Raw genomic sequence first — 279,931 nt, 5'->3', positions numbered from 1 at the left:
TCATCTTTCTTTCCTCTGTTCAGAGATATTCTTTTGCAAGCTTAAATTCTTAGCATATGGCTAATCGGGAATGTTGTAGCATCATTGAGGGACGCATGGACTTATTTTATGTTGGTCTCTAAATTGGTTGACCTGGCTATAATTTGGTTTTGCTTGATATCTAGCATGTTGTCCACGACATTTTGATCTTCATTGAAAAACTTTCGTGTCATATTGCATATACTTTGAAAAGCTGGCATGCAAAGTACATACAATTTCATATGTCAGTTAGATCATAGAAATAGAGAATTCTCTAATGGGTTTCAGATCTCCACTTAATTGACATGGACCTTTTGATAATGGCAGCATGGTGTGGATGGGAAAAATTGCATTGCTGATGAACACTACCTACCAACCTTTTTCCATGTAAGAATCTTTTTGAAAATTATGACCTCAACTTTTTGATATTTTTTATATTCTCCTAATGAGTTCTTCTGATTGGTGCTTTCAGATGATTGATCCTGGTGGTATTGCCAACCGGTCAGTTACACATGTTGATTGGTCTGAACGGAAGTGGCATCCAAAATCATACAAGCGTTCAGATGTCTCTTATGATCTTCTGAAGAATATTACGGTATATTTATGCTTGATACATCAATTGAGACTATATTTTGCTGCATAATGCTGGACAACTGCACATCAATCATTGCATTCTTGTTAAGTAGCTTTTTTTTTTTAGTATATTGGAATTCAATTATGCAATTTTGATGATGTTATATTTACTTGTGCAGTCGGTTTATCTAAGTGAGCATGTAACAAGTGATGAGCAGGTAAACACTTTCTCGAGATATTTCTAATCCTTGATGCTATATATATAGTTAGGTAACATCTGAAGATATTTTTGTTTCCTTTGGATAATTCAGAGGACAGTGCTGATGCGGCCCTGCCTATGGAATGGTATCAGACGGCCATGTTACTTATTCGCTAGGAAATTCCGCCCGGACACACTTGATAACTTGTTGAACCTTTTCTCCAATTATACAACACTTTGAGTGAAATATTTTTGACTTTTTATATTCTTTGGTCGGATCGACAGCTGCTTTCGACCGCCTTCTTCTCTCCATCTTGGTTTCCGCATATAGATTGCAAAGTTGTAAAAATTGCAGCCACATTATTGAGGCTAGAAACTGTTCCCTTAGCAAAATTTCATAGGTGCAAGAGGCAACAACATATGGAGAGGAATTAGATTGACTTGAGTCACGAGATTGGAGGCTAAGCAGTATAGTGTTTTGCTTCCCTCTGGGGCTGGGTAATTTGTTGTCCATTATTTTTCTACCTCCCTTTGGGCTATTAATGTTGTATCTGTGGGACAGAAAATTTTTGGAGGACTTGTTTTTAGTTTCTGTAATTTATGTTGAATTTTTGTAAAAACTTAAAAATATGAAATTTTCAAACAAGGTAAAAGTTTTACTCCCCTTGTCAGAAAGAATAACGCTTGAATCTTCTCTAACTGCTCGTGATAATATTTGGTGAATTGGTGGTACTTACATTTCTTTCCTTCTCTCCTAATAATAGTTGATCTGTTTGGATCTTTCCGTAAATGAAAAATTGAAAGAGATACAGAAAAATACAGAGAAATAAGTATAAAGAAAGATATAAAATAGCAAGCTTTTTTCTCTTTTGAAGTTATAAAGAAATGCGAAAAACGAATTTGAGGGCATGAGTTACCTATTTTAATTATAAAACGTTATAGAGGTATAATCACATCAAAATTCATCAAAAAGGGGTTATAATAAAAATAATAAAATAATAGAGGTCAAAGCATAAATATTTTCTCTTAAGAGGCTAAACTATAATTAATTATTCTTGGTATATATTGGACTTGGGCGGTCATGGGCCCTGGGGCCAGACACAGCTCCGCCTCGTGCCAATCTAAGCTTAACAAAAACTTCATAATTACTTTAATAAAAAAAAAGAGTTTTAAATTATTGTTTTTTTTTATTTAATATAACTTAAATTAAAATGAATTTTACATGTAACACGTGCAAAATAAATAATAATTAAAGGAAAATAAACATACAATATGAACTTTTAAAGTAATTTGTTGGGTTGGTTTGACTTAGAATTTCTAAATAATAAATTTAAAAGACAAGCTTATTAGGTGAAGTGCTATATTCTCCTTATAAACTAAGTATCAACAATTCTCCCTCGGACGAAACCACCGCCGGACCTCGATCTTTTTGTCTGACACACCTAAATTGTTTAACCACCATATTCTAACTAGTAGGGTCTAGCTCTAATATCAAATTGTTGGGGGGACTTGGCCTATAATTTTCAAGTATTCAACCTAAAAGACTAGTCAATTTGGTGGAATGACCTATTTTTCTTATAAACCCAAGTATCCCTGTATTACTAATCAACGTGGGACAAAACTCAACATAATTTTTAGAAATACATCTATTAACTGATTGGGCAACTACCTCAATCGGTAGACAATTAAAGGAAACCTTTGTTGGTTAATTTAAATCTTTGTTGTTCCTATAACTATCAGATTCTCTCCTGAGTTTGTCCCACGAGTACCAGATTTATTGATGAATTTCAATATTCCTACCAATTTCAGATGATGATAGATAGATAGATACATATACGTAAATAGAGTGCACCCGGAAGTACTTTTGCAAAAAGTACTTCGTCGGCTTCTAAAGAAAGCATGCCGTGCAATTTATTACTCGACCTCGCCATATCTCTTGGCCAACAAGGATTATTGCTTCACTTTCTTGGGCCTGCTTGTTTCTAGTTTTTTTCATACTCAAAAATACAATTCTGGATGCTACATATTTTTTACTTCCAGTGGTTGCAGAAGCGCTTTTTCTGAAGCAGCTGCTCCTGTAATTATGAGAGAAAATAAACAAATGGCTTATCGACTTGTAATAAAGGAGACATCGAATCCTGTTCAATCCAAGAATCCAAAAATTGCTTCCATGTTTTTGACTCAAGGTTCCCTGCCTTTCGAATTGCTATGGGATAAATTTTCAATGTACGTAATTTATATATATTTTTTATTTTCTTTTCCTGTTTATTTAATTTATGTTTCATTAATAAGTTTTACAAAAAGTTAATAAGAGGAGATGGGGAATTATTTTTTGCCTCTGGAAATTCAGTGGAGTAATTAATATAATCTTTTGTTCTTTTCTATTTTCATTAGGTGGCAACAAGTTGACATAGCATTTTGTTTTTCTCATAGCTCGATGATATCATTGCTATAAAGCCTGTTTTATTGTTGATTGACTCAGGTCATACCTGTAAATGGAACCTTTTGCCATTTGTGGCGGGGTCATGAAGGCAGATTTTCAGTGTATGTACATGCATTAAGGGATAAACCAGTGCATCTTAGCCGTTACTTCATTGATCGGGATATTTGCAGTGACCAGGTTTGTAAATTCAATTTCTAGATCTAGAAATCATCTCAAGTTGCATTTGTTTGTGCGAGTGTATGCCACCTATTTTTTTTTTCATCTTCTTGTTTAGTTTTGCCACGAACTACGATCTTCTGCAAGTCTGTAAGAAATTGCAATTTTCGAATATCCTATGCTGAACATATTCCACCTCTTGCTCGTGCTTTGTTGATGCCCTAATAGGACATTAGTTGCCCATTTTTTATTTGCAGCAATTCATTATTGGCTGGTGATATCGATGAACGTTAATTGGAGACTATAATTTAGTCTATACGACTTTCCATCAGCTAGGAGTAATTATTTGGGCAGATAAATCAGATTGCTCCGTCGATTAATTTGCAGGTTATTTGGGGAAGAATTTCAATGGTGAATGCAGAGAGACGGTTATTGGCAAATGCTTTAAAAGATCCTGATAACCAGCACTTTGTTTTACTTTCTGATAGGTAACCAGATTATCAAGTTACTTTGAGCTCTGTCTCTATTTCTTGAACTGGACCTTTACTAGTATCAATTTTCTGAATCACCCTTCCTGGCATTGCAGTTGTGTACCGTTGCATATTTTTGACTATGTCTACAATTATCTGATGTATTCAAATGTGAGCTTTGTTGATTGGTATTGTGTTCTAACATTCATGATCTGGTGAACCATCCAACCAAATGTTGGCCTTGTTTGGATCCCCCATTTTCCCCTCACGGATGCACACTTCTTTTTCTTTCCAGTTACAAGTATCCTGGTCTGCATGGAAACGGCAGGTACTCTGAAAGCATGTTGCCGGAAGCAGAGCTAAAGGACTTGAGAAAGGGTGTACAGGTATGTTCTCAACATAAATTGCTCAAATAGTAGTGACAGAAAGGTTCTTGATTTATTTATATTTATATCAACTAAGAGCATCATAAATACGAATCTTTCTGCTCTTATATTGTGGAAGTTTGATGTGTGGATTTATTTATTTATTTACTTATTTACTTATTTTTGCAGTGGTTCACTAGGAAGCGACACAGCACGCTTTGGTGACAGTCATTACTACTTAAAATTTTGACATTACTGCAAGGTAATTCAAATTTAAATGTGGAGTATCTCATAGCTTAAATTCTTAGCGTATGGATATATTGTCAAACTCTTGGGCGGTGCCAAACCATGGGGAGAATGTCAAAGTCTTGGGCGGTGCCAAATCATGAAAAATCCACCCAAATTAAAGTCCAAGTAGATGCCGCCCAAGGAAAGAAAAAAAAGGGAAACTTTGACAAAGAAAAAAGAGGAAGAAAAATAGGTGCCGCCCAAAGAAAACAAGAAAAAAATATTAAAATAATAGACAATTTTGGCTATATAAAGGAAGCCCACCATTTTGGTTTCTGCATTCAATTTGTGAGAGAGAAAAAAAAAACCAGAGAGTTTTGTAGAGCTTAAAAAAAAAAAAAACTCTTGTGTTTAGTGATTTGAGAGTTTGGGTGTATTGGGGTTTTGGGTAGTGAGCTAAAATACTACAGTACTTGTAACTCATTTTCACTAGTATAATATTTTTCTTCTATCTTCGCTCGTGGACGTAGGCTAAAAGCCGAACCACGTAATTTCTGGTGTCCATTTTTTGTGCTTGTTCTTTATTTTCTTACAATTTCATTTTAGCTGCGTGTCTATTTCACTCATCAATTTTCTAACAGCAGTATCAGAGCTATTGGTTGTATTTTTTAGAGTCGGGCACTGTTCACGTATACGGTTCTATTCACGTATACGGTACTATTCACGTATACGGTACTATTCACGTATACGGTACTGTTCATGAGAAACAGTGGGAGCGATCCAAGAATTTTATAGTGCAAAGCAAGGAATAGTGGTGTGAGTAAAACAACTGTGTGGTTTTGTACATGTTTAGGAAAGTTCTGTCACAAAGGCGATAAGAGCTTCAGGAGTCTGGGTTTTAAGTGGGACCATTGTGACCCCTCCAGTCTTTCCTATGAACTTTCCTGGTGTGCATTCTCACACATACTCACAACTATTCAAGGTGGTACACTAGCTTGTGTGCGGTATTTATCAATAAAATGGCGGCAAAGTATGAAATTGAGAAATTTAACAGAAATGTGGACTGGAAAGCCAGTTGATTACTCATACCTACATGCATTTGGATGTCTTGTGTACGTGATGTACAATGCCCAAGAAAGAACAAAGCTGGATCCAAAATCTAGAAGATGTATCTTTTTGGGATATGCTGATGAAATAAAGAGGTATCGTCTGTGGGACCCCACTGCCCACAAGATCGTCATCAGCAGAGATGTTATTTTTGTAGAAGATCAACTATAAAGGAAAGATGAAGATAATAGCACTGTAAAAGAAAAGTAAGAGATTGTGCCGGTATATGTGGAAAATAATTCAGAAGATTCAGATTCTTTTGAAGCAGCACCAGAACACGAAGAACAAGAACCAGTCGAGTCTGAGGCTCCAGAAGTTCGTCGGTCAACTCGTGAGAGACGACCGCCAACGTGGCACTCGGAGTATGTCACAGAGATTAACGTTGCATACTGTCTTCTAACAGAGGATGGAGAGCCTTTAACTTTCCATGAAGCTTTAAACAGCTCAGATGTTGCTTTGTGGATGACAACAATGCAGGAAGAAATTGAAGCTCTACACAAGAACAAGACATTGGAACTTATACCACTACCACACGAAAGAAAAGTCATTGGTAACAAATGGGTCTATAAGATCAAACGTGATGGCAATGACCAAATGGAGCGGTATCGTGCAAGACTGGTGGTGAAAGGATATGCTCAGAAAGAAGGTATTGACTTTAATGGATATTTTCTCTGGTGGTTCGACTCACAACAGTCAGAGTAGTGTTGCCGATGTGTGCTACATTTGACTTATATCTTGAGCAGTTAGATGTGAAAACTGCATTTCTTCATGGAGAACTTGAATAAGAAATATATATGCTCCAACCAGAAGGTTTTGCAGAAACATTAAAGGAAAACTTGGTTTGCAGGTTGAACAAATCTCTATACGGTCTCAAACAGACGCCGAGGTGTTGGTATAAGAGATTTGATTCCTTCATCATGAGCCTTGGATACAACAGACTCAGTTCAGACCATTGTGCATATTACAAAAGGTTTGAAGATAATGATTTCATTATTTTGCTGTTGTATGTGGATGACATGTTGGTAGCAGGTCCCAACAAAGATCGAATCTAAGAATTGAAGGCACAATTGGTTAGGGAGTTTGAAATGAAGGACTTGGGATCAGCAAACAAGATTCTAGGGATGCAAATTCACCGAGATAGAAATAACATAAAGATTTATCTTTCACAGAAGAATTACTTGAAGAAAATCTTGCGGTGCTTCAACATGCAAGATTGTAAGTCAATCTCTATCCCAATTCCTGTTAATTTCAAATTATCCTCAAGTATGTGTCCTAGCAATGAAACAGAAAGGAATGAGATGTCTCGAGTACCATATGCATCAGCAGTGGGAAGTTTGATGTTCGTTATGATATGTAATAGACCAGACATTAGACAAGCAGTGGGAGCAGTTAGTCGATACATAGTGAATCATGGTGGAGAGCATTGGATAGATGTGAAGAGGATTTTAAGATACATCAGAGGAACCTCAGATGTTGCATTATGTTATAGAGGATTAGAGTTTATTGTCAAGGGCTATGTAGATTCAGATTTTGCAGGAGATCTTGATAAAAGGAAATCCACTACTGTCTATGTGTTTACACTTGCGGGAGCAGCTGTAAGCTGTGTTTTGAAACTGCAGACCGTTGTGGCCTTATCTGCAACAGAAGTAGAGTACATGGCAGCTACACAAGCTTGCAAGGAAGCTATTTGGATACAAAGGTTATTGGAGGAGCTCGGGCACAAACAATAGAAAATTCCTGTGTTTTGTGACAGTCAGAGTGCCTTGCATATTGCAAGGAATCCAGCCTTTCATTCTAGGACAAAGCACATAGGAGTCCAGTATCACTTCGTTCGAGAAGTAGTGGAAGATGGAAATATGGATTTACAGAAAATCCATACGAAGGAGAACCTAGCAGATATTTTGACCAAGCCGATAAATGCTGACAAGTATCTGGAGTAGATCCTTTTGTGGCCTAGCAGAAACGTAGGCAACATGATTATAGCGAAGCAGAAAGAATAGTGTGGAGATTGATTGATTTTCAATCTAATTTCCAAGTGGGAGAATGTCAAAGTCTTGGGCGGTGCCAAACTATGGGGAGAATATCAAAGTCTTGGGCGGTGCCAAACCATGAAAAATCCACCCAAATTAAAGTCCAAGTAGATGCCGCCCAAGGAAAGAAAAAAAAAAAAAAGAGAAACTTTGACAAAGAAGAAAGAGGAAGAAAAATATGTGCCGCCCAAAGAAAACAAGAAAAAAATATTAAAATAATAGCCAATTTTGGTTTCTGCATTCAATTTGTTTAATCTTCTAATATGTTTTGCTCTTATTGGTGTCTTCAGATGGTTGACCTTGGTTGTATTGCGTACTGGTCAGTTATTCATGTTGATTGGTCTGAAGGGAAGTGGCATCCAAAATCATACAGTGGTTCAGATGTCTCTTACGATCTTCTAAAGAATATCATGGTGTGTTGTTCGCTTTGTGATGAGATGGACAACTGCACTCAATCTGATGATGTTATATTTACTTGCAGTCCCTTAGACACTTTCGTGAGACATTTCTCATCGTTGATAAATGTCATATAGTTAGACAAAATCTGAAGATATTTTCGTTTCCTTTGGATAATACAGAGGACAGTGCTGATGCGGCCCTGCCAGTGGAACGGTCTCAGACGGCCATGTTACTTATTCGCCGGGAAATTCTATCCTGACGCACGTGATAACTTGTTGAACATTTTCTCCAATTATACATGTTTGAATCTTGAGCAACAGTGTTTGTCAAGCAAGAAAGCACGGGAAAACTAAGAGAAAATATAGAATAGAAACTCGTAGAAAATTCTAATTAACTAATAGAATGAATTCTGGTTACATATTTATAGAAGCTAAATGCTTCACAATAATTTGTTATACATTAATGTAGGAGGCATGTAGGATAGAATAAACTAAGAATTATAGATTTAGAGTCAATTTAATATATAATATTTTATTAGGGTTTATCTTATTTTATGCCAAGTAATGTTTCTTTCCATTGTCTTAATTTAGGCTTGCATTGACTCTAAGGCTTTTATTGATTCATGTCATATTTCTAATGAATGGTTTTGTGTTTGTTAGAGTCGCTTTATCCCCCTTGTAATTTGATCTTCAAATTGAGCATAACTTTCTCTTGAAATCATTGTTGCTGTCTTTTTTCCCCCTTCTAAAGAGAGAAACATCAAATTAACGACAAAATAAATTCCAAAAGACAATAATCTATAATATTATTGATGAAAATTTTAAAGGTGTTGCAATAAATTAGGATAACAACCATGATTAACTTAGTCCTAATTCTTCTCAAATAAGAGGAATTATCTAAAATTTTAACTAGACTAAAATTACAAATGTGATTTAAATAAGTTTAATAAAACAAGATAAATCTTAATAAAATATTAAATACTAAATAGACCCAAAATCTAGAATTCTTAATTTATTTTACCCTATATGCTTCCTACATCAGACACACACAGGTGCCTTGAGCTTCATATAAGCTGCCTTGAGCTTCATATAAGCTAAACTAACTAAACTAACTGTGCCACATCAGCTCAGAGAGCTATTCAGTATTCAACTGCTACAAGTCATACAGCACCACTGTGCTCCGCATGTATCACTAGATTCACTTACAATACAAATACAATACTTAAGTGAAATATTTTTTGGTCTTTTCTTTTTATTCTTTGGTCGGATCGACCGCATATAACTTGCAAAGTTGTAAATTGCTCGTACATTATCGAAGCTACGAAAGTTCCCTAAGCAAAATTTCATAGGTGGAAGAGGCAACAATATGTATAAGGTTGAGTCACAAGACTGAAGGCTAAGCAATACACTGTTGCTTTTTGCTTTCCTTTGGGGCGGGGTAATTTGTTGTCCATTTATTTCTCTCTCTTCTCCAATTGGGCTATCAATGTTGTATTTTTAATTTATGATGAATTTTTGTAAAGCCTTAAACGAATGAAATTTCCGAACAAGGTTGTTTACTCTTCTTGTCACAAAATATCGGGGTAGAATCTTCCCTTTTCATTTCCTTTGTAATATTGATAACTGATATAAACCTCGCGATCATATTTGGTTAATTTTGTTGTACGTGCATTTCTTTCCTTTTTCAAACAGTTTTAATGTGTTTTGATATTTTTCCTAAATGAAAAACTGGGAGAGATTCAGAAAAAATAAAGTAGAGGATGAAGATAAAATAGGATTTTTTTTTTGAGGTTTATAAAATGAAAGAATAATAAGTGTAATAGGAAAATAAAACAAAGGGGAAGAGTTGTAATTATAGAACATCATACATTGGACACAGGTACACAATCAGAAAATCAACGAAAGTCGTCAATGAAATCCGACCATTGATGGATATATGATAAAGACTTTTTGAATAAATTTTAAAAGTTTATGGACTCAATGGGTAATTAATTCAAACTACAAAGACTCAAGGATTGTCTCTACACTGTAGTTCCAGCTGAGCTCTAGAGGGAAGAAAAATGGAAATAGAAAAATATTACATAATCATTTGTAGAACCTTAAGTTGGTAAATTTAAATAACTTATCTTTCATATCACTATTAGATTCTCTCATGAGTTGTTCATATCATATCAAGATTCTCTCATTAATTTCGATATTCTTACCAATTTTAAATGATGAATTCACATAAACCAGTCCAAACTTTTCCCATTATATATATAGTATGTATGCCTGTATATGGAGGTTTACCTGGAAGTGGTTTTGCATAAAGTGCTTCATCAGCATCTGAAAAAAGGAAAAATGGTCTTGCAAATTCATCCTCGGCCTCGCCATATCTCTAGGCCAACATGGATTGTTACTTTACTTTCTTTGGCCTGCTTGTTTCTAGTTTTTTCTAATATTCAAAAATACAATTCTGGCTGCAACGTATTTAATACTTCCAGTGGTTGCAGAAGCGCTTTTTCTGAACCAGCTGCTTCTGAAATTCTGAGAGAATATGAAGAAATTGCATCCCGAGTTGTGATGAAGGAGATTTTAGATCCTGTTCGATCCAAGAATCCGAAAGTTGCCTTCATGTTTATGACTCGAGGTTCCTTGCCTTTCGAATTGCTCTGGGATAAATTTTTCAACGTACGCAAATTTAGATTTTATTAATCTCTTTCTTGTTTTTATTTAATTTCTGTTTCATTAATAAATTATTTATCAAAGAATTTAAGATGTACACTTTACTCTTTAAGTTTAGATATCAATTTTATTAGGGAGTGGAGTTTAATTATAATAAACTATTCCGAAAGGCGGAGACCATAAACTAATAGTAGGATCCGTTGCTGGTTCTGATCCAACTGACTCTGAATGGGAATAAAATAGCAATTGCAGCGACTTCTGTGCGTACCTATCTTCTCCTATTGATTAACAACCTTCAAAGAGCATATTCTACTCCCTGTGTCTGCCTATTGGTGTGGGACTAGTGCAATCATTTCCTTCCTCACAGCTCCTTCTTCTTCTTCTTCATCACTAGGAGCTGATTCAGTCGCTAAGAAGACATCTCCTCCAAGAGTCTTCTATTTCATAATACAGTTTGTATCTCAAATGAAATGCACAGCTATCCTTGATTGATTAGGTGATGATTGACTTTCTTATTCATGGTACTTTTATATTTCATAATTTTTATTACTTGTCTCTCTATATTTTTCATAATATCTCTTTATTCCCTTGATGTCAAAACTTTTATTTAAAAAAAAAAAAACTATATCAATGATAAAACAACCATTGCAATTTATTTATTTTTTGACTGAAAAATTATGAATAATGACATATGCATCTTCTTACAACATTGTTGATATTGTTCATCTCCAATTGAATTACCTCCTTTTGTTTTCTCTCAAGAGTTTAACCGAATAGCTTTCAAGTCAAGAAAGGGACAACCTAACTCTGAATCTTGGCAAGTAGGGGGGCTAGAAAATAATTTGTGCTTTGACCACGCCTGCCTTTTTTAAAATAAACGCTTAATATTGTAACAAAAATATTACGAAGTTGATGAGGGATAACTGTAAACCCAAAAAACTGGGGAAGTGTCAATCCCCCCACATTTTCATGATGCTTGTAACAAAATCTTTTATTTTGATTTTTTTTTTCCTTGCAAGCAGGGACACGAGGGAAAGTTCTCTGTGTACGTCCATGTATCTAAGGGAAAACTTATATGCATAAGCCCTCATTTTGTTAATCGCGATATACGCAGTGCCGAGGTTCAGTGATTAACTTTTTCTTGTATCTGTGAATTCAATATCATATGATAGTTCCAATGAGATCATCTAATAAAAATCATGCGATGCATTTCAAAATTTCTCTATTTGCAGGTGAGGTGGGGGAAAATTTCAATGGTTGATGCCGAAAGACGATTACTAGCAAATGCTCTTAAAGATCCTGAAAACCAACGTTTTGTGTTACTTTCAGAAAGGCAATTAAAATTAAAAACTTAACATATTACTTCAATGATCTGTTTCTCTATTTAAATAATGCCATTATGTATCAATTTCTAAATCATTTTCGGGTATTGCAGTTGTGTACCATTGTATAACTTTGACTATATCTACAACTACTTGATATATTCACATCTAAGTTTCATGGACTGGTAAGTCTAACGTCAAATTAGTATATAAAGTACTATAAGATTGGTGGTTCCTGAATTTGAAATTATAAACTTATACCAATTACTGATTACTTTTAATTGTTTCTGCTAATCACTTGTTTTCCTTTCTTTTTCTAAAGCTTTTACGATCCAGGTTTCGCCGGAAACGGTAGGTATTCAACAGGCATGTTACCCGAAATTGAAAAGAAAAATTTTAGAAAGGGATCACAGGTAATGCATATGTAGAGTTAAGAATACCATTTGATCTAAGTTTATTTAATTATGTATATATTATTATTTATTTGTAGACGGGATATATTTGACCTTTTTTTTTTAGTTATTACATCTTTAAATACATGACCATTAGAAAGCAGCTTGAATTTGTAGTGCATTAAGTCTGAATATATACATTTGTAGAGTTAAGAATCTCTTTTGATCTAAATGCATCACAGGTAATGGCCATTACATATCGATTTCTAAATGAAATATCTATCGAGTAATAGCTCAAAAATATACTTCCATAATTACTGGAGAAATATTTACCCCTATGCAAAAAAAGACTACCCTTTGAGAGCTTGAAATCTTGCACTCAATGTTGAGGGTATGAGTTATTACCGTTGGGCTCTCCCGATGAAGGATCTATTTAGCTTAGATTAGTCTTACTCTGTTTATGTATTTATCAATATATTGAGCATGTTTTTAACGGGTTTCGTTTCCCCATTTCCTTAATTTGGTGGCAGTGGTTCGCAATGAAGCGACAACATGCAGTGATAACATTGGCCGACAATCTTTACTACCCAAAATTCCGAGATGTTTGCTTGGTATATTTCTGCTTTTTAAATCAATTTCTGATAATTAATTTTCAAAACCTTCTCAAGTTTGATAGCAACAATTACATTTAATTTGATGTGTATGTTTTTTGTTTCTTTTTCTTCTTTCTCTTATAAAGATAATGCAGCTAAACCCTGAGCGCAATCGCAGTTATTGCGTTGCAGATGAACATTACTTGCCAACACTTTTCAATGTGAGAATATATATTTATCAAATTTGACCTTCTTATTTTATCATCTTCTAGTTACTTCTACATATATATATATATATATATATATATATATATATATATATATATATATATATATATATATATATATATATATATATATATATTTTTTTTTTTTTTTTTTCACTCCCAGATTATTGATCCTGGCGGAATTTCTAATTGGTCCCTAACTCATGTCGATTGGTCTGAGAAAAAGTTTCATCCAAAAATGTACAAGGCTTCTGATGTTACCTCTGAACTTATAAAGAATATTACGGTATGTAATATTTTTTCGGGTAAATTTTAGATTATTCCTCTCATGAATTGACTATTTGAATCACTCTCTTACTTTTAAAAGTTGTAAGTTAACCTTATTTTTGTTCAAAAATTAAGAAAAAAAATGGGGTCATTTTTTTTTTCTTACCTTCTTAACAAAAATAAGGATAAATTAAGGTTTTAAAAAAATAAGGAGGTGTCAATCAATTCACGGTATAATCCAAAATTAGCCCATATTTTTTTTTAAAAGTGGTTAGACATTAATTTTTAGTAGATTGATTCTCATACGATTAAAAAAAATTACTTAAAAACATTCATGTTGCTTAATGTACCTCTTATGTTTATATTTTGATTAATTTCATAAGTGATGTAACGATATTTACCGCTTGTTAATCAGAAGTAATTAACATAAGTAACAATAAAGATGTTTTGGATCAATTTTTGATATACAAAGACTAATTAATTAAGAATTAATGTATAACTCTAAGGACTATAGAGAAATCTACTTACCCTTGTTTATCTTCACCATTAATCTAATCATTCTATGTTTATCTTTGTGTAGTCTGTTGATATAAGTGAGCACGTAACAAGTGATAATCAGGTAAAGAGTAATTAGTAAGAATTTGCTGTTCATGTTTAAAAAGTGTGATCATCCTCATAGTTTTTCTGAACTTTTCCTTGGGTTTTATTATCTGTTACAGAAGAAAAGGCTAATTCAACCTTGCCTGCGGAATGGAATCAGACGACCGTGTTATTTATTTGCGAGAAAATTTCACCCGGACACTCTTGAAAACTTGTTAAACATTTTCTCCAATTTCTCAACAATTTGAGTCATGAGTTTTTTTTTGAATTTAAATTATTGGATTGGTTTCATTTCAATTCCTTCACCCGCCATTCGTGTGTAATGATTTAATGGGCGATTCGTGGCGCCATTGGTGAATTTAGCCCATAAGGGGTCCCTTTTAAACGTTGAAAAAGATGTAAATGCCCCTTCAAATCATGTAGAATTCCAAATATATCAAGTTCAATTCATAGCTATGATTTATCTCCTCTACAAAGGTAGTGCAACATTCTTTTTGATCATATCTCGATAAATGGTGGGTGTTCTTTTCAGCTTGCAAATTTTATCGAAACTTTCATGTTTAATTCACAGAAAGTTCTTCAATTATTTCTCCACTAAAAAAACAATATTGTTAGATTAACTTTATCGAGTAACAGTTGAATGATTTAATGCTTACTTGAAAAAGCAGTAATGAATCGATCATTCAAATGTTTTCAAAATATAATAATCTATTTAAGACTTTTCTTTCTTGAAAGTTTTGAATAAAACGAAAAACTTATCCATAAAAAAAAAAAAACCCTTATTTCTTATTATTAAATTAGAAGACCGCGACAGAAAGAACTTTAAGTTTAAAGACAATTAATATAAATGTGTTTACTAATAAAAAGTAATGTAAAGTTTAAGATATTTATACAATTATACCAATATTTTTGTTAAAAATTTTTAAATCTGAATTGATCATCCACGATTAAATTCTTAGCTACTGTCTGGTTAATCCACAATATCAATAATATGATCATAGGAAATTGTAAAATTATATTATAGTTGCTTACCATTTAGTTGGATGAAATTGCTGACCTGCGGAACAATTATACATACACAGACAGTCCTGAAAACTGTAATGCTTTATGTCATTTACCATCTGTTATATTTTAAATGAATGCAAATCCAACATATCCCAATGTTGATGTGAGTGAGTTTCCATCTCAAAACCCTTTTTTTAATTTTTATGGTTACAATCCATTCTACCACAATTTTTCTCAAACTAAACAATTTTCTTTGATATTGAATGGGCTGCGTACCCTCCTCCTCTCCCCCCCCCCCCCCAAAAAAAAAAAAGAATGGGCTACGCATTTTTCTACAATTATAGAAAAACTTACCAATTTAACCTACTCTTATATTTTATTGATTGAAACAAATAAGGGGAGATGATCAGCTTCATTCTTATTGAAATTAATGTATACCACTTATTTCTTTATTGTTTTATAATAACCAATAAGCCCCTCTAGCAAAATAATTTTATAGTATTACCTTCATTTCAAATGTACTTTTATCCATATTTATTATCAATTAAATAAATGAAAATTAGGATAAAAATTTTAAGTACTAAAAATGAGAAATATATGTTTTAGTGTGAATAAACAATTAATGATAAGAATTTTTCTCATACTTTTTTTATTATTTTTCAAACATTTTTCTTATAATAAAAATATATTTTTTATTTCCAAAATAAAATATTAAGAAGTGATCCATTCATCCCTCATTTTTTCTATAAAAAAAAAATTGAATATTATGAAAATAATCAGAGAAAAGTGATCTATATTTCAATAGTAAATCTCTCAACCAACTAATTGAGCTCGTGGACTCAAGGAAAAATTGATTTTTTTTTAGAAAAGATTTGACAAGTTGAAAGCAGCCATGTGCACTAACTTTGAAGTCTTATCTTTCTTAGGGTAAAAGAATTGGGCAGCCCACAACTTCATAGGCAAAATTTATGAATGTAATTTAGTGGTTATAAGTCAAACAAGCATCAAATATTTATTAGATTGGTTTTGATAATTTAGGATATACCGGACCACTTCTTACCCAACTGAGACGAAATTTTGTCCAACATAACATTAATGAAATTGTTAAAACGGTCTATGAGCTACCATATATTGTATTTTCGGCTTTTATTTAGGTTTTTATGGGCAAAGGATTTTGGCACATTGATTACACGACACGCAAACAAATTTATAGTTAAATTTATTTTCCATGTGAAAGGCCTGGATAAATAAGGTAATGAAGCCTAATAATGGCTAAAGTGCTCTAAATTTTTAGGTTCACAAATTTTTTTGGGTTGAGGAATTGGTTTAGTCTTTTATATCCACTTATAGCAAGTTTTGGACATTTTTTTTTTCCTAGAAAGAGTAATAATTATGCTTATAAACTATGGGCAAAACTACTTTGCAACAGGGGTTTGGTACTCCTTTTTGTCTTTTTCTTAAGGTCAATTATAATAGAGTTATGTAATTTATTCTAAAAACAAAAAACAAAAAACTTTTAAATTTTCACATATTAGTCCGCACCTACAAATTTTCAGTTGCATTAATGCTTCTGGAAGCCACGATTTTCAGGACAAAAACTCAATTAAATTTATTTAAGTGTACAATTAAATTTACTCCTTTTATTTTAGAACAAAAATTCAACCAAAAATACAAAACTCATTGCTCAAACAAACAAAAATGATTTTACAAATTCATAAACTAACACTTTATTATTATTAGTAAATTAAAATATTTTTACTACATAATTAAATAATTTAGTATGTTAATTAAATATTATGTTATAAAAAAATAACAAAACATTACCTATATAGAATATGAAATTAAATTTATTTTCATATTTTGTGTATTCCATCTACTTTACATATAAAATCTCTTGTTTGAGAAAAAAAAAAAAAAAGATATGGGGTTTGAACCTTGCTCACATGGGTGAAAGGAAATTGGTTGCCGTGTTAAATTAAAAAAAATCATATTTATATTTATCAGCAATTATGGTTAGTAAATAATTTACATAGTTTAACTATGTAATAAATTAGTTAATATATTAATTAATAAGTAAATTTATTAATTTAAATAGATATTAATAAATGTAAGAATAAGTCATTTAATTGAAAACCTAGTTCAATAGAGTAAAAAAAATTAAAATATTGTGGACTTATATGTCATAATTATAAAACTTTTGATTTTTCTTATTTTGCATGAACAACAAGGGTTTTTAATGTTAATGACCCAATAATAACATCTAACCATTATACAACTCTCAAGTTAAATCCAACCGTGGATTTGAAAAAGACAAAAGAATGGGGGTACCAAACCTCAGGGGTATAGTAGCTGGACCCATAAACTATTCGTATAATTTCTTTATACATACAAAACATAGCTAAATTTATATTTTAAAACGTGTATATTGGTATTCGTATGGTATGGAAATGGCAAAACCCATAAAAGAATCTTTAGCCTCCAATCTACAATAGTACAATATACAAATAATTCTATTTAGTGTCTAACTTTTAATTCAGTCAAGATCTAAATCTAAATCTTTTATGAGTACATATTCATGCTGGTAATTGATGGCTAATAAATAAATAAAAAAGTAGTTTAGTTTTATCTACATACTTGACAACATGACATTATATGTTTAAAGGTTTAAGAGGATCATAATTCTTAACAAACTAAAATTTTCTGATGATCTAAACTTCTGCGGAATAAATATTAATATAATGATTGGTAGTTAATAAATAAAAAATAAATAATCTAATTCCTATCTAAATATTATTATTAAAAAAATATAGAATACAATGTCTTTTAAAATTTAAGAGAGAGAATTCTAATCTAAAATGAGAGAGTGGTGATATTAGAGACGTTGGCGGCTACATTTTATTAAAAATCTTGTTAGTTGAATAGTCTGAGATGTCCTTGTACAGTGATTTATCTACTTTATACAATATTATTTAATGGAGTATTAACATATGGATCCCTACCGTTTTTCCAATTACAATGATTTAGTTTAAAAGTTTTTACGACGGTTCTTATTGTCATATTCCATTGAAACTCCAAGTATTAGATATATGATTTGATCATTCTAACTCTGCAATCAGTTTAATCAAGAACTTATTTATTTCAAAGTTTTCTGAGGTATAACAGTTAAATGACTCCATATTAATAAATTATTACTTAAATAATGTTGGAAATATTCTAAAATGATATCATCTCGACCCAAATCATTTTAGAGAACTAAATTAAACCGAACCTAATCGGTTAGAATTCCTTTTTTCTTTAAATGTCATTTCTCTTTAGTTACTTTCTTAAACACTTACACGGAATCAATCCAAACCGAATTGGCAATTGAAAATTGACTCCCCAAGACGAAGCAGTTTGGAAATTATCTTCTTATTTGTTATTGTATTAAAAATCAGAGACCCAAATGTTATTATCTCTACATAGTTTACTTAATTGCTAATCCTTTAATCAAGCAGGATAGTTTACTTTGATTGATTCCAATTAAATGTTATTATCTCTTTATAATTTCCTTGCTAGTTTTTTAATCAAGCAGCTTTTGAATTTTGATTGATTCTAATTAAAAGTGCCCAACCGCCAGGACGTAAGGAAGGGAATTAAGTAGTCTAATTCATTAAAACAACTGATTGTTCCCTTCCCTAGTTGAAATTTGTTGACTTGTTCAGACAAAATGGAGACTGCAGAAAAACTCTCAGGGCCGAACGAGTTTTCAGGGCCTATATTTTCTACCCTTACAGTTTATTTTTGTCATTAAACTTTTTATTATATTCAAATTCTATACCAATTTCACTTTTCTCTGCAACTTGCTTATTATCCTTTATATTAATAATTATTATCCCAAATCATCCTAAAAGTCAATTCGAAACGCTTCAATTTCCATTTTTCTTTTTCAATTCTTTTTCCTCAAATCATTTTCCAAGCCGTTGCTTTCTCATCTGCCCTTAAAAAATTATCAGGGTCTACAAAGTATTATTGTAGACCCTGATAATTTCTGTAATTTCTTCAAGCATCTGACGGAAAAATACTTCAATTTAATTAGAATATTCACTTTGTTGTATATATTATACACGTATGTATGATACCGAAGAGGCCAAAGAGAAATTGAAGTGGTAACGAGTGGTGGAAATTCAAGAGAAAAATAGGTAGGCCATAAAAAAGAAAAAAAAAAGAATGTCAAAATCAATAGCTGCAAATCCTAGTGGAGAAGATAGCAAGGCTCCGTTGATAAATCAGAGGACTGTAATTATTACTTTATTTGTTGTAGCTGCAGTTTCATGTCTTTTTCTTTATCACTCAGCTAATCCCTTTGAGTTTTTGCCTCGTTCCTCAGCTTATGATGTTATTGCGCCATCCATGAAAGCTCAGGTCAGTTTTTTCTTTTTTTTTGGGGCATTTGTTTATTTATGACTCACTTTCCCTGATATATTTTTATGCTCTGTTTAATTAATTTTTGGTTTTGGGATCATATTTTGCATGGCAGTAGCAGAATCTTTTGTTTACGGGAGCCATTAATTTTTTTTTTTAACATAAAAAGATCACCAAAGTTAAATTCTAACAAATGGATTAATTTTTTTAAAATTTTTTTAAAAAGAAAAAGGCTTTTATTACTTTAATTTCACTAGTCTGAGTTTTTTTTTCCCCCACCGATGTGAGTTCGATCGTGAATTACGCGAAAAATATTTTAATAGCATAACGAACTAATGCGGGCAGGAACTCACAAGTGATTTGTTTCTGTCTTTTTTTTTTCTTTTTTTTTTGTCCCTTCTTATTGCAGAAAAGTAGCAATGATCCAAGCCTAGAGAAAATTCTCAAAAGAGCAGCAATGGGAGACAATACAGTGATAATAACAACATTAAATCAAGCATGGGCAGAGCCGAACTCAATATTTGATATATTTTTGGAGAGTTTCAGAACAGGAAATGGAACTGGTAAACTTTTAGATCATCTGGTGGTGGTAGCATTGGACTCAAAAGCACTTGATCATTGCTTATCAACGCATCCTCATTGTTATGCTCTCAATACTTCTGGCCTCGATTTTTCGGGCAAGGAAGCTTATTTTATGACCTCTAGTTACTTGGAAATGATGTGGATTCGAATTCGTCTTCTATCAGATGTTCTTGCAATGGGTTACAACTTTGTCTTCACGGTACGTTCTTTTTCAATTTTACAGATGTTGCATTATGATGTAGTCTTGTAACGTGTCTCTCTGCAGGTCCAATGATTATGTTAAAAGTCGACAGGTCACTGTATACTAAAAGTCGACAGGTCACTGTATACTACCAGGAGTCACAAATTTTTTAGGACATCCACACGTTTAATGTTTCAGAAGAAATTAATTGTATTATGGCAAACAAATGCCCTCCCGCCAACGTAAGAGCAGAGTTTAAACCAGTTAAGCTTATTAACACCACCACACATGATGATTGTTAATAATTAATACCACCAGCACTCTAGTTAATTTAACCTTTACCTGGTCGTATGGATTCTATGGTGATGGTTTTCTTTTTTCTTTTTAGTTGTTGAATAAAATAGATACAAAAGTATATATTAACTTCATATTACCTTTCTCATGAATTATATTTTTGAAAATCTCAATTTATTCTATTTTTGTTAAGAAAACAATTCGTTTTTTTCCTTATCTTTTGAAGAAAATAGGATAACTTTTTAAAAAATGAGGAGGAAGATTTAAAAATAGTTAATTTTTTGTTTGAAAAAAAAATAGAATAAAAAATAGTTAATTTTTTGTTTGAAAAAAATAGTGATAACTTTTTTAAAAGTAAGGACTAAGGAGAATCCTTAAAAAAAGAAGGAAAACGTTGACTTTATAAACCGAGAAGAGTGATGCAAACGTTGACTTTAAAAAAACGTGAAGAGTGATGCCGCCAAGACTGAGAAAGAGGCATACAGCGACTTATTTGTAAAAAACGTGAAAGATTTTCTCTTATTTATTTTTTTTCAGAGGACTTTTTCTCTTGTTTAAATTCTTCCTTTTTTTTTTTTTGTTTTTTGAAAGTTATTTAAATTCTCCCTTAACAATCTTGTTTTTAATTTTTTTCAAAATAGCAGGATGCGGATATTGTGTGGCTGCAGAACCCATTTCAACGTTTTGACCCAGATGCAGATTTCCAAATTGCATGCGACAGATTCTCAGGCAACTCATTTAATCTAAGAAACGAACCAAATGGAGGATTTAACTACGTAAAATCCAACAATCGAACAATCGAATTCTACAAGTTTTGGTACAACTCCAGAAAGATGTTTCCAGGTCTACATGATCAAGATGTTCTGAACGAAATCAAATTCGATCCGTATATCCAAAAAATCCAAGTAAAAATAAGATTTCTAGACACCAAATACATTGCTGGATTTTGTCAAGTTAGCCAAGATTTTAATGCAGTTTGTACCATGCATGCCAATTGCTGCTTTGGCCTCGAAGCAAAAATTACTGATCTTAGACTTGCACTTGAGGACTGGAGAAATTTTATGGAGTTGCCTCCGGATCAGAAATCACTCCCACGATCATGGACTGTGCCTAAAAAATGCAGGTATATATATATATATATATATGTGGACTAAGATCCTCTCTTGATATGAACTTCTTACAGATAAACTAAATCACATATCAATCTAGTCAGTTTTCAACACGAAGATGTACACTAAATTAAATACAGATTTGTACTATAAACATATACATACAGCATTGTATATCCTTTATGTAGTACTGCAAATGTGTTATCATAGTCCTAACATTTTGGATAAATTTTTTCAGTCTCCTTCGGTAGGGCTGTCAATAGTTTACAAACATTGATTATGTTTTATGTGAGTTGGCTTTAGGTCCCGAATTAAAATTGGGAAGAAGTTTAGGATGTTGTAAATTATTTTTTTTTTCAATATTTTACAATGTTGTAAAAGTCCATTTATAATGTCGTAAATTTGTCCCTAACTTTAATTTAAATTCTGAATTAAAAAATTTTGCTGTTTTTTATTTGACGTATTTCAATCTTTTGAGTTTAAAATCTGTTGCTAATTATTTTTTTGGTCGAAAATAGAGAGACACCCTTTCATCCTCCTGACGAGTCGCCTAACAGTCTTCCGCCTGCTGCGCCGAAGATTAGTGCTCAAGAGGGCAATAATCAATGACACGTGTTTTAGGGTCTCTTTGGACTTTTGGATTGATTGATTAATAAACAAAGGTAAATTGTAAATCGTGTTTTAGTCTTCCTTTTTTACTCAACTGTTGTAAAGCAACGCATAGTTTTGTTTCTATGACGTTGAACGTCATTGTTTTGTTCAATGTTTGCTTAAATGCCCTATCAAAGGCCATAATCTTATTTGAATCGTTTGGCTATTGTGCAATAACTTGAATGCTTTTATTACAATTATAATCTTAACGAAATTAATATATATATATATATATATATATATAATACGTAATATCGACGTGGTATCCTTTGAAAACATTCAATTTGAGGTCATTTTCTATTTTTAAAGATTCTAGATAAAATTATGGTGATTTGGAGACCACGAGTCTGATCCTGATCCTCCACACAATCAATTATAGTTGTGGAAAATAATACAATTGCTGGAGGTCATTTTCTTGACATATATGGAATCTATAATCCAAAATCCAACATGAATAATTTTGTGGCTGTCTTTAATGCTGCGAGATGTATTTGTTTGCCGTCTTGATACATGTATTAAATAAAATATGATACGTGTTTCAATCTTCTTTGCATGTAAGATACATCCCTCTCACATGAATAATGTATAAATCCCACACATGCACTATTCATGTGAGGAGAATGTATCTTACATGCATGTAAGATAGGGATTGCCATTTCATATATCCACATTAGCACCATGATTATTGATTTTCATTTAGGTCGTGACCGCAGAAGAACCAGCAACAAATATAAACATGGTGATATGTACTCCTACGAAAGAGAAAAGACAGTAATGCTCTAAGCAAGCTAATTACTCCATTGTAAATTGCTCTATATACTATATTTGAAAAGGAAAAAAAAGGCAAAGAATCATACCTAGCAGAGATTGAACCATTAAGCTAAGAGCCAACAAGGCAAAGCCGTGACATGTGGCAGCAAGCATGTGGGCAAGGACACCCTCGAAGAAAATGCAGGGTTGCTATTGGAAGTTCAAAGAAGATAAGTCCCAGTTCAAAGAAACTTAAGATTTACGATAGCAGGGAATGGGTTGAATAAATGATTGCAAATACTGTATCAAAGTAATAATCATCGCCATCCGGCACCACTCTACTAATTCCCTGTGACGTAGAATGGGAAGACAATTATTATATAAAGTTCGCCAGGGAAAACAACTTTTTGTTGCTGCTATATGCGTTATGGTCCTCTTATTAATATTGATCATAATATCTCTTCCCAAAGGTTATCATATCACAGGAAACAGTTACAACGATGGAAACTCACAGGACAACCCAATCCCAGCTAAGAATTTTCTATTGCCATGGGCTATATGATACCAATGTTTTTGCAAAAGAGAATCCATTTCCACTGCTTCTGCAACAAATACATTGCTTTGACAGCCTGCAAGAAGTGTAGCATTAAAAGGGTTAAAAAATTCGGTTATGGTGGTTGCTGGAGGATTGTTTTGCCCTATAGAGAGGCTGAATATATCTACTCCATCCTGAACAGCCTGATAAAATTGGTTTCCTAGAATTAAAATTAAAATTAATGCTCAAAGATATAGCCACCAATTAAAATGAGAATAAGAGACTTATTGGCAAAGATGTATGAGTTCATATCATATTCATAGCAGGAAATGAAGACTTCATTACCAATCAACCTAGAGCCTTGTCTTTTCTTCCCTATTTTTTCTTTTTTTTTTAATCAATATTAAAGCAAGACAGAAGAAAGACATGAGCTAAAAGAAATTTCCCCATGGGAGTCAAACAATAAAAATACAGGATGATTTGCCTAGGTAATGTAGAAAACCTAGATTACAGAGAAATTATCTAAGCTAGAAACTATCAATTGTTAACATGTTGCCCATCAAAAGATCCAAATGTATTTTGAAGCTGTTAATGGTATGAAGGAAAGGAATATGGTTGAGCTATACACCCACCCCACAAACAATGGTTTATATCACAGCAAAAACTGAAATAACAATGGTAGCATTTACCAATTCTTTATTTGCTGCCTGCTATGAAAAGTAACACACCTGATCAATTGCAGCTACCGCATCTGCTACAGAGCCTCCAAAAGCCTGTAAGGTGTCTCATAAACAGCAAAGCCATCACTTAAAATAGAAAAGATAATACAATTGCATTATCGCCATTATAAGACTAATGCTCCCTTCTGGCATGGGAAGCCAATCTACTTGCTTTCCAAGGTTCATGGCCATGCATTCTCACAGGAATACCATTATTTCCAGCAGCAAAAGCTGCTGTATGACTGTCACCAAAAGGCACAAACAGAAGTGTAAAAGAGACAAGAAATTTGACATAGATCAATATAAAGAGAATAAAGCCTCAAGTCTCATACTTCATTTAGAAGTCCCGTTAAGAGACTCTTTATACTTATAGCAGCCAGGAACAGGAAGAGCCTCATACTACAGCAAATGATCCCAGGTAAGACTGTTAATAGAGTATGAGGCATATGAAAATTGAAGGATCAGGAAAAAAGTTTTAAAAGATACAAATAATATTTACCATCAGGATATAAGCAATTAGATTCTTTTCCACTACGCAAGGAATAGGAAGCCCGTGTAGCAGCAGCAGCCAATAAATTTGTATCTAGGAATCTTCTTTGAAACTAGAAAGCATTTCCTTCATTAACTTATTTGCCTTCTGCAGCTCTCCCTTTGAACAGAATGACGCAACTTTGGAGTAACAAAAGTTAAAGTCATGAAATTTAGATATTTTTTCCACATTATGGTAGTTGGACCTCCCCAACACATCTGAATCAGTTTGTTGATTGGAAAGTGAAGCTACTGAGGCAACTGCATTGAGAGATTCACATTCATCAAGCTTGTTTTGAGTTTCTATTGCACGATCGGTGCCAAATCTCTGAGTAGGGAAAAGCATGTATCCAATTTCATCAAGGATAGCAATAGCTTCTAGTATACTTCCTTGCTCACATAAAGAGATAAGAAAGTTTAAAACTGACTCTGATTCAACTTCGATATCAACTCTGTTTATCAGTTCAAGAACAGATTTTGACTGCAGCATTTCTCTTAAGATGCTTCTAGCCTCTTCAATCCTTCCCTTCGTACAAAGACCTTTAACCAAATACAGAAAACCCAAGAAATCAGGTGATACACCTTTCATATTGAAATCCAAAAAGAATCCAAGAGCCCCTTCCATGTCGCCCTTCTGGCAAAAACCATTTATGACTGAACTAACTGTGAATTTGTCAGGCTCAAGGCAGTTTATCTTCAAATCATGCAGAAATTTGAAGGCTTCTTCCAATTGACCAAACTTGCAATAACCATCTATAAATGAGTTATAAATACGTGTACTAGGTTTAAAGCCTTTGAGGACCATCCTATCAAACAATTTCTTGGCATCTAGCAATTGTCCTTCTTTACATAAATTGTAAATCAATATGGCATATGAGACTTCGGAAGGAACCATATCGATTCTTTCTAACGAATCAAATAGCCGAAATGCTTCCACAAAACATCCCTGGCGGCATAAGCTGTGTATAACTGTATTATAAGTGACAATGTTAAGAGTGATCCCCTTATTTCTAGCAAAAGCACAGAGATCTAACGCCTTATTGACATATCCTTCCCTGCAGAGTGCAGCAACTATGGTTGAATAATCAACAACATCCATACAAGGTAAACTATCTTCAGCTCCCATGACAAGTTTATACACATCCAACACTCTACCAGCCTTAATAAGTTTCTTGAGAACATTGACAGGAATAGTGACAGTTGAAGAAATCTCTTTCATATTCTTGATAAACAGCAGGGCATTAGTCACATCATTCAGACACAAGTATTGTACTAAATACTTGCTGATCATTGGTTCGACTAGGCCATTTTCTTTCACAAACATACTTAATAAAGGCCCAATCAGCCACTTTTTGCCTCCATTATCAAGTCCCTTCAATATAGAATAATAAGACTGATCTGTCACAAACGACCCTCTCTTCCTCATAAACATGTATAATTCACTAGCAACTTCAGAGGAACCTCTCTTGCACAGGAAACTAATCACGTCATTACATATAATATCGTATATTTCCGATCTTAAGTTCTCAATTCTGTAAACAAAATTCAAGACTCCTCCCACTCCTCCTTTTGCGAAGGTTGCCTGTAGTATTATCTTATGCATACCTACATACAAAGACAATCCTTTCTCATTGAGCTCAATAAATACCTCAGTTGCCATATCCACCATTCCACTCTTGCATAGACCATTAATAATGCAGTTGTAGCATGCAACAGAAGAAATTGACATCCTCCTCAATTCATCAAATATCTCAAGTGCCTCCTCAATTCTACCTAATTTACAGTAGCCATCAATCATTGTACTAAAGGTAACAGAATTTGCAACCAAATTCATTTCTGGCATTGCCTGGTAAAGAGCACGAGCATCCTCCAGTGCACCCACCATGAACAGTGCTTTGATAAGTATGTTACACATGACAATATCCATTTGAATCCCCGCTTCTTCCAATCTCTGTTTTGTTTCCAAAATCCCATTCACATTGTCTTCTTCAATATACCCATGTAACAATGTACTGTATGTGACAACATCTCCAAGAATCCCTTTTGAGACTTCCTCCGCGTCTGATGTCCTACCAACCTTGCACAATCCATTAATAATAGTATTATAAGTAACAATGCTTGGCTTAATTCCCTTCTTCTCCATGTCTTCCAGAAGACGAAATGCACAATCTAAATCTCCTCTCCTACAAACGCCATCAATCAAAGTAGCATAAACAAACTCATCTGCTACAAGTCCTAAATCTTCAACTTTCTTGAACACAGTGAATGCCTCCTCCAATTTCCCTTTCTTGCAAAAACCAAATATGATTGCAGTATAAGTAATCAAATTTGGTCTCAACCTGTCTTCTATCATCTTATTCAGAATTCCGACTGCCTTTTCAATAGTTCCTTCCTTTGAAAACCCATCTAGAAGTATGGTATAGCTAACAGTATCAGGTTTTATTCCTTTATCCACCATTTGTCTATGCTTACAAAATGCCTCCAACAACATCCCTTCCCTAAAGTACCCACAAATCCAACAACTATAGAAAACGACATCAAATTTCAATCCTTCACTCTCCATCCTCACAAACAACTCATTAACCTCATTAACTCTACCCAACATGCAGAGAGCGATGACAAGTGAAGTGTAACTGACAACATTAGGCTTTAAAGCTCCCAAACTTATAGCATTCTCAAAAAACCCAATAGCAAGCTCAGGTTTACCAATCTTACAAAAACCAGAAACCACTGAGCTACAAACAAAATTATCAAAAGGGTACTTAACATTCTCATCACTCATCAATTCCAAAACCTCGACTGCCCTACTCATATTACCTTGAGAGCAAAAGCTATATACCAATGAACAAAACGTAAAAGAAGAGGGCAATGTGCCGTGATTCCTCAAGCAGTCTTTCAAGACGAGCAATGCCTTTTCTGGGTCATTTCTTTTGATAAAAAAACCTTGAATTAGAGAATCAAAAAAGCGACTTTGGTGGGGAAACGAAGTCTTTGTCACCTGGGTATACAAAAAATGATATGCTTCTTCAAATTTATGCAATTTGAGGAGAGCCCAAGCGAAGGTTGAGTGAGTTTGAGAGTTGGGCTTGATATGGTTGGAGTTTAGTTGGGAGAAGAAGTGAATTACAAAATTGAATCTTTTGTTTTGAGAGAGCCAGAGAAGGAACTTGTTGATGGAATTGAGAGTGGGAGTGAAGCCTCTTTTGATTAATGTTTGAAACGATGATGTTTTGGGATGATTACAAGGAGAAGACGATGAGAAAGAACGAGTCATAAACATGGCAGTGGCCGAGTCTCATTGAGAACAGAACAGTTGAGCAGGTGCTGTAGCTCGAGCTCCCATCTGCGGATCTGCCTATTTATTTATTTATTATTATTATTATTATTATTATTTTGGCTTTTGTTTTTTGTTCTTTTTGTTTTTCGTTGCGTTTACCTAAAAGCACCTCACTATATGCTGATTACGCCCCTTTAATGAACAAGCAATTATATTTTTGCTTGACTGTGGGATTTTAAGAATTAAATGGGGTGTATTTAAACTCACATAGTTCGGTCCATCAGTGATCTCTAATGGGCCTATCACTTGACAACTTTTACAATCTCGAAAATATTCATTCCACAATTTCTACAACATAACCCAAAAACTTTTTTTTTTCAAATGCTGATTACGCCCCTTTAATGATCGAGCAATTATATTATTGCTTCTATGTGGGTTTTTAAGAATTAATGGGGTGTATTTAGATAAACATAGTTCGGTCCATCAATGACCTCTAATGGGCCTAGAACTTGACAACTTTTGCAATCTTGAAAATATTCATGCCACAATTTCCAGTTTTCCACAACATAACCCAAAAACTTCTTTGAGGAGTGCTACCGGAATATCTTCATCCTCTCCCTCCCTCCAACTGTTTTTCTTCTTTTTCTCCTCTATACCTACTGCAACTTCTTCTTCAATTTTTCATCAAATTCTTTTCTAACCTACGGAAATGAGGATAGTGATGGATGATTTAGTAGAGGATTTTGCATTAGGCTCACCGGAAATTCAATCTTCAGTTGGGTGAAAAATGATTGTCAATTTGGAAGATTTCAAATTGAAGATTTCAAACGAAATTTGGAAGATTTAAAAAAAAAAAATCGTTTTTTTTTTCCAGAATATGAAGTCCCCATATTTTAAATTTGGAAGATTTCAAACGGAAAAAAAAAAACGATTTTTGCATTAGTCAGCAATAGCCGTAGAGGATGTTGAAAAATGCAAACTCTTATTATATTATTATTATTATCAATTTTTTTTTCTTTTTACACTTTACACATGCATGATTTCTTATTATAAAATCAAATTTTATTAATCTAAACTTACATGTGGCCCTCTGGTTAATTTGGTCAATAAATAGCTGAAACATTAGTGTACCCAAGGGATACTATATAAAATTCATAAAAATAAAATTTTGCAGCACACCAGTAATAAACTTTAAATTCGGAATACTCTCTCTCTCTCTCTTTTTTTGGGCAATACACCTCTTGAACAACCCCCAGCCCCCAACCCCACCAAAAAGAGAAGAAATAGATTTTATATATATATATATTATAATAATTGAAAGTTCAGTTGGGAAGTGTAAATAAACAAATAGACGATACAAATGAAAATGAAATTACCGTAATTTGTGAGACTTTCAAATTTCAATTTCGGGATACCCAATGACAAAGAGAAGTGCTCTCTCTCTATCTTATAGGATCCATCAGCCAATCAAAACAAAGCCAAGCCTTCGGACACGTCATGATCATATTGACTTATTTAGCTCTTTGGCCATCCATATCTCTTGAGCTGTTTGTTTAGTGGCCAACCAATGCAAACGGTGTGCACTTGACGTTCCTGTTTGCTTCGCAAGCTAAAGCTAAGTTGATGGTGCCATGGTGGAGAGCCACCAACTTCCATTTCTATATCAATTTTCTATTTTCTATTATTTTACATGAATTGTTTATCATTTACCAAAGGTGGGTGAAGAAAGAAAATTTGATTAAAAAACAAAAAAAACTCAACTTGCTGAATCAGTCACATGCAGCTGACCGACGACAGGAAAACAAGCAAACAAAATACAAATCTCAAAATACGACAACTAAAATATCAAGCACATCTTGCAAAGCAACTTGTAACCATTAAAAAGAAAAAAAAAAAACGCAATTGTAAAAACTTAAGATTGAAAGGATTGATTGGAGAAATTAACATCGTCAAATTCATGTGAATCCAATTATACGTTGAAATTAAAAGCTCTTCTTTTCGCACTATTTCAGATATGACATTAACATAAAAAATTGGATTCAATTGCAAAAGGTGCAATACTGAAATCTACATAATTATATTTACAGGTTCATTAATTACATTGCTATGAAAATCAGATTCAAAAGAAAAAAACAAAAGCAATCAAAATTGAGGTTCATGATCTCATATATGAATTTCTCATAGTTCTGCAGATTCACTCCTTCTGAAGGAAATCTCTCTAATGGTGTCCAAAATCGGCTTCCAAGATCGTTTTCCAGGCAGTCTTTCGACGGCCTCGAAAGTACTTCTCGCCCGTGACCTGACTTCAGGATTTTTGGATTTTGCTTTTGCCGTCAGCTTTTTAACTATAATAGCCAAGTCAAGAGGAGAAACATCAGCCATCTGGAATGCTGAGGAGGGCAGTAAAAAATAAAGACGGCCTGGTTCCAGGAGGGTTTCAGGTTTCAGTGGCTTTAAGACAGCGGTCAGAAGCTGAGCTGCCGTGAATACAAATTGCTTCGGCTGCTTCCCCGTAACTTGGCTGACCGATACAGGATGATCAAACTCCTCTACATGGCCATTTAGATCAACAACTCGTACACTATTGATTGTTGTTGATGAAGATAATGATGATGAACTGCGAAATAAGATCATCCAACAAGCCATCTCTCCCTTGAATGTACGTGTTGACTTAGGTATTGAGTTGGGCTATACTCTGCTTGCCAATTTATATTACTTATGAATTTATATAGAAATTTGTAAATTTATATATATATGTAACGTGATGATGAAATTAAATATGAGAAATAAAATAATCAGTCATTGAGAAACAACAATTCCAATAAATAATAAACTTCACTTGCTATGGGTTATTTAAAAAGGTGCTTTTTAATCAAAAGCAACCCATAAAACATTTTTCCTAGCTAGAGCTTAATTATTTATTCACCATGCGCTCAATCATGGAAAACCACTAATCTAATTTTGAATATTAAAGTCAAAATTGTTATTTCTACTATGAGATCGAACTCTTCGTAGAAATTATCCTAGCAAGGTTAGATTATTATACTATATTCCCCCCCCCCCCCCCCCCCTTTTTTTATTTCAATAAATAAATAATAAGCCTGTACCCCATCCGCTCCTCTAAATTCATATCATATCCCACTAGCCACTTGATGTAAGGGACATACAATCCGAAGCCCTCTTGTATAATATCGCCTTAACAAATTATCACTTAGCAACAACACTTGTTGGTGTCTGTTTTGAGACATATGGAAATTTAACAAGCTTATGCACCTAATTATTTCGCTACTTAAAAAGCAGAACTATGTAAATTCATAAAACCATCTATATAAGCAGTGTAAATCTATTAAAATTGGAGTTATTGAAACACAAGTGTCATATATTATACTTATTTCCTTAATGTGCACTTATTGTTACCTAATCCTGAAACAACAATTGCACCCTCAATTGGTTTGCAATTAAATATTTAATTTTCCCGAGCACCGGCATTTCTTTTTGAATCGTTGACAAACTCTCCCACTTGATTCAATTACGAGCTACAAATTGACAATTTTTCACATAGTTTAAGAATATTCTAATTAAGTACAAAAGCAAGTTGTATGATCAAAAACTTTTGGTAAGACATTATTTGCTCTTCAATGCCTAGTGGAATTATCTTAAATTTTATTCATCCAAAGTCTTCTCTAATTAAGTACAAAAGCAAGTTATAACCACAAAAAATTTATCTAAGTTCATCATATACTTAACCCTAAGTTTATTTAATAATTTTATAGTCCATATCATGATTTTTATTCTTCATTTTCCTCGTGTCAGATTTGAGTCCAATTACCAATATTATTGAGCAAGCTTAGGTAGCTCAGACTCAAATGCTCCTGTTTGATTACTTACAGATTCTAATTTCATTCAAAATGATAGAAAATGATAGAACCAATTTAGATTACATTCCGACGCCTACGTGGGTAATCGAGACCATCTACAGTAATAATTGGGTAATTTAAATAAAGAAAAGGAGAAATAAGAGAATAAAAGAATATTTAATTAAAATATGGGAAATAATTATAACTATATTTAAGTTACGGAACCACACTTTCTTATTTTGTACAAAAAATTAAAGTTTCTAATATATCTTGTTTACATTAGGACATATTATTGCATGAGGGTCTTTGGACTTAAAACCCATCACATTTTTGTTTGGATCGAATTAAGAAAAAAATTTGGATGCAACAAAATCATTGAAAATAATTTACTTTTTCTTTAAAGATTGTTCTAATCTTAAACTAAAATATTGCCAGACGATTCACGGCATATATATGTCCGATAATTCAAGGCTTTCTATATGAAACATGTGTGACAATTCAAGGCTTATAAACTGACGTGTGGCCCTTTGCTTTATATTGGATCATATCCTCCATTTCTCATGAACACAGGCTGGCAGGTCACTTATTAGAGACGATTATTACTAGCACATTAATAATTTTGAGCACACTTATCAAAGTGGCATGAACCTTCACAAAGCACATGCAATATTTGAAAGTTGTCAAAGAGCTGAAGCCATAGGCCACAATGAGGGTGGGCCGTGGGATTTGGTACAATTTACACTGTTAAGATAGTCAGTGAGCTGGTTGAGCTTGTTGCACGTGTGAGTTACTTAAGTTTGTTAGAGGTGCTGACGTGGAAGCTGAGTTTGCAAGTTAGTTAAGTTTGTTAAGAATCTCTTTGTAAAAGGTTTAGATTCAGCTAATGTGTATAGCATATGTGTACAACATTCTAGAATTCTTTAGATTTGAGTATATATACATGTAATCAACGAACATAAACAATAATATAGTTACAATTCACTCTTCAACTTCTCTCAATTATCATTTCACATTTTCTCTCTATTTCTCATACTTTCTAGGCATCCAAATGCTATAACCTCAATTTGTCACTTAGTATAAGAGTTTATCTAAGTTGCCACAGCTTCTTAAAACAAAAATTTAAGCACAATTAGTTTGATTCATCTTTTACCTTTACAAATCTAATTAAACTGGATAAATCTAATTATACGATCTGACAATCTCAAAAGCTTTCTTCAATTCGTGCTAACGGACTTCAAGTTCTTCTTGATGAAACCAAAATTTATCCAGATCAGTTTCTTGTTTAAGAAGTTAAAAAATTTAATGATGAGTCGCGAGAGAATCTAGCCTTTGTTGCTTGGACAAGGCATGATTAGTTGCTGTTGAGCTACCTTATATCCTTGATCAGTATTAGGGTCTTTTAGCCTTGTGGTAAATTCTAACTCCTCTTATGAACTTTGTACTAATATTCAAAAACAATTTGGATAAGAAATTATGGCTAAGAAAGTACACTTGAAAAATGATGTTAAGTAATCTTAAATAGGGATCAATGACAATAATTGAGTATTTTTACAAGCTTAAAGTTGTAAGAGATGAACTTGCTTGAGTTGGAAGCCCTATTTCTAATCTATACATTATTACTCATTTGATTTCGGGATGAGGCCAGCCATACTATCCTGTTGTTGTGTATATTGAAGCTAATGTGATAAAAATGTCTGCTAATTAAGCATATTCTATGCTTTTAACTCATGAAGCAAGAATTAAAGCTAATCAATTGAGTGCTAACGAAAAAGCAAAGTTGAATTACGCAGCTAACATAGCTCAGACTGAGCCAAATAATGAGAAATTTGGTGGTTAAACTAATTACTATCAGGGAAATCAAGGTAACTAGAATAAAAAAGCTAACTGGTATGGTAATAACGGAGGAAAATGTGGCTTTGATAAGAGTTTTTTCGACAAAGAAGGGGTAATTAGAATAATGGTGGTCACCAGAACAATGGATCTTAGAATGGTGGTGTGTATGGGCCTTTTGAAGGTAGAGAAAGCTATAATGGCTTTGGTAATGGTTGTGGTATTTTTGGTAGAAATAGTGGCTTTAACAATGGGAAAGATGTGTTGGATTCTTCTATTGTTGTTATACTTTGTCAAATCTGCTTTGAGCTAAAGCATACAGCTGCTGAATGCAGAAACAATACAACAAATTCTTTGTTCATTTTTTCCACCATCGAATTACGACTCTTATCAAATCTTCACTCCAAATGTGCCTATCTTAAAGCATCTAAAGGTGAATTGGCTGATTATGGATGGTACTTAGATAGTGGTGCTATTCATCACCTCATCAACAATTTATAAAACTTGAATTTTGGAAGGAAATACTTAGGTAATCAACTTTTGCATGTTGGTAATGGTTAAGGACAAAATATATTTCATATTGGATATACATGCTTTCATACATCATGTAATTTAAAGCTGTAGCTCATTGACATATTGTGTGTGCATGCCATAACAAAAAGTTCTATAGTTATTTCAAAGCTTTTAGAAGAAATGACATAGCCATTGAATTTGTTGCCAATCTTCATTTTATTAAGGACAAGAAGAAGACAATGCATCTCACTTAAAGGATTATTAGAGGTGGACTATATCAGTTGACATTAAAGAATGACTTTCTTTCTAATTCGTGTTGTCTAGTCTATATGACTAGTTCAATGCTTTCTGTTTTCAATAATTCAGCTTGAACTTCTATTATAATTGAGAACAAAACTTGTACTATGTCTGTTGATGCTCAATGTCATGTAAACACTACCCAGGCAATTGTTTCTAGAAATTTGTTACATAAAATACTTGGTCATCGAAGTAGACATCCTATGAAATGTCTTTTACCTCATCTATCTTTTAATTCTTCCATAGCTTTGCCTGATTTTTGTGATGGTTGTCAATATGAGAAAATGTATCAACTTTCCTTCTGTTCAACAAGAATAAAAAGGTCAACTCATGTAGAACTTATTGATACCGACCTCTGGAGATAAGCTCCTATGTTTTCTTCTTTGTATGACTATAAGTATTATGTTAGTTTTTTGGATGACTACACTAGGTATTGTTGGATATTTCCTTTAATTCTCAAATCTGATGCCTTAGACACTTTTCAATATTTTAAGATCTTAGTTAAAAAAAAAGTTTAGTCTTGCTTTAAAAACACTTTGATCATATTGAAAGGGTGAACATAGGAGCTTTGAAACCTATCTTTAATAAAAATAGATATTCTTTAGACATAATTGTCCTCGCACTTACCATTAAAATTGTTTAATAGAAAGAAAACACAAATATATTATTGAAACAGTGTTGAGTGTTAGAAAATGCATATTTATAAAGGAGAAAACCGTCATTTTACATTTCAAGTTTTACTAACAACCCTTACTTTTATGTATTTAACCTACTTGTGATTTAATTACATATGTTTTATTTTAATTAAGTATTTTATGTATTTTAGGGGCATTATAGTCATTTCACAATAAACGAGAAATCAGATGGCAAAACAGACATCACTTTTGAACTCAGGACGGTCGAAAACCTTAGGAGGAGCATAAAAGGAAAAATGGCACTGTTCACATGTACGGTACTATTCACGTGTGGCATTGACTGATGAGGTGTCACGATCCTGTTGGACTAAAATTCTTATATACTGTTGATGGTGACGTGGCAGCATATCAGTGGACGAAAAATCTCGTATACGGTGCATGCATCACACAGGATTATTTTCAACCAAACCGCGTTACTGTTCATCCGGGTCAAACTGCGTTACTGTTCAAAGTCGGGTCAAACAGTGTTACTGTTCATCCGCGTGGTCAAACCGTGGACTGTTGACTGATGACGTGGCGCAATCCTGAGCGTCCAAACTGTTTTTAATCCGATGGCCATGATTTACTCCATGTATCTATAAAAATGGGGCCTCTCCCCCCTAATTTGATATCTCTGAATTCATTTTTGGGCTGCATTTTCTGTAATTCCCTCTCCATCTTGTATTTTCTTCGTATTTTAATAAATTTCCATTTTGCCCCTAGTTCAATTATGAGTGGCTAATTTTCTTTTAAGCTTGGGTTGAAGGTGAAGTCTCAACATGTGTCATGGGCTTTATTTGGTAAATTTATTTTCTCTTCCCCTCTAATTTTTGTGGATGATTTGACTTTTCGTCAACAAATAATAATAGTCTTGTCTAGATACCGCCTTGGTTACACCGGCTCTTTAGTATAATGTTATTATTATTTGGCACGATAAGCCCTTAGCACCATATTAATTAGAGTGTGGTTCATGAGGTGTGGATTCCCCTCTCATGATTTAATTGGCATTAATACGGATTATTTAGCCCATGATGCATGTTGATACGGATCCAGATACCTAAGTATGTCATTTCAATAGATTTCGCTTCAATTTATTCTCGCCATTGCAATTCCAATTTTAGAATTTATTATCGCCATCTCAATTCCAATTTTAGGATAATTTAAATCACTTCCACCACAATTTCAACCACCCATTTACAAAATTAATTCTACATATAATTAAAATCCACCTCCTCGTGGGATCAACACTCGTCACCATTGATCTATACTACAATAGATTCGTGCGCTTGCGAGTACATTAAAATTTGCACAACAAACAGGACTGAGCCTAATTGCACAATCACAAATGCCTTTTTCCTTTCTAGTAAGAATCCTTTCATACATCATCCTTCCTTATCAATAGGTTGCCAAACTATTTTGAACAATATTTCGTCTTTTAAAAAGATTCATGGTAGAAAACAAGATTATCAGTTTTTTAAAACTTTTGGCTGTTCTTATTTTCCTTTACTAAGACCTTACAATAAACACAAACTAGAGTTTCATACACAAAACTGTCTAATGATAGGTTATAGTCTCATTCACAAAGGTTATAAATGTTTGGATCTAACTTGAATGACCTACAATGCAAAGTGTGTATAGTTTAATGAAACTGAATTTCTATTCATTCAATTTTTTCCTTCCTATAAATCTGTTCTTTCTATATCTTATATTCAATAATCTTCTAGTCACTTCACAGTTGTTTCTAACATATCAATCATTCAAAACAACAGTTTTGCATATCCCTTTGTAAATATTCTTGTTTCAGTTGCAAGTTCTGATTCAAATGTCCAACACTCCCCTTTTGCTCTTGATCTCCAATATACATCCTTTGTCCAACACTCGCCAAATACCTCCTCCACAGCATCACATCATTCTATACTAGACCAATTACTTCAAATAGGTTTAGAATGTTCATTCAATAGTTAGAAGGTCTAAAGTTGGTGTCTTCAAACAGAAGTTCTATCTAGCTATGTCACAAGATCTTGAACCAGCTTCTGTCAAGATGGTTTTGACTGATCCTAAATGGAGATAAGTAATACAGGCTAAATTTGATGCTTTCTAAGAAAATGACACCTAGTTATTAGTTCCTAAAAAAGCTACACAAAAGATTGTTGGCAATAAATGAGTGTTTAAAATCAAGTGTGACCTTGATGGCAACATATCTAAGTATAAAAACTAGATTTGTTGCAAAAGGTTTTCATCGGACTCCAGGTATGGATTTCTTTGAAACCTTTAGTCCAATTGTTAAGCAAGCACCATCAGAGTAATTTTGAGGCTTACAGCCATACATCACTAGTCTATCAGGCATCTTGATGTTAATAATGCTTTCTAAATGACATTCTCACTAAAGATGTGTTCATGCCTGGAACTGAACGATTTCTCCATCCTCAGTAAGCTTCTTATGTGTGCAAACTCGTAAAGGCTCTTTATCAACTTAAACAAGCACTAAGGGCATAATCTAATAGGTTAAAAAGTTCTATGTTATAGTGGAGTTTTCACACTTCCAGATTAGATACTTCACTGTTTATTAGCATGTGGTAGGGGAATTAGTTATGGTTGTGATATATGTTGATGACATATTAGTAACTAGTTCAAGCATCAAGCTTGTTGAAAAAGTTGTTTAACAACCGGGGTAAGAATATGTTTTGAAAGATCTTGGTGAATTTAATTACTTCATAAGTCTTGAAGTCACACCCTCACATGAAGGATTTCATCTTTCTCAAACAAAGTATATTGGAAATCTACTTAAAAAAGCTTAGATGCTGAAAATTAAAGGTTATCAAACTCCCATGAGTTCAAGTGAAAAATTAGTCAAAGATAAAGGTGTTGTTTTTTTTTTTTAATCCTTCTCTATACAGAAGTATAGTTGGATCCTTACAATATGTGACCTTAACAAGACCTGAAATTGCTTTCTCAGTCAATAAGCTTAGTAATTTCTTGCTACAACTTCTATGCTTCATTAGCAAGCCTACAAATGAGTTTTGAGATATCTCCAATACACAGCCAATTGTGGATTACAATTTTACAACACATGAACTCTCTCATTCACAACATTTTCGGATGTAGATTGGGGATCATGTTTGGATGACAAAAAGTCAGTGGGAGGCTATTCTATTTACTTAAGAAACAATCTTATATCATGGTCATCCAAAAAACAACACAGTTTCCAAGAGTACAACACAGGCTAAACATAAAGCCTTGACTTTGGCTATCTTTGAAGTGCTTTGGATAACATACTTGCTTAAAGAATTACAAATACAATTGCTGCAAACACTAGTGCTTAATTGTGATAACAAGAGTGTAGAAACATTGCCAACAATCTAAAATATCACTCCAAAACCAAATATATTGAAATTGATTTGCATTTTTTTAGAGAATACATAGCATAGAAAGCGCTCCAAATTCATCATGGCTAATGAGATCTACCTATACTTTTATAAATAACTCCAAGGAAAAAAAAAAAGAAAAGAAAAAGTCCCTGCAAATTTCAAAATCGAACTCATAACTCTAGTTACCACTCAGCCAATGGTTGGCGGCTAAAAAAATGTTGAGGATAAATGAAGTTACATTTATGGATAGGCAGGTGAAGAAAGCAAATGAATTCATTAAGTTATTTCAATTTATTCTTTAATCCCGATCAATTGTCTTAATCGTAAAAACATAAAATAAAAAACGGAGCTTGCTATGTTACAGATTCTGTATGTAACATAGCCAATGAGCAGCTTACACGCTGCTGCTGGGAAGAGGAAAAGCCGCTGGGACTTGGCTGATGCAAGGCCATAAAGGACTTAGCTGTTAATTGCAGATGCTGCGACTTAGCTGTTAGTTGCAGATGCTGCGACTTAGCTGAGTCCGATAAAAAAACTTGAAATGAATGCAAAGTCAACTTTTGAAGGCTGAACGCTTGTAGGCCCACAACCATTTATTAATTGTATTATTTTTCCAAAAATAGTGTTATCAGCCACGTGAAAGAACTTTGATTATTAAGAAGAAAAGAGAAAAAATGCGTTTAATCCAACCCTGGCCTACACATAATAAATATCGATGTTCAAAATTTCTTAGAAACGATCGAGGAAGAGTTTGAGTACATTTATTATTCCATCTAATTTATTTGACGTGTGTAAACTCAAATCCTAACCTCTCTTGGTCGATTGAAATTATCGCCTTGTTGATTTAACATTATCACAATTCACAAATATTTTTTTTCCCTTTGTTGAAGTCTACAGTTTTTTTGCAAGAGAAACAAAATGAAAAATAGAAAGGAAGAAGGACAATTGGGTCCCAAATTTTTTTTCCATTGCCCATTATATCTTTAACATTAAAATTATAATGTCTGAGATGTAATGAGTACTTATGAATTGATTTAGAACCTAAATGAAAAATACAAAATATTAGAGACTTAAGATATCATTCTTCAAAAAAGAGTAAAATAAAAAAAAATACTAATCCACAATATGGTTTTGTACAAGAAAATAGCATGGGAGCTAGAGATATCTCAAGATCAAAACTATCAACGATCACTTCTTGTCATTTGTAAGATTTAAGCAATACACGTATAAAAATTAGTAAATCGATAAAAAAACAATACTACTAAAGCACTAATATAACATTAAATTTCAGTTATTAATTATAAGACTTCAAACATTATCTATAAATTCGGGGCATATTTTGCCGCGCTATACTTTGCATAACATATTATTGCATTCAAAACGATACTGAAATTCGCAATAATTTACAAATGACAAACATACCGATCAATGATCAAGATATGACATCGAATTCCGGTTACTCACAATTACAAGACTTCAAGCTTCAACTATAAAAGTCAAAACGGTACAAAAATCCGCATAATTTACGAAATACAAGCACATACTACAGGACATTCCGTGGGACAAAAACCAAAACTTTCTTTATTCTGGTAAATCTGAATGACTCCTTTTAGATGACACCTCTGTAATAGTGTCCAAAATTGGCCTCCAATTTCGTTTCTCCAACAACTTCTCAAGGCCACCGTTTTTCATCCGATTAGGGCTCACTTTATCTGGCGAGTTATTCCATTCCGGGCTTGAAGAGCCAGGGCCGTACTGTTGACACCGTGATAACGGACTTTTTTTCCCCTCAGATTTGCTAACGGACTTGGCTTTGGCCGTCAGCTTTTTTACTATACTAGCCAAGTCAAGAGGAGAAACTTCGTGCCCAAATGCCGAGGATGGAAGTAGAAAATAAATACACCCAGGTTCCAGGATAGTTTCGGGTTTCAGTGGCTTCAAGCTCGCTACCGACAAAAGCTGAGCTGACGTGAACACAAAATGCTTTTGCGGCCGCTTGGAGACTTGGCTCACCGTTACAGGATAATCAAACTCCTCTACATACCCATTGAGATCAACAACTCTTACGTTATTGATTATTGTTGATGATGCTGAGGATGAGGAAGAAGAATTGCGAAATAAGATGCAACAAGCCATTTAATTTTTGTGAAATTTATTTCTGAAAATGAATTTACGGAAAGTGCAGGCTTAGTAGTAACTAGTTATATGTAGACGTGTGCCGTTGGAAATTGTCTTCTTATCCAGCCAGTAGGTGTTTGTTTGTTTTTTTTAATTAAGCTGTTAATCATAAAATTAGCTTTCAATTAGTTAATTTTAAATTAATTTGATTGCTTATTTTTATTTACTGATGTAGTATTGGGACAAAGAGATTTGATTGTCCTCCACTCCACGTTTCATTTGATCTCTATCAAATTCACGTCATTTTTTGGTGTCTGATTTCACATCAATCCTTAAGATGGCGTGTTTAATTTATATAATATTTTAAAGATTTTGCGACACGTAATCATTTATAATTTAATAAATTCGTTTATTGCCATTTTATAAGTGATCGAGATCTATTTTTGGGCTTATATCTCTTATATTAGTTACTATTATTTACTTACTAAAAGCTCGAATTAACAGGAGATTCTAATCCCATTGTTAATTTGTTTTCCAGTAAGTTTCGGAAAAATTCATATGAAAGATGATTTGCAATTTTATCTTTAAATCTTTGTTAAATTTTCCATTGAGATATTATCATCTTACCATAAAATATTTTTTGACATACCATTTTACTACCAATTTTTTTTAATAAATTTTTTCCCACCTAATATTTCAGCTTTTATCATTTTAATCACCAAATAGTTAACTCCATTAATAAGTTTCTAATATCATAGTGGCATTTAAGAAATTCCAGTATTTTAGAAATTTTACAAGGTATAATATTTACAATTTTATTGATTAATTATATAATATTTACAATTTTATTGATTAATTATGTTAGATATATAAAATAATCAATTGATAAAAATTATTTTTTATCTGCATATAATTAATTTTGTATTTTTCTAATTAGAGGGTTAAATTACACTTACACAGCGTTGGAGGTAAAATAGATTTCTACTATAATTTTTGTTAGAAATTCTGTTAACTTTAACAATTTAATGATAAAATGATAAAAAACTGAAACATTAAGTAGGAAAAATAATTGTCATAAAATTTTAGTAATAAAATTATATGTCATAAAACATTAGATTGTAAAATGATAATATTATTTTCCATTATTAGCTTCGCTGACACTTGCAATTTATTTTTGCCCGCATATTACTTAAGACGAAAGCTAGTCAGACGGCTGCAAAAATTAACTTTTTTTACTCAAAGAAAAATTAAAATAAAGAAATAAAAGTTGATTATATGAGAATAATCCATTTGATTCGTACACGTGTCACACTTTGCATGGAGCCAAACCGTTGGACGAACCAAAAACTAAGTGGGAAGTAGATTGGGTTTGCCATCTTGAGGAATCTTTGTGATCTTCGTTTCATTAATTTTTTTTCATGGGATGAAGACTAATCACAGTTGATGGTGGGCATGGCGATAATTACTAATCAATCGGATACTTGATAATTAAAATATATTAATATCAATGGAATGAAATCAAACGGAATGAACCGTAGAGGAAATTTTTTATATTTAAGGCCCCATTATTGAAGCATTATAAGTAATTTATTTTTTAAGTATTGACAAAAATAATGTTTGGTAAATTTTTTCAAAACAACTTATTTCATAATTTTTTTCATTTTGATAACAACTTTTAAAAATAATTAAGAGGTTGATTTTTATAATTATTAATAAGTTATCCCACCTTTTTAAAGTTCTTATTATAATTTTAGTATTTTAATAAGAGGACAATTACATCTTACTTCTCTATAAAACCTATTATACAAATAAAAATAATTTAAATTTATGTTTATTTTTATCATCATATAATAAAATAATACTTTATAATAAAATTTACCAAATACAAATACTTTATTTTTTAAATCACAGCAATCACAATCACGAATTTTACCAAGTACTGAACTACTTTTTCTATCAATAATTTATTTCATCTGCTACTATAATCTTAAATGGACCCTTAAGTCTTACATAAGAATATTTACATAATAATAATGTCGACCACACATATTACCAAATAGGCCCTAACTATCACTAGTTCACTTTTTTGATAAAGGAAAATGTTAAGTTTATTATGTCTTTAATAAAGAGAGCTCAAGAGTTTATAAATTATGCAAAAGAAATTTATAGCTTAATTGATGTCTGCTAAGAATTTAAAATTTTCTATCAACAAAACTATAAAATAAAATTGATTAGAAAGCTTGCATAACTGAAGATACAATCTTATCAATATTAAATTTCATAAAAACACATATTCATCAGTAATAACGTATAGTTGATTAATTGTTGTTATCTATGTGCGGTCGACATCTGTTTCTTTTTGACATTTCTTTAACTTATTTATTAATTATAATTCTATATTTGCTCGGTTAAAAGCTCAAATTGACGCAGTCGAGTCGACGTATCTTGAAGAGTATGCCTAACACGAGTTTCAAGTGATTTGGGAAACTCCAGGAACATTCAGTTCTGTCTCTGGCTAGCAACCTGTCACCATGTGAATTCTTTTTCAATAATGTCGTCTCTGTGGGGCTACTCTGGGGTAGACTGTTAGGCAGATCATGCATGTTGACAAACATTTCAGACATGTTTGTCAACATGCATGATCTGCCAGTACAGAGAAAAATATCACCACAACCGAGAAAGAGAGATTGTTTACCAAAAGCCTGTGCTCTCATTAGATGGAGCAACAGACCCTTTTCACCATCATTCGTCATCCCACCACCACTTAATTAATAGTTACATTCCAATAGATACAATATAAGAGGACCTTGTAACATACAACCACCCAAAAATTAGTTTCTTTACACTTTTAAGTGTTGTTACTTAAACAATTCAGGTAGGGGTGGGCGTTCGGTTCGGATTAACTTAGCAGAAAATTAGTTGTGGAAAATTAATTTTGGCCTTTTGAGTGAATCTGTAAGTTACATAATCTGTAACTTAGCAGCTTCCCAATATACGATTTTAATAGAACTTCTTTTTTTTTGTGGGTGGGTGGGTGGGTGGGCGGTGGGAAACAAAAATAAATAAATAAATAAATTCTTATTATCTATTATCATTAATAAATACATAACACAAAAGAATTTAAATCATGGGAATATCCTAATTCTTATGTGGGCATCTCAATCGCTCGTCGCTACTGAAAAAAATTAGGTGAAGAAAGTAGATTAATTAGATCAATTATTTTATCCTTATCCCTTATCTTCATCGTGAGAACATAATATTAAAAAGCAATCGCTGTAAAGACAAGTTTTGTTTGTTGTAGACTTGTGACCCTACACCCATTAATATATAAAAAGGTACCCAACTCCTCCCGCCAACTGAAAAACATCCCTAAAATTTTCATTATGGATCAGTCACGTAAGAAAAAGTCATGGGTATCGCATACATAAATAAACTAATCATGATAATATTTACACATACGTGATAAGCATTGACGAACAATATGGTGAGAAATAACCAAAGATTCTAAAAAATCAAAATGATTCCCATACGAAATAACTTTAGTTATTGAAAAAGAAAAGAAAATAAAAAGTAATTATGTTTAAATAGAGCTGATGAAATTATAATTAAACAAAGTTTTTAGCAGAAAAATAGCTATGGGAACATGAGACATCTTGAGACTGAAATGATTAACGATCAAGAGAGAACACCGAGCTCATCTAAAGCTAATTATTCATTGACTTCTGTAGAATTCGAATTAATCCAGTGATTACAAATTACAATACTCCAAACCTAAATAACAAAGTAAGAGCATGCATGTTTGTTACAAACAGAAGTACATGGGACGTTACATGGTCTTCGAATCTTGCAATACGAGGACTTCTTGTAAATCTGAATGACTCCTCCTGAAAGACATCTCTCTAATCGTGTCCAAAATAGGCCTCCAAGATCGTTTCCGGGAGACCTTCTCAACGCCGTCGGCCATCCGATTTGGGCTTCTGGTCGGCAAGTTCCAAGTCGGGCTTGATGAGCTACGGCTGTACGGATTTGGTGACAGAGTTTTTCTTCTGGGTGAATTATTAGCCTCAGATTTGCCAGCGGATTTGGCTTGCGCTGTGAGCTTTTTCACAATACCTGCCAAGTCAATAGGAGAAAATTCATTTCCGAATGTTGAGGCTGGCAGTACAAAATAAATACGCCCTGGTTCCAGGAGAGTTTCAGCTGTCAATGGCTTTAAGCTAGCTGCAGACAGAAGCTGAGCTGCCGTGAATACAAAATGCTTTGGCGGCCGGCCCGTGACTTGGCTCACTGGTACAGGATAATCAAACTCCTCCACGTAGCCATTCAGATCAACAACTCGTACTTTATTTATTACAGTTGATGAAGCTGATGATGAACTTCTGAATAGGCAACAAACCATTTTTTCCCCTCTGAGTTGTTTGGTTGTTTATCCAAGATCTTTTGTGTAAATATTTTTAACGATACAAAGGTTTTTGTAACCATTTCACCAAAGAATGCGGTGTTCAGTGTCCCTATCATTTTCTTTTCTTTTTATTTATATTAATATCACATCAATCATTTTATTAAAGTTAAATTGAATTATTATTTTTTTCTAAAGATAAGAAATTAGATTTTTGGATCTTTTATAGATCTAAAGACACGTATTTATTAGTTATATAAGGTATAGTAAATTATTGTTATCTATGATTGAAATTGATTTATATTTTATCTACCTAATTATTTCTTTAAGAGTGTTGTGTATGCGCACACACACATAGACAAATATATATATATATATGTGTGTGTGTGTGTGTATTCTTACCTAGCTATATATTTTCATCACTGATTATAATCCATTAACGCACGGAAATTTTTGGAAATTCAATATAAAAGATAATTTATAACAGTTTAACATGCATCGAGACATCGACAGTAGTCCAATTGATTCACATCCTTCACAAAAAAAAGTTCCCTTTCATTAAACCAGACGATCTATTTTATATTTTTGTCTGTCTCTGCATCAATACAAAGAAAAATATCATCAAAATCCAGAAGAGACTGGGTCTTGTTTCCCGTGCCCTCATTATTGTCCCTATGAAATTTTTAATTGCAATTATAGTACTATTCATAAAATAATTGACACTCGAAACCGTTGCTATATTGTAACGCATCTCAAATCGCTATCTTTAATTTTATGCTGAATTATGTATGTTATAAGTGGGTTATACGTTCAATTTGTAAATCTAATTGTTTAACTTAAAAGATTAAATCGAATAATTCTCAATCAACTTGTAATTTGAACGCTAAGATTTGAAACAAAAAACATTTAGACTTACAAATTGACTTTGCCATATAAACGGGTATGTGTTCTTTCAATTCCTTTCATTTGAATCAAATATGCAATTTGTTCTTATATTTGTAAAAATTACCTAAAAAATTCTGATTATATTAAAATCTATGTAAGTATCATCTATTATTCACAGCTTCTAGAGTTTCTAAGATAGTTGCCTCGAAGTCTCAGAGTCCATGGTTCTCAAGACGGAACTGTGACGTTTTAGCAGTGCCAAGATTTATTCTGGCGAGGGCATGCTCTGACAGTCACGTACAGGAAACAGCACAAGAAGGAAATTGCAGCTGATGCTGAAAAGAAGAAGCGCAGTGCCTTGAAGTCATACAGAAGAGGACGACTGAAAAGCCGGAAATTCGAAATGCTGCTCGTGAGGCCGCACTTCGTGAAATTTAGAAGAGGATCAAGAAGATCAAAGATGAACAGAAGGCCAAGAAAGCTGAATTGGTGGCCAAGTCAGAGACTCAAAGCAAGGGTAGCATGCCCAAGGCCAAGGGCAATGGTGCCGCTCAAAGGCCAGATCATTGCGTGGATGCTAATTAACTTTATTTTTACTTAAATCTAAGTTTTCCAAAGAAAAGAAAAATATATTTATTTTTCACTTGTTGCATATTATATTTACTTAGATTTTATATTATCTTTACAACTTAGATCAAACAACTACAAAAGAAACAATGTAGATGTTTTGGCTGATTTTGAAAATATAAGGACGAGGGGAATATAATTAGAATTTTAGGGAATAAGGAGCAATTACCTCACTAAAATTGTTAAACTTAAATCATATTTTATTATATATATACAATGGGTTACACTGCCGGTTGAGATGAGTTGCGCTGTATTAAGTTTATCTCAATTCATGAAAACTAAATGAATTTAGTGCCAACCCAACAAATGTCCTGACAAGAGCTCAAATCAATTAAATGAATCTTAATTTTTGAGTCCCATAATGTGGCATTGACGGTTACATAATTTTAAAAGTTATGAAATTTATTAACTAATAGATAAGTGACATATTACATTGGATACTCAAATTAATATTAGAAACCTTTATATTTAGATACTAATATTTTTATCTTATCATTTGTGTTGGAGGGGAGGGGAAAAGAAGATGGATATTTAATTTTATCACTTTGAACAAGTTTATTGGGGTTTATTTAATAGGTACCACAAAAAATTAAAAAAAAATTGAAACCAAAACTATTAAAATAAAAAAAAAGAAAGGGATTGTGAATTCAGGAATAAATACATTTAAATTTTTAATTCACAATGGTTGGAGTCATTTTTTAGCCATGCAACTAGATGAATATAAAACAAAGTGTTAATTTGGGTGTTGCGATCTCGTTCATCAATTATTCGACTGTTCTGGTCTTTGTTGATAGTGAAAGCCGAAAGGCTCACGTCGTCACTTTTGCTTTAGGTGAGGGAACGATTGGTTAATTTGGTTTCATTGAATTTTTTTTTAAATCTTTTTTTTTTTTAGTTAGAAGTTTGTAGAAATAAGCTGTAAACCCAGAAAAAATTAAAACAAAATTATGAAAACTCTGACGCTGGAGGTGCCGACAGCCACGGTTATACGATGTGGCAAGCATTGAAGCAATATTATTTAAAAAAAAAAATAGTGGCGTGATGTAAAAATTTATTTTAATAATAATGACCTAAAAAAGTAATTTTTGAGGAAATGAGGTTGCCCTACGGATTAATGCTCGAGCTGCTAAAAACATAACATTGATATTTGAACTAACGCCTAACAAAAAGATAATAAAAACACGGATCCACACTTAAAACAACGTCGTTTTGAGTGAATTTTTTTTTTTGGAAAAAACAAATTCAAAATGACATTGTTTTAAATATGTTTTCACCAACTTTTTGTCAGACTTTAATTCCTTTTATCATTTAAAAAAAAAAGAGTGAGATAGGTAGAATGAGCCCACTATGTTATTTATATATATTCACTTATTTAAAACGGTTGGTTATGATGAAAGAAATAATTTTAAAACGAAAATGATACTTGCCCCAACTTAAGCCCCGAATAAAATCCCGGAACAAAATGCACCGTTTAAGTAATCCCAAAACGCACCGTTTGGCATCAAATCCCTTTTCCCTTTCACAGCCATCGATCGCACCGTTTGGCTTTGGCATCAAATCCCTTGACCTTCTTTCCTTCCTTCTTTTCCTTCTTCTTTCCTTATTCCCTTTCACAGCCACCATCGAAAGCACCGTTTGCCCAGCCACGGCCACAGCTTTCTTGAACTTCTTTCCTTCTTCTTCTTCTCTAAATATAGGCGACTATTTGATGTGGCTAGCTGCAGCTATCAGAAGTTCAAGAAATATGTGGGAAGGAATGGCAAATAACGGCTTAATTTCTCCTTTCATCTATTAGACTATTACAAGCAAGGTGAATTATTGCTTAATTTCTTCTTCTATTATTAATACGAGCAAGGTGAATATATTTTATTCTCTCTTCTCTATGAATTTCGCAAGAATTTCAATCCATGTTATTTAATTGAATTGGAAGCCGAAGATGACAGCACCTTACCTTACTCAAATCCTCTGTCAAGAAATCTTCGTAGCCACTATAAACCCGAAGTTCAAATGTTGAAACTCATCTTTATTTAAGCTTTTGCTTTATCTAAGCCAAATCCTATCGTTTGGAAGGAAGATAACAGTTTAGGGATCCTGCAGTTGGGTTCTATCGTTGGGGTTCTGTGGTGAAACAGAAATTTAAAGAGAAAGCCAGTCGAAGAAAATTCGAAGTGTTGTAATACAAATCACAAAACGGGGTCGTTTTACATGATGGGGAGGAAAAAAAAAAGGTTCACAAAACGACGTCGTTTCTATTAATTTTCGGGGCTTGACCCAGGGTTTGACCCGGGGTAAATAGCAGCACTCTTTAATAAAAGTATAAAGGAAAATGATGCTTGCCCCAGGTCAAACCCCGAAAATGATATAAACGGGCGTCGTTTTGATTATTATTTTTTTTCTTTTGGAAAACTCTAAAACAACGACGTTTTGTGATGATATTTTGAGAAGAATAAAATCTATCTTCCTCTTCGTTTTTGTTTCTTCGTTTCACCTGTGAAAGCAATAGAGCAACAGATATCCCAACTTGGTCTTGTTCCGTTATCTCTTCATCTCTTCATTTCTTCGTTTCTTCATTTCTTCGTTTCTTTACTTTCCTTCCTCTCCCGAGGTCCAGGCATTCGGGATCCACGACGACCGACTGACAGCCACGATCATCATCAACGCTGGTAACGCTGGTACTCGAAGCTTGTTCGGGAAATTGAACTCACGAAGTGGCAAAGTTCACAGCCCGAGGTAATGCTTCGTTTTTTCCTCTTTAGGTTATGGCAAAATAGGGACGATTTGGTTTATCTAGGTTAGGCTGCCCTGTTGAATTTAATTTCATTGCTCAACAAGTGCTAAATTTTGTTCCTCTTTGATTTAATTTCATTGCCCTGTTGAATTATTGAATTTTGTTCCACTTGAAAGCTCTATTTGCTAAATTTTGTTCCTCTTTAATTTAATTTAATTTTTGAAGACCACACTTTTAATTTTTGAGTTCTAATTAGTTAGGCATCCGACCCACAATCATGGCATCAGGGTCTCTGACTTAATTTTTGTAACAACAATTACAAAACTATGAGTTAATCTCTTTGAATTATTATTGTTGCTAAAGTGTACACTCAATGGAATAAGTTGGTCTTGGTGGGAATTTTTCTAATTACAGTGGTTAATTGTTAAGCACAAGAAGGGTTTGTAATGGAACAAATCGATAGAAGCGGGAATTGTAAAGTGAAACAGCAAAACTTAGCCATGACAGAGAGTATTAAGTAGGGCAAATCCAAATCAGATATTCCTTATTTGAATCAATTGCAGCTGTTCTCTTTCTGTATTTTATGTTATTTTTTGAATTAATGTAACCGAGTGATGAGGATTAATATTATTGATGGAGGGTTGTGTGTGTATAGATTGTGTGCATTTTGGCTTGGGTTCTTTGATAGCCTTTCTGGCATGTTGCTTCTAGTTTTCATAGCTACTAGGTGGTTGCTGGGTGGTATTTTGGTATTAGCTGGGTGGTATTTTCTGGCATGTTGCTTCTAGTTTGGATATTAGTTGTTGGCTTTCTGGCATTTTGGTATTAGTTGCTGGCATGTGGCTTGGGTTGTTGGTGGTATTTTTTGGCATGTTGCTGCTAGTTTGTTTTTGGCATTTTGGTATTAGCTGCTGGCATGTGGCTTGGGTTCTGGGTGGTATTTTCTGGCATGTTGCTGGGTGGTTCAGGCAGTAATCATGTTGTTCATATGTTCCAGTTTTCTTTTCTTTTAAGTCTAACTAACTGTAATTGCAATTAAAATTTGATTTGGGTAATTTCTTTGGCATTATTAACTGTAATTGTTTCCGTTTTTGGGCAGTTTATTCCCAAGGGACTATTAACCACAAATAATGTCATCCGAGCTAAGTGAGAATCGGAGCTCATTGCAAATGTGTAATAGATGCGGTAATCATATGGAGTTGTTAACGTCACGCACAACAAAAAATCCAAATCGAAAATTTTGGATTTGTAGAGGATGTAAGAACTTTCAATGGGCAGAAGATCGTAAACCTACCGAAGAGAAAATAGACTTGTTAGCGGATGAAATTACGAAGTTAGGCTTAGAGATCGAGTGTTTGTCCGTTAAATTTCAATTATTGCATAAAGAACTTGAGCATATGCGAGAACGTGAAGTGCAGAGGCGATTATTGGACGACGAACTTCGAAAAAGAGAGGCACCACGATATGATTTTATTAAAATACTGATGATTGTTGTATTATGTTTTCTCTTAAAGTATTATTTTTAAGTTGTTTCAAGTTAAAGACTTGTAGACATATGTAATAGCATTTTCATATTAAATATAAGTTTCCGAGTAGTTTGACTCTCTGGATTTAATTCACAGTATTATGAAATTATAATTTGGCCCTAAAAATTATTCTCAAAATTATACTATGACCCAAATCATTCTAATATTTTCGAAATTAATCCAATTCTAAACTTTTGAAAATAAAGTTATTAATTCATAGTATTATGAAATTATAATTTGGCCCCAAAAATTATTCTCAAAATTATATTATGGCCCAAATCATTCTAATATTTTCCAAATTAATCCATTTATAGAATTTTGAAAATAGACTTAAGAACTCCATAATTTAAAAAATGTCGAAATACACATACACCAAATTACATTAGTTCATTAGTTGAATAGTACATAAAACATAAGCATAACCTAACTTTGATTACATGCTTGGTTCATTAGTTGAAAACTCCCCTTGATTGGCCTCCTCGAAATTTTGTTGCGGTGCATGTTGCAAGTGCACATGATGAGCTGGACCGTAATTCATCCAATACTGATAGTAAGGGGGGGAAAATGCATGTTGTGGGGGGTGCTTGTTGTGGTTGCTATTGTACTAAAAAAAAAAAGTTAAACACAAATTATCAAACATATGACAATGAAAGGAAATAGCAAATAAAAAAATATTATCATAGCCATATTGCTCTCTTGTATTGGGATTGTAGTGGCCACCTGAGAAGATAAATCATGTATCTCCGCGTCCTAGGAGTGCAGTCAACACACATTTAAAGTATATATTAAATTAATTTAAAATGAATGTATTAAAGTATTAAATTAATCTAAAGTATATACAATTACCTCTATAGTTGTGTTTATCGAAACGTTTTTCGATTTCTGTTTTGGCCGCTTAAATTGCTTTTGCTTTCTTTGACTAGGTGGACGACCTTTACGTCGACTTACCACTGGATCTTGTATGTTACTACTGGATCCACCATCAATGGTTGTATCGTCGCCGTCACATCGAACATTTAGAGAAACATCCTTCATAGCTTTCTCAATCCAACCCATAATGTTTTTATGACTTTCTTCATTTTTGGAAGCTACCTCAGCAACATCATAAAAAGCAGTGCACTCCTCTCTATATCGCTGATGTTCAATGCTCGAACTCCGTGCATCATAACTGACTTTGACTTTACTAGAGAACCTCCGCACATCTTTCCTCCATCTTCGTAGGATATACTTTTCAGGCAGTAATTGCACACGATTACGTGACAACACTGCGATAGTGTGTTTGCAAAGAGTGCCCTTGTATTCAAACATTGAGCACACACAACGAATTTCACCTTCATCTTTTTCAAAAATGACTCTAAAAGTCTTTTCTCTACTCTTTTCATCGTTTTCAATAACTTCATATTCTGACCCCCCACAACTGAAAACCTCACAATATATCTTATTTACCAGCTCTTGATGAAATTCCTGAAACTTGGAAATAGTGTACACTTCTTCAACTTGCTTTTCCATGGCAAAACAGGTACGGCATGGCAACCGTTGGCTAAAACTTCGTGCATCTGCTTGCTATTCTTTCTCAATTTTACTTTCCATTGCTTTCTCATATTTCTCCACAAATTGCTTCAAAGTTGTCTTCGAGTTAACATACCCATCAAAGAAAGCATTCATACTCTCACTACGCTGAGTGGTTGACATTCCAACCCAAAAAGTAGTTTTCAAGAATGCTGGAACCCAACGATTTCTTTCTACATACAAATCATTCAACCACTGATTATTTCTAAGATCATATCTATCTAACATGTCATGCCAAGCTTCCTCGAATTCAACAGGAGTATGTAAGTCATAAACAACAGAAAGTAATGAAACTCTAATGGCATGATATTCTGTATACCTTCCCAACTTCTCAGGCACCTTTTTCAATAAATGCCACAAACACCATCGATGCCTAGTGTCTGGAAAAACAATCTGAATTGCCATTTTCATCGCTTTATCTTGATCTGTAATGATTCCAAGGGGAGGACACCCAGACATACATGATAGCCATGTGTCAAATAACCACGTAAATGTTTCTATGTCCTCATGCGAAATCAATCCACATCCTAACAAAATTGATTGACCATGATGATTAACTCCTACAAAATGAGCAAATGACATGTCATACTTGTTTGTTAGGTATGTGGTATCAAATGTGACAATATCCCCAAAGTCCTTATAGGTTGCCCTGCTCCTTAGATCCGCCCAAAATACATTTTTTAACCGACCCTCCTCATCTAGGTCAATACTGAAGTAAAACCCATCATTTTCTGTTTGCATTTTCTGAAAATACCTCTGAATTGCAATAGCATCCCCTTCTCCGAGTCTTAATCGCCTCACCTTGTCAACATGATTTCTAGCATCTCTTTCTAAAAATGACACATTTTCAAACCCACCAGCGTCAACAACAATCGACTTAAAACTTTGAGTCATTTTAATTCCACCTTCTTCATTTATTTCAAGCTGCTTTTTAACAAAAGGACTAATGGAACGGTTGCATCGATAATACCTACTCTTGCTCAAACTCACGGCATGATTGTGTTCAAGGATCAAATTTCCAATTACTCATTTTCCACTAACAATATCCAAACGTCCTCCAATTTTAGCATTGCATCCAATCTTTTGGTTTGGTTGAAGCCGCAAAACATTAGTGGCTTTGGCTTTTGACTTGCCGTTTCTCCCACAAGTAAACGTCACATATCTCAAACTCCCATCATCCCCTTTTCTACAAGATCTCCGCATCACTGGAAACCCCTCTTGTAGGCCATAAGTTTTATAATATTCAAACATTTCATCAGGACTATCAAAAGATATCCCAACCGTAGGCTCAACAACATTTTCCACCACCAATTCCTCATTGTTTTCTTCCAATCAGACCCCTGTAAATCCTGCAATTCCCCAACTTCATCAACCTCCTCCACTTGTTCGAAATTATCCATTAACTACTACAAATTAAAATAATTCAATATCTTATTAGTTATTTATCGCAAATTCATTAAATTTAAAAACAAAATTTCAAAAGCAAAATGAAACAACTCAGATGGTAATTACATCTTCTCACATTGCTTTTTCTGTAGCCCCTGTATTAATTGCAGATGAAGAAACACAATAATATGATCAACTAGTCTTGAAATAAATTGAGCCATGTATGTAGAAACTCAAATCGATTGATATTGATCATAATTCCTTTCTTCAGAATAATAATATTAATTCTCTTGCCTTTAAAAAAACAATTCCATTATACCCAATTTAATTACATACATAATTATAAAAAAACAGAGCCCAGGTCATTACTCTACCTCCCTTCGCAAACAATTTTTTAAATTGATTTTGAATCCTACGAAGCTACAACCCAATTTCACAAACAACATCATTTCTACATTAAAAATATATTAACATCACCATCAATTTAGCTTCAAACAACTCTGTTTTTTTTTTTTCGTAGTGATGCTAACAGCTAATGTATGGAAACTATTACAATGTTACTGAAGAAATAAATTCAAGAACATGAGAACTAAAGAAATAAATTCACAGGGAAAAATTTAAAATTAAATTAAAAAACAAAATGCTACAAAGAAGACAGTACCGAAAAAAAAATTCAAGCTTCCAAAATTCAATCTTTCAGGCACAATGTTATCTTCCTCTGCCGAAACCAATCTTGCCGAAACCAATCTTGCTCGCAGCCGAAACCCAACCAAAACTCAGCTGCTGTTGGTCTTGTTCTTCACTAAATGCAAGGGCTGTAGATCTCGTTCAGCTTAAGATGAAGAGGATGGAGCAAGGGCTGTGCAAGGGCTTTGGTCTTGTTCTTCACTAAATGCAAGGGCTGTGGATCTCGTTCAGCTGCTGTTACAAGGGCTGTGGATCTCGTTCAGCTGCTGTTGCAAGGGCTGTGGATCTCGTTCAGCTTAAGACGAAGAAACGAAAAAGAAATGAAGAAAGGATGGAAGAAACGAAAGAAATGAAGAAAGCCTGGAAGAAACGAAAAAGAAAAAAATAAAGAAAACGATGCAAATAAGAAGCCGCGAAGTAAAAAAAAAATTAAAAACAAAACGACGTCGTTTTGTATTTTTCAGGGTTTGACCCGGGGTTTGACCTAACGCCTAACAAAAAGATAATAAAAACACGGATCCACACTTAAAAAAGCGTCGTTTTGAGTGAATTTTTTTTTTGGAAAAAACAAATTCAAAATGACATTGTTTTAAATATGTTTTCACCAACTTTTTGTCAGACTTTAATTCCTTTTATCATTTAAAAAAAAAAAGAGCGAGATAGGTAGAATGAGCCCACTATGTTATTTATATATTCACTTATTTAAAACGGTTGGTTATGATGAAAGAACTAATTTTAAAATTGAGGATCCTAATTTATAACATTAATAAAAAGATGTGATTAGATGCTCTCGCTACACCACAATCATTACTTTAAACTGAAGTTAATTATACAATAATGGCTACTTCTGTGATACTAATAGTAACATGTAAATTGATGATCCCATCATACCAGGATAATAATAAAGTAGAAACGTCCTACCTAAGCCTTTCTCAAACTACCTATATCAGAATCCACAAAGCAATAAATCATCCTCAACATCAAGGAGTTTTAGAATTTTCTTTAATAGGTATGTAACGTATAGAAGAAGAATTGGCCTTATATAACTTAATTCTACTTCTTCCTGGGCATTTGATTCTGTCTGACCAGGGCAGCGGCAGACATCCAGGGCGAAGAAAAAGATCTTACTGAAATTAGTCCTTTAAGTTTTGACCTTCTTAGTTTGCAGATATTTTACTCTCACCTCCTCAAGTTTGTAGTATCCTCGTTCTGACCCATTACACTAGAATTGTGGCTCTGCCACCAATTCTAAGTTTCCAATAATTTAGCAACAGTCACCAAAACAAATTTAATAAAGAGTACTGAAAAAGTCTCAAGTATGTGGACAAGCACAGCTTACTACTATTATATGTATGTCCATCTGTGTGCCATTTGTCCACACCTTACTACTATTACTAACTACTGCCGCCGCCCCAACAACGCGCGCGCGTTTTTTGTGGAAAAATGGTATAGGGGTAGGCAATCTATATGCCCGTGTAATAAAATATAATTACCAAAATAAATATTTACTTTGAAAATTTAAAGGATAAGGCATGATTTTATTATGGCAATCCATATTTGATATGCACTTAAAATATATTCTCCTCACATAAATATTGTATATACAGGATTCATGTATTGTTCATATGAGATAGAAGGATCCATATTTTATCTGCCGAAAGACTTTCTGATACTGGTGAGTTAATTTTTCAGTAAAGTCCTCTATATTCACGATCACGAGCCTGCTGCCTTTTGCACATGGACAGCAGCTTCCACTAAAGCACTTTATTTGCAAAACAAAATTGCTCTGTCACTTCATATCCCATAAAATAATTAGAAATCCTCAAGCCTGAAGACAGTCAAATGTTTCTCTTTACTCGAAAACCTCAGTAATTCACCATTAATTTATTTTTCTTTATATTAAACTATCTTATATTTGAAAATTACATTAAGTCCCGATTAATTTAAATTCAAACCGGATAAAATCAGTCAATCGGTAAAATTTTCTCAACAAAGATTTAACGCAACTTCATTCATAAGTTTTGAACTACTCACCTTAATTAAGTTAAAATAATTTAATATTAATTGATTTACACGCTTGATTAATTTATTTTTATCGTAAGATATAGAATAAACAAGCATGACTACTTATTACACCGTGAAATAATTAATCATCTTTTGCAAAAGCTCAAGAAGATATGACATTTAGGCTCCGTTTGGTACAGCTTATTAAATAGAGCTTATAACAGTAGAGCTTATAGCAGTAGAGCTTATACCAATAGAGCTTTTGGACAAAAAGTCATTGGGTGTTTGGTTGTCAATAAAAAAAGTACTTTTGAACCATTAAACTGTATGATATTTTTTATATTATATATTTTTAGAAAAGCTCTATAGCCTCTACTCCCAAAAGCTCAAATTTTGGGCTTTTACTAGTAGAGATAAATTAGCTTATTTAAGCTAAAAAAACTCTATTAAAAAAAACCAAACACCATAAAAAATTTTAAAAAGTGCTTATACGATTAAATAAGCACTTATGACTCTTAAATAAGCCATACCAAACAGGCACTTAGTATTGAACTTACAATAACAATTATGAATTTGGATCAAGTGTTAATCTAAGCCATATGATTGAAATTTAATTATATATTTTCTTATTCGCTAACTATCCATTGTAATCTTATAAAAAGATCACACAAAGATTAGGTGAACACTGAATCCAAATTCTTACAATTAATTACACAAGTAATTCTTGTAAATCAGATTCGCACCTCTTGCTCGACAGCTCTCTAATCGTGCCCAAAGCTGGCCTCCAAGATCTTTTACCGGACACAGTTTCGGCATCGTTTGCAGCCCGGAGAGGGCTCCTCGCCGGCGATGGTCTAGCTTCAGGATTCTTGGATTTTGCTTTTGCCGTCAGCTTTTTCACTATATTTGCCAAGTAAAGAGGAGAAAAATCAGACAGCTGGAATGCTGAGGAAGGCAGTAAAAAGTAAACACGGCCTGGTTCCAGGAGAGTTTCGGGTCTCAATGGCTTTAAGCCGCCGGTGAGAATGTCAGCTGCCGTGTATACAAAATGCCTTGGCTGGTACCCGACGACTTGGCTTACTGATACAGAACAGTCAAATTCCTGTACTCTTCCATTCAGATCAACAACTCGTACGTTGTTGATGATTCTTGATGATGAGGATGATGATGAACTGCCAAAGATGCAGCAAGCCATCTCTCTCGATCTGTTCTTACAATTTTTTGCCAATCAAGAGAACAAATACTGAATCATGTGTGATCAAGGAGAATCCCGCAGCCTTAAGGTGTTTGATTAGGTCAATTTTTCAATATTTAATTATTTAATTGCAGATCATTTTCTTTGAATGTTTTACTTCAATAATATGACCTTAGAGATAAGGTCCCTGGCTATTGGTTAAGTGCTTACAACTTTCATATCCTATGCTGACTCAGTTACTTCTAAATAAAACTATTTAGCTTCCCGGGTCAATCAGTTGCTAATTAACACGGTATTCAAGTCAAGGTCTACGGTTGGGTTTAAACCAAATAATTTTTGGATCGATATCGATTTTTTTAAAAATTAATATCTCTAATTTAACCATTACCATGTCAATCTGATTTGATTTAATGTGTAGACGAGGTAGCAGCCTTTTGTGACTTTCGATAATTGTTGCCGTGTGCATGCGAGGCAATGCCACATGGCATATAATGCGTCCAACAAATGTCACGGCTATTTATTGTAAATTAAGCTCCCGCATGTTGACGGCAAGTTTAGTGTAGATTTTTCCTTCATTTATGGAGGATTTTCTATTATTTCTGTCTTTGTCTTTGCACTAGTACAAATCTTTCAGTCAAGATAGTAGCAGCTTTGTTTACTGGAAAGCTGGTTCGCCTGCTACGTCTAAGTGAATCATCCTTTATTCATAATAAATTAATGTTTTAGCAAAATACAAATTAGTGATTAATTTTTAATAAATTAAATAGAATATAATAAAAGTAATGGGTTGTGACCCTTCGGGAAAGTAATTTAAAATTTCATGTGTCAAACATGGCAGATTAGGAAGTGTCGGGGTATTATTGGGCCAAAAAGCACGGGTAACAGGCATAAAATTGTAATGAAGCGATGCTAATCTTATTAGTTAACAAATTATAAGCAACAATGAAATTAGTTTATGGAGCACAAGTTATTTGGTACTTTAATAGGGTCTACTCTAAAAATAAGATGGCTAAGAAATAAATAAGGAGGACAATTTTAAAATCATCAAGAGCGGTATACAGATAATTTTATTCAAAGGTGTGAATAGCACACTTAAATGAAATTTTATATTTTAGGATTCAATTAAAAATATGAAAAAAGCATATTTTGAATCGTACAAAGAACTTTCTGACCCACATTTTTACGTACGCCTATTATTATGATTATTGAAACTTAAATTTAACAAATTTTTGTAATGGAAACACCATTTCATAGCATTAAAATTAAAGTACTTTGAAAATAGAAATCAATAGTAATCTTATGGCTAGTTTTGTCACACTAGAGTTTTTAAAATAATTGTTGTTACCTATATTGTAAAAATAATTAGTTATGAAGAGAATTAGTCAAACGTTTGATAAATTTTATTTTTAAAATGCTATGAGTTTTAAAAGTAGTAGAATGTATTTTGTAAATCTTACTGATAAACTGTTGTAAGAGTATAAATGATTGAAATATAAATAATGTTGAATAACATTTATTTACACATTTATAAACATATATGTATAATTTTTTTATTTTGTATATAATAATTAATTACTAAAATAAACATTTTTTATTTTATTATTTTTAATTTTTATCTCAATAATAATAATAATCATTATTATTATTATTATTATCTCTTTAAATTTAATGATCTTATTTCCTAATTGAATAAGGATAATTTTAGATTTTTATAACAGATGGGAGGATACATATAAAATTGAATTAATTATAAAACTGATTTTTACAATTAAATTTTGAAAAACTATTCCTTCTATACTTTTTAAAATTTGTTGTAAGATGGGGTGATTTTGTCAAAAATATTTTTTAAACTAATTTTTAGTTTTCCAAAATTATTATTAAAATCTCAAACAGGTGTTAGGATATGATTTTGCCAATTAAATTGTCACATTTACAAATAATGCCCGCACTATCCTTTTAACATGTGCATGTGTCTCAAGATATCTTGATGCAAAGCTTCTCTAATATTTATGCTCGGGCCTGGGCTTTTATTAATCTCGGGCCAGACCCATTTGCCGGGCTCAAACATCATGAGCCATAAACTTGCAGCCGATCCACCAAAATGCTGATAGCCATAAGCCCATTCCCTAAATTCTTGTTTGATTGAAATGACCACCATGTAGTATACACACTCAACATTACCAAAAAATTGGACCCCATCTTTGATTTCATACTTTTTGATCCTGCGTGGATCACAATCTAAAAATGTGATAGATGTTGTTAAATGAGAAATTGTTTTAAATGTACATTTATAATTAATTATAAATGTAAAAAATAGTTGACGAATGATTATAATTAATTATTTTAATTAAAGTATATTTTTGTACGGTGAACTCTCAAGTTTTATCACTCATGTACGTAATTTTTACTTCACTTATATTTGTGATTTAGTGTGAAGTTCTTTTTAAAAAGTGTCGTAGCTATTGGTAGATCATGCATAAAGAAGCCAAATTAATGTATGTGCCGAGATTGATTCTAGATTGGCTTCGTCTCAGGGTTTTGTGTGTAAGTTTCGTAGAGTTGTATGGAATGTCTGTAATTAAATACGGGTGTATTAGTAAGGCTTAGAAACCATTTGGGTCTGTACTAAATTAGTGAAAGATTTGAACCACAGGCGGGAAAGCTTGTTACGCGTGTCAGCGTCTGCTTATGTGGCGTTACCAACTCACTCTGACCCAAGCAGCATACGTTCTATAAGCTCGTTGGAAGGCTTACGGCGAGATCTTAAAAGCTATTAAGATTGAGTTCAATAAGAAAGAAATGCACGCTTGTTCAGATTTGTTGAATTTGCTTGCTTAGTGCAGCTTCTGCTAAATTATTTCACACATAAACTCATTAAGAGAGGGAGGCAAGATCAATACCTTGATTTGCCATATCCGATCCTTTCTTCCTTCCTTGCTGTTCAGCTTCCTCTTGATCCAAATATCAGCACACTACACACCTGCAAACGAACAAGAGAGAGATACCAGTGACTATACTATTGGCCATAGTATAAATGACGGCACAGTAACTCTTAATGGGGTAGAGTTACTCGAATCCTTTAGTTGAGTGCAAAAATCCCTCAAGTGCTATTTATAAAATTGTTCATCCCAATATAAGTTGAAATAATACAATCTAAGATTATATTTGTCCATAATATTAGGGGCAAATGAAAATAACAATCCCCAAATGAACCGAGTCGATTGACAATTTCGTTCAATGTTTAAATTGTGAAAAAATCGACTTGTTTAAAATAATAAAATAAAAAAATATAAAAATATTTAAAGTAAAAAAATCAAATAAAACTCTATTTGGTTTGGTTTATATTTTTTGAGAAGTTAATTCAATTAAGCTTGATTCAATAAAAAACTAAAATGAATCGAATTGTACCCAACCCTATGTAATATACTACTAGATATACAGAGTGTCATAAAATTAGACTCGTCAACATAGTATTTGATCACATGATTAAAAGAGTCTATAAAAAATTACTACTTAATATTTAACATTAGTTATGTATTAATTAAGTAAAATATAAATATAATAGTTTATGATTTTAATTATTGTTGTTTGTATTAACATTTTTTATCTTTATTCTTAAATCTGTTCCATTGATTGTGATAGAGCTTGAAAGATTCATAGATCTAGGTTGTTACTTAAAGATCTTGGAGCTAAATAGATTGTAATCAGGGAATTGCCCTTACAATATGGTAGTCCGGTAACCCCCCCCCCCCCCCCCCCCCCAATTCATTGAGATTTTATTTCTGCTCATCCGTCTCGGAAAATTTTGATACGACAGTCGAAAACTTGAAATATGTAAAAGAAATAGAAACTAATAAACGGAGAAAAGCAAGCAAGAGAAGATGCATAAAATTTTGATATGTATTCAGCACATTAATTATTCATAACATTATTACATTCTACCACAGAGGCGATGATCAGGCCTTGGTGGGTTTCTGACAAATCGATTAGCTTCGAATCCAGGACCAGTATATTGAGGATAAAAAGCTCCTAATAGTATGCTTTTATCACCTTCCAGTAGACGTTCCAACACCAAAGCATGGGAAAGCATCTGTACGACGACTTGATTGATATCACGGGGAACAACAGTTCCTGTAGCTAGCGTTAGGTTCAGGCAATATGATCCAAAAATCAGGATCGTTTACTATATATATACCTTGAAATAATATCGTTATCAAGATTTGTCACAAGCTTCTCAAAATTCTTGAACTATATCAGAGTAATTGCCTCCTTCATCAACTAATGCATCCACCAAGACGCTTCACTAACGCTTTCTTTGAACCGTTCTCAATCTCAGGCTCAGGGTTTATATACACAAAGGCGTACTTATCATCGCCGTCATTTGGTTCGTTCCAATACTGATCAATTCCTACTTTGTCGGTCCATAGGCCAAATAAATATTCTATAGAATGAACTTACGAGTTAACAAGTATTGTGTTAACAAGCATTAGGCGGAATGAGCTTACGGGTCAAGCAAATGTTTCTACAGAGTAAGCTTTTAAGCTATCAAATATTTTATGGAATGTGCATACAAGAAAATAAACGTTCTATGAAATGCGCCAACAACATAGCAAACATTCTACCGAATGAGTCTACAAGTTAACAAACACTCAAAGAAATGTGCGTACAACAAAAATTTGTAAAATTTGCTTATGAGTGAAATTTTGCAAAGTTATTCCTCTTTGTGAGGAACCAACCTAAGTGTGTAATTCATGCTTAAGATCCATTACAAAATCAAGACAAGTGTTCAAATAAGATTTGTCATGAATAAGTCTTGACACATATTAATAAGTGTCCTTATGCATGAATTTTGTGGATAAATGTCATAATGACAATATTACATGTTATGATTACTCATCTACCTCATGCTTCACTTTGCCTATATAAAGGTCAATTATCCCATATTTGAAGGGAAGAGAAAAAAAAAAGCATAAAATAAGTACAAAAAACTTTGTACATCTCACTCCAGATTTTTTCTCTCTAAAAATTAAGTGAAAAGAATTGACTAGAGTGTTGGAGAGTTATTGCTAGTATGCGGACCCTTATTAACAATTGTTTCTTTTTGTAGAACAATCTATCACAAAAAAACACGTGATTTGAAACACTTGTCTTAGGGAGAAAATAAACCACAATAAAAATTTGAAATACAAATCAATCAATTTCCAATAAACAACAATTTATATGAACAACACTAAACGTCAAGAAAGTGATTTTTTTTTTCCCCGAATGAACAATAATCTGAAAGTTTACAAAAGAGTAAACAAATAAAGACCCCTAGCACATCTCTAAAAATTGACGACTTTAATGGTCTTGCAAACACACATCTGATATATCAGAAACACTGCTCCTATTGAACGATATCTCTCTGATGGTGTGCAAAATCGGCCTCCAGGATCGTTTTTGGGGCAAACTTTCTACGTCGTTCACCGTCCGGCTAGGGCTTCTCGCCGGAGAATTCCGCGGTGGTGACGGCATAGCTACAGAGTTTCCGGACTTTGCTTTTTCAGTGAGCTTTTTTACCGTAGCTGCCAAGGTCAATGGAGAAACATCGGCGTAATCAAATGATGAGGATGGTAATAAAAAATAAACATTCCCTCTTTCCAGGAGAGTATCAGGTTTCAATGGCTGTAGGCCTGCGGACAGAAGCTGAGATGCCGTGAATACGAAATGTTTCGGCGGCCGGCCGGTGACCTGGCTCACTGATACAGGATAATCAAACTCCTCTACACAACCATTCAAGTGAACAACTCGTACATTCTTGATTTTTGTAGCTGCTGCTGCTGATGATGATGATGATGATGATGAACGGAGAGAAACGCAACAACCCATCTCAATATTTTTTTTTTTTTTGAGTTTATTTATTTGGTAAATATTTTGCACGCTAATTAAGCCAATTACTTCGTTATTTATAGTACTATCTCCTTACATTTCTTGTGTCTAAACGTATTAAAAAAGGTTGGAAAAAAAAAAAAGTAACGTATTGAACGGGAGTTGAACTAATCAATCTAACTAAAATGCTAACACAAAGTGACAACTTTTTTGGAAAGGAGATAAGACTCTAAACTGGTCTAAAGTGACTTTAAGAACTCTAGTGATCAGTACGGTCTCTGTCTGACGCAACAATCAGTGTTGATTTTTTTTTTTTTTTGAAAAATGTCGTGTTCGTGGGGTTACTAGGTGTCGGCAATAATAGCATTGTCTCATTGAGTGAATTTTGCCCATCACTCACGGCAAATTTTTATAAAATTTAGATATATACTAGGGAATTTTAGTAAATTTCAAAAATTCAGAAGTTTATTAGATAATTAACTTAAACTGCACAAACCAAGTAAATATAAACATTTAGAGTGATGATATCTTCACCCCACATTTTTTTGTAAATCCACTCCATTTTTTAAAAAATAATTATAAAAGTTGCACATTGTTTTAAAAATTTTTAAATTAAGAAGAACTTTGGAGAATTTAAATTAAGAAGAACTTTGGAGAATTAATTAAATAAATCTATCTTAATTATTTTTTTGTGACACAGATATTTTTTTAGTATATTTGATTACAAAAATTGCTTTGACATAAGTTTAAATTGATTATTTTACTCCTATAAAGTAAAATTATCAAGAATTTACTTTTTAACTGTAATTTTTTCTAATTTGTACCAAACTCATTGTTTCTAATACTACTTTATTAGTATGATTATTATTTTTTAATTAAATTAACATAGTGTCTTTATGGCACAATTCTCATATAAATTATTAGACTCAAATTTATGTCATTTACACGTAAAGGTAGTGAAATAATAATTAGATTTCATTTAAAAAAATTTTAGGATAATTTTATCTTTTTATATCATAATCATAAAATAGTAAAATAAAATTTATATGAAAATTTATGATCAAATATGGTTAAAGAACTTAAGAAAAATTAATGAAATAATTTAATTGATTAACTGTATAAAATTTTTATTAATTTATATATTTTTTAAATATTGTGAGTTCATTGTAATTATTTTTTAAAATGAGATGAATTTATAAAAATATTAGGGTAGAAATATCCCCATCCAAACATTTATCATATGTCCAAATATCCTACAATATGTTTAGACTTTCACTCAAAATAAACTGTGAGAAAATTTATCCAAGTAGCCATCCTCGTTAAATGTGAAACTAAAGCTAGAAAAGCAAAAAAGAAAGAAGATTTGCATTTTCTCCACGATCTTCACTCCACATACATCCAAAAAAGATCAGCCTAGGAATCAAGAAAGAAGCATTCTAGCTTGAAAGCCACATAATTCACCTGTCACGTCAAAACTAATTATATTCGTGAATCATGCGCCCCCATATTTCGAGTGTGAATTCGAAAGGATTTCGAAATTAAGGACGGTGGATCAAGCCTGCCAGCTTGTTGAAGTAATTAACGTCCTTTGAAATGAATAAGGTTTTGAGTTTATATGTATTTTTCAATAATAAAATGTGGAAAATACGTTCAGTTCATCGGGACACCTAATATGCATGTGAGGACGCATGATTAATTGATGCGTTAAATCAGTGTTTCTTTGAGGAGAGAGTTTTAAGTTGAATTTAATAGTTAAGAATTAAATTTCTTTATTATGAATTGAAATACTTAATAATCATAAGGTAAAAAGAGAGAATGATCTCACTTAAGTACCTAAAATTTATTATTTTTAAGACTTAAACTGCTAAGTATTTTTTAATTACCCGTTATATTCCTAAGGTTAAAATGGTAATAGGAAAACATATGTTTTGGGTTTGTGCTATTATATTCTAGTAGTGAGTAGTGGTGAAGTTAGGATTTTAGTTTCAAGGGATCGAAATACAAAAACCATAAAATTGAATTAAGTTATAGCATGAAATTAATAAAATTAAGACTGAAGGGTCAAAAATGAGATTAAAATCTATCTTACTATTCTCTATTTTCAACTTCTGCTAGTTTGAATTTGAAGAATCTTAAGTTATATTAGACCAATTTTATTCTTAAAACGATAATTCAATAGTTACAGAAATAATGACATGAATTATTTAAGTATTTTTTTTTCAAATATAGAGAATAAACTATATTCAACTATTTGTAAAGATTTGTCTTTCTACAATTTATTGAAATTTCGGAATTGTCGTAAGGGTGTTGAAATGATGAAGACAGCTTCAAGTGACCTTTTTCTCTTTATGAAAATTGAAAAATGCCGTTTTAGTAGGGCTAGGCTATTGGTAGTCTAGCTCATAGGATGGGATTTAACAATTTGCCACCCCTTTCCGGCAAAAAAAATCCATCAATTAATTAAAGAAGATTTCTGACATTTTTGTATATCTATCCACATAAATGCAAAGATAAAAATCGGGTTTAATTCATGTAAATGAGAAAAAGGTACTGAATTAGTTACTATCATGTCGAATTTAATCATACGTCCTATTTCGCGTCTTGATGAATTGAGTGTTATTAATGGGTGAAAGTCTTAAGATCTGTTTGGGGCAGCTGTCCCCAGACTAATTCTAAGGGAATATTCTCTTAAAATTAGCCTGGAAAGCAGCTGCGCGGTGGTAACGCAGCTGCTCCAAACAAGTCCTTAGTTAGTGCCAAACATCACCTATTAATTGAAATGTGGACTCTAAGACATATTAATTGCAATGAAAATTACTTCAGCAAGTTGAGAAAATAAAATCAAAATTTTTGTAGAAAAAAATGACTTTTTTGATTTGGCGAGAATTTAAAAAGTAAAGAACCATATTTTTGTAAGTAATTGAATAGTCTGTTGTAATCACTGATCATTGTACTGACAGTCAAGATCAGGGTCAAGTGAATCGGGATTTTGTTTCAAATACAACAGTTAAAAGTAAAATAAACTGATTTACTATTGACTAGTCCATGAACTTATTATAGTTGGGCAAAGGAGTAGTTGGACAAACCAACAAATTAGTGTAAGTAGGAAGGTGAGGAAGAGTTAGGACTCTTGTGACCACCCTTTTGGATTGTTTCAGGAGTGGGTAATGGGCTGATAGTGAAAGAATCACATACTAACCTTCTTCCTTAAAGATAGAGTTCAATGACTTTGATTCATGAGTGGGTGTCACGCTTGAGGGTAAAGAATTACATAGTCACTTTCTTCCTTGAAGCTAGAGATCAATGACTTTTTCTCAATATTAAAAAGTTATAGGGAAAAAAAAGCTGTGAGATTTATCTATTTTTGGGTAGATATTTGGGCTAATTTTTGAACCATGGTGTATAACTATAAAAATTCAAGGTTTTTTTTTAATTATACGAAAAATAAGAATGAATTTAGATATGGAAATCATGATTTGTGGATAGGATAAAAATTGGTATTTCAAAATACTAATCATTCACATCAGAAGTAAGGGAGTAGTTTTTAATGTGTGTGAGTTAAATTAGTCATTAGTTGTATCATTTACAAATTAGAACTGAAAAAACCAATATGTATGTGATTTGAATTGTCAAATTGAATTTAATTGTGATTCAGTTATCCAAACTGTGAAATATGTGGATAATTAATTCAAATTAAATAAGAAAAATAGATGATCACAAGTTTAAATTGAATTAAGTTAGTATGGATAATTAATTTACGAGAAATTATCAGTCACATTCCCTTAAATGACACCCATATCAAATATGCTACAATATTTTTCACGTATATCACTCGTATACCCTAAGTTGACAAAACACTTATGCCGTCCACCAATCCGTTAACTGCCATTTGAAATCACTAACATCATAAGGGTAATCTAGTCTTTTAAGATGAAAGAAACTTTGATTAAAAAAACGACATGTCATCTCATTTACCTATTAAAAAATGACATGTCATATGATACATATTGATCAAAATGACACGTCATCTCATCTATCGGATAATTGTTAATAATTGCTAAAAAAACGCTACTTTACAACCGAATCTACTCCTCCAAAATTTAACCTAAATTTTTGAAGATCTACTCCTATAAGCTCCAACTGAAACTTTTATGGTATAATATGTATAATTGTAAATAATATGTTGTTAATATTTTTTATGGTATAGTATGGATATTTTTTACAAATAATTGTTAATAATATGTACCATTAATAATTCATATTTTTTTAATAAAAAAATGTGTATTGAAAATTTAGGTTAATTTTTGGAGTAAATTTATCTTTTTACCTCATTTTAAGTTTCAAGGGCGAAATAGTCAATTTGCCATAATTCTGTTAACTTTCTAACGGCAGTTAACAGATTGGTGGACGGCAGAAGTGTTTTGTCAACTTAGGGTATATGAGTGATATACGTGAAAAATGTTGTAGTACGTTTAAATGGGTTTAAGGGTATATGCCTGATAATTTTCCTTAATTCAAATTACATAAAAAAAGTGAATGACTAATTCAAATTGAATTTAGGAAAACGGCTACAACTACTTGTATTTTATATATAGAGGAGTCATGCAAAGCTTTCAAAATATTATTCTCCTCTCTAGTTTTTTATTTGAATAGATATTTCATTAACCATAATCACCACTTGATAAGTTGATACAATGCATTACCCAAATGTAAAATAATACAATTTTCTCCATAAGAAAAATAAAAAGGAAAAAGGTGTGAGTGTTTACTTCTTGTGATGGGAGTCTAACGAGCCATTTATTTTTTAACTTAATGATATAATTCACTTAATTTTAATCAGTTAAGTTAGTAAATCTATTTATTTTTTTCAACTTAATAAAAAATTATAGTCATTAAGTTATTAAATCAACTTTTTTTAAACCTTTTGCTTAATCTAATAAGTTGATTATATTTAAGTAACTTTTTTTAAACCTTTTGCTTAATCTAATAAGTTGATTATATTTAAGTAACTTTTTTTAAACCTTTTGCTTAATCTAAAAAGTCCAAATCACATCATTAAAAAATATTCTCCGAAATATTTCTATCAAATTAACTTATTTTTATCCTTACCTTAATAAAATCTACTACTTAGCACCATTGTTATCTCTATACTTATGATATGTAGTAGATCATTATAATTTTTATAATTTTTATAATTTTATTTTCTTCGAATTAGCATTATTTGTCTCTACAATTTTTATTGGCATTTTTCATGTAAACATCATAAATTATAATTAAATTGTTTGACGTGTTCTAATTTAAAACAGTAAAGGGCTGTATTTGCTTGAACATGATTTATGTTATGATAAAATAATATCTTATTTATATTTTTTGAAATATTCGTTATTTATTTAACATTTAATATTGTAAGGGCACATATATAATATTACTGATTTTTAAATTTTTCTTAGGTGGGAAATAACCAATAATTGAATACTTATTTTCAAAGTTTGAGATTATTCATATTCAGATATTATAAAAATAATTTAAGTCTATTTAAATTAAGAAAAAAAGGACCACCAAAATGTGCTTGGAGAACAATTTAATACTTATTTAAAGGTCGCGATACCCTTTTCCCTTACATTCTAAGAGGTGTCAAACAGGTTGGGTGGAACAGTCCCATGATGGCCCAGCCCGAAATTCTTTGTCCTGCTTTTCAAGAAATTAAGCGAGGCTGCTCTGGCTATGGCAAAGCATAATATTACTGTACTATAAATTAAGTACGCAAATTGTTATTTAACATACTAATAATGTGAAATGATATGACAATAATTTGGTAATCATAGATCACTCTGAAAACTAATTCTACAGAATCCTTGTATTGCTTACTGCAATATATGGTCTAGCCAGATAATTAAATAATACACTGCAAGTTGAAAAAATTAAAGGGGAACAACAATTGGAGCTGGTGGCACAACTTTCTTAATAGATGAGCAGTCCCAACCTCTTTCCTTGTTACAGGTAACAGTGAAATGCTTTGGAACCCAAGTTTCTCCGGCTGATTCTCTCTCTCTCAGTAGTTTCCTCTGCTTTTCCTCAACAGCTTTCTTTGCTTCGCTAGCTTTCTCCCAATCTTGCCTCATTATATATTGGCTCACCTCGCTCCACACCGCCGCTGATTCACTTGGCCACATCTCCTGAAAAAAATCAAATTATATTAAGGTGTGTGAGCAGTAATTTGATATGTGATTTATGTTATCAAATTCCTTTTGGATTATATTATTGTGTGCCTTATAAAATGCAGATGCCCGCATGAGCATTTCACCAAATTTAAGTTTGTTTTTTGTAAAATACAAAGATTAATTAGCATTTGATGAATGTTCATACGTACCTCCAAATCCTTTACAATGGGTGCTTTCAACCCAGTAAGAACTTCTTTAGCATTGTAGATAATTGTACTTTTCCCATTGTTGACGTCCTTCAGTGAGACAGTTCTAAAGTTTTTGAAATAGAAGGGACAAATCAGTACAATAAGCAATTAACTGAGATTATGTAACACCAGAAAATCGGAAAAACAGAAATCAGTAATTTCGAAGAGTACTTGGATAATGTACTACCTATCCCAATGGCCGTCAATCTCATAAAGAATCTTGGATGACGAGGAGTTGTAGATTTTTCCTTTAACAGCCCTATGGTTTCTTCTAAGCGCTATAAAAGGATTGGCTTTGTAAAATAATTCAGCTTCTAGGCCAGTCTCATAGCATTTGATTTTCACATTGCCAACCCAATCAGCTCCAGGAACTGGAAGAAATCTGATGCATAGCTTTGGTGAGTTCATTTCATAAGTTTCATTGTGATTAAGGAGCTTCAATTGCCTTCTTCCATGCACCTCAGCTTCCACCGAAGCACCTAGTAACAATCTCTATGTAATGCTAAATGATGTATGATAGTTGAAAACATAATGTTGAATGCTTGTCTAAAAAAATCCTCCGGAGTTGACAACCTAACCAGCACGTAATTTGTGGCTAGCAATTAGATCTAAACAACAAGATCTACATTGGATGGAGTTTATGAATTTTTATGGTTATTATTTGGTCACTAGCTAACAATTTAGCATGCAGTTGGATATTTGCACATGAAAAGTACTCATGTTTGTCTTAAGTTTATATATCTAATTCGGGATTTTAAAGTACAAGAAAAATCCTAAGAACGCTTTAAGACCGTGGAGTTTAAGAGGCTTAAAACTTAAAGCGCATTAAACCGTATAATTTATGCATTTTTCTAGACTTTTACATTTTAAAATTTCGGATTGAAACATATATATTTAGTCTCAAAATTAAGTATCAACACCTATATAAATTGGGATAAATGGGTACCGTAGAATTTGGGAGCAGGATGCTGGCACCAAATAATTTCAATATTTTCCTTCTCGTCAGTTCCATGAAGAGCTGTAACTGGGGGGTGATGTGAAACCTGCAAGGCAGTACCAGTAACCACAAATAGAATAGCAATTACCACTCATTCGCTCTATGTATATTTCACAAGTAAAATTCCTGTCTCACAAATGTTTGGCATTTTCTATAGATAATACCTGCTCGAGTAGAATATTGAGGTTTCCTCTAGAAACATGATGAGTTTCTCCAAGAACAGGGTTGTAAGGAGCAGAGCCGAAAACAGGAGGTCGATTCATCGATATGCTCCAAGCTACGACGGCTGTAAATCTTTCCAGGGGGCTCTCCAAGCTGTTGCATTTGCTCAGCATGTCATTGCCAATGCAATATACTAGTTCTCCGAAACATTGGAGGTGTGATTTGGGCAAGTTGAAGATAGCTGGCAGCTGAAGTTGTCGAGAAATTATTAACCATCAAGTAGTCGGAATTCCCGACGGAAAGGAAGTTTAGTTATAATTTCAAATTACGAAAGTAATTTTAACTTCTGATGATTCTACAAGAAAATATCGTTTACTAGATTTTATTTCCTCATTCTTGTTGTTAAATTTTGTAATTTTTAATGAATATTAAAATTAAGGATAGGATTTCACTTCATATTTTTTATTTATTAACTACCAATAAGAAATTGAGTTATTTGTTCAATATATTATCAGATAATGAGCGAATTTTGATCCTCTTATATTTTGTCATAAGAGTCTATTTAGCCGCTATATTTTAAAAACATACTTTAAGACATCCCTACTGTTAAATATGTTATATTCCTACTCTCACTTTTTCTTTCTTTTTATATAATAACCTTGGAAAAATTTATTCTTTGGGATATTAATGAAAAGAAAAAAAATTTAGTTTATCAAGTTAGCCTTAAAAGTAAAATAAAAAATTTTATAAAATTTTATTATTATTTTATTTTTAGGATTAATTTGGTAAATTATGTTTTTATAAATAATTATTAATAAGATTATTGTGAAGATGTTACACACTAGTTTAAGTTGATTGATATCAATTTATTTAAAAAAAAAAAAATTGCAAGGTACAAAAAATATTGTTATTTATTGGTTAATTTGTTAATTAATTTCCTTACAGTTAAATTGATTAATGTCAAGAATATTATTGTAAAGATAATTTTTTTAAAATATAAAGATTAAATAGACACTTAAATTAAATTATAAAGACTAAACTAATATTACTCTAAAATTAATTAAATTTGAAAAACTTAAAAAGTACACTTGCCTTGAACCGGGTGACATCTGTTCCTGGTCGTACACTTTTAAATAAACTTAAAACGCGTTGAAGAATATTCGGAGCTCTGAAATCATCATTTGATTCTCCATCCAACGATAGTGGCTTTGTGAGCACAACATTTATCTCTTCCTTAACCTGCACCACACCGTACCATATAATTTTATCAAATTATTCTGTCTTGAAACAAAATGAGAAGATTCTCTGACGGGAATAATCTAATCAATTGCTAGTAAAGATCAAAGTGTGAAGACGAAATAACCTAACGTATTCTTCTTTATTTTTATACGACTGCGATCTAGAAAACTTTTTAATTGCTAATCTAATCAATTTAGCTCTCTCAATTGCTAATGTTGTATATATTAGATAAGTAATTAACAGTCGTTTTCACAACTAAAAGTTACCAAATCAACTATATATATATATATATATATATATAGATATATTTGTTTTAAAGCGAGATCAACTAATATTTATTAGATCATGAATGACTAATTTTTTGACAGTACTCTTTTAAAGTAACATATTAGATCATGAATGATTAATTAGCCAACTAACACAAGATTAATATATTTAATCGATAAGCTCGATAGTGCAGAAGGCAGGCCGCTTTGTAAGAAGATACTAAACGAATCTAGACAAAACCAATAAAAAAAGAAAGAAAAGAAAAGAAAACTAAAAAAGCATATAGAGCCAGCCAGCCTTGGTTTTGCTAATTGATCAGTGAACTTTGTTTTTATTTATCCGTGTGTGTGTGTGTGTGATCAAACTTTATTGTTTTCAAAACCCTACGTGGGACTGCGGGGAGGGAGATTGATAGGAACCCCCAAATAAAATTCCCACTTAAATTCTAAATTTTACTACGCACTCGTATTGCACGAAAAACAATTATCTTTTTTATTTCAATAAAGATAATGCCCTGCCACCAAACCAAACCCAACAAAACTGTGGCAAAATTTTAAACTGTAAAGATTTTCTTGCTGTATCAGAATTCCCTATTGTTAATAATATTCTTAATTAGATTGGACAAAACCAAATCCGATCACAAGGCATAGGCTAAAAAATGCGCTACATGTAATTGATTCGATCTTAAAGTTGAAGCAATTAACGCCAACCAAAAATCTTTCTAAGCTTCTTTTGAAAAGCAATTTTGCGCACCCACGAACATGCATATAATAATAATGCCTGTTGACGTTCGAAAGCTACTTTTCCATTTGCCGGAAAACAGCCTATTTAAGAACATAAAACACAGTTTTATTTTCATGCTTCTTTTCTTTTTTATTTTCAGAGCAAAATTAACAGGAAAGCGGAGTTAACGATAGAAAGAAGGAGATATGTATGCATACCATTGTATTTGAGGAGTTACGGAAAGACTTTTTCGTTCAACCAAACAGGGCCTTGCTTCTTCTGCAATCTCCTGCCGAGAAAATTTTCTAAATTAATGGTGAAAGGACGGTTTTGATTGGAGTTGTTTCCTTCTTGTTAGTACACAAAACCTATGTGCTTGTTTATCGTATGCTTCTTTGTATTTTATAAGTGGAGACAGGAATTTTACAAATGACAAAAGATGGCTCGTCTTTCTTTATTTTGTCAATATTTTGCATTATTGTTTTTGTAAATTCGGGTTGATTCTATTATTTTGATTTTGTTCGTGAATTTCGAGCAATAACATACGAGTCCCTGTATATTTATAAAATCACACTAAGAAAGAAAATTTATGCTTCGTGGTTCATACGAGTCCATCTCTTTGAGGAAAAAAAAAAAGTAATTCGAATGTTATATCCTTGAAATCGGTTTATGAAGGACCTCATTTGCTTCAAATTTTCAAAAAGATAACAGTCAAGTAACTGCTTTGATTAAAAGTCCTTAACGGATTCACCGAATCAGGATTGAGGTATTTGAGGAACCCACCAAGGATTGGAACCCGCATAAAAAGAAAATACCAATTAGGTGCTTATGTGTAATTTTACTAACATGTAAGGGCTTAAACTTAATTGAGCAATCAAAACTTGTTCGTGTGAATATCTATTATTGGGATTATTATTGGTTGTTTCCATATTTACTTAGTTTCTTGTTGGAATTGGCTTTTTACTTTTTCTAGAGGGATTTTCATCTTTTTATTTATGTAGTGTAAATATTTTTTAAATTATTATTTATAAGACATTTGTTGACCTTATTCCATTTGTTAACCAAATTGAGGAGGACAACTTCTACAAGAAATATAAAATTGGGGTTAAAACAAGAAAATGATCATTTAAACTTTTTTTTTTCCCTAAGCAAACGCGTTTTTGCATTTTGAAGCTCAATTTTTTTTCCTTCCTTTTATTTATTTATTTTTTATGAACCCCAATTTTTGAAAGTAGTGGAGCAATTTAAAAGTCACTTCATCTGGCCTTTGTTTTTTACTTTTGACTTTCTCTATTTTGTTCATTTTCGCTTCTCCATTCTTTTAGCTTTGAACCCGTTCCATTTGGATGGGAATGTACATAAAATCATAAAATGTCAAAATTTAAACATCATTAATACTTAGTATCATTTATTCTTTTACATCGATTATAAAAAAAAGATGAAAATTGGGGTTTTTTAAATTAAAAAAAAGGATTTTTTTAAAGATATTAATAGACAAAATTGCCAGGCCGGTCACTAACTAGACAAATTATATGCCGTTAAGGGCTTGAAAATAAACAATTAAGTTGTGGTCTGATTATTTAGATAGCATTTTTTTTTTCTTTCAAAATCTAAATCGGTTTAAATGTAGTTGAAATCTAAATGTATTTGAATATAAATGTATAAATAATATTTTTTTAATATCTAAACATAAGTAGCATTTTGTTGTTTTCATAAGTAAAAAAAAATATTTTAAACATGATTGTTTGATATTTCTATCCTTATAAATCAAAATGAAAAAGGGATTAAGTTTTATAGTTTAGGAAATAAATATATTTAATAGAGATATTTTTAAGATATAATATTTACTTCTCATTCAGATCTTTTCTATTCAAATAAAAGTCACAACAACTCTTTTTTTTTAATTCAAATGTAAATATTTAAAAATCAATTATAAGGTACCAAAAATAAATGAATAAATTATTTTAAAAAATCTGAAATTTATAAAATTTCAGAGTTCATTTATCTAAACAAATAAGTTCTTAGTGTATTCTTTAAATGAAGTCGCATTGATTTTATCAAAATCAGTTTGTAGAAGTAGCATTTCGGTCCATATTTATCACTTTGTGCCAAATTAGTTCCGACCAGCATCCGTCTAGTTAATCAATATTTGATAAAATAAAGGATAATATTGTTTTTTTCAAAAAATTATATGGTAAAGAGTGATTATCCAATTGCACATGTGGTTGCTAAAATAACACGTTCTAAACACCGACACTTACATTAGGGGGCCTAGTAAGCTTTATGGGTGTTTAATAGTTCAAATACACTAAATTTATTAAATTTAAGTCCAAGCCATCATATATAGATTTTTATATTCTGAATGTAATATGATCCAATCACCAATTGAAATCTAATATAATCCGAACTAATAAAAAAATCAATTGTAACTTAATCAAATTAATCTGATAAAATAAAAATTTACAAACATAGAATTCTAGTTATTAACGATTGAAAAAAAAAAAAAAAGATTCACTCCTTTAGTATTTCATTATTCATGTATTTTATTACCATATGGTTGAAAAAAAAAGTTACTATTGAAATTTGAATATTAGAAGCAAATATTAATTGCGGCTTTCAGTTTGTACTCGGTACTATTTTTATATATTTATAATTATGAAAATTTTGCGCGTTGCTAAGGAAATCAGTAGGACCAGCGTCGTCCTATAAGCTCATTCCATTTGTGACGCACCTGAGGTCTATCCCCACTAATGTCTGAAAGGACGCATCCGCTGCCTTGCTAAAATAACGTTTGAGTATGCAAACAAGTTTGTAACTTTACGTCAAATTAGTCTCGTTTGGACAATATCAGAAATACCCTATTTACTGCTACTAAATTTTAGCTTGCAAGAAATATGTAATTGATTATATCTTGAAGCTAAAGCAATACCAAAATAAAAACTCTAAGTAAACCTAATCACCAAACACACAATTCTTGGGATCTTTTGTAAAATCACTTTCACAATAACCAGAAATATACTTTTTTGACGATCAAGCAATGTTTTTTTTCCCTTTCATTAAAACATACCTGTTTAATAACATAAAAACAAGTTGTTATTTTCATTTTTGTTTTTTTTTTCTGTTTATAAACTAAAAAATACAAGCCAAAATGAAAAAAAAAACAGAGATAAAGAGAGAGATACATATACAATTATATATACATACATACCATTTGAAGAGCTTTTGAGAGCTTTGATATTGCAGGTGAAAAAAGGCGAAAAGAAAATGAACCAAACTGGGCCTTGATTCTACAATCTGCCTGGAGAAAATTTTCTACAAGTGAAAGTGGGGTGTTGACTTAAAAAGCCAATGTTAAAATCACAGACAATGCATTAAGGGTGCATTAGTAGAAGATTAAGTCCGTCGTTAACAACTTGTTTACAATCTTGGTGGATTCGCCACACCGAGAAAGCAACGTTTGTACGGTACAAGCCTATCGCTTTACTGTTTACTCTCGTCATTTTAATGAATTAGGGTAATTTCTAGTCACTTCCCCTCAGATTCAGCGTATTAATATTTAGATAAAATATATTTATATAATTATAAATACTTCCCCTACCCATTAGTATAAAAATATATAGGGTATTAGTATATAAAGGTAAATATATAAAAATATATTTATAAGAAAAATTATCATTTACATACCATATATTTACTCTGTTATAAAAAAATAATATAATATTTTAAAATATATTAATCGTTTATTTTAAATTAATAAAAATTATCTGTCAACCACTAAATTATTAATTATTGATTGAAAGTTAATAGAATTATATCAAATTAACATTTTTAACCTTGAAACTTAAATTAAAGTAAAAGAAGATTTTCCCGTAGCAAGCAGAAACAAGTCTTTTTCCTTCAATGAATGCAGTGCAAGAGCAGAACCGCCGTGTAATGCCGGGCGTCAGTATCGTGTTGAATGCAAGGCCCACCCAAGTGTTGTTGTGAGACAATTGTTATTTTCTCATTAAAGGCTATCCAGCTTCTGCTGTACTGGGCTTGTACCGTGCAAGACTTTTTCATTGTGTCTGTGTGGTATCTGTGTGGTATATGGCTATGACACGAAGAAGCTTTTATGCCCATAATTTGCGTTTGGGTACAAAATTTTGGCCCATCGCGATACCAGGTTCAATTGACGAGTGAATTATTAAAAATCAATTAATATTATAAAGCTTGTGTTCTAATCTAGCGAAATAACTTTAATTGAGAGTTTATTGTCATACCTTTCTGTCTTCCGTCCAATGATATGGAATCACGATTTTGGTTTGATGGGAATTATTACATTGTGAAATTATGAGTATGTTTAAATGAGGAGATAAACGGTGCTATGGTGGGGTGGCCGTGTTAATGAAAAAGCTATAAAGATTTGTAGGCCGTAACAAAACAAGATTATATTCAGATGCTCGCAATCGCGCACCATATAGTTTCTTTGTTGAAAAAAATGAGTGGGCCGAACTTAAAATATTCATAGAAAAGAATAACAATTTCAATTTAATCGTTTATTTTTCCAGGAGCTATTTCAGCTTTGAGGACCAAGGCCCCTGGCATGTGCATGGTTCTGCTTCTGCCCCAGCAGCCATCCTCACTGAAGGCCATCATGCAGTAGAAGTCTATAGTTTATACCCTCAATGGACGACGTCAATTAAGGTACAAAAATGGGGCACAAAGCCCCGGTTTTCGTAAAATATGGGAACACCATGAACTGTGACAATTGTCAACAACACTAAAAGGGGTACAACGGACAAATGCACGTGTATCGGTTAAAATTTGATAACGGTGACTTATTATGATTAATGTATATCCCTAATTGACTTCCAGGTAAAAGAAAAAGAGTTACACAACAAGTACTTACCCTGAATACTAATAATAGAAATCCTATTATTGCCTCAGAGATCATCCTCGTTCTTCAGAGCAGTGCATCAAAGCTTTAGACAGATCCCCAATTGGCATTGATCTCGAAGCAATTAGAGATCATCTTTGCCGCTTGCTGCAATACCTAAAAGCTGAGCTAGTTTCCCACTTTCATAAGCTTCAACAGTATCTGAGACAATCATATCATGCAGCAATCAGGTGAGTTTTGTGTAAGAACTTTTACTTTGGAAAGATAAAAGGCAAGTAAAATATGTTACAATATAAATTAAGTTACTTACCATCTGAGCCTCCAATGTGCTTTCCATTTATGAACACCTGTGGTACAGTGCGCCGCCCAACCATCTCACCCAAGGCATCCTGAATGTTCCAGCCATCATCTGCAATTGGTAAGGCAATTATTCTCAGTCACTCCTGGTCCATTAGGAACACTATGCTAGGTGCATGAACTCCAGACTATTAAGGCTTTCAGTCAAAATATGAGATATCATGAAAGCTTAAAGCAAAAGCAAGATGCCATAGCCCTAAGCAGTTAAGTCATCAAATCCAAATATATGTTAAAAGGCTATTGTCTGTGGGAATCAGTGTTCAACCAATCAATCATAAATGCTACAAACAAGGAAACGGAACAGTAAGATTGTTGAATGCTTATTTACAGATCCAGGTGCCTTGTGTTTCACTTCTCTTCCAGCAGTTTCTATGTATCAGCTCTTATACCAGAAACAGCATCCTAAATTAGTGCACAATAGGGTCTATCATTTTCTTGTACTGTATGAAAATATCAACAGAGTATTTTTAAACAAACCTCTCTCATCAAGCTCGACTACATGAGGAGCCATGTTCAACTCTTTGAATACAGATTTAGCCCTCCTACAATATCTGCAAATAATAACCCACACAGAGAGAGAAATAAGTAAACAAAAAAATGAAAGAAGAAACACTTCATGCGATGCGCGCACACACATTTATGCACAACTCCATGAAAAAAATCAAGTGTTTTCAGCATCTAAAAAGTTAAAATGAGATTCTAATCCATAACGTCATGGAAAGTGTATATTACCACCAGAAAACTAATCCGAATTATGTAATGTAATCATGCCCTAAAAGCAATTACTTCAGACAAGTTTCAACTTGCAATAAAATCAAATACACCTGAGTAAAATCCAACTCCATAATTGTGTGAAGGAGCTGAAAAATAAATATGAGATCTTGACCAAATGAGTGATTAAAAAATTAGTAGAATTCACTAGTGACAACAATGTCAGTTAGCTTTGTGGAGATCATGAATTCTACACATGATCAACCCTATCTATAATCATCAGCAGCAAATAAACAAGTGAAGGGTCAATAAAACCCCGTACATTTTTGTTCGTTGCCATTGCCATTTTTTATTTTTGACTCAAATCATTAATAATTAAAGTAATGCACTGCACCATACATTCACAAATTGCAAATAAGAACAGTCTGATGAGCTACCAAATGATAAAAAAGGCAAATTTTGAAAAAGTAAACCAAACCCAGATCCCCAAATTTCAATGGAGACCGAAAAAATAAAAGGTAAAATAGTAAATAAAGAATAATAGTATAGAAAAAGAAGGATCGTACGGGCAATAAGACTTGGAGAAGATGACGATCTTGTGGGAAGAGACAGTCTTTTCGACAAAAGCAGCTTCTGAAGATTTGGCAGAAGCTCCGGAAAATGATGCCCAGAAGAGAAGCGTCGCAATCGTTAACGTTAGTACTGAGATCATTGGTGTTAGTCTTCTCGCCGTCATGATGAGTCTGATGCTGCACCGGAGACCGCGCAGAAGAGGTGCAGGCAGCGGAGTTGGTTTTTTAGATATTTTTTGTAAATGCCTATTAGCGCATAAATTCACATTATAGAATGCTTTTATATTCTTGTGTATATTTATTTTCTGGCTAAACTTCAATTTATTCTTTATTTATAAAATGACAGTCTTCAATTTATTTCAAAAATACACGAAAATTTTAACTTATTCTCATAATATAAAAATGTTAACTTACTCTCTTTTTCATTTAAAAAATGACAGGATGATTGATTAAGTTATTTGTAAAAATATCTTGAATTTTATTAAAAATTACTATTAAATTAAGTCCTAATTTGTCATCTCTTTGCCTCTTATAATTGAGAATGAAAATTTAAATCTACTTCGAAAGATGTAGCTGGTACTCATCTTTTAAATACCTTATACCACATATATATTTCTACACTTTATGATAGATATTTTACTACATATACATTCTTATCAAATAATTATCAATCACAACTGTAAAAGAAAAAAATAACACTATATCCAAATTCATTTCGGGGATGGACTACAACTTGACCGGACAAGTCCTAGCAGAATTATAATGCAACTATCAATAGACCTGTAATGTATATTAACAAATAGAAAGTGTTAATGAAATTTCATATAAATATATGTAAAATTTAAAATAAAAAAAAAAAACCACTTTTGGGCATCAACCGTGCGGACGTAGGCCATATTATAGATTTATTGCAACGGCACTGTGATAATCAACCTAAACAAAGTGTTGTCTCAATCCATATAATTTGAAGCCGACTGGACTCTCTAATATATATACCAAACTTTACTTGGGATCTGATGACCTTATTCCCTGCCGTTTGAAATATTCTCGAAATCCATATGCACTGAGGTCGTAGTTGAACTGGATGCGTGGGAATTCAGAAACAAGGGGAAAAAACAAAATTACATTGGGGTAAACAAAAATAAAACAGATTTAAACAACAGATATTTAAAGAAAAATTGTTGCCACAGAACTTTGAGGTTTCCTATTTAGAAAAGTAAAGGTAAAACCAACTCGAGTACAGAGTAGAATAAACAAATTAAGAGATTATAGAACCTATTATATACTAACACAATGAAGGAAAAGAAAAATAAGTTCTAGTAACTTACGGGTAGAACTTTAACAGCGTACTTTGTTATATTTGGATCAGCACCCCTTTCTCGGGTACTTGCCTGCATCATAAAAGGAGACAGATCACTGAATGGGAATCTCAACTCACATTAAGCAGTAAATAACATGGCATAGCATTTCAACAAGACAAGCTGGCAGCCAAATGCTTGGAAGACATGTTGAACAGATTGGGAACAATTACAGTCACAAAGGGTGCTAGAGAATAAATGCGTACGCCTTGCATGAAAAATTAAAATCCAAAAGCATAAGCGAATAAGCACCATTCAACCTCTGTTTCACAAGTTGTATAGACATATCCATATCATTGATGCACTACTGCAACTAAATATAAAGCAAAGTATTAGGAGATTATTCAACTCACGCATGACATTTTTCAAACACTTAAGCAAGTTATATGGGCTCATTTCATAAGAAACATAAAACAAAAGATTTTGTTTTGAAAAACTTTCTTCATCATAAAGAGAAGTCAACTTCATTGAAATCGGTATTAAATTTCATCAAGTGCTTAGTTTATGAATTTTCGAGAACAATTATTCCTCCATTCTCAATATGCCACTTCGATCATTTTCAACCAGCCGATTGTTGATGGAGGCAAAGATGTGAGGTAGAGACAAGCAATATATATGAAAATCAAATGCAGGTAGGAGTCACAATACTTGTTCTGGACTGTGAAATATCTCGATGAATGGATATTCCTTCCTCTGCCTTGTTAAACAAAATCCAGGATATTTTGGACACTCAACCTGGAAAAACAAGCACCAAAACAAAAGATCATGAGAAAAAAACTTAAGAATGCTAAAGTAGTGCTTCAGAAGATAAGAATTGTCATGTGTTTAATGATGATCACATATTACTTGAAATGCAGAAGAGGGATTGACGGGGAGCTATAGCATGCAAAAAGAGACAATCATATGCCTTAACTAAAGATAGTCTTTAATGTGTGCACTACCCAAGGTGGCAGAATCTGATACCAGGTTCAGATCTATCATTGAAACCGCATATAAAATTGTGCATGGGTTTCATGATCTATATCATGCTTGTCTGAACAGTCTCTTTCAGCAGATGACAAAAGCACAAACCACTTACTCGCATAAATTTTACATGTGGATAAAACTCAGCAGCAGCTTCTTCCAGTACTCGGTCAAGGTGTTTGGTGAGGTTACCCCTGATCATTAGAAATGAATGGTTAGATCGACAGAGTTTGAAATATTAAAGAACAAAAAATAGAGAAGGGAAGATTGCTCAATTCCAAATCACCTAATAGTAAATGCAACTACAACAGGATAGCCTTGATGAAGGATATGGACAAATTCACGCTCTGAAGTGAAATGAATAACACGAGATGGCCCAAGATCCTTCGGATAGCCAGTGTAATACCTGGAATTTTTGTAAAATGACATGTGAATTCATGAACAATATAGGAGATGAACACTAACATAGCACTGAGTTGCAAACAACATTATAAACAAATTTGAAGACATCTCTTCCAAAAGTAGACTTACATTATAAAGACGATAGATTTCATATTGGATATAGAGCTTGTACTCATTCTTTCCAGATATGTATTCTAAATTTCAAATATATTACTTATTTTGGAGGTGGAATTTCAGAGACAGTTTATAGTCAATTTTTAAAAGTGTATAAAAAGAGGTCAATAATTACAGTAAAAGACCTGAAGCATTAACGACCAGTATCTCCATGAGAATAAAAATCAAAATATTTATAAACTCTTGGAGAAAGAAGGAAACAAAATGTTCATACTTGCACGTTGAACGAAGATGACTGATCAGTCTGTGAAAAATTGAATGCTCCTCCATCAAATTCAGCACTAAACGATATCAAATTTTCGATTATCCTGCAAGTTGGTAATAAAAGAGTAACAAATACATGCGTTAAAAGCTCAAATCCATGCCTCTTGTTAATTAATTCCCATTAACTAACTGGACCATTTCATCAAGCAATTGGCACGCAACACACGAGTGTCAGTCATAGAGAAAATTATTTGAAACATTTGATCGAACATGAACCATGTGTTACATATCAAATGGATAAGGGTCACTTCTTTACAAGTTTCAACAGAAACCCATTTCTCTATATAATAGAACGCAGCTACCCCGGATCATATTAGCATTTAATGAAATGTTAATACTAAAAACAAAGCTTACACTGCATTTGGTTGCTGAGAAAATTAAGTAAAAGGCAGCGGCATTTTAATACAAGAAGTATTTATAGCCATGCAATAAAAACAAGCAAACACAAGGACCAAAAACTCGATATATGATTAAGAAGAACCTGTCACAGAAGCTGCGTTTGGATCGTTTGATATTGAAAAGAGAAAAGCTGACGAGAATGGCCAGTCCACTTATTTTGTTCATGAGGTGTCTCCGATATTTATGGAAAACTTTGGGGGTTTGGATGTAATTTACCGTTTTAATTTAATTTAATTTAAGACAGACGAGTTGTCGTTTAAGCTTTACGGGTTTCGACGTACATATTTGGTTTGATAGAAAAACAGACGTGTATAATTCTATATATGCCGAATGCACAGCTTCCCTTCTACAAGCAGATTAACGTTTGTGATTGCTTCATTGGTTCTTCGCCATATCATCGGGATTAATGTTAAGAATTTGAAAATGATCAAGAGTACAAGCTTTGGCGATCACTATGTAAGAAACCTTTTCTCATAAATCATAAAAGGGGAATTAAGAAGCAATTTATCTCGAATTACTAGACTAATAAGCAAAACTTATGAATGGAAGAAACTAGGCGTCTCCCCCTTGTACTTGTTATCTTTACAACTACTCCACATATATATTTGAGACCATATATATTTGGCCTTATAGCTATCTTATTACCACAGATTACAAAAGAATATTACAACGATACAACTTAACTAACATTGACCCCAACGCATCTCATCAGTCAATTCATCGCCAATTTCCCTGAGCTATCACCGGGATATTTACCTTGTGCCCTCGACTTCCTTTCATGCAAATTTCCCCAAAACTGTACGTGCCGGTCACCGATCTCACAGTGAGGGTCACAGTGAACTTCCGTGAAGCACCAGGTTTCAGAGTCATGGCTGGAGGGTTGACTTCAATGGCAATGGCTGGTTGCATCCTGGCGGACATCGAGTAGGTTTCTTCTTCGGCAACATTTGTGACTGTTCGTGTAACTACTTGAGTCTTCACAAGATGGGCGACTGTGATTGACGGAGTATTGAAATTATACGGGTGGCCCATTGAGTAGTTGCAGGGTTGGTTTGTGTAGTTTCTTATCTCGTGAATGTCTATGCCGGGAGTCGTGCACAAGAATCCCAAGTAATCCACGTAACCTGTCAGAAAATAAATTTGGAGAAGTTAGGAAGTAAATAGGAGCAAGACAAGACAAGTCAAACAAATTTATTAAAAGACGAATTAAACCTGCATCAAATATGAGTCCAGGATCCAAGGCAGCTCTTGGATTGACATGGCCACTCCCATAGTCAAATGGTGTAGCTGTAACCAGCTTCATGGCTTCTGTTTCAGAATATTGTTGTGCTTGAAGAGGCCTACTTGCTCTGTCCAACTTCGTTGTTGTGGTCATCAATGCTGATTTTATAGCAGCTGGGCTCCAATAAGGGTGCTTCTGCTTCACAAGAGCAGCTATCCCGGCTATATGTGGTGCAGCCATACTGGTTCCAGATATCAAGGCAAATCCTTCTCCTGCTCAAAGCAAACAAACTGCTTAGCTTAGAATGCAAGAGTTTTTCATATATTGTATAAGTGTGAGAAATTATTTTCATATTCCTCTCTCATCGACACACTGTTTAAGTTCTTGCATTTGATAGCCATGAAGACAACTTAAAATGTTACAAGACTTACCCACAAAATTAGCTTCATCTGTTCCATTTGGAGACCAAGCGGCCCAAATGAGAGAGCCAGGAGCCAGAATGTCTGGCTTGAGAAGATCTGCATCTTGGAAGCTGAAATCTTTTATATTGGGCCCTCGAGCAGAAAATAATGCCACCTGCGGTGCTGATTTATGGAGAATAGGCATCAAACCATCTCCTATGGTACCTGTACCTTTAAAACTTTTCACTCGTCCAGTCCAGTCTCTTGTTGTAGAGGTGTTGTAGTAGTCTACAAGATCCTAGAATAAAGATTTGCCCAAACACCGGACACAAAAGAATCAGGAACAAGCCAGAGCAAACAAATGGACAAGAGGTCAGGTGAGGGGATAGGGGATGGTGTGGTTAGCCAAGAAAAAAAGAGGTTCCTGGGGTACAAGAGAGCAGAAACTTAGCTATGGAATAGTTATTATCAAGATTGCAAATGAGGCATACCAAAAGTTAATTGAATAAAGCAGGATCAGTAATATAATTTTTGCTCCATTTTAAGTCCTTATATATATTTTCTTATTCCAATTCATACTTCAAAAACTACAAGTCGACCTTATGCCTATCAACACTCAGTAGTTACTACATGCCACAATCTTCAGCACTATACAAATATATGCTACATGGAAGATGGTAAACAACTTAGCAATGGTACTGCTGCTGATCAAGTTTTACCAACATTAGAGAATAGTGCGAACTTTGCCTCTATCTTGTTATTGATAGTTATCAACATCAAAATATGAATCAAAATGAGAAGAGTTCAGCTATTTACCATTGACTTCGTGACATCTGTGATAAGTATCCCAGGAATACCAACTGGAACAGGATCAAATTTTGTTCCTGGGGAAACATTTTCTACAGCAAGAACAAATCCAGCTGCGCCAAGGCTCTTTGCTGTCTCCGAAACTTTCTTGATGGATGCAGTACCAGTAACAAAATTGAAGGAATAGCCGCAAAGAAGAATGTTACCCTCAACCAAGTTCTTGTTTAACACTTCTGGTCTCTGGCAGTCTGAGGCGCTGTACTTCATTACTGAAGAATCCAGAAGAACATCATTTGCAGCAACCAAGGTAAACGTTCGATTTCCATGAGTCGCAGCTGAAAGTATTCAACAATCAATTAGACAGGGCAATCTCTATGTTGAACTGAAAAAAAGGGCCCCTAGCAGACAACTAACCGCAAGTATTCAACAACCAACTATTAAATAATTAAAAGTGCATATTTGTGTGTTTGTGGTGTGGATAAATCAACAAACCAAAGGAGATTGAAACAATCTGTAACAGAAAACCTATGAAAATCACCAGAAGAATGGATGAGGTATCACCTAGCTCAACTCAACATGAAAAAGACTTGGAAACTGTCCAGAGTCGATATCAAGTTTAGTGATCTTTGATCTTCAATGATTCAATCAGAGAAAAAGGGCAAAAAGCTGAAAAGAACAATGTTCAAGGAATTTCTAGAACTAAGTTCTTAGCCAGATTCAGCTCAGTACATGGTAAAAAATCCATAGATCCTTCTTGGTATTGAGACTCCTGAACTCACCAGGGTGTTCCAAAACAACAGGAAACTCGGCAAGGGTGTGTCTGCTGATGAACAGTATGAAATAGTGAAACCTTAAGTCGACAGAACATAACTACCGGTCAAACTTGAATTCACTAGAAAAATGTTGAGTTATGACTACACGGAGCTAATAAAACTGGGGAAAAATGAAGCAGCTGCATTGATTAACAATGTCAAATGTATAAAGAATTAAAGAGAAACAGAATGACATGAAACAAGCAAATGATGCTTTTCGTTATTATCAATTCCTCTATTTCTCAATGTCAATTAACAAGTGGACAAGAACTACATGTTCATTAACAATTTCGAGATCAGCCACCTGTTTCATGTTATTACATAACAGTCTTCTGGAGGTTTAGCAATGCCTCTTCCATAGGTTATCATATCATAAGAAAACAACTAGTGAAAATGATAAACTTACGTGACAACCCAATTCCAGCTAAGATTTTTCCATTGCCCAGGTTCAGATGGTTTTTGTATCTGCGGTCATCAATTGCAGCTGCTACAGTTGTTATCCATGGACTGTAAGATACCAAAGTTTTGGGGAAAGGACCTCCATTTCCAGCTGCCTGTGCAACGAATACACCTGCTTTCACAGCTGCAAGAAGCGTAACATCGAAAGGATTTAAAAATGTGGTCTTGGTGGTAGCTGGAGGACTGTTTGGCCCCACGGAGAGGCTAAGTATATCCACACCATCATGAACAGCCTGTTAACAGAAGTTTTCTCAAATTAAAATTAATGCTCGAAGATGTAACCACCAATGTAAACAACCAAAAAGAATGCAAGCCACGTTGTCCAATATGTACAAGTGCATATTATATGCATAGCAGGGAAAGCAGCACCTGGTTACCACGCCAACTATAACAATTTGTCCTTTTCCCCCTTTCTTTATAAATATTAAAGAGAGAAAGATCTCTCATTTTGAAAAAGAAGAGAGAAATTATATGGAATACTTTCTCTTAGGGAGTCAAACAAAAAAGAGAAGCAGGATGATTTGTCTACGTAATGTAGATTACATCAGATTGTGGAGAAAATATCTAAGCGAGAAACTGTTACCCAAATTTCAATGAGCAGCCTATATTTTACAGGAATGACTTATCTATCAAAAATCCAGAATGTGTAGACAATGCAAAGGAAGGGAAAATGGATGACCTACAGACCAGCCACCACTCATGGTCTATATCACAGCAAAAACAAAAATAACACCAGTAGGATCTTATAATTTTTTATGTCCTGCTTGCTATGAATGATAACCACACACCTGATCAATTGCAGCAACCACATCTGCTACAAAGCCTCCAAAAAGCCTGTAGAGTGCCTTATATACAGCAATCCTGAGGAAAAATAATTTCACTTTTCAGAAATCTCTGAAAAAATAAGAGATTGTACCAGAACATCTGATTGCATTGTAGCCATTATATTAATCCCCACCTGGCACGGGGAGCCATCCCACTTGCTCTCCCAAATTCATGGCCATGCATTCTTACTGGAATACCATTATTTCCAGCTGCAATAGCTGCTGTATGACTGTCATCAAAAAAGCATAAAAGGCAGTGTAAAAGGGACATTCAATATGACACGTCTAGCCCAAATATAAAGAGAATACGGATACTGCATCTAAAGGTCCTGTCAAGATGTTCTTTATAGCAGTTAGAGGAACAAAAATGACATCATACTACAGTCACTGATCAGATTACCTTCTACTTCCAACTTAAAGAATTAAAGAAGTCTCAAAAAAGAAGAAGAAAATGAAAAATTTTATCCACGCCTTCATGGGGTTACATTTCAGGAAGAAATGCAAATGGTATCATGGGAATTTTATCCACGCCTTCATGGGGTTACATTTCAGGAAGAAATGCAAATGGTATCATGGGATTTAATTTGACGTTGATATTCAAGGATGACGTGGTATCTAACCTTCCATGTCCATCACCATCTAAAGGAGAAGCAAAATCAACAGCAGGATTGAATGCCCGAGCTGCTATTGCAGCCTCTGCAAAATGTTGGGCGCCAATAATCTTCCCATTGCAGAAGCTTCTTTTAGTATCAGGATCAACTTCACATTTTCCCCTGTACTTGGGGACAGGCCCATATGGGTCAGTGTGGTGGCTTCCAAAGCTTGGATGGTGGGGATAAATTCCAGAATCTACAAATCCTATGACAATATCTTCACCAGCCCTGTCAAAGCCACCTCCTGTCGGCCATACTCCAGTAGGTAGCCCCAAAAATTCAGGGGTGTGTGTCGTAAGTCTCCTCACCTTCCAATCTCTTTCCACAGATTTCACGCCGGGGGCACGTTGTAGGATTTCTGCCTACTAATATAGTGGGACAGTGTCACAATTAGAATGCAAAATGAATGAATATCAATAAATGATAAACTGTTTTATTAGTAAAAATGATTCAAATAGGAAGCATAAGAATTAGAATCTTTCACCACTTTCACCTGGTCAGGGGTAATGTGAACTGCAAAACCATTTATAAGGTGTTTATAGCTGTAGAGCTTTTTGTAAGTATCACGCTCAAATAGAAGCCCAAGAAGCATGTCATGTTTCTTTTCAAGATGACGGGCATAGGATGTGACCAATTCACTGAAAGAATCACCAATGCCAAGAGAGTAAGTAATAAAACAAAATTTTCAATAATACATTGCACTTGTTTATTTTTGAGGGGGCATACAGATCACAAGTGTTAAGGGGTATGTGATAATGAAAAAAGAAGCTTAATTATTCAACCAGGAAATATAAATAGTGATTGTGGAATGAGAACACCCATATTTTTAAATACGGTGAAGGTGCCACATAAACATTTAGGATGCATGTTCAATGTATAAATTTTCACATCCATGCACGAGTAAAAATGTTTTTCAATAAGAATAGCATTACTCCTTTATTGATAGCAGAACATTATAAAATTTTCCTAACAAACATCACAAGATAAGTAAATATTTCAACAGAAGGATATGTTGTTCACAATCTGAATATATTTCTATTACTGCTCCCAAAGCATGTGGTAACTTACAGAATGTGCACATCAGAGTTGTTTATGCTAGTCCGCAAAACATACTTTTACTTCTTAGTCATTACCATAAATTTTACATTAAAAAACGGCAATAATTCTTTAAAACTTGAGCTTAATTGTGCGAAAGTAGAGTGTCACAGCTAATCGAAAGGTTGTGCCCATAGATTGGAAAGGCTGATAAAAACTCAGTGAATACAATCTAATTAACAATTAACATGTAAACTCGATGAATATCATCTAATTACTACATAGCAATGAACATCAAAGGACCAGGTAAAATTAATAAACACGCTGGTGAACAAGGCTTGAATTTCTGGGTTTGGTTTTAATCTAGACTTTGACAGTTCCACATTCAATTCCACAACAGCCAGCTTTGACTTGTTTTCCATGAGCTTGCCAGTAAACAAATGTAGCATAACCGAAGGCCACATAAAGTCAATTCAAAAATCCAACACTAGACATTGTTATTTATTGACCAAGAAAAATATCATTTTCAGGAAAGATATGTCGTTAGCCAAGGCCCCACTCAAAAAAAGTTCAATTCAATATACCATTGGTTGGATTATTAAAAAGTGTTCAGACATATCAAGCTGGCTACAAAAAGCCGAAAGTGATGACAAAGAATTCAGTGGATGATGTCGCCAATACCTGGTGGTGTCAATCTTCTCATCGGATTCCACGGCAGTAGCTTCAAAACCATTATCACCACCCCTGTAACTTATAATAGGCTCTCCTTCCACTGTGACAATGTAAACCTCAGCTCTCCCAAGAATGAAAATGGTGAATAACACAATAAATATACACAAAAATTCAGCTGCAATCATTTTTGCTGATCAAGCGCCAATCTAAGCAGCCCAAAAGATCTGTTCCATTGCAATAACAAACAGTTAATTGGAACCCAGTATACAATGAAAATGACCATATCAATAATACAGCTGATTACTTAAGCTTAAAGTTTGACTAAAGTTAATATTTTAAACTAAAAATTGAATCTCAAACCCACTGCATCCCAGGAGAGATTTCTGAGTTTAAAAATTAATAAAAATTATACAAGGGAAAAAAAATTATCATTTCACACCTGAACTCGTCAAAATCCATACCAACTAAATAACAGACTAATCCATCCATTCTTTTACAGGTAAAATAAAATAAACAATAATAATAATAATTAAAAAAAACTTGGAAGACGATCAGATTGCTGGATACATACTTGAACGAACAGCACAGCAGATACACGCTGATTTTAGAAGAACAAACTGATTGTTCAAGTATGAATCCGAGAGATGAAAGCACTTTTGATCACCAACGAGAAGCACTTTTTATTAGCAACAACAACAATGAGCAAGTGACACATGTATAAATAAATAAATGCTATATGATTCATTCATAAAAAACTCCTTCAAGTTCAAATCTTCAATCGGCAAAATCATATGGCAGCATATAAAATAAACCAAAAATTTGAAAAAAAAAAAAAAGCTGCTTTAATCAACGATCCAAGTAAAGAATAACAACGGTCCCATTCACATTTCAGCCAGTAAAGAAGATCATCACTTCAAACAAACAAAAAAGGGAAAAAAAAAAAAAAAAAAAAAAAAGCCAAAGCAACATAGTTTAACTCACACGCTAAAACGAATCAAGGAAAAGCTTCAGTAACACGATCAGTATTCAGTCAAAGCAGACAACCCGATCATACAGTACAACACACAAAACGGCATTCACATTTGCCGTTTCAGTGGATCTCTCTTTGTTAAAGGAAAATGCGAGCCTAAGCTTATTACAGAAAATGAGAAACAGAGATCTAACGAATCACATTTGGATGCTTTATTAAGAGAGAGAAAGTAAAAAAAAAAATATTGTTGAGTGTTTACTGTGTATTAAGAGTGAGAGTGAGTGAGTTTAGTGCGAGGTAGGTAGTTAGGGTTTCCTTTTATATATAAAACTGATTTATTTTAAAATAATAATAATAATTTTGTGAATTCCTTTATTGGGATTTTCAGACAAGGAGCCGAAGATGATGGAGAAGTGATAGACAAATCATTATAACATATAATAAAATTATAAGAAGTATACGTGATTTAATTATTACGTATTTATTTTTCTTTATCATTTTGGTATCCGTCAATTAATGCCTGATTAATTACAGATTTTTATTTTTTTTTTAATCTTCTTTTCAGGTTAACAGAGTCAGAGAGATGGAAGACGGGAAAAATTCGCGCGCAAGCTGTGGGGCGTTTCAGCCGAAATGACAATATTAGCCTCGATTTGATTTCTGGTTCCAATTACGGACAGCACATGAGGACCGGGCCCGACCCGGCCCACCCCAAGTTTACACTTTTTTTTAAGTTTTTCATCACACCACAAAAGTTTTGTTTAATGGTACATAATTGTTTGTATTGTATATAAAACATCACACGTTCAAGATAAAATAAAATAAAATAATTATTAGAAAAGCGAAAAAAAAAAAAGACTTGTAATCGATTACAAAAAATTGAGATTTTTATGTAAGAGCGTGAGGGTGTTATATCATACGATGAGTATAATAAAGGTTGATTATTCTAGAAGGCAAAATCTAAAAGATAGATGCTAGCTAGATTGAGTGATTAGGCCTAATTTTTCTTAGGTTACTTTTTGAAGATTTAAAGCTAACGATCGAATGAGTGCATACAAGTTTATTGACATTTCGAATAGTCAAAAGTAAGAAAACGCGTACACTCCAACCCACACTTGTTTTCTTCTGATAATCACTGATTTCTTCTATTAATATCATCATAACAACAACTTCATTCCAAATTCCAATGGTTGGGTTGTGCGATCTAAATGGATACTTGAAATAAATTAGAAGGAAAATGGCAGTCAGACATTAAAGTCTCTTTTGATATGATTTTTCAATTATTTAAGGATATTAAATATATCATCAGATTCTATTTTTTTAAGATTTATACAATGGTGTATAATCGAGTTCATAGAATAAATAATGTAGAAGCCACAAATAAAATATACAGCTAATGTAGGTCAATTTTTTTGAATAATTCTTTATTTTGTGTTATTTTCTTGAGATAAATTCAAAGCAAACTAAAAGAGTATTTGAGTGTCAATTTAATTATGATTAACAATCACTTAATTTCTCTTCCAAAATCATATCTTATTACCGGCCATAGTAATAATCTTTAAGTTTATGTATAAAATAAATAAGACTTTTGATTTTTTTTAAAAAAAAAAAGAAATATTTTAGCAACAACTAATTTATAGAGATGACAAGCCTATGCATAAACTATGTCCATGGGAAGACCACGGGCAGACAAAAATGGGATAAATCTGAAGGCTGAACAACAAAAGCTAAAATTTAAATACCGTACAAGTAGAAACAAAAACGAACAACCCTCAAGGACATTCATTATACGCTCCTCTACTTTCTTTTATAAATATTAAATAACAATTTTTCTAAGCACACTAAATAATAAGTTGTATAATCCGTTATTAAGATTGATAATTTATCATATTTTGCATTTTTCATACATAGAGTTGTTTAGTCAAAATTATACAATTATGAAAGTGAAAATGTTGGAAGAGAATTTCTGAATGGAGACTTGGTGAGTCACGTTATCACGTAATGTTGTTTCATTAATTTACTACATACTTTATCATATATTATACGTGTAATTTGATAAAAAAAGTTCTTTTTTCGACTGATAATAGTTATTGGATTAACAACATAAGATTGAAGTAATCATTTTTTGAGTATTAGACAGGTTCTTAAATTTTTAAGTGCTATTAAAAAGCTTGTGCATAAACTCTATCCACGGGACGACCACCGCCAGATAAAATAGAATAAATCCGAAGGCTAAACAACAGAAGCTAGAATTTAAATACCGCACAAGTAGAAACAAAAGCAAACAACCCACAAGGACATTTATTTTACGCTCCTCTACATTTTTTTTTCAATATTAGATAACAATTTTTCTAAGGATACTAAATAATAAGTTGTATAACCCATTATTAAGATTGATAATTTATCACATTTTGTATTTTTTAGACATAGAGTTGTTAGTCGAAATTATACAACTATGAAAATGAAAATATCATAAGAGAATTTGCGAATGGTGACTTGGTGAGTCACGTTATCACGTGTTGTTGTTTCATTAATTTACTCCCTATTTTATCATATATTATACGTGTAATTTGATAGAAAAAGTTCTTATTTCAACTGATAATAGTTATTGGATTAACAATATAAGATTGAAGCAATCATTTTTTGAATATGAGACAGGTTCTTAAATTTTTAAGTGGTTTTAAAATCAAACTTATATACGAGCCGTAAAATAATTGAAAATAACTACTTAGATAATAAAATAAATTTAAGACCGTCGATAACTTCTCATCGTAAGTTAATCCCATGAACTTTTATAGAATTGCTTACCATAAAAGCAAATGAAAATCGCTTTGTCATTCGTTTTATTTGGGTATATCAAATTTGCAAACCAAAGAAAAGGACAGCAATCTAAAGTCATTTTCAATGAGCAAATTAATGTCAATCAAAACTCGCAACTTGTTTTGATTGAATGGCAGGTTAAATTGGATCACATAATAGAAGAAAATAAATATTGCATAAAAATGGGAAAAGAAGAAAGAAGAAATTATCGGTGCCGAATGTGCATGCATGATTTTCAAAAGGACGCAGTATTTTTGGATGGAGTGATCATTGGCGTTGTCAAACAACCCAACGGTGGCTATCGAAGAAGATGCATGTGAGGGTCGCCCCCACCACAATTGTCGCTACGTTTATACACCACATGTGAGTTAAGAGTGCGACCATTTCACTGGCCGATAAATGATTTTCGAGATTCCACATGCATCGCATTCACACGTCACCGAAAAGCTTCCCTAGCTTATAAAATTGATGCTGAGTTCTTTGTATTATTGTCTGTGTCTTGGGCTTGGCTATAGCATATAGCATGTGGGTAGCGAGTAGCGACGCAGCCACCAATTTAGTCTGAAATTGATAAATAAGGTTAAAACATTAGTGAAACGGTGAGTTTTGTAAACCATAGATAGTAGTCTAAATATGACAATTAAGTTTTTAATGTTGTATAATGCAACTAAAAATTTCGATCAAATATAGGTTAGTGTAAGAAGCATATTTTAATCCAATGTAATGCACTAAAATGCAAACTGTCAATTACACCTCAAGATAAATATTATACGAGAACTTTTTTTTTTCCCGAAACTTAAAATCAAGTACTGTGTGGCTTCGTTTGTATTAATCTGTCATAGTCATAAAGTACCATTTTCATTATGGGTGTTTAAAATCCAATCTGATCCGCTTAATCCGTAGATAAGTTAAAATATAATTATATTAACACTATACTATATTTTATCTGATAATAATATAAAATAAAAATATAACTTCCTAAGTAATTAATTTTCATGAATTAATCTAAACAAATGAGATTTTTTTCTTTTTGTTGTGTTATATTTTGAAACTTTAAATGTATTATAGCTTTATTTAAACAATTTATTTATTTAAATCTTATTTGATTTGGAATTTGATCAGTAGTAAAATTATTTTTATATTAAATTTTATTTATTTAGCTAGTTCGTGGATAAGACATGATTAAAAATTTTAAGCCTCAAACCAATCAGCAAAATAGTAGATTAGATATAGATTGGGTCAAAACCGCATTGTATGCGCAGACGTATGTATTGGATTTTGATTGAATTTCATCAATCCGTGGATTGGATTAGATTAAAAATTTATAATATGCAAAATCATGGATCGGATATGAATTGATGTCTAATCTGCAAAATTCAATCCGCGAACACTCCTAATTTCAATACATCAAATAAGCCAAAAAAAAACCCCTTAAGTCCATTTGTTGCCTTAAATGATAATATTTAACAATAGAGAAATTCTAGAATACATTTGTTGTATTATGTTAGTCATACAACAGCAAATAATGTCATGATATATTTGCATTTATTTTGTAAACTATCATGCAAGTGGTGGTTGTATTGAGCTCAATTACACATGTCATGCATGCATTAATTGGTTGTAATACAACAAATATATTCTAGAATTTCTCCTAACAATAATACTAATCTAAATACTAATGTTATAAAATTTCATATATTTTACTATTTATCCGATCGGTTACCCGGTCGATCAGAGAGTGAAACATTATTGAAGGCGAGTAGTATAATGAATGCTTAGAATTTAAAGTGACATGTAATTATGAAGTGGGACGCAACTATGAAAGATAGAAAAAGTAGTAAGAAAAAGAGACGCAAGTTTCTAACTAACGAAAAAATTCAATGGATGGTCACTATTAACCTTGCTTGATGCAATTAAGATTAAGATATATATATATATATAAAAAAAAAGGATTTTACAAATGGCTACTTTCTTGATTGAGTTTTCTGTTAAATAGGAAAATCACAGATCCCGTGCTAGCTTGGTGGGTGAATTTTTTTGGTGAAAATGATTTGCACTGATCATTGTGTTGAAAAAAGGAACATAAGCGGTGGATCATCCTATTTTTCATCTTTTGGGTTAAAAAGGGGAGGAAAGGTAATAGTCAATCCGAAGAAAATTAGAAAAAAAAAAGACTTTGGACTTTTTTGTTGATTGATAGAAACCAAATCATCCTCTATTATCCCATCTTTTTGTTTGCTTTTAAAGCTTTTAGGATTTGATGAATCACGATCATCATCACTTCATTGAAACAGCTGCGTGGTTGTTAGGGCTTTCCACCGCAATTTATGGATTTTTTTGGCTCTTTGTTATTGTCTTTTTAAGTTGACAATTAAAATGGAGGCTTAAATGGCATCCTAAAATCAAATTCACAGGAACTGTATTTCACTTCACTTCACTTTGTATTATTTCCGTTAGTCCAGGCCTAGTTAACCGAAATGAAGTTTTGGGCTGAAAATTTGGAGACACTGAGCAAGCTGGGGCAAGGCCCACATTCCGAGCCCAGTTAATCACGTACTCTCTCAATCGGTCCGCAGCTGTATGCAATCCATCTTACAAAATTTAAACAGAGCTATTATATATATATATATATATATATATATATATTCAATCTTAAGTGCGGGTTTCTTCATTTTTTCTTTTGTTGCGGATGTATTATTATACCGTACAGTTTAATAATATTAAAATTTTATTTTATTAAATTTCACGGTTCAAAAATATGTTAGAGAAAAATAAGAGCTCTCATTAAAAAAAAAATTATATATAACATTTTATGTGCCACAATTAAAAGCTTTTTAACACACATAGTTACAGGTAACATTTTCCAAAGTTATGACTTATGAACAGTTATTTTATGCAATATTATCATTGTTACTTGCTAGGAGTGTGAAGTATGCATTATACTATTTGCTGGGATGATAATTCTTTTTAAATGATGGCAAAATCTATTAGCTCACTCTTGCATCATTGCTCCAAGACTAAGGCATTGCAGCAAGGTATTTCACTCCATGCTGCTGTTTTGAAGATGGGTATTCAACCTGATGTCATTGTGTCTAACCATGTCCTCAACTTGTATGCAAAATGTGGCGAGATGATCTTAGCTCGTAAAGTGTTTGACGAAATGTCCGAAAGAAACCTTGTATCTTGGTCCGCCATGATTTCTGGTCATCACCAGGCCGGGGAACACTTATTGGCACTTGAACTTTTTTCTCAAATGCACCTCTTGCCCAATGAGTACATATTTGCCAGTGCCATAAGTGCCTGTGCTGGCATTCAGTCACTAGTGAAAGGACAACAGATTCATGCTTACTCTTTGAAATTTGGATATGCATCAATCTCGTTTGTTGGCAACTCGCTCATTTCTATGTATATGAAAGTTGGATATTCTAGTGATGCCTTGCTTGTCTATGGTGAAGCATTTGAACCTAACTTGGTCTCTTTTAATGCATTAATTGCTGGGTTCGTGGAAAACCAACAGCCTGAAAAGGGATTCGAAGTGTTCAAACTTATGCTCCGACAAGGTCTTCTGCCCGATCGGTTTAGTTTTGCTGGAGGGTTGGAGATTTGTTCTGTTTCAAATGATTTGCGCAAGGGAATGATATTGCATTGCCTCGCCGTAAAGGGTAAACTTGAGTCAAACCCTTTTGTTGGTAATACGATAATGGCTTTGTATTCAAAATTCAATTTGATAGGAGAAACAGAGAAGGCCTTCAGATTGATTGAAGGGAAAGACTTGATATCATGGAACACATTTATCGCTGCTTGCTCTCATTGTGTGGATTATGAAAAGGGTTTGAGCGTTTTCAAAGAGATGTCAAACAATCATGGTGAGAGACCCGATGACTTTACTTTTGCTAGTATTCTTGCTGCCTGTGCCGGACTTGCTTCAGTTCAACATGGCAAGCAAATTCATGCTCACCTAATCAGAATGAGGCTCAATCAAGATGTGGGAGTTGGTAATGCCCTTGTGAACATGTACGCTAAATGTGGTTTGATTAGCTGTTCATACAAATTATTTAACGAAATGCTCTATCGCAATGTTGTCTCGTGGAACACCATCATTGCTGCACACGCAAATCATGGTCTGGGAGGGTCGGCACTAAAACTTTTTGAGCAGATGAAAGCAACGGGGATAAAGCCAGACTCAGTTACATTTATCGGACTTTTAACCGCTTGCAATCATGCAGGGCTAGTGAAGGAGGGCGAAGCTTACTTCAATTCTATGGAAAAAACCTATGGTATCTCCCCTGACATAGAACATTTTACATGTCTTATAGATTTATTGGGACGGGCAGGCAAATTACTCAAGGCAGAAGAGTACACGAAAAAGTTCCCACTTGGGCAAGATCCAATTGTTTTAGGGACCTTGCTTTCAGCATGCCGGCTACGTAGAGATGTTGTCATTGGCGAACGATTGGCTAAACAGCTATTCCATCTGCAACCTACGACTACATCACCTTATGTTCTGTTGTCAAACTTATATGCTTCAGATGGCATGTGGGGAGATGTTGCAGGGGCAAGAAAGATGTTGAAAGATAGCGGCTTGAAAAAGGAGCCTAGCTATAGTATGATTGAAGTGCAAGGAACTTTTGAAAAATTTACGGTAGCTGAATTTTCTCATTCTAAGATTGAAGAGATAAATTACATGCTCAAAACTTTAAGCTTGGCCGCAGGTGAAGTCTGTTTAAGCCATTTAAGTTAGACAAAAAACATCACCATATGTAAAGAGGAGCAATTTTTTTTTTAAATCGCTAGAGTCACAAATTAATCGTATAAACTCATTCGTATAAATCACATTCATTCTAGCTGTAATGCCAAAAAGCAAAAGTAAAATGGACAACCCAATATCAATAATTAATTTCTATGTATCCAGGTGGAACATTTAAGCGAAGAAAAGTAAATTTGATATGTGTGAGCGTGTATCCTGCGGTGGCTGTTGATGAAGTTTTAAGATATGTTAATTTAATTTAAAGTAATTATGATTTCTAATGATGAAAAAAAAGAGCACGAACCGAACAAACCATGCAAATTACAGACGAACGACAACAAGATCAATATAAGAGATTAGGAATTAATGAAACCCAGCGAGCCCACCTCCTTCAGCATTATATTGGGAAAGAAACTAGACGCTTTAGGTGAAAATAAATTGCAAAATTAGTAAAGGAAACCGCATTCTTGTTCTGATATCAGTAAAAGTTTGATTATAGTATTAAAGACAAATTGTAACATTAGCTTTAATTGATTTTGTAAAATTTTTTGAGATATAATCTGATTTCAAGTACTCAACTTCCTTAGATAAGCCAACTTACTCACGTGTCAATCCGTCGCATGCAGCAAAGGGAGCGATTTTTAAGTATGAGTAGATTTTGCCATTTATCCTCTTAATTGTATAGATTTAGATTTTTAATGAACCCTTGAATCGTGAAAAATGTTTTGGGCCACCTACGATACTTGAACCTTGGTTACATCCGAATATTTCAAAATTTGAGAAAAAAAAAATTAGAAGAAAAATAAAAAGATGATTGCAAAGAAATTGTGGGCTGTGAAGCAAATAATCTCGATAAGCGAATGCCTTGTTGGTTGATCGGAGTTGGGGGTCCCTACAATTGCCTACCAAATTGTAGTCACAAACTCCACATGGGTGTTGATTGTGTTGGACCTTTCGAATCGCAGCCACATTTGATTGGTCTTAAATCAATCGTCGGTGTCATGCTTGTTGTTTTCACTTTAAATAAACACACTCTCCGAGAACTAATTACAGGTTTAAAAATACTTTTAATTTTGGTTCCCATAGCTGTCCCTGCCTGTTTTCTTTTCTTGTGCTGAATCTTATTGGATTAAATATATATAAGCATTTCGCATTTTCTTGTATAATCCTCTCTTTTTCAGTCATTCCATGGACCCCAAATCTTTTAGTGCGGGGAGTTTTTTTTTTTTTTTCCTGTTTAGGTCAAAGAAAAGCAATTAGATAAAAAAAAATTAAATTGGTTACTATTTATTTTTATTCCTTTTCCACTCATTTTGAGGTGGGATTATTGGCTATATATGTATATATATTTCGAAGACAAAAAGTGAGCAGCATATAATATGTATGGGACAAATTTTCCATTTAAAAGGTAAATGGTAATTTTCTATTTGAGTCTAGACGTAATTAATTATATGGTCAAAAGGAAATTAACGTAAGAATAATCATGTTTATCTAAGAGTCTAAATATAAATTTTATTTCGCTTTCACTGGAATCATTTTACAAGTTTCCCTCACTTCATATTTTATGTATTTGGTTTTGGTGTCCCCACCGTAAATTAAATAAAACTTAGTTAATTAACTTATTTGTTGCCATCTTCTTTACTCCATTCTCTTCATGACCACTCGCTTGTTGTTTTGATATTTTTAAAACGAAGAAAAGAAATCTATTATGCACTTTTGCTATATTCCTTGTAATTCTTGGACGTTGAACATTATTTTTTTTGGGGGTTTATTTTAGTCAAATGTAGGCCTTCAAAACAACCAAAATTAAAATTACAAGTAGAAAGATTATTATAACAAACAAAACCAGCCAGCCTGCCCGGCCTTCTTCGCAAGTAATCGAGTGGATGCTATGACCCACGCGTAATGGAAAAATTGTAATATGTGAAGATTGATAATTAAAAAAAAAAATGTTAATAAAGTCTTCCAGTGTAGAAGAGTATTGAATATGGCCATGGATGTTTCGTATTAACTTTGATAACTTTCTCTGTCATGTATTCTTTGAGTTTTAGGGGAGAGGACAAAAAAATCGTGCGGATTCAACAAAACAAGTCTTTTTCATTCAAGACAAAGAAAAATGAAATACGGAACGGCCATGTTTATTGGGGGTGGTGGTGCCAAATTGCATGCCAAAGCACTTTGGAAACTTTGACTCGTCATTAATTTTTTTTTTTGATGTATTAAATTATTTGGTGATTACATTAGGTCTTGATTAATCTAGATTCGAGCTGAGTATGACCATTAGGGCGGCAAAACTCTCTCAACAAGTATTTAACGCAGCTGTATTCTCAAGTCTCAAATCGAAAATTTTAGTTAATTAAGCCTCGAACCGAAGACCTCATCGTTAATTAAAGCTATAAATATCGCACCATTAGGGCTGATATCGATCGAACTCCACAACCTGAACCTAATTATCATTAAATGATCATATTTTATTCGTTTTAATTGACTTTTTTTTATTACGGGAAAAAAATTATATTAAGATTTCGTCAAATTCACAATTAACATGTTATAAGTCTCCATATGTCACGTATCTAAATTATAATATGGGAATATCATTTGGTTGCACTTGATGCCTAATATGTGATTCGATTGAGACTCGTTGCTGTCCATGCATTAAATAAAACAATGATATTATATATATATATATATGATTAAATAAAACAATGATGATATCAGGCGCTTGGTAATCCAAGAGGATTGAATTTAATATAGGTAAGAGCACTCTTGTCTCATTCGATCATAATGGAGCTTTATCTAGTCACTTGTAACATAACCTTAATGATAATTTGAGAGAGTTACGTATTCTTAACTAATTGTTCTGAGGTTTTTCAAAAAAAATATTAATTGTTCTGAGGACGGAGGCACCGCCCTACCCGCCCGCCAAATCAAATAACGAAACCAAACAATGATAAGAATTTGGAAATCCCGCCACGTATACAAGCGGATTGACTAATCTGGTGGAATCAATGAATTGTAGAAACAATTTGAAGCAAGTGATTCGAGCTTTTGGTTCGATCTGCTTATATCTAGAAGCATGAAATTATTTCATAAAAAATTCTAGTGCCAGCATAATGGGCTCCTTTTGAATTTGGCAGCAAATTAGCTAATGAAAGAAACAAAGATCTCGTAAGAGATTGAAAATACAATGATTAGGATTTGGGAGAATATGTATATACATATAAAAAAGTTATTGGGAAAGGAACCATGCAAATAGATCTCAAAATATTAAAAGGTCAAAAATGTTTATGACGGAGAGATAATGAAGAAGGATATGGTTGTCTTGTGTGCCACATCAAATCATTCCCCAGATAAATCCAAATTAAAGACCACTAATTCATAACATGCAAACAAAAATAGTGATGCATGTAACATGCTATGCCTTTATGGGTCACTCCTTTTGCAAATTATAAGGAACAACGGAACATAACTCCACAATAATATATTAAAAAAAATTCATTTATATAGGTATATATGTGTGTGTGTGTGTTTATGTATATGTATATGCATATGTATGTACGTATTGTGTCCTCTTTTTTTTTAATACAGACACACTTTTAAACCATGAGGTTTGAGAGAGTTGGTTTTTAACTCTCATAAACCGCATGACTTTACAGTTTATTAAAAAATAAACCAAATGGTTTAAGAGTGTGTCTGTAATAAAAAAATGAGGGTGTCGCACTTGAGAATGATTATATATAATATGAGAGCATCCTCACTTTAGTAAAGTGAAGATACTAGTAAAAAATAAAAACATAAAATTCATGCTAACACATGTATTAAAATATGTGTATTTTTATATTTTAGTAACGTTTTTATCTTAATGTAATGAAAATGTTTTCTCCACTGTGGACGTGCTCATTTTTCTTATGCGGACACATTTATAATTCATGAGGTTTAATAGAGTCAGTCTGTAATGTTATTACACTGTATAATTTTATAATATATTAAAAATTAACTATATTATATCACATGGCTTAACAGTGTGTCCGCATTAAAAAAATAAAGACACTCGCACTCCATTCATTCTTATACACAATGATTTTTTTTTTTTTTGCCATACTAAAATACGATTCCACGATAAATAAATTATTAGTAGCTTAATTGGAGTTTTTTTTAAAAAAAAGATAAATATATATTTTAAAATATAAAAAAGAAAATGACATGAAACATAATATGATGGAATTTGGTCAAAAAGTGATGGACTTTATAGGATTGATTGCTTGGTTGCCATGTGTTAACAACATATTGATTATTTTTGGGGAAAAACAAAAGGAATTACTCAAATTATAATGCCTTCTTTTGTATCCAACACAAAAGAATTTTAATGATAGTCTCCATGTTTGATTTGAAATGCGTAACATTCACATATCAATAAAACTCTAATTGGACAGCAACGCTTTCTTAAAAAATAATGGACAACAACAAATGGTGGTGGGTGCACTAGGTTGAGTGAGTCATACAACTCATAACCTAAAAGTAAATGTGTTGTAATTAGTGGAAATACAAATATTAATGGGAAATTGCCTTGTGCCCTAATTTGTCTAAATTAACAAGTGATTTATTTTAAGGAGATTTGATTTAGTGCATCTAATCAAACACATTATGATGTATGATTGTGCATATGGTGAGAATTCATTAAGAGAGTAATGGGTCTTATGGTAGAATTTCTCATTTAAAACTTGTGCACCATCAAGCGTACGTGCGGCAACATACACTGTATATCAAATTACTTATTTTGGGTCCCATTTTTTTTTTTTTTTAAAGTGCTTTATTGCTTCTGTAAGACAATGATATTAAGCATCGATTATCATGGGCATTGAGATTCGACGTTCGACGAAAGCTTGACTTTCCAACCAATTAAATTGAAAAATAGAACCATTTATCTATAATTTTATACAAATGCGCGAGTTCTTCTTGACGGCTACTACTGTCAATATCTTATCATTTAATTAAGATTTTAAATTGTATTATAAAAAATATTAATATTTAAAATTAAAAAAATGCTAACATAATTTATAATCTGAAATTAATGCAAAATTATGGTCTTATTATATGTCTGAGAACGTCCAATAATTCGCAACGATCAAATTCATTATTATTTTCTTGTCAATATTTATCACCTCATAAAAATATTAGTTTTGCTATTGAAAGAATCATCTGTTTTAACATAAGTCTTCACCACATGCTCGTTAAACCAACTATAATTGGAGATAATGAGAAGTATATCAAAAGGGGCAGGGGCAATGTCGAAACTACCATTCGGAAAAAAATAATTTTCATCTAATATTTGTCATAAGATTTAATCAAACGAATACAATTATTTCTTATCCGTTTATAAAATAAATTTAATCAAACAAATAGAATAATTTCATTCCCGTTTGTATAAAATAAATTTATACAAAATTTGTGACATTACTATTATTATTTTAAAAAGCAACTCAATTCTGCTCCGTTAATGGCCAAATTCCTACCCACTAGGGTCTAACTCGGTGGTTAGAGTCATTCTCTTACAAGTGTGGGAGAAATGATTCAAGCCCCTATAAATACATTGCAGGGGATTTAATTTAAATTTCTTTTCTTAAAATTTGAGTAAAGACAGTATTTCTCTTAGGAGGAGAGTTGACGTCTCTCAAATATTGAGAGGATTAAATATTTGAACGGTATCGTATTAGAATTAATATAAATTAATCTCAGTAATTATATAATTATAAATAGCATGATCAATAATCTTTTTTTTTTTAAAAAAAGCCAAATTCCTCGTGATTTGCAAACCTCGTGTCTCATGAATTTCGCCTGTACCTAATAAAAACAGGAACTTAAAATTTGTTACATGAATTCATCTAAGGTGACAAATGGACACGGTCTTACACGCGACATATTTTATCACGTTTCCATGGTTTCATAATCAAAACGAGCCGTACGGTCATAAAATGATTAGATAGATTTAGATGTTGCTTGTAGAGATAAAGACACGTCTGTGCCACGTCATGTCAGGATATGCTTAGAATATTATGTGCCAAATTTCTTTTGGAGCCCCTCCACTTTAGCGTATCCGCATTTTATTGGGTAAAAGTTATTTTATTTTATTTTTATAAGTAATAATGTGTAGCATTCGACAAGCCTCATCGACGCGACTTTTCTCGTGCTTAGTCTTTATCGTTTTTGCTTAATGCCCAATTGCATTCGGTCAAATTCTTTCAATTTTGTCTTGATTCATCAAAAAGAAAATTTAAAAAAAAAATGAATATTTATCATTTCGATTAATCGTTTATTTATTTATTTATTTTTTCAATCCATGCCCATACTTAATAGCACGCCTAGAAGAGTTGGAGCCTCTAATTTAAGTGTATATTCTTAAGCTACTTTATCATTGTATTGATCTAAACTCTTTTGACCATTTACCTTAATGCAATATATATTTACTAAATATAAAGAGATAGAAAGTCATTTTTTAATATAAATAACATTTTAATTTTCTTAAATAAATTCCATTTGAATTTGTTTTTTTTAAAATTTATTTATATGAAAAAAATAGTTAATTTAATAACCTTGCCTCGTTCTTCCGACAATCTTTGGCCTATTTCTTCTTTACGGTACTCCCACTACTTGCACCGCATGCAGTAGGAAGTATAAATTCATTTTTGTCTCAGCTAATTATTTTACCTATTTTAAATTTCGTTATTTCAACAGGTTGATGCAAACTATAAGTTTAGAATAAAAGCATAAATCTTAATTCAATTATAGGACTATTGAGAGTCGAAATATGAATTCATCTAATTACATCACAACTTAGGATATATGGAGTATAACTCACAAGTTTGTGCCAATAAACAAGAGATTTATCCTTTTTTTTTTTTAACAGAGAAAGACATTGCTTCAACCCCTTGAATAATCCTCGCATGTGGTAAGGTACTTCAAAATTTAATCTTTTTCAACTTAAGTGTTGAAAAAAATAACATATCATGCTATTTTTAGGGCACATTTTGAGTAGGTCCCATTTAACGAAAGTAAAAAATCTTGTAAGATTCGTATTCTACTCCATTGATATCGTGCACATTTTGAGTGGGTCTCACTATTTATTTTTCTAACATTAAATATTAAAATTTTAATGCTATAGGTAGGAGTTATGCGTAACCCCCCACCTCTTGGTGGATTTTTTTTTTAAGAAAAAAAAAACTCTAAAACTTTAATGAAAATAACATTTCTCTAAATGCAACAGTACAAAATTAGGTCTACGTCAACTTTTCAACCAATTATACCATACTTTATAAAGTTTTTATATTGGGCAAATATAGTGAAAAGGAACAACATTGCAAAGTTAATAAGATCTTGTTAGTCCAATTTGGAGTACCAGCTAAGAAATGAAGGATGCTTGTCCCTCGATACTTAATTACCAAGCTTCATCATTACCTTAGTTGGAGCATTTACTGTTATTTTTTTCACAAAAACGTTTATTAGGAAACACTTTATTCAATATTATTATTCATGACACGCAAACTGTTTGTGCCATGAAAACAGCAAAATAATAATAATAACAAAACAAATCAAAAGGGATAATACAAGAATGATATATGGTCTCACATCAAATTTTATATGAGAGACCATTCTTAATTGAATGTTAAATTTATCTCAATTTTTTGGCCTGGGTGAAAGTAAAATTTTCAAGTTATAATCGATAGAATTCCAATAAGTAGATTATTATATAATAATTAAGAAAAGAAATTTTACATGTACATTATTGCTCCTAATTTATATAAAGAGAGTTATTTTTTAATAAATTTTTTTAGCATTTATATACAAGGTACAATATTAAATACGACTTATTAACAAATTTTAGAACGTAGTTACAACAACTCATAAAGACATAACATACCTCATAAATCATTCACATTAAAGTGAAAATAAAAAGAAAAAAGAAAAACAAACCACCAAAATATTAATTATTTTGGAAAGTTGGAAAAAAAAAGAAAAAAAAATTCATTTTCTTAATCACTCCTTTCAGTCGTAGTCATGCAAACGAATACATGTAAATTAGAAAAAAAAAAAAAAAAAAGAGCCATTAAAATGGATTAAATTGGAGCGTTTTTCTTTGTTCTCAATTTGTCTCAAAGAAGAAGAAGACAGCTCAACTCATCATCTCTTTTTGAACAGCAAAATGAAACAAACAAATTTCCTATTTTCTTCTCTTTCTCTAAATAAAGCTCGAGTCTTTATTACTTCTAACTAATTGAATTTCAATTTTTATAATTTTTTTTTCTTTTGGAAGTTTCGATTTCGTTAGTTGCTTTGGCATTTTGGTGACAATTCAGCATCTGGGTTGTTGCTTAATTCTGTTGTTGTAAATTTGAGAAAATAAATTTACGACATGTCGGTGGTTTCGGCGGCGGGTTCATTTGAGGAATCGCCGACGAGGTCTGTCGGCTCGGTGTCGGAGAGATCTGGGCCGCTTGCAAATCTTAGAGGAGTCCAGTGGCGTATTAATCTTGGGATTTTGCCTTCTTCTTATTCTTCTATTGAGGATCTTCGTAGAGTCACAGCTGATTCTAGAAGAAGGTAACCTTTGCTTATATTTGTTGATTTTTTTTTTTTTTGGATGCTTGCATTTTGTTTGAAACGAACTCCGAAAAATACCCAAAAAGTTTCAATTTTTCATTTTCCATGACGATTTTCTAATGGCGGCTATAAACTCCTTGATTCCTTCAGCTTGGAACTTCTATATATATATATATAATCTAGCTTGGCTACATAAAGTAGGTTGATGTTGATCCTTTGAGAACTGTGTTTGCCTTGTTTGATTGAGATCATGCTTAAGTTTCTTGATGTTTTGTTGTTTCCGTGCTGTGGTAGGGGAGTCCTCTCCTGGGGCTAATAGAGGCCAATTGGTACTGTGAATATTATGCTAAGTTGGTTATATCAAGTTTGATTAACTTGTTTTATGAAAAATTTTGAAGCTTAGTTTTGCTATGAACTATTTGAAGATTTTTATTTATTTATTTATTTTTTGGTGCTTGTTATTTTGTATTCTATGTCATGTTTTGTGGTACTTGATCAAGATGCTATGTTAGTGTAACTTCTCTATGTTATGGTCTAAGATTCTTTTTGAGGCTGTTAGATATAAGTTGAAGTTTTTTGTTATGTTAGATATGCCGAAATAAGAAGACACCTACTTGTTGATCCACATTGGCACAAGGATGGAAGTAATTCTCCTGACCTCGTTATGGACAATCCACTTTCACAAAACCCAGGTAATAATGATTTTTCTGCTCAGACGGTAGTCACATTTTGTATGTATTCGGCATTTGGTGCACCTAGTTATTAGACACCTGCATTGTTAATTTGCACGTGTCTGTGCATTGATTGTGTCATGAATCCATGCAGATAGCACATGGGGACGTTTCTTTCGTAGTGCCGAGTTGGAAAAGATGGTTGATCAAGACCTTTCACGATTATATCCAGAACATGGGAGCTACTTCCAGACACCAGGATGCCAAGGCATGTTAAGGCGAATCTTGTTATTATGGTGCCTTAGGCATCCAGAATTTGGTTACAGACAAGGTAACATGTTAAATATAAGAGCAATTGGGCTAGCGTTTATTTTCCCAAAATACTTAAGAATTTATTAACTCATATAATCTATAGGTAACCCTATTAACTCTCTTCTTCCACTTCATTCTGTCAAGTTTCTATTTGAGACAAATGCAGCAATAATAGTAGCTGCCCCATTCTCCCTCTATTATTTTAACTTCAAATTAAAGGTAACATTACTGAATACCCACCATTAAATCTCATCTGGGAGCAATTGAAAGGGTGAAGAATCTTATGGCACTTGATCTTGAAATATAAATTACCACATGCAGTAAGGTTATAGGTGTTTCCCATGGCTGTATTTTTAGCTCAAAATCTCAAATGAAGCTTCAGTCCGGTCAATTTGACTGCTAAAGTTCTGATGTAATTTTACTTCTCAATTGCTTAGCCCCTCTGCCCTTTCCTCCTAAACATGCATTTTTTCTCCCCTATCCAATGAGAGCCCTTTTTCAGAAAGTTTAACATTCCTGTTTTCTTTTTAATTTTTTAAACAGGAATGCATGAACTCTTGGCTCCGTTGTTATACGTTCTTCATGTTGATGTTGAGCGTCTTTCTCAAGTTCGAAACGAACATGAAGATCACTTCACGGACAAATTTGATGGCTTATCATTTCATGAAAATGACCTAACATATAATTTTGATTTTAAAAAGTTTTTAGATTCCATGGAAGATGAGATTGGCTCCCATGGAAATTCAGTTAAGGTTAGGAGTGTTGATGAGCTTGATCCTGAGATACAGACAATTGTACAGCTAAGTGACGCTTACGGAGCTGAAGGTGAACTGGGTATTGTCTTGTCTGAGAAATTTATGGAACATGATGCTTACTGTATGTTTGATGCTTTGATGGTTGGAAGCCAGGGTTCGGTTTCCATGGCAGATTTTTTTGCTCACTCCCATGCAGATGGGTCTCTTACTTGCTTACTTCCTGTCATTGAAGCTTCTTCTGCTATGTACCATTTGTTGTCTGTGGCTGATTCATCTTTGCACAGCCATCTAGTTGAGCTTGGAGTTGAACCGCAGTATTTTGGACTCCGTTGGTTACGTGTCTTATTTGGACGAGAGTTTTCTCTTGGAGATCTTTTGATAATATGGGACGAGATATTTGCATCAGACAGTAGCAAAGTAAACAAAGATACTGAAGATGATGCAGGCTCTGGATTTGGAATCCTAAGTTCACCCCGAGGAGCATTAATTGCTGCTATGGCAGTTTCCATGATGCTTTATATACGATCTTCCCTGCTTGCCACTGAGAATGCAACTACTTGTCTTCAGAGACTGTTGAATTTTCCAGTGAACATAAATCTGAAAAAAATTATAGGAAAGGCAAAGTCTTTACAGGCTCTTGCATTAGATGCTAATCTCTCATCATCATCTCCCCCATTTAGTGGGGTTTATAACCAGAATAACCCAATGGTGGTGAGAGGTTCCAGCCTTCCATCTGAGTCTATTTCTCCAAGAACTCCGTTGAATGTGGTACCTGATAGTTATTGGGAAGGGAAGTGGAGAGATCTGCACAAGGCAGAGGAACAAAGACATGATAGCTCAGGGAAACAAAACCAAACTCAGAACAAAAGATGGTTGGAAAAAGTAAAACTAAGGTTATCTAGAACAGAATCTGACCCAACCCCGAGAACAGTTGATAATGGCACAAAACATCGGTCATCTATTAGGCGAAGTTTGCTTGAGGATTTGTCCAAGGAACTTGGCTTTGAGGAAGATAGTGAGAAAGATGGTATCTTGGAAGTTTCTACCGAGAAGGATCAACCCTCAGTAGAAGCTGAGGTCCAGAGACAAGACAGTGTCAACAGGGAATTTGCTTGTACATCTGATGAGAGATATCTGACCGGCAATGCTGGCAGTGAGGAAAACTCCTCTATATTCTCAGACCCAGCAAGTCCTGTTAGTGGTGCCAATGACAATGAAAATGACTCAGAAAAAAGCAGCGTTGCTTCAAATTCATCTGTTGATGAAAATGACCGCCAATCCCATACTATGCCTGAAAGTCCTCCTCTTCCCGTCTCACAGACCCCTGATGACATCGTTAAAGATTCTCAAAGCAATAATGATTCTTTGGAAAAATCACAAACGGTACGGAAGGTTCTTTCTGGTAAGTTTCAGTGGTTTTGGAAGTTTGGACGAAACAGTGCTGGTGAAGAGACATCTGAGAAAGGAGGAGTTGCCACTGAGACCAAAATTTCCGCCAATAATGAAAGTAATCAGAGTAATAGCAAAGGTGCCTCTAGTAATGATGGTTCTTGTAAGTCGTCTTCTAGCAGCAAAGGAGAAACTGTTGACCAGAATGTGATGGGGACATTAAAGAATCTTGGGCAGTCTATGCTTGAACATATTCAGGTTACATTCTCTTTTTGCACTCTCATTTGCATGTTCGAAAATACTTCATTATTGAAAAATATATAATATTAGCAGAGCAAATTGGTAGTGTCTATTAGCTCCTCCAACTTGCGATTGATTGACCGGGAGCTATTATATTTCTATTTGCTTTTGATATAATGTGTTACACCTTGGGATAGAAAGTTTTGATTGCTGGTACTTGTCCTGATCCTTGTATTAATCGTGTGTTCCAGGTAATTGAGTCTGTCTTACAGCAAGAACATGGTCAGTTAGGGTCACGGGAGAACTTCTCAAAAAATGTTCTGGTTGGCAAAGGACAAGCTACAGCCGTGACTGCTCTCAAGGAGCTTCGGAAAATCAGCAATCTTTTATCAGAAATGTGAGGTTTGCTTTATTGATGGGTACCACTGTATATACATACATTTTGTAATTATTATTCTTTAGTGAGAAATAAAATGCGGTTCTGTGCTTCTCTTCTAATCCACATTTTCTGTCAGTAATCCAAAATTTTGGCAAGTTACGGAGACCAACATGTATGTCAATACGAGTTTCTGTTGTAGTGTAATAATTGAAAGCCTTAAAGATCTCTTATTTCATTCCATCTCTTTTATGATTCTATCTGAATTCAGTAGCTTTGCACCAAATTCTACAACAATAATGGCCAATGTACTGATCATGTTTACTTGAAAAAAAAAATATTTAATTTTATGTATAATATATATAGGCATACCGCATACAGCGGTGTCAGCATGCATGGGTTTAACATTTTTTAATCTGGTGATAAACGACACATCATTTATGTACATTTCTATTAGACGACAGCTCGTCTGAGGGAAAAACACATAGAAGCCTAGCGGCATAAGTGAATATTGCTTAGGACAAATCGTATATTTATAAAATTGATAGACGACAATTGTTTAGTTTGTTATGAGGAAATACGTCTTGTCGTCTTTGTTGTAAATGTCTAACAGTGCCTTTCGGGGATTGTCTTCCGCAAAATGCTGGGGCAGCCCAACCTGAGAGGTCACCGTCAAAAGTATATTTCATACATAAACTGTAACTGTAAGAACATACTATAATAGCATTAAAACTCTTGATTATGACTTTACTAAAATGATACTGAAACTCTTATAACTGTAAGAACATACTATAATAGCATTAAAACTCTTCTTCATTATCAAGATATAATCATGGACTCACTGCACAACTAAGAATATCGTGACCGTTTCATCAGACTCCTACCAAGTTACTTGCAAAATTTTTAAGTCACATAACAAGAACAATGGATAAAAATTGATAAAAATAAATAAAACCAAGTACCACAGGCTCATAATGGATATAAATTAAATATACGTGCATTTCAAAATCAAATAACGTACGTATTTGAGCTTCAGACGGAAGCTTCTTCGGGGATCTTGGTTAATGGATCCATTAGTTTTAGATTTCAAGTTCGTATCCAGCAGCTACCGTGACAAAGGCTTTCTTCATGTTTGGCTTGGGCTAGATTTTCAATGATTGGAGAGCAGCCGAGTTTTGCTTATTGAGTTTTGCAGAGCAGCTGAAGCTTTTTCTCAGAGTTGACTGACATACGCCGGTCATTTGTTTCTTAAACTTTTTGTCGTTCTGGCGTCCCTAAGATTATGAAACATGTTGATGCGAGATTCCGGTTCTCCTCGTTCTACGACCAGGATCTCTGTTCGATCAACTTCCCCACGACCAGGAGGTCTCCTAGTAATGCTTCTTCTCCAGATATCCCTGCACACACAGACAAGTCAGAGTACGCCGGTTGTTCTCCCGGCGTAAACCCTCCGACGCTCAAGTCAGATATCAAGGTTCGGGGAACGCTTGCCACAAGTCTTATGGTTTTTTCGTGGTTTTTTTCTTTTATCTCAAAAATGCTAACCCTTTTACCTTCGTTGGCTACCTTTTTATAGGCTTCCTCTGAATCCCAGTTTTCCGCTTTTTTCGAGACGGTCTGGGGCTCTGACTGCTGCATTATGGGCAAACGGGGGATCTTGCGTGTTACGCCATGATTCAGGGGAAAGCGTGGCTGTCGTGGTTCTGTGAGATCTTGCGTGTTACGCCACGGTTCAGGGGAAAACGTGGCTGTCGTGGTTCTGTGAGACCTTGCGTGTTACGCCACGGTTCAGGGGAAAGCGTGGCTGTCGTGGTTCTGTGAGATCTTGCGTGTTACGCCACGGCCCAGGAGAAAGCGTGGATGTCGTGCCTAGATTCTCGGGCTGGAGAGCATGTCTTGCCAACTGCCGTCGACCGGGTCTCCTCGCCTATCGACCTCTAGCCGGAATGGCCGTATACCTTTTATAGGGAATTGGCCTCGCGGATGACAACATTGTGGACGAGCAGGATATTTCTGCTCCTGTTCCTCCGCGCACCAGGCTTTTACGGAACACACCGGTTCGCAGAACTCTGCCATCAGATATCTGCTCGTCATTCCTGGTCTCGTCGACATATTTATCCCAAACAGTATCTCTCCCAAACAAAACACATATCAACATAGTTTGGATTCATATTTAAGCATGTTTTTCAAATTAAAGTTTTTTTTCCTTAGTTTTATCCCAACATACAAATAACTTATTTTTCGATGCTGGAAAAAACAATCATGTAAAAATATATGAATAATTGAAATGTTTTTTTTTTTACCCTAATTAGTTGTTTAAAAAAAATGATTCCTAACTCTCGTTAAATTCACATGGAATTCAGCAGTATAGATGGTTTCAAAGTGAAACTTAAAGATGATTTGTCGTCTACCTGTTTCTGAAATAAATGGCGTGCCATTTTTTCTCAAACTCTACATGATGAGTCATAAATAGTACGTGCATATTATTTGCACTTGTCATTGGTAAGAATAAAGGGCATGGTATGTTGGCTTCACGAGAATCACAGGAACAACATGTCATTCCCTAACAAACTAATAAACGACGTGTCATCTGTGTGTCCTACGTGCAAATTAGAATCTAAAGTGAAATTTTACAATGGCTATTTTTTTAAAAAAAAAGTTAACGGCATTTTTTTAAATTTTTTGCCAAGTATGGTTTAAAAAAAAAAAGAAAAGAAAGAACATTTACAAATAGATGGGCTACCTTTGATATTATTTTGGGTTAGCTCGGGGTCTTTCAATTTTCTAAATTTACTTTTGTAAATAGTCTCTCCATCAACATATATCAACGAAGTATGAATTCATCTTTAAGCGTGATTTTTAAATTAAAGTTTTTTTCTTAGTTTTACCCAAATACACGAAAAAATTTATTTTTAGTGCTTTATAAAACAAACATGTAAAAACATAGGAATAATTGAAATAGTTTTTTTAATCTTATTTAATTGTTAAAAAACAAGCGATCTCTCAGTATCATTAAATTCAAGTGGAATTTAGCACTGTAGATGACATGTCGTCTTCAAGTGAAATAATCCATTATCTCATCATCCAGAGCTAATGAAGCAAATGACATGTCGTTTTAGATTAATATTTAAACAACGGGTTGTAAATACTATGCGCTGGCGCATACTGGTCACACTAGTTGTTTATAGGAATATCGTGAACGACATGTCAACTTTACTATAACCATAAGAACGACATGTCATTTCTTTATTAACCAAAAGAGGATGCGTCATGTTTGTCATGCGTGCAAATTAAAATCTAAAATATTGAGTGTACCTATCATAGAAAAAAAGGCAGCTTGTAAAGTCTAAAGTGAAAATTTACAATAGTCTTTTTTGTAAAATTGAAAAATAGAAAGAAAAGTTAATGGTATTTTTAAAAAAAAACTTTTAGTTAAGTGCAATTTAAAAAAAAAAAGAAATAAAGAAAGAAAGAGTATTTAGAGATAGATGAGCTACTTTTGATATTATCTTGGCTTAGCTGGTTGTCTTTCGATCTTATAACTTTAGTTTTATAAATGGTCTCTTTATCCACATACATCAACGAAGCATGAATTCATCCTTGAGCATGATTTTCAAATTAATTTTTTTTCCTTAGGTTTACCTAAATATACAAATAACTTATTTTTTGATGTCGTAGAAAACAAACATGTAAAAATGTAGGGAAAATTGAGATATTTTTTATCCTATCAAAAAACAAACAATCTCTTATTCTCATTAAATTTATGTAGAAAATAGCAATGTAGATGAGTTGTTGTCGTCAAGTGAAAGGAGAAGACGTCTTGTCGGTTGTATGCTTCTTATTGAAATGACATGTTTTTTCTAAAAACACAAACGATGAGTCATTAATAGTATGTGCCGGTGCATACTATTTACACTTGTCATTTATAGGAATAACGTGGACGTCATGTTGACTTCACTATAATAACACGCGGAACATGTCATGTTATAATTTACCAACAAACAATGTGGCATTTGTGTCCTGCGTGCAAAAATCTAAAAATCTAAAATATAGGGTGTGCTATCATAAAAAAAAAGACGGCTTGTCACGTTTAAAGTGAAACTTTACAATGGTCTTTTTTTAAAAAAAAAAAGAAAAAAGAAAAAAGATAAACAGAAACAAAAAGTTAATGGTATATTTTTTTTGGCCAACTACAAGATTTTTTTAAACAAAAAAAGAAAGAAAGAGAGAGCATTTTAGGATAGATGGCCTATCTTTGATATTATTTGGCTTAACTTGTGGTCTTTCAATTTTTAGCTTTATTTTTATAAATGGTCTCTTTATCGACATAAATTAATTTTATGAAAAAATTAAATACTTCAAATAAAATGTATGACATATAACCGGTAAAATTTTTATATTAGTGGACCAAAATTTGAATGAGCCTAGTAATAGGCTGAGAGATCATTTCCCTACATCAAACTCAAAGTACACAAGCACAAATATATATATATATATATGCTTAACCATACTTTTCAAATTAAAACTTTTTTCCTCCTAGTTCTACCCAAATATATAAATAATTTATTTTTCAGTGCAAGAGAAAACAAACATGTAAAAATATAGGAATCATTGACATAGATTTTTATCCTATTTAATTTTTAAAAAACAAACAATCTCTTATGTGGCCTTTTTTTTTTAATCTAAAATCTAAATAGATCTAAATTTAGTCTGAATTCTAAAAAAACTAAGTATTTGAATCTAAATAATATGTTTGTTTTTCTTGAATTGCTAAAAATAAATATTGAGTTGTTTTTTTTTTAACTTAAAAAATCTAAAAACTAGTATTTTTACATTTACCCCCTTACAAGCTATAAATGTTGAACAAATAATAAATATATTGAAGAACTTAAATAATATAATATATTATCATATTATAAATCATGTTCAATTGAATATAGCTCTTTATATTTTAAATTAATGTATGTTAATCAATTTTATTATAATCCATGACGTTTTGTAAGAAAAATATTCATAAAAAATTACGAAGATAAAAAATACTAATTTGAAGAAAAGAGAAGGATAAATAATAATAGTCTACCACTATATTATCACAAATTTTAGAGATTGGTAATACTACTAATTATTAAATTTTATTTAGGTAAGGATCAAAATCAATTAATTAGATTGAAGAATATATTTTAATGATATCATTCAAACTTTTTAGCCTAAGCAAAAAGCCAAACGAACTGGTTTTATAACTTAATGACTAAAGATTTTTATTAAGGTGAATAAACAAACAAACTTAATGACTTAAATAATTAAAATTAAGTCAATTAAGTAATTAAGTGAAAAAAAAAAAAACAAACAGCCCCTTACTCTCGTTAAATTCATGTGGAATTCAGCACTACAAATGATCTGTCATCAAGTGAAATAAGTAGATGCACCATCCTTTGGGTCCTTATAAAACAAAATGACCCGTTGTTTCTCCTCAAAATCCAAATAAAGTCGTTAGTAGTATGCACCGACTGCAAACTGTCTATGCTTTTTGTTTATAGAAATAGCGGGAATTACATGTCGGCTGAACTATAATCAAGGTAATGATATGTCATTTTACTATTAACTGACAAACGATGCATCATCTGTGTCTTCTGTATTTAAAATCTAAAATATTGGGTGTAATATCGTGAAAAAAAAAATGGTTTGTCATGTTTAGAGTGATAATTTTACAATGGTCATTTTTTTGAAAAAGCAAAATAGAAAAGAAAAGTTAATCGTTTTTTTTTTAAATTTTTGCCAAGTACAAGTTTTTTTTTTTAAAAAAAAAAAAAAGAGAAAGAAAGAGTATTTCAAGACAGATGAACTACCTTTAATATTATTTTGGCTTAACTCGCAGTCTTTCAATTTTCTAGCTTTAGTTTTATAATTGGTCTCTTTATCTACATAAATCAGTATTATAAAAAAAGTGAATATTTCAAATAAAATGTATTGCATATAACGTACAAAAATTTTAAATTATTAGACCAAATTTTGAATAAGCCTAATGGTAGGCCGAGAGATCATGTTCCTATATAAAACTCAAGATACACACGCACGCGCACTCACACACATATATATAGTATGAATTCATACTTAAGCGTGATTTTCAACTTTCTTTTTTTTTTCTTAATTTTATCCCAATATGCAAATAACTTATTTTCCGGTAAAGAGAAAACAAACACGTAAAAATGTATGAATAATTGAAATAATTTTTTATCCTGTTAAAAAAACAAAGGATCTCTTACTCTCAATAAATTTATGTGGAATTCAACAATACAGATGACGTATGCAATATTAAATAGTTTAATTGAAAATGAAACACAAAAGAAGGAAGAAAAAGGAGCAATAGATAAATAAATCCTTCAATTAAGCTTCTAAAGCAAAAACGTACACGATATTTATCCAAATATCACGACCAACCCACTCTATCCAAAATGGTGCAATATTTGACACCATGCATACAATATGATTAAGTTAAACCTATAAAATCTAATGCTTGGGTACCTTTTTACATTTATTTCGAAAGGAAAATATAAAAGACAGATCAATTATCCGAACTTCTGGATTGATACAGCATGCGCACTAATCTATGTTGTGAAAACCTGGAAGCAGAGAAGTTATGAAGCCAAAGACGATCATCTGGATCTCCTTCACGATTCCCCACCATTGATTACCGCCGTTGGCTCCAGGGTCCACCACATTCTCATTTCCAGCTGCTTGATTACCATCATTTGGCAGCTGATTCTCATTCTCAGCTCCAGCTTGGCCCTCTGCAGTGAGTTATTATAGCAGCAAAAGCAATTAATGAATGAAATTTGGTTGAGCATCCAAATTGAGTTGACATTTTTGCACATTAATCATTTCTCACTAACAAAAAGATGAGTGGAGGTATGACTTGTAAGTGATGCTGTTCAGGGTAAAGAATAACATATGCTATTGTATTACCTATGCTGCATGATCCGTTCAATTAATAGAAGTTGAAGTCTAAGATTTAACAATAAAAATATGAATTAAACCGGTAGCTTCCAATCATAACCAAGTTGAGAATCAATCTAGGATTGGACAGGTTTATTCGAACTCTGAATTATCTAATGATTGTCTTTAGAACAATCCAATATCAATCTGGAGACCACAAATATGTTAAATGGATACACAGGAAATAGGAGTTACCCGCTACATCATTCCCCTGCCTTGCGGCAGCAGGAACATTTTCAGCTCTGACAGCAGGCCTGGGTGGTTGTGCTGCCCTCTGCATGCTTTGTGAAAGCCACCTAAGTAACGGTGTGAGAGCTCCGGTCTGATATCTACAACAGCCATGGTAAAAAAGTTCAGTTTCAACTCAGATCTTTACGAGCACTCATATTAACATAGATAAAATGTGTAAAGAATTGAAACAAAAATTTCAAAAAGAAAACCGAAAAATCATATGACTTAAAAATGCATCAAATCAACCAAGAGAAAAATAATCTCAGAGAAGTATTACAAATAGTAAACAATAGTTTCTCCAGTAAAAAGAAAAGATGAAAGCATTGTTGTGATCCATATTTGAAAATTGCAGAAGCGTAAATTTCTTCTTCTCTATTACCCTTTCAAGGCTAGCTTCTTATTAACTAGCATCGAGGGTAAACAGGTCATATGATATTAGAAAACCTTAGCTATCAGCCGGGTAGAAACTATCTCAGTTACGAAATATGGAAGAGACTAAGTCAGAGCTTTGCTTCTTATATTAATACAGTATCCAGATAACCAAAACGATCTAAATAAAAATAAAAATACAAAGACAGGGAAGAAGACATTAATTTTACTTTTGATGTATTTTTGAAAAAAAAAAGTGCTAAAAATTATGCAGAGAAAAGAATCCCCAAATAATAGTAATGATGAAACAAGGATTTGAAGCCTAGACATTTACAAGTATATAAGTGAAGCAAGCAACACGAGGGCAGAAAGCCTTAGTCTTGATCCGTCTTGGTTGAACACAAATATTACAGCTGCCAGCTTTAGTATGAGCATCAAATCGAGGTGAAATGCAATCTGAAATCTTCTTACAACAACTTGTCTTTGACGTGCAGCCTGTTGCTGTTCCTGACCAGCTTGTCCATGCTCTGAACCTGCAGGCCCAGCCTGAGTGGTTGGTCTAGTACTGTCAATGACCACAAGTAGTGTTAGAAAAAATAACAAGCGGCAATCTGTTGTGTATTCAGTGTATGAGTGAAATCTGTGTCAATAGAATTGTCATCATCACGTTGTTGTTGATGTCATCAGTCATCATAAGTAGTGCTTACAAACAGATTTAAGCATAAATTATGTGCCAACTCAGTGCCATAACACTCAAGTCTATTCATTTTCACATGAAAAGTATGTAATTTCCAAGCTTGAAAAATGACTTCTACGAAGAAGTGGTATATGGAACTACAGTTATCATTTCCTAACATATTCAGTTCAGAGTCCTGTGCGTTAAGAAATAAGCAATAGGTAATGTGTTACGTATGTTTTAAAGATTCAATATGTATGTGCTTGAAAGCAAAAAGCTGTATCTAATTATATTCAATTCAACATCATTGCCTTCACAATTATTGTCTTGGGATACCTTTGGCTTGAATGAAATTAACACTCTTGAATTCATACACTCACAGCCAGATTGCAATTATTCTTTTCCAAGGTTCAAATAGTCAGAAGTCTATGAAAAATGGTTGATAATCTAGAAATTGTTAACAATTTTCAAATCCTCTTATCTTGTCGTATTGGATTTCTTTAGTTTCTTTCGGCACATAATGCACATAACGTTACTGTTCATGACAAATTTAATTTAGATAGAAATAAAAATTATGCACGATTAGTTTAAACAAGCCAAACAGGAAAGCAAACACCCTTCCTCGTATAAACAATGCAATGCATGGATCTGTGAATAGGAGATTACGAGCTCTTGATGAACTTCAAACACTCAAAACTACTAGTAACACACCAAAGCTACCTAGATTGAGATTCCACTGGAGAGAAAAAGATTTGCTTACGTCGGTACATTGTAGGTAAGAGGGATAAGAGTGTTTGATGGAATTCCTGAATACGGGTGAACTGGCACAGCATAAATGCCAGCCCCTCGATTATTCGACTGTTGTTGATTCTCCAAGTGATATAACCCAGGTAATGCCACGGGGTACATCACAGGCAACATCCCACCTTCACCATTCCCGAAAGCCGGGAAACCTGAGGATGCTGGAACCTGACATTACACAAAACTCATCTCTTAAACTACCTCTAAGTAGTACTAATACCATTAAGCAATTGATTAATTTCTAAATCAAAATTTCACATATATTCAACCATGATTACATTAAATAGAAGATAAAACAGACAACGCGATCTCCAGTTGGCTTATAATAACGTAATCAAAATAGAAAAAAAGGTAATACAATTATGAAAATTAACAGAAAATTCGTAAAACCTGGGGTTGCTTGAGACTGGGCTCAGGCGGAGATGTAGTAGAGGATGGCTGATGTGAGGTTGTTGACGACGTAGTGGAGGATTGTTGATGTGAGGTTGTTGACGACGACGAAGACGACGCCGGCCCCGCGGACGACGGCGTTTCAGTTTCTACGGCCATTGGGATTTGTTTGTTTCAGGACAGATCAACTCTTCAAATCTATTTATTTATTGCTCTTTATTTTCCATCTGAATAATTTCGATTTTGCGAGCAATTGTTTTTCTTTTTAGTTTTTAGACAGATATAATTTATCTGTAATTTTGGAGCAACAATTTTTTTTTTTAAATAATACGTACCACTTTTGTCACTGTCCCAATAGCTTAATGCCACGTATGCATGACGTGGAACATCTTCATTGTTGTCGGCGGTCTAGCCCAGCTGAATAAAAAAGCTCGGCCCGCAGCCCATTAAGTGGTTGATCCACTTGTTCATTCCTTTTTCTGTTTCTTTTTATTTTTAATTTTTCATGTATTTCTGATAGCTATTCATCATTTCTCTGGTGATTAATTGGTACACTGGTGTGTTTATTTCTTAAATTGAGGAATCAGAATCAATTTACTTCACAAAATAAAAGTGGAAATCGAAATCGACTTTGGAAATGGAGAATGGGAGATTGATTTCAATCTCCCATTGTAGAGAATTCCAAATATACCACGATTAACATTATAATATTCTCAAAATTCACTTTAAACAAAAAAAAAAAAAATATATATATATATAAAGGACCAATCTTTAAGCCTAAATTCTTTGCATTGAAGCTTCATCCAACCGAATGCCATCACAGCCAAACCTCATCGTGGCTGTCAAATCAACCATCGTTTTTGTCATTCTTGGTCCATCAGCTGTGAAGCACAGTTGGTTGCCAGTTTCGTCTCGGTCTGGGTTGTCTTGATTTCATCTTACCTTGGTTTTGTCTCCGTTTAATCCATCTCGGATTCACATTCATTTCGTCTCCGATGGTCACGGTTCTGATTTAATGATGATGATGAAGTCGAAGACGACGATTTGTTGTTGCTGTTGTTATGTTAATGATGATGATTCCAATTTTGACAATTTTTTTTAATGAATTATTATTATTACTATTGCTATTATGATAAAAGTATTGTAATTAATTAATTAATTACAATTAATAATAATAATAATAATAATAATAATTTTTGAATAATAATAATAATAATCACAATAATTAAAATTCAAAATAATAATTATGATAACTGTTAATTAAGAATTTTTTTAATAATTTGTAATAATCTAATCATTTCGATTTTGATTGTAAAATAAAGTAAACACATTAATGAGAATAAAGTCCATTCTAATTTCGATTCTTACGACTCAAATAAATAAATCTTTATTCTGATTGCAAATAATTTTGATTTCCGTTTAGTAAATATAAAAAAATTCAAGGTAAATTAAATTACACGATTCCACCATCAAATTTTAAAAAAATAAATAAACACGTCAATAGAAATAAAGTCCATTTTAAATTCAATTCCTAGTAAATAAATAACTTATTCTGATTTCAAACGATTCTGATTTTAAATCCTTATTCTGATTTCAAACAATTCTGATTTCCGTTTAGAAAAAAATCCAAGATAAATTAAGTTACAAGATTCCACCATCAAATCCCAAAAAATAAGTCAGTTAGAGCGACGACAAACCAGTGCTGCCTAGGGATGGCAATGGGGTGGGATGGGGGTGGGGAGGCCTACCCCATTCCCCACCCTATTAGAAATTTTTGCCTTCATTCCCCACCCCATTCCCCAATAAATTTAGTGGGGTGGGGATGGGGAATCCCCATGTGGGGAATGCTTTCCCCATCCCCACCCCATTCTCCATTTATCTATTTTATATTATGTATAAATACATGATTTCAGTAAATTAAAAATTAGAGACTTAAAATAAAATCATCACCATATTATAAAGTATTTAAATTATTTTTAAAAAATATCTAAAAGTTTGAAACAATATTTTAAAATGATATTAAAAATAAAAAATATTTAAAGAGCGTAGCACTTTAAAAGAGAAAAGAAAATATAACAATGTTTCATAGTTGAAAAATATTATAGGGTTTTCTTTCATTTATATCATGTTTATATTGCATAAAAATTAAAAAAATATTAATTGACATTGACATTATAATTCATAAAATAAAATTTATTAAATAAGAATTAAAAATATATTTATATATAATGGGGATTGGGGTGGGGGTGAGGTGGGGAGTGCAAAACCAAACCCCACCCCATTAAGAATTTAAGGATTATTTTTCTCTCACTCCCCACCCCATTCACCAAAAATTATTTAAAATTTTCTCCATTTTGGATGGGGCTCCATGGGACCCCAAACCCGTGAAGAATTTTGCCATCCCTAGTGCTGCCCACACTAAGCTGAATATGCGTTGGAGGAGTCCCGAAAAATAAATCAGTCAGAGTGATGACAGACTAGTGCTGCTCACGCTTTAGCTGAATATTCTTCTAATTTTCAGATGCCTTCAGTTTTGTTGAAAGTGTTGGAGGAGTTCCCTTCAGAATCAATTGTATCTTGTCAGCTGTTCTAATGAAATTCCTTGGCTTAAAAAATAAAATAAAATTGTGACAGTTTGCGAAACTCTTTGTCAAGCACGGAGAGTACCCCTTACACAGAGAGGTTGGGATACAACTGCCAACGTGCACCTCTCCGAAGGAAGAGCTGGAGAATGAATGAAGCTTGCCAACGCATGCAATCTAAGGAAACATAAACAATCGCCTGACAAGGTCAAGGCGAATATGACACGCAAGCCACCGTGTAACCTAATTTAAGGGCCATCGACATTCAACGGAGTAACTGAGAATCAATAAAAAATCCCTTTACAACAACCTTCATGACAACTTTGCATCAATCTACAAAAGTTTACTTGAACAAAATTACAGAAGATCAGGAAAAGAATCGGCCACCTCCAGGAGATCATACCTTCACTTTGATCGTTTTGAGATAATTAGTCTATAAGCAAAACACAGACGTTCTGTTTATCATTGCTCGTTATGATAGCATCTGTGCATCTACTTGTACATAAAGAATGTGAAAGACCTAATTCTGTAAGGAATCTAGATCCACCAAAACTAAATATAAAAAAAATTGGGATTAATAAATTTTTTAAACAATTAGTTCCTCCCTAACATTCTAACACCGAAATCCAGCTTTAACTACAGTCTCAACCTGCACTACTGCTATCACACGGGAACGAGTTGTAGATGTAAAATGTACAAACAAGATAATTCCAGCAAGCTTTCTAGCAGTCATACAATAAGATATAGATAGAATGTACAAATGCCGCATAAATGTTCAAAAGCTTCTGAATTATTTGAGCATCTATTCCCTAATCATTCGAAATCAAATCATAGATCAGTAATTACAACTATTATATCAGCAACCAAAAATGAACAACAAAACAATAGGTATTAAAACTAATTATGTGGAAGGGATAAAAATAAGCAGAGCATAACATATTTGCCACCCCAAGCATCCATAATTGCAAATGTACAAAATTGCATTGAGTTTCTTGCATTCCTTTTGCTAAATCTTTTCTTGTCCTTAAATCTCCGGACATCTAGAAAGGTGCACAAGCCTGCATATAAAACAAAAAACTTAATGAAATTCACAAATCATTCTACTAAGCAACAAGCAAGTCACAGGAGAAATCATATATGAAATGCAACAAATTTCAGAATACATTCACCCATAAACTATACTTGACATTATAACAATCAGATCCATGATTTTGAAAATGCATCTATAACAAGATAGTAATGATAATTAACACTTGAAATCACAAAGGAACACACAAGTCTAGAAAATTAGACCAAGAAACAATTATGCATCTTTCTTGATGAAACAAAGCTCAGCCACTACCTAGGGAAAAATTAACAGCATAAACTTAAGCAAAAAAATTGGGCCCCAACTACTAGAGCTTTCGAACAAAATTCAAGATCAAGTGCATGATGCAAAACTGGACAATAACAGTTAAAATAAAAGAACAATACGTACGACAGAAGATGACTCTGTCATGAGATATGCAACTCATCCTTCATCATCCTCATGTCGACTTGTTGTCAGTCAATGGAACCAACAACACTTTCACCTGCACATCGTCCCCCTCCTCTTCTGCTACCTCTGCCTCGTCCTCTTTAGCATCTGCAGGTGAAAAACAAAGGATCAAAAATAGTCTTCATATGTATAAACCGAAAAAATTATTAAACACACGCTGTTATAACAAGCCAAGCGATTGCAGAGTAAGCTCTTCTGTAACATTCATATGTCAAGATGTACTTGTCTTTGAACCTGAGTTTGTTTTATGACATCAGCTAATACATAACATACGCATTCATTCAGGATTTTCTAATAATTCCACGTGATGCTAGCAAATCCCAGCACCATGAACAAATTACTTAATACCATCAAACAAACTCAAGACCCTCGTCAACCCCAATAACTAGAATACTTCATAGACGGGCCATCTACTAGACCAAAATGCCACTGTTTGATGGCAAAAGACGGTTGGTTATCGCCACAACTGATACATGATACCTAGTGATTTTATTCTTAAGTAACAGTCAATTAAACCCACTTCACCTTAATAACAAACATACCCTAATTTTTTTATTTTTTATTTTTAACAAATTTGGTCGCATTTTAAATAAAATTGTTTAATATCCAAATAAAAATGATTCAAAATGTGAGGGATACATTTACCTTGGATCAAAAACGAGGAGCAAGGCCAGCCCCGAGGCGTTACAAACGAGAGCGACTCCTCTTCGGTCAAGTGGTTAGCCAGCTTGGTAACCAAATTGGCAACGGTGTGCGACTGCTGTGCCGCCTGACTTGTCGGTGGAACCCAGAAGGAGGAGCCAGGGATGAAGGGGAGCCAATCAGGGGAGGAATTCTGGACGATGAGACGGTGGATCGTGTCCTCCAGCTTCTTTTCGATCGCCTCCGTTCCACTGTCCGACGTGGCGGAGGAGGAGTCGAGGTTGATTTCAACTAGTTCGGGTTTGAATGAACGGTAGCGATTGATCGAGAGGGGAATTAACGGTTGGGATGATTTGAGGGAGTGGCTTAGCAGGGATTGAGTCTTTGTGAGGATTCGGGCCATTTTCTTTTCTTCTGTGTGCAGTTTTCAGTTTTTACGAAGTGGACGAGTTCAGTGATGTGTCACTGTGTTATATAAATATAGAGACAGGTATAAGAGACACACCTCTAAATACAAGTCTAAAGTTTAAACACAATTTTCTTTTATTATTTTCAGGACTTGTTCAATGTTTAAAACTTTAAACAACTGAATCGAACTAAAAAAAATCTCAACTGTGAAGCGGAGGCGATGAACAGAAAATTGGCGACGAACGACGAAGCGAATCGATGCACGTCACTAGTCCGAGAGGTCTCCGCGAAGTGTAGCTAAGTTGGCGATGATGTCTTGAATCTTGATGATGATTGATGATGAAATACGATAGTTGATGATGATTGATGATGAAATACGATAGTTGATGATGATGAATTGAAATAGAATTGGTAATATTTGGATGAAGAGGAGATAAAATGGTGGCGGCCGCGTTGAGCTCTTGAGCTAAAATGGTGAATTGATGAATTTGGGGATGACGAGGTGGTGAATGGCGGCAGCTGCGTTGTCACTTATGGTTTGTTTCTTTGGATTTTTCTTCTTTATATTTATAATTAATTAATAAAAATAATTATTAAAAATAAAAGATTTTCGGGTTTGGGTTATAGACACAGGGAGTGGTCAATTTCAAATATAATTTAATATATTCTATTTATTCTCATTGTTTTTATAATAGTCAATAACTCCCACAACATAATTTTATAATATTATTTTTATTTTTAAATATAATTTTATTAATATTTATTATAGATTCAATAAATCACATGAATGAAAATAAAGAAAATTAAGTATTAAAAATAAAAAATACATGTTTTGATGTGAAAAAATTAATGATAAACTTATATTGTTAAGGGATTATTGGCTATTATAAAAGTAGTAGGGAGTAAATGATATATATTAATTATTGTAGGGAGAAAATGACAATCTCCATGCAAGTCTAGGTGAACCGAATCTAAATATGTCCGGGTATATCAAACGAGCGCTGAATTCCATACTTAATTTGCATCCTGGTTTGACCCTACCTAGATCATCCGGGTTCATCCAAAACCAAATTATCTCGCCGTCTCTAAATTTAGGTTTGCGGGTAGAACTATTATCCTTTTTTTTAAATTTGTGGAAGTTGAATTATGTGGTGAGCTGTAACAATATTGATTTAAGCCACTTCAAGTTGAATTCTAATTATAAATACATCATATGAATTGTACCACACAAAAAAAAAAAAAAACCCACTAATCACATAAAGTTATAGGCAAATTTGCTAACTATTATAATAAAGATTTTGACACACAGTCACTTCAATAGATAAAAGAGTGATAGACAAATTTATAAATAAGGAAGATGTATAACTTTAAGATAGTGTTTACTTTTAGAATTAGAGTGAGAATTTTGAGAAGTGAAAATTCTAGAATTAGGGGTGTGGAGTGAGAATTAAAGTATGTTGCTTACTTATATTAAAATAAAGGTGTGAAATAGGAATAAAAATATGATTTATATGTTTATTTTGTTTTGGATTGAAATGAATTGTTTTAAATTATAGTTTTGCCCTCATTTAAAGAATTGTACTTTTTTAATTACAAGGTGAATAAAAAAAATATATTGGTAAAATAAACTATTTATTTTATTATTAATAATAATTACGTAATCATATTTTTTTATTAATTTTACTTTTATTTTTGTAAATTAAAAATTATTGATAAGAGTAATATAAACAAAACATTTTTATTAGTAATAATATTGTAATATTATTAAAATTAAATAAATATAGTAATATTATATTTTCAAATGAAGATAGTATATAGTAATATTATTAATTCTCTATGAAAACAATTATATTATTTATAAATAATTTTGACTTAGATTACATAAATGATTATTTTTAACTAAATATAATAATATTATATTTAAATAAGTTTAAGTATTATTATTTTTAACAAAAATAATATTATTGGATAATCATGATATTATTTAAATAAATATAATATTATTATTTTTGAATAAATGTAACATTATTTTCTTGTAATAAATATAATTGCACTATATTTAATAAGAGAAGTGTAAAAAAGAAAAATCTACTCTCACCTCCCTCTATGGGAGTGTAAATCCTAATTCTTACTCAAAAAATGAGTAGTACCCATATTATGGGACTTCCGTTTCCCTTCTTAAATAAGCAAGTAATGTTTAAATAAAAGGAATTCACACTCCACATTACTCCTCCAGCAAGTGAATACAATATAAGAGTAATGATATTTGACACAAAAATACACAAAACTAGGCATAGACACTATTTGATTTAGTTCAGTTATGAAACAAAACCGAACTAATCTGTAACAAATTGGTTCATGATTTTGTTGAACCAAATATGAATCAAACACTAGAATCAAACCGAGCTTAACCAAATTAATTCAGTTCAGTTTTGTTTTATTTTATTTGGTTTAAGTAAATTTACCTGTATATTTAATAAAAAATTAACACAATAGTGATGTACTAATACTGCAACAATCTTGAGTTTATAAATCCATAAATTAACAACATAAAAATTTTGAATAAATCAACATAATAAAGTCCAACGTGAATAAACTTACATAGTTTAGAAATCCATTACAAATTATAAATCCACAACAATAAATAAACTAAGAAAGCAACAACATGAAACAAAGATAAAATAAACTTCAAAGTTGTCTTGTCAATTAGCCATGAAGATTCAACACTTCTTGATTCTTTAGCATGTCTTTAACAATGTTAGAATATCAATACACATTTATATCCACTGTACATACATTATCTCTCAAAGTGAGGCAAACACAAACAAATAAACAAGTTAAAATAAAGTATATAGTATCACATTAATAACAACTTGTATTAACTAAAATAAAATCCATTTTAATTTTTCTCTTCGAACCACTTGATTTTACAGTTTGGTTCGGTTTAAAACCAAATTAAAGAAAACTAATTGATTCATAAATTTCTGAACCATTCAGTTTTTATTGTCTAAAACCAAACTTAACCAAACTATTATAATATAGTTCAATTCGGTTTATTCCGGACAAAATTGAACCATGTGCCCATTGTTACACAAAACTACTAAAAAAATAAAACAACATTTCATTAAAAGACAAACTTATTTAGGGTTAGCAAATTAAAGGCTTGGGGCCTAGGCTTAAAAGAAGTGCAAGAGTTGGGCCTGGGTCGAGCCCACTACAGGCCTAAGTTGGGCTTAGGTCGGGCTTGAATTTTTACTTTTTTTAATTTTTTTTAAAATTGTTGTAAACTTGAAATAAGTTAATAATAATCAAGTTATTATAATCAACAATAAATTAAAGAAAATACATATTTTAAAATAAAATAATAAATAAATAAAATAAATAAAAGTTTAGATATTTAATTTTTTAATACTGGATTCTCTAATTCAACCACTCTCTCAACTAATTAACACTTAAAAAAATTTAATATTAAAATTTTAAGTTTTTTATTCGTTATTTTATTTTTCAAATTTGAATTCATTATTTCAATTTATAATTTTATTTTTTAAAAAAATTAGAAGGTTTGGGCCTGGCTCGTGCTTCCCGAACTTTATATCTATCCCTAAACTTATTCACTTTATTAGTTTCTGTCCTTTTGTACAAGTATCATACTATCATTGTTCTATTTGTTTCGTGAAATTTTGTGTGCTACCAACATTGTAACTTTAACAACTTATTTATTTATAGAAACTTTCCAATAGAAAATTTCTCCTAAAAATTATCATTATATCTACTCTTGAACATTTATTTAAATGGCATTTACATAAAGAAGCTGTATCACATTTGTGCTTAGATTTTCTAATAATGAAGAAATCTATGCACAAAACATATACGATTTAACTATTTTTATTATTACATGTGTCAAACTTGTTTTTTCTTTTATTAACCCACATGTTTAAATTGTTTGAAATAACATAATTTATATATTTCTTTTAATGGCATACGATAAAATTCTACTGAAAAACAATGCAACGCATTATTAAGAACACTACCATGATTACTCGTGCACACATACACTCTTTAAATTTATATTTTAACTACCTTTTTTTTTTAGAGAGTTCTTTAATAAGTTTTACAAATTTTTCAAAAAACTTCCAAACTCTTTTAAACTTTAGAATTTTAAAAAGATTTTTAATTTTTTATACAACTAATTACATTTATCTTATATTTCAATTAAATTATGAAAATATTTTTAAAAAAAATTAAAAATCTCAAAATAGTTAATACAGTTGCTCATGAAAATATTCCCAAGCCGTAGCTTTATTTTTTCTTCGTGGACCCGGCCGGCGGCCACCCAATTATCTCATGCAGACAATTATTTTTCTCTTATTTATTTATTTCTTATTTCTTCTTTTATTAATTTATTATCCGAATTAAAAATTTAACAGGTGGAGTCAAGCAGAGAAGGCCAGCCCATCCACTTTCTCCATACCATTGGGTCCATGGCCATGGGATCCACAGCAGCCAAAAAACATCAAAAAATTAATTAAATGACGAAATCACCCATGCCCTTCCAGCATCAAACGAGGCCATGAGATGGGCATCTCAGTAACTTCACAAACAAACAATAAATACCCGCGCTTTTCTGTTCTCAAATCAAACGAATAATTTTATCGTTTGATACTTTGATTTAGTTAGTTTTAGTTACCCTCCAACAAAGCTGCGAACTACCCAAAACACCCCCTGAACATTTCGTTCGTTGCGCACATTTTGGAGAAATAGAAAGAGAAAATAGATAGAGAGACACAGAGAATTGATTTGGTTCTCTTTCATTTTTGTTGTTATTGTTGTTGAAAACAAACAGAGAGAAGAAGAAGAAGAAGAAAACAAAATCATTCATCGTCCAATCTCCTTTCCTGTTTCTGTTCTCTGCTGAAATAAAAAAAAACGTTTTCGTTTTGTTAATTTACGTGAATTTGAAAACGAAAGCAAGAAAGAAAAAAAAAAGGAAGAACAAAAAATGGGAACGTTTCAGAGTTTTCGAAAAGCGTACGGCGCGCTAAAAGATTCTACGAAGGTCGGGCTCGCAAAAGTCAACAGCGAATTCAAGGTAAAACAATTTCCATTTTTCTTAAATTTTCATGTTTAAGAATTTCAGCTGAAATGTTTAAATTTTTTTTTGAAGGATTTGGATATTGCAATCGTAAAGGCAACAAATCACGTTGAATGTCCTCCGAAAGAACGCCACGTGAGGAGTAAGTCTCTTGGATTTTCATTGATTGAAGGTTTTGATTTTGATCTGTTTTTACTTTTTTCTGTTTCCATTTGTAATGTAGATTTTGTTTTATAGAATTATTTTCTGCAACATCAGTAATACGTCCGCGGGCGGATGTGGCTTACTGCATTCATGCACTTGCAAAGAGATTGTCCAAGACGCGTAATTGGATCGTAAAGTCTTTCATTTTTGCTTTTGATTTCTTACTTGTTTCTAAAATTTCACCATACATGTTATTTTTTGTTTTGCGAACAAATTAGAGCACTTATTTCAACTAATGTGATTATATATGTATGGTTGTGTGATATTGGTTATAGACTTATAGTGTTGATTGCTATGCAAGAAACCCTTAATTTCTTTTTCATTTTAAATGAATGTGTGTGTGTGTGTGTGTGTGTTTTTTTTTTTTTTTTTTTAAAAATTTTTTATAATCTCATTTAGTATATTTTGTCCAGGTTGCTATAAAGACATTGATAGTAATTCACAGGACATTGAGAGAAGGTGATCCTACATTTAGAGAGGAGCTTTTGAACTATTCACACAGAGGCCACATTCTCCAAATAAGCAATTTTAAGGATGACTCAAGCCCTCTTGGTACGTTAGTTTCTATATCACTATCTTGTAATTGGAAAAATGTTTGTGACCACCTCTGGGTACGGTTTCAATTTTTGAATATAGTACCATTTTCTTAGATACGTGTTCCCATGTGCAGCCTGGGATTGCTCTGCGTGGGTTCGGACTTATGCACTCTTTCTTGAGGAGAGGCTCGAGTGTTTTAGAATATTGAGATATGACATTGAGTCAGAGCGTTTAACAAAATCATCACCTGGGGCAACCAAGGTTACAGCATTATAATATTTTGGAATTTTATTATGAGTCCTGATTCGGAATTTCTTGATGAAAGAGATAGAGCATTATGTATCTCCCTTGATTGTATCAGGTACACAGTCGAACAAGGCTTTTGAATTGTGATGAGTTGTTGGAGCAGCTGCCTGCACTGCAACAACTTCTTTTCCGTCTCATCGGTTGTTCGGTAATTGTTTGATGCCACCTACTCAATTTATTTGGCCTTCGAATGCTAAATCCATATAATTTTGGACTGTATATATCTTTATCCAACAGAATTAGGTACTGTATCTTTTCCTTAGAAGAGACATAATGATTTAACCCTGAATTTTGCAGCCGGAAGGAGCAGCTTACCACAATTATCTCGTACAGTATGCCTTGGCCTTGGTATGCTTGATCTGTTTTTATTCTTTAAAACTCGTGCTTTCTACAGGATCTCCAGTAATCGTAATGGCATTAACATGAAAATCCATTGCAAATATTGTATTGTATTCTGCAAGAAAATTTATTTTTTGATTTGCCCTTTTCTTGTTCTTTTTTACTTGGATTTTCCTTTTGAGAAATTTAATAAGCACAAACTTATTGTTAAAGATGAAATTGTGCCTCGAGTTTCTGAATTTTAGAAGGGAAATTGAAACCTTAAATTGAATAATCGTATGCTTTTGTCTCATTTTTGCTTATGAAAAATGAGAGGCCATGCATATATAACTGCTTTTGAAATAAACACACAGAGAAGGAAAAAAAAAAAAACTTTCCTCTTTTTTTTTTTTATTCATGCAATCCGGCGCATTATCTGAAAGTAAATCTCTATTTTTCTTCACGTTGCTTGTCAGTAGCTGTTTTGACTTCCAACAATTCTTCTTATGTAGGTTTTGAAAGAGAGTTTTAAAATATACTGTGCCATCAATGATGGAATCATCAACCTTGTGGACATGGTACGGCTTTACTGAAGCCTTTGTTTACTTTGGTCTGCACAGCAAACGTTTCCATTTTTCAATTTAATGTTGAATTTTACACCTTTTTTCGCAGTTTTTTGATATGTCAAGGCATGATGCAGTTAAAGCTCTTAATATTTACAAAAGAGCTGGCCAGCAGGTTTACTATCCTTTTACTTTAGGATGAGCTGGTTTTGTGCAGACATTCTTGTTGAGCTTATTCTTCTCTCTCTCTCTCTATCATTATTCACACTTTTTAAATTACTTTTTGCGGGTTACACAGGCTGAGAGCCTTGCTGATTTCTATGAATATTGCAAAGGTTTGGAGCTAGCAAGGAACTTTCAATTTCCCACATTGAGACAGGTTCCTCTCTGGCACTGACCTAAAGTATTTTAGTCAATGCCATTTGATGAATCTTATAAACTTCATTTTATGAATAAGCAGCCGCCTCCATCTTTTCTTGCAACTATGGAAGAATACATTAGAGAAGCACCCCAGTCTGGTACCGTTCAGAAGAGACTGGTGAGAAAACTTATCAATGTGGTCTTGGGCTTTGTCTTTCCTTTGGATGTATGCATATCTTTCATAGATGTCCATCCAAGGCTTTTGGAATATTATTAATTTTCAAAAACAGTTTATGTGCTCTCTTTTCTTAATACTATAAATCAGGAACTAGATTGTAGTATAGCATTATCCAAAGGTTGCTTAGATTTAAATAATCTCAATGTCCAATTCTTAATCAAGATTATACCAAATGCTTTTACTTTTTGTTTTGGTGTGTGCCTGCCAGCATGCATTTTTGTGTCTTGCGCTGGTAAATAATTTGGTTCACATCCTCTTCATCCTGCTGAGAAATACACACTTCAACTTCATCACTTTGGTAGATCATTATTTTGTCCCATCACATTGATGTTTCAACCAAATTGCTCATTCGTTGTTGGCCATTGCAAGGACTGAAGTCATTTTATTTCTTGCAAACATTAGGCACCCCTTGTGATTATGCTAAACTGTATTTTGATAATATAGAGTTCTCTCTATGTATTAGGTCAGAAATAGTTACCTTTAAGAAGATGTTTAACATGTAGCTTTCTTTGGCATGGATCCTTGAAAATGGAGATGTTCTTTGGCCCGTAAAAATGTTGATCACCTGTTTTTGCAATTATTTTTCTTTATATGCTTATTTAGAGTCCAGGCAAACGAATTCTGGACCTTCACAAATTGAAAGCTGGTGATTGATTCTTAGAAACATTTAGAGACTCAGGCTACATGGTCTAAGAATATGGACAATAATGTTCAATGTTTTTCAGCTAAAATCATACTCAAATTGGCGTGATTTTTCGAAATCCAACCGAATTGCCTTTCTCATTTATAACACTGTGCTGTGTTTTCATTTCAATTTTTCAGTTGTAATAAAATTATTCTAACAACAGGAATATCATGAGACGGTAGAAGAAGATGACAAACCAGAAGAGCCTGTAGAAAGTGAAAAGCCAGAAGAAAATCCCGAGGAGAGTCAGCCCCTAGTAGAAGCAGAGGAAGGACCCCAGCCTCAAGAAGAGGAGGTCGAACCTGCTCCATTGATACCAGCAGAAGCTACTGGAGATCTTCTGGTACATTTGGAATTTATGCTGTTTCTCCTTTGAATTCTTTTGGCAAGTTCTGTCTTGATATTGATCCTAACCAATTTCTTTTGAACAGGGTCTGAATGAAGAAGTAAATCCAAAAGCTGCAGAACTAGAGGAAAGTAACGCATTGGCTCTCGCTATCGTTCAACCTGGTAGGTGAAATACTGCTTGTCAAACTATTAGAAAGAAAATAATCATTCGAGCATGTGCGGTCTGTAAAGTCTAGTCCTTGGAATCGTAATATTGAGTTGCACTAATATTGAGTTCTTCAATCACATTGTAGAAGCTTTGAGGTCTACTTAGAACTCTTAACTTCATGATGATACTTTATGGCTTGAGACCATATTCATGGTTTAATTATTCAAATTAACATCCTTTACTAAAAAAATTATTTTTGAACTTTGCAATTTGCATATTGAACATTCATTTAATTACGTATGTTGTTTACTAAGATCCAATTTCTTTTGATTTGATAAATTATTGTAGGCAATGATCCACTATCTTCAAATCGTGCTTTGAAAGAAATTTCTGGTAGTGGATGGGAGCTAGCACTTGTTACCACCCCAAGCAACAACAATTGCCAAGTTGTAGACAGCAAATTGGTGAGTTTCTTTGCTCTACACGAAGTTTATTTTCTAAATATATTCTTTGCTTTTTAGAAAGAAGACTAATGCAGAGAGTTTGTCAAATATGTTACTGGTGAATTCAACTTGGGCATCAAAGTGCATCTATTTATATTCTATTTATTTTCATTTTCCTCTGAATCTATATCATCCAAAGACTATAAACAGAACGAAAAGACACAACTATCAAGCAGGGGGCATTTTCATTCATATGACTTGAAATGTGAATCCGTGTTCTGAAGCTTTACGCAAGAAATAATTACTTTTAAATGAAATCATGATCATGATTTGCTTTTCGGTTCAGGCTGGTGGCTTCGACAAGCTATTACTTGATAGCTTGTACGAAGATGATAGTGCGAGGAGGCATATACAACTGCAGAATGCAGGATATGGGCATGCAGGAATGGCAGTGCCAAATCCCTTTGAGCATCAGCAACATGACCCATTCGCAGTGTCTAACAGCATAGCACCTCCAACAAATGTGCAGATGGCCTTACTGGCACAGCAGCAGCAGCAACACCAACACCTACAGCAAATGATGCTGCAGCAGCAACAACAGCAACACCAACAAATGAATATGATGGTATCTTACCAAAATCAAACTCAGTATCCTCAACAATCTCAATTACCTCAACACCAACAACAAATGCAACAGATGAATTATTCAAATCCTTTTGGAGATCCATTTCTTGCCCTCCCAAATGGTTCGACACCACAACAAGGAAACCATATGTTACTTTAGAGGCCTTTTCTTCCCCTTAACTTCAGTACATTCTTTAATTCTTTGAAGTAGGAGAATCATTTTCATTTGTTGTTCAGTTCTTTTCAGCTTATTCTTTGTTTACTCATTAAATCATGAAATGTATTCTTTCTTTCGGGAATTATCTATCATATTTCCAGAAGCAATGATCATTAATGATGTATTATATTCACAATTGAATGAAAGTTTGGACATTCACTTCTGCTTTCAGAAGATTAAGAGCATCTCCAAAAGGGTCTTTAAATTTCAATTTGCTTACTGATGTGGCAAATAAGTGTATAGAAAAATATAATCCTCTCCAAAAGACTCACCAAATAATAATAAATTAATATTATTTTAATCAAATCTTTCCCACTATCAAATTGAATTGTTATTATATTTTTTAAAAGAAACATAAATAATAATTATTGCAGTCTTATCTTTTCAATAAATAATAATAAAATATTAATAGAAGAGGGAGAAACTCACTCGGTAATATTGAAGGGTAAGAAACAAATCTTATTTGAAAAATCTAAATTAACGTGTCTTTTAAAGTGTTTAATATTGATATAGCTCTTCAAATAAAAAATAGAATCTTATTTGAAGAGTTTTTTGGAGATACTCTAAGTTGTATCGTGTTGACATAAATTTTCATTATGCTCTACGTTAACATGACACAGATGCAACAAGGGAACATTAAAATAGCGTTTGAAAATTGTACTTGGATACAACCTAATTACAAATTGTACACGGATACAATATCAAATTAAAAATTAGATGGTAGCAACTAATTTTAAATCCACATATACACAAGCCATAGCTTTAAAGGTCACGAATTGCTAATGAGTAGATAAGGAGACATATCAATATATTTCAAATGAGAAAAAGACACTCATAATCTAAAGATTACTTCAATGAACAACTAGGTTCTTTTTAGTTAATAAATTTTGTCTATCTAAATGGAGATTATAACGTAAATTTAGATTATATGTCATAATGTCCACCAATATTAATGTATTATAATGTTCTTATCTCCATCAAAATAGATAAAATTAATTTATGTAGTAGTCTGTATGTCCATTTATGGAATGATGGGGTTTACTTGTGAATTCCTCTAAAACAATGATGTTTAGCTATAAGGATGACAATTGGTGGGATGGGTGTAGGGAGGCCTACCCCATTAAAAATTTTACCTCCATTCTCCACCCCATCTCTCAATAAATTTAGTGGGGCGGGGATAAGGAATCTCGGTGTGGAGACTGGAGAGCGCTTTCCCCATGCGCAACCTATAATAGGTATAAATAAATAATTTTAGTAAATTAAAAAGTAGAGACTTAAATAAAATCATTACCACATTAAAAAGTATTTAAATTATCTACAAAAATCTCTAGAAAGTTGAAATGATATTTTAGAATGATTATCAAAATTAAAAAATGTTAAGAGAGCTGCACCTTAAGAAAGAAAACATAAAGATATTCTAAAGTTGAATAAGTATTATAACGCATGCTTTTTTTAATAGTTATAACTTATTTATATTAAGTAAAAATGAAATAAAAATTTATTAATCAATATTATAATTGATAAAATAAAAATTAAAAAATACTCATATATAATGGGGATTTGAGTAGAGGTGAGGTGGGAAAATACAAAATCAAACCCCACCTTATTAAAAATTTAGAAATACTTTTCCCTCATTTCTTACCTCTTTTCTCAAAAAATATTTAAAATTTAGTGTTTAAAACTCGCGAAGAATTTAGCCATTCCTGGTTAGCTGTCAACTTCGGCAAATCAAGGGTCTGGCTGTTATTTTAAAAAGTTCAGGAGTTTAAGTAACATTTACAAAATATCTGGGTGACTACATGCAATTTACCATTTTACAAAACCTTCATCGACTCTTAGCATCGTGCTCATCAGAAAAAACAAAAATTAGGGTTTGCTCTCAACCGAAAGCCAGAATCAGACTGCCAAAATGTCGCTAAGGAGAATCTACAACGAGGTAAAGGGAATGAAAGTGAAGGAATTGCCAAATTACCTGAAGCCCATGCTTTCAATGAATTACGTGAAGCAGACGGTGCAGCGTGGTTTGGACAATTATCACGCCAAGTACATTCAAACAAGCTCGTTCGATCCAGTTTACCATGTCTGCATCGGCGGCATGATCTTCTCTTATCTCGTCGCTCTTCCTGAGGAACGACGCCATCTTGAGCACCAGCAACACGCTAAGGAGCACGGCCACTGATCTGGGCTGGTATATTTCTTGATTATGTCTTCTGGGCTGTTAATTTTAACTGGGTTTTGCTTGTTAGCGTTTTGATTTAACTGGGTTATTGTTGTTTCTGAGTTCGCTTATGGGGTTTCTGTTAATGTTCCTCGATTAGCTGTAAATTGAATGTTGTGTTTGATTTGGTTTGCAGATTTTTATTAATTATTGTCGATCTGTTATAACAACTGAGCTAGGATGAAACTGCTAGGAATATAACCTTTTGATTATTTTTTTGTTTGATATGCAAAATGTTTTGCTTCTGAACACAAGGAATACATAAAAGATAAAACCTTTAAAATGCCCCCGAATGGGAGGTCTCTGACGCAGTTTCTGGACACATTTTAAATTAAATTCAAAATATATAATACATCAGAAAAGCCCAAAGCAAATTATAATAATTGAAAATGTTTTCAGATTGGATTCAAATGTCTGTATTTTAGAAAATTATTGGTTTCCTCTTTATTACCTATGTAGAGAAAATCCGATTTGAGGTTTGTTTGGATATGATACTTCTTTTTCATTGTTGTTATTGTTTTGATTTTTGACATATCTCTCATTTGGCGGTATTTAGAGCTTTCCCTCTTTAACTTTTTTGTGCCTTTCTTAATTTCAATTCTGGGAGAGAGATAGGAAAATGGGATAGCAAAAACAAGTTGAGCAGAGGATGAAACATTTACCTATCTAGCTGCCAATGCTAGAAAATGAATAGGAAGCTAAACATTGAAAGTTACTTGAGTATTTTGGGTAAATCTTTCTAAATGAAATTCCCTTTTTATTTTGTACTTATGCATCCTGGAGGTAAATGAGGATTTAACAATTCATTGTGTTGTTGCATTTTCTCCTATTTTCTTTTAGAGTCAAACAATGCAATCCAGGGGTATTCGAAAGCGATTTTGTTTATTGAATTTTTGTGTTTATATCTTCTGAACAAAGTAATTTGAGTTTTCTCTTACCCTTTAGACCCGACATAACAATTGTCATGCAACACCTTATTGGTTGTTTGATCTTTTATCACATAATCTAATAGTCCATGCACAGCATAATTGACTATAATAGTATGTTGATGCTCTTCCATATTCTGTGTTTCATGGTTATCTATGCTTTTGTTTTATTAGAAAATTGTTTAATCAATGTTTGAATCAGAAAAATAGAGAGAGTTATCACGGTAAGGAAATTTATCCTTCAATTTTGTGGCCTTGGGTACCAAACATCAACCTTCTTAGCCTTAATCAACCTACAAACATACTGAACAGGTAGAGAATGATGCATACATGTTTTTTAGAAAATGATAACACTAATAGCTTTCCAATAATATTCTTCATGGATTTGAGGGAAGGTTTAGCCATATATAAACCCACCTATTTACAATATTAGCTAAAATATAATCACTTGAATTACAATTGTAATAAAGATGTTAGGAATATCTCTTGACATGCTATCACATGCTCTATGGTATATTCTCTTTTACATCATTATATATCCTCCATCACAATTAGTTTTACATTGATCATCATGTCCGAAGTCCTTAGGCGTCACCATAGTTAGTGTTACTTGATTACTAGAATAAATGAGTGAAAGGTTTGCAAATTGAGTTCTTGAACACATGAGTATCTCCATTGTGCATCCTACTTTCTCCTTAGGATTATCATAATACACAAATTTTTACTAAGCCAAAAATTATTTTGAAATATGTATTTTTGAAAAGTATTCTCAGTTTGTTTTAAAGCATTTTACCAGCAAGCACAGCCCATTTATCCTTGGATTGATATCCAACAGCCCCCTTTTTTTAAAAAAAATTCACTGCTATTTGATTTTTTTTTTTTTTTAAAAGAGGTCCATCTCTGGATCCCGCAATGGAAGGGATCCTGTATATATGTTATTAAAATATTTGCTCTTTAGCCTTTTATTTAGTTCACTTATATATCTATTCTTTTAGCTTTTTATTTATTTCACTTATATTTATTAGCCTTTTTCCCCCTTTTTTTAATTTCTGCACATGGTGGGCCCACTGTCCAAAAGAAAGTGGGCCGTTGGAATTGAATTCCAATGGCCACATCGGGATCCTGCATTTGACTCCTACTATATATATATATATAGAGAGAGAGAGAGAGAGAGAGAGAGAGAGAGAGAGAGAGAGCTTCTGTTATGGGATCTTGCATGTAACCGTTGGATTCAATCCGACAGACAGTAGTCAGAACCACCAACAAACCCCCCCCCCCCCCCCACCCCCCCGGCGGGGGCTGCGTGGCCAAAACAAAATTTCTGACATTGAGCCCCCACCATGTTCAGAAATTTAAAGAAAAAAAACAAACCAATGGCCCTCATGCAGGATCTAAAACTTTGTGTGCAGCCCTCCTTTTCGAGGCTAAATTGTTGGCGGAAGCTTCCAAAATATTCTGGAGACTATGAGGAACATGGAGAAGCCTGTGTACTTAGCCTACAAGAATTAAGGCTTTGCTAATGATGATGGAGGACTCTAGATACCCACACAAATGTGTGCCTTATTAAGTATTTGATTGCATCTCTAGGATATTTTGTTTTCAGCACTTTTATTATACACCATTAAATCTTCAGATCATTGTAATTTTAATTGTGGATTGTACATGGCTAATGGTTGAAAATGGTGAGGCCTTTAGATGGTTGGCTGATCCTCTCAAATTTCACGTATTTTATTTAATGGCAGCATTTGCACATTTTGCATGCATATGTTCTGTCTCTTGTGTGATTGTTGAGAAAGTCTTGGGTGGTGCCACGACAAAGCACCATCTCCCAGTGACATTTCACCACACATACACAATGCTTGGGAGGTGGTGTGCTGACATGGTGGCGATGGCACCATCCAGGACTTTCTTATGATTGTTGGCTGACTTAGGACCGACAAGGGCGACTGGTGGGGAAGGGTTAATTCCTAGGCTATGACTATTGGTGTAGGTTGCAGGGTTTAGAAAGGTAAATTCCTAGGTTGTGACAAGTGTGGTCAAGGCAGACCTAGTTCTCTTTGCTATGCAGGTCTCTAAGAACCTGAGTAAGGGTTACCACGTCTACTAGGTCTGTAAAAGTGAAAGGGACCAGCACACCACATCAGCCTGCTGATGTGTTGGCACCCTACAACCAGAAGCTGATAAGTGGGAGGAGAGATGATTTTTATTTTCAATCTCCTTAGCCATAACATTGAGTGGATGGTCTCACTTGCAATTGACATGTCGTCTCACTTGTCAACTCCTGGTTGGATGGTTTTTACCCCTCAGCAAACTGATGAGGTGAGATGATCACATAGAATTCATTCTCCCCAATAGATTATTTGATGGTCAGATCACTTCTTTCTGCTGTTGCAATTTCTTTTTTTCAAATTCTTTTATATGAATGTCTAAACAATAAAAATCGATTGCTTGATGTCTTATTTTACGTAATTGGTTGTTAGTACTGTCTTCTATCTGCTTGGTCCTTACTCCAACTTTTTCTTTCATTGTCTGACATTCAAAACCATATAGTATAACAAATCCTATATTGTAAAGGTTTTACATCACAGCAAATTTATTTGCCTCATGAGTCTCTGTGTCTAAATGATACCTGGTTCTTTTGCTTGCTTTCTTCCAATTAATAATGCGTCTTTGGCTATCATGAATAAAAGAACCAGCTGTGGTATTGGTTTTTATTTTTACCCCAATGCGTTTGGCAACCGAGTATTCTTCTTCCTCTTGTTTTCAATTGCTCATGTCCAGTAAATTAGTATAATTTGACAGTCACATGCTCTCCTGTTTTTGCAGGTTGCAACATGCCTCGTGGGGGTTGATTTGGTCATCGATGGTTGTTTTGATTTTTTCAGATACTGTTTTCTTCGGTGCTTCTTGTATTAAGTGATGAAATAAATATACACTTGATCATGAATGTTGAAGTCAATTCCTTACGCAGAAAAGCAAATTTCTTACTGCCGATATCTATAATGGATATGATATTCTCATGCTCTCTGTATGAACGTTTCAGTGTCAAAACTCAAAAGTCAATGACATTTGAATGATTTTGGAAATAAAGAGAGTTTAGATGAGGAACTGAAGACGGGAAGTGCTTTGAATTTTCAGCCAGATGCCAACATATAATGATACAGTTTGCATCTAAACTCCCTTATCTAAAGTGCTGTTGATATGAGTAGATGACTCAAGCAATTAAAATGGAAAAATTATATTTAGGACATAAAAGCTACCATCCATTGGATGGCAGTGAAATGCTGATAAGTGATAACATCACTTTTCACTTTCAGCAATGTGCAATTTTGAAAAGGGTAGGCTTGTAGGCATTCGCACGGGAAGCACAAATAATGGATTTTGGATGCTTTCCTTTTTTGGAAAAATAAATTTAACCAAAGTAAAAGTGAGTGCCAAAGAGAATTAGAGGAGAGTAAAAGAAGTTCACTTTCTCTTCACTTCAGTAGAAGGAAAAAAAAAAAAAAACAAACAAACAAACAATGGTTTCGTCGAACTTGAATAATTGTTTACGTTCTTCTTCACAAAAATTCGCTACATTAGTAAGTGGTTAGTGCTGGTCCTTTCCCTTCAAAGATAAGAGTAAATTTCATTTTATGTATTACCCAACAATGAACAATTCTTTTCGTTCTAATACGCATAGATAATAAGCTAAATAATACTTTTGGATTTTTTCTTCATGAAAATGTTTTCTTTCAAATAAGGGTTTTTATTGCTTAGGTACCTTTTTTAATAAGAATTGAATTTAACAAAGTGTATAATTTTTTTTACTTATATTACATAGGCGCATTTGGTCTAATGTGCGACGATATGTTTCATTAAAGGAGCTAACTGTGGGGTCTAGCGTCCTCCAATAAGAGTGCACAATGTGTACCGTCACTTACCATAACATGCGTGATAGCTCTCATTAGATTGATTCTCATTACATAAGTAGGGGTAAATAATTTTAACTATTAATATGATGTACAAATCACCATAACTATATGTAAAATTAAGTTACATTAGCAAACGCGTAATAATAATCTAGTATGATGTAGATCATTGATAAAAATCTCTATCCTATTCATTCTTTAAAATATAGGGTAATTTTGGACACTAGAATTTCAGAAGAAATTTTTTTATAAATATATATGCTACATTATCCTACCTTTGTATAAATATAATTACTGCGATTTTGCACTGTACTTGAAAGTGCTTCTTATGATATTAAAAGTGCTTCTACATCAATTTTGGGAATCGACGACACTCACCTACATGTAAGGTTAAAAATAACAATACAAAACTTGAAAATTCCAACGCTAAAACTGAAACTGAAAATGAATGAATTGGCTAAGTGCTTTTTATGGTATTATCAACAAGTGTTTTCCAAAGTTCTTTTAAACTCGGAAGCACATTTGTTATGAGTAGGAACTCCCAAATACACCCTTGTAAGAGACTGTTGATCAATCAAATCAAACGAGAGAATTTACAAATTTACAAGAGAGAAGAAGAAGAAGAGGCTTCCATAAAGAAAAAAAGAGCTGACCGTTGTGTGGCGCTTCGAAAATAACCCAATTCCCCATTAATATTTTTGCATTATTTTCATCACTCTCTGATTTAACTTTTAATACCCAAATTTCAAACTCCTTTTTGGGACTTAACCAAAAAATGTTTCAATTCTCACATGTGCTCTCTTTATAAATACATATCATTGTTGCTGCTCAACACCTTGTTTGATTCCAAGATCTTCTTCTTCTTCTTCAAGAATCTTTCTGGCAAAATTTGATTTGCCAAGTGAGTTGTTAAACATTACACTTTACCTTTTGCTTCTTCTCTTTATTTAGTATTTGTTCATTTTTTGATGGCTTTAACGTGTAAATTTTCAGTCAGTCTTTGTTTGCTTTTATTGGCTTATTGGGCATGATTCTCATCTGGGTATCTTTCTAAATTTGCTCTTTCTGATGATCATACACTTTGTGAATTGATTCTAATGAATATCAAAACATTGTGAATTGTGATCTCGATTTATGGAATCACAATATTTATGTTACTTTCCCAATTGGTGTGTGAGTGATGAGTTAGTTTAAGATTTTATGTTGAATGATTCATGGGAACAAAATGTGAAGAGAATTTTCACGTTTCTGAAGTACCTGGGGGAAAACAAAGAATGCCTTAATGTTCATATAAAACCTGTATGTTTTGACAAGCTTTTCATTCTGCTTCGCTGACTTTCTGTCTTCCTTTTTGTTTTTGCATCTATGAGAAAATTTTCCTTTAGGAAAATAAGCAACATTGAATTGAAGCACATAGCGATATGAATTAAGAGTTTTTGTTTAGTTACAGTTATTATTTTCTAGGAGTTTACTTCTCATAATGGTTTCAGCTTCGTTTGTTAAAGTGCTTCTGCGGTTCATGGTTGTTAATGTTAGTGCAAAGGCCAGGATGATAGATGAGTTTATTTATTTATTTTATTTTTTTTTGAGTTCATGTATGATACCTTTATTTTTATACATGATGCAGGAACATCTCTTCTAGTAGTTTTTTTATTTTTTATTTTATTTTTTAGAGCATCACAAAATTTCAAATGCAAAGACCAGGATAGTCGATGAGTTTTTGATTCGTGATACTTGTTACCATAGTCTTTGTAGTTGTTTTGTTTCTGTCTTTACAAACAATTACTGTGATTTTGTAACATATGTTAGAAGACATTTATGCTAAAATTATATTTATACACTTCGGAACAGTATGCCTGGAGATGGGAAGAAGGTAGTAAAACATTCAGAATCTGGAAAATCTTGTTTTCCTAAGAAAGATTCAGGGTCTGAACTAATTGCGTCGTTGAAGTTCAAAAAAGGCAGCAAAATATCAAAGAGTAAAAAACTCAGATCTAAATCCAAATGTCAGTCAAAGACAGTCAATTCAACCCTGTTAAAAAGGACAGTTGCTGAGTCTCATAGCAAGGGAGCTGGGGATGACTTTGCAAAAAGCAAATCGATTAGTCAAAAAAATCTGCATATAAAAATTGATAGAAAGGGCTCCAAGAATTGGGCATCATCGAAGCATAAAGGAAAAAATTCTGCACTAGTGATTTCCAAGGGGAACGGAGAAGTGGCTGATGGAGATGGTGAAACAAAGAAACTAAGGAAGGGTAGGAGCAAGAAGCGGCAAAAGGAGAAGGTGGAGCTAGATGAAGCTTCACGATTGCAGAGGAGAACGAGGTACCTGTTGATTAAAATGAAGTTGGAGCAGAACCTTATTGATGCTTATTCTGGTGAAGGTTGGAAAGGTCATAGGTATGTGCCGTTTTTCTGATCTGTAAATCAGAACATTATTGATTCTTGATTTTCTCATTGATCTTAGTGCGGGGGATTTGAACCTGTTGTTAGTTTTATGACGTAGTTAAGCTTTAAATGACGAAGAGCTTATTTGTGTTCTTAACATCTGAATTTCAATTGCAGCCGAGAAAAGATAAGGCCAGAGAAGGAATTGCAGCGGGCAAAGAAGCAGATACTAAAGTGTAAAATTGGAATACGTGATGCAATCCGGCAGCTTGATTCCCTTAGCTCGGTTGGATGTATTGAAGGCTCTGTTATTGCTACAGATGGGTCTGTGCACCATGAACATGTAAGACCATGTAACCTGTAACAGTTAAGCTAAATTGTAGTGACTTAGCTAGAATTAAACTAGATATAGGCCGGTTTTATAAATTTCTGGTTGCTGTTGAATGGGTTGGTTATTCTCTAATTTTCCCATGGAATAAACATTGGTCCATATGGTTGATTCATAGACTAAGGGGAAGAAGGCTTTTCTGTTGTCAGTTGGTCAAATTCTGGGTTTATTGAGTGTCCACAGATATCAGGTTATCGATATAAGTTGATAACTTATAACACTGCTAGGAAGACACTTAACTGTTTGATCATATCTTCCACTTGGATTACATAATTATACTTGTATTGTTTGCTTTTTCTGCATCTAGATAATCTGTGCAAAGTGCAAGTTGCGTGAAGCCTTCCCAGATAATGACATTGTACTCTGTGATGGCACATGTAATTGTGCTTTCCACCAAAAATGTCTTGACCCTCCATTGGACACTGAAAGCAGTAAGCTCACTTCTATTTTTTGTGTTTGTTTCATGGAGATATGAGTTAATCAGTTTCTTCATGGGACTTTTAATTTAATTGATAATTTACAGTACCTCCAGGAGATCAGGGCTGGTTCTGCAAATTTTGTGAATGTAAAATGGAAATTATAGAATCAATGAATGCTCACATTGGGACCTCCTTTTCTGTCAACAGCAACTGGCAGGTTTGTTTGGAATTTTCTAGGGATTTATAAATTGAATTTGCCACTGTATAATAAAGTCACTCCATCATACAGGACATTTTCAAAGAAGAAGCTGCCTTCCCTGACGGTTGCTCTGCATTATTAAACCAAGAAGAAGAGTGGCCTTCTGATGATTCTGAAGATGATGATTATAATCCTGAAAGGAGGGAGAACAGCTGCAGCATCAGCAGGGCAGGAACTGATGATGATCCAAGCAGTTCTACCAGCTTGAGCTGGTTTTCAGATAGTGAAACTTTTTCAGAATCTATGAGGTGGGAGATGGAGAGCAATGGCTACAAGAACTATTCAGTTGATAGCAGTATAGGTTCTGATGAAACCAGTGATGGGGAAATTATCTGTGGTCGTCGGCAGCGAAGGACAGTGGATTATAAGAAGTTATATGATGTGAGTAAATCAAAGTTCCTTAAAATAAAAATAGAAATTAATTGTTTCACTGGTTTACTGGACAGTTATCTCTTTTCTTTTGTGTTACATTTGCATTAATCCAAAATTTACACGAAGGGCATTTGCTTATTAGTGCGGGTCAATCCATTTATTTGCTAGGAAGTTCCAAAAATGTTATTCTCTCTACCTCTGAGTGAAATATTAATAATAATTGTAGGATAAAGGGGAAAATGAAAGAAGAAATGATGTTTGGGGGTTGGATGAGGAAATGAAAGTAATATAACTGAAAAGAAAATGAAGACAAGAAAAAATTATTAAATGAATAAACAGCTACGGCACATATAAGATGCCAGTTAAAATTCTAGCAATTAGTTTATCATGCATATTATTGCACAATCTGCCAACGGATATATTAACTCTTTAACACAATTATGTAATGGAAATTGTAGCAAATTACAAATACATTTCAATAGATGCTTGTTTTTCTAAATTGTGACATATGGGTTCTATCTTTTCTTTCTGATAGGAAATGTTTGGAAAGGATGCTTCTGCATTTGAGCAACTTAGTGAAGATGAAGACTGGGGTCCTGCAAAGAGAAGACGGAAAGAAAAGGAGTCAGATGCAGTGAACTCCCTTATGACTCTGTACGGAAGTGAGGAAAAATGTTCCAAAGTTAAAACTGCAGAAGTAAAAAAGAAGCTTCCTTCAAATGCAAAAATTAGAAGGTCATTTCACAGAATGCCACCTAATGCAGTAGAGGTAGTATGAAATTTGATTCTTCAGACAGTGAGCAGTTTATAATCTTAATTATCTGGAAGTTTATTACCATGCTTTTTTGTCTTTCCCCTTTTCGCTGCACCAGAAGCTTCGTCAAGTGTTTGCTGAGAATGAACTTCCCTCTAGAATTGTCAAGGAAAATCTGTCGAAAGAGTTGAGTCTTGAACCTGAGAAGGTAATTACTTGAGCTATCATTATAGAAGTACAAAAAGGATTTCTGGAAACCGATGCAGCTTTTTTCATGTTTTGCATCAGTGCCATAAGTTCAATAGCAGTGCTTAATCATTTGTACAGAAAATTATTTTCTTCCTACATCCTGGGAGTATATGGAACTTTGTTGTGGGTTCTAGTTGACTTCCCTCCCAAGAACATATGATATTTAGTCTGGACTTGCTTGAATGGCTGAGTACTAGCTGACTATAGTTATCAAGTTGCATATGATAGGAAGAGCTAGAAATGGCAAAGGAGCATTAATCTACGTGATGTTATTTTATTGAGGAATAATTTTGCATCCCTTAATTGTTAAGAAAAGTCTTTTATCTTTTTTGCTATCCACTTTTTCATACTTGAATTGCAATTTGCAGGTTAACAAATGGTTTAAAAATGCGAGGTACTTAGCACTGAAAGCCAGAAAGGTGAGCTGCTGTCCCATGTCCTTTATTGCTTATGTTTTGTTTGTGTCTTATATTCTTCTTGTTTTTTTTAGTATCTGTATCTTTGTCTTGCACTTAAAGTTTTAAATTTTTCATATTCATTTTGTCCACTTAAGATAGAAGGAAAGTCAATTTAACTTTGTTTCATAAAGTTATTCCAAACAATGAAAACCAATATAATATCTTCCAGTTATTTATTGTCTGTTAATGATGTCTGTCTTCTGTTTTTATTGCATATGGGAACTGGGAAGGACATTTTTTCTATTTGGTTTCATTCTAACCCTGGGGATATGAAACTTAAATCTTTAGGATGTTGCAAGGTTATTCTGTCATATAATTGGTAGCTTTAACAAATTCTCTTGCATAATAGGTGGAGAGTGCACAACAGGTTCCTGGTTCTCCTAGGATCTCCAAGGAATCTAGTCTGGAAACTGAGAAGCAAAATGCAGATGTTTTGACATTCAAGAATTCCTTGGAAGAAACTCTGGTATGCAGCCCAAAGAGTTTGAAAAAGATTCACCCCAAAAAGGATTCAAAATCAGTCAGCAGTGGCAGCGGCTTCGAGAAAAATCAGCAGAAAAGAGCTTCTCTAGAATCACCTGTAAATAGCAATCAGGTATATTGTTCATATATAAGCCCTGGCCATTGTATAATTTCTTATTCTTTCATTCTTTCATTTTACCTGTGTCGTTCGCAATGATTTAAAAATTGAAATCTATTTTAGGGAATTGAGCTCATAGTGATTTTTTGCTGCAAGTCATAAAGAATATTTAAGTGTAGTTGTAATTTGCAAACCTCAGTCTCTACATGTATAAACTGACCATGGATAAAACTTTGTGCTTTGCTTTTTGTATTTGGGATATCTCAGGCCAGTATTGAGTTGAGTGATGATGTGAGCTTAAAGAAGCTTCTTAAAGCAAAATCAAAAAAGACGAAAAAGGTCAAATTTGTTGCCACAGGTGAATCACAAGCTGCTGAAGCAGAGATGGAGAGACTATGTCGTGCCAAGGGTAGACTGGAATGTTTGAAGCAAACATTATCCAGATTTCAAATTGAAAATAGTAAAAAGTCAAATAAAAGTCATTTATATGATATGGTCTATGTTCCCATAGCAGAACTAAGGGAAAAACTTTGACATTTGTACACTCTCTATTATTTGCAAAGCATTTTGCCTACAGTTTTGCCAGTGGTGATTCTATATATAGAATATAAATGCTTAATGCCAATTTCCTTTTAACTGTTGCTACTTCTTATTTTTCCTCTATATTCACTTTTATAATTTATTTGCTTCGAGGCGATTAAATTTTATTTTCTAAAGTAAGAAATCAATGGATAGAACTATCCTGTTTTGTGATACTGTGAAAAGTGAATGATTCAATGCAGTTATGCATTATTCACTACAAGTCTGAAGACAAACATTGATACAGAATCAAAACTGCAACATGAGATGAAACCCTGATTTAAACTCTGTGACACAAAAGTTGAAATATCTAACAAAATTTGAAATTTGATATGTATGATAGTGAATCCTAGCAAAATTGTATGGCCTAATCTTTTGAAGATACGTGCACAACAAAAAGAATCAATCTAGCTGATTACCCGATCGTGTAAAAAGAGTAATTACACTTGTACAAACTTTTTTCACTTAAACTGTCTAATTTACACGGCACCACCACCGTTTTGATGATGGGAGGATAAGGTCAATGATTTGGAAAAACCATATGGGTTGAATACCAATGCCGCTTGGGTGACAATCAGCTCCAAATTCCTATTGACATAAGTTATCTATTGAATTTGTCAGTAACCAATTAATTCTGCCAAAATATATAAACCCTGACTGGTAACCTCTTTTGCTGATTTGTGAACTCAATAGAGAATATAAATAATCCAGTAGGAAAAGGAGAAGAAAAGACCAGAGAAAAGAGACCACAAAAATGCCACCTGGCTTACATATATGTCAGAATCCACAATACTCCCATCTACAAAAATTACAATACAAAGAGCTCAGCCTCTTTTTGTGTGATTTTGAATGTACAAAATACAATGCGAAGGTAAAGCAGTATGGATACCTTCACAAAATGGTCAAGTAGTTTGAGTTTCTGACTTCATCAAAACCTTTGCTGAGAGTTGTGGAGGACGGCTCTTGGTCCGATCAAATTTTCGCCGTTTAGCATCCAGTCGCAACCTCAGCTGCACAGATTATGAAATGTTAACAACCAGAGATAAACTAAGAAAAAAAAATTCAAAATAAGGAAGAAGGCAGAAATTTTCCCAACAAGGTCAGTAAAAGGGTGACCATAAAAACATAAAGTGAGAACAGCAAAACATACCATCTCAAGATACTTAAGTTGCTTTGAAACTTCGTCCGTTTCTAGTTCCTGAGGAAAATATAAGAACCAAGATATGGGACAAATGTGGAGAAGTAATTTATAAAAAAATAAACATGCTTAAACAAACACACCAAGTGATAATAACTAACAAGTAAACATCAAGCAGATGAATTAAAATTTAGTTTAATTTGCAAAGCTTCTTAGAGATAATTTTATAGTAATTTTCCAGTGTCCCTCATCCTTCCGATCATCAATTTGCCATTGCCCCTTTCCCTTCCCATCATCAATTGGTTATACTCGATGCAAAGAATCAAACAAATTCAACTGTTGTCCCCAAACTATACCCCAATCAAACTGTCTAACATCACGGAAAAAAGGGGAAAAAAAACATATTTTTGCTTCTATTATTGAAAAATATACAGTAAAGATAATCAATTTTATAAAATTATTGAAGAGGATGTGAATGATATACATACCTGAGGTACAGCACAGTCAGCATGAGTTGGATCCCATTGGACAGCACAGAAGCACTCCCAGTCATCAGTTTGAACTTCAAAAAGTGGAGCCCTGTGTGATTAAAAAAGTACTAGATATTAGACCAACTTAAGCATTACTAACAAGAGATTTTATCAGCATATCTAAACAATCAATTTTAGAAAATAAATTAACAAATATAAAGAAAAACACCAAGGAAATACAGAGCATAATACTCATGAAAGCTTCAACGAAATACTGTCTACTCAATAACAAAGGACAAACAAATAGAAGAATAAGAACATGAAATCTTTCCAATCAAATATCTCCATTTAATTATACTGCACAAAAGGTCTTTGGTTCAAATCCTGCTCACATTAGGCTAAATAATAACACACACATTCCCATTGAAGAATAAGAACCAAAAAGCAATAAAACCAATATCATTTTGGGTTTACCTGCGCCACTTCCCACAGCTAGTTCCGTCAACACCATCACCTGTACCTTCTAAGACTTGTTTACATTGAAGCCAGTTTCCTATAGAGCTGAGATTAGAAAGGTTGTAGGAATTCAAATCCTGGCAAAAGAGAAAAGACAACCCAATATTACTGCAACTGTACAGCCAAATGGCAAATGGAAATACCACGTATGATATAAGATGCAAAGCCTTACGTGCAAACTAGGACATTCTGATGTATCCAATTCCAATGGTTCACCCAAAGCATATCCATCACTGCTCCAAAATGAAAACAGGAATATGTCACAAACAACAAAGTAAGCAATGAGTCAGTTATAAAAAACCCATAAATCAATCATCACAATCCAGTTAATGCACCAATTCGCAAGGAAAACATATACGCAGTGATGAGGAATACTTTTCCGAGAACAAGATGCAAAAACCATATATAACAAGGAAACAAGACAGAGTGCCCATTTATCCAGCACTCTTTCACATCAGTTATATTTTGCTTATACCTTTTTATCTACAAATACCCTCTACTTCACTATAGTTTGTATTACATATCAATATCCTTTTTGAAAAAGTTCCTATAAGTAAAAATCAAATTTTACTTGCCTTGTTTAAGACATTATGTTTGTCTATCACAAACAATTTCCTTCTAGTCACCTGGTACAATAACAAAATGACGAGCAATAACTGTAAAAGGGCAAAGGACAATCAGACCAAAAGAAATTGTATTCACACCAATTTCGTTAAACCTTTTTGCATGACACATGCAGCAAATATATATTTTGGAAAAATGTTTAAAAGAGTTAATGGAGTGATAAATCCAATGAATCAATCCGCTTCCAAAAGTCCAGAAAGTGAGGTTTCAAATGAAACATACTTGTTAGTTGGAGCTAACCAATCTGGAATGTCTGCTTGAAAACCTTTGCCAACTCGAACGCTAGTTGTATATGGTACTGTGGACGTCAGCATCAATTCTATAGGACTTGGCTCACCTTTTGCTGAAGCATTTCTACCTCTTCCCTTTTCACTGATAATATTTGGTGATTTTCTAGCTGTCGCCTTCAAAGTTTTATGCTTCTTTTTCAAGCACAAATGACAAAACCATTCATCACTTGGAACTATTTTGATACGGGGAGTATAGCAAGTTACATGAAATGCTTCTTCACAATCATCGCATAGTAATAATTTTAATGCAGTTTCTGAACGACCACAGATTTTGCATGATCGGGAACAAATACCACTGCAACCAGTGCCACTATCCACATCGTTTGCAGAAGAACGAATCTGGGTAGGCCAAAATCTTTCAAGCATCCCCTCGTTTCTCAGTATCGAAATGCAAAGATCCTTCGCTGACAAATCTTTGCCCGTGGTCTCTAACATCACTGCACTAGAGGAGGAGCACTCCCCAGTTTCATCCACTTCAGTCTTCTTGGAAGCTGAAAGAAGTTCCATATTCGACTTTGATGATGAGCAACTGTCATTTATACTGTCAATCTCTACCATTTTGTGCCTGATATTTTTGGATAGTTTGTCAGAAACAACTTGTTCCTGAACTGAATCTGACCTTAAAAGACGGGGCTCACTTTGACTTATAATGGGAGGCAAAATAGGAGTTCCAACAGCTTCAGTTCCAACCTCAGCTAGAGAAACTGCATGCTGCTCTTCCATTGGCACTGAAACAGCATCAAAGCTAACAACTGAAAGACAATCATCACTTCTCTTTGTGTTCACAGGGTCCTGTGTAGAAAAAATGGGAACAGAGTTCCCTCGTAACTTCCGTCGCTGGTATACGAGGGTAGGTGCAGTACTTCCAGACATTGTGCTGACAGTTGAATGCTGGGAATTTCTATCAAAATTTAAGGGGCATAAAGTATCAGCATTCTGCTCAGAGGATCCAGTTTTCCCATCGTATTTGGGACACATCTGCCATGTTTCAGAAGCAGGCAACCAATCACATAAAGAATTTTGTTGTCCATGGTCAGATACATGAAATATAGCAGCTTCAATTGAACTAGGCAAAAAAATCTGTATCCGCATTTTCACCTGAGACAACTCTACGAACAACTTCGAGTATGAAGCTTCGAACTCCAAAATGAGGCCACAAATATCTCTTTGTGTTTCAAATATAAATTCAAATCCACAATAAAGAACTTCCCAAGGGCATACTTCCTTTTCTCTTCATAATTGTCGAAGGAGGAAAAAAGAAAAAGGAAAAAGAACAAAACAGAGAAGTCAGTAGGTTATGACAAATCTGCATGTTGAATAGTACACATCAAAATAAGTTCAGTAGTTCTTGAAAATGAGAAGGCAACGCGGTTTGTACTTACGGCATAATATTCATCATTCTCACACCAAAAAGGGTCATCAATGTGAGAAATATACAAGAAATTTTATTCAAGAGAAAGAGAGATACAAAACATGGGTCATTTCTAAATAGTTAACCTATTTACCCTATTGCCAGAGTTCTTGATCTGATCAAGAAAATTGACATTTCAGATGAGTTCCATAGTTTTGGACAGGACAGATGGACCAGTAGTCCATGAAAAGAGAATGAAGACAGCATTAAATACCCAAAAGATTGGAATATTTGAACTCAGCAGAGACCAACACCCCAAGGGAAGCAAGAAAATGAGCAAAAATTCATCATCCTTCTCCCTATCTTCATAGCAAATACTCATTTCTAAAAAATGCCAAAACATCACAGTCCCCTTTTTACCACCCTCAAGTGCACAAAAATTCTCTAAGCTTTATGGGACACAAGATTGCAGAATTACCCAATATAACTTTGCTGCTTAAAAAAGGTTCTTTAACAATTTTAAAGCTATATGATGAGGAAGAAACAAATTAGCAATATTCTCTATTACCCATTTGCACATGAGCAAACTATAGTGTTTCTCACGATTCGCATGATGAAAACAAACTAATATCAGCAGATTTTACCACAACCCGAGCTTACATTATTGAACTCTTTTTCGACTATAATAATGAAATTCCATATCGTCCCAGTGCTTAATACTGATTTTCTGAAATTAACTACTAGATTAAAATCAGGGAAACCTAGATATCTAGCACTGACAACAGAATCAATGTTACCACAATGCTGACAAAAAGGATAACAAATATATATGCATAATAACTAAAGAACGAAAACAAAGAGACATTAATGAAAATTGGAAAAAGGTGAAAAACTAATCATCACTGGCAAAAAGAAGAAGGACCACCTACCCTATCTTCTATTTCTCTGCATTATACAAAATCTGAGAGCACCAAGAACCAGAAATTACGATCAAATCTTCATCCTTGTTCTAAATTTAGTAGTTAATTTCTATGATATGGCAAAATAACAGGCTGAACTTTAAAATAACCAACAATTTCTAACGTCTAAAGATTGTACAATTAATCTGTAAACAAAAGTAAGGTAATAACTATTGTGATTCTTGATGTTTGTGTATGAAATTAAAGAAGTAAATAAATAAAATAACATGAAACTTAAAAAATGGGAAACCCAGAAAACTTACCCAATCCCCTCAAGAGTAAATTAGAAACCCTCTTTGGCCTTCCCTTTTCGCCAAGCAGGAGAGTGCAATTAACCAACGTAAATAAGATGCCAAACCAATGAGAAACCCTTCTTTTATTTGGTTCATTTATTATTTAAAGAAGTTAGTTTTTTTTTTTTATAAATATATTGTTAAATAAATAAAGCTAAACTCTTCCCACAAAAATTGAAGAGGACAGTCGGGCACTCTATTTTACGATTATCGGATGATAACTATTGATCAATGATTAAAAAAAATTACTACTAGCCAGTCACTATAACATGCAACAATCGTAAAATTGATCTAAAATAGAGAGTTTGTTTTCTGTTATAATCAATAACTTAGGCAGTGTGTAAGATCTTTTTTATTGGGTATTACTAGAGTTGAATTTTTAATGAATTTTCGCTCGTTTAATATATTTTTTAGTTTTCTTTTTACTAAGTATGCATTCTATTTTATTAAACCTCAAATTAAACGTATCTCTTTAAATTTCAACGAGATCAGGCGAGATCAGGAGACAATTAATTGAAGTCTAATTAAAAATAAATTAACTGGAAACTGTTAACTATATAATTTATTGTGGGTACTTTCAGTATTAATGTTCAAACTTTAGTTAAAACATCTAGGCTAAAGTGATTTAACTAATAAAACTATTTAAACTCTAGTGCACTTATTCCATGTCAATCAATTTCAAACTTTAGTCATTTATATGTCTGTTAATGTTTTTATTATATATATTGCTCTAATTGAATCTACATAATCTTTTCCTAGATATTGTCCTCACTGAATCTACATGACCTTCCAATCATTTAAACTAACAAATATTTACTTTAATTTCAACATTTTTATAATTTTATACTGAATTCATTATTTTTAATATTATATTGAATTTTAGTTAAACTAATATAGTGCCTTTATAATTCAATACTCGTGTAAATTATTAAGCTGTCAAATTTATGAAATTTATACATAAGGATAATGCAAATAGTAATTAAATTTTATTTAAAAATATTAGATTATAAGTCACATAATTAAACACCTAAACTATTAAATATAATAACTCATGTTTATTAGATAATTTGGTTATTTTATAATAATAAATTAATAAATAAAACTTCTATTAAAATTTTTGATAAAATATAATTAAAGAAGCTTTTAAATATTAATAAAAAGATTTAATTAATTAATTAATTGTATAAAAATTTTATTAATTTATATTTTTTAGAAATATTGTGAATTCATTAATCATTACAATTACTTTCTTAAACCCTAATTAAAAAATTGGAATCCAAATCCAACGTCCCAATCGGACCCGCCTTTTAAATCACAAAAAAAAAAGTGAAAAATTTCCTAAACCCCTTTACCGTTAATGGCAACCGCGAAGCTCTTACTCTTGCAACTCCGCCGCTGTAGCTACTACTCTCATCCTCTGTCACGCGCGCCGCTCTGTCACCTGTTCAACGCGCCAATACCAACACTAACACAAACACAAACACCTCAACGTGCTTTCTATTTCCGACCGCACGTTCATCTCTATCACTCAGGTTCAGCTGACGACTCAAGCGTCGGCGGAGACGGCGTCGGCGACCGCTACTCAGAAGTACCGATACCTGTCGAGACTGTCAATTTGAGTGAGAGAGTGATTGAAAGTATCGCCGGTGAAGAGTCGAGTCTTCCTGTTCGTGCGCTTATTTCGTTCCTTGATACTTACCATGATTTCACTGGCTTCCCTTGGTAATGCTCTTTCTCTCTTCTCCTCTTTAAGCCACGTGGCAGAATTTTGAACATTCATGTGGATAGTTAAAAGGTGATTTGATGGCGCCAATCCAAAGAGACTCTTAATTAATAATTGATTTGTAATGATCTTTCAGGTGGACAATTATAGTTTCGTCAACCGTAGCGCTCAGAATTGCGCTGCTTCCTCTGATTGTTTTGCAACTTAAGAAGATACAAAGGATTGCAGAGTTATTGCCTAGATGTGAGTCTTTCTTTTCCTTAGGTTTTCTACTTTTTTGTTAACACTTGAAAATAGCTCCTATTTGTTTCTTTTATTACTTAGCCTCATGTATAGAGTTAGAAAATCTTGTTTCGCTTAAGTTCCCCCTGGTGCCTCTTGTTATTGTTATTTATTATCCTTCATGGCCACTTTTGTCTTAATATGCTGTTTAGTGAAAGTTGTATGTGATTGGAGCAACAGTTACCGTCACTTGTGATGGAATCTGCATTTTGTCCTTTTCATTGTCTCTCTCAATTGTCAGAACCTTGTTATATGACATGTTAAGCTAGCTTGAATGTCAAGTTTTGAATAAGAACAAACAAGGCTTAAAGCATCTTGATAAGAAAAAAATAATAATAACAATGGTACAAATGGGTGAACCAGCTATCCACAGTAAGGCTATCACATTTCATTATGAACATAAGGGACTTTCATGATCCTTTTGTCCAATAATAAGATACTTAATCATTCTCATAAAATTCCTGCAGGGAACTTTTTTCTTTCCTTTCTTGTTTAGTGCAGTTGAGATATTGAATTTGGAATTAATTTTTTTTATCTGAATTTCGTTTCTCTTAGTGCCGCCTCCATTTCCTCCACCTCTGTCAGAAAAGAGGTTTGTTGACCAAATATCACTTTTTCGGAGGGAAAAAAGAGCAGCTGGTTGCCCCTCATTGCTATGGTTCATTGCATCCTTTGCCATCCAGGTGATACTTCTATATACTTTTTGTTTCTTAACTTTTCCTTCAACACAGAGATGTAGGAAGAAGTCTATATTTTCTAAGCTGAAAAGCTCCCAATGTCTTAATAGTCCAACCCCAATTGATTAAAGCCCCAGTGTACTAATTTTAATCAAATATGCATATGTATTAGATCTGGTATTAACGGAGTGGTCTGTCCTGCTTATGACTATTCTGCTGGATTGAAGTTTGTCACATGCAGAAGTTTTTGGTTTGCCAGAACTCTTCTTTAGCTAAATAATTATTAGACTATATTGAATATAGGATGGATGGTTCATCCTCCATTACCAGAGCTATAATCATTCCGATGTTCATTCATTATTACTAGCCTCAGTTAAGATTTAAACTGCTCTTGGAACCTTGTTGGTTTCCTAGATTAAAGAGAATTAATGTATACTACGGGATAAATGCAATACTTGTCATGTTAGATTCATAAATTGTGGGTATAATTTGGAAGAGAAGAAAATTCAACAAAACTTGTCTTTACGATTTTGATGTTAGTATTTTTGTTTATTTACTTTCTGATCTTTGTTATGAGGGAGAATGTGTTTCTGTGTTTTTCATATCTAGGACTCTTATTATATACTGTGTGGCCACATTTTTTTTTTTAAATTCTTTTGAGTTGTCTTGATCTATATAATTGCATTGCCCTATTTTTGCTTTTGTGGACAGCTTGTTCGCCTTTCTGTAAGTTATTTTCATTTAGTGTATTTATACTCCCTCTTTTATAAGCAAAATTAAAAAGAGGATTAAAAAACGACCTTTCTTATAAGAAAAATTAAAAAGAGAATTAAAAAAAGATAGTAGAGTAGTTTATAGTTGATTGGAATGCTTTTTAACACGCAATTATCTTGCCAGAGTTTTCTCATAGATTAATATTTACCTACAGGTCCCATGCTTTCTCGTAGGAGTGACCAGCATTCGGAGAATGTCATTGGATGGTCATCCAGGGTTTGATTGTGTAAGGAACTGACACACTTAAATATTTATTTTTAGATAATAAGATATCAGTATTAATGATAACATTTATCATCATCAGTATCTTCTCATAGATTAACATAGTTGAAGTGTCGTAATGCTGATGTTGCTTGAGTTTTAAATCAAAATGAATTTTTATGTGTTGGGTCATAGTTTAGTTTTGATAGTGCATCTGACAGCTTATCGCGTATTGATGGTAAATATTGATGATGAAGACATATGACTATACATATTGTTTGTTTAAGTATTGTTGAATCTCATCTTATCAGTTTATGTTGAATGGAAACAATTTACAAATTGTAATTTGGTGACAAGAATCTCCCTCTGTAAACTATTTTCAATGTTCTTGACAATGGAGGAACTCATTATGTTTTGTTTATCTTTACCCCTGTAGGCGTTGAATATATTTGTTGAATATGATGTTTATCTTACTAAAGTAGTATAGTGCATGTTGATTTTTTCTCTGGAATTTTTAACAGGGTGGGATTTGGTGGTTCCAAAATTTGACCGAATATCCTCATGGTGTTTTAGGCTCCATCTTTCCAGTGTTGATGGCCGGTCTGCACTACACTAATGTTCAGGTATTTGTATCCATATCCCATGATTAAAAACTTTTAAATGAGGCAATCTATTATTATGTTTCTCCTTTCTAAGTATTTTCAAGATTCATCATTCTTTTTCATCCAGCTTGATTGAAATATGGTCCTGGGTTAATTGTGATTGTTTGAGTTTTTCATTTCTTTGTTCCTCATGTTTTTGGGTATACTTTATATAAATACATTTGTACAGATTTTTGGTTTCTGTACAGTAGGGAAGGTTTTAGGTTTGCAGATCTAGGGTTCACTTTTGTAATTCTTTTCTCTTCATTTCTTCAATCAAATTTTGTATGTTGGTAGAGATAAATAATGATTTCTTGTATATTGGTCGATGAACAGTTTCAAACAAATTAGCATTCTAGTGCACAACATGGTTTATTGTTGTGGATGCTTTCGTGTAAAATAAAATTTGGTTATGTGGTGCCTGATGTATTAATTACTTGCTCATGCTTCTTTAGCTTTTGACATGTAAAGGTGATTTTTATTTATTCAAAAATGAATGAATTGCTTGGCATCATCAAGAGAAATAGGTCATTGGTGAAATCTCCTATGGTAGCTACCATATTCTTGCAATCTTTGTAATGGTAGCTACCAAATTGTTGCAATCTTTGTCCCATTACGTCAGAGTGAATATGAACAGTTAAGGTGCTGCCACACTGTTGCCAAGTAATAGTAATTTTGTTTTGGCATGTGATTAGAATTTGTGCATACGCCTGCATGCTTAACTAAAAGCATATATTCCATGTTATTAGCTATAAATATTTTGTCTCTCATAATCAGATATTTCAATGCAACCATTGGGCAACTTTTCTAAGGTATTAATTTTTTTAATTGTTTGATAACCTGATTCTTACATATTTACTTCCAGTGTCCTTCTTAACACGTTTTGGAGCTGGATTAAGAGAGCATCTCAGTTCAGCTTAATCTAAGCAACCCCGAACAAGCAAAGTTTTCTTTTAAAAATTCCTTTTTTTGTTTCTTGAAACATTGGAAAATATCTCTCACCTTTCATGTTCTACCAATTTATGAGTTATCTTATGTTGTTATTATCTTTAAAATAATAGCGACAATACTATTGTTGCATGCTTCATTATCTGGCTGCTATGTCAGTGGAATGAATAAAACAAATTGCTGCCTGAAGTTATTTGTATGCTTAGACTGCTTGTGGCTAAGAATAGGTTTACTTGTTCACTGTGTTGGTCACTTTGGATATAAATATATTAGCATTATCTTTGACAAGTCATAGCATTACATATGTGATACTGCAATATTTGTGTGTGTTTTCCGTACTGCATTTCTTTCACCAAAGAAGGTTGTTTCTGTTGCATGAGAAATAGGTATGCCTGGCATCTATATCTTCTTCTCCATGACTTGAAATAGTTCTTTGGACATCATGAACTATATTGCTTATTTTAACAAAGTATTGCTGAGCTTATTATGAGGGAGTATGCTGATTCTTTATTACTATGTTATCAGCTTTCTTTTGGGGCATCTTCTCTTGGAAAAGAAAATGGTCTGCTTGGCTTATTGGCTAAAGTAAGTTGAGGGTATTTATGTTTAAAGTTTTCCATTATGCTTTATAATTAGTACAATTCATTTTTTTGGCCGTCCTTGTTTTAAGTTCAATAATCTCCGGCAGAACTTTTGGATAGCATTTTGCTTAATGCGAGTTACGGAATTGTTTTATTGCAGTATTACAAGTCGTATTTAAATCTAATGACGCTGCCTCTATTTTTTTTGGGCTATTATATTCCTCAGGTAACTTCTTGTTTCACTCATGTTTCTTTTTAAATTGTGCCACTTGATACTACATTTCCTTGAGCTTTCACTTTTAGAACTCTTTGTATAGTGAATTAAATGATTTGAAAATTTTCTTTGTATGCGTAAGTCGTATGTTGAGTCTCTTCTGAAATCTTCATCTATGAAGTAAAAGAAATTATGGAAATGATGCAGCTGCTTACTGCTCATCTGTATAATAAGTCCCATCGACTATTGTACCTTTCAGATGTGTGCAGGACAAGCTCATACAGCTTCTTTTTTTGTGAGATTTACTACCAAGACTCCCATGCTTCCATAAAATTTCTATAACTCCAGGAAATGTAACTACCTTGTCCTGAACTACAATTTTCACTTTGTTACTATCAAATGTAATAGTTCGTGATCTTCTAAAATCGTGATATGGGGTAACTAGGCCCATGTAAATGCACTCTTTTCTTGGATGGCAGTCATGCAATTCCATTAGATTGTGAGTAGCTAAATTACAACAAGAAGTTTCATGTTTCTTTTGATTTTCATTATTATAAGAAATTGAACTCAGAGACCTATGAAGTGTGGAAGGCACAGCTTCAAAAACTTAGTTGCCCGGTAAACTAATGGAGCAATTTAAGTGCATACTTAAAATTAGAGACAAACCTAATTGGTTTTTTCACACTTAAAATTTTGCAGAAGTTATTCAATATAAATGGTTTAGATAAGCAAGTGGGCAAATATTGATACATCATATATCAACATAGGTTTAATTACATTGTAACAGTACTACAATTAAGTTCATTTTGAATACTTTTCCTATTGCTTCTTTTTATTTTCTTCAGCTGAGAGTAATTATTTGACACCTAAGTTTGCCTGACCCAGTGCCTGGGCAATAATCACCAATTTTCTGTCTTGATTGCAGGGAAGTCTGGTTTATTGGGTTACCAATAGCTCATTCAGCATCGTCCAGGTAATTACTGCAATTCATGTTTCTGGAAAGAATTTGTTGTTGTGTAAGATTTATGAAGGTATTATCGGGTCAAATTTGTTTCCTTTAGATGATATGTAGGACCTGCTACTTTCCCAACTGTGAAAGACAGGAAAAGTTCACTCGAAAATGTCTAGTCTTCATTTGCTCGAATTTTATGATAAATGCCAAAATGACCCTTATAAGTTTCAGAGTGATTGATTTATTTTTTAGGTTTTGCCATAATTTGACCATTAACTTAAGAGAGCCATTTGATTCAATTGTTGAATCAGTTACTAGGCAAGCATGTACAATAATCTCGCTTTTATATTGGAAGTCCATCCAGTCATTCTTTTTGCCAGAAACCCATGGTTAACTTTTCTTCTCTTTTACTATTTACAATGAAACCCACCCCAAAATAAGCGAATCCCCTAGAACTAGGAATTAAACTCTTGGCCTCTTGCTGCTTGTCCTCTTGCTTCCATGGCAATAGGTTAAACCAACTGACTATCCTTTGGGCATGTGATTAGTTGTTTGAAACCATATGGCTTGCGGTCTTGGATCTGGTATTATAGTCTGCCATTATCAATCTCGCTGGGTTTGCAATATTCTATTATTTTAGCTATTAAAAACCAAACTTTTGTATTTCAGTTCATTTTGATTGTTTTGTAACACAAATTACAATCAATTTTGCAGCAATTAGCCCTCAAACATCCTGCTAGCCGCACAATGTTAGGGTTACCAGACAAGGTTGTTCCAGCTGCAGCCAGAAAACCTGAAGAAATTGATACTCTGGAAACAACTTTGGAATCACCAGCAAAGCAACTGAAAATTTCTGTTGAAAACCTAACACCTAAAGAGCTTATTGCTGTAAGTAGCTAAAACTAGGAACCCTATCAATTATTTGAATGGTAGGGATGTGTTAAACGTTGTCTTACGTCTTTTTTGTTGGAATCTGGACAGCTTTCAGTCAAATTCTTGTCAAAGGGGGATAAAGAAAGACCAATTCCCTTGTTACAGTAATTTGCATTTCTTGCTATCTTTTTTCCTTCATCATTCTATGGTTTTATTTATATGTTAAAGTGTAAGGCAATCTCCATATCTTGAGGTACAATTGCTTTACTAAATAATTAACATTTGGTTACAGACTCGCTCTCAACAAAGAACCTGATAACATAAATGCATTAATTCTTATGGGGCAGACTCAATTGCAGAAAGGGCTTCTAGAAGAAGCCGTTGAATATTTAGAATGTGCTATCTCCAAGGTTTGAGTTGAAGTTTGATTTAGTTACTTCTCAAGATGTTGACATGCTTTAGAGTTTATATAGGTTTGAAGCACTGAAAAACTTGTTCATCCATGATCTACCGTCCTGTCCTTACTGAAATTTGAACAGCAATGTTTAAATTAAACTTGTATTGGTGCTTGTTTTGGAATCATCTTTTCAAAAAATTACTAAGATGCCTTTATTACTGGACTTTGATTTATGCTAATCTTTGCGAGTAATTTTTATGATCAAATCAGTGTTCCTGGGTTCTTGCTGTGTCGTTAACTATAATCTGTTCTTTGACATTTCATCAGCTTTTTCTTGCTGGCCATCCAACAGAACCTGAGGCTATTGATCTTCTAATTGTTGCTTCTCAGTGGTCAGGTGTTGCCTGTATACGGCAGGTATAAAGTCATTAATGCTTTTAGATTCTAATCAATACTTCGAAATCAGAGAGAGAGGATAACATATTAAATCCTGAAGTATTTTCTGATCAAGTTCAATTTTGGGACCCTGCAAAAGGCTGCCCATAATTTTTTTGAGTTGGTTCAGCAGGGTCAACTCAAATTGCTTTCTTTTGTATGTCACAGGAGAAATGGGAGGAAGGGATTGCACATCTGGAAAGAATTGGAAACTTGAAAGAGCCCGAGGAACCAAAGTCCAAAGCTCATTATTATGATGGATTAGTAGTGCTTGCAAGGTACGTTGCTAACATTACTTTTTTAATATTTGCAACTTCGCCCTCGATAATTAATCTTCTCACAGTCTCCAATATCATTGATATAATTTATGTTAATTGCTATGAACTGAAAAAAAAAAGATTTGCATCTTGCTTTTTTGGGTTTTCAGTGCTTTATGTAATGTTGGTCGCAATGCTGAAGCTGAGAAGTATTTGCGTTTAGCTGCAGCTCATAATCCCCAGTATAATGAACTATTGGAACAATTAGAAAACAATGACGAAGAGTTTGTTAGTGATCTCAGTAGCAGCAGGAGACGAGATTACTAACCTCTTTTCATTAACCATGTCATTCAATTGTATCATAGATTCACAGATTCAGATGAGTGCTGTGAGAAGTTTGCATGTAGTAGAGCAATTTTGGATAGATAAAAATGAGGGTTTTTTTTTTCTTTTTTATTTTTAAAGGTAGAAAACAGATTAACATAGAGGAGACTATAACAGTTTTGCTTGATAGAGGACAGTTTTACATATGGGGATGTTGTGCAAGAAACAATTTCAAAAAAATAATTATAGTTAACAATTTGTAGTCTTCTTCACTTTTATCAACAAATTTATTTTAAATTTTTAATGTCATGTTTGTTAAATACATAAGTAGGTGTGCATTGAATTATGCTTTACTTGCCAATTTTGGAAGTTAATTTCTTTTTTACGAACTTGAAACAACTGCTTTTCAGAGAAAGAAATTGATAGCAACCTTAGTGCAAACTAATTTATTGGTATATAATGTAAAGATAATGTAACTCAAACACAATGGAGAAACTTGATACGAACTGGAAGATCGATTTACATTTACTTTGTGTCATGCTGATAGCCATCTCATCAACCATATGTCTCTTCTCTTCCTGAAAGCCAGCTCGAATGATGCATTCACAGCACATGCCTGAGATTTCACATGATGATAAATAAAATTGACCAAAACATTAAAAAATAAATAAAGGAAAAAAAGAGAGAGAGAACAAAGCTAAAGTAGTAAAAATTATTAAGCTGCGGCAGCAATATAACAGACCTTTGTGTGCGTCTCTCTCTCTCTCTCTCTATATATATATATATATTTCAATTCATTGCCTGGTGAACAAGAGGCCTATGCGGTTTTGGAGCTGAATTCAAGCAGAGATTAGAATAAAGAAACATTTTAAAAATAAAAATAAATCAGAAAAAGAAATGCAGAAAATGATCTATTCCTTTTAAGCTAAACAGCTCCATAAGGTGACTATTTTCTTTCATGCTCTTTAGAACAAAAGAAAACATTAAAATAGCAGTACACCTCTCTTCATGCTACCATATGAAGCCTAAGTTTAAGATAAGACATCTATATACCATTGGGGTTCCCTTGTTCATAGAAACTTCGAAACAGAGAGACTGCTTCCGATGCCATTACTCCTCCTGTACATTTGAAACCTTTCCTTCCAAGAACATCACCACTAAAAAAAAGTTCAGAATATTAAAAATTGTAAAAGACAGGAACAGTTAACTCTATTAAATTGCATGATGAATTGCAGATGTTTAACCACGACAAGATCAGCACAAACGAAAATGTAGTTTTTGATCCTAGGTTAAAAAGTAAACCTATTCAGCATCTTAGAGTCACTCAAATGCAGAGACAGTATCGATCCACATCCTCCAAATTTCTCATTTGCACATCCATAGTATACTTCCTTTATACCTAAAAAAGAGGTGATCTAAATGTTAATAAGACCAACAAAAAGGGATTAGCTTTTTGATATTATGATTCAAAGAGGATCGTATACCAAGAATCGATAATGCAGCAGCACACATAATACATGGTTCACATGTTACATAAAGACAGCATTTCGAGAATTTTTCAGCAATCTCTGACTGTGAGAGTCCATTTTTCTGCCACTGGTCAAGAAGAACATCAATAGCTTCCATTTCTGCATGCCTTGTAGCCTGCAGCAAAAAAATTAGAGTGAAACCTATACAATGTGAAAAAAGATACTAATTAAAACTAGATATAAATAAATAGGAAAGTTAAAAGAGAGGAAAAAAAAATTCATGTTCTTACGTTTCTTGTCTCAGTAGTTCGATTTCGACCAGCAGCAATGACCTTTCCATCTTCCAGAATCACACATCTAATCAATAAAAATAGTTCAAATGATGATCAATGAAGCCAAAAATTCATGCTCTTGACATATGCAAGAGCAATAAACAGAAGCAAAGTATGAGGCATGTCTCCACAAAACGGCACAGATTTGGAAACTTGTTCTTTAGAATCAAATAAGATAATATTCTAGAAGTGGCATGCTTGAAACAATGACAAGAGTTATAAGCATCTTACCCAACTGGCACTTCAAGGGAGTCCAAAGCAAGTTTTGCCTGACACGGAAAAAAGAATCATGTTAAAAATGCAAAGTAACGGGACCAAAATGATATTTTGCACGAAAGTAAAAAAGGTCTAATTTCTATACAGAGTTATACGCATTACCTGTTGTATTGCAAGATCCATGAATGCAAGAGTATCAGGAGACCACTCTTCCCCAGAAGAAGCCATCTATAAATCAACTCTCACAAGCATTTCATCAAACACTTTGCATGCATCACAACACAGTCTATACAATCTAACAGTTACTGGCTACTCATAAACGAATTAAGCAAAAATTTAAAATAAAATAAAATGAAAGAGATTTATATATAAATGTCAGAGATTTGCATACTACGCTGGGAATTTTCTTTGGGAGGATTTTATTTAACTTCTAAGTTAAAAATAGATGACTTCAAAATTCTCTTATTTGTATCGCAAAAGATCCGTGAAAGTACAAGATTACCCCTAGAAAATACAAGTCGAAGCAAGGGTGGGCATCGAATTTGGATTTGGCTTCGGATCTGATTGGAAATCATTTGTCCAATACGATGGGATTTATTTCGGATCGGATCGGATCAGATCGAATTCAGGTCAATCCGAATAATCCGATCGGATTGCAGTGCCACTTAAAAAAATATACATATATAAGCCGAAATTAAATGAAAACAGCCCAGCCGCGCGACTACAAAACAAACCAATCGACGACCACAAACCGCACCCACGGGCCACCACCTAAAGCACACGGCGAACCACGCCGCCGACGACACAAACCGAACCCGTCTTGATCGACGTCCAGCCTCCACGACGTCCTCCAGACCCACGACGAGCAGCCGACAGCTACAGCAACCTCGCGAGTCGCGACTTGTTGACGGTAATCCACTAATCCCGACGCATAACGACTCCCGACGATTTGTTTGTATTGATCCGATCCCGCACGCATTTTATTGTTTTTCATTTTACCTATACGTCGCATTGTGGACTCAGTTGTTACAGTTTGGTTAGCAGTCAGAGATGGTTAATGAAATTCTTTATCCAGTGCTGTTCTCGTGTTTTCAGTGTATTAATTATTCGTGAGAACATTAGGGATTTTTTTTAAAAAAAATTCTTAGAATCTATTCTGTAGTGAAGTAATGCATCCTATCTATGAAGTGTTTGATTGTTGTGCTGGCATTAGATGGGAGTTATCCAGAAAGTTGAAATCTTTCCACTTTCTTTCTCTATGTTAATTGTTAACTTTTTTTTTTCAGTTTTTAAACTGCGACGTAATGCAGGATTTTTGGAACCGTCAAGTTCTTAAACAAAAAGGGGACTAGCATTTCTGCGCTATGCTGTTCTTATTATTATTTTATTTTTTTATTTTTTTAACTCAATACGGACCGATCCGAATCCGAATTTATCCGGAATATTCATCCGATCCGGATTTGATCCCGTTTATGGATTTTTCCAATCCAAATTATCCGAAATCTGATCGGATTTGGGATCCGAAATTTTCCAAAAGCTTCCCTAAAGAGTAATTTCAGCATCAATCCAAATTTCACTACTTGATTCAGTTTCCAAAATTCGAATCTTTTGCTTTGTCATTTCTCTTCCGCTCTTCGACTGGTACGTTTCTTATTATTATTATTTTTTTATAATTTTGAATTATTTCATTTTTATTTTCATTTATACTTTAATTGATTTAATGCGGTGGTAGTATGTCTATCCTTACCGGTACTTCAGAATTTAAATCAATTTTTGTGATTATTTTTGCGCGCGAGTTTTCAGTTTCGATATTTGTAATCACCCCCTTAGGGTTTCTGATTCGTGCATTGATGTTTCAATTGATTCAATCAAGTAGATTTCTGTTATAGTGTTTTTTTCCTTTATGAAATCAGAGAATCAAATGTAGGTTTCATTTTGTAATGTAGGTATATTTGGGAAATGTTTTTAAATGAATTTTTTTTTCTTTTTTTAAAATTTTGTAGATATGGATCCTGAGGCTGCAAGAACTGCCCGTGAATCCTTGGACCTTGCATTTCACATGTCAAACATTCTCGATACAGGCCTTGATCGTCACACTCTCTCAATCCTCATTGCCCTCTGTGACTTGGGTGTTAACCCTGAGGCTCTTGCAGCTGTGGTCAAGGAACTCCAACAAGAACCCTCTCCCTCGCCCCCAATGTCTACCGCGCCATCATCCATACCTTGAATAGGTTTGTCTTATTACTTAATCATGATTGTCAAATTGTGAGAATAGGTAGATTTCATGCTATGTATTAATAGCCTCTTTGATAGTATCAGAGATTCAATTTGTGTTTATTCATGGATCTGTGTCTTTTATTCTCCTATTGCTATATTCTTGATTTGTTACTCTGGGATTTATTTTCTTTTGGCGTCTGTTATTGAAGCCTGGTTTACACTGTGGAACTGCCTAGATATAAAATTGAATGTGTAAAGTCACAGTCAACCAATAAAAACATGCACACATTCGCAAACATTTTACCTTGGTCTAAAAGAATTGAAAGAGCTTGGAAGTCCAAACCTTTGCCCTTAGCCCAACTTTCTATTCAAATGGGTTTGAAAATATGGCCCCAAAACCTAACCTTCAGAAAGAATTCAAATTCATGATGTGTTTGGAGCATGGAGTAAATCTGAAAGAGTATGTCATATGAGATTACCCATAACTTGGACCATAAAAGGATAAGACACATATGGTCCCCAACTGTTACCTTGGAGTACATAGTTGAATGAAGAGCAACAAATGGTGCCCCAGTTGGTAGTCCAGAGGGCACCCTAGCTTATGTATGTGAAGAGAATGGGTATCCATTTTCTTTTCAAGGATAGGCTAAGTCGGCAGCCAAGATTAGTCTTAGGAGATTATATCTCTTATCTATGTTATGAAAGAATGGGCCGTTTGTTTTGGAACTTTTCATGTCTAAAAATATTTCAAAGCATGGATGTCTCTGTTTTGATTACTATAGATCCATTTGCTTCTTCCACTGGTGCTTCGTATGGTTGTAGTTGTTTTGCATTAATTAAAATATTGCCAAGCAAATAAGCAAGTTTTTCTTTTAATTGTCAATTTTTGCTTCTTTTTACATTAGCTATACCAAATTTCCTATACGCATGCTGCTGCTTACAGCTGCCGAATAAAGAGAAAAATCTTTCATCTCAAGGCATGTTTGATGCCATAAGCAGTAAGAAACAAAATTATAGTCTCTTGTTTTTAAATTTCCAACTGTAATATCAAACCGACATTTATATATATACACATATATCTCCCAAAAAGTTCTCTAACATACTATACATACAACCTTTACTATTATGTGCCAAAAGCAACACAAGATTTCGTAAATGCTCTAAAATAGACTGTCTAAAACAAGTTAAGAGCTCTCAATTTGTTGAAGATAATATACTAGATTGGTGTATATTTTTGTCATTTATCTACCTAGTTTGGCATAGTTTTAACTTTCACTTATGGCAATATTTGTGCAGTATCTTTGGATGAATTTTTTTTTGTTTCGGAGACCCTTTATTGGTTGTGGTTTTAATATTGAAAATCGTGATATGTTATTATAGGATTTTGACATGTCGTTGTAATAACATGATCTAGCACTGTGCTAGAGTTACGTGAGTATATGGATATTAATGAAATGACAGTTAAAAGTCTTAGCTGATTTGTTTTTTCTGGGTGGTAAGAGATGATAATTCTCGAACTGGGCAATTGGATAGACAGAGAAGAATTACACATTATATCTATAATGAAATTTCTAGTTGTAATGTTATCCAATTTTGATGGCTGTGATATTTTCGGGTCACACATTTAAAGATAAGGTATTGTCAGAGTTGTGAACGTGATTTCAGGATATGTACTCATACTCCTGTGGCCACAATAGAAAGGATCTGCCTGTGACCAAATTCATCCTTAAATTTCAAAGTCTGTACTCTGTACACGTAGGCTTTGACTTTACCTCATCATTTCGCAATATTAATAAATATTATGACTTTGAAATTAATTTTAATTTATTGATAATGTTAAGAACTGTTAATTTATTTCAACATACAGAACTTGAATTCTCTAAATTATGCTAGAGGAAAAATCTTATGACTACTAGTCCTCAGAGTGTTAATTTGGTCATATTATCTTAATTGAAATTTCATATTGTTTAATAGCTGGTTAAAATAGTTCATAGCCTTTCTGTATATTTCTGCAATTGAAACACTTGAAACTCAGAAGCAAGTAAAAAGGGGGGGAAAAACCATTTTAGGAAATTAATAATTTGTCAAATCTATGAAACAACAAAGACCAAAAATCCATGTTACAAGTGTCTAGGATATCTTCAGAAATATCTAAAACATCCAGGAAATGATAAATAAAACTTAAACTGGAAAATATAGAACGTGCATTGACACTTGCACTTTTTTATTTTCTTTCATTAATTTTTTTCCCATATCGAACAGTCAATTCAGACAATATAAAATATATATATGGAGAGAGAGAAAAAAAAAAGTCTTTTCCTAGTGTGCACATTTTTATTATAGTGAAGTATGAGAGTAAAATACAAAAAATATAAATTTTAATATGTTCGAGACTTTATTTTTTTATCTGTCAGTAACATTTTTTTTTTAATAAAGTGAAGATGTTCTTATTAAAAAATTATTATTATTATTATTTATATATATATATATATATATATATATATATGTATGTATGTATGTATGTATGTATGTATGTATGTATGTAATTGGAAGTGGTTATCTACTCTTTTTCCATGTTTGAGAGAGAGGATTTTTATTTACATAAGTGGTAAAACGCGGGTAAACTGCTTCTTTATTTTGAGCAGTTAGGATTATATGTATACCACACATAATTGAACTAAATCAAGCTAGATTGGGACTTTGGGCGAGAGATTTTTGTTATTATTATTATTTTTGAAGAAAAGAAAACAGAAGATGATGGATTGATGATGCAAATTAAAGATAAAGCTAGCAATTGTAATCACAAAGCCAATGAACATAATAACCCCAACGTATGAGGGCCATCTGCCACACATAAACAAGCGAAAGACTCCAAAAAGGTTCAAATCATTTCTCCACCCTACTAACATCCAAAACCGCGGCCCCCCCTTGCGACGTAGATACACGTGATAACCCTCCAACCAATGAAGCGCATGCCACATCAGCCCTAAAAAATCTATCTTCACCAATGCCATTTTGCCACGTCAGCAGATAAGAAACCTTTCCAATAAAAATAAAATCTCTTAAGGAATTTGCAGGTGGTATGGGTGGCAAATTTGGCATAATCTAACCAGAGACATCCATGCCCGCCCATGAACATGATGAGGATCAGGAGCTTTTGGTCGAAATTGTCCTTTTTGAAAACCCTTGGGATAGCAAAAATGCCATTGACATATGTATATTCTTTTATGTTCTATTAATGGTTTATCATTGATGACCATAGTATGATTTTAAGTAAAAATTGTTAAAAATAAGGAGTTATGATTCAAATTTCACGATTCTTTCTTTTTCTTTTCTTTTAAGCTCATTTTTGGATGCTTATATGCTGAGCATTTTTTGAAATATTCTCAAAATAATTTTGGAAAATCAATTCTTAAACTTTTAAATTATACGAAAATAAAAAAGGTCAATTTTGATAAGTAGAAAGCCTTAGGAGAAGGCCGATACAGTAAAATGGAACTAAGGAATATAAAATAATTGAACCCAGAACTAACACAGAAGTAAAAGAGATAGCAAATCAGAGTAACGAATTGTACTAGTGACGAGTGAGTGGTCCTACAGGCTACACCAACGACCAGAGACTACTGAAACACTAGCATTGTCCCTTCTTCTGTTCTCATCTCTTTCACTCTTTACACATACATAACCCCAATCTTTCAGAATTCCCCCTCAACGGATCTTTTCCCATTCATTCTCGTGACCTGCCTTCTCCCTCGTCTAATCTCTCTCTCTCTCTCTCTCTTAGCTTTTTATATAAATATATATATGCACAGATGGTTTTTCTTCTCCTTACTTGGTTTACTTACCTTTCTTAGATTGTTTTGTTTCTCCTTCCCTTTTACTCCAAAATTCTCTCATCATAGCAAAATATAACTCCTTTGCTCATCTGGGCATTTCTTGGATTTTGCAATTTCCTTCATTTCTTCAGGGTATTTGTGGGTTTGAATTTGTTTCTGTAATAGGGTTCTAGGTCGTTCTTATTTCTAATTTATTACTTTTGTTTTTGGCCCTTTCTTCTTCTACTTTATATTCTACAACTTTTTTTGTTGTGGCACACTTTTTACTTTTTAGGGTTCAGGGTTTTAATACTCATTTCATACAGAGGACTCAAAAGGCTCTTTCTTTCCTTGCGAATTCAAGGCAACAAAAGGAAAAAAACAAAAGGTTCAGTTTTAAACTTTTATTTCAATTGGGTATGTTTTTTCTTTTCCTACCAATTATCTGAATTCTGCTTCTGCTTGATTATTTCTGATTTGGGTTTTTATCAAGTTTCCAAATTTCTTTTTCCGCGCTTTAACTGTCATCGGAGCTTGAATTCTCACTAAAGCTCATCCCTTTCTTGCCAATTTTGAAGAAAAAAGTGAACTTTTACCTTTTCTCGAGTGAATTCTACCCAGAATTCAACCTTCAAATGTTGTCCCAACTTTCACTTTCGTAAGACAAAATAGTTAAATTAGCATCAAATTTTAGTCCTGTACTTCAAACTGTACTAAAAATGTCTTCCTATTTGAGTGGAGGCGGAAGAACCTATGCGCTAGACTTAGAAATCATAAAATCCCCATCCCATTCAACAGGAACCTCACACACATCATCATCCCCTTCATCAACTCTTTCAGAAGCAAGCAATTCCCCTCTAGCAATCTCCACACGAAAAGCTCGTACCCCACGGAAACGCCCCAACCAAACCTACAATGAAGCCGCTGCCCTGCTGTCCACAGCCTGCCCCAACATCTTCTCCACAAAGCACTTGACCAATTTAAACAAATTCACCACCAAGCCTCCTGACCACCGCCACCGCCACCAACAGCAAGAACCAAATCAACAATTCTTTGATGAATCCTCCGAACTGTTGCTCCCTTTCCGCGTTATTGATGACTCCGGTTTCTTGCTTCACCAACCAATCCTGGACAAACCCAGATTCCCATTGGAGCCAAAAGTAACAAAATTTTGTGAAAATAAGTTGTCATGTCAAAATAGTGGTGAAGTTGATTTCCAAGGGGCTAATCACAATCCAATGGAAGTTCAGATTTCTAGTGAGTTTGATGAAGATTTTGATGCTGAGTCTATTATTCTCGATGAGGAATTTGAAGAGGGTATTGATAGTATAATGGGTAACTTGAGTGTCAAGAAAGATGCAATTGAGTCCGATGCTGGTCCTGGCCAAGTTCATAATAGTAATTGTTGGTATGGAAATCCAATGGGAATTGGATTTGGCGGGAAACTCGAACTCGGATTCGGAATGAGAAGTGGAATGAAAGCATTGAGACAAGTTGATGAAGGCAATTGGTGGAATTTCCCGATTGATGTTCTTCAAATCTCTCCCAAATTCAACAACAGTAGCGGTACCGGTAATAGTAACAGGAAGGGTTCCTCGGAGAAGAGGAAAAAGAAAGTCGGAAAAGAAAAACCAGTAGCTGAATCCAAGGTTTCGGAATTGCCTGCCAAAGAAGAAAGTCCAATTCCCAAGGCTAATTCCGGTGAGCTGTTATTAAAGCTGCAATACGACGACGTTTTGAACGCTTGGTCCGGCAAAGGATCGCCGTTTTTAGATGAAAGTTTGGCCCCCGATGGGCAAGGAAACGATGTCTCTGTACGTTTTCTCATCTCCCGCCGGCGAATTATAATTCATGTTTTATTTATTAATATTTTGAATAAAGTACGTAGATATAAAATTAAGATTACTCAAGTTTGATTATTATTTTCTACCCATTTTCGTATATTATTATTTATTAGATTTTGTTGTTTTTTAAAGCTCCAGGTGTGCGGACGTTTTCAGCTTGTCTGTGGTAGTGGGACCTTTTAAGTTATTATTTCCTTTCTGAAACTAATCAGACGGCGGACTTGGGATTAAAATATTTTTTTAATGACCCAAAATTTGTTTTTCTGTTTTTGGTTCTTGCCTTTTAAAGAGAGGGCAAGTGAATGAATCTCTCTCTGAGACAAACTTTGCGTTCTTAAGGATTTTGAACGGAATGTGTACGAAAATGACAGGATTTTATTGAAATTATGATGTGATTGATGATTATGATGGTAGTACGTACATTAGATGCTGCGGTGGTGCGGAGCACTGAATCATTTCTTTTTTTATTTTCCTTCTTTTCCCTAATTTTGGGGCAGGCCAGGCTGGCGCAGATTGATTTGTTCTCCGACGGTGGATTGAGAGAGGCTAGTGTGTTGCGCTACAAAGAAAAGCGGCGTACGCGCCTGTTCTCTAAGAAGATCAGGTACCAAGTCAGAAAAGTCAACGCCGATCGTCGGCCCAGAATGAAGGTATAAAATTGCACCCATGTTATCCCATTGCTTTGTTTACTTAACAGTTGGGTTGTACTGTAATACCAGATGGGGTAATTAAAAATGACACGTGGCTTGTTTTGAAGACTCGTTTAAATTTACCATTTTCTCTTCCCCCGCCGCACATTTTTTGGCCTTTTGTGATTTCTTTGGTCATTTGATTTGATGGCCTAAAATTTCACATGAAATATCTCAGGATTAGATCATTATCTGATCTCACACGTATTGAGTTACCACGTCAGGAAAACAGAACTCTGATGCAATTATATCTTCAAATTTGTCCAAGGTTTTGAATCTTTTTTTTCCATTATTGAAAAAAAAAAAAGAAAAAGCTTTTTTTTTTTTTATGCAAGCTTTTTCTTGAATTAAAATGGTTAATAAAAATTAATTTTGTTATTTAACTATAAACCATTGTTTAAAACATGTGACATGTTTTGGTTTCTACTACAAATTGACTACCGAGCAATGATCTCACTTCATTGCCGAAATTGAATTGGGTCAAGCATAGTTAACAGCATTATCAATTGAATCACTATTACCACTGTTTTCTTTTTCTTTTTTTTTTAGTGAATAGTTATAATAATAATCACATAAATTATACTAATTTGGTACAAATTAGATCGGTTGACTCCCTACGCGCGAAAGTAGAGTCATACATCTAAAACTACAAATTTTGTTTAAATTTTAAACTAAAGCATGTCATATTATATATGCAAACAATGCTTTTACTAATTTAAAAAAATTATATTTTTATGCAATGTGCGACAGGGGCGTTTTGTGAGACGGCCAAATTCAAATGCTCAAGATGAAAGGGGGAAGAAGAAAGTCGTCATGCTTTCTGATTTATGAACATGGCCAACTCTTTTCTTCTTCTTTTTGTTGTTTTGATTACTTTTTTTTTTCTTTCTTTTGTTTTTTTTTTTTTCCCTTTCCCTTTACACTAAAAAAGCTAAGGAGATGAGGACTACTTTATAGAAGAGTGATGAATTAGAGATATAGGCCAAATGATTTTGCCTTGTTCTAATTAATTTCTAAATATATATAGTTCTCTTTGTTATCTAGCCTTTGTCATATGCTTTTTGTTTTCTACTTTGTCCCAAAATTACATGTATGCTGGCTTCAATAGTAGCAATGAAGTGAAGGGCATATGTTAATTGGATTCAATTGAGAATTGACTTGCGTAAGAACTAAGAAGCGAAACAATGAAATGGCAAATGTGGGCTGATGTTGATCAAGAATAATACCCACAAGCTTACAAGCCCATCAAGAATTTTTTTTTTTTATGGCCCGAAATCTCCAAGTTTTACATGCATGCGCGTATTGTTTGCCTTAATTAATTTTTGTGCATTGTAATAATTATTTCATTTTCATCTTAATAACCTTATATTTTTATTATCAGAAAAACAGAGAAAAATAGTGTAAGAGACGAGTAAAATATAAGAGGAAAAAAAATGCAAAACATGATAAAATCAAAAAATTGTAAAAGAAATAACAAAAACTCCCAAATAAGACACAATTCTTTATGGGAAATTTACTCATTTGAGCACTTTCCAACTTTTAATATCAAAAAAAATCTCACTTCATTTTTTCTTATAATAGCAACCACTTACAAAGCTTTCTGATCAAACTACCCTTAAATTCTCAAAATAAAACAAACAATCATTTCACCCAATATTATCTAACTCCCAAGCAACAGCCGAACATCTGCACACACCACCAAAACACTCCTCATTTCACCTCTCTTACATTATCCAACTATCACTCAACCTCCCTTTTATTTATCTCACATTCATCAAACTAATATATTTATCCAAGTATTGAAGACAAAATCAAGCAACAAACTAAAGAATAATAAGAAGTTAAGGTTAATATTTGTTCAATCTTTATCTTTTATTTTTTATTGGGTTTCATACAAAAAATCATTTGCTCATTTTATTATAATGTGGGTACATAAAATGGTTAATATAAGGTCGTAGATTTATAAATTAGTAAAATTTTGGCAAAATTTGACGAAAATGGATTTTGAACGATGTTGAAGACGAAACCCATAATCCAGGCGACAAGTACCTATCGCTCTGGTGACAAAACTGTCGCTCAAGCTTAGAATGACTTGTCGCCCAAGCAATAGGTATGCGTCGCTTGGATTTTGGTATTCATCACACGGGCGAAAAAATACGTTGCCTAATATACAATATTGTCTCCTGGGTGATAGTGCTGTCACCCAAATCACCCGAATTTGTTGATAATTAGTTATTTATTTAATATAGTAATGTTATTGTTTGCAATGTTTTTAATGAAGTAGTATTATTATTTTGCGTCAGGTTAATAGAGTCGATAGTTCTTAAGATATATTTTAATGGAGCGTGGAAGATTTTGGAGGATGGTCGTATGGAGTATGAGAATGAAAAAGTTATTGCATTTTGTTTCAAAAAAAATGCAACATTTTGTTTCAAAAAAGATGCAACATTTGAACAATTAGGAAATTATAGTACACGTCCGAACATTGCAAGTGAATCTACCATATGTACCATCATTTTCCAGTCGACAGAAAACACGAAGAATACTGTTTATATGTGTGGATATCCGAGACCTTGATCTACTATAACTTGTGGTTGGTGCGGGGAGCGTGGCCATAACCGAAAGATGTGTGAGAATCCCCTTCCAGCAAATCTGCATTAATGGTGTTTTAGTGTGTTCGAAGATATATTAAATTTACAAATTGTATTATGTAATTTGGAATAACTTTATCATGTAAAACTTATGAGAAGATCTTATTTTGATAAATCTTGTATTATTTAAATGTGGAATGACTTTATTATGTTGATTAATTATGGTGTCATGTTATTGATTACAATCAAGCAATTGACAACACTCGAAAAAAATAAAGCGACAGGCTGTGTCGCTTGGGTGACAACCCATGTCACACGCATCAAATAGCTAATAGACATTGTGGCGACAGGCTCGTCGCCTGATTTTTCAGAGAGTTATTCTTTTCTTGATTTTGTCAAGCATTATGCAACTATCTGAAAAATCGGATGACAAGCAGTGTCGCCCGCATAAAGTTGTCAACAGACAATGTGGTGACATGCGCGTCGCCCGGGCGACATAGTTTGGGCGACATAGTTTGTTGCCCGATTTTCCAGAGAGCTATCATTTGCTTGGTTTAGTCAAGCATTATGCAGGTCTCGGGAAAATCGGGCGACAACATGCTAAATTTTAGGCAACACGGGCAACCTTCCACGTTCTTGATTGGTTGGCACACCAACCTTCTCTTTAACCTCAAAATAATTCTAAGTTTAGATCAATAATTTCTTAGAGGCATTTAAACATACACTTGGTGTGCCATTTATTAGATATCTTAATCTTTAAAAAAACTTCATATTTTCATACCTAGTACACATCCTAATGATTAACTATGATCAATGATGAACCAACAAGGCAATTTAAACAAAAATTTATTCTAAATTAATGAAAAAAACAAAGAAAGTGCCTAAGCCACCGAAACCGTAAGTGAATGAATTTACTAGAACCAAAATAACTCACACACGTTGTTAGAAGTGAAGGAAATCGCCGCTGTAAGTGAAGAAACTCGAGGGAACTCAAGAAATGCCGGAAGTGAAGGAACTTTGTATGGGTGTGGTTCGGACGATAGGAGATGTTTTTAGGTGAATATTGGGCGAAATGTTTGTTTTGTTTTGTTTTGAAAATTTAGGGGTAGTGTGGTCTTAGAACTTTGTAAGTGGTTGCTATTATTAGAAAAATTGAAGTGAGATCTTTTTTTATATTAAAAATTGGAAAGTGGTCAAATGGGTGAAATTTCCATTTTTTTTATTATTAATTTACTCACATTTAAATCTAAGACCTGAGCCTTTAAAAAATAATTAATACTATATATATATATATATATATATATATATATATTTATAGCTACACTGCACATCACCCATCTCCACCCCAAATTAAAATGTTTGAAGTTATACTTCAATTCTTAACATCTTTGCTTTTGTGCAAAAAGACAAACTAACTTTGTTATTCTTTAAAGATAAATAAAATAAAATTGTAATACAGTACAAATCACTAAGCACTTGATCCACCAAATTCAATCACACAAGTAAAACCTACATTTAAACTCTTTGGAAAATTGAATAGAAATGGAGAAAAGTAAGATTGCAAGAAAGTGTAGGTTGGGTTATTTTTATAACTCAACCATAATTTGGGCCACTTACGTAAATTTTCCAAAATCAAAGAAAAAAAAAACAATTTCCTCAGTGTGAGGAGTTATTGACGTGGCAACCCAACCTTCTTCGCGTTAACTACTACTAATAATAATAATATTCACAGAAGTTGGGTTTCCCAATCCTGCGAAAAAATCCGACGACTGCAGTGTCATTTTTTCCCCTAAACCCTTTTGCCCTAAAAAAAACTCAACAAACACAACACACGCTTCTCGTAATGGCCACCGCTGAAACCACCGATAACGGCTCCATTAACCTACCCGAACCCGACCCGCAACCCGAAACAGCTACGACCGAAAGCCCGACAACAGAGTCCGAAGCGCCGCCGACGATTGGAAGCGAAAACACGGAGCATACTACTGAATCTGACTCGGCTCTGCCTCAGTCGACCGGACCCGACGCGGCCGCCGTCCCGGAGGAGAAGAAGTGGCCTGGATGGCCTGGACACTGCGTTTTTCGGATGATTGTACCGGTTTTGAAAGTCGGTAGCATTATTGGACGCAAGGGTGAGCTCATTAAGAAGACGTGCGAGGATACTCGTGCTCGTATTAAAGTTCTCGACGGCCCGGTTTCTTCTCCCGATCGCATTGTGAGATTCTATTTGATTTGTTTGAAGTCATTTTGTGTTCGTAATTTACTCGCATTTAGTGTTTTTAATTTTGAAAGCATGGCTGGTAAAGTGTTGAATTTGATTTTAGGTGCTGATATCGGGGAAGGAAGAGCCAGAGGCGCCTGTATCACCTGCAATGGATGCTGCAGTAAGAGTATTTAAACGGGTCTCTGGGTTACCAGAGAATGATGTCGATGCTAAAGCATCGGGAGCTGCCTTTTGTTCTGTTAGGCTGTTGGTTCCATCCACACAAGCAATTAATTTGATTGGAAAGCAAGGTTCGTTGATCAAGTCGATACAGGAAAACAGTGGTGCTTCTGTGCGGGTGCTTTCATCAGGTATGCTTTAGATTTGATAATCCTTCATGGTTTGTGTATTAATGTTATCAATTGAGTAGCAGCTTTGCATTCACTTTTAAGTCCATCATCAAGTGTTTACAGTGGCAGATAATCCTAATTCTTGATGAACTGAAAAATATTAAACAATGAAGGAATTTGGGTGGTTTCACTTTTTTCTCTGTGTGCGAGACATAGTTTTAACGGGAAATTCTTGTTTTATTATCTATTGTTCTCACCTCCTCATGGCCGAGTTGAGTTAACGAGACATTAACTTACTGGAAGACCTGGTTTCTACTTCAACAACGTTCCATTAATGTCACGATAACGTCCTAGATGCATCTAACCTTTAACATGTTGGTGTTATATAATATCTTACGTGGGTCATAAGTCTGATGCAGCCAAATTTTGACTACCGCAGTGGATGAAAAAGGCCAGGGGCATTGTTGTGAACTCAGATGATGTTTAATCCTTTAATAGGGGGAAAAATGCAAAGCTTTTTCTGTTGAGTGATCTAGCTTAAACTTTGCCGTACTTTTGTTTCTTAGCTTCACTAAGGGAAATCATTTCAGGCATTTGCTAAAGTCTTCATCTGTGTGCTGGGGATGCCATCAGAAAAGCTAATTGGTGACTGAAGTTACTTTAAGTGTGCAGAGGAGCTATGATTCCCTGAATTTAAGATAAGACGGAGGTAGAGAATTAGAGAAATGAATGTTTTGTTTGAATCATATTTCTTTTTCTAGGAGGGATTTATGGGTTTAGGTTCCCAAGAAATGTGGGTTTCTGTCTTCCCTGCCTCTTAATTGTTTTTCTGGGGCACGTGAAATTCAGGTCTGTCATTCTAGTGAAGAGATCTTGGGCCAATTGAAGAGTTCTTGTTGGTCACCTCTTCATTTGAAGGTTCTGAAATTGTGAATAGACCATAAATTTAGGGAGAATTTCTTGGAGTTTCGGTCTTCATACACTTTTCTTAAATATTAGTGAATATTGGTCTTCATCGTTTATTTATTTTGTATTCCTGAGCGGGAGACTTTGGTTTTGGTTGCTTTATTTAAAATACATCACAATATTTTTCTATCCTGACAGCTCTTATCTCATTTTTTACTACTTGTAATGCTATAATTTACCATTTCGTCGGCAAAGAGACCGCATGATACCGAATTTCTTTGCTTCCAGATGAAGCACCGTTTTATGTCACCGAAGATGAGAGGATCGTAGAGATGCAGGGAGAAGCTGCAAAGGTCCTCAAAGCTCTAGAAGCAGTAGTGGGGCATCTGAGGAAGTTCTTGGTTGATCAAGGTGTTCTTCCTCTTTTTGAAAAGACTGTAAGCTTCCTTCTATTGACCATTCATATATATTTTTCTTCTAATTAACTATACTGATAATAATTATTGTCATCTACACTTGTAGTACAATGCGTCAATTTCTCAAGAACGTCAAGTGGAGACTTGGGCGGACAAGTCATCGCTGCATGCTGCTACTCAAAGTGCAATTAGCACCGAGTATACTCCATCAACAAGGAGGGAATCGTTGTTTTTGGAACGTGAACCTCAATTGGAGTCCCGTTATAGGTTATCCGGGATTTCAATCTATGGACAAGATCCAGCACTTTCGACTATACGATCATCGGCACTTGGCCGTGCTAGCGGTCCAATTGTTACGCAGGTTAGTGGTTTTTACAGGTCATTGTATGTTTATCCGAGCATATTTCCTTGTTCCTGTTTTTCTGTCTTCAGAAAGAGTTCATTACTTATTGTGTGGTTGTTCAACTATTTTGTTATAATCAATGCTTCTATATGGATTTGCTACTGCTATGACCATTAGAATTTTGAAACTATATTGGCTGGTGCCTATTCTATGTTGCAGTTGATGCCTGTGGAAGTTTTAGTATTAGACTAGGTCATATCAGAAAACCATACTTCAAGACAATGTAGTCACATTAGAAGACCTTGTTGAATGGACCATTTTCTTGGTAAACCTCGGGGGTTTGGGTGAGAGGTTAAAGACCCTCAAATTCAACCAAGGTCCAAGAGGTTAGGGCTTCGATACCCCTTGGGACCACTGACCTGAGTCATTTATATCTCATGACTTTCATGCTACTTAGCTTGTAGTCCAGCAGTAATCCCCTGGTTAGAACTCAATCAACAAAGAGAGGTTGAGTGTTTCTACGGAGCAAAAAGATTAAAAAAGAAAAAGAAAAAAAGCTGAGTGTTTCTAGGGAGCTAAAAGATTTTTTTTAAAAAGGACTATTTTCTTTGTTACTTTAGAAATGCTTGCCCTCTATCTCTGCTTAATTGAAAGTTCCTCGATTTTGTACCTGATTATAACATCTGGAGATTTGAGACTCAAGAAAGTGGAATGTAATTAAAAGGAAACTTCTGGGTACTGAAATTTAATAAGACTTAGTTCCTGTTATTTGTACTTAATCTTTTTTCTGTTTAAATGTTGTTTCCATGTCTTTGTATTTAGCATTGTTTCTACATCTTCATTGTCTCTGTGGATTTTTGTAATCAGATTACACAAACAATGCAAATACCAATTTCTTATGCTGAGGACATCATCGGGGTTGGAGGCACTAGTATTGAAAACATCCGTCGTACTAGTGGGGCCATCATAACCGTGCAAGAAAGCAGGGGATTACCTGATGAAATCACTGTGGAAATTAAAGGCACCTCGTCACAGGTTCAGTTAGCCCAACAACTGATTCAGGTATGAGTCTTCCTCATTTATTTTTTATTTTTTACTTTTTGACCTTCTGTGTGGCCCTATGAAATCGAAGTTATTAAATGTATGTAAGCTCATGGTAGTGTGCCTATGCATAAACCGATGATTGATGCAATTCCGAAAATCGTTGACCGTAGTCTGTTTGTTCCTTGATTAAATTATTGTATGGCCCTGTGAATACTGAGTTATCATTGGTATTTCCCCTTTGGCCATTCAAGCTTTCCTGAAAAGAAATAGATTCAAGGAGAGAAAACTTTGACATTGGAACCTGATCCATTTTCCACTGTATTTATAAATGCAGGAATACATGAACAATCACAAAGAGTCGATCACAAGCAGCTACGGACAGATAGACACAGGCTACAGGCCTTCGTATCCCCAGTTGGGGAACTCATCATACCCATCCTCTTCACTGTCGACACAACCTTATGGTGGCTACGGCTCTTCAGGTGTAGGTGGCTACACTAGTTACAGGCTTTGAACTAGTAGCCTAAAAGTCATCATCCTTCTTTTTTGAAATGATGAATGTATAAAAATATTCACAAATGTACCGTAATTTTTCAGAAACTGAGGAATACAAAAGATGTAGTGAAATAGTTATGTGGTTTTCTACTTTTCTTCTCTGTTTGTTGTTTGTTGGATGCCATTGCAATATTTCTTTAGAAGTTGCGTCGTTAGTCTAGTGCAAAATTCTATTGGCAATCCAGTCCTTTTTCGGTTTTGACTCCTTTATTTCAGTCATAGTGACGCGAAAGGCTGTTTAGATTTTCCATGAAATGTATTATTTATCGGCTTGAATTTTCAGTTTAACATGGTATTGTTGCCGCTGTTGTTTTTAGAGAATATGTTACAAGGAAATACGTTGTGATCGAGATTTTAGTTATGCTTTTAAATCAAGTCCCTCGTTCAAAAATAAATTTTTCAAAAAACAGGCAGAATCTTTTGTTTAAAAAATTAAAATAAAAAGATTGATTAACGCTGATAAACCATAAGCTTATCTGGAATTATTATTATTATTATTTTATTTGACTTTTTGTCACTGAAAAATAATAATAATCAGAGGAGCAAGAGTTTCTGGAGCTTCTGATACTTATAATATAAATAGTTATCGGGGTTGTAGGAGCCGTTACCGTCGAGTTGTGAGACCACTCATTTCATTCCATTCATTAAAAAGAGAAAAAGAAATAAAAATGCCGACGTTGAATTTGTACACGAATGTGCCGGTGGATGCAGTTATAGCCTCCGACATTCTCAGAGACGCCACCAAAGCCGTTGCTAAGATTCTCGGCAAATCCGAATCTGTACTGTACCACATGTCCTCATACTTTTTTTAACTTCTTTGCTGCCTCCTTTATAACTAAACCCTTTTTCATTTTTCATGCCTGTTGTGTTGTAGCAGCAGCTTATTGCTTACCTCACTTGGGTGTCTTCGTTTTTTAGTGACTGCGATTGTTCGACGAAATTACTCTTTTTTGGTTTGCTTTTGTTTTTAGCACTGGGTGATTGTTATGTAGATATAAGTTTTAATTATGGTGAAAGTGCTTAGCTTAAAAGCGTGTTTTGGAGATAGGTAAAACTAAGTACTAATAGTAATTGCTTTCCAGAAAAGCAATTTATCCTTAAAACTGTTTATAAAGCATTCAGCCTGTGCTTTTTTAAAAGCACTTCCAGAGTTCTAGTTCTCTTTCTTTTGTTTAAAGATACAAAAAGCCTTTTTTTTCCCCTCTTTTGAGCTTTCGGAGCATGCAAATACGTGCAAAACCGTATTTCCTCACACGCATTTCTCATATACGCTGAATTTCTGAGGGGATGGCTTGATGTTTTTGTTTGCAGCTGTTGTACTTATTCAGTAATCAGTATAGAGAGATGTCTTGCAATTTTTTCATCTAATGTCATCTCTGTTGTTCAGTATGTGATGATTTTGATCAATGGTGGAGTTCCAATTGCATTTGCCGGGACTGAAGCACCGGCAGCATACGGAGAACTGATATCTATTGGGTCCCTTGGACCCAGTGTTAATGGAAAATTGAGCTCAACAATTGCAGAAATTCTCCAAACTAAGCTTTTAATAGATAGCTCCCGCTTTTACATCAAACTTTATGATGTTGAGGTAATCTACTGACTTGTTATATTCTGATTTTTGTTTAAACTTTTGAAAAAATCCGGTCATGGTGTGAATTTAAAGCATTTCATAAGCTGTCAAGACTGGCAGCTGTCGTCCTTGCGCCTCAATCCATGTTAATCACAAGAAAATCAAATTCGCATTCAATTTTTCTTTTAAGTTGAATTTGATAGCAGAGTTGGAATATTAATGACAAAGAAACTAGAATTTGATATTTAAGCATTTCATAAGCTTATTTGGATTGATCCTCACATTTGCTCACTAGTGGTGAGTCTTGTTTCTTATGCTTTATACTAGGCACAATATTTAGAATTACTAGTCATACATAAGTAGCTTGCATATATGGCTTGTACCAATCTTTTTTCCCTTTCTTTCTTTCTTTTCCTTTTTTTTTTGGAATTTTTCTTTATTTCATAAACATTGTGCATGATATTTTCATAATGGTAAAACTTACTTTTTTTTAAAAAAAAAAAACCTCATTTTCTACAACTTGTTTTATAGCTCTCTCAGTTTTACAGATAGAGAGTGGCTTTCCATTTTCTATTAGTTGCTGAATGAAAATATATTGAGAAATTCCCTAATGGATTTCTGGAGATTCAATTGATTTTCTACAGTCCACTTTTGGTTCTAGTTTGTTGCAATATGTGCACTTTTACCATCTAACATGTTTACCATTTTTGGTCCAGCGCTCATTCTTCGGGTTTAATGGTTCAACTTTCTGACCAGCTTCGTGCATGGATACTACAATGGTTGAAAGTGTTTCACGTCAGAAATCGTTCTCCTAAAACTGTCCATGCTGTTTCCGCATACAGCTGTAGCTGTTACCTCAAAAAAACAAAAAAAACCTGTATATTTGTTGTTCTCATTTATGTACTAGCGACTTCAATGTTCCCATGTTGTCTTGTGTAGGCACTAACTTCTTTGCAGCCTACACTCTGGCTCTAGATATGACAAAACTACGGATACAAAATTAAGCTCTGCTTCTGTGCATGTGCCTACCTTTGTGTATGTTTTACCAGTGGAATGATATTACGAATCTTCAGAAGAATTTGCACTATATAAAGATTAAGATTTCTGTTTTGATAAATGATTTAGGGTGCCTTGAACTGCATAATCCATCGGCAAATTACATTGTCTATGCATTTCAAGCAGCTCTGACTTCTCAGCTGAGAAGAAGCATAATTAAACAAACCTGTTAAAATGAAACTTCACATGCACTTGCATATTTCTAAAAGCATATAAAAAGCAGCTATTCACAAATATAGCAAGAATGAACCATGGTGGAGAATTTCATCACAGATCAAAGAAACATAGTTAATGCAGTTACAGTGAATGTAAAATCAAGTTTCCTACTAACATATCCATTATCAAGTCTGCAATAATTCAGAAACAATAGAAAGACAGGAAGCAGAACCATGAACTAAGGAGTGCCCACCAAAAAACACAAAAGAAACCCTCATGCCATAATCTTGGCAGACCTCACAAAAAGGCTGTCCACAACCTTGCCCATGTTGGAAATGGTTTCTAAAGTGGCAGGATAGATGGCATCTGCCTTAGGATCTTCAAATATGATGAGGCATCCAACGCCCTGATCTAATGTCCCAGCAAATTTCTTGTCCAAAATCATTTGGGATAACTTTTTCTCTACATGATCTATCGGCAGCTCAATGAGCTCTGCAATGTGTGCTATCTCTACCCTTGAGTAAGGCTCAATCAACCTGCACAGGTTTTGTTCCAGAAGTGTGTCATAAAGAGATGAGAGGTGCCTATGCACAATTGGGTCTTCCTCAAGCTGAGCCTTGAAATCACGTAGAGCAGTCTCAAACAACTTCAAGGACCTCTTGGAATGAGCATCAGCAACAGCTTTCATAGCATCTAATTCTGGCCCAACATACTGCAGGCCAGCCTTAGAAGAAATTATCCCAGCAACATCATCAGCTTGGCTCACCATGATCTTGCAAAGCAACATGTATTTTAGACTAAAAACAGCCCTGGGATCTTCAAGAGCATTGAAAGCCTCAAATGCTTCAAAGAAATAGCTATAAGCAGTTTTGTAATCCTTCTCTTCAGCATGTAAAATTCCGCTCTGCAAATCTATAGTGCCTTGTTGAGCCGGTGGCACATATATAGCATTTGCAGCTGTCCTCGCTGCTGTGAGGGCAGCCTTTGCCTTTGGGAGGTTTCTTAATGAAAAATGTAGCTTACTTTCCAACAAGTCTATGTCTACAAGAAGGAGTTTGTCATCTAATCTCCTCACCTCTTTGACCAAGCTAGTAAGCAGGGTCAATGCCTCTGTGTACTCCCTACTCTCCATCAAAAGAGCTGCAAGCCTAGCCTCAACTCGTTGCCTAAGAAATGTACGCTTTTCCGCACGGGTCCATTGTACCATTTCTTTGCATAGAGCAATTTGGAGTTCAGATGTCCCAGGTATCTTGGCAACAGCATCAATAATTCCTCTTACAATTTTGGCAGTTTTAGCCTTAGGGATCAATGAAAAGAAGGGTCTCAACTGAGTAAGAAGGTTGCAAAGATCCTGAGCCCGGTTCTCCTGTCTAAGAAGGTCAGATAGTTCTGTGATAGCCAATTCTTTTACACGGAGAGCTTCTGAAGAGGAAGAAGGATCGTCAAGTACACGGTAAAGCATAGATATAGCATCGGATGGATTACTGGCTTCTTTAGCCTGCGCAATAGAGTCTGTTGTTGCAGGAAGATATGATGAAGACATGATTTCAATCAGGAATAATCAACTCCTGAAAATGAAAAGTCATCTAATGTTAAACAAGAAGAAAAATACAAGCCAAAAACTTGCTGAGGTTCACATTGATTGGACGATAAATTTTTGGCTGTATTACAGATATGGTCAGGTCTTACACACATGAAGCTTATAAATTTGCTCAAGGTAACCCTTCATCTCACTAATTGGATGGGAAAAAATTTAGTCAACTTGTACAAATTTGAATAGGTAAATTCACAAATGACACACAATAAATTCATTGAGACACCAAAACAAAACCTTATCTCCTCTTTCTCCTTTGGTTTATTCTGTTTCAAAATCACACGGCAAACCCCAAAATACAGACTACATTTCCCAACTTAGGCTAGTAAATATTCTAAACACTTGATGGCCATGTCAGACACAATACATCCTCGGGTTACAAATTATACTTTATTGACTCAAATTGAAAAAGCAAGAGAAAGAGCAGTTTCCTTGTTCAGGAATTTTCAAGTAAATTCATTGACATAAGCGATCAATCCAACAGATTGCTTCGAATGCTACAAGTACTATACTTGCTTTACACATAAATAAATAAATATCTATGCAGATCCTGTGCTAAAAATTGAAACTTTAAACAAACACTTGTCCTTTAAAAGAATCCAACATCACAAAATCCAATTTCTCGAGTCAACTGCAGCATTAATACAAAGATAAAGAAACCCAAATTTTTTATGTGCATATAAGAACGAAGTACTAATATTGAATCTTGAATCGCTAAAAGCACTCCTGATTGAATTGAATAATTGGAAATTTTATATATATAATTATAAAAATTGAAACTTACCGGTCGAAGAGAGAAAGAGAAGATGAGTGCGGAGATTAGGGTTTCTGAACCGAAACTCAACAAGCAGTGAGGAGACTGAGACGAGAGAAAGAGACACGACTATCACAAGCAACCTCGGTTATACGATCTCTTTGCTTTGGGCATCTTTTATAATTTTTAAAGTTTTTATGGTTATTATCGTGCAAGTACCTAATGTTTGTAATAATGTCAAACTTCAGCGGCTTATTTTTTAATTTGGGTTAATTACAGTCGGGTGACACATATTTTAATATATTTTAAAAAATGACACATTTTAAAAATATTCGATTAGATAATAATTCGTTAAGTTTGATTGTTAACTTTAATGGCACAAGGTTCAAATTAAAAATATAAGTTTTTTATTTATTTTATCCACATTAAAAAAAGAAAAAGAAATATTATTGTTCACTTTTTTTTTCTTTTTAATTTTTTCTTCATTATCTTCTTTCTTTATTTCGTTTTCTTATCTAATGGCGTGAGGTTACTGAATCTTCTCTACTTGCTTTTAGATTTGAGAAGTAGTAAGTTATTGGCAATTTGGCACCCTCTAAACTTCTTTGTGAGTCATCTTCTCCGGTCTTAAACTTCTCAGCGCGTCATCTTCTCAAGCTTTCATGGCGCCGTTGTAGCTGTTTCAGCAACTTGCGGCTGCAATCCATGGTGCAGCTGCACCATTGTTCTAAATCACTACAGTCATTTGTGCACAAGAATATGTAGTCGAATTAAGGTCATAAAATACTTTCGTGTCAACCCAAACATCGTCCCTGCTGGTTCCCCCACCATCACTTAAGAAGTCTCTATCGTAACTTAATCATTTTAGGGTTAGTGAATTTTGGATATGAATTAAACTATTGGATTAACTTTGTTTGGTTTGATTAATTTGTTTTTCATTATTAAATGATATTTTATTTAAGTATTTTGTTGTATGCAGTTGAAACATCCAAATGCTCCATCTAATTTCATGAATTCTTCATAATAGTGGATTAAGGATTGTTCAAAATCCAGCCACTATATAGGTTTTTTTTCATTTTTATTTTAAGTAATATTAAAAAATAAAAAATAATTGACCAAATCTATTAATTTTGAGTAAATTAACTAATGTGGGTAAAATCATCAATTTATATTTTCAGTGGCTATATCTATTAATTTTAATAGAAAACTTAACAAATAATCATCTGATCTAGTATTTTTGAAATATACATTCACTTTTCTGAAATATGTTAAAACAAGAGGAAAACCAACTGTAATTAACCCCTTATATATTTTTTTAAGAATTAAGAATTTATTTAAAAAAACATTAACATTTATTTATTTATTTAACTCTCCTAATCTAAAGCGTATCAAACAAGCCATCAACAGAACAGAAAACCACCGAGTCCGAGTGGCAGCAAACGAACAGCGAACTGGCGAAGAAATGACGAAGACAGAAGAGACCGAGGTGATCGTTTTAGTGAGTCTTTTCAACTGGATACAAAAAACCAAACCAGCGGCCAAGAAACGGTCCAAGTTCCGCAAATTTCTCGATACTTACTGTGACTCGGTGGACTACTTTAGTGCATTGCGGCTGATTCTGCCGTCGTTGGACCGGGAAAGAGGCAGCTATGGCCTCAAAGAGTCGGTGCTCGCCAACTGCCTCATCGATGCCCTGGGCATGTCTAAAGACTCCGCTGACGCCGTTCGGCTTATTAATTGGCGCAAGGGAGGCACCGCTCCTAATGCCGGAAATTTCCCAATGGTCGCTGCTGAGGTCTGTTTCGTCTTTCGACACGCGAGCAAACACAAAAAAAAAAAAAAATATCTCTAGAAACTTGTTTTATAAGGCGCTTTTACTTGAAATGAAAGCGCTTTCTGTGAAAGCATTATTTGCATAGGGCAATCATGGTCATAGATATTCTTTGATAATATCATCATGGTAGAAAGTAGTTATGTTTGATTCAACTATCAGTTGTGATCTTTATCTGTAGAAGATTTGAGAACTGGATTTTTGTATTTTTGTTTTTGCCATGTTAGCTGTCACATTAGCTTAAAGTGTGTAATGTGTGAGTAAAAATGCCCCAAAAAAGAGTGATAAATGGGAGTGTTTCTTGCCTAGCGATCTGTAGATTAGCTACAGTTTTCTTTTTTCTTCAGGTAGTGGTCATGTCTCAATGAATTTGATCAAGTTTCTCTGTTTGGCATCTTACAAATTCATTGTCTATTGCTCTGTATCTTTTAATATGAAAATTGTGAGTTGATTCAAAACACTTCAGATATTAAGGTAAATCTTAAATTATGTTCTGGGCTTGAGTATGTAGCTTTTCTGCCATAGGTTCTGCAACGTAGGCAAGGAATGATTTCTGGTGGACTTACAATTAAGGAATTAAATGACTTGCTTGATCGCTTGGCTTCAAGTGAAAACAGGTATTCTACTTCTGCTTGACTGGGATGTACATTCTAGTAAGAGACTTAAATCATTTGATATCATGCAAATGATATATTCCGGTATATACTGGAATAGGTAGGGTAACCCTTGTAACATAAAGTTCATTGTGATATTCTTATCTAATCTAGCATCGTTTCATTATGGTGACAAGTAATGGCACTTAATACTTTGTTGGGATGTAACCATCAAATCTTTCTCAATGGTCAACTACAGGTAGAATTTTGTGTGATAAATTGATTAACTTTGGTCATCACCTATGTAATTTTTAATTAAATGTGTTTGCTGCGACCCATGCCCCTGAAAGATAAGTGCATCAGAAGAATGTAGGAGAGGGAGGGAATATAACCTAAGCATGTGAGAGGGAGGGAGAGAGAGCATAGGCATTCTAGGCTCTATGAAATCAAAGCCACTTATATTGATTCTTGGGCTCAAAAAATGCCTAGGAACTTTAGGATTACAATTCATCGCTGGTCAAAAAAAATAAAAATAAAAATAAAAATTCCCCATATTACTAAACCTAGAATGACATGTGAATAACTAACATAAATTTTTCTCATATCTGTAGATTATTTTTCTAGAACTGTGGGATATGCTTCAATAGGTTTGGTATATTTGGTGAAAACTGACCTTGCTTGGTACATTCTTAGCCTACACTATCCAATAGCTAACTCGTTTTGAGCACTGCTATTTGAACAGCAGCAAGACACCAGGAAGACAAAAATATGAGTACTGTTCATGCTGCAGCAATATTGTAGCATACGAAATGACAGCACTGTTGCAAGCTGCTGTCGTTTCTGTCGTGCTGCTGTTCAAAATAGCATTTTCCATTCATTTTTTATATCCAGCTTGCTTTGACTGAAAGTTTTAGGCAAAGTGTCAATGCAAGCTGCTGAAGTTTTAGTGGAGATTTTTATTCCCTTTCTCCTATTTCATGTCCAATCATTTTATTTTATTTTTTAATTTTTTTTCTCATGTTCAACTTTGATAACTATGGCAAAAGGGCTGAGAAGACTTCAGTTCTGTCTACTCTAATTAAGAAGACAAATGCACAGGAAATGAAGTGGATTATCATGATAATTCTGAAAGGTGCTATCTATTTCTACCATTATTCATACCTTTTTCTAATTTTTTATTTTTCATCTTGATTATGTTATGTGAGCTTCAATGTTGTTTGTAAATTTATTTGTAGATCTAAAGTTGGGAATTAGTGAAAAGAGCATATTCCATGAGTTTCATCCGGATGCTGAGGACCTGTTTAATGTGACATGTGACTTAAAACTGGTTTGTGAGAAGTTAAAGGATCGAAACCAGAGACATAAACGGCAGGTTCGTTTCAGGCACTGAAACAATCTCTAAATCACTTTTGAAACTTTTAGTGATGGTACAAATGAGAATATACCATGTTTCCAGGGTACTGCTTAATAGATGTGAGGTCAACAATTAGTTTGGTGGGATGGAAATAGTAGGGTGAAACTAGGTGGAAATATGTAGAGATGGTTTAGGCATGCCAAGCGGAGTATAATTTAATAATGCAGTCCACTTTTTAGAAATAAAATTATGATTTGGTCACAAGTCAAAGAGATATGTGCTTTTGGTATCTTGAAATATTATGCGCGACATGCTGAGCAACCTGTGGTTGCTTATTGTTTTTATGAAGAGTGTGCCCAATTTTCTGTTAAGAAATCAGTTTTACTTGATATAATGTTCCTATTTCTGTGAATGCACAACTCATATCTTCCAAGAAATAACTCATGATAAAACTGTTATAGGACATCGAAGTTGGGAAAGCTGTGCGCCCACAACTAGCTATGAGAATAGGTGATGCACATGCTGCCTGGAGAAAGGTCTGAATAGCAAAGACTCTTTTCAAGTTTTGTTTATATTTTCATTTTTGTTATTCAATTATGCATGTCATTTTTGTTATTTTGTATAGCTTCATGGGAAAGAAGTGGTCATTGAGTGCAAATTTGATGGTGATCGCATTCAAATTCATAAAAATGGTTCAGAAATACACTACTTCTCAAGGTGGGTGCCGATTTGCTAGTAATTACTCGTTATACTTATCTTCTTTTGTATCTGAAGTTTTCAATTCTAAATTGCTGTATTTAATTAGTGACATATTCACTTTTTATTTTAATTTGTTACTCTGAACATAAATCCTTACTACATGATTTAGATGCCTACGGGAACTTTTTTTTGAGATTTCCTTCTTATCTGTTTTATTTTTAACCAGGCCCATGCCTTAAATTTGATGCATTGCTCAAGAGAACAGTGCTTTTTTTTTAATGTAAAATTATGAAGCTTGGACTCTGTCGCCTTAGCAGTTGATTAGATGCGAACAACAGGAAAACTCTGTATATTTTGATCTGTGGAATTCATAGAATAAGTTACATGCAGGAGCTTTCTTGATCACTCTGAATATGGACATGCGATGTCAAAGATTATTGAGCAAAACGTTTTGGTTGACAGGTAAATATTTATCCCAAGTTTCATGGTGCGACCTCTTCTTTTAGAATGCCCTCCGTCATTTGCAATTAATTGCAAAGTCTAGAGCAGATAGATTTAATTACTTTTTTGGTAATTCAGCTGTACAGTTAAATATTTGTGTATACAACTGATGGAGCCTGGAATAGTAATTGCTGGAGTCATTGGAGGAAACACTAGGACTATTTTGAAATTTCTCAAAGTATTTTATTCCTATTAATTTTTCTTCTTGCCTAGGTGCATACTCGATGGTGAAATGTTGGTCTGGGACACTTCTTTGAATCGATTTGCAGAATTTGGTTCAAATCAGGAAATAGGTTTTAACTCACATATTGATTCTTTAGCTTTTTGTCTTCTTTCCTTTGGGGCGATGGGTGGGGTTCGGGTTTTTGGTTTAATTTTTGGTGGCATTTTATCATTAATTTTTTCTGTTTACAGCCAAGGCAGCGAGGGATGGACTTTCAAGTGATCGACAGGTTTTATGCTGCGACATATTTCTTTTATCTTGTTGCTAAATAAGGAAGCACAAACTTTAACTTTCATGTATGTTCTCTTGTGGTGCAGTTGTGCTGTATCCTTTACATTTCTGACTGAATGTCGGCATTTCTTGATATGTTTCCGATGGCAAACATAACTTTGAGTTTCCTATTATCCTCAAAATTAAATGTACAATACATGAAAAGTTTTGAATTTTCTTTGGTTTTCTTTCATGTGAAAAATTGGTAGATTTTGCATTTGATGTTCTGTATGTGGGAGATACTAGCGTCATTCACCAGAGCTTGAAGGAACGACATGAGCTTCTCCAAAAAGTTGTGAAGCCTTCGAAAGGTCGTTTAGAGACCTTAGTACCTGATCATGGTCTCAATTCTCACGTGAGACCTCAAGGTAAAGAACATGAGATGACTGATATTCCTTTACCATTCAACAAAGGTAATGCTTCTCATTGCAGGCCTCGTTATTCTTTATAGGTAAGAGGTATTGTTGATATATTTAAAATTGTTTTCTTGTACAATTACGTTATGTTGAAGTCTGGCACCTATTACATTTCAAATCAGGCATTACTTTCTGTTATGAACTTGAGTTCAACTGTAAAACCGTCAGTCTTCCATGAATCTGACTTGAGTTCAATTATGCTTTTACGACTCTGTAAATATATGCTTTCTGGGCTCACTAAGTTTATTTGGTGCTTAATAACCTGCTTGGATTTCTAAGCTACTAAGCTAGATTACTAAAATTTAACTTGTGAGATAGACCTTTAAGAAGTTTTTATTACGTAAACATTCATGCTTTTTTTCATTTAGTTGAAGAAGTCTTAATGCATGGGAGTGAGGCCATTCATCCAGTGGGCGCAAAGTCCTTGCATCATGTCTTTCTTTAACATTAATAGTCAATTATGGTATTTGAGTTGTTTGCGCAGCTGATGACTTTAAGTGTACTTCATGATAAGGACAATGCATGTAACATATCTACTGTAGCCATGAATGATGGCATATGTGTGTGTGTGCATGTGTATATGTTATCTCAGTTAAGATCCCAAATTATGGCTGCTGATCAAACAGGGGAACCTTGCTGGTCACTTGTTGCTCATAATGTGGATGAGGTTGAGAAGTTCTTCAAAGAAACCATTGAGAATAGGTTAGCATTCTTATGCATTTCCTTTGGTTCGTAAATGATAGTACAATTGTTTTAAAGCTTGGAGCTTGTAGTTAGCTTAGTCATTACCCAACAACATCTCTGTGTGAACTATGGAATATCTAAACCAAAAGATGGTAGAATGACTTCGAGAACTAGTTCTACAGATCTACATGTAATCTAAAATTCTGGTCTTCTTCGATCAAGTTCTCAAACCAATTAGGGAGCTTCCAAAGACCAAACAATTGAATGGAGTCCACTGTGGAATGACCCTAGCATGACTAAAAGTCAGTAATACATAGGTTGCCGGTTAGCTCACAGTATATTTATTTGTTCAGACTCTGAATATTCTTACATGTTTGTTATCAATCAAAAAATTTGTCTAACCAGTTATTTTATTTATTTGTTTATTTATTTTTGGGGTTTCTATTATTGTTTGTTGAAATATATTTTACTGGTATAGGGATGAAGGAATTGTATTGAAAGACCTTGGTTCGAAATGGGAGCCAGGTGATCGAAGTGGAAAGTGGTTGAAGCTGAAGCCTGAGTACATCCGTGCTGGTTCAGACTTGGATGTACTAATAATTGGTTTGTAGTTATTTCTTTTGTTTCTTTTCTCTTTTCTAAGGAAATTAGTTCCTTAAACTGACGACGGTTTCAATTATGCACGCATTGTAATAGGAGGATATTATGGCTCCGGTCGTCGTGGAGGGGAGGTAAGTTGCCAGCCTGATTTCTGATTAGTTTGTTTTAACCTTTGTGTACTAATGTTCTTACTAAAATGTTTAACCAATACGTTACCTTTTTGCAGGTTGCTCAGTTCTTGGTTGCCCTGGCAGAGCGTCCAGCTCCAGATACATATCCTAGAAGGTACTTTCCCAACTTTTATTTGCATAGATGTATTATTTAAACTTGTGCACATTACCTACTGGTTTGTGTCCTTTTTTTAGCTCCTCTTTTGGATTATCCTTCTCACTTCTGCATTGGAATTTTTTTTTCTGTATTATTAATGTGAACCATTGTAATTCCTGGAACAAATGAGTATTAGATCTTAAATTGTCAAGATATCATTGAATTCAAATGCTTAAACTTATAGGTAAGGGCCTAACTATAGTACTGCCCTAATGTATGCCTCGTATGCAAGGGATGTAGATCACACACAACAGCAACCACAAACATAACAAATACAAACACCAAACACACTCTTGTTATAATATAAAAAGTACCATTGGAGAATTTGGACACAGCACCGTTTGGATTAATGGCTCTTGTACCACCACTAAGTTTAAGGTTATAGGTAAGGACCAAGGATCAAATAAAATATTTAAGCTTTCCCAGACCTTGAATAATATTTGGTAGTATTTAATCTATTTGGAAAATGTGTCTGTGAATTAATCTGAGTTATTCCATTGCAGATTTATCTCCTTTTGCCGAGTGGGTACTGGTCTCTCTGATGAGGAACTAGATGCTGTTGTAACTAAGTTGAAGCCTTATTTTAGGTAATTTAATGGTAGCTTGATGTTATTAATGGTGGTTTCAACGGTGTTGTCCATGATAATGCTCTGTGAGCTGCATTTTTATAGTCATGGAACCAATTAGAGTAGCTGTGAAAAACAGGGTTAATTTTGATCACTTGTTTTTACCCTTATGAACTGGCATCAAACTGAATGTTTATCTTTATAGATTTAACTTACTATAATTGATAAAGAAAATGCTAATGATGCTTAGACCAACATCTACACTCTACAGATGGGGCTCTGTGACTTCGAAATGTTTCATATTTTTAGGGAAAAGCGGTATCTTGCAAATATATTATGAGGGTATTCACAACCTTTTTTTTTTTTTTGGGGGTTGGATTGTGTTCTCTCAGGAAATATGAATATCCAAAAAGGGCACCTCCAAGTTTTTATCAAGTTACAAATAATTCAAAGGAGAGACCTGATGTTTGGATTGAGAGCCCTGAGAAGTTAGTCCTTTACTCCTTTTGTATTATTCCCTCTTAAGCTAAATGGATATGAACTTTTCTGACATCATCATTGTCATTTTTTTCTTTGTGAACCTCTCTTTCTTGCAGATCAATAATACTTTCTATTACCAGTGATATTCGAACCATAAGGTCTGAGGTGTGTCTTTGCTAATTTTTACTTTTTACTAATTGGGGGCAGAAATAATCTGTTTTGATGGTTCCATTGATTCTCTATTACTTGATCCACTTGATCTTCATCCTCATTCGTACTCGATCCTTTTTTTTTCTAGGTTTTTTCTGCACCATACAGCCTGAGATTTCCACGCATTGATAGAGTGAGATATGACAAGCCTTGGCATGATTGCCTTGACGTGCAGTGTAAGAGGATAGCACATGTCCAAATGCTTTTTTGGGTTATAAATGTTCAAGAACTCCTGATGTTATTTCCCTTTAAAAGGGGCCTGGTCTCCGTTTGTTTAAATTTGTTAAATTTTTTCTTTCTTGCAGCATTTGTAGAACTTGTGCATTCAAGTAATGGCACCACTCAGAAGGGGAAAGAATATGGAGGCTTGCAAGATGATAAGCCAAAACAATTCAGATCCTCCAGAAAGGGAGAGAAAAAGAATGTGTCTATTGTTCCTTCTCATTTTCTTCAGACTGATGTTTCTGACATAAAGGGGGAAACCTCAATATTTTCAGATATGGTGTTTTGTATCCTTTGACAGCTCTATTGAGCGATCTGTGCTGATTTGTTTCATGTCTCATATGACTGACATATCAAACTGATTCCTTAAACGCAATGTGCCCTGGCTCTCTTTTCTTCATTTCTTTTCATAGCCTTGTTATTGATCTGCACTTCTTCTTTTACATGCCTTATATGATTTGTACTTGCTTCTTAAACTGTCACTGTGTCACATCCTAACTTGTCTTCCCTCTGTTCCCCCCCCCCCCCCCCAAACAAAAAAAAAAGAAAAAGATTTCATCGAAGTGGGGGAACCTTTGCTTGCTTGCGTGACTGTAACGTGATGCAATGATGCTTGAATCTAATCTGAATTAAATTGTTAACATGTAGTATAACTTCATCTATGATCCCATTGTACATAACAATCTGGATAATCCTGTTTTCTTTAAAAGACTGATTTATTTTCCCAAGATGGTAAAACTGCAGTTACAAATACTGACAGGTGGTTTCTTTAGTCTGTTTCCTATTAATAGAGGTTTCTGCCATGGTAAAGATGATCTGTTTTCGTTTCTTAATCTTTTCCCTTTTTCATCTTCTTCTCCCCATGTCCTTTTCTTTTCTGTTATCTGGTTACATTCATATTTCTCTTTCAATTTTTCAGCATATTTAAAGCTTCACTGTTGTGTACGATTGTTCTTAGTATGATCTGGGTGTTTAGTCCTCTGCTGTTGTACTAAAACTAATTAATCTTTCTTTCAGTTATCCATTTTGTTAGAATTATTAATCTCCTTGACATGCACAGATTTTGTTAATGTACCTCCAGCCTATTCCCTTGACTCCTTGCACAAAATGGTTGTTGAGAATGGAGGAACATTTTCAATGAATTTGAATAACTCAGTTACCCACTGTGTTGCAGCTGATAACAAAGGTCTTTCTCTCTCTCACATTCTTGCATACACACATTAACGAATACACAGGCACTCAATTCATATTTTGCCAGTAAACAAAATAAATAAATTTGCCAGGGCTTAAATATGAGGCAGCAAAACGTCGTGGAGATGTTATTCATTACTCTTGGGTCTTGGATTGTTGTTCACAAAAGAAGCTTCTCCAATTGCAGCCAAAGTTAGTTTCGCTGTCATTTGATCCGTTGCTTGATCCAGAAAGCACTTTTTTTTCCCCCTCTCAATCTAACTTGACATTCTATTGCTTTTTGGTTGTCTATCTTTCTTTATAAGGTACTACCTTCATCTATCTGACTCTTCGAAGAAAAAGCTACAAGAAGAAGTTGATGAATTTTCTGACCTGTACTTTTGGGATCTTGACCTTGCAGATATCAAACAGGTACATGGACACAGCATTATATATTGTTATTTGAATATTTTGGATTTGGTGGATAAGGTTCACCAATATGGAATAAAAACATAGAAGAATAACTAAAGTGTGGTAAAAAAACATTCATAAGAAATTTTAAAAATCTCACGTGCCTTTGACTGTCGTACTTGAGCCACTTATGGTACATGGTACGAGTTTGACCAAAAAAAGGTTTTTTTTTTTCTTTTTTTCAGCTCTTAAGCAATGTTGATAGATCAGAAGACCCCAAAACTATTGATTATTATAAGAAGAAGTACTGTCCACAGGACAAGTGGTCTTGCTTTCATGGCTGCTGCATTTACTTCTACCATTCAACAGAGCCTTTGTAAGATCTCCTGACTTCATAAATCCTTGTTTATTCTATCTATGTTTATTTGGCAGAGCTGACTTTAATTGGTCTCCGTATTAATTCATTTCTAGATAATTTTTTAGTTTCTTATTCAACTTTTTTTTTTCTCCACCAAGGAGTCCTGATTGGGAAGTTATATTGGGGCTTGCCCTGAGGAGATTGAAGCTTGAAATTTCCTTTCATGGCGGTAAAGTCTGCAACAATCTTGCAAATGCTACCCACGTGGTGGTCTTGTCAGTACTGGGATATGATGTGAACTTTAATTCTCTTACAGAAAGGTGATTACAGTTTATGGTTATTCTGCTGTGTGTTAAGCATCTTATGGAATGTTTCTAACAAAAACATGTTGAATGTTTGTCTGCTGGTCTTTATATTAGCATCATCCTTTTCAGTTGTAACTGTAATAAGAAATTATTTTATTCTAGTACTTTTGATTATTATGAACTAAATTAATATAAATTCTTACTCTTGCTTTTCCATCTTCTTTGTGCAGTTTCACTGCCAGAGAGAAACATCTTTTATGGAACAAGAAGTTGCATGTTGTTAGATCCCAGTGGTTGGAAGATTGCTTGGCGAAGGAGCAAAAGTCGGAAGAATACGAATACAGCTTGAAGCCCACTGGCATGCAAGAGTCGTACCTTGAATTGTGGTGAATGCTAATGCATAAAATCTGTTATATATGGCTATAGTTTGTTCCTACTTGTGTCACCTTTCCAAAAAGCTACTATCCCAGATTTTTAAATTTCAGAACTTCCAAGTAGGTTGAATTGTCAAGCTCGTTCATTGTGGTTCTGGAGGATTAGTAATACAGAAATGAACATATTAAAAATTTGGTTGAAAATTAAGGCCTTGCCCCTACATTTTCGCTGTACCTGCTGCCCTAGATGTTTTTAACTACCTAACTGGTGTTTTGGTTGGTTTGCTTTTCAGCGAAGAAGACCTGGATATGGAAGAACCCTCATCTACATTGGAAACTTCAGACAAACAGAATGTGTCATCTTTCCCGGACGGTGATGGTAAGCAGAGAGGAACCAGAGGTGTTTCCCCTGCCTCACCAAAGAGAGAAGGCAAAAGGAAAAGAGGAAGACCTGCTGGTGGAAGCGCAAAGAAAAGAAAATCAACTGTCAACCTAGCTCGGAGAAAAAGGCCACATGTTAGAAATAAACCTTCAAAGATATACCAAAATGAATCTGATGAAAGTAATGCTTCTGATGAAACAGAAAAAAAGGAAGAGATCAATAGGGAAGAGAATCATGAAGATCGTGAAATGGATGATGAGGAAAATCTGGAAACTCGACAGACTAATGTAGTGGAAGATTTAGAATCATTAGACCGAGGCAAGGCACTTCAACAAGAGGTTGTCAAAGATTTTGGGAAAGAAAAACAGACTGTTAGAGCTCCTGATATTGAAATGAGAGAAAGGTATCACAGCAAAGACAGTGAGACAACTGATAAGCAGCAAGTTGATGCAGTTCAAGCCATGTTACTGGACATGATTCCAAGCCTTGGAATGAAGAATGAAAAAACTACAAATCCGATTCCGAAAGAAGAGTCATCATCTGCAGAACCAAGTGCAGAGCCTACAAAGAAAAAGAAAGTCAGCTACAAGGATATTGCCAGCAAACTACTCAAGGATTGGTAGGAGTTATGAGCTGATCATCTTGTCTCCATTGCATGGCCTGTGAAATTGTAAGTATGTTAGTCTTGGACAGCGAGAATTTCCCAGAGTATTCCATATCTATCATACTACACTGTTGTTGTGTGTATGTATAGCTACAGCTCATGTTTCTAGCAGTTTCTTATCGAACCGTAGATGCTTCAATGAGGACACGTTCGCTTTCCCCAAGGATAGCTATAGACCGCAACCAACCTTCTTTGTGGTGGATGTGGTTGCGATTGGCTGGGAATCTTGAAGTTTTAGCTTAGTTTTATTAAGTCAGTAATTTTCGGCTGGCCAATAAGTAAATTATATACGGCAAAATCTCAAATCTTCAACGGAGTGTATTTAAATTGTGTTCGAAGGCCATTGCAGGTTTCTTTCTTTGAATACATAAATCTCATCGTGCTCTACCCTGGCAGCGGAAGGCGTGGTGTACAGTATGTGTAAAATTTGCTTTGGAACTTGAAAAATCTTCAACTAAAAGCATTAGTTGCAGCATAAATGATAAAACCAAGAAGCTCATTGACCTTTTAACAAAACCCAAAGCCATGGAATCAAAACTTTAGTTTCTTTTCTTTTGTTTGTTTTCCCCCCACCCCAAATAACATCCAAATTTTACGGTTGGACCTTCAACAAGTACAATTACAAAAACCCATATGACATATACTCCAGGAGAAAAAAAGTACAAAAACAAAAAGGAATGAAGTTTCTTGTTTATAATGGCTAATATCCATACCATGTTTCCGTTACAAAGACAATGAAAGGGCTATGGTCTCAAATCACCATCCATATTTGCCGTGTGTTTGAGCCTTAGTCAGGAGACCTTTGGCACGTCGCTCTGCTAGCTCCATCTCCTTCTGCTTCATATCAAAAAATAAAGAGCCAATTTGATGCTTTCTTTTGTGAAGCTTTGAAGGCTTCCCCTTCACCGAAACAGGCTACAGGAGACACGTTGATACATACATAAGTAAGATGGCAATAATATAAGAAAGCTACAAAAATAACAAGCACAGAACAAGTGTAGGTCCTGACTGTTTTCCATGCAATTACATGGTGAGCACTCTAAATGATTAATATTGACCTACCTACTTCCTTTTCCTCATCAACTCAAGATTCAACTACAAAAATCTAACCATGAACACCTTCAGTGTCTTATTGAATACATTATCTATATTAACCATAATATCCTCACCACATGTTAAGTCTAATGACAGGTTATTACACAATTCAGTAATAATTTTCAAAGCCTTACAACTTTCCATGCTTAGTAGAACATGTGTCAAATTTGAAGGGCTGAAACTTAATGTATGTAACGTGATAAAAATGTTTAGTGCTATTGTATATCTTACAACAGGCAATAAGCAGGAGAACATTACATCTCAGTTTACAAATATCTTATACAAATAACCACAAGGGTAATACCACAACTCATTGCCAAACAAATTTTGTGCTCACGATAACATAAAATATTTGGGCATTTTTCAACCCTTTGGATGGATGAATAAGGCAAACCCCATTTCACCATCCATCAACAACGGTTTCCTTAAATCACATCATCATACTCCAATTGTTTTCTTTCTGTATGTTGTCATTTGTTTAAAGAAATAGAACAGTTGTAAAATTATTGTCCCTGTCCCATGGAACTAGTGTCAAGAAACTTGTCACATTAACAAATTTTAACTCTTCCTATCATCCTCACAGTGCAAAGTTTTGTTTTTGGTTTTTTTGTTTGTTTGGGTGGGGGTTGTTAACTAAAATGTTCAACCACAATGCAAACCAAATGCATAAATGCGGCACTAGACACAAATGAACAAGAAAAATCACAAAACATAATCATGTTGAAAAGATTGAAAAAAAAAACCCATAAATACCAGAGGCCTTACCAGATAAGAAGGCCCGAATGCAATGCCAGTTAACTTGGCCTTGTCCTCACTCGGCCGATTCTTCATCAACTCATCCTGCTTCACCTCCACTATTTCTGTTGGAATCTCCTTGCGCCCTCTCTTCCCTTCCATTCTAACCACACTCTCAGCCACCATAGCTGGCTCTTGCACCGTTGTTGTAGCTGCCTCATATTGCCCATAGTCTCCGTAACCATTATAATCTCCATAACTACTGTAACCACCATAATTCATATAACTTGAAGCATCCCCACTATGCACATTCTGATCAATACCATAATTCACATAACTCGGATCAATACCTGCTTCATAATTCGCATAATTCTCTACACTTTGATCATAATTTGCATAACTATCTACATTCTGATCACTGCCCACATCATAATTTTCATGATTAACCGCATCTTGACCCGTACCTGCTTCATTCTCAGCTCCAAAACCGACCGAACTCGAAGCCGGAGCTTCTGTATCAATTATAGATCTTCGTCCAGAACCCGAACTGGAATGGCCAGAACCCAATGCAGCCGAGCTTTTGGGAGCTGGAATACTCGACAAAAACGACTTCACCGATGAACTTTGATTAAAAAATTCGGCTTGTTTCCTCTTCTTTCGCTCTTTCTCTTCATCATCTTCATCGTCGTCGTCACTGAAATTGCTCGATTGAATCGGAAGAGGAGGCTTGAATTGAACAACCCTTTTGGTTGTCTTTTCTAAAGGGTTTAGGGTTTGTTGTGAAGAAGTTTGGGTTTTTGGTTGGGGAAGCGAAGAGAAAATAGAGGAAGGTTTGTTCGAATTCGATGTAGGTTTTTTCGATTCTTTTTCTTCTTCATCATGGTCGTCAAAATTATTGGAAGTTAGGGTTTTTGAGACAGGGTTTTTGTTGGTTTGTTGTTGTTGTTTCGGTTGTGGGATTGAAGAGAAGAGAGGGGAAGATTTAGGCTGAGGAAGAGAAGAGAAAAGAGATGAAGCTGCTTTTGTTGACGAAGACGATGAAAAAGAAACGGGTTTCGAGTGGCTGCTCTGTTGTTGTTTTTGTTGCTCTTCTTCTTCGTCTGAAGAGGCGTAGTTCGCCAACAGAGAATCCATTGATGATGAAAAAGAAGAAAATAGGGATGGATGCCGAATTATTCAATCCTTCAAATTTTCAATAACAACTTACGAGCAAAGGTTAATAACGTACGGATCCCTCATTTTTAAAAATATAACAATACGGGTCCAAATATTTTTAATATTTTACATACTAGTCCGTTTGGGTCTCTGAGATTGGGTTCTAATTTTGTTATGTACCGCTCAGCTAAAGCATTGGCTAATTAAATCAATAATCTAACTATTCTATATTTCTATTTTAGACAGGTTAACTCATGAAGTTAGCTAATTTAAGGACCTATTTTAAATTTTGTTAAAAAAATCATTAATAAAATCTACTGTTGTATATAGTTGAGTAAAACCCCACGATTACGGTTTTCTGTTGGGAGATCGGTTCTATTTCAGCCCTTCCAAATTCGCTGAGTAAACCCCACGATTGCGATGATATATTTAGGTAGCGTTTACTTTTTGGATTGGATTGGGAATACTGGGGAGTAGGAATCCTAGGATTGGGAGTGTGGAGTGGGAGTGGGAGTAGGTTGTTTACTTACACTGGAATGGAAGCATGGAATGGAGATCAGAATCTAATTTATGTGTTTACTTTGTCTTAGATTGGGAGTAAATAGTTTCAAATTACAATTTTATCCTTATTTAAAGAATTATAATTTTTAATTACAAAACTAATAAAAAATATATTTAATGAATAATATTTATTTTATTATATTTGTAAATTTATTATAATTATTAATATTCTTAATTATGAACAATAAATTATTAATTGTAATTTTAATATAAAATGAAATGTTATTTTATTTTATTTAATATAATTATATTAAATTTATTATTATATAAAATAATAATATAATATTATTTAGTACAAAATTAATATTTTCTTAGAATAAAGTATTTATTATTATTATTAAATAAATATAGTACTATTATTTTTAAAATAAATATAATAATATTATATTTATTAATTCTCTATTAATATAATAATATTCTTTTAAAATAATTTAAACTTAGAATTAATGTAAATTATTATTTAGTTAAATATAATATTATTATTTAAATAAATATAATATTATTTATTTTATTTTATTAATTATAAAACATAAAATAAAAAAAAAGGTAGACCACTCCCACTCCCCACTCCAAATTATTAATATTATATTTAAATAATAATATTATATTTAACTAAATAATAATTTACATTAATTCTAAGTTTAAATTATTTTAAAAGAATATTATTATATTAATAGAGAATTAATAAATATAATATTATTATATTTATTTTAAAAATAATAGTACTATATTTATTTAATAATAATAATAAATACTTTATTCTAAGAAAATATTAATTTTGTACTAAATAATATTATATTATTATTTTATATAATAATAAATTTAATATAATTATATTAAATAAAATAAAATAACATTTCATTTTATATTAAAATTACAATTAATAATTTATTGTTCATAATTAAGAATATTAATAATTATAATAAATTTACAAATATATTAAAATAAATATTATTCATTAAATATATTTTTTATTAGTTTTGTAATTAAAAATTATAATTCTTTAAATAAGGATAAAATTGTAATTTGAAACTATTTACTCCCAATCTAAGACAAAGTAAACACATAAATTAGATTCTGATCTCCATTCCATGCTTCCATTCCAGTGTAAGTAAACAACCTACTCCCACTCCCACTCCACACTCCCAATCCTAGAATTAATATTATATTTATTAATTCCCAATGGGAGTCCCACTCCCACTCCCCACTCCAAAAATGGGTGGGGTCCACGGAGTGGGACTCCCAATCCCTTCTCATTTTAAGTAAGTAAACGCTGGAGTGGGAGGAATCTACACTCCTCACTCCTACTCCAACAAGTAAACACAACATTAATACTCATTTATCGTCAGGTCTAAAAAGCTTGCGGGCTCTACATAATATTTCTCTAAGTCGGACTAATCGACTTTAGGCTTTGCTCACAGGGTCTCATAACGATCTATTTAGTATTTACACCACAACCCATTAGAAACTTGGGTCAATTCACTGGCTTACAAGATTGCCTATTTGGACTTGGCCCAAACGGACAAGTCACTTTATTATTAGATCCATGTATTGAGCAACATTTCATACCGCACACTCGCGTCATCATTATATTACTTTTTCATCGTATCTTTTAACTAATTCACTAAATTAGTTGTGATATTGATCTTATAACTAATTTTATGCCACTTCAAATTGACCAAGAAGAGCTGGAATATGGATATTTAATGATCAACATTCATAGCCATTTTGACAACTTAGAAGTGATTCGAATTAATTGGCCTAAAACATTGAACAAAGAAACAAAGTTTTGAAATATTTGCGCATTTATTTATTTATTTATTTATTTATACGTAGAACTACTTGAGCATTACACATCTTGATTATGAAGATTTAACATTTTGACCCAGGAAGACAAGGGGGGGGGGGGGGGGTGGGAGAGGGGGGCAGAAACGTCGTACTCTTCATTAAGCAATAAAATGAGAAAAATAAGCAGGCTATGGTGAGTGAGTGGTGATAAAAGCATATCAAAACATGCCATCCAAAAACTCACACCATCACCGATTTGAAGTTGTTGGAGCTTGTGACATTAGACGCTCATGGGACTTGATGGATCATTGAGAGCTTGAATTGCTGTTTGAATTTTAATCTTCAAATCGTCCATCTCCTCTTCATCAGCCTGCAATTGAGTTCAACACAAGTCGTCAGTCGTTACGCACAATTTACCAAACATAAATGTCCAAAAAATCAACTGAAACAAAACACTTAATTAATTAGGGTTTCATAATTGACTAAAAGCGCCACCAATCTTAATTCTTAAACAACCATTTAGTGTAATCATTCATGAGTAATGATAGAAATTAAAAATAATAATAATAATAATAATCATCGTATTCATCTAGAAGTTTTAGGTGACGTTATAACGATAATAATAACAACTGTTAATTTTAAATTAAATTTGACAAACACGTCTAGATAAAAAATAATAATAATAATACAATGGACTACTTTAATTTATTAAAAAGACACAATAAGGAGGTATTAAAATAGTAAATGATATCTTGTGGAAGTGATGAAAGATTGATGCAATCTTTGAACAAAATATAAAGAAAACAAATCATGATGTCAACATCTCACGATGGAATGGGCCACGATAACGTTTGCAGCGACAGAAATCATTAATTAAAAAACAAAAAGCATTTAATGGCCTTATCGTCACTTCCGCGAGGTTCTGATATAAAATTGCTGCCATTTGTCAGCTCCTGGACCTCGTTAAGGAATTATTTTAAAAGCTCAAAATAATGACATAATTGATTGGGGACAGGACAAAGCTTGACTATTCAACTGAGAAAAGCTAAATTACTATTTTACGCACTGCTCAAGAGTACACCGCATACCCACTTGCTCTTTTCACAGCAAGACAAGTTTTTATTTTTTATTTTATTTTTTCTAATTTATTGCTTTCAAAGTTGGTCTGATATTTTTTGGACAATAATAGTTGATAAATAAAGTCTTAGCCGGATTCTTAATTTGCAAAAGATTTGGGCTGTCTTTTACCAATTATAAAATAATTTAATCAATTTGTATGGGTTGTTCATTTGATCGAGGTCTCTAATATTTTGTATTTTTTATTAAAAAAATGTATATTTTTTATTAAATTTTATTTAGGTTTCATTTGATATAATTTTTTAAATAAAACTTATTTAACTAGATTTTTTATATATAAAAAATTAATTATTCGGTTATCAGTTAGAATTTTTATTAAAAATTATAATATTATTTTAATAGACAAATTTTTTAGAATTATGTGATAAAAAATGAAACAAAAATTATCAAATAAAAAAATAATATTTTAGATATTTTTGATACAATTGAACAAAACTTATATCTGATCAGGCATTTAATACTTAATCGGCTGTTATCTGTTACCGAAATTATTGGATGCCCTTTGTGATGCTGATTTTTCAATTTTTAATTTTCAATTTTCAATTATCAATAAAGGATTCCGTGGTCCTACTTAAGACGAAAATCAAACTGTCTAAATTTTCAAAAAAGAGCAAAACAGAGGGGGCCCTATCCAGAAACTATCAATTTTTTTTAATTTATAATAAATTAGAAAACCATGGCCGTTTGAAAGCTGAAAAAGTTGAAACCACCATTTTTCTGCTTCGTGAAATTAATTCATGGCGCAGGAAAATGACCTCCAAAAATAACTCACATGGTTCAAATAATAATAATCCACCGGCTGCAAATCCGAAATGACGGTAATAAAAAACGTGACTGGCTTTCAGATTAGAAATGTGAAAAGGACATGACACCTCAAAAAAAATCAAATGAATCGCGTGAATGAAATTGATCACGTTAAGAATATTGGGAACACGTTTCTATTTTTAATTTATTTTCTTGCACCCCCCCCCCCCCGCCCCCCCCCCCCCCCGCCCCCACGTTTAGTATACATTAATTATTCATTTTGGAAAATCAAAATTTAACACATCTAAATTAAAAAGGTATTGATTTCCTTTTTTGGACAATCAAAATTTACTCGTTTTCGGCAAGATATAATTGACTACATATGTCTGGATAATGTGACATTCTTATTATTTTTATCTCATAAAAATAATGAGATGACATCATAAAAGCCGTCACAACTTAAGATCTTTTCATATTATTCAAATGTTCTGTATTAACATTTTTATTCATGGGAACATTTATGTTGTATTATCATCGAATTGTTATTACACAGACTTATTTTTATTATACTACGTGATTATATTGATAAATTTAAAATATATAATAGAATTATTAAGAGGGTCGTATGATAAACCTACTGTACAGTATCATGATTCTAAATAACCATTTTTTTTTAAAGGTGAAAGATTTATAGACGTTAAAAGTGGGAATTGAATGGGGTCTTTTCGTCTTGCTTTGTTCTTCGAGTGAATTCATTATTATTAGAACACTCTGGATTGCACTACATATGATTTCTCTAATTTCCCTATATTACGAGATCAGCCCACTTTATTAAAGTAGGTTATCATTTGCATCCCCGTAGGCCCCTTAATTCTCTTAATTCTAATATTATATATAAATTAATCTGTTTTGCCTTTGATTCTCTTCTACGTCTCCAAGCTAATGACCACCAATAACCCAACGGTTTGATATAGTGCTCATTTCATTTTATTAAGTATTACTATATTGTTTAAGCAGAATATTTAATCAAACATTGGGAGAGGATCAAAAACAAAAAAGAAAAAAAGTTTTAGAAAATACTAAACTAAACCAGCTAAAGGGCAGCCCATTAATTTATTTACATTGTCAGCCTGTAATTGGGGTAAATTTTTTTTTCAGAATTATGGCATCATCAAAGCATTAATTTATTCCTTGTGGTTGGCAAACTAATCGAAACTTCTATTATTTTAAAAATCCTTTTACGTATATAAAGACTGTTTTACCTAATTTAAAGTGATTTTTTTTTTTAAAATTTGAGTTTCTTAAATCCTAATAAAAAAAAAAACTAAATGGCTTGAAGTTTATTATCATTTTGGCCCCCCCAACATAGTGACCATCAGCTAAAAGAAAAGGGAGAAAGCAGAAAATCTTTTATTGATTTTATTGGTGCGTGTCGTATTGTTGTTGGCCAATTTTAAGAAATTGGGGTAAAATTTTTGTCCTTTTTTTTGGTTTGAATAAGAATAATTGATGATGATAGGTTGAGAAGAAAAGAGAAAAGAAAAAGGAAACTGACCTCAATAAAGGCTGTCTTCAAAAGCCTGCCAGCAACAGCGGTGATATTTGCGGTGATGATTTTTAGCTTTAAAGATTCAAAGGCCTCACACAATTTAACCATTGTATCTGTTCTTTTGCTACAAGTTACGCTCACCACCAATATCTTTTCTCCCATTGTTTTTACCCGAAGCTGCAGGCAGGCCCAAAATCAAATTAATTTTTAGTCAATCAATCACTGGAGGGTGAGAGAGAGAGAGGAAGAAACAATAATTGAATTTTATTACTTCAAAAAAAAAAAAAAAGAGGATGAGGAGGAGAAGAAGAAGAAGAAGAAAAATGGGTAATTAATAAATTATTACTTCAAGGATTTCAACAGGAGCAGTTCTTGATCCTGCCGAATCAAAGAACCGGTCAATTTTCTTCTTCTTTGGTCTCAACAAAACAGGCAGCTCCTGCTCGAAATCAAACCCAAAATTCTTCTTCGATTTCCCAGACTCGAGTTCCATTATTTCATCTCGAATCCTCTTCTCTTGCTCGTGCAGCTCTTGTATGTAATCGATAGCATCTTTGATTATTGATGCTTTATCCATCTGCAAACATAATTAATTAATGTCAAAACATATTTAAAAAAAAAATCAATATGCATAATTGATTATCAACAACATGATTCATAGCCAGAAAAAAAAAAATAATAATAAAAATAGACAAGGCAATACTAATGTGTTTTGACCTTGCTAATATTGGGGACAACTGATCTAAGAGCAAACAGCCTTTCGTTGAGCTTCTTTCTCCTATTCCTCTCCGAGACAATATTCTTGGACGCCGCCGACGACGCCGCCCCGTCCGGAGAACTCGAGTCATAGTACCCCGAAAACGCCTCGTCCAATGGCCATCTGATCACACACACACACACACACCTCAAATCATATAACTATGGGAAAATATAATCAAATTTTACAATCAGTTAAGAAGAAAAATTAGTCAACAACATACGTGTCAAATTCTTCATTTTGGAGGAACATTTTGGTTTCCCAGTAATTTTGATACTCTTGCTGGTAGTCTTCGCCGAGGTTTTCCATCACACCAAAACAAAAAAAATAGAAGGATTCTTCTTTCTTGAGAAGAAATCAAATAAAAGTAGTTTTAGTTTTGAGTGTTAGTTTATATTTGTATTTGGAAGACGAGGAGTTGAATTATTATATAGAGAGGGCGAGAGAGTGAGTGAGACTGAGTGCTGTGTTCCAATTAAATTAATACTTGTTTAGATCACGTGGGTTTTTTTTTTTTGGTTTTATTTCACTCTTTTTTTTGTTTTTTGTTTTTTTTTGGGTTTACGTGGGTTCGAGGAAAGATCTTAACCGTCCGCTCTGTTTGTGGTCTTCAATTTCGCGTAGGAAGATTCAAAGTGGCATTTTTTCTGCTTTGTGCTCACGCTCTACTAAACTGGGTGTAATATACGCCCTTAATAATTGCCATTTGAAGTTCAGATAATTGAGAAGCTTCTTGTACCATCACAAGTGTAAAGCAAACAGTCGGTCTTTTTTTTTTTTTTTTAAATTTAATTTTTGTATTTTAGTAGTATCACTGCCTCGCCAATGCACCATCCCTAGTCCAGATAAATCTTCTGTACATCACATAATAATCCAATAACGCCGTGCTATTTATGTATTTATGTTGAAAGTTGTTGTAAAAGTTTGTAGTTATCTCAAATGAAAACACATATATTATATATTTACTAGTTGATTGTTTAATTTTAATATATAAATTTTCTTCCCACACATCATACACCAAAAAATAATAAAAATAATGAAAATAAAATAAAAACAATTTTCTTTCAAAAATTAATATATAATTATTGATTAGTCTATTGCTTGGGTTCAACTATGCACGAGCCATTATCAACTCAATTATTCCTTTTACGACGTATAATCTTATTAAAATTTTATTATCAAAATTACTATATATGGATAATATCTCTAAAAGATACAAGTAACATCACAATAACTTGACATAACAGTCAAATCATTAATTTTAGATAAATTATATCTGCACCACCATTGTTTTTGTCGTATGTATATTTAATTGTAAAAAAATCATGACTTGTTCTATGCATCATTTAGATTTTTAAATTTGTGTTGATCAACTAATTTGCACTAAACTGTTAAAATCTATTAAGGAGTCTAAACAAAATAATTATTTTATCCTTGAATGTATAAGAAGACCATTTTACCATTTGAAACTTTGAAAATTTACACACTTTATAAATTTAATTAAGAGATCATTCAATTGATTTCCCTATTTGTCTACAGTCATGTTTCTTATATAATTATAAATTATGTTATTTCTCAGAGTTTCAAAAGATACAATGTTCTTTTAATGCACTTAAGGATGAAATAGTCATTTTACTTAGATTCTTAAGCAGATTCTAATAATGTTAATGCAAACCGATTAATTGATATAAGTTTGAAAATATAGGTGGTGCATAAAATAAGTCCAAAATTTTTAGTAATTAAATATGCATATGAAAAAATAAAGATTGTGCAGAGCCAGTTTCCCTTAATTTTATTAACAAAATAATCTCAATGGAATATACGAGGATGGTGAATTTCATAAAAAAGTGAATACCCTACCTAAATTTGTAATTTTACCAAAATTAGAGGATACTAATGTTATTGCTATAAAAGGACGTAAGAGAGGACATGACTGTCAATTTATGATAGTGCGCGTGTACAATCACGCTTACCCGAGAGTAAGCTTGTGTCTGCTTTCTATTTGTATTACGCGTACGGAGACTGCCAAAATTTAGATGGACGGAGCAGCCGTGTTTTTGTAATTTGATCTCCAAACCCATGGGAGATCACTACCGTTTAATTAAACAGTCCGTGACGTGACCCACGGCCTGAACCGTTGATCTCGTGCTTTATTTCGGGGAACTATAATCATTTCGATACGATGACGTAATTGTGTGTACTGTGTAAAAAAATTTTTAATTGTGTAGATGATCAATGAAGTACTCAAAATTCAATATAGGTTTTTGGCCATAAAATAAGAACAATAATAATTTGTTGGAATCGATACAAAATTGATACAATTAATGTTGTCGTATGAATGCACGGTAATAAATGATAATACTCAAAATTTAATATAGGTCAATTATAAAATGAAAACTCTATATTTATTTATAAGATAAAGAATGCAGTAGTATGGATGGAAGTATAACATTTTAGAATCGATAGAAAATAAAACAACTAATTATGTTTATGTATGTGTAAGGAATCAGTAACCATATAAAAGATAGTGATAAACTAACAGACAAAAAAAAAAATACGTATTAAATTTTTTTATCTTTTAACTCATCCTTAATTTTAATATGATCAGAAATCTCTAATTGAAAATTCAATATCAATAATGTCATTTACTTGTATTTGTTTGATTTGATTAACTTAAATGATTTTTTTTTAATTGATTAATTTGATGATTCTGATTCATGGTAATCAATCAAAATTTTTGATATATTTCTTCCATGATATGACATGCCAACAGAAACTGATAATGAAAAGTAAAAATAAAAAGGAATAATATAAAAGGTAAAGGTGAAATATATTTGATTCTGTTTCTTTTGATTATTTGCAATTTTGATTGAGGAATAAGATCCACTTTTTCTTTTTCTTTTTTTCATTTTTCATTTTCATTTTTTGTACTAGATTTCATTTTCAACTTTGTCCCAGAGTCTTGGTTTTATCTTCCTCCTAGCCGACTTTAACTCTAGTACGCATCAACTAAACGTCAGAAAAAAGGACTTGAATGACGTCATATAATCATTTTTATTTTCGCTTCTTGAAAGAATCGCGGAGTTATGTATGTTATACATTTTTTTTTTTCATATTTAAACCATACGTATACTATTGATTCATGAAAATAATTCAACACTATGATGGACGGAGAAGACCATTAATGCAAAGAGACAAAGAGTAGTTTATAAACAACCCAAAATTTTATTTTGAATGCTATGCCAACATTGCATTTAAAATGAAATTAGTTAAGAAAATAATTGTATGAGCTCCATAATACTTTGATCTAATCAATCAATTTATTCCATGTAAGCTGTCAACCAAGTTCCTACAAAATATTTATACAATTATTTGTGTGGTTATATCATTATTACTATTTGTTTCCTTGTGTATATTTACTTGTATACAAAATATTTACCTTGTATATATCATTATTTGTGTGGTTGTAATCAGCTAACATCTTCAAGATCAATGTAAACAGATGATTTGGGATGAATGTTTTGGGATCCAATAATTTGAGAGGAGTAAAATTCAACAACCTAGCAATTTGGTCTTCGATTTTCTTCATATTTTGTTGACTGCATATATCGCTTGTCTTCTTGTCAATGTGAATGCAAAAGCCAATGGCAGCTGGTAGTTTTTCTTATTGATCACAATTAGTGATTGACAAAGACTTAAGTTTCCTTATTGATCACAATTAACGTTGTGATTGACTAAGACTTAAGTTTTAAAATCTCCCTGTTTGTTTCATATTTCAGCATAAAATATTACGGCTATCTGGCTTAGTAACAAGTGGATTTGACCAAGACCTGAATGGCCTCAGCCCTCAAGTCTGCATTCGATATCGCGTCTCTGTTTTATAATAACTCTATAACTAAATTGCATTTGTCTCCACTTCAAATTAATGTCCACATTTTATGTATATTTCAAACAAAAACTTGACTGGAATCTAGTAATAGTTGTTGCTATAATCCTATCGAATAGATCATGATTAATTTGTTAAGTTCATGAGAGAAAGATAATGAGTTGATAATTAAGATTGTGGAAGTAAGTAGTTTAATGCAGAAGTATATCGAACATCGAATTATTCGCATTTAAAAAAAAAATGCTTATTTTAATTTTTGAAAAAAGAAATTTCATAACATGTATGTTTAATTATTTGTTGCGACAATGGTACTTCTCGAGTAATGTTGAATCTCATGGTTTAAACACTGTCAATGATCAAATTTTATTAATCTTCCAATCATTTAATAGTATCTATGCTATAGGTAATGATACCGGTAAGCTGGTGTAATCAGACCCACCCTTCACTAATAAGATTTAAGGCATTATTTTTTTGTCCTTTTAATATTTAATTATCAATTAAATCGAATGAGCATATGAATTAGTGCGATTAAAATATAGAAAAGAAACAAACTTTAAATTATTTTATTTATTCCGACCAAATTAAGCATCATCATAAGTCTGTGAATTGATCCCATTCTTGTTCGTTGCTTTTTCTTTTTCTCTTTCCTTGACTATTTGTAATAAGAATTTTTTAATTCAGCACTCAAAAACACTTCTAATCGACGGTATATATCAAGTCTTCCTTTCGAAGAAAAGGCTTGGATATTAAACTTTTATTTTTTTTTTCTTCCGTAAAATTTGTATAAAGTTTTCAAGGTACGTAATGCTTTGTGTACCCCAGTGACATCATCGTTCAATTTCGTACTGACGTCATTGATCTTTCGTCCCCCCCACTTATCTTTTTGTCCATTAGCAGAATCAAAAGATAAGACTTTGAAATCTTGACGCGCAAAATGACAGCACAGGCAACTGTGTCTTTCCTTCAACCCATGACTCATTGTCATTTCCACTTGTTTTCATCAGGCGTTGTTTATAACATGTCTTAAACGATTTCTTTTAAACCCGTTTACATCAAGATTGCTTATTTTATCCCAATTCTATCAGCTAGTGCAAATTCAGGTCCACTTGTTTACATTTTTGGCTCTATTTATTGTGTGTTTTTAAAATGCTTTTTATCGCCACTTCGGCCAAGGCCGAAGTGGTGGGCTGCTGCCCTCACAAGCATTGTGAGGGCAGCGGTTCTAGCCCCCACAAAAGTATTGTGGGGGCTAAATGTTCTTTATATCCTTCTCCCTTGCGAAATGCAAGTGGAGTATAGACATTCTTTCCTGTGAGGAGTTATTTGTATAGGGCATGTACTTCATAAAATTCATTGTAATAATGTAAGTCCCAATCATGTATATCTGATTGTAAATATTAGTGTAATACCTCTGCTACAATAAGCAGTTGTTGTAAATATCTGTGTAATGCAGTAATCTGATGATTAATCAGTCTAAAAAAAAAAATGCTTTTTATCTTCAATTCCCACTCTCATCAAAGTCATTAGAGACTCACACAAAAAAAAAATTAATTTGCTCCCAATTCTATGCTACGTCGATTTAGGGTTTTTTTTTTTTAAATCTTAACAATAGTCAAAATTCTTTCTTTAATTTTCTCCTTTTGTAAAAGCAGGACTTCATTTCAATATTAATGCGGCCGGGATTCAAGTCCACGTGTCTACACTTGGCTTTGTTGTGACTTGTGAGACACACAAAATATGCTTTCAAGCATCAAGGAAATTAAAGCAAGATAGATTGATGATAGCTAACGATCAAAGTTGGCTGATTTTGGATGCTAGCGAAGAATGAGTTGTATGGTGGGGTCCCTCAAATTCTTGTTGGGTTTTTAAATGAATATTTTAGCTGCTCCAATTCCCTCAATCATGGGCAACGTATGATTTATGCTTTTCTACCATCCACAATATCAATTTAAAGCATCTAATTAGCTTAAATAAATATGTGTGTGTGCGTGTGTAAAGAATTAGATTCAATTTGATAAAATTCAAGAAAAAAGCGCTCGTAGAAAATAAGTGTGAACAAAAAACAGAAGGGAAAGTAAAAGTATGAGTTGAATTGAATTTGAATATTTTTTCAAAGAATCATAATTAAAAAGAGATAAAATTTCAGTCTTCAATCAATTGTTTACTCCAAGAACGTGATCGAGTTGGTAACAACATCAAATTCAATTCAACTCATACGTTTGCTTTCCTATCTGTTTCGCTGTTCATACTTATTTTCTACAAGCGCTTTTTCTTTGAATATCTTTTTAAAGAATCATAATTAAAAAGAGATAAAAATTCAGTCTTCAATTAATTGTTTAATGAACATTAAATTAATAATTGTTAGGTAAAAGCTCTTAAGGATATGATCAGGTTGGTAACAGCATCAAACTTATAGTAGTTGATGCTCGAATTTGAGTTTTAGGGGTAATAAAGAGAAAAAAAAAATTTATTTGAGCTTTGTCCACTCTCTTACTTTAAAAAAATGTTAGGTAAATATATATATATATATATATATATTTAACAGTTGATTTACTGTTTCAATAAAAAAATCAGTTCAACAGTCTCATTAATTGTTGAGATAAATTTGACAATCACCACAGAAAGTACGAACTAAATTCAAAGAGAGGAAACCTCGATTCAAATTTACTAAAAAAGTAGTGCATAAATAGTCAACAATAATTAATTTTTAAAATTGGCCCACCTAGTTGTCTTTGATTGATAGCCTCCATTGCAACAGTGTCGCATATGAAACTAAGAATCTGTCGCATGTGTCTCTCAACATCATTCAACTAATCATCATCAAATAACTCATCAATTCGTTTGTTACTCGGCCCCACCAAAAGATTCTAATTGCTTAATTTCAAGTAGCTGACGCGTTTCGCTGGTTGACTCAGCTGAATCCACGTGTGTTTACTGTGGGAAAATGAAAATATGAAACTGCTTTGAAACATCAGTCGTAACTCGTACGTAGTTGTCTCCTCGAACGCTAAATTTTTCTTCGTTGGCAACTGTGTTTTGTCATCTGTCCATCTATGGACAAATGCCAATGGAGCCATGGCCCATGGAGGTGTGTTTATAACTCGTGATCGTTTTATCATATAATCCTTTTTGTTGGATATAAGCGATATTTAAAAACACCAATGTTCCACATTTTAAGAGTTTGAATTATTACAAATTATAATTAAATAGTCAAATATCTATGTGTGCAGGTTCAAATTGAATTATAAAAACAATGCTACCATTACTATATACGGAAGCCATGCAAAAAATTGATCTTTAACATGATTTTTTTTCTTTTTATTTTTCTTTTTTTAAAAAAAGAAGCGTATTGTACAAAGAAGAAGAAGGGGAAAGTTAAGCTTGAGAAAAATGAACAAGGCTATGACATTAGATGATAGTAAGCAAAGTGACAGCTCAGCTAACAACCCAACATAAGTTGTCAAAATTTGTTACAACACATCGTATACATTGAGTTGAAGTTTAGCTAGTAATATCATTAGTTAGTTATGAATTAGTTACAATAATAATGCTTAAGAAATGTATATAAATTGTATGTGTTCATAATGTTTTGGTTAAGCAATAAAAATATAGACCTGGAAAATATTCTCTACGATATTTTCTCGGTAACCAAACAGCTCCATTTCCATTTATTTCATTTTTAAGCATGCCTTTGACCAAGTTACTAGATCAATTAAATTCTTATTGAATATTCATGGCGTTGTTCATTATCACTATTTATTTTTTATGTTCGCTAATATGATGTTTGTTGTTGTTGGTTGGCTATCACTGTTCCTACAAAATTTAAAATCATTTTTAACATGTAATTCAAACTCTGTTTAACTTTTTAACTACATATATGATTGTAATGATGATGATGATGACGGCGACTTTTTCACAGATACATGTAATAACGAATTAGATAAATAGTTAATTTATAATGGCGAATTCTTATACATAAATTATTGTATTCGTTTCACATTAATCCTTAACGCTATTGGTTGCAACGATAATTTTCTCTTGCAATTAAGCCGAATAAACTAAGGAACCCACCGACCACCGACCACCGACCACCGACGACTTGAATATAGCCACAGCCCACATGTCAACCTCTAAATTTGCGACACAAATTCTAACGTTAACATGTATTCCCATGGAAAATTCAAGGCCTAAAATGGTAATTTAAATCAAGTATTGAATTGTGACGCCTACTGTACATTATTAAAACCTATCGTTTTGTCACAATCAAAATTTTCTCGTCATAAAACGGCAAGCATCAAAGCTCTCTATTTATCCAAACACGTTTCCTGGTAAAAGGGTGTCATAAATTCGTTCTCTGTTGGTGGTGATAAGCATGTGCACACTTCCTTCTTCCACCACATAAAATTTGATCGCTAATAAGAAAATAATTAAAAAAGTTATATTATTATCACCGCACTGTGTTTGTTGTTGTTGTAAATGTTATTGCCGAAATAATTGTCATTCTTGACATAATTCAACATTGTCATAAAAGGTGGGACACACATGCATGTGACTCGTAATATCTACACGGCCAACCTTAATATTTGTTATCATAAATTGATCAGGGAATGCATATTTATCCTTTTTAGTGACATACGTACTATGACATCATAGGGACATAGACTTTGATGAATTGAATGCTTACCTCCATTTGATGACAAATATTATGACATCATAGGGACACAGACTTGAAAAATTGAATGCGATAATTTGTATTTGCTAGAAGGGAGGCCATAAGTTACGTTGAGCGTAACTTACGGGCCTCTCACAACAACAATTTTATTATTGAGATTAGATACTGTTGCTGTAAGGGGCGCAGGTTACATGGGTCTCTCACAACAATAGTTCTACTGGTGAAATCGAGTACTGTTGCTGTAAGGGATACAAGTTACACTCAACGTAACTTAGCGCTGGCCTTGCTAGAATTCATGACAGAGGGATATGAATTCAGTTACTGACAATTCATGGTACGGCTTTCAGGCTGCCATGAAAACTCAGATTCCATTGCACTGCCAAAGGATTGAGTCACAGGTTCGGCAGCATCTGTCGTGCCTTGTTCAAAATTAATAAAATAAAGGGCTTACCTGACTTTAACTTTCTCGTCTCCCTGGAACCTAGCGTGTTTACCATTTTTTTTTTTTTTTTTTTTGTGGCTTTTTGAGGGGTTCGGTCGGGTTTAAGTTCGGGACACATAAATCATTTTCGGAAAGGTCGAATATGTGGTTAGTAGCCGCAAGCCCAATTCACAATCTTATCTTATCGGACATGCTCAAGAATTTTAGAAACTGGGGTAGTTTTGTGAAATTATGGCGAAGATTAATAAGGACTTCACGTAATTTGCTCTCATTTTTTTTTTTTTTTTTGTAATTTCTTGGAGTGAGATTGACAATACAAATAATTAGTAGTTGAAAGTCCACTTCAAGAAATAACAAAAGAGGCAACAAATATTAACGGTTAGTTCCATAACTACGACAAGTTTGACGCATGTAAGTGGCCTCAATTGTGTTTCATTGTTGAACTAAACTAAGCCGGCCTTGATCCTTCAATGGCTGAAGCTTCAAGTAAATTAAACGATGCTTGTAGATAATTAGAGACGGACATATGGGTCCTCTACTTATATTGTGCATCTCGGTACTTGTCGTTTAATGATGTAGTGATACATGTACATTATGCATCAGGTATAAATGATTCAAATGTATCATTTTATTGTTGTATTTTTTATCAACCACTTATTAATAGAATCTAAAAGTGTTAGTTAAAGACAGAATGAATAGAAAATCTGAACCCACCAAAGCTAAAAAAATTTAAAGCTAAAAATATTAAGGGGAGAGTGAACATACGCCAAGATATAAAAAATCATGTAGTTTGGAATTCTTCACATCACTCGCAACATTATACCACAATTTTCTGCGCCAAGGCCACCGAACATGAGTGATACAAAAACATAAAGAAAGTAACACCTTCATATAAAGCCAATAGCATTAGCCTAATGCAGTGTATAAAATATTAAATTAATTAATTGTTAATCACTACGTATACTTTGTTGAAACTCTTTGTACAACAGCTTGGAAAAGAACACACATATAACAAAGCAAAGGATCCTTCTTCATTGCAAGAAAGCAGCAGCAGAAAGCAGGATTAGTAAGAAAATAGGATCACCTTGATGACAAAGAAAAAAATAAGAATGCGACCGGGCTCGTTAATAGTGGTCTGGAAGGACACAGATTTGACAGATTTGCTTCTAATGATGGTGGGGTTATTTTTGGTGATCAGTTGTTGATGGATCAGCCACGGCTGCAGTCATGCTTTGTTTCAGCAACCTGATGAATGGTTATGCGATAACTTCTTCTCTTACTCTTGAAGACATAAATAAGGCTTGTGATCATTTTGCAATTGACGTCACGTTGCTTTTTAATTCAGAGCTGACGTTTTAGAATGGAATCACTAGCCGTCATTCACAGGCTACCCGGTGATCGGCATGTGTCAACTGCAAAGTTGCAAAAATGAGTGTTGATGAAACAGTTAACTGTTGTCGGTACCTACCTTGGAAATTAAGCAAAAGCACAACCGTTACAAACATATCATCATATCAATTCAAACGTACTTCAACAGAACATTGAGTTACGGTAAAACTGACAAATTTATCTTAATCTATGTTGCTGTTGGCGTTGGTTCGGGAGGTATACTTATACTTTTTCCTCCTCCTGTTTTTTCAATTTTTTTTCTTAAATTAGGATACAACTGAGAATACATTTATTTATTTATTTGTTTGTACAAAAGGTAAGTAGGTGTTAATAAATCTCTTAAGAATATTACCAGAGACCAGAGTTTAACTCCTGCTCGAGTCCGGAAGAAATTTAGTTACCATATCATGTTATGTATAATAAGTTAATAAGAAAATGAGCATTCATTTCTGGTCTTAATTAACAGAAGGGTTCTGCTGGGCACGAACCATGCAGAGGCAAACAATTCGACTACGTAGAAAATATTCGAAAGCAGTTCTTCGTCAGGATGTTGGATTCTTTGATACAGATTACGGTGCAGCTTCCTTCACATCACAAGTTGTTTCCACTACTTCCAACGTTTCTCGCTAACCATGCAAGGCGTCCTCTCAGAGAAGGTCCCGTGTATTATTTTATCATTTAAGCCCCCTGTATTTTTACGTTTTATTAAATCAAAATACAATATGCAAAAACTGATTGCAAATTTCCTCATGAATGCGACAACGTTCATAACGGGACACCCCGCGGATTCGTACCTCAGTTGACGACTTGCCATTGTCGGCATTCCTGCATTCACCATGTTGATCGTCCCGGGCTTCGTATACGGGAAGCTTTTAGGCGGCGTAGGGGAGAAGATAGAGGCAGCCTACGCCATTGCAGAGGGGGATCGTGGAGCAGGTGGTGTCATCCATAAGAACTGTCTACTCCTGCTTTGGAGAGTGTTATAACCCTATTAATGTATTGAATCCAAAAAGAACTAATCAAAGCAAGCTAATCAAGAAAGAAACAGAAAAGAACTTGAACAGAGCACAATTCCAAGCACTCAACTTGTAAAAGGAAAAACTGCTCTTTTATTGATTTCTTTGAATCGAATTACAAGCTGATTCTATAGAGGAGATTACAAGGATCACAAAGAACCAATTAGCTCACTAAATGATCAAGAAATGAGAAAGATTACAACCCCATATCAGAGGCTAAAACACACGTATATATACTCTGGTATTTCTGGGAAATCATAACGAACTCATAACGAATTCTTGCCACATCAGCTTTAATATTTCAACTAGACCCCTCCAGCTGAAGTCGATCTGCACAATGCCCCCAGACTTCTTCAAATCTTCCATTTAAGCCCAACGACCATTAGTTGACCAGTAGCTTATTTCCTCACAGAGAGTATAGCATGATGAAGAGCTATAAGTTTGCATTGGAGCCAACTCTGAAGCTGGGGATAAAACAAGCTAGGATTGTCGAAAGGAATGGCAATGGGCAGCATTGGAGTCACATTTGCTGTTTGGGCTCTTCAAGGCTAGTAGGGTAGCGAAAGGTGGTGGTGTTTTTGTTGCTAGACTTTGTATCGTGTATACTTCAAACCCTTTCCTTATTATGCCAGAAAGCTTAATTTGTTATAAACTAAATTCTAGAAGGGAGGGACCTGCCTCTAAAAGGTGATGAATGTAATGATTCACCCCGCATGACAAAATTTTGTTGGATAGTCCTATCCTGTCAGTATAAGTTTTTTTTTTTTTCTCTCTCTCTCCCCCTCCGCTGGATATAGAAGAATATCATCATATCGTTCATTTTAAAATTAACCAATCATGAAGGTGGTTAGATCAGTACAATAAGAGTCATAACTCTATCGGATTGTGCCATAAAGATATGTCTCATGATATAAGACTATTTGTTTGGCTAGAGTTAGATTTTAGAAAATATTAACAACTTTTTGTGGAATTATCCCTAAATCTAATTGTGATTTGATCTTGCAGCTCTCATGGTGGTGCTTTAAGCAATGTGAAGTACTTCACTGAAGCAAATGCTGCAGCTTCGAGCATATCTGAGATGATTTATAGAGTTCCAAATATTGGCTCTGACGATAAACAAGGAAAAATTCTGTCGGATGTTGAAGGTGATTTGGAAATTAAATACATAGATTTTGCATATCCTTCAAAAGCAGAAAGCGTGGTGTTGAGAAATTTCAATCTCGGAGACGGAGTAATGGCGAGCCAAACTGTTGGGTTAGTGGGCAAATCTGGGTCAGGAAAGTCAACTGTTATTAATTTGCTAGAAAGATTCTATGACCCTCTTACAGGAGAAATCCTCTTAGATATGTGTTGACATAAAGAGTCTTCAGGTGAAATGGTTAAGGAGTCAAATGGGCATTGCTAGCCAAGAGCCTATAAACTTTGCAACCTCAATCAAAGAAAATATTCTATTTGGGAAAGAGGAAGCTTCAATGGAAGAAGTTATTAGCGCAGCTAAAGCAGCCAATGCGCACAATTTCATCAATCAACTACCCAATGGATATGACACTTCGGTGAGCCTTAACCCCAGCAAGTGCTTGCTTCCATACTATGCATTAATGTTACCATACAATCTTAATCTTTATCACCTCCCTGTTCTATATGGTAAGTCTTGCTACTACTATGACCGATGAAAAAAGTCATTGCACAACTCTACAGGGATGTGTTTTGTGTTCTTCAGGTAGGGCAATTGGGGATTCAGATGTCAGAGGAGCAGAAACAAAGGACTTCCATTTCAAGGGCATTGTTAAGGGGCCCCAAACTCCGGCTGCATGATGAAGCCACAAGTGCACTGGATTCACATTCTGAAAAGCTTAGGTATGCGAAGTTCCAGTCATGACGGGAAAACCGATAAGTTGCAAGAAGATCACAATGTTTCCCCATCAGTCAGGCACCTTATGGGTAATGATGGCCCCCAGGTGGAAGCCGGCACTACTAGGCTGCGTTGGTGGTCTATGCGATGGATCGATTCAGCCTCCGTGTTGTTTCTGCTTGGGGGGAATCTTATCACTTATCTGTCTATTTCACAGACGATCACAGAGATATTAAATCACAAACCAGAATCTACAGCTTTGCATTTTTATCTTTTGCTGTCTCTGTTTTCATCACGAATGTGTTTCAGCATTATTACTTTGGAATAATGGGAGGGAGGCTGACGACAAGGGTCAGAAAGACACTCTTTGGCAAGATCTTAACATTTGAGGTTGAATGGTTTGATCAAGAGGACAGTGGTGGAGCTATATGTGCAAGGTTGGCTACAGATGCGACAAGGGTTAAGACTCTTGTAGCTGATTACCTGTCACTGTTAGCTCAGAATGTCTCATCGGCAATTTTAGCTGTTGTTTTGGGGCTGGTTTTATCATGGACACTTGCACTCGTAGCCATTTATATGCAGCCATTGATTATTAGGGTGTTCTATACTAAAGCAATAATGATGAAGATGTCTGAGAAAGTAGTGAAAGCACAGAGCAAGAGCAGTGGATTAGCAAGTGAGGCTGTTGGCAACCACAGCATCATTACAGCATTTGATTTACAAAAGATTCTGAAACTTCATAAGCATACAGAGATAAGCCCCAAAAAAGAAAGCCAGAAGCAATCCTGGTATGCAGGGCTCGGATTATTTCAGGCAGTTCCTGATGGCAGCCAATGCAGCCCTAATTTACTGGTATGGTGGGAAACTATTATTCCAAAAACAGATAACATACTAAACCTCTTCCAAACATTCAAAATCCTGGTATCAATTGGGATGATCATAGCGCTGACAGGAAGCAGGACATCAGACTTCAATCGGAGCCAGTGCATTAAAGATGGTTCTTATGATTCTGAAAAGAAACATCAAAATGGATCCAGATGATTCTGATGGCATCAACCCAGAGAAGATCGAGAGAAATATAGAGTTTAAAGAGGTTGATTTCTTCTATCCAACAAGATCAAGACAGATGTTCTTGAAGCATCTAAATCTAAAAGTTGACACTGGGAAAGTTGTTGCTCTAGTTGGTAAAAGTGGGGCTGGAAAGTCCACCATCATCAGATTGATAGAGAGATTCTGTGACCCAGCAAATGGATGAGTGGAAGTTTATGGACTTGACATCAAGCGTTACAATCTAAAGGCTCTAAGGTCACATATGGCATTGGTAAATCAAGAACCCACCATTTTTGCAGGAACAATCCATGACATCATTCCATATAGAATGGAGAATGCATTTGAAGCTGCAATAATTGAAACAGCAACAATTGCAAATGCACATGATTTCATAAGGTTTGGTACTGCAAAAGTACCATGTCCTAGAAACACAATTAGGATTTATTTTCTTTGGTTAAATTAAATTAGCTTATCATTCTCTTGATCTAATATTCACCTGTATAATTAAATTTGACAAGCGGCTCTATGAAGGATGGATATGCAACTTACTGTGGAGAAACAGTTGTGCAGTTATCAGGTGGTCAAAAGCAAAGGATAGCACTTGCTCGAGCCATCTTACAAAGTCCAGCTACATTGCCTTTGGATGAGGCAGCGAGTGCACTGGATGTTAATTCTGAAAATCTTGTTCAAAATGCTCTTGAGAAGACTATGGTTGGCAGGACTTGTGTAGCTGTGGCTCATCGACTATCTACGGTTCAAAAATCAAATAAAATAACAGTTATTGAAAATGGAAGAAGGATTATCGAACTCACAGTGAGCTTCTTGCCAAAGGAGAAAAGAGTGCACATTTCTCACTTGTAAAATCTGAACAAATTGCCAACATGAAATAGCTATATATAACCAATGCTTGTTCTGGCTGAACACAAGACTCTTATCAGCTCTCATTTCACAGCTCTATTCTTCTTTTGCCCCTGATTGGTTTCAAATTTCTTGTGATTATTGTAGTTTTCACTTTAGTTAATTTTGCGAAATGATCCAATCAGGATCTCCCCAACTATTTTTCTATACCAAGGGTGGTTTTTCATTTTGATATCTGGCTCTATCTAGATGCTAGATTTTACAAGAGATTTTACTACCACACAGAAACTGAGAAACAATAATCATTTGGCCTAGCCTTAAAAAAAAAAAAAAAAAAAAAAGACGCGATAATTGTCTCTCAAAATCGTGGCATCCCTTTTGGGAAGGTCTAAAACCTCCAACATTCAAATAATCCAATCTTTCATCTAAGAAAAACTTGAAAATCATGCTTGAGGACGGTATACCTTGATACAATTCAAGAATACAAACTTCATTATGTCTTATTAATTTTAAAATAATTATTACATACTTTTTTTCCTTCTGCATTTTAATTATGAATTTATGATGTACTCTGCACTATGAAAAATTCTTGTATATAAGTTACTTTTCCATTTCATTAAATCTAATTTATTTTCAATATTTTGGACTAAACAATTTTAAAGGGAAATTTACCAATATCCCCTCACCTGAGAACAAAATGATTTTCTTTGATCAACAAAATAATCTTTTGACTTACTTTTTCCAGCATTATTGGAAAACCTAGAAAACAATGGCTAGACCCATATCCTTCCTTGAATAATTTTTCCTCAACTATTTTGTTACCTCCTCGAACATAAAAGATTTCCTACCATTAGTATTAAACCCAAATAGATTACATAAAAACAATATTTTATCATAGATAATGCAATAATATCTAACAATATTCACGTTTTTTCACACATGCACAGTTATCCGTTAGGTTGACCAACTATTGAATTTTGAGAATGATCTGGGAAAGTCAAGTACTTATCAAGGACCCCATTTCCACAGAATTTTCTTTCTTAAATTAAATCCAACCACTGTCATGCACCTTTAAATAAACCATATGCCAACTCCTAGTTATTTTATTTCCTCAATGAATTGGATCATTTTAGGACAGTTTCTTCAATGCTTGACCATCAAACTAATGAACTGGAATATTTATTTTACTGTCCGGATGATCAAAACAAACATATAGCTTGATGCCCCTTATGAAAGATCATAAATTTGTAAAATCAAAAAAGAAAACTTTATTTTTCATATTTACCTGTAATTAATACCTTGGATTACAAGGAAGAATAGGATGGATCTTGTCAAAGTACTAATGACAACAATAACACTGCAAAAAGGATTTACACAATGACCATGAGAGTTATGGTATACCTGCAGTCAATTATCTTGACGGACACATTTCCCAAAGAACTTGTTCATCGATCTTGCTTAGCCTTTGATCATCGAGACGCTTCCATGTTTTGATCATCTCCACTTCCATCCATCCATTCTCACCCTTTCCGGCTTCTGCTAATATAATCCTTGCTCTCCTGGGCCAACCAGCCTTTCCATAACCATGATATCCAATGCCTCCACCATAGCAAAACCATATACCGTTCAGATTCCCACAAAAGTCATTGGTGTGATCATGGCCTACAAAGACAGCCTTGATGTCTCCGAGGGAAACAAGGGTCTGCAGGACTCCGGAGTTAACTCTTGAACAAGCTACAGCCTCCTGAAACTGACCTACAATGTTTTGGTAGTATAGCTGTGGAGTTTCTGGAATTGGAATATGGAAAAATGCTAGTCCTGGTAGCTGAGCCCCTACCTTGCGGTTGGAATCCTGCTTTTGGCCCTGTGTGTGACCTGCAACATGTTAATAAAACCTAAATCTACAAAACCTCCCCTATAGATTATGAAAAACATTTTAAGTTTTGTGGGATTATATAATAATATTTTTTTTAAAATACAGTAATATTTGGCTGTGTTTTTGCATAGTATGAATGGCAAGAATTTTGGAACCAGAATACAATGGTCCCATAGAAAGAACAATTCCCAAAAACCTTTCTCAACTTTTTTTATTTTTTTCAAAAAACAATTCTTCAAGAACTTCATTGACAGTAATTTAAAATGGAACTGATAAAATGCAACAATATGCATCCCTGATACAATTAAATTGAAACATGTCGTAACTGCAACAACACATTTCAGTTTGCCATTACCTGCAATGCCTCAGAAACTCTATGTAGCCAATGAAGTTGAGATTCCTTAATATATCCATAAGTTCGAACTCCTCGAACAGTCTCCCTGTCTCCACTATCGAGGAAGAAAAGATTGAGGATGCTGCTGTTTGCCAAATGAGAACCAGGAGGACCATATACTCTCATATCATAGTTCCCAAAGCCATCAATCTTTTCCATCACCCCTCCCTTGGCAAGATTTGAGGGGTCTTCAGCTGGTGGATTAACTTGTGCCACTGAATAATCCATAAGGGATATAAAATACATCAATTCTTCACGATCCATCGTAGACTCTTGGTCGTGGTTTCCCAAAACTGCTGCCCATGGAAGTCCCAATTCCATAGCGGGCCCAAATGCTTGAATCATAGATTCAGCAGCATCCGTCGTACTTGACCCAAATATATTATCCCCTGATTAATTGAAATGAAAAATAGAGGCAATGTATAGACAGTGTATCATTATTCTTTCACACTACATTATAGCTTTACTGTGAATGCAGTCAGCAAGTATTAAGAGCAAAGAAAGTACGAAGAATAATAATAATAATCTAATTACATTAAGCAAGACCGATAAAAAGGAGAAATCAAATCTTATTTAAGTGACTCATCACACACACCCTCATGATATTCGTAGATCCATTGACTTATTAAGACCCAGCAGAGCAAGCGTGCTGCTAGTAACTTTCTCAACTGCCATGGAAGATTAGGCACAAAACAGCCACTCAACATAGAAATTATTTTGTTAGTGCCATGCAATCAGGTCTTAAACTCAATCCAAACAGCAATAATTTCCTAAACTTGCTAGCATTTAGAGGTGTCAGTTTTTTCAAAGATTCATTGGGACCAAAATTTACAAATTTTCTCAATAAAGCCTTCCAAGCAAGCATTTCCCACGAACACAAACAGCAGGGAAAAAAATCATGTAAAAGAAAAAGAAAAAAACAAAAGGTCAACGTCTGAGCATACACTCATAATTCATATGCATTATATAGCATGATAATAGTACCGGTGAAAGCAATAAAATCAGGCTTTTCGGCTTCAATAATCCTCTTAAGAAAGCGAGTCGTGTTGAGATCAGAGCAATACTTGAACTCAGTCGCCGTCACGTCTCTGCACCGAGTCACCTTCCCCATTCCATAATGCATATCAGCCACCTGCTTCACATGAAACTCACAACATCATAAAAAATAAAAGTAATAGCAAATTTGATTAGTGCCCATTAGCTCCAGATGGAGCAACCTAAAGCTAAACGAACCTGAAGAATTTTGAAGGTGCCATCGTATCGAAAACGAAGAGGAAGATCTGGGTACTTCTTGAGGTGGATTTTGTCGTGGCTTATTTGTAATTTCTGTAAAATTTGTTTGTCAACGAAGAAAATGATTGCGTATATTAACGTAATGTAAAGCAAAGAGTGTTTCCAATTCCATTTTGCAGAGATAGATTCCATTTTCATTTTTCACACTTTGAGAATTATTTCGGACGCACAACTAACTTATTACTGTGCTTGTTAAAGTCGTTTTTATTTATATCGAGCCTTCGTTCTTGTTTGAAACTGCCACCGTGGCAGCCGTAATTTTCAATATCGTATATTCGTATTGTAGCGTTTAAGTGATACATAAACGATTATAAAGTTATAACAACTGGTTGAGAAGGAATTTTTGCTTTGTTTTATTTTTTAATTATTTAGTAGTAGACTCGGGTTTATAATAATAAAAGTGAGTTTTATAGCAAAATAATGAAATTTCTTACTATTTTTGAAAATTTTATTAATTTAATGTAAATCAATAGAATGTTCTTGAATTTTAATTAGAAAAAGGGAATATCAATAAAATAAAATTTATTTTTTAAAAAGAGCAAAGGGACACTTACGAGAACATGGGGGTAATTGAAGATTAGAAGAAGCCCAGATAAAAAGAAAATCTGTAGCCCAGAGCCAGAGGTCCAAATATTCATATTCGCTTTATGGGCCTCGAGGCTGTGTGTGTGTGTGTTTGTGTATTTCGAAAAAGGGCTACAAATAAATAAATAGAGTAGAGTACTTGAAATTTGAAAAAGGGACAGAAAATGGCGGCAACAAGTGACGAAGGAATGGAATCGCTACTCTCCGATTTCGATCAGATCCACGAGGTAACTTTTTCATCTTTTCCTACACTTTCTCGGAAACCAAACAAGGATTTACTTATCACTTTCCTATTCATCAAATTCAGGATTTCAAACGCGCCATTTCTGAAGTTCAATTGCTGAGATCGAGTTGTAATGCTGAAACCAAGAGAAGAGAAGCTCTTGAAATCACTTGCAATACCCTCAAAAAAGGTTTATTTGTCTATTTATTTGTTGCATTCAATTAAAAAAACTCAAACCTAAAACGTCAGTTTTTTTCTGCAATTTGTGTTTTCCAGAAAATGAGCGAGCGAGAAATAGTTATACGGAATCTTTAGAGAATCTGGCGGATCAGGTTTATAATTTAAATTCCGTTTTTGTTATTAAGAGTTTTTAGTGGAAAATTCCTTGATTTTATAGAAAATGAAGTAGATGATCGACGAAAGAACCAATTTTTTTTTTAAAGTCCTAAATTTTAATTATGTAACTCTAAAGTGAATTGAATGCAGCTTGAACGAAAAGCAAAGTGCCAGAGCTTGAAAGAGGAACTGAAGCGAGTAAATGACGAACATCTCAGCAAAGAATATGTGAGTTTGATTGGAGGCTCCCAGTCCCACAGTTTTTCGAGTCTAATTTGAATTAACTAAGAACTTGGAAGTGATTGAGCAGGAGCTTAGGAAGGTCATTGATTCGATGAAGCAAGATTATGCAGCAAAGGCCAGAGACTTTGAGGATCAAATCAGGTAATAAAATACATAGGATACAACTTACTATTGCATTGCTCAAGTATGTAGCATTCATAAGTTCTAAGAGCATGAAATTTTTGCATTTGTTAGAAGCTTAATGCTTGAAAAAGCGACAAACGAAGCAACGATAAGTAACCTCCACCAAGATTTAGCAGCTCATAAAATGCATATGCAAACTCTGGCAAAAAGGTTGGATCAAGTCAAGTTTGATGTGGAAATGAAATGTGAGGTCTTGCTTTTTGTTGTGAATTAGTGACTTTCTGTACCAGATTTTATTAATTTGCTGTAGGAAGCTATAGGATATGTTTGCTAATTATATATATTGTGACAGATAATCTTGAAATTCAGGATTTGAAGGACTGTCTATTGCTTGAACAGGAAGAGAAAAATGAGTTGAACAAGAGAGTCCAGGACTTGGAAAAGGAATGTATGTTCTTTTATCCATGTCTTTTTGGTGATTGTTTAGTCTATCAAACCAAAACTATTGGGATTTCAGTTTAAGTGAACTTCATATTTAAGTATGTATTGATGCTGGGTACTTGCTTAATTAGCTCTGAAATGCCAACCGAAAAAACATATCATATAAACATATATATCCTTGTTAATTGAACCCCTGGTGGAGCCATTTTGAGGGCTTGGCTTGAATAGGATTTGACTGTTATTGGACTTCAGGGTCATGTTATGAGAATTTTGTAACTTCTGGTGTGTATATATGTATTGCAGTATTGATGAACAGAACAAAGATGGCTGAGCATAATCGAGATTTGACTTCTGTTCGGAGTGTTGAAACGCTAAAGTTGAAGATAATGAAACTAAGGAAGGAGAACGAGATCCTTAAAAGGAAACTTAATTCTTCTTCCCAAGAGGGATAGACCACTGGTATGCGAAACTCTAAATATTATCAATTTGATTTGTAGACTTAATTTCATACAGTAGATTGCAATTGAAGCTTCCTTTATTTGGATTTAGGATCGCTGATGCTTACATAATTTCACACACACCACTGAGCAATGTTGTGAAGTCGGGGCATACACCTTCCAGTGTATACAGTTTCTCAACAGAACGCCTTTCAGAACAACTTATGACAGTTTCCTTTGGCAATGAGTTAAGTAAAATCATAGATGCATACCGAGTCTTTGATTATGTCAAACTGGAGAGTCAATTTTCACCAGGTTGAATCTTGATCTGTTCAGCTTTCCAATGACCCAAAATTGAAATCAAAGATCATTGTTCAATGAACATGAACTAGCTCTAGAATCTTGATGCTGAAATCAAGTACAAAATATAGCTGATAGGCTTATAACTTAGTAAAATGACCAAAACTGTCTTTTTATTTGGTGAAAGTAACCATTTTTCTCTTCATGTTTTAAAATCCGTAGGAAAATCCTCTCATGCAACAATTTATAAAAAAAAATTATTGCACTAACTTTTCAGGATATTAATAATAACCTGGTTTAAATATCATTGTTTCTAATTGCAATAAATTAAATTCAATAATATTTGCATAACATTTACATATGACAGCATCTTTGTGGTCAAAAATTAAATTGCTATTAAATTTGAATCAAACTATCAAATTGTTGATTTAAAAAAAAATCAAATTATTAAGTTGAATTAAATTAGAATAATTCTTTTGAATATTGGGTAATGCTAAGTTACATACATGTACCTTACAACCCTCTCACATGAATAGTGTATGAATACTATTCATGTGAGAGGGTTGTAAGATACATGCATGTAACTTAGAGAAATCCTTGAATATTTATCATGGTCTTGTTGCTCCACGTAGCACTTGAGATATATATATAGAGAGAGAGAGTGAGAGAGTTAACTTAAGGCCCTTTGAGAATTTAAGAAATAACATAAGGCCTTTGAGATGGCCACGTCCTCCAAATATTATCATCTTTCTCGATGATTCTCCAAAATAAAGTATAAAATTGGTATAGTTAAGTGCTTTTTTTATGCGAGGAATTGAACACGCTGACAGTACCAAGGAAGACAGTTCAATAATTCTTTTGTTTGCTTAAATAGTTAACCTTTTCTCTCTCTCCCTCTGTACACACACACATGCATACATACACGTAGCTTTTATTTAATGAGAACATCTTCACTTTCTTAGAATGAGAATGTCATTAAAATATTAAAAGATACATATTTCAATACATTCAAGATTGTATTTTTTTTTCATTAGTGAATTGAAATTCGTGTTGTTTTATGTATTAGTACATTGAAATCTGTATTTTATATATATTAGTGCATTGAAATATGTGTTTTCTATCTATTAGTGACATTCTTACTTTATTAAAATGAAAATATTTTTATTAGAGAAAAGTTATGTATGTGTATATATAGTTGTTATCTTGTGAGACTCTTGTACTTTATTAAAGAATGAGAATGCTATTATATCATGTAGTGTATTAATATACAAAATAAAGTGTGAGAACCCTCATTGAAATACACACACATGTATATCTGTGAGCGTGTGGGGGCTAAATGTTCTTTAAATGTTCTTTATATTTAAAAATCCTTCTCTCTTGCGAAATGCAAGTGGAGTATGGACATCTCTCTCCTGTGAGGGGTTATTTGTCTGGGCATATACTTCATAGAATTCATTGTAATAATGTAAGTCCCAATTATGTATATCTGATTATAAATATCAGTGTAATATCTCTGCTACAATAAGCAATTGTTGTAAATATCTGTGTAATGCAGTAACCTGATGATTAATCAGTATTCAAAAAAAAAAAAAAATAGACGAGTGGAGAAATTTTACTTAGCTGTAAGTGCTATTAAATATTAATTAAGGAGATCCCTCATAACAAAATTCCATAACGGTCATCATTTATCATCATTTTGTATAGTATAATAATATCTTAAATTTTTGTATAGTATAATAATATCCTAAATGCTGAATTTTCACAGTTTAATTTGTGATTTTCAATTGCCATGATTTCTTATTGCATTAATACTATTCTACTTTCATTTACAGAAAGCTAATTGTTAAAGTATTTAATAAACACTTGTTATTATAGTTTAGAAGTTAAATTAATTTTTATTTCATTCTTTTATGATAAAAAAAAAACTCATTACATCTTTGTTGTAGTTTGGAAATTAAATTATTTTTATCCCCAAACTTTTATTATGAAAATTTATTACATCTTTACTATATTTATAAAAATTATTATTTAAGAACTATAATTATTATACAGTATCAATTTTTACACACATACATACATATGTATATGCGTATGTGTATAAATTCACGTCACATCACATCAATATAAAAAAGGCCCTAAGATTCTCTTTTTTTTAAAAAAAAAAAAAAGGTGTGAGAGTGAACAAAGTCCAAAATGATTTTTTAATTTCTACCTCTCCCGAATTTGAACTTAAGTAATCAATTAAATAAAAGTACATAAAAATCCCTTGATATTTTATTTTATTTAAAAAGATAGGACAATCAAATTTTTAATTTCCTAATCTTCCTAAACCTCGAAATCAAATGGCGATTCAAAAAAAATTATTTAAGAACTCTTCGGTGATGTAGCTCTGGGGACAAAAGGGCCTAAATAAGTTGTTGGCGAACATTTCATTAATTTGATAATGAACAATAATTGAATTTTAAAACGAGAAATTAGCAGTTGCAGCCTATTCAACTGCTATCTGCGCCGACCGTTAAGCGTAGATGTGGGGTCCCACTATACGCGGCTTGTACACGGGGAGGAAGGCAAATTAGATTTAGGAAAAGTTGGACGAAATTATTGCTTATTATACAAATTTGGATCACCATCATAATTCCATCACTAGTGTCGATCATTACCATGTTTTTTTAAGAATAATAGCAAGTACTAGGAACACGACGAGTCTCCCTAAATTATTTGATAATTATAGATTCAATCATGGGATATTAAATATTAGGTTATGATTATATTGGACTTAATCAATGGTGGAGCACAAATTTCAGCCACACACGCAAAGTGATAAATAATAAAAAAAAATCATTATAATTTTGATATGTGGTTATGAAGGAGTGTTCTACTTTAGAACGATTTCAACATACCCGAACCTTAAATATAATAATGCTCTATTTATTTTATTGAAATAGTTAGTATGCGTCATAGAAAGATATAGAGCTCTAAATCTTACGAACGAGACAAATGATGTGTCATTATTTAACATGTTCAAGTAAGAGTTAATTATTAGGTTTTATCATTTGCAATCCAAATTATAAAATTTTATTTCTGACATATCAGTTGATATGAAAATTAAGTATCCTAATTGAATAAGCACAACATCACACATATAATTGACATTAAATATTGACAACTATTCTTTTATATTTTTGTAAATTTAATATTCCATAGGTTCTCTTGCTAGTCAACCCTATCATGTATAATTTTAAATTTTGCTAATTAAATCCTAAGGTTTTAATTGATGGCTTTGACTTGTTCTTATACAGTTTATTTTTTAGAATGATATAACAAAAAATAATTATCTAGAGCACAATTGATGATCCTAAGATTTCCACTCCATGGCCCATGACTTGAAAATTTATACATTTAATCTTCATACACGTATCATGCATGATTTATCTGTAATAATGATCTCGATCCCTTTTTAAAGGGGAAGGAATATTTCAACTTAAATTTTTAACTTAAATCTAGACATCAATGCCTAATTATTTATTGAACTCAATCCAAGGGCTGAGATATTTGCTTCTCTAACATTAAAGTTCTATTAAAAATAACTCAAAATTTTAAAAATAAAAAGCTCGTATGCCACATTAAACTTAAAGAGAGAGAGAGAACTTCATATGCTTCTTTTTCAGCGGATATAATTACCAATAACAAATTTTCTCTGTGTAAATCTTTTCTGAAATTCTTATCAAACACCTACAACTTTTTCAAGAGCTGTAGAATAGAATAAAAAGTCTAGCAAGCCTCAAGCCACATCCGATGTCTAACCGAAGTGTAGCTCAAATTTTATATAATGTCGCACTTAATTGATAATAATGAAATACACCTACTGTCAAATTCCTTGGTATAAAATTTACCACATATGTAGTTAAAGATACGGAGCATCGAATTCTTTGTAGAAGCATACAATTCATATCACTTAGTATTTCAAAGTATTTTTAAACTTGTATCAAAATCAATTTTTGCTGTCAACCAGAGAAATTAAATCTGGCAACATCAATCAATAAACCTAGTAATTGGATTAGATCCTTGGAAGGTTTGTTGATTCGAGAGGCCGAAACTGACTGCGAGGAAAGCAGCGAATTAATAGAAGAGATGTATGATAAAGATGAACTGAAGAGGAAAAGAACTGTGAGCATGGTTTAGTTTGATGTCGAAATAAATATATATTGGCTTCTTGATCAAATCATTAGTGTGCTAGTCTTAATTTCTTTGCAAAGATTATGAGTTAAATTTGAGAAGATTACGATTTGCTAGAATCGGGATTTTTTTTTTCAATTTAAGTGAAAATTTATCATTTTGATGAAGAAGGAAGAATTTAATGTGCCATATCAGCTTTTTAATTTTTTGAGTTATTTTTAATAGGGTTAAATGTGAAATGTCAAAGAAGAAAATATCTCAGCCTTTGGATTGAGTTAAATAAATGGTTATATATAAATGTCTAAATTTAAGTTGAAATAACTCCTTTTATTAATTTAAACTTTTTAAAAAAAATTAAAAAGTACAATTAATCTTTTAAAATACATTTTATTATTAAACAAAAAATAATCGCAGTAAAATAACTGTCAATGGATGTATCATACAATAAGAGAATGTATAATCATGGATCATTTTTTTTCAAATGAATGTCTTGACCGTTAGTAAGTATGAATCAAGTGGAAAGGTTAGATTTCTAATTAAGAAAATAATATCTCACATTATCAGTGAAAATGAATTTGCTATAAAACTTCAATTTTTTAAAACTAAATAGATGTGTTTTAAATTGTATAGTCCAATAATAAGACTGCAAAGACCGTAAAAAATAAAATAAAATAAAATTTTTTAAGGAATTAATTTCCTTGTTTGAATGTGTAGTCAATGTATTTATAGATGAAATGACAAATTTTAAATTCTCTTCTAAATTTAGGCTTATCATTTTTGTACGATTAATATATATTTCTTCTTTATTATATTATTTTCCATTATTAGTTATATACATGATATATCTAACCTAAAGATATACAGTACGGCTGTCCTACCTAGTACATAAACCGGCTATTAATTGAATTTTCATTCCATTTACCATACAATACGCATTATTATTGCACATGCATGCCCGATATGCCCCTTCAATAATCTGCCTTTTCATATATTACTAATATATAGTCGAAGAAGAATAATTGATAACCAATATTCCAATTATGATTTAAAACTAATAATAAAGGCGAATTATTCAATCTTATCCCTCTCCAATCAACGATCATTTCCTAGTTCAATTATTTTTTTATTCTTTTTTCTTAGCATTAATGGTCTTTAAAACCCATCTTTCTTTTCCCACTCTCCAAACAGCATAGGCCAGTTCGTCAGGAGAAAATGTTTGCAAAGATGCGCAACTTTGCTTCTACTTTTGTTCACTTCTCTAGTGCGAAAATCTCCTGCTTCCACCAATGTTTTCTTGGTTTATTTTTGTCCTCAATTCGTTTCTTGGTTTTAAAAGTAAACCCTTTATGGATTCAACTTAGTTATTTCATATCAATTTCTTCAGTCGGTTACTTGATTTTGAGGGTCTCAAAGCCAAGAGATTCTTCATTCATAAACCCTAAAAACATTGATGTGTTCTTCACTTCTGTTTCTGCTATGACAGGCTCTAGCATGTCAACCGTTGAAATGGAAGTATTTTCAAATTTTCAGCTTATTATTATGACCATTTTGATGTTTGTGGGCGGTGAAGTTTTCATTTCTATGTTTGGTCTCCATGCAAGATCCAAATTTTACTCCTTAAATCAATTGTTTGAAAATAGAATCAACCCAAACCTCACACCTTCTTCTTCTTCTTCTTCTTCTTCTTCTTCTAGTGAAAACTCAACAGAGTTTACCGACCAAATAGAACTGGGAATTGTCTCTCATTCGTATATAACAAATGAGGAGCCAAACAATGGCCTCGAAAATGAGCATAGAATGTCATCAAATGATGATAATTTGAAGTATAATTCTGTTAGGGTTTTGGTTTATGTGGTACTAGGTTATATTTTAGTGACTCACGTAGTTGGTTCTAGTTTAGTAGCTCTGTACACAAGCCTTGCTCCAAGTGCAAAACAAATTTTGAAGCAAAAGGGTCTTCAGATATTTACATTTTCTGTTTTCACAACTGCTTCCACTTTCTCAAATTGTGGTTTCGTTCCTACAAATGAAAACATGATGGTTTTCAAGAAGAATGCACTTCTTCTTTTGATTTTATTTCCACAAGGCCTTCTTGGAAACACATTGTATCCATCTTGTCTCCGATTTGTGATCTGGGTTTTGAAGAAAATCACAAATCGAGAAGAATTTGATTACATTTTGAGAAATTCAAAAGAGATGATTTATCGCCATTTGCTCTCTAAGGCTTATTCTTATTTTTTGGCTATTACTGTTTTTGGTTTCATATTTGTTCAGTTGGTTCTATTTTGTGCCTTGGAATGGGATTCAGAAGCCACGGACGGCCTGAATTTCTTTGAGAAACTTGTTGCTTCTTTGTTTCAAGTTGTTAACTCGAGGCACACAGGCGAATCTGTATTTGATATTTCAATCGTTTCTCCAGCAATTTTGGTGCTCTTTGTCGTCATGATGTGAGTATTTTTTCTCACTCTCTCGTCCGCTCAGTTTTCTTATCTTTTTTTTTTTTTAAAACTTTGATTTTATCTTTTTCTAAAAGAAAGATATACTACTTTGTTATATTTAAGATTTAAACGTATCCACACCAAATCTATCTTATAACTTGAACATCAAATTTTCTTGCCCGATGTTAAAAGCTGATTTTATATGAATCCACCAAACTTAGTATAATTTAATTACCAATTGAACCCAACTTATAGTCGTAACGTTAAGAGTAATCGTTATAATGTTATTAAGCTGGTTTTACATCAGCGGTCTAAATTCCTATTGATGGACGTTTAGTACATTGTTGCCTTTTTTATTGTAGTCAAATCCACGACAGTGGGTAAAAGACTCCATATTTAAAATATAACCGATGGCTTGTCCTAAAAGAATTTTAAAAAAAATGTACGTTATTTTTTTTTCTTTTTTTCTTTTCAATAAAAGTGATTATTAAAGAAAGACAAGAAAATTCCGAAGATAATTGGATGCATAAATGAACTGGTAAGAAAGTAAAAGACCCGTAACTTTTTGTCTCACGTAAGCTAATATACTAAGGGTTTAATATATTTAGATTTCTCATATGACAAGGACAGTCAGTCTGAGACTCTGAGTGTTTCCATGCAAAGTTCACGCTTTGGACACGTGGTGGCATCAATCATTCTTAATTTATTCAAAAGATTCATAGTCTTGAACCCAGCCGAGCCGACCAAATAGAGATTACCCTTCCTATTATCAATAACAGCCAAGTTCTATCCGTTTCATAAAACTAAGATTGGAGTAAGCTTGTACGTGTTTTAATGTCTAATATTATTGAAGTTGAAATACCACGATCTTATCATGAAGTGTTTTATTTTCAATACCCAATCGTCTTCTTTTATAAACGTATACCAACTGTACCATATCATATCATAATGTCAAATAACCTAAGGGCAAACATGCATCGTGATTCATACATTGACTGTTCATTTTTGTATTTTCCATACTGTTCAATGACTCCTTCTTATATCTCTAATTGATAATTCTTTTCTATCCATTAATTTTTTGTATTCTTTGATGTTAAAAGCATAGAATATTTGATTGTTTGAAGATTCAAAAATATGTATATAGAAATTTGATTGTTTGAAAATTCAGGCCGATCTAGAACTTTGAATCCTCTTTCCCGTTTACGTTAAAAGTCTGATTAATTAGTCTTGCTGGCTTTAATTTACCTATTTCCTAGGCGTAGGGGTCTGAAAAAAAAAAATCGTAAATCGAGATTAACATATGTGCTGAAATTAACACCTCATATGTAATTAAATCGTAAATTAAAATTCTTCTTACATTAACGTGTTCCAGGTATCTCCCACCATACACAGCATTTTTGCCTTCAAGAAATTGCAAGGAAAAGAAAAACAAAAAGAAGACTTTTGTGCAGAATTTCATATTCTCACAACTTTCTTATTTGGTGATATTTATCATTCTAGTCTGCACCACAGAGAGAGATAAAATGAAGAAAGACCCCCTCAACTTCAATGTGCTTAACGTCACTATAGAAGTTATAAGGTGAGTTCATATTGTATGTGATGTAGCTACACAATTATTCACTACGTATGTCCGCATTTATAAACTTCAAATTCTATACCATCCAAAGCTGAATAGCTATACTTTGGTTATATAACTTTGCATAGTATATCAAAATTTGGGGTAAATGGTCGATTAGTTTATATATTTTGACTTAATAACTTAGTCTTTATATTTTAAAAAGTACCCCAAAATACTTTTGTTATTAAATATATTATTTTCCTGCCCTTAATTTTTCTTTCTTTTCATAATAATACCTTGCAACAAAATTCTTCTGGATATAATTAATGAAAAAAAAATATTAATTCATCAAATTAACCTTGAAAATAAAAATATTAATGCAAAATTTTTATATTATTATTTTAATTTTAGGATAAATTTGGTAAATTAAAATTTTATATACAGTTATTAGTAAGATTGTTGAAAGGATATTAAATATTACTTTAAGTCGGTTGATATTAATTTATTTACAAATAATTATTTGCAAGATTATTGTAAAGGTATAAAAAATATTAGCTCCTTCATACTAATATTTATTTGTTAATTTGTTAACAAATAATTAGTAATTCTTTGCTAATCAAATTTTCTTATAAATTAATTAATTAATTTAAAAAATATTGTCGCATGGGGTATTATTATGAAAGTAAATAAAAAAAATGTAATTAATTTATTAACACAAGTATATTGGGGCACTTTTTAGAATATATGGATTAAACAAACATTTACCCTATAAATCAGTATTGGAGAGAGAATCTAGCTTATTACCATCTAAGATTTATTTAATGTTCTAAAATGAAATTTTATGATTCTTTTTTTTGGGCAGTGCATATGGGAATGTTGGATTTTCAACAGGCTACAGCTGTAAAAGGCAATTGAGACCTGATAGCTCATGCAAAGATGCATGGTATGGATTTGTTGGAAGATGGAGTAACCAAGGGAAAGTGATTCTCATTCTAGTTATGTTCTTTGGAAGGATAAAGAAATTCAACATGAAAGGTGGAAAAGCTTGGCAGATATCATAAAACTAATAATTTTTATTGATGTAATTGTGTGTATACTTGTTATAGGAAATATTTACAATATTTAGATGATCTTAATGAGATTGCTGAATAAATTCTGAATATATGCTCTATATATTATGAATGCTTGAACATGTTATTGGATGAGTTCATAAATGATATAATGTCCATCTCACCCAACTTTTTTGTTTGGTAGAATTTTTTAAATAAAACTTATTTAACCAGAGTTTCTAAAAATAAAATTTTCACTAAAATATTTTAACAGTATAGTTATCAACAAGTACTTTTATTAAATATTGTTAAATTAATTTAGTAGGTAAGTTTTTTAAAATTATGTTAAAAATAAATAATATTGTTAAATAAATAATATTTTATATATTTTCATATTTTAAAAAAAACTTTTCAATTTTAGTCTTTACACTTATTTTTTCTCATTTATTAATTACCGTACAAGTAATAATTTCTCAATTCTTATGACTCTTGGACTCTGTGATATTAATGAACACCGACATAATCCTAGTACTTTTGTCCATAAATCATTTGACACACATCATGAGTCATGACATATTCGATCACTGAGTGAAAAAAAAAAAGAAAAAATCCATTATCCAAGTGCTTTATGAATTATGATGTTAAAATTCAACAGGCTTAACATATGCATAGTAAGTAGTGCCACCGAAGCCGATAGGCAAATGCTATATTTTACTTCAATAATTTATTTGTCTTATCCACCGACTTTTTTTTTTTTGTTTTTGGGCCTTTTTAAGTCTTGGGCGATGATTGATCATTAATTAAAGAAAATAATTATATCCCGCCGTCTTGTTTGACAAAAATAATTATGTTCTCCTTCAAGTTAAAAATACGTCAAACTCTTCTCCCGATCACCGAATATTAAATAATTGTCGTTAATTTTACTTCTATGAGCATTTATCCTCGGTGACATACTAAAAAATGAAGGCAAAATGTTTAAAAGTTTTAAACAAAGTTAATCAAACATTCTATTTCATGATAACGGATTATGTGATAAATTATCACCTCCGGATAACAACTCTCATCTCAATCGAAATCGCCACTATCAACTGCACTGAGCTTATGATTTACCTGAATTTAAATTATAATAAAACCATGCAATTAAAAAAATAATAATAAGCAATCATACGACGATTTAAGAAAATGAAATACTTTCTTCTTTCAGTTTTCAGTCCTTCAGTATGATTCATTTCCTTCCAATAATAAAAATTTCGGGATTAATTGTCTAGCATCTATAAGGAAATTAACATTGATATCATCAAAATCAAATGAATTGTTCCAAAAAGAAACGAGTTATTTTAATTTACCGTAGCAATATATGTATTGTACAAAAAAAAGAAAAAAGGAAATTGTAGATTTACAATTTTTTTTTTCTGAAAAGAAATTCTATAGCAACTGTCATCGAGTGAGTTCACTTTGTGCGAATATATGCATATATTGTCATCGAGTGCCCAGAATTTGAGAGGGAAAATGGGCCACTTAATTGATGATAATTAGGGAACAGCTAGGCCTTGCAAGGACCCAATAAAATTATGAGATTTGGGCCAAGGAAATCTCCAGTTTAGAAAGCAGGAAATGAGAATTTTCTGAGCAGAACATGTCATAACTCATATGTTGGAGCAAAATGAGAAACACTGAAAGGCACTCATCGGCAGCAACTGCTCGAGTGAGTTCACTCTGTTATCTGTATTCTTCTCTATTACACTAGGTATGCAGGGTGTTATTTATGACGGCGTTACCCAATTAGCTGTTTTTTTAAAAGTATGCCAAATTCTCTGGCAGTGCTTAGCTAGTGATGTAGGAAGATTGTGTAGAATGAACATAGTACATTTTCGAATTCATAACTTTACAAGTAACCGTGCCTAGCTAGTGATGTAGGAAGATTGTGTAGAATGAACATAGTACATTTTCGAATTCATAACTTAAGTTACAAGCACCCGTCTGGGTGATATAATATACAGTTTTCAAACTTTCATTTCTTTTATAAGCCCTTTTGCAATATGTTCAAGTTAAAAATTCCATTTCTTTTATGGTTGTTTTGAAATTTTAAGATATTTTCCCCTTTTTTTTCCCAATTTCTTTTAGGATTTTTATCTTTTTTTTACACATTAGATTTGGGCGCCGTTTATTTTGTTTTTCTTATTTCGGCTAGGATAATTTTATTATACAATAATATTTCATGTTTGTCTATTTTAATAAATTCACGATATTTTAGGATAGTATAAAAAAATCTAAAAAACCTAATATTGTTATTCATAATTATTTAATAATACTACAATTATTCAAAAACTTTTTTCTCTATTTTTTTATCAATCTTTATGTTTCCGCATTGTAACCTAGTAATTTCAACAAAACTATGTCAATCTCAATTAGGCTCAAAAGAGAGGATAGAAGTTCTCTTAATGAAAGTGAGAACACAAAGCTTACACTTTTTTTTTTCAATTTAAATGGATATGTTTTTAGTGGATTTTAGTTTATAGGGAAGATGGATAAAATCTCATCAAAACAATGAATTTGTTTTGAGGGGTTCAAGGTACCTCATTGAACCGTGATGTATGGGCTATCTTGGGCTTAGAACGGGCTAAAGAAGAGTATGATTAAGATGGCAGTAGCGAGGGGCTTGGGTGAGAGTTGGAAATCTTGAAGATCAATGCCTCCCAATCTGTAAAATAAGAAAATGAGCGACCACATTCCGATACTCAAGTCAGTTACTTGGGCTTTTTTGGTGATGAGAGCTTGCAAGCGCTCTGAAAAAATAGTGGCTAGAGGTTGAAAAAGACCTTAGCCCCCTCTGGTTTTGTGTGTGTGTTGGTGATAAAATTTAGAGAGTATGGATATATGAGGTCATGAGAGAGAGATTAAACCTTTTATCATTATAGCAGTTTTCTAGCCATTTGAAATACGCTTGGAGAGCAAGAAGGCAATTTTAGACAAGTGCAGTCGTTTAGTGCACGTGACGTATACTTCAGGTGTTCCAAATTTCTTTTTACAGAAGCTGTCTGCACAATGAAGGTTATGGTAGCTAAAGACCACTGTTCTTTGGGGGCTGCTTATGATTTTTGTTGATTTTTACCGTTGGTTGTCTCTCTTTTTTGTTGACATGATTTGATTCCATCAAATTAAATATTTCTTTTGGGTGATTGAGATAGCACACGTGATGGTTGTTTTTTGGGTACTTTCGTCAATTCTTTGATTTTGGCGGGGCATACCCCGCGTATCAATCTATCTGGAGGGTATTTTTGGTGCAAGTTAGGTACCCCAAGAGGTTAACTTCCAGACATTAAAGTTCCTTTATCGACAAGTGGCGCTTGATTTTAATTCATTTGTTTATTCCCCAAACATGATAAAACTTTGATTCTTGAGAAAATTATGGAAACGACATGAATTTGGCCCATTTGTAAATTTAGTCCACTTACTTTTTTTTCGATTTCATTAAAAAAAATTATGATCCCAACGCAAATTTATTTTTTCAGTCCCTATCTCTTTAAAAAAAAAAAATTCCGATGACCATTTCAAACATAAATGTCTTCAAGTAGTCCACAGTTTTAAAAAAGCCGTATAAAAGTGGTTGATGGTTATCAATAGTCAATTGACAGGCGACAAGTAATCCAAAGACAATAGACATGCATTACTTAAAAGTATTCACATATGAAATACTCATCTTTAGTTTGTTGTTAATATAAGAAAATTAGTAACTGAGGTGCTTGTATATACAAATTCGCCCTAATTTTAAGCTATTTCTGTAAATTTGGCTTGATTCTTCCATTCATTTTCTTGATATCTTCCCAAATTAAGCTTTATAAGTTTTTTTAATTTTTACGGAAAGAAAAAGATAATAAAAGAAGTAGCTAGTATCGAAAAGGAAAAAGAAATAATAAAGAAGAAAAGATAGAAGCAGCCCATCCCCACCACCATCTGAGTTGCAATGATGACGATTAACAGTGGGAGTGGGGCAGTCCAGCTGAATGAAATGCTTTTCAAAAAAATGGCGAAAGAGAAGGAGAGAGAAGTCATTATTCCCATGCAAATAAAACATTAAAAGATGGCGAAAGCAGAAATTAATTAATTATATATATGTATGATGTAAACAAAATGATGAAAGAGGAAAGGTGTATGTGAAAATAGAATCTAGTACTATCTCTCGATACAAGCGATGAGTTTTGCACTAGCAAAGAGAATCCATGTTGGGTTGGCTGCTTCAAAAGATGAGCCATCAAAGCAAAACCAATATCAATATTGCATGAGAGACACGGTGAAGTTTTTCCTTTATGAACTTTATCATTTAGGTTCCTGCGTTTTCTATGTTTTCTTTAATGTCTACTTGTATCTCGACAGTTATGTAATAGATGACTGCATAATACAAGTGATCATGGATACACGATTAGTAGACCTAGAGATGTTGTTAGATTCATTTGAAGTTAAACTATTCAGCCACTTCGAGCTCAACCAAAATCCTCCTCAGATATGTGGTTATTGCTAAAACGCTGTAAATTAATAACGACATCTTATAAGTTATTATTAAATGTACGTTAATGCCTCAAAAAATGAAATTAGTGTAAATAAATTGCTACTTCCTACAGAAATAAATGGAGTACCCTTTGACGTGAAGTTAATTGTCCTCATTTGTGATGGTCAAAATTTCAATATGTTTTTGCCCCGTAATTTTGACGTTTCAATAGGGATGTCAAAAATACCCACAGGGGCGGGTACCTTCGGGAATTTTTCCTATTCGGGGAGGGTATGGGGATAATTTCATACCCAATTTCTTATTCGGGGAAGGGACGGGGGAATTTTTTTACCCAATTTCTTACTCGAAGAGGGGACGGGGATGAGGTGGAATCCCCATCCCCTACCCATTTCTCCATTTTAATTTTTAATTTTATTTTAATTTTTTTAAAATTACTAGTAAATAAATTATAAAATTTAAATTATAAAATTATAAATATTGGTAAAAATAAAAAAATCAAAATATTTATATTATTAAACTTTTAGGCCTAATTAACTAATTAAAGTCCTAAATTTTTATTTAGGACATTAAAAAGACCGAGTATATTCTATTAGCCCAACATTTTTTTTAATTTTAATATTCTTTAAATATTTTAAACTTAAATCTATTTTTTATTTATTTTTAGATGTTATAATTGCCCACAACGAATCACAATTTTAATATCTAATCTAATCTAATCTAATATTTGCTCTTGATTTGCTCCGATTTAACTATTGTGTTGTAAATGGAATAGTCCACATTTATAAAGTGCCCACGCCACCATTGAAAAAGTTAATTTTGAATCTAAATTTGATTTTATTTGTAACAACTTTGTATTAAACTATTAATTTGTTTATAATAGTTTGTAAAAGAAGTTTGTATCCCTTACATGTTGCGTTACTTACTAATTTAATGTATGTGACTTTTGTAATAGATATTAATGTAAGATATATTTCGAACTTTACTTTTATTTGAATTTTTTATTTTAATATGATTAACTCAAAATCGAAAATAAAAAAAAATGTATTAGTTATTCAGGGATCGGGGACCCTCGGGGATCCTCTGTTATTATTCGGGGAGTCCCCTCCCCTCCCCTCCCCTCCCCATTGCCATTCCTACGTTTCAATATAAGTAAAGGACCTATCCGACGTATATTTACAAACTATATCGTTAACTGAAAAAATTAAAAAATGTTGGGACTTCATGCTTGTTGCTTGATCTCTCTCTCTCCCTCTCCATTTTTCGCATGTCAGCTTGATACTCCATGCGTGTTAATTCAAACTTCAAAGAAACTTCATTGAGAGTTCTTTAATTCTTCTTTATTTTTGGCATGTTCTCACATTTCCATGTTAATTATTGTTTCACATATATACAATTTGCTCGTCCGTCAATAATTACATTACTAAAGGACAAAAAACTAAAAAAAAAAAGGGTTAACATCGTAGAAGAAGCAACTGTGTTCACTTGATCAAAAACCAAGATTTATAGAAATACAAAAACAGCCATAAATCTGGCTGAAACCAATGAAATTGATACTTTATAATAAACAACATATTTTATATTTATTTTCTTTGTACAGTGTTTGGGCATATATTTTTAAAATTCCTTTATTCCTTTGTCTAGATCTGAATGTATATTCTTCTTTCCAAGAGAATTAACTTGGCGATGAGAGCCCACTTGGCCATAAAGATAAAAATGTGACTAGATACGAAAAAGCTTTTCTTGATTCGATTCTTTGGGCATGATTTATCTAACAATTTTATATTATTTTCTTACAGAATAAAGGACCTGTAAAAGGTGTAAAAGGTGGAGAAAACTTTTGACTACAACAGTTGGTGCGTTGGAATATATCATGGATGTACGCTTGCAAACTTAGCACTGTTATTTTAATGACTTAAATTCCAAAAGCTTCAAAACTAATCGACATTTGTAAAGGTAACATAAGTAATATTAATTATTAGCGACCACCACATAATTTTGTACTTTAATCTTTCTTAATGTGATCTTAAATAGTTTTATATGGATGCAAAAGTAAAATATCTTAACATTTGTCTTAATCCAATTATTTTTTTTCAGATCTTGACCTCTAAAACTTTATCCCTATTACCTTTAGTCCCATATATCTGTTTCTAGCCCGACGCTTAACGTGTCAAAAATAAGTGATTGTTATGTGTGTGATAATAATTTGTTATTTTATCATTATTAATATGATAATTTCATAGTACCAGTGAACGACACGTTATGTGTTGCATTATTTTGAACATAAATTTTGTATATTAGCTTTAAAAAATATTATTACTCTATACGTAGATATGTTTAAATATACCTATATCATGATACATATATGATTTTTTTCCTTATTTTTCAAAATTACAATTGCAAATCTATTGATAGGTGCAACCTTAATCAGTGCCTAAAAAGGAAAACAAAATATGTGATATCCCGTCCACAAGAGTGGAAGTATGTAACATCCCACATCATTAGCGAGTGAGTTCCAGAATTTGTTTATAAGCCAGGAGCTCTCCCAACTAAATAGATACATTTTGGGTTGCAAAGCCTAATAACAAAATCATGATTGATCATGTGTCCAAAGCAAACAATATATGTTCGGTTGTTGGGTCTGAACTGTTACATAATACATAAATAGGTAGGGCACTTTCCAAAAGTCATAACTTGAGATACATGTGTTTATTTTAAATATATAATCTACCGTTTCGTATGTATAGTGTTCGTTTTGGGGGTATAATATATTATTTTGAAGCTATGTGTATAATATAAATATGTCTCTTTTGGGTTTATAATATATTGTTTTGTGTGTATAATGTATATAGTATACCATTTAAAAGCTTGGCATATAATATACAAGTGTGCAACCATTTTGTGCGTATAATTTACCGTTTCGAAACTTGTAATGAGGTGAACCACAAATGTCCATTTTGGGTGCATAATATACCATTTTGAAACTGGGAAGGAGACTAACCAAATGCAAAATTACTTACTTCATTCTGCCCCATGGGGTATCTTCTGAAGGTCATAACTTGGGACCATTTCAAAGCTTGCAACGAGATGAACCAAATCTAAAACCGTTTGCTTCATTTTGCTCCATGGCCCAGCCAGAAATTCAACTTATTTCCTAATTGTTTTTTAGTTTTAAGATATTTTTCTATTTTTTTAGTTTCTTTTAGGATTTTTATCTTTATTTTTCCTAAATATTGGATTTGAGCATTGTTTATTTTGGATTTCTTATTTAGATTAGGGTAATTTTATTATAAAATAATATTTTAAATTTGCTTATTTTGATAAATTTACGATATTTAGGGTTACTAGATAAAGGAGTTCAAAACTCTAATTTTGTTAATTCAAACTTTTTCAATAAAACTTTTAATATTCAGAAACTTTGTTTCTCTTATCAATCAAATTCTTATGTTTCCGCATCGTCAAAAAGTTGAATTAGATAATTTGTATTATGCATGTAACTGCTTTTAAGGAAATTTAAATGCAAGGAAATTAAAATAGTAGAGTATTGACAATGCATAAGAACAATACTACAGTTGAAGAACGCAAGTCAGTAGTGTCACTCTCAGAGGCTCCAAAATGGGCCAATTGGGCAGTCACGCGCGTACCGTACATGCATGCATATATATTCTCAATTCTGAATCCCTGAAAATCTGCTGATGATCGATGTGAATTAATTCATAGAATCTTTGAATTCAGTCTCACCCCAGAAATTACAAACACAAAACAGATGTCGCGTCTTTGTTTTCTTTATTCGTTTCATTCATTTCTTTCGCAATTTGTTTTCATGTTCTTGTAGCTACATGAAACTACGCACAGTGATTATATCCTCTAGGACAATAATTAATGCCTTGAAAACAAACTGATATGAGATATATTTGTTACCTGCTTGTAATATTGGGCGTATCTTTTGTGTGATAATGATTTCAAAAAGACATTGTTCACTGTAAAATAAAAAATAAAAATGAAACCTTCATCCATTGGTGATGTAGTTATGACAATATAAAATTTGGTGTTCCAACTGTGTAATCTAATAGATGTGACATATTTAGAAGATTACTTATCTTTATTATTTGAATTAATTTGTATAAAGCTCACTTATATGGCGAACTATAAAATTAATTTACAGCTCAACTCTGTGAGTGTAACGTTACTCAACCATATAATAATGAAGCTATTATTGCTTTGCTTTGGTTATGTACAGCTTTTAAACATTTTTGTATAAGAAGAAGTCTCTCTCTTTGATTTAAGTTAATCCACCAACACTCACGCTCCATATATGAAACTGTCTATTTTAAACCCATAACACGCATTTCGAAGGGTCTGCTTTGAACGGTACATCCCCATTTACTGATTTGCAGACAAAGAATATTTGTTATTGTTACGTTCCTGTGTGTGCCGTAAGCATGATACGGTTTTAGCTAGTAAGCTAGGCTTTTGTTTGTCTTGTTCTGTAAGTTGTTCGAAGATAGGACGTACATGCCCATAAAAAGCTGGTTACGTTGCTTGCAATTTCTCTGACATTCTTCATATCTGAGTTAATTGAGAGGATGATGAGGTGGGGGAGCGAAGCCTTTTGTCGTCAATTATTAGTTCGGTGCAAGCTTTTGTCCACCAATTACATGTGACTTCCCTGTTTATGGGGACACCTATATTGGACCTTTTTTATTGTGAAATTTACCATTAAATTGTCAGAAAAATAGTATGCCTATTATCAAGTTACAAAACAAAGGAAACCAACTGGCCCTTAGCCCAGTGGCCAGGACACTGCACTCACAACTGTGAGCGCTGTGGTTCGAGTTCCCACAACGTATGTAGGGGTTTATTTCATTTCTTAATCATTAAGTGAAGGTAATTTTTTTCCTTTCGAAATGTGAGTGGAGTAGACACCCCTCGAATATTAGAGAGAGTAAAATCTGGGCAGTGTTATATAAGAATCTGGGCAGTGTTATATAAGAATTAATGTAAATTAGGCTCAGTAATTGTCTGATCGTAAATATCAGTTGTAAATCTCATGTAATATGATTTGTAATCTGAGCATTAGTCTCATGTAATTAAAAAAAAAATTACAAAACAAAGGAATGACAACAATGCAGTGGTCGTTGATCTCAAACCTAACCCCATCTCAATACCTTGAGAAATTTTAGAATACCTCAAATGTATTACAATTAATTAATACATACATGATATGTGTAGTTGAATTTAATACAACCGCCACTTGCATGATGGTGGTTCAAAATAAATACACACATGTCATGGCATCATTTGCTTGTATGACCGACATGGTACCTCAAATGTATTCTAAAATTTCTCTCAAACCTCTATTAATTCTTAAAGAAAGAGATTTTATCAGTCAAATCTATTTGCCAATAACAAAACATCCATATCAATTTGCCAATTTATGTTATAATGACAAGTCATGATTTGTTATATAACTACGAACTTATAATTCTCGCTTATATATATGTACATCCTTAGATGTGGGTGTCTTCAATTTTTTTTTTTAATACGAACTCACTACAAGAATTATATTTTTTCGCGACCATATTTTCTGTGACGATATAATTTGTCACATAATGTCACTTTTTACGACCATAGGCGATCTCGTCGCTAAATGTCTTTTTTTTTGTGACCAAAATTAAGTTCATCACATAAACTCATTTTTTGCGACCAAACACAATTTTTTTCGCAAAAGCATTTGTCAATTATATATATTTTTAATTTATTTGCGACCAAAAACACTTTCGCCACAAATTGTATACTTTCAGTGACCACTTCAAGATTTCATCGCAAAAAAGAAAGTGGTAAAATTAATATGTGACTTCTTTTTTGGGACAAAACCAAATTTTCGTCTCAAAATATCTATTTTTTTGCGACCCCTTTCAAGTTGTCCCAAAAAGTCAAAAGCTTTTGGTGGGTAATCTACTGCCAACCAAATTATAAAAAGATATTTATAACATTTGTTGTGACAAAATCATTATTTGGTCGCTAAAAATGAAATATTTTGGCGGAATTGAACCGCTTTACACAATTAAACTCAATTTGAACATGTTTTTGCGACCAAATTTAAATGTGGTCGCAAAAGACTAGCATGTTATATATATTTGTATTATTCTTCTCTCTTTCATTTTTATCTCTAAGTTCTCTCACTCTTATAATTCTCATTCTCTTCTTCTCACTCTATCTTCCTAGCTTATTTTCCTTACAAACTTTTTTTTATTTTTTTGTTACATAATTTTATTTAATTATCATGAGTAGAAGTTAACTAACCTTTGAGCTTTTTTTGTAGAAATTAAATATTGAAGATCATATACAAAGAGGTGAAGAAAATCAAGATGCAAGGAGGTGAGGAAAATCAAGAAATTTATGAATAAATATAGTTGTTCCAAATATTACAATGTTATTTGAAGATCATTATGTAATTATTCCAAATGTTACAATTATTATAATTGTCTTAATTATTAAAGAAAAATTAAACAAATTAAAATTTTATAAAATTATATTTAAAATATAATATTATATTTAAATTTTTTTCGACCAGTTTGAGTATGGTCGCAAATATTCTAAACCTGTGACGAAATAATTGATTGAAAAAAAGTAACGGAGAAAAAGTGAAATTATATTTTGCGACCATTTGTTTCGTCGCAAAAAGTTATTTTCTTTGCGACCAACTTATAAAGTGGTCGCGGATGCTTTTACTCGACAAACCTAATGTGACAAACTTGCGACCATAATTTGCTTTTGCGATGAATTTATTGATCGCAAATGACCATCTAGTAGTGACTTACTGTTAAGCCACAATTTAAAAACGTGTTCACATGAAAAAAAAATGAGGGCGTCCGCACTAAAGAAATACCACACACACACACACACACACACACACACACATACATACCTACATACATACATACATGCATATATCTTTTTGTATGAATATAACATATGTAATTCCATAATTTTTTTTTAATTTTCTAAACTCAACTTCAAATACAAATACCAAATAAATATCTTTTTTATTTTTATCTAATTTGTGTCCTTAAAAAAGTTGTTTTAAACTGGCTAAAAAAAATTGAAGAAAACTTTGTGCGTGCGGGGATTTGCGTCAATAAAATTGCAAATTGTGTTCTTACGCTTGATTTTGTAAAAGTACAAGGGCCGTATGTTATTACCATATTAACAGGTTACTGCAAATGGGCCTGGAAAAGTCTGGTCCAAATGAAATTAACGGCCCGTGATAACTTGAAATTTCCATAGAACGAGATATGTGTGCGTGTGCGTGTGTGGAGGAGTACTTAGAACTAATCTCATTTGACCAAATCCATGAATTTAATGGATCCACAGATGAGACTGGATTGGGAAAATTAAACATTCACTTTCAATACGATTATATAGCCAAAAATGCTACATCCATTGTAAAGAGTAATGAGATCAAATTATGTATGATAATTATCATTTATTTGAGAATTGCTACATCACATATGTTACCACGCTATTTAGGATGAAAAGTTATGAAAAAAGAATTGAAATGTGAAAAAATTATAATTTTAATATAATTTTTTTCTGATAATTAATAAAACTAAGAGGATGTATGCGATAAGGGTGGATTAATTATTCTTTTCATTTTGTTAATTTTTTTAAATTTTATTAATTAATATGCTTGTTTTATAGAAAGGTAAAGGAGATAAAGGATTTATGTGTATCGGGATTGGCAATAAAAAGAGAGAGTGGCAGTAATGATGACGGTTTAGGTTGTCATTTTTTTTTTCTTTTTTTCTTTTTTTTTCTTTTTTGGGGTAAATTAGGTTGTCATTGTTAAGGGAAAGAGAAAGAGGTGAAGAAAAGAACATACATTACATTACATGCTTTCATTTCATGCCTTTTCTTTTTCTGTTTTCTTTCACTTTTCTTCTTTGCTTTCTGGTGACCCACTTTAATCATTTTCTTTGATTTCAGTAACCCCAAAAAATAAAAAAAGAGGCTTTTCCCCTTCACTTAATATTCCACGATCTGTCTGTCTAGTGCTTACTATATATCATCTATCAATTTGTACTCTATTTATCTCTCCAATCTCAGTTTATATATATAAAATAATAGATATAAAAATATGAACCAAATATAGGGCAATTTGATTAAATAGATTCAAGTATATAGTTTGGACATTTTTACTTCCATTTCTCAATTTTTGTGGAAAGGAATTTGTTATTTTCTTGTGGGGTAAAATTTCTTTAGAATTTATTGGAGTTAAGTTCCTCCTTGCAGTCGTTTTTCGCACTACAACTCATTGTTTTTGTGCTAATAAAGATTGGTCTCAATTGATATATATATATATACATAAAGTCATAGGATTTATAATGTAATATTCTTTTTAAAAAAAATTATGAACAGATACAAACAAACAAAAATTCACTAATTAAATACATTTATGAAACATGGATGAAGGCCATAACGATAATATAATAGTATTAGTGATGTACATTGTTGCTGTGCGAAGAAGGCCATAATTTTTTTCCTTTCCCTATTTGTAGGATTAGGGATATGCCAAGGAAAAGTGCAAGTGTTTCATAATTTAGTACTTTGTCGTCAAATGATGCTTGGAATCATCTGCAGAGTGATTATAAATCACATTGATGATTGAACAAGCTAGCTAGCTACCTGCATCTGGCCTTTTGCATGCATGGCAAAAGTTAATAATTGCATGCAGTTCAGTGATTTTGATGGTGAAAAAGTTAATTGATTAATTGCATGCATAACCCCACTTCTCATATATATATATATATATAGTACATGTAACAATACATACATACATACTCATTATTACAATATGTATTAGTCATCTATGTGTATGACGCAACTCTTTTGATGAGAGAGAAGCAAATACGCGCGCACACACACACACATGTGCTTGCATGGCAACACCAATTGATTCCGCAGAATGAGAGAGAACTTCCTTTGTGGAGAAAAGCTCTCTTTAGCTCGTTATTAAGCCACTAGTACTGCACTCACTGAGCAAAAAATTTAATATTAATGTCTTATAAAAAAATTAGTGAACCCGACTATCTAATTTCAAAACACCAGGCTTATCGGGGCACTCATGCTTTGGGTTGAATTTAATATCTCTCTTAAAATGATACAAGATTACAATGTGTTTTCATGTTGATGAATAGCTTGACATTGATTAATTAGTAAAAGAGGGTATCAAATATATAGGTTTGGAAAATAGTGGACTCAAATGTCTCGATGAAAGATCAATGTGCCACTCACTCGAAATCAATTTACGTCTACTCATAAATATAACAATCAAGTCTAATTAAAATTAATCTTATGTAGGTTTTTTTTTTCTGTTGAATAGTGTGATATCTAAACATCCTATGGAAACAATATTAAATAACAAAAGTTAAAAGTTTTTTAAGCATCTTATGTAAACAATTTAATGAAAGGCACATAATTAAAGATTATCACATATAAACTTTATTATCACAAGGAAACAAGAACCGTGAATATTAAAGCACATATGTATAGAATTAATTAAATAAAAATATTTTATTTCATTGAATAGGATTTCTGGTTTCTATGCTTGATCTTAGTTCAAAATTTTAGATAGATATAGAAAGATCGAGAACAATAGAACCAATAGTGTCGGTTTCATTGAGTGACAAGTTGACAATGAGATTTTTGAGCTAAATGAAATTAATATTGGTAAGTAACTAGTGGAATTAATTCATTAATCTTTATTGTCAAACGCTTATTAATATATATATGAGTAATGCTATATATATTTTGTATTTGAGTAATAATATAACCACAAACTCTTGTATAAACTTATTATGTATAAACTGATTTGACGTTAATTCATTGATTGAATTAAATATTTTTTAGCCTATATGATTTATTTATATTTTCATTCAACCAATAAATTAATGTCACATCAGTTTGTACAAGAATTTGTGGTTATATCATCACCCTTTGTATTTATACTTGCGATACAAAATTTATTTCCCATGTTATTTTCTATAATATTACAAGTTGAGAGCTAAGTTTTATAACGCAAGTGATCGATATATATGACTATTGATTGGTATTCGTAAAGACTGTATATGTACGAAAATTGTAAACTTTGAATAATAACTCTGGTCGTATGTAATAATATTATTAATTTTTTTTAATTTCAAGAGTAAATTGAATTAAAACTAAGTTAATGTGATAATGTCGTTGGATTGGAACAGTAGTGCTCAGTGCTCACTAGTCTCCATGCCACGCTCATTGGGACACTAACAACTGCTGCGCTTCTACTCCTCCTGTCCTTGAGAAAAGCAATGGGAATGTTATGAGAGAAGAGAAATAGGAATTGGGAATTTGGAAAGAAGTAAAGAAAAAGAAAAGCAAAAGATTAAAAAGGGAAAAAAAAATGGAGATTACGAAAATAACACATGATATGATGTGTAGTGTGCTGCTGTCCAGACCCAGACACATTTATTGTATAAAGTTGCACGCTCTCTTTTCCACTTTTTGAAGTCAGGAATGAATTGCATTAAATTGGCAGAGTTCAGTGGTGTGAAAACAAAATTAGATTGTAATTTTCGAAAGCATTTTTCTTGCAATTTGTATTATTGCAGGTCCCATGATATATCTATAAACCTTAATTACAACCAAAGTGATGAGGCCTACCAGCCAACATTCTCTTATTCCTTTTTCTTTCCTCCTCACATTCCAAAAGTTTTAGAGACCTATATTGTTGCATCTACAAAGAGGTCATGTTTAACACTTTAAACAAGTGCTAAGTATTTATCGAAGACATTAAAGCTAATCTCATAGAGGAAACTGATTGGAAAAGTCTATATACCCATATTTGAATTCTCTCTCAATATAACCTGATTGGAAAATGGTCAAATCTCTCATGCTATTTGTTGAAATTAATTAATTGTTTGTCCCATCTTACATGTTTCAAAACCCATCAAAATTTTTCATTCTTCAAACAGTTCTATTAACTTTTCACTTATTATATCTTTTATTATAATACCGTTGGAAATTTTTATCATTCAATGATGAATTTTACCACATCATGAGTAAAATAGTAATAAAGATACCAAAGAAAATATTGAAAATTAATATACTTTTTAACAGTTAGTGGTTTTGATAGTTTTTCTGAACATGCGATGGGATAATGATTAACTTGGTAAAACAACATAAATATTTTTTTAGTATAAAAAAAATGAAGTAATAAAAAATTTAAAGAAAAGGATGGAAAAATTCGTGGTTATAGGAATATGATACAATTATGATTGCTTTATTTGTTACTACATTGCAGCATAAAAGTGCTTGGTCTTATTGCGCGGCTCAATTTAATGACACAAATTTTATGTTTCTCACTTGTTTAAGATTGGAACTCAATGGACGACACAATTCCTAACCCTACAATCATCTCCTTTTTATTTTGTAATTTTTGTCTTATCTTTTGTTTTGTTCTACAGAGGTGGACTCGGTCCAATAATAAACTCTGAGAAAAAAATAAAAAATAAAAAATCAATTTGTATAAATAATATTTTGTCACAAATATGTCAATTCATATGCTGCTGTTACTCAATGAAGAAACCTACAGACCAAAACAAAACAAAACAAAACAAAAAAAAAAAAAAAGGAAAGAAAGAAAAGAAAAAAAGAGAAGAAAAGCAATTGTAGTTCGAAAGAATAATGACCATGGTAGTAGAAACATTTTTGTTATTTATCTTGTGGTTAGTGGGCCTAAATGTCGTAATTAACGTGGCTAAAAAAATTGCCCTTTCCTACTTTTTTGAAAATTTGTTCGTAAAAATGCAAACCAAATCATTCGAAAGCCAAAGACGTCGCATTCATTTCACAAAGAAATTGTGCAATTTATCAATTAATCCACAAAGGGATACTTTTCTTCCAAGTAGAGAAACCCAATTCATTTGCTCACCTTTAAAACTTTGATATATTATGTCCCAATGATTTGAGCACCACAATGATCTCTTTAGCTAAAGGCCATTGATCACCAAAAAATTGAACCTTATCATCATTACTCAAAGCACTCGAGTGCTCCATTAATAAGCGGGTGCCCCACTTATCATATACTACTAACATATTACAATTTACTAGCTCATGTTCATGGATGCCATATTAATATTATTAATTGTTGAAAGGATGTTAATTAATACGAGGAAGGACTTCAAATTAAAATTTCATATTTCGAACTGTTAGCTTACCTGGAATTTCAAACTTTTCTTCTAAAATATGCAAATGATTTTTTTTTTAATAATTACTATTCCTAAGATTTATGATATGTTCAATTGCCTCCTAAATAAAATTCTTGCCTTAGCCACTAATCCAAGCTCCACCTTTTCACCTTATGTTAACCTAGACGATATCTATGACTTTCAACTGTAAAAGTGCTAATTGCTATGCAATAAAAGTTCAATTTCGGAAGACTTTGTTTGAGTGGATGCTATTTTTTTCTACTTTTTATAATTTGACCAAAGTGATATTTTCTATTTTAAGCTTAATAATTTCAATGGAGCCGCTGTTTAATTGTGCAAAACTAATAATGACAATACAGATGTGCAAATTAGTTATTGCAAGAACAATTTGGATTAAAATGTATCATAAACTTGTATTTTTCAGTAATTGCAAAATTTTCGTGGAAGGACTGTAGAAACCTTATCGTTATGATCGATATGTATACAGGAAAATTTGATGAATATAACTTTATTCAGTCATAAATCATTGGTATTCTCAAGCTTTAACATTTTGAATGTGCTTTCCAGATGCATTCAAAGGGGCATTCTTGCTTTGGTAAATTCTATCTTTTGGCTCTTTTTTTTTTTTTTTAATTTGATTTTCTCTATAAAACTTGGGAAAATAAAAGGAGTAAAGAACCCTTTGAATAATTTAACTTTTATACACTATAGTGTAGATGCTATTCTTGGGAGGCACGCGTAGTTTCTACAATATATATATCAAGCAGTCTCTTGTTCAATTAACTTTTTTCACTCTTAATTTTTTGATATCCTCAAAATGAAATCCAAATCCACTTTCTTTTTATTATTGTTAAATATTCAATTCAATGAGTATTTTAGATATTACGATTGTAGACATGTTTCTCATGTCTTCGATCGATATGATGATCTTTTTCTGCTCACATATTCAGAGAAATAAATTTGTTTAACGATGCTGATGGCTTGCCATTTTATCAGCTTAGTTAGTTCATATATATTCTTTCTATTATTCGATTTTTGCACTGCATGCATTACATTGTTTCTTTTATTTTCGTAAGATAATATATTGAGGGCAAAGGCCCGTTATGCCCATCTATTTAATTGTATCTTTTTTTTAATAATTCATTTGAAAAATAATCATTCCTCGCACTCGGCATGCACCCACAAAAGAAACTTGAACTCGAGAGAGAGGCGACTTATCAACCATTAATGGTTATGTTTCATTATCTTGAAGTTTTTTGTTTTTGAAATCACCTATTCTACCCATTTCTTACTTTATTGTTTTTGCCTTTTTCTTTTGGCCAGCCTTTAGTTTTTCTCTCAAGCCTAGGTAACAGGTTTATGTACAAGTTTACCGCAAGAAAAGCATTAAAAGAGCTATACCTATATAGATCAATGAAAAGCAATGACATGATGTAATTAATTTTCCCACATTTCAATTTTCAGTCTCCTGTAGATTAATAGCAAGCAACTAAACACAGGCAGTAAAAAGCATGCAACTGGATAATTGTTAGTGGAAAAAAGAGATTTGAAAGTAGTCAAAAAGGTTTATGTACCAAAAGTCCATTGTCAAATTCTTTCTTCAGACCATATTGTTTTTTGGTCTACACAAGCAGATGCAGACACGGCAATAGTCTTCATTACATGAGCATGAAATGTGGACGTAATTTTGTCCACAATAACAGTTCATTTCAGTTTTTTAAATTTTGTCCGCAATAACAGTTCATTTCTGTTTTTTAACTTCCTTTATTTGGTTTGCAAAATAAAAAAGCCTTATAAAGTGATGTTGTTTGTTGGAAATGAAATGGAGGATTAAGACAAAAGGTCATTGCTGCTGCAGTTTTGCAGAAGAGAGATGAAGAAAAAGGAGCCAATAATGCTATGTAGGATAGCAGACAGAGCGTTGCTTTTTGGGTACTTGGGGAATAAAATGCTGTCTCCCTACTAGGATTGGCCCGAGAATAAAAATCCATATGGTTTATATCAATCTAATTTAATTATATATAAAGCAAATGCTCATATAATTTTAAAAAAGAACACTCAGAGACTTCAAATTTTACCCTAACATATAGTAGACCATTAGGGATGAACCATTTTTATTAGTGTTTCTATTTATTTATTTGGAGACATCAAACATTCTCTCGGCTTTCGTTTATTGGGATTTATTCAATGGTGAGAATTGAGATCAGTTTCAGAAATAGGCACCAAAAGACTGCCCATTCAATGGCTCAAACTGAAAAATCAATTTTTATGTTCATGTTTGAAACAGTGACGGGTTTAACTTATACATTACAACAAAAAAAACTTATTGAATTTTCTTTTTCTATTTTTGCAAAAAGTATAACAATTCTACTAACTCTTCTTTTTTATCTCTCATCTCATCACACTCTGGCTTCTTTTCCACCTTTTCTCTTTAGTTACTTTTTTTGAATTTCTGCTGGCTTTGTCTGTCCATTCAAAGGGGGGTGATCTGGAAAAAGGAGGGGAGCTCTCTGTGAACTTTGAGTAAAATTTTGAATTGTGGGTCATGTTTATTAGACCCTTTTTATGAAACCCCATTTGCATAAAAATAACACAGCAGAAAGGAGTTAATTGCATTACTATTTATAATAAAATTGTACTAGATGTTCTTTAATTGTATAGCTGGATATTAAATTAAGAATAGGGTTAGATTGAAATCTTTCTTTTGCAGCTTTTCATCATCTGGGTTAAATTTTTTTATCTGACTTGAGTATCATGCCATTAACATTTTACTATATATATGCGTGTGTGTATATATACTTGCAAGTCCCAACAAGATGAATGTATAAATTAATGCTAAACTAAAGCCACCCTTTTTATATCACCTCATAGTTATTAACAATACATAATCTAGTGACACATTAGATTACCCTTTAGAGGGACATTGGGTGATTAAAAAGATGGTGCAAAATGTAATTGTTAACTGAAGAGAGAGAAAGCAAAGATGTGGCAAAGTTTAAAGTAAGGAAAAAAACAAAAAACAAAATAATTACACAACGACTTCAAGAAGTATAAAGAAGGTAGTTTGGTCTAGCATGGTCTTTCTAAAACTCTATACCCAGTTTCTCTCTTATAAGCTCATCTCTCAAAAATCTCACTCTTTTCTTTGTAATTTTCCCTTCAGTTTCTGACTTTTTGTTTCCTCTTAAGCCCAAAAGAGGAAGCTAAGCTTAGCTAAGCTTACAGCTTTTTTCTATAGCCAACAAAGAGGAGAAAAAATTTGGGGTGGTGAGCGGGTGAGGGTGAAAATATATAAGGAGAAAAAGAAAGAAAGTTGAGGCCTAGAGTTTTTGAAATTGTCATTAAATTTGGGGGGGTGTTTGGGGGGTGGGGTTTTGGCTAAGTTATGCGTTCAGGAGCTTGTGCAGTTCAGCAGACCCTAACAACTGAGGCTGCTTCGGTGTTGAAGCACTCTCTTGGCTTGGCAAGAAGGAGGGGCCATGCACAGGTCACTCCTCTTCATGTTGCTGCTACTTTGTTGAGTTCAAGAACCAGTGTTTTAAGAAGGGCTTGTCTCAAATCTCATCATCCTCATCAGCCACATCATCAAGCATCACATCCACTTCAATGCAGAGCTCTTGAGCTTTGCTTCAATGTGGCCCTCAACAGACTCCCCACAACTCCTGGTCCTCTACTCCATGGCCAGCCTTCTCTTTCCAATGCACTGATTGCTGCTCTCAAAAGAGCACAAGCTCATCAGAGGAGAGGCTGTATTGAGCAACAGCAGCAACAGCCTCTTTTGACAATCAAGGTTGAGTTAGAACAGCTCATAATATCAATTCTTGATGATCCAAGTGTCAGTAGGGTTATGAGAGAAGCTGGTTTCTCAAGTACAACCATCAAGAATCACATAGAGGACTCTTCAGCTTCTTCTGTCTTTCAGTGTTACACTTCCTCTGGTGGTGGGGTTTTTTCCTCTCCTTGTTCCCCTTCTTCTTCTGAAGCTCATCATTTCATAAACCCTAACACTTTCTGGCAAAACCATGCTCTTTTTTCCTCTCAAAAGCCAGCTTCTGTTAGCAAAGAAGACATCAAGCTCGTGTTTGAGGTCTTTTTGAGGAAAAAAAGAAGGAACACAGTGATAGTTGGTGACTGTTTGTCCATAACCGACGCTCTTGTTTTCGATTTCATGGGGAGAGTTGAAAGAGGAGATGTTCCTCAAGAGTTGAAACAAACTCATGTCATCAAGTTCCATTTTGCACCAGTTACTTTGAGGTTCATGAAAAAAGAAGAAGTTGAAATGAACCTCACAGAACTTAAAAGGAAAGTTGATTCTCTTACATCTGTCGGTGGTGGTGCAATTATCTACACTGGGGACTTGAAGTGGACAGTTGATCAACAAGAAAGTAATAATAACAACAATTTTAATGGAGAAATTGTATCTTGTTACAATCCCATTGATCATCTAGTTTCAGAAGTTGGAAAGCTGGTTTCTGACTGTAACAGTGCTTCAAGCACAAGGGTTTGGTTAATGGCAACAGCAAGTTACCAAACATACATGAAGTGCCAAATGAGGCAGCCTCCATTGGAGATTCAATGGGCACTTCAAGCTGTTTCTATTCCTTCTGGTGGGCTTGGTTTGAGTCTTCATTCTTCCAGGTAACTATCTCTTGCCTTAAACTGTACTTTTTTTTTAATAATAAATTTATTATGCATGTTGGTAAAATGGTAAAAATATGTAAATTCTTCATTGTTCGTCGTATTCTAAAGCTTTGATTTTGTACCCGTTCTTGTCTCTAAGCTTTCAGTTTATGGCCTGAATGAGGCCAAAACAACTGTGGTCTGTGAAAAGTAATGGTTGGTGAGACAGATAGGAATCACTGCCCCCCCTATGTTTTTACTTTGTTTTGTCAGCATGTAGCTAGCCTCTGCATATTTCAGATTTCTACTAGCAGAAATCAACAGAGAGAAGAGAGAGAATAAAGACGAAAAAAAGAGAAATGTTTTCTATGTTTAGGTGTTTTGACAGAAGTGCCCTTCATAATAAAAGGACCTGCTTACACTTGATAACATCAAATTAGACATTTAAAAAGTCCTCAAAATATGTTCGTTTTTATATTTATTTCAGACTTTTTTCCTATTTTTGTATTTAGTAAGAGTGATTTTGCAGTTGGACATATGACCTACTTGCACATAAAGTTTGTCAATCAACTTGCACATAGAGTTTGTAAATCTACTTGATTGATGTTGAAGTTATGGTTCTGCTTCCAGTGTGCACGAATCAAGGCTAACATTTTCCCAGAATCCATCACAAGTGTGGGAAACAAAGCCATTTGCAATCAAGGAAGAAGAAGATCATAAGCTCAACTGCTGTGCAGAATGCACTTCCAACTATGAAGAAGAAGCTCAATTATTCAAATCAGGCCAGAAAAAACTCCTGCCCCCTTGGCTACAACCACATAGTAGCAGCAATGCCAATCAAAAGGTAGTACAAATAAAATGATATCTATGTCATCTACTTTTTTTCATTCTGTTGAAAAGTCCTCTAAATTTTATTTCAATTTCAGGATGAATTGGTAGAGTTGAGGAGAAAATGGAACAGATCATGCCACAGCCTGCACCAAGGAAGACACACTCAAAGCCAATTCAGTTCAAATTTGTACAACAATCAAAGCTTAACTGGAAAGAGCTGCTCTTATGCCTCAACTTATCCTTGGTGGCCAAGTCAGAGCAGCATTTTCCTGGATTCGAATTCAATCTCCTTTGCAGAATCAGCAATGAAGCCTCATAATAGCTCCAATTCTGTGGCTAAATTCAGAAGGCAACAGTCTTGTAGTACTATTGAGTTCAATTTTGGTAATTGTACTAGAAAACCCCAAGGTGTTGAACCAAGGTTAGATTCTCTGAAGAGCAATGAAGGCAAAGAAGTAAAAATCACTCTTGCTCTTGGCAACTCTGAGCTGTCAGATTCAGCAAAGTTGCAAAGAAGTGATTTGTACAAGGTGTTGCAAGAGAACGTCCCTTGGCAATTCGATAGCATTCATTCAATTGTAGAAGTATTGGTTGAATGCAAATCAGCAAAGAAGGCAACTTGGTTTCTTCTACAGGGGAATGACACAATTGGTAAAAGGAGATTGGCACTTTCTATTGCAGAATCAGTTTTCGGGTCAACTGATTTGCTTTTTCACATCGACATGAGGAAAAGAAATGATGGTGTGAGTTCACACTCTGAAATGCTGATGGGGAAGTTGAAGAATTATGAAAAGTTGGTGGTCTTGGTTGAAGATATTGATTTGGCTGATCCCCAGTTCATTAAAATTCTTGCTGATGGATTTGAAAGTGAAAATTTTGGTCAAGTGATCTTTGTTTTAACAAAAGGTGACTCCTCTAACTACGAAGAAAGGATCGAGAATCAGGATTCTGTGATAAACATGACATTGAAGGTCAACGAAAGGAATCAAAATTTTGATCACAAGAGGAAGGCCGAGTGGGAATTTGCGAACAAGACCAAGAGTCCAAGAATTGATGAAAAGGAAGATGCAACTTCCGTGACTATTGATAATGTGAGCAGTGGCAATAAGAAAGACTTCTCAAGGCAGTCAAGTTTCAACACTCTTGATTTGAACATGAAAGCGGATGATGAGGATGACGAAGGTGAACAAAAACCAGGAGAATTGAGCCCAATTTCGAGTGATTTAACTCGCGAAAACATAACCAATCCTGCTCTATCAAATGGGTTTCTTGATTTGATCCAAAACCGTTTCGTCTTCAATCGAAACTCTTCCAATGATGGAAAGATCACGGGGTTTTTCTTGGCGAAGATGAAGGAGTCGTTTGATGAAATTTTCAAGCGACAAAACAAGGTAAATTTCAGTGTTGAAGAAAGAGTCTTAGAGGAGGTAATAATTGGTTCCGGTTTTTATCTTAACAGCTTGTTTGAAAAATGGTTAAAAGAAGTATTTCAAACAAGCTTGGAAGCAGTTAAAATTGGCGGGAAGGGAGGGGGTATAGAAATTAGGCTATGTTTTGGGTGTAAAAATGACAAAGTTTTTGCAAATTATGGATTTGGGGATTCATGCCTCCCCAAGAAAATCCAAATTGCATTGCTAGATTAAGGGGGAGGGGTCTTTTGTAAAATGTATCTTTAGATGTGCAACTCTTTACTTTCAAAATAGGATGTGTTTGTTCTTTTCATGTTCAGTTAAGTCTTATAAGATTTCAATGTTTTCTTTCATATTTCTATTTCATGCTTATCGCCTAAATACTGATTTTCCCAATAGGCTTAAAATCCAAATGCATCAATCCGAAATAGGACTTGTGGCTAAGCAATCATTACATTTGCTGTTTCTGATCCAAATTCTTTGATTAAGAGCTTTTCTCTCGAACTAGGAAAAAAAATTTTAAAAAACAATCAGTGTTTTCGCTAAAAGTCGAAAGATACGTGTGAGGAAAGTCATCTTTGACCACTTGCTTCCCACACAAAAGGCGAAATCAATTGAGTTATCTGCTCATATACTAAATTATTAGTTAAAATTTCTGATTAGAAAGTTATAAGTTTTGTTTTTTGTATGAAACAAGTCCATCGTTATTATTAGAAGTGTTAAATTATGCCAGTAACTTCTCGCATTTGCGTTTCCCCGAAGTTTTGAAGGAACCAAAATTTATCATTTTGATCAAATATCTACAGAAGTTTACAATTTGTGTCAGGTCCTCACGGGACCAGATGAGATATGATTTACCAATTTCAGTCTCGTCCCGTATATGTAAGTGGGATAAAAAAATGTCTCTCCCATCTTTATATTTTTTTAGGATAAAAATATATTTCAATCTTGTCCCAAAAGAGATGAAATCCCATGGGATCCTATCCAAATTGAAAAAAATTCACATCCTTAGTCAGTAATGAGACGGGATGTGATGAGATTTGTTAATCTCAGCCTCGTCCCATATATACAAGTGGGATAAAAAAAAATATCTCACTTCCATCTAGGGGTGGGCAAAATACCTGACCCGACCTGACTCGACCCGATCTAACCCAAAAATTTTAGGTTCAGATCGGATCGTATCAAGAATGAAACTCGATCATATGAAATATAGTAAACTCAATCGAGTTGTGATCGGGTCAGGTAAAACTCGATCGGGTTGCTTAAAAAAAAACCTAAACCTAAACACATGCACACTGCCACGCATTCACCCATACACACACACAAACACAAAACAAATTCACAAATCACAACAATACTCACACAAACACAAACAAGTCACAACTCACAAGACTCACACACACAACCCTCTTCAATCTTCATTACACAGTGACACTCAACGGCCACCGCCAAGGCGCCAACGGACGCCACACACTCTCCACTCTCCAGTCCCGTAATCTATTGCTGCCTCTTCGGTCAGTCCCCAAGATCTGCTGCTGCGTGTTCAGTCGTCTGCGATCTGCTGTTGTACGTCTGCCCATCTGCTGCTATACGTCCGCCCATCTGCTGCCGCGAAGTGAAACTGATCTGCTGCCCGTCCAGCCGTCCGTGATTTGCTGCCGTGGCCACCGATCTGTTGCTCCAACGCCCAAGCCTCCAACCCGAGTTTTATGGCCTTTGTGTTTTGAATTTGAAGCTTTCAAGTTTCATGATATATAATTATATATGCTTAATCCGACCCGTTTTTTATCTGAACTCGAGCCTACCCAAATTTAACTCGATTTTGGGACCCGATCCGAATATATATAAGATTGGATCGGGTTGGGTTGGGTTGTAAGTTAGGGTTGCATTCAGATTGATTTTTGTCCAACTCAAAATCTGATCGGGTTGACCCGAATCCGTCCACCCTTACTCCCATCCTTATTTTTTTTTGTGGGAAGAAAATATGTTTTAATCTCTTCCCAAATGGGATGGGATCCCATTAGAAAAAATTGCCATCCCCATCACACTTGAGCAGGTGAGAACTATTACTATACCCCCTAATTTGTAGAAGAATACCAAATTATTCCCCAATATTTTGAAAAGCATTATTGCACCCCCTACCATTACTTCTAATTTCCTTCTAGTTATACCAAAATGACAACAAACGTTTTGGGACCATAACCATATTGAGAAACTTTGCACAATATAAAATAATGTCTTCTCCTTATGATATTGTAATTAACGGCCTAATAATTGAAGATCTCATACTGATCATCCTGAAATATGCATCACCATTCACGTGAACAGTATATACTCCCAATTGTGTATTTTTCAAACCACGTAGCCTCATGCCCAGTTCATTTTCTACAATGATTTGATGGTTTGATAATCAAATCAAAGAATCATTTGGTACCTTACCACTTTAAAATACATAATCTAGGAAGTTAAATGCACTGAGAAGAATATATATTGTAAGGTTAAGAAGGATTATAAAAGATTTTTATGTGGAAGAGGATGTGGAACTCACTGATCACTGCAAATGTTTGCTATTTGTTAATTACTTGTAAAATAATAGTATCCCTATTTTTAATTTTTTTTTAAAGAAAAACATTGCTCCTTTTGACCGTAATCAATGCCCATATTGTTTTTCTTATCATCATAACCAAGAAAAGAGTATGTAATCATGCCCATAAATACATTTCATTGGACTTCCAATGCATATACACCACTAGAAGCCAGTATCACTTTTTAGATCAAATTTCCATCTTTGAGCATCCTTATTTTGACCATAGTAGTAAATCAAAAGATATGATTACATCAAACGGCGGAAGTGGGTCCTGTCCTCCTATGATAGAACATACAATAATTTCATCTTTATAAGTTGGATATTTAATAAAATATCCTAAATAGAATTATTTTTGCACCGGCTTTAGAAAAAGCTCTCGAGTGTCCTGCTAATAAACTAGAAAAAAAGCTTCTGGTCTATGATGGGGGAATGATAGGTGAATTTTATTTGCAATATTAGCGATACAATTATTTAACAATTATATTATTCTTAGACTATGATTGTTATCTTCTTGCAAATCTACCTTCGCCTATTATTTTAAAAACCGTGCAGAGATGTTGAAGAAATGTTTATTCAGTTGGCCTTTCATCATTGCAAAGCCACATTTTCTTCGTTAGATATATATATACACAGCACTTGGGTCCCTTACTTTTTGCTCCAATTAGTGAGCCATCAATTATCATTCAATTTGGGAGAAAAGAAATCGTACAAGTTTTAATTAAAATTTGAATTGTTTTCTTCCGCTTAAAATGGTGACTCGTAAGGTTTGTCTATATAGATAACAAGGCCCTCACTGTTTCAAAATTTGAACAATCAAATCTCATTTCATTAATCAATTCCATCTATTCAAATGAACATAAGGTTACATAGTTAAAGAATATTAATGTACTATAACGTCAGCTAAAATTATTGTACTAAATAATGCTCACCAAGGAAAAAGGATTTAGATGTGATTGTAAAGAAGAGGGTTTCGCGCCACTTAGACTTTAGTCCAGTGATGAACCATTGCCCTTAAAGTTAAGCATGATTATGAGGACAATGGTTCGAGTTTCTATAAACTCAACCTCCCTTAATTAACTATAATTGTGTAAAGATTATTTGTAACGTCTTTCTCCTTTGCAAAATAGGGGGTGGTGTAGGAAGGAATGTTTTGTGTCTGGGCATGTATTTCATAAAATTAAAAATATAATAATATAAATCCCAATTATATATCAAGGTAGAGTAGAGACACCCTTCCTCCCTGAAGGTTATTTGTTTGGATATGTACTTCATACAATTAAAAATATAATAATGTAAATCTCAATTATATATCTGATTGTAAATATCATTATAATAATCTATTGTCATAGCAGTTGTAAATATCTAATGCTTAATGAGTTAAAAAAAAAAGACGAGAGTTTCACAATCTATTTATGGATGGATGGAAAGAATGTCCTTTTTCGTTTAAAAATATTCCTTTTAAAGTATTAAATCAGATATGAGCTATTCGATTATCATATTTCTGGTCTCATGCAAAACTCATCCCACAATCAGAGTCATCAAAGAACCAAAGACTATCTACACAAGTTCTTACAACCCAAAGCTGTGCCATAGATTGATAGACAGATGAATAAGAAAAATAGAAATGCACAAAAAACTTTCACTATGTGATTGCCTCAAATATACAACGACGGTACAACGGTTACAAAAATTAAAAAGGAAAGGCCTAGGTTTCAGGTGTTAAAAGAATGAACGGAAATGGCTGATAAAACTTATGAATCAGGCCAAGGAAAGCTAGTATACAAAGAATGGTGACTAACTACGGGGTGCTAATCTACATTTCTCAGATTATCTGTGGTTACAGTATATACATCTATCTAAAAAGGGTGACAAGACAAGTAATATATTCCCACCCCAATCATAAAACAAATTACATGATGGAAAAATCAAACCTGTTAGAAAATTATAATGAATTAGAAGCTGTTGTATTGGAAGAGAGAGCTTTAGGAGGACGTGGAGAAAGATTTGAAAAATCTGAATCTCTTTCGAGGTCTAATAATGGCTTCAGTCTTCTCTCCACCTCGTTGAATTGTAAATTCATCTCCACAAGAATCATTGAAAAAGCAGATTTGCAAGATTCTTCATCCCTAAATGCTAGGGTCCATCTCCCATCAACTAGAGCCTTTGACTTGACTTTATTGTAGACACCAGATTTAGAAGGATCCATAAAGGGTAAAGCTGATGGACGGATTCGCAAGTGTAGCCATCTTGAATGCTTCTCATCAATTCTCGGCTGAATGCAGAAAACAAGAATAGATTTAACTGCTTGATAAATCATTATCATACTAAGGTTCCAAGACACACAAGTGGGAACATAGACAGCTAAAGTAATGAAAATACTAAATTTCCCCCAACATACAAAAATTTAAAAACTTATCTATTTTACATCATAACAATACACTTATGGGTCTTCCCCACCCCCCCAAATTCTAAAAAATGCGTTGATTGAGCTCACATGTTCTTGCATCCAAGTGTAGCATGAGATATAAAATGAAAGGAGAAGAAAAAGCATTTATGTAAGTAAATATATGCCAACTGCACAACACAAATATTTATGCCATCAATGATGCGCTGGTCATAAATTTATAAAAGTAGAGCTCACAATCCAACAATAAAGAAGAAGAAAGGAAAAACATACATTGGAGCCAGCCAATGGTGCAGCAACACGAACAACCCCAAACTGCCGATTCACAGGCAATTCTTCAGCAAGAACAATCCATCCGGAAGTTCCCAGAGAGATACCTAAAAGGCTAAAATGTCGTTCTTTTCCCCTCTCAAATGCAATCCTACAAGGCACAGCATCAACTGCATATGGCAGCAACCAAGTGACCATGAAATACTTGACTGCATGACTAGTACAAAAATCATCTCTCAACAAGTTAAAGAATAGTTTATGCCATAATATAAAGGCAAATTGCACAAAAATAAGTCAGACCCTTTCCCCCCCCCCCCCCCCCCCCCCAGGGATGGCAGATTTACCCGGACCCGGATAATCCAGGCTAGGTTGAACCCATACTGGAGTGTAAAATAATCCGGGTCCGGAATGAATTTTTATAACCCAAATATATCCGGGGCCGGGTTTAGGTTAACCCGTACATCCAGAACCCGGACCCGGATATCTTATTTTAATATTATTTTTTAACTAATTTTATTGATTAATATAAATACAAACAAAAAAAAAAACCCTAATCGCAATTCGCAACTTGCTTCGGTTCTTAGCTTCTTGCAGCCAGCAGCCTTCGCGATTCGCAGTCAAGCAGTCAAGCTTCGGTTCTTAGCTTCTTGCAGCCGGCAGCCTTTGCAATTCGCAGTCAAGCAGTCAAGCTTCGGTTCTTAGCTTCTTGCAGCCAGCAGCCTTCGCGATTCACCACCGTCAGAACTCAGAAGCTTGGGCTCGCGGCTTGCTACCGTCTTCCGTCGCAACTCGTACTCTCGGGTTCGTTCACGACCGTCGCAACTCGTACTCTCGGGTTCGTTCACGACCGTCGCAGCCTTGGGTTCTTGCAGCTCCAAACAACAATCCGATTCGCCACCGTCGTCCGTCGCAGCCTCGGGTTCGCGGTTCGCTACCATCACATCTCACAAGCTCGTTGAAGTGATTTAATTTTTTTATTTGAAACATTGAAATTTATGGATTTAAATTAGTGGATGTGTTATTGGCTTATTGCTTAGAAATTTGTTTTGTTTATGAATGATTTACAATCTGGAATCTGGATGTGTTATTGCCTGGAAATGTATTAATTTTTTATTTTTAAAATTTTAGAAATTGATACTGATTCATTGATCCGGGTTCAAAACCCGGAATCCGGAAACCCGGATTTTTCCGGGTTGAACCCAGACCCGGGTGAAAAAAGCCGGGTTAAAATCCGGGTCCGGGAAAAGAAAATGGTATCCAGGTCCAGATCCGGGAAGGTTAAAGCCGGACCCGGATTTTGCCATCCCCACCCCCGCCCCTATATATATATGTCTACTTATTTATCTAGTGATAGATAGAAAACTTACCAAGTCTTAGTTCTGTGCCTGGCTTGGGACCAGAAATATCTAGTCCAGCAGCTCTTGCTCGAGAATTTTCAGGGATATTTGATGGAGGAAAAATAGGAGGGTGGTCAGGTAAAACCCTACCAAGGGAGAACATTTGAAGCTGAAGAAGAAGTACAAACACCTAAAATGGAAAGGGTGAGAAAGATTATAAAATTATCATGCAAACAGAAATGCAATAAAATATCAATGATGGCAGAGAAGTAAAGCGCAGTGATGAATATAATGCTAGATTACAATTTTACAGGTCAAACATTATTATTTTTCTAACATCACAAATTTACCATGTCTTATGCTTTAATTAAACTAAAATTATATACAAACCTTTACCGACTCGCACATTCTATCACCAGCAGTAAAAGATGATTCACCAGAAATAACATCTGCACATGCAACAGATGTATTAAATGAATGCTGTTAAACAAACCCCACCATAAATATTAACCACAACAGAAATAACAAAAGCTAAAACTAAGCTAAAACTAAGTCTATTCCAAGAATCTTCAATTTGAAACCACAATTTATGAAACGATGTTTAGTTCTACCTTCAGAAAAGGATTTCTGAACTGGCAAAAGTATGCACTTGGGGTCTTTCCGTGGAGATGACGCCTCAATTACTACAAGTTTCATTGGTCAACCTCATTAGTGAAACATTTGAGACTAGAGCTCAGCATTTGAGGTTGTACAAATCCAGTAACATACCTCTTTTGCATTTTTTCCACTCATCACAGAGTACTGTTATAAGTAGATCAGGCCAAACACCTCTAATCTCTTGCAGAAGGGCACTTGTACAGTTCTTGTATGAACCCTGTGCACAAGCAGTAAACAACATCTGTGGCAAATACGAATTTCTAGTTGTACTTCAAAAAGAAAACTTATGAAAATAAAAATTGATATACAATAAAATTAAATTCTGCCATCCATTCATGCACCCAATAAGAAAAGGCAAATTGTATTCAACTAAGATTTCATCCTGACTACTTCGGTTGCCATGTGAGTTTCGTGTCAAAGCACTCCATCGAATCCAACAACATCCATTAATAGCCCCAACCAAAAAAAGAAAAAAGATCATTCAACTAAGTTTTTACCCTGACTACATAGGTTGGCATGTGAATTTTGTGTCAAAGCAATCCATTGAGTGCAATAGCATCAATTAATAGCCAAAAAAAGAAACCAGATCAGTAATCATGGTTCTTTCTCACTGTCTTTTCCATTTCTGGTGGTATAATCTCTTCCATCTGGGAAATTCTACTCTAATCGTGTTAGTCCTAATGTGGTCCAACATAAGTGCAGGATTCAGGACACTCTTAATTATCATTACACAGTCTTCTGTGTTCCTCCGTTCTCACGGTTCCCTATGTAATTTAGTCAATTTACCTTGACCACTGACCTTTGGTTCAAGAATCTTGAATGATTGCAATCAACAAGCATCATTCAATGCTGTCAAGAAAGCTTAGTATTTACATGTTAAACAAACTTAAGCTGAATACAGAAAATGCCATGTGATTCTACAAGCCTCTTGCATATCCCAATTATAGCTTACCTTCAGCAATTCATGATGATGGCTATTAAACTCAGCCTCACTATAAGGGAGCAACTGACGCAAAAGCCAACCACCATCCCACAATGTTTCTGCAGATATATTTGATCGACAAAAGAGACTGACCAACGCATCGAGTACCTAGAGAGTTATTTCACATAATTAATTAAAAATTTCAACCTTAAAAGAAATTGGAATACATAAACCTCTCATGAGTAAAGTGAGACAAAACCAATTTGTTAAAGCACAACTGGATGCTTATTGTCCCGACTTCTCTTCTTCATCTCAAATTTGATTGTACTAAGAAGGCAAAGTTCAGTCCCTTTGAGAGGATTATTCCTCTTAAGTCAAATGTGAAAAGTATACCTGACATCTATTTACATGAGGGCTTGTGCCCCGCTCCAGAAAAGAACATAGCACTCCATATTGTTCCTGTTAATTACAGGTTAAAAAAATTACATTAACCATATAAAGGACAAAATCTAGAGAAATGTGTTAAGAGAGACATTTCTTATTTAGAAAGACAGGAAACATAGAGGAACACATTTGAACAACCTAAAAAGTGCACAAGAGTAGAGCATATAAACCATGAACCCCCTAGAAAACTATTTTAATTTTCATGGCTCGAGGTGAATTAAAGCCTCCAACTTTATGAATAGAGTTAAAGAGATCCAGTTCGCTATTTCCAAATAAAGCTTGCAAATTATACAGTATGGATTTAAAATAAGACTATCCATTTAGTAAGCAAAATAGTACAGCTATAACAGCCAATGCACAAAAAAAATATTCCACACGAAACTTTGTTGCATAGTTGTATTTCTAGCGAGAAAATATTGAAAAGAAGAGATATTGAAACTAATATAGGAAATAGAGTTGAAAAGATCTCAAGCGATATCTGGTTGAGCTAGTCTCAGACTAATTTCAGAATCCAATTAAGTCAGATGAGATAAGATTGAGAAAAATCTCCTGATAATGGAAACTTTTGCATATGAGAAACAATAGTTAAAATGATAGATAAAGAAGGAAGAGCAGTTGCAGGATGGTTGGCAAAGAAAGAGACACTGAGATATGGGGGAAAGAGAGAGATAAGCAGACTGAAAAATGTAAGAGACATCCACACCTTCAACCTTTGTAGATAGCCGTCAAGCTCGGTACTGGTACCATCCTTTACAGTACTACTTCCACGAGAAAAAAGTTGTTCTTCATCAGAGCCCTCACCGACCAAAGCTTGCTGCAGGAATCAAATATGGGGAGAAAGAAAATATTACATTTTAACTAAATAAACATTCAACAGTGAGACCCCATTTTTTCTAAAGTCTATAAAACAAGAAATTCAATGATGATTATATTGATATTTGGACATGAAGACCCATAGTATATGCTCATATGTGAAAAAACTTATTGTCAATTACTTGGCTAAAAAACACTAGAACTCTTAGCACATTGAAAATTTGGCATATTAGACTCTTGATATTCACAGTGCAAGACTGATAAGTATTATTATAAGATCATATACCTTCATGTGCCCAAGATTTTTGCAGAATTAGAGGAGCCATAGTTTCGCATGAAATTCTCACATGTTTGCAATCTTTATAATCATTTCACTATCGTGAGAGTTAAATTAATTACATTGTTAAAGCATACAAAATTTGTCTTAAGATTCTATATGGAAATTCCCTCAGTTATGAAAATTGAGTAATCGTCATGACAACTTACCAGCAAGAGTTTTTTATGTTGTTTACGCTGGGGAAGAATGCCAAGTGCATCTAGCATTGACTCATCCAATTCTAGAGGACCAAATATTTATCAGAAAACAAAATTGAAAGCAGGGAAATAAGCCAAAAAAATCCAATGATATAACCTTTTGTCTGCAATAGTGTCGCCAGCACACTCAGTGAGCCCAACACCTGTACATCATCCCCGGTTGTAATATAACAAAGCAAAGCCTCCCTGCACATTAAATGTGTCACTATTACGTCATACAAGATACCACATGCAAAAATATAATATGACCCATTAATAAAAGACAACACTCTACATGAAGGCAACAAAAATAAATAAGCAATAAGGGCGAGGGAGAAAGGAACACTAAAACAAAGCAAAAATCTAAAAAAATGAAATAAAGCTGAAAAAAAGTATTGGAAAGCACGTTGTGTCTAGAGCCTGTCAAAGAAAATGGCAAAAATTATGGTTCTCCAACAACATCATTGACTTTCAGTTAGTCCTGTGTCCACAGGAGACATTAAAAAAAAAAAAAAGAATTATGCATTTAATGTTAACAGAAGACAAACATTGAAGTCAACAAAATATAAGGAATACTAGTTGGACACAAAAACTGGATGATAACAAAAGATAGGAGTTCAAAAGAGAGGTTGCACGAGGAAAGAAATATTCCTTTAAGAAAGACTAGTAGTAATTTCATATCATTATCTCTAGAAATAAAAAGGTGAAATCCTTTTTGGTACAAAGAGATTTCTCTGCAAAGTTCCAACAACCAGAGAAACTCTAACTTCCCCACCCATCTCCTTTTGCTCAGGTGTTAAGAGGATACCAAATAATTCAGCAAGCATGTATCTCATTGACTCAATCAATCAAGCATATCAGGGTTCAGCCATGAAGTATAAACAAAATCCACTGCCACAAATTACTTTTTGTTTTGTAAGTGGGCAGGAGGTTGAAAGCAGAGGTTCCTCCAAGATGCAAATGCTGATGGGAAATGCTTTCCGAGTAAGAATAGCAACGGGTGAACTAGATCTCAAACTGTTTCCCCATTGATGCTAGATCAGTCAAAACAACCCTCAGATACCTCTCTTTTCTTTTCCAGTTTCAAACTTTACTATTATGGGCACCTCAAAAGGCATAAATTAAAGATGGTACACAGAACCAGAAATGTGGTAAACACTAACGAACAAAATTTGAGTGATATCTATTTTGAATCGTTCTATTACGGAAGGATACTCCATGACAGCACTAGCAAAGATATAACTAAAAAAGACACAAGAGAGACCATATGAAGTTGATCATAAGTAGTGATATGTTACCTCAAAGCCAAATGAGAACCATTACAATCATTTTGTGTGACCAGATCTTGATGATGAACATGTGAAGAAGTAGCCATGTCTGAAACAGTGACTCTTAAACATTCACCATCCACCTCCCCAGCAGTATTATTATCTAGTAGTTGACTTTCATGAGTAAAGCCATGACCAGATGTAAAGCCATTGAGTTTAGCTTCAAAATGTGGAATGTAGGCCTCTGGTGGGCAAAAAAGAGCAGCAGCAATGGTGTTCGCCAAATCTTTGATTTTAACTATGCGCAAGATGCAACAGAGTAGGTATAGGGACGTGACAGCACCAATCTCTATTCCCTAGATTTACAACCAACATTAGTTGAGTGGAACGTCTAGCACATATATGAATGAAAAGGCAGACTACCCAACTGCTTAGAGCATCCTAAGAGAAACAGGAGCAAAAGAAGAAGAAGGAGAAGGCAAGATGAGAGAAAACCAAAGAAAATCAAGTTCCATACATTCACATTATCCATCCGTAGAGATGGAAGAAGCAATGGAAGTATCAAAAGCTGCAAACAGTTGTCTGTTAATAACCTCCCAATATCAGGGATTCCAGCAGAAATAGCATCGCTAAAATAGTAGAGATTGTCTTCAATTTCATCCACAGCAGCAAGTATGGTTGAGGTTGAGTTTGGGTCAGGGTTTCTGCCATAGTAACCAAATGATAGTATTTAGAAGATAAGCATATCCAACTTATTATTGAGACAAAATAAAAACTCTAGCTCTTACTTTAGAGTGCTTGAGACTAATTTATTTAACTCAATGCACTGCTTCCGGAAAAATGAAACCAAGTTTGAAAAATATTCCGCATGCGGGGAACTGGTGATATATCTATTTACATTATCATCTCCAACTGGAAAAGGGAGAGGGCATCAGAAATTAAGATTTTCTCGAGCAAAATATAATTTCACTTTGGGAAAAATAAATAAGAAGGAAAAGTGAGCAGAAAAGAAACCACTCACCATGATATACATTAAGTGTTAGCGTACGTACTGCAATACGAACCATGCTCTCTTCATGGAAAGCAAACCGAATTGCCTCAGAATATAGTGGAAAAGAAACTACTTCATCCTAGGTACAGAAAATGTAGAATATCACACAAGGAAACAAATTAAACAATGGGAAGTGAGATAGAGCAAGACTTTTTTTATCAAAGCCAAAAGAAAGAAATAAACAAGGTAAATACCTAACATCAACGAGTACCAAACAGCAAATAGGAAATTAACATGATGATTTAATTCATTGTAGCCAAGCATTTATTGGAAGCTATGTTTACCTAAATATGACAACCTACAACCTTTTTCACAAACTTCTCAACAACTGTATCCAACATAACAACAAGGCAATTGATGTTCAAGAGTGCTGCTATATGTACCATTTAGTATAATGGATACTAAAAAACTAAAGCACCAAAAAAAAAAAAAGCATAGTGATAGAAAATCATACTGAATAACTTTGATATTATGTTGAGACTCTACTTCATCCATTTTTCTGTTAGTTTCCAAAATACTTTTTCTAAACACTTGACATCAAAAGAAAAGGATAAGTAATCAAAATATTATTACACCACATCTCCAAACAACCTAGGAAGAAGACCATGATGACGAGAACTGCAAATATGACCTTTGTTGATTAATTAGCAATAGTATCTGAATGAGAAAATAAACAAACAAGAAACAGTACTAAATTCACGGTGCAATCAATTCGATATACAAAAGAGGTGAGAACTTACATTCTGAGTCTTCACAAGCAGAGAAATTGTATTCTTGTTTAGTTTTCCGCTTATTGCTCTTCCAAAAGCACCACACATGCCATTGTAACACGCCAATCAGCACAATAAATTAAAAAAAATATATCATTCTTCATGAACAGCATGCCACTTAAAGAGTATAAGTGAAAAAAGGTAAACAAACCTTAAAAAGGATATGTAGTAAGACAACAGCTCTTCATTTCGGAAGTCAAATGAATAGCTTATCAAATAATTAATATGTTCATTGCTAAATAGATAATCTGCAGAAATGCCACACCAAAACTCATTCAATCCATAGTACAATGTCAGGACATAAACAGATTCGCCCTCGAAATACCAAACTTACAAATAGCGTGTTCACTTTTTAAGTTCTGTATCATAATGCTCAGTGTTTGCAACAATTGAAGCGAAACAGCATGCGTTCTGCTAACTTTTAGTATACGAACAAACTCTCCCATCACTTGCTTCTCCATAAAAAATCTACAGTGCATACCAGTTGATAATATGAAATTTCCAAAAACCGAGACATAATCATCAAATGGACAAACACAAATGATATTGAGGAGCCTCACTCGAAGTAAGCAGGGTTATGCTGGTCGCCATATGTCAATAACTCAGCAATTGATCTCAGCGCCTCGATAACAAAATCCTTCACAAAACATGCCCAACTTTAGAACATTGAAATAATGAAGAAGCAGCTTAAGCTATAACAATGCAATAAATATAAAACTCACCTTACTAAACTCATTCACGATTTGAACTTTCTGCAGCTGATCAGTCAAATATCTGCACACAGACAAAAGAAAATAACTGACGAGTTTACTATCGTCACTAACATATTTAAATTTCTCAACACAAAACCCTAATTTACAGAGCATAAATTGAGAAATAAAATAAAATAAAAAACCTGAGTTCATCCAAGGACAATCGATCTCTGGATCTCCAAAAGGAAAACCACATGATTGTGAACTGATCAAAATTCAAAATTAAATTTACTAAACTCCAAACAATTCATTGTACCAACAGTTTCAAGAATTTCAATTCTTTTCAAGTGCGGAGAGAGACAGAGAAAGATCGTGATCAGAGGGGCTTCCGTTTTTTCTTCTTCTTTCTCTTTTTTTTTTTTTTTTCCTCTTTTGTTTTAGATTAATATTATTATACTTTTAATTGTAATAAACAAAAGCGGATAAATTTTGTTTTTGCCAGAAAGGCAAGGCTGCTAGTAGAGTCTTTGACAGAGGCGCGCCCTTAATTGGCTTCTTTTGTAGTAGCTATTTTACTTTCTTTTGCTTTTTTCTTTTTTTTTTTTTTGGGGGAAAAACGCCATGATCAAGCCTAATGCCTAAAATTTAAATAGATGGATCCAGCCCATGGGCCAGAAGGGGCCGTTTATCAGCAAACTATCCGGTGTAGATCCCCTGAATTCTTACGTTTTATAATTGAAAGAGCCTTTGGTGATGAAGCCAGAATACAAATTCTCCATAATATCTTCACCTGCTTACGTCACAAATCTACTCCCCAGCGTGCTCAATGCTTTATGCAATAATTTTGACAGCTTGAGATGGGAAGGGAATGACACTATGACAGCAATGAATATTCTCTCATTTATATAAAAGCAAATCGCAATCAGCAACATAAATTTTGAAGTCTTTAACAAAAATGAGTAATAATCTCTACACTTAACCACAAAAAGCTTCAGTAATACAGTAACATGGTAGATATTTTTCTCTTTTCCGCATTCACGATAAGTCGCTTCTCTATCGAGCTCCTCCAGCTTCAGAATCTCATCAAAGGAGCTATTCCTAAGAGTATCCTGAGTCATTAAAAAATAACATTAAATATTCAAACAATTGCTTAAAACATACTGAGCATGAAACATTTGAAGTTTTAACAAACACAAAGGAAAAAGGAAAATTATGTTCTGGAATTTGGTCATCAATAGAGTGAAGGAGGGGTCGGTAAGATTCTTATGCCTCGGTTCAACGGCATAGGC

General features: G+C 33.4%; 34 protein-coding genes, 2 long non-coding RNA genes and 1 pseudogene across 64 annotated transcripts in view; 21 read left to right on the top strand and 16 right to left on the bottom strand.

Moving 5' to 3' along the window:
* The window catches only part of LOC102623544 (glycosyltransferase BC10-like), a 12,788-nt gene extending 4,432 nt beyond the window's left edge, over positions 1–8,356 (top strand). For 3 of the 4 annotated variants that reach the window (XM_052433857.1, XM_052433858.1, XM_052433856.1), the window contains 4 exons: positions 346–405; positions 491–613; positions 771–809; positions 8,168–8,356. In XM_052433857.1, the coding sequence (XP_052289817.1) occupies positions 346–405; positions 491–613; positions 771–809; positions 8,168–8,341 (396 nt within the window). In that variant the 3' untranslated portion in view covers positions 8,342–8,356. Of the gene's footprint in view, positions 1–345; positions 406–490; positions 614–770; positions 810–902; positions 1,450–8,167 lie in introns of those variants that run through there. The other variant, XM_006474177.4, reaches the window with a different exon arrangement.
* LOC102611762 (uncharacterized) lies at positions 3,279–8,158 on the top strand. 2 transcript variants are annotated; one of them, XR_008051818.1, is made up of 5 exons: positions 3,279–3,410; positions 3,777–3,877; positions 3,976–4,030; positions 4,155–4,245; positions 4,414–8,158. It is a non-coding gene; the product is annotated as an uncharacterized LOC102611762 (long non-coding RNA). The 2 variants fall into 2 exon arrangements; XR_003065010.2 differs by having other exon boundaries at positions 3,647–3,877.
* Positions 8,357–10,024: 1,668 nt separating the features above from the next.
* On the top strand, positions 10,025–14,508 carry LOC102612050 (glycosyltransferase BC10-like). Its single transcript, XM_052434184.1, has 10 exons — positions 10,025–10,657; positions 11,674–11,772; positions 11,884–11,984; positions 12,087–12,158; positions 12,296–12,386; positions 12,896–12,976; positions 13,114–13,179; positions 13,349–13,471; positions 14,033–14,071; positions 14,172–14,508. The coding sequence occupies exons 1-10, from the start codon at positions 10,265–10,267 to the stop codon at positions 14,298–14,300; spliced, it is 1,194 nt and encodes a 397-aa protein (XP_052290144.1). The 5' UTR covers positions 10,025–10,264; the 3' UTR covers positions 14,301–14,508.
* A 4,250-nt stretch (positions 14,509–18,758) lies between these two features.
* Positions 18,759–22,452, top strand: LOC102624014 (uncharacterized protein At4g15970-like). Of its 3 annotated transcripts, XM_052433360.1 has the most exons (5): positions 18,759–19,235; positions 19,424–19,458; positions 19,868–20,239; positions 21,157–21,638; positions 22,143–22,452. In XM_052433360.1, the coding sequence occupies exons 2-5, from the start codon at positions 19,447–19,449 to the stop codon at positions 22,231–22,233; spliced, it is 957 nt and encodes a 318-aa protein (XP_052289320.1). In that variant the 5' UTR covers positions 18,759–19,235; positions 19,424–19,446; the 3' UTR covers positions 22,234–22,452. The 3 variants fall into 3 exon arrangements, with proteins under 3 accessions (XP_052289320.1, XP_052289318.1, XP_052289319.1); XM_052433358.1 differs by having other exon boundaries at positions 18,770–19,458; XM_052433359.1 differs by having other exon boundaries at positions 18,784–19,458; positions 21,160–21,638.
* An 831-nt stretch (positions 22,453–23,283) lies between these two features.
* On the bottom strand, positions 23,284–28,166 carry LOC102624866 (pentatricopeptide repeat-containing protein At5g57250, mitochondrial). Of its 4 annotated transcripts, none has more exons than XM_015529051.3 (4): positions 24,779–28,166; positions 24,612–24,703; positions 24,289–24,521; positions 23,284–23,654 (listed from the first exon to the last, which is right to left on the bottom strand). In XM_015529051.3, exon 1 carries the CDS (start codon positions 28,085–28,087, stop codon positions 24,863–24,865), a length of 3,225 nt encoding a protein of 1,074 aa, XP_015384537.1. In that variant the 5' UTR covers positions 28,088–28,166; the 3' UTR covers positions 23,284–23,654; positions 24,289–24,521; positions 24,612–24,703; positions 24,779–24,862. The 4 variants fall into 4 exon arrangements, with proteins under 4 accessions (XP_015384537.1, XP_015384536.1, XP_024953024.1 ...); XM_015529050.3 differs by having other exon boundaries at positions 24,612–24,678; XM_025097256.2 differs by having other exon boundaries at positions 24,289–24,703.
* Positions 28,167–48,062: 19,896 nt separating this feature from the next.
* On the top strand, positions 48,063–50,995 carry LOC102625338 (uncharacterized). The gene is made up of 2 exons (XR_008052083.1): positions 48,063–49,382; positions 50,480–50,995. It is a non-coding gene; the product is annotated as an uncharacterized LOC102625338 (long non-coding RNA).
* A 733-nt stretch (positions 50,996–51,728) lies between these two features.
* Positions 51,729–52,415, bottom strand: LOC107178452 (protein FAR1-RELATED SEQUENCE 1-like). The gene has a single exon (XM_015533691.2). The coding sequence runs from the start codon at positions 52,413–52,415 to the stop codon at positions 51,729–51,731; it is 687 nt and encodes a 228-aa protein (XP_015389177.2).
* A 54-nt stretch (positions 52,416–52,469) lies between these two features.
* On the bottom strand, positions 52,470–53,369 carry LOC127899969 (protein FAR1-RELATED SEQUENCE 5-like). Its single transcript, XM_052434151.1, has one exon. It carries the CDS (start codon positions 53,367–53,369, stop codon positions 52,470–52,472), a length of 900 nt encoding a protein of 299 aa, XP_052290111.1.
* Positions 53,370–69,353: 15,984 nt separating this feature from the next.
* Positions 69,354–73,934, bottom strand: LOC102625607 (oxysterol-binding protein-related protein 4B). The gene is made up of 7 exons (XM_006474185.4): positions 73,631–73,934; positions 72,276–72,422; positions 71,186–71,431; positions 70,971–71,067; positions 70,212–70,503; positions 69,986–70,088; positions 69,354–69,791 (listed from the first exon to the last, which is right to left on the bottom strand). The coding sequence occupies exons 1-7, from the start codon at positions 73,631–73,633 to the stop codon at positions 69,537–69,539; spliced, it is 1,143 nt and encodes a 380-aa protein (XP_006474248.1). The 5' UTR covers positions 73,634–73,934; the 3' UTR covers positions 69,354–69,536.
* A 4,159-nt stretch (positions 73,935–78,093) lies between these two features.
* On the bottom strand, positions 78,094–80,199 carry LOC102625900 (glutaredoxin-C4). Its single transcript, XM_006474186.2, has 4 exons — positions 79,926–80,199; positions 79,126–79,199; positions 78,602–78,700; positions 78,094–78,492 (listed from the first exon to the last, which is right to left on the bottom strand). Exons 1-4 carry the CDS (start codon positions 80,093–80,095, stop codon positions 78,416–78,418), a joined length of 420 nt encoding a protein of 139 aa, XP_006474249.1. The 5' UTR covers positions 80,096–80,199; the 3' UTR covers positions 78,094–78,415.
* Positions 80,200–80,616: 417 nt separating this feature from the next.
* On the bottom strand, positions 80,617–83,727 carry LOC102626187 (uncharacterized). Of its 3 annotated transcripts, none has more exons than XM_006474187.4 (7): positions 83,574–83,727; positions 83,043–83,136; positions 82,539–82,658; positions 82,368–82,446; positions 81,938–82,024; positions 81,260–81,322; positions 80,617–81,011 (listed from the first exon to the last, which is right to left on the bottom strand). In XM_006474187.4, the coding sequence occupies exons 2-7, from the start codon at positions 83,096–83,098 to the stop codon at positions 80,934–80,936; spliced, it is 483 nt and encodes a 160-aa protein (XP_006474250.1). In that variant the 5' UTR covers positions 83,099–83,136; positions 83,574–83,727; the 3' UTR covers positions 80,617–80,933. The 3 variants fall into 3 exon arrangements, with proteins under 3 accessions (XP_006474250.1, XP_052289109.1, XP_052289110.1); XM_052433149.1 differs by having other exon boundaries at positions 83,043–83,110; positions 83,574–83,668; XM_052433150.1 differs by lacking the exon at positions 83,574–83,727 and adding an exon at positions 83,447–83,520.
* Positions 83,728–83,948: 221 nt separating this feature from the next.
* On the bottom strand, positions 83,949–91,655 carry LOC102626683 (subtilisin-like protease SBT2.6). Of its 2 annotated transcripts, XM_006474190.4 has the most exons (12): positions 91,358–91,655; positions 90,948–91,029; positions 90,386–90,600; positions 89,163–89,307; positions 88,637–89,031; positions 88,151–88,246; positions 87,981–88,053; positions 87,140–87,425; positions 85,931–86,256; positions 85,145–85,412; positions 84,704–84,985; positions 83,949–84,615 (listed from the first exon to the last, which is right to left on the bottom strand). In XM_006474190.4, exons 3-12 carry the CDS (start codon positions 90,559–90,561, stop codon positions 84,209–84,211), a joined length of 2,454 nt encoding a protein of 817 aa, XP_006474253.1. In that variant the 5' UTR covers positions 90,562–90,600; positions 90,948–91,029; positions 91,358–91,655; the 3' UTR covers positions 83,949–84,208. The 2 variants fall into 2 exon arrangements, with proteins under 2 accessions (XP_006474253.1, XP_006474252.1); XM_006474189.4 differs by lacking the exon at positions 90,948–91,029 and having other exon boundaries at positions 91,358–91,654.
* Positions 91,656–96,873: 5,218 nt separating this feature from the next.
* Positions 96,874–99,055, top strand: LOC102627142 (pentatricopeptide repeat-containing protein At2g13600-like). The gene has a single exon (XM_025097219.2). The coding sequence runs from the start codon at positions 97,138–97,140 to the stop codon at positions 98,905–98,907; it is 1,770 nt and encodes a 589-aa protein (XP_024952987.1). The 5' UTR covers positions 96,874–97,137; the 3' UTR covers positions 98,908–99,055.
* Positions 99,056–107,031: 7,976 nt separating this feature from the next.
* On the top strand, positions 107,032–111,377 carry LOC102627438 (uncharacterized). Its single transcript, XM_006474192.4, has 5 exons — positions 107,032–107,508; positions 108,097–108,200; positions 108,334–108,510; positions 109,035–110,893; positions 111,127–111,377. Exons 1-5 carry the CDS (start codon positions 107,321–107,323, stop codon positions 111,274–111,276), a joined length of 2,478 nt encoding a protein of 825 aa, XP_006474255.1. The 5' UTR covers positions 107,032–107,320; the 3' UTR covers positions 111,277–111,377.
* A 6,236-nt stretch (positions 111,378–117,613) lies between these two features.
* Positions 117,614–121,013, bottom strand: LOC102627746 (hypothetical protein). Its single transcript, XM_006474193.4, has 5 exons — positions 120,712–121,013; positions 120,281–120,489; positions 119,179–119,409; positions 118,440–118,573; positions 117,614–118,039 (listed from the first exon to the last, which is right to left on the bottom strand). Exons 1-5 carry the CDS (start codon positions 120,868–120,870, stop codon positions 117,852–117,854), a joined length of 921 nt encoding a protein of 306 aa, XP_006474256.1. The 5' UTR covers positions 120,871–121,013; the 3' UTR covers positions 117,614–117,851.
* A 2,974-nt stretch (positions 121,014–123,987) lies between these two features.
* Positions 123,988–126,425, bottom strand: LOC102628039 (uncharacterized). Its single transcript, XM_006474194.4, has 3 exons — positions 125,476–126,425; positions 124,771–124,917; positions 123,988–124,351 (listed from the first exon to the last, which is right to left on the bottom strand). The coding sequence occupies exons 1-2, from the start codon at positions 125,873–125,875 to the stop codon at positions 124,820–124,822; spliced, it is 498 nt and encodes a 165-aa protein (XP_006474257.1). The 5' UTR covers positions 125,876–126,425; the 3' UTR covers positions 123,988–124,351; positions 124,771–124,819.
* A 4,160-nt stretch (positions 126,426–130,585) lies between these two features.
* Positions 130,586–136,071, top strand: LOC102612352 (putative clathrin assembly protein At5g57200). Its single transcript, XM_006474581.3, has 15 exons — positions 130,586–130,969; positions 131,045–131,114; positions 131,210–131,307; positions 131,590–131,728; positions 131,847–131,974; positions 132,075–132,167; positions 132,317–132,367; positions 132,850–132,915; positions 133,010–133,075; positions 133,199–133,279; positions 133,361–133,438; positions 134,347–134,526; positions 134,615–134,693; positions 135,028–135,143; positions 135,469–136,071. Exons 1-15 carry the CDS (start codon positions 130,880–130,882, stop codon positions 135,904–135,906), a joined length of 1,773 nt encoding a protein of 590 aa, XP_006474644.1. The 5' UTR covers positions 130,586–130,879; the 3' UTR covers positions 135,907–136,071.
* A 1,684-nt stretch (positions 136,072–137,755) lies between these two features.
* LOC102628521 (uncharacterized) lies at positions 137,756–142,138 on the top strand. The gene is made up of 2 exons (XM_006474196.4): positions 137,756–138,151; positions 141,934–142,138. The coding sequence occupies exon 1, from the start codon at positions 137,873–137,875 to the stop codon at positions 138,140–138,142; it is 270 nt and encodes an 89-aa protein (XP_006474259.1). The 5' UTR covers positions 137,756–137,872; the 3' UTR covers positions 138,143–138,151; positions 141,934–142,138.
* A 1,340-nt stretch (positions 142,139–143,478) lies between these two features.
* LOC102628825 (pathogenesis-related homeodomain protein) lies at positions 143,479–149,521 on the top strand. Of its 2 annotated transcripts, none has more exons than XM_025097297.2 (11): positions 143,479–143,919; positions 144,870–145,418; positions 145,584–145,749; positions 146,102–146,225; positions 146,327–146,430; positions 146,503–146,853; positions 147,380–147,613; positions 147,717–147,806; positions 148,216–148,266; positions 148,655–148,900; positions 149,153–149,521. In XM_025097297.2, exons 2-11 carry the CDS (start codon positions 144,871–144,873, stop codon positions 149,417–149,419), a joined length of 2,181 nt encoding a protein of 726 aa, XP_024953065.1. In that variant the 5' UTR covers positions 143,479–143,919; position 144,870; the 3' UTR covers positions 149,420–149,521. The 2 variants fall into 2 exon arrangements, with proteins under 2 accessions (XP_024953065.1, XP_006474261.1); XM_006474198.4 differs by having other exon boundaries at positions 143,480–143,919; positions 146,318–146,430.
* Positions 147,680–155,943, bottom strand: LOC102629457 (hypothetical protein). Of its 5 annotated transcripts, XR_003064925.2 has the most exons (9): positions 155,076–155,943; positions 152,435–153,733; positions 151,761–151,821; positions 151,547–151,665; positions 151,091–151,181; positions 150,615–150,662; positions 150,354–150,474; positions 150,226–150,263; positions 147,680–147,798 (listed from the first exon to the last, which is right to left on the bottom strand). XR_003064925.2 is itself a non-coding variant. In XM_025097301.2 (8 exons), exons 2-7 carry the CDS (start codon positions 153,592–153,594, stop codon positions 150,367–150,369), a joined length of 1,587 nt encoding a protein of 528 aa, XP_024953069.1. In that variant the 5' UTR covers positions 153,595–153,733; positions 155,076–155,943; the 3' UTR covers positions 147,682–147,798; positions 150,354–150,366. The 5 variants fall into 5 exon arrangements, 4 of the variants coding, with proteins under 4 accessions (XP_024953069.1, XP_024953067.1, XP_024953070.1 ...); XM_025097301.2 differs by lacking the exon at positions 150,226–150,263 and having other exon boundaries at positions 147,682–147,798; XM_025097299.2 differs by lacking the exon at positions 147,680–147,798 and having other exon boundaries at positions 150,205–150,263; positions 155,076–155,941.
* A 407-nt stretch (positions 155,944–156,350) lies between these two features.
* Positions 156,351–164,688, top strand: LOC102630334 (ALBINO3-like protein 2, chloroplastic). 2 transcript variants are annotated; one of them, XR_003064923.2, is made up of 14 exons: positions 156,351–156,827; positions 156,965–157,071; positions 157,666–157,793; positions 158,716–158,787; positions 159,284–159,385; positions 160,877–160,936; positions 161,093–161,158; positions 162,072–162,119; positions 162,813–162,986; positions 163,080–163,135; positions 163,264–163,381; positions 163,696–163,785; positions 163,904–164,081; positions 164,231–164,380. XR_003064923.2 is itself a non-coding variant. In XM_006474204.4 (14 exons), the coding sequence occupies exons 1-14, from the start codon at positions 156,463–156,465 to the stop codon at positions 164,385–164,387; spliced, it is 1,653 nt and encodes a 550-aa protein (XP_006474267.1). In that variant the 5' UTR covers positions 156,358–156,462; the 3' UTR covers positions 164,388–164,688. The 2 variants fall into 2 exon arrangements, 1 of the variants encoding a protein (XP_006474267.1); XM_006474204.4 differs by having other exon boundaries at positions 156,358–156,827; positions 163,972–164,081; positions 164,231–164,688.
* Positions 164,689–164,803: 115 nt separating this feature from the next.
* On the bottom strand, positions 164,804–166,850 carry LOC102630641 (tRNA-specific adenosine deaminase TAD2). 2 transcript variants are annotated; one of them, XM_006474206.4, is made up of 8 exons: positions 166,564–166,849; positions 166,417–166,454; positions 166,144–166,210; positions 165,869–166,028; positions 165,687–165,783; positions 165,438–165,541; positions 165,127–165,217; positions 164,804–165,000 (listed from the first exon to the last, which is right to left on the bottom strand). In XM_006474206.4, the coding sequence occupies exons 1-7, from the start codon at positions 166,627–166,629 to the stop codon at positions 165,174–165,176; spliced, it is 576 nt and encodes a 191-aa protein (XP_006474269.1). In that variant the 5' UTR covers positions 166,630–166,849; the 3' UTR covers positions 164,804–165,000; positions 165,127–165,173. The 2 variants fall into 2 exon arrangements, with proteins under 2 accessions (XP_006474269.1, XP_052289709.1); XM_052433749.1 differs by lacking the exon at positions 165,127–165,217 and having other exon boundaries at positions 166,564–166,850.
* A 255-nt stretch (positions 166,851–167,105) lies between these two features.
* LOC102631144 (mitotic-spindle organizing protein 1B-like) lies at positions 167,106–168,789 on the top strand. 2 transcript variants are annotated; one of them, XM_006474207.4, is made up of 2 exons: positions 167,106–167,311; positions 168,405–168,789. In XM_006474207.4, the coding sequence occupies exon 2, from the start codon at positions 168,407–168,409 to the stop codon at positions 168,626–168,628; it is 222 nt and encodes a 73-aa protein (XP_006474270.1). In that variant the 5' UTR covers positions 167,106–167,311; positions 168,405–168,406; the 3' UTR covers positions 168,629–168,789. The 2 variants fall into 2 exon arrangements, with proteins under 2 accessions (XP_006474270.1, XP_006474271.1); XM_006474208.4 differs by lacking the exon at positions 167,106–167,311 and adding an exon at positions 167,879–168,042.
* A 3,355-nt stretch (positions 168,790–172,144) lies between these two features.
* LOC102606754 (protein CHLOROPLAST IMPORT APPARATUS 2-like) lies at positions 172,145–176,005 on the top strand. 4 transcript variants are annotated; one of them, XM_052433748.1, is made up of 4 exons: positions 172,148–172,586; positions 172,729–174,247; positions 174,775–174,927; positions 175,717–176,005. In XM_052433748.1, the coding sequence occupies exons 2-4, from the start codon at positions 173,153–173,155 to the stop codon at positions 175,795–175,797; spliced, it is 1,329 nt and encodes a 442-aa protein (XP_052289708.1). In that variant the 5' UTR covers positions 172,148–172,586; positions 172,729–173,152; the 3' UTR covers positions 175,798–176,005. The 4 variants fall into 4 exon arrangements, 3 of the variants coding, with proteins under 3 accessions (XP_024953072.1, XP_052289708.1, XP_006474272.1); XR_008051787.1 differs by having other exon boundaries at positions 172,145–174,247; positions 174,780–174,927; XM_006474209.4 differs by having other exon boundaries at positions 172,148–174,247.
* A 3,273-nt stretch (positions 176,006–179,278) lies between these two features.
* LOC102607227 (RNA-binding KH domain-containing protein PEPPER) lies at positions 179,279–183,662 on the top strand. The gene is made up of 6 exons (XM_006474211.4): positions 179,279–179,772; positions 179,882–180,131; positions 181,305–181,453; positions 181,539–181,793; positions 182,643–182,837; positions 183,154–183,662. Exons 1-6 carry the CDS (start codon positions 179,401–179,403, stop codon positions 183,331–183,333), a joined length of 1,401 nt encoding a protein of 466 aa, XP_006474274.1. The 5' UTR covers positions 179,279–179,400; the 3' UTR covers positions 183,334–183,662.
* Positions 183,663–183,920: 258 nt separating this feature from the next.
* On the top strand, positions 183,921–186,037 carry LOC102607528 (uncharacterized). Its single transcript, XM_006474212.4, has 3 exons — positions 183,921–184,153; positions 184,762–184,962; positions 185,661–186,037. The coding sequence occupies exons 1-3, from the start codon at positions 184,043–184,045 to the stop codon at positions 185,694–185,696; spliced, it is 348 nt and encodes a 115-aa protein (XP_006474275.1). The 5' UTR covers positions 183,921–184,042; the 3' UTR covers positions 185,697–186,037.
* Positions 186,038–186,236: 199 nt separating this feature from the next.
* LOC102607829 (26S proteasome non-ATPase regulatory subunit 11 homolog) lies at positions 186,237–188,681 on the bottom strand. The gene is made up of 2 exons (XM_006474213.4): positions 188,535–188,681; positions 186,237–187,724 (listed from the first exon to the last, which is right to left on the bottom strand). The coding sequence occupies exon 2, from the start codon at positions 187,697–187,699 to the stop codon at positions 186,431–186,433; it is 1,269 nt and encodes a 422-aa protein (XP_006474276.1). The 5' UTR covers positions 187,700–187,724; positions 188,535–188,681; the 3' UTR covers positions 186,237–186,430.
* Positions 188,682–189,881: 1,200 nt separating this feature from the next.
* LOC102608121 (DNA ligase 4) lies at positions 189,882–201,539 on the top strand. Of its 2 annotated transcripts, XM_052434506.1 has the most exons (28): positions 189,882–190,299; positions 190,861–190,952; positions 191,975–192,060; positions 192,164–192,300; positions 192,744–192,818; positions 192,908–192,999; positions 193,372–193,443; positions 193,696–193,775; positions 193,897–193,934; positions 194,023–194,029; positions 194,185–194,343; positions 195,018–195,093; positions 195,554–195,678; positions 195,772–195,806; positions 195,902–195,960; positions 196,506–196,589; positions 196,961–197,056; positions 197,165–197,213; positions 197,347–197,434; positions 197,564–197,767; positions 198,541–198,666; positions 198,764–198,863; positions 198,977–199,082; positions 199,307–199,437; positions 199,578–199,739; positions 199,955–200,110; positions 200,392–201,150; positions 201,275–201,539. In XM_052434506.1, the coding sequence occupies exons 1-27, from the start codon at positions 189,967–189,969 to the stop codon at positions 201,101–201,103; spliced, it is 3,480 nt and encodes a 1,159-aa protein (XP_052290466.1). In that variant the 5' UTR covers positions 189,882–189,966; the 3' UTR covers positions 201,104–201,150; positions 201,275–201,539. The 2 variants fall into 2 exon arrangements, with proteins under 2 accessions (XP_052290466.1, XP_006474279.1); XM_006474216.4 differs by having other exon boundaries at positions 200,392–201,539.
* A 131-nt stretch (positions 201,540–201,670) lies between these two features.
* LOC102608800 (uncharacterized) lies at positions 201,671–204,429 on the bottom strand. Its single transcript, XM_006474217.4, has 2 exons — positions 203,005–204,429; positions 201,671–202,059 (listed from the first exon to the last, which is right to left on the bottom strand). The coding sequence occupies exons 1-2, from the start codon at positions 204,106–204,108 to the stop codon at positions 201,901–201,903; spliced, it is 1,263 nt and encodes a 420-aa protein (XP_006474280.1). The 5' UTR covers positions 204,109–204,429; the 3' UTR covers positions 201,671–201,900.
* Positions 204,430–206,474: 2,045 nt separating this feature from the next.
* LOC102609092 (transcription factor bHLH35) lies at positions 206,475–211,094 on the bottom strand. The gene is made up of 5 exons (XM_006474218.4): positions 210,889–211,094; positions 210,626–210,788; positions 210,255–210,485; positions 209,915–210,085; positions 206,475–206,848 (listed from the first exon to the last, which is right to left on the bottom strand). Exons 1-5 carry the CDS (start codon positions 210,972–210,974, stop codon positions 206,759–206,761), a joined length of 741 nt encoding a protein of 246 aa, XP_006474281.1. The 5' UTR covers positions 210,975–211,094; the 3' UTR covers positions 206,475–206,758.
* Positions 211,095–222,492: 11,398 nt separating this feature from the next.
* Positions 222,493–224,963, top strand: LOC102612659 (ABC transporter B family member 15-like; annotated as a pseudogene).
* LOC102609382 (probable inactive purple acid phosphatase 28) lies at positions 224,563–229,607 on the bottom strand. 4 transcript variants are annotated; one of them, XR_008051917.1, is made up of 6 exons: positions 229,334–229,607; positions 229,085–229,232; positions 228,062–228,489; positions 227,232–227,694; positions 225,522–225,720; positions 224,563–225,319 (listed from the first exon to the last, which is right to left on the bottom strand). XR_008051917.1 is itself a non-coding variant. In XM_006474219.4 (5 exons), the coding sequence occupies exons 1-4, from the start codon at positions 229,529–229,531 to the stop codon at positions 227,242–227,244; spliced, it is 1,227 nt and encodes a 408-aa protein (XP_006474282.1). In that variant the 5' UTR covers positions 229,532–229,607; the 3' UTR covers positions 224,563–225,720; positions 227,232–227,241. The 4 variants fall into 4 exon arrangements, 1 of the variants encoding a protein (XP_006474282.1); XR_008051918.1 differs by having other exon boundaries at positions 224,563–225,155; XR_001507815.3 differs by having other exon boundaries at positions 224,563–224,931.
* LOC112497914 (putative multidrug resistance protein) lies at positions 225,235–225,833 on the top strand. Its single transcript, XM_025097438.1, has 2 exons — positions 225,235–225,368; positions 225,491–225,833. The coding sequence occupies exons 1-2, from the start codon at positions 225,235–225,237 to the stop codon at positions 225,831–225,833; spliced, it is 477 nt and encodes a 158-aa protein (XP_024953206.1).
* Positions 229,608–230,124: 517 nt separating the features above from the next.
* LOC102612960 (protein At-4/1) lies at positions 230,125–232,226 on the top strand. Its single transcript, XM_006474582.4, has 9 exons — positions 230,125–230,205; positions 230,286–230,391; positions 230,478–230,533; positions 230,688–230,765; positions 230,848–230,921; positions 231,015–231,148; positions 231,256–231,351; positions 231,648–231,803; positions 231,894–232,226. Exons 1-8 carry the CDS (start codon positions 230,143–230,145, stop codon positions 231,794–231,796), a joined length of 756 nt encoding a protein of 251 aa, XP_006474645.1. The 5' UTR covers positions 230,125–230,142; the 3' UTR covers positions 231,797–231,803; positions 231,894–232,226.
* A 5,255-nt stretch (positions 232,227–237,481) lies between these two features.
* LOC102613260 (cation transporter HKT1;3-like) lies at positions 237,482–241,314 on the top strand. The gene is made up of 3 exons (XM_006474583.3): positions 237,482–238,704; positions 240,068–240,274; positions 241,116–241,314. Exons 1-3 carry the CDS (start codon positions 237,482–237,484, stop codon positions 241,312–241,314), a joined length of 1,629 nt encoding a protein of 542 aa, XP_006474646.1.
* A 19,770-nt stretch (positions 241,315–261,084) lies between these two features.
* LOC102609850 (protein SMAX1-LIKE 5-like) lies at positions 261,085–265,267 on the top strand. Its single transcript, XM_006474221.4, has 3 exons — positions 261,085–262,692; positions 263,305–263,518; positions 263,601–265,267. The coding sequence occupies exons 1-3, from the start codon at positions 261,440–261,442 to the stop codon at positions 265,146–265,148; spliced, it is 3,015 nt and encodes a 1,004-aa protein (XP_006474284.1). The 5' UTR covers positions 261,085–261,439; the 3' UTR covers positions 265,149–265,267.
* A 3,859-nt stretch (positions 265,268–269,126) lies between these two features.
* On the bottom strand, positions 269,127–279,178 carry LOC102610159 (protein TRANSPARENT TESTA 9). Of its 2 annotated transcripts, none has more exons than XM_025097522.2 (21): positions 278,846–279,178; positions 278,673–278,724; positions 278,511–278,587; positions 278,285–278,418; positions 278,102–278,198; positions 277,921–277,978; positions 277,151–277,259; positions 276,918–277,041; positions 276,647–276,833; positions 276,160–276,485; positions 274,980–275,068; positions 274,835–274,905; positions 274,239–274,349; positions 273,485–273,550; positions 273,122–273,259; positions 272,281–272,410; positions 272,124–272,195; positions 271,903–271,961; positions 271,543–271,702; positions 270,179–270,345; positions 269,127–269,773 (listed from the first exon to the last, which is right to left on the bottom strand). In XM_025097522.2, the coding sequence occupies exons 1-21, from the start codon at positions 278,896–278,898 to the stop codon at positions 269,444–269,446; spliced, it is 2,610 nt and encodes an 869-aa protein (XP_024953290.1). In that variant the 5' UTR covers positions 278,899–279,178; the 3' UTR covers positions 269,127–269,443. The 2 variants fall into 2 exon arrangements, with proteins under 2 accessions (XP_024953290.1, XP_006474285.1); XM_006474222.4 differs by having other exon boundaries at positions 272,281–272,386; positions 278,846–279,175.
* Positions 279,179–279,931: the final 753 nt, after the last annotated feature.

This window comes from Citrus sinensis, chromosome 9 (genome assembly GCF_022201045.2).
Source record: "Citrus sinensis cultivar Valencia sweet orange chromosome 9, DVS_A1.0, whole genome shotgun sequence".
NCBI lineage: Eukaryota > Viridiplantae > Streptophyta > Magnoliopsida > Sapindales > Rutaceae > Citrus > Citrus sinensis.
The sequence above is the reverse complement of the archived record's forward strand: the minus strand, read 5'-3'. Positions and strand labels throughout refer to the sequence as shown.

Excerpts from the sequence above, each read along its gene's own strand:
- LOC102612050 (XM_052434184.1), top strand. The coding sequence starts at position 10,265 with ATGGAGGTTTACCTGGAAGTGGTTTTGCATAAAGTGCTTCATCAGCAT. Across the intron at positions 10,658-11,673 it reads TCTGGGATAAATTTTTCAAC|GGACACGAGGGAAAGTTCTC; the intron begins GTACGCAAATTT and ends CCTTGCAAGCAG. Across the intron at positions 14,072-14,171 it reads ACGTAACAAGTGATAATCAG|AAGAAAAGGCTAATTCAACC; the intron begins GTAAAGAGTAAT and ends TATCTGTTACAG.
- LOC102624014 (XM_052433358.1), top strand. The coding sequence starts at position 19,264 with ATGTCAAAATCAATAGCTGCAAATCCTAGTGGAGAAGATAGCAAGGCT. Across the intron at positions 19,459-19,867 it reads CGCCATCCATGAAAGCTCAG|AAAAGTAGCAATGATCCAAG; the intron begins GTCAGTTTTTTC and ends TTCTTATTGCAG. Across the intron at positions 20,240-21,156 it reads GTTACAACTTTGTCTTCACG|CAGGATGCGGATATTGTGTG; the intron begins GTACGTTCTTTT and ends TTTTCAAAATAG.
- LOC102624866 (XM_025097256.2), bottom strand. The coding sequence starts at position 28,087 with ATGTTTATGACTCGTTCTTTCTCATCGTCTTCTCCTTGTAATCATCCC.
- LOC107178452 (XM_015533691.2), bottom strand. The coding sequence starts at position 52,415 with ATGGAAAAGCAAGTTGAAGAAGTGTACACTATTTCCAAGTTTCAGGAA.
- LOC127899969 (XM_052434151.1), bottom strand. The coding sequence starts at position 53,369 with ATGACTCAAAGTTTTAAGTCGATTGTTGTTGACGCTGGTGGGTTTGAA.
- LOC102625607 (XM_006474185.4), bottom strand. Across the intron at positions 71,432-72,275 it reads CAGATGTCACCCGGTTCAAG|CTGCCAGCTATCTTCAACTT; the intron begins GCAAGTGTACTT and ends CGACAACTTCAG. Across the intron at positions 71,068-71,185 it reads TCAATATTCTACTCGAGCAG|GTTTCACATCACCCCCCAGT; the intron begins GTATTATCTATA and ends ACTGCCTTGCAG.
- LOC102625900 (XM_006474186.2), bottom strand. The coding sequence starts at position 80,095 with ATGACGGCGAGAAGACTAACACCAATGATCTCAGTACTAACGTTAACG. Across the intron at positions 79,200-79,925 it reads TTCTCCAAGTCTTATTGCCC|ATATTGTAGGAGGGCTAAAT; the intron begins GTACGATCCTTC and ends TATTATTTGCAG. Across the intron at positions 78,493-78,601 it reads GCACATTGGAGGCTCAGATG|ATACTGTTGAAGCTTATGAA; the intron begins GTAAGTAACTTA and ends TGATTGTCTCAG.
- LOC102626187 (XM_006474187.4), bottom strand. The coding sequence starts at position 83,098 with ATGGAGGAGCATTCAATTTTTCACAGACTGATCAGTCATCTTCGTTCA. Across the intron at positions 82,659-83,042 it reads CATCTTCGTTCAACGTGCAA|GTATTACACTGGCTATCCGA; the intron begins GTATGAACATTT and ends CAAAAATTCCAG. Across the intron at positions 81,323-81,937 it reads TATTTCACAGTCCAGAACAA|GCAAGTACCCGAGAAAGGGG; the intron begins GTATTGTGACTC and ends TTTATGATGCAG.
- LOC102626683 (XM_006474190.4), bottom strand. The coding sequence starts at position 90,561 with ATGATTGCAGCTGAATTTTTGTGTATATTTATTGTGTTATTCACCATT. Across the intron at positions 88,247-88,636 it reads GATGGTGATGGACATGGAAG|TCATACAGCAGCTATTGCAG; the intron begins GTTAGATACCAC and ends TTTTGATGACAG. Across the intron at positions 87,426-87,980 it reads TGGTTGCTGCAATTGATCAG|GCTGTTCATGATGGTGTGGA; the intron begins GTGTGTGGTTAT and ends TTCTGTTAACAG.
- LOC102627142 (XM_025097219.2), top strand. The coding sequence starts at position 97,138 with ATGATGGCAAAATCTATTAGCTCACTCTTGCATCATTGCTCCAAGACT.
- LOC102627438 (XM_006474192.4), top strand. The coding sequence starts at position 107,321 with ATGTCGGTGGTTTCGGCGGCGGGTTCATTTGAGGAATCGCCGACGAGG. Across the intron at positions 107,509-108,096 it reads ACAGCTGATTCTAGAAGAAG|ATATGCCGAAATAAGAAGAC; the intron begins GTAACCTTTGCT and ends TTGTTATGTTAG. Across the intron at positions 110,894-111,126 it reads CTATGCTTGAACATATTCAG|GTAATTGAGTCTGTCTTACA; the intron begins GTTACATTCTCT and ends CGTGTGTTCCAG.
- LOC102627746 (XM_006474193.4), bottom strand. The coding sequence starts at position 120,870 with ATGGCCGTAGAAACTGAAACGCCGTCGTCCGCGGGGCCGGCGTCGTCT. Across the intron at positions 120,490-120,711 it reads CCAGTCTCAAGCAACCCCAG|GTTCCAGCATCCTCAGGTTT; the intron begins GTTTTACGAATT and ends GTGTAATGTCAG. Across the intron at positions 119,410-120,280 it reads CTTACCTACAATGTACCGAC|TACTAGACCAACCACTCAGG; the intron begins GTAAGCAAATCT and ends GGTCATTGACAG.
- LOC102628039 (XM_006474194.4), bottom strand. The coding sequence starts at position 125,875 with ATGGCCCGAATCCTCACAAAGACTCAATCCCTGCTAAGCCACTCCCTC. Across the intron at positions 124,918-125,475 it reads CTCCTCGTTTTTGATCCAAG|ATGCTAAAGAGGACGAGGCA; the intron begins GTAAATGTATCC and ends TTTCACCTGCAG.
- LOC102612352 (XM_006474581.3), top strand. The coding sequence starts at position 130,880 with ATGGGAACGTTTCAGAGTTTTCGAAAAGCGTACGGCGCGCTAAAAGAT. Across the intron at positions 131,729-131,846 it reads GGATGACTCAAGCCCTCTTG|CCTGGGATTGCTCTGCGTGG; the intron begins GTACGTTAGTTT and ends TCCCATGTGCAG. Across the intron at positions 131,975-132,074 it reads CATCACCTGGGGCAACCAAG|GTACACAGTCGAACAAGGCT; the intron begins GTTACAGCATTA and ends TGATTGTATCAG.
- LOC102628521 (XM_006474196.4), top strand. The coding sequence starts at position 137,873 with ATGTCGCTAAGGAGAATCTACAACGAGGTAAAGGGAATGAAAGTGAAG.
- LOC102628825 (XM_006474198.4), top strand. The coding sequence starts at position 144,871 with ATGCCTGGAGATGGGAAGAAGGTAGTAAAACATTCAGAATCTGGAAAA. Across the intron at positions 147,614-147,716 it reads TGCCACCTAATGCAGTAGAG|AAGCTTCGTCAAGTGTTTGC; the intron begins GTAGTATGAAAT and ends TCGCTGCACCAG. Across the intron at positions 148,267-148,654 it reads TAGCACTGAAAGCCAGAAAG|GTGGAGAGTGCACAACAGGT; the intron begins GTGAGCTGCTGT and ends CTTGCATAATAG.
- LOC102629457 (XM_025097301.2), bottom strand. The coding sequence starts at position 153,594 with ATGCGGATACAGATTTTTTTGCCTAGTTCAATTGAAGCTGCTATATTT. Across the intron at positions 151,666-151,760 it reads CAGAATGTCCTAGTTTGCAC|GATTTGAATTCCTACAACCT; the intron begins GTAAGGCTTTGC and ends CTCTTTTGCCAG. Across the intron at positions 150,475-150,614 it reads AACTTAAGTATCTTGAGATG|CTGAGGTTGCGACTGGATGC; the intron begins GTATGTTTTGCT and ends TAATCTGTGCAG.
- LOC102630334 (XM_006474204.4), top strand. The coding sequence starts at position 156,463 with ATGGCAACCGCGAAGCTCTTACTCTTGCAACTCCGCCGCTGTAGCTAC. Across the intron at positions 163,382-163,695 it reads TAGAATGTGCTATCTCCAAG|CTTTTTCTTGCTGGCCATCC; the intron begins GTTTGAGTTGAA and ends ACATTTCATCAG. Across the intron at positions 163,786-163,971 it reads GTGTTGCCTGTATACGGCAG|GAGAAATGGGAGGAAGGGAT; the intron begins GTATAAAGTCAT and ends TGTATGTCACAG.
- LOC102630641 (XM_052433749.1), bottom strand. The coding sequence starts at position 166,629 with ATGGCTTCTTCTGGGGAAGAGTGGTCTCCTGATACTCTTGCATTCATG. Across the intron at positions 166,455-166,563 it reads TGGATCTTGCAATACAACAG|GCAAAACTTGCTTTGGACTC; the intron begins GTAATGCGTATA and ends TTTCCGTGTCAG. Across the intron at positions 166,211-166,416 it reads TCCCTTGAAGTGCCAGTTGG|ATGTGTGATTCTGGAAGATG; the intron begins GTAAGATGCTTA and ends TTTATTGATTAG.
- LOC102631144 (XM_006474207.4), top strand. The coding sequence starts at position 168,407 with ATGGATCCTGAGGCTGCAAGAACTGCCCGTGAATCCTTGGACCTTGCA.
- LOC102606754 (XM_052433748.1), top strand. The coding sequence starts at position 173,153 with ATGTCTTCCTATTTGAGTGGAGGCGGAAGAACCTATGCGCTAGACTTA. Across the intron at positions 174,248-174,774 it reads GGCAAGGAAACGATGTCTCT|GCCAGGCTGGCGCAGATTGA; the intron begins GTACGTTTTCTC and ends ATTTTGGGGCAG. Across the intron at positions 174,928-175,716 it reads ATCGTCGGCCCAGAATGAAG|GGGCGTTTTGTGAGACGGCC; the intron begins GTATAAAATTGC and ends AATGTGCGACAG.
- LOC102607227 (XM_006474211.4), top strand. The coding sequence starts at position 179,401 with ATGGCCACCGCTGAAACCACCGATAACGGCTCCATTAACCTACCCGAA. Across the intron at positions 181,794-182,642 it reads GCGGTCCAATTGTTACGCAG|ATTACACAAACAATGCAAAT; the intron begins GTTAGTGGTTTT and ends TTTTGTAATCAG. Across the intron at positions 182,838-183,153 it reads TAGCCCAACAACTGATTCAG|GAATACATGAACAATCACAA; the intron begins GTATGAGTCTTC and ends TTATAAATGCAG.
- LOC102607528 (XM_006474212.4), top strand. The coding sequence starts at position 184,043 with ATGCCGACGTTGAATTTGTACACGAATGTGCCGGTGGATGCAGTTATA. Across the intron at positions 184,154-184,761 it reads TTCTCGGCAAATCCGAATCT|TATGTGATGATTTTGATCAA; the intron begins GTACTGTACCAC and ends TCTGTTGTTCAG. Across the intron at positions 184,963-185,660 it reads TCAAACTTTATGATGTTGAG|CGCTCATTCTTCGGGTTTAA; the intron begins GTAATCTACTGA and ends TTTTTGGTCCAG.
- LOC102607829 (XM_006474213.4), bottom strand. The coding sequence starts at position 187,699 with ATGTCTTCATCATATCTTCCTGCAACAACAGACTCTATTGCGCAGGCT.
- LOC102608121 (XM_052434506.1), top strand. The coding sequence starts at position 189,967 with ATGACGAAGACAGAAGAGACCGAGGTGATCGTTTTAGTGAGTCTTTTC. Across the intron at positions 195,807-195,901 it reads CCGGTCGTCGTGGAGGGGAG|GTTGCTCAGTTCTTGGTTGC; the intron begins GTAAGTTGCCAG and ends ACCTTTTTGCAG. Across the intron at positions 199,083-199,306 it reads ACCTTGCAGATATCAAACAG|CTCTTAAGCAATGTTGATAG; the intron begins GTACATGGACAC and ends TCTTTTTTTCAG.
- LOC102608800 (XM_006474217.4), bottom strand. The coding sequence starts at position 204,108 with ATGGATTCTCTGTTGGCGAACTACGCCTCTTCAGACGAAGAAGAAGAG. Across the intron at positions 202,060-203,004 it reads CATTCGGGCCTTCTTATCTG|CCTGTTTCGGTGAAGGGGAA; the intron begins GTAAGGCCTCTG and ends TGTCTCCTGTAG.
- LOC102609092 (XM_006474218.4), bottom strand. The coding sequence starts at position 210,974 with ATGGAAAACCTCGGCGAAGACTACCAGCAAGAGTATCAAAATTACTGG. Across the intron at positions 210,486-210,625 it reads TTGTCCCCAATATTAGCAAG|ATGGATAAAGCATCAATAAT; the intron begins GTCAAAACACAT and ends TTATGTTTGCAG. Across the intron at positions 206,849-209,914 it reads TGAAGACAGCCTTTATTGAG|GCTGATGAAGAGGAGATGGA; the intron begins GTCAGTTTCCTT and ends ACTCAATTGCAG.
- LOC112497914 (XM_025097438.1), top strand. The coding sequence starts at position 225,235 with ATGGCATTGGTAAATCAAGAACCCACCATTTTTGCAGGAACAATCCAT. Across the intron at positions 225,369-225,490 it reads AATGCACATGATTTCATAAG|CGGCTCTATGAAGGATGGAT; the intron begins GTTTGGTACTGC and ends AAATTTGACAAG.
- LOC102609382 (XM_006474219.4), bottom strand. The coding sequence starts at position 229,531 with ATGAAAATGGAATCTATCTCTGCAAAATGGAATTGGAAACACTCTTTG. Across the intron at positions 229,233-229,333 it reads GCACCTTCAAAATTCTTCAG|GTGGCTGATATGCATTATGG; the intron begins GTTCGTTTAGCT and ends CATGTGAAGCAG. Across the intron at positions 228,490-229,084 it reads TGATTTTATTGCTTTCACCG|GGGATAATATATTTGGGTCA; the intron begins GTACTATTATCA and ends TCAATTAATCAG.
- LOC102612960 (XM_006474582.4), top strand. The coding sequence starts at position 230,143 with ATGGCGGCAACAAGTGACGAAGGAATGGAATCGCTACTCTCCGATTTC. Across the intron at positions 230,206-230,285 it reads ATTTCGATCAGATCCACGAG|GATTTCAAACGCGCCATTTC; the intron begins GTAACTTTTTCA and ends CATCAAATTCAG. Across the intron at positions 230,534-230,687 it reads TAGAGAATCTGGCGGATCAG|CTTGAACGAAAAGCAAAGTG; the intron begins GTTTATAATTTA and ends AATTGAATGCAG.
- LOC102613260 (XM_006474583.3), top strand. The coding sequence starts at position 237,482 with ATGCGCAACTTTGCTTCTACTTTTGTTCACTTCTCTAGTGCGAAAATC. Across the intron at positions 238,705-240,067 it reads GTGCTCTTTGTCGTCATGAT|GTATCTCCCACCATACACAG; the intron begins GTGAGTATTTTT and ends AACGTGTTCCAG. Across the intron at positions 240,275-241,115 it reads GTCACTATAGAAGTTATAAG|TGCATATGGGAATGTTGGAT; the intron begins GTGAGTTCATAT and ends TTTTTTGGGCAG.
- LOC102609850 (XM_006474221.4), top strand. The coding sequence starts at position 261,440 with ATGCGTTCAGGAGCTTGTGCAGTTCAGCAGACCCTAACAACTGAGGCT. Across the intron at positions 262,693-263,304 it reads TTGAGTCTTCATTCTTCCAG|TGTGCACGAATCAAGGCTAA; the intron begins GTAACTATCTCT and ends TTCTGCTTCCAG. Across the intron at positions 263,519-263,600 it reads GCAGCAATGCCAATCAAAAG|GATGAATTGGTAGAGTTGAG; the intron begins GTAGTACAAATA and ends TTTCAATTTCAG.
- LOC102610159 (XM_025097522.2), bottom strand. The coding sequence starts at position 278,898 with ATGTGGTTTTCCTTTTGGAGATCCAGAGATCGATTGTCCTTGGATGAA. Across the intron at positions 271,703-271,902 it reads GAATGTGCGAGTCGGTAAAG|GTGTTTGTACTTCTTCTTCA; the intron begins GTTTGTATATAA and ends TTTCCATTTTAG. Across the intron at positions 269,774-270,178 it reads CACCATTGGCTGGCTCCAAT|CCGAGAATTGATGAGAAGCA; the intron begins GTATGTTTTTCC and ends TTCTGCATTCAG.